Below are 202,939 nucleotides of genomic sequence, written 5' to 3' on the forward strand. Positions count from 1 at the left end.
GGTGAAGGGTGTTGTGCTCTTCAAGGAATTCAGAAAGCTGGGTATTGACTATTTTCTCCATTTTAGCTATGAAAGGCAAGTTAGAAATAGGGCGATAGTTAGCTGGGATACTGGGGTCAAGGTTAGGTTTTTTTAGGAAGGGTTTGACTACTGCATGTTTAAGGGGGTCGGGTACTTTGCCATGTGAGAGGGAGCAGTTTTTTATGTCAGCTAGTAGTTTTGATATGGTGGCGGGGATGCATTTCCTTTTGCATTCAAGTATGCATAGTGTATCAATATATATTTGTTTGTTTTAATTGGGCTTTCAACTGTGCTCTTCATTATATATATATAGTGAAATAATAGAGTATGGTGAATATAATACACATTTGACAGTGTGACAAGATTAAAAATAGTTTTGTAATATTTTTTTGCAATACATTTTTTTTGGGAGAAAGGTTTTTGTCTTAGTGATTCAAAATTACTTTACATAATATAAACAGTGCTTGTGTCCCACTCTTTTTAAAGTGTTTTGGTATAAACCAGTGTAATTTTCTATGATATTCTTAAAAATATTTGATACATTTTTGGACATTTGGACTTTGAGACAATTAGCTGTTTGTGATTATAGTTTAAGCCTTGTTCTTTGATTTTTTTTGAACATAGCAAAGGGAAGTCTTCTTTTATAAATCTATTGGACTTTTTTTTTCAAGGTATAAATGAACAAATAGATGAAGGCAAGCTGGTTGATATAAGATACTTAGATTTTCAGAAGGCATTTGACAAAAGTTATGAAACAGCAGCTGACAGGAAGAAACTTCAGAAGGCCCTTGCAAGAGTAGGACTCTGGGCATCTGAATGGCAGCTGAAATGTAATATGGAAAAATGCAAAGGAAGAGACAATAAAACAGAAAATATTTTGTGTCTGGAGCCTGAGTACTGGGTCCAATTCTGGTTGTACCATCTCTTTAAAAAAAAAAAAAAGATACCACAGAACTAGAAAAGAAAGAGGCAGAGGAGTGCTACAAAAATAAATGGGATTGAATGGCTTCCCACGTATTGTTTCCCAATCCTCTCCTGGAGGTACACCTAATCAGTTGGGTTTTCAAGATGTCCAAAATGAATATGCATTTGATAAATTTACATACACTGAAAACCGAACTGGATGGGTGTGCCTCCAGGAGAGGATTGAGAAACAATCAGGTGGTTACCTAGAGCACTAAGATTTTGGGCGGCAGCAAAATCCTGGCAGTGAGGTCCTGTACCAGAGCCAAATATTGCCAAAGAAGGGAGGGCAGGATAGCAGGCGCTGTTGGGCTGAAGCTGAAACCCAGGTAAGTTGGGGGAGGAGTGAATAACCAAATGGTTCACCAAGGGCACGAAGTAGGCTTGCACTGGGCCCTGGAAACACTGGGTTAGGGCTCTTCAGCATGGAAGACAGACAGTTGGGAGTGGAGATGATAGAAAGTGGGGTGTGGAAAGGGGAAATAAAAGATGTACCCTCTCAAATACTAAAACAAGTAACATTTAAAACAATGCAGAGGGAATATTTTTCTCTCAGCCCACAATCGAGCTATGGAAATCTGTTGCCAGATGATGTAGTCAAGGCAACTAACAGAGGAGTTGAAGAGAGATTTGCTAACTCTGGGAGCAACAATAAATAAATCTACTTTGGGATCTGCCAGGGACTTAGGACCTGAACTGGCCACTGTCAAGAGACAGGATGCTGGGCTCAATGGATCTTGGTCTGGCCCAGGTTGGCATTTATGTTGTTAATTAATAGTCCCCCTGTACGTACCCGGATCAGTCCAGACTCCTGGGTTTGGCCCCCCCTCTAGCAGATGGAGACAGAAGTTTAACAAACTCCGCCCTATCCGGGCTGGTGCCACCTACAGTCTTTCAGTATTCTTCTGTCTCCAGCAGGTGGAGGACGTGCCAAACCTACAGTCTGAGTTAGGGCCTAGCGGAGTTAGTCAGGGTTAGGCAAAAACTTTTAAACTTTAAAAAAAAAAAAAATCATTGAGTAGGCACAGAGACAGACGGCAGTGCGTGCCTGCAGGTTGAGGTCTCCTGCCTCCCAGGGGGTTGTGAGGTCCTGAGGGGACCATCCTCCCTGGTTTCAGAGGCGGTGGGTGTTGAGGGTTGAGGACCCATCATTCAACACAAGCGACTACTAGGGGTGACACCGGGGAGCCCAGCTCACTCCCCCCAGTAGGTTCAGGACCCAGAGGCGCCGGACAGGTACTTTTTTTTTTTTTTAAGTGACATTTTTTTGTTTGTGCGCTGTTAACTCCGGGAGCCTCTCCAATCGCGAGGGGGTGTTTTTTTAGTCCGTTTCGCCGCTTTTTCAGGGTGCGGAGGTTCTTTTTTGATCCTTGTCATGCCGCGGCTGGCCGCGTGTCGGGCCTGCGGCTCGGAGCATGCGTCGAGAGACGGCCTGTGCGCCGCCTGTATTCCCAGCGAAGGTGCCTCTGCAGCTCCAAAAAGAGTCATTATCTGGGTCCAGTCTGTGGTGGGTGCATTTGGGCAGCTGCTGGAGGTGATCCCTGCCCCATTCCTGGACAGCGTGGGAACGGGCGCCATTTTAGCTGCCTCAGGGTCGGCAACCACGGCTCCGGGTGCCATTTTGCCTCCCTTTCTGATGGCACCAGCATTGCAGAGAGAGAGAGGAGGGTTTTCCTCCCCACTTGTTCCCACAGCACGGAGTCCCTGAGGAGGACAGGACCACGGTTGGGGGCAAGTCCAATGCTGACTGCAATGTTGCAGGGACTGGAGATGAATTTTCCTCAGAATCTTCTCTCTCATCTGATTTCGTGCTCCTTATGCATACAGCCTTTAGGGCCCGCAAGGCAGCAAAAAAGAGACCTCCTTCAGTGGACTCCCAGCCCGGTCCTTCCAAGCGGGCTCGGACCCCGCAGGATGCAAATTCATTGCCGGCCCAGCGTCCGAAGCCCTTGAGAGCCCAGGTGGTTGACACCGATTCCTCCTCTTCAGTGTCAGAGGACCAAGAAGAACTGGAGTTGACTTCTCAGCCCCCAAGGGGGGTGAAGGGAGATGCAGGACGGCAGCAATCAGGTCTGAAGGGAGCCCATGGGATGGACAGGGATGATCCAAAAGGTGGTCCGTCTTTTTCGCAAGGATGAACTAGGGCCTCTTCTCCCGGCTATCCTGGGGGACCTAGGTATTCAGCTTCCGCAGGAGGAGTCTCGACTTGGTGCTACGGACGCTGTAGTGTTGGCGTTCCGGGGGCCTCCTACCTCCTTTCCTTTCCATTTCTCAGCCACGGACTTACTTTTTAAGGAGTAGGACACTCCGGATTTGGGACTCAAGGTGGCGAAAGCCATGGATAAGCTATATCCTTTACCTGAGGCGGCTTTGGAACTTTTGAAGGTTTCTAAGGTGGATTCAGCCGTGACGGCGGTCACTAAGACGACCACCATTCCTGTCACAGGGGGCACGGCCCTGAAGGATCGTAAGCTGGAAGCCCAGCTTAAGAGGATATTTGAAGTCTCCGCCCTAGGGATTAGGGCGGCGATGTGTAGTAATTTTTCCTTGCGAGCAGGTCTCCGTTGGGTGCAACAGCTCCTTGCCACGAGACCTTATCCCAGGAAGAAGTCTTACAGGTGGGTCGTCTAGAAGCAGTCATTGCCTACAGTGCGGATGCCTTTCATGACTTGCTTCGCACGTCGGCCAGAACCATGGTAGCCGTGGTATCTGCTCGGCATTTCTTATGGCTTCGGAACTGGGCTGCCGATGTCTCGTCAAAGGCCCAGCTAGGTTCCTTACCATTTAAAGGTAAGCTTCTTTTTGGAAAGGAGCTGGAGGACCTGGTCCAGTCCTTGGGCGAGAATAAAGGGCATCACCTACCGGAGGATAGGCCAAAGTCGAGAGGGTCTTTCCCCTCCAGGTCAACAGACTCGGACGACCAGAGGATCGGGTTCTTCCTTTCGTCACAATGCCAATAGACAGCAGTCCTACACTCCGTCCTTTCGAGGGTGGCGGTTCGGCAGACCCGGTTCCAGACCGGGGGCACTGAGCGGAAAGACCTCACAATGATGGGCAGCCGGCTCATTCCTCGGTCCCCATGGTGGGCGGCAATCTAACAAGGTTTTATGAGGAATGGGTCAAAATAACGACGGACCAGTAGGTCCTTGCTGTGATAAAACACAGTTACACGTTAGATTTTGCATGTATGCCCCATCAGCGGTTCATGGTCTCCCCCTGCGTACAAGCACCAAAGCGCAGGGTGGTTCAAGACTCTCTGCAGCAACTACTAGATCTCGGGGCCATCATTCCGGTACTGGAGGAGCTTCGAAGGGGCTGGTACTCCATTTATTTTGTGGTCCCCAAGAAAGAAGGAACTTTTCGGCCCATTCTGGATCTCAAGCGGGTCAACAAATGTCTGCGGATTCCTTGATTCCGGATGGAAACGCTGAGATCGGTCATTGCGTCGGTGCTACAAGGAGAATACCTGGCATCTCTGGATCTCACCAAAGCCTATCTCCATATCGGCATCCAGATGGACCATCAGCACTTCCTATGTTTCTCAATTCTGGGGCATCATTATCAGTTCCAGGCACTCCCGTTTGGTTTGGCCACGGCCCCCAGAACCTTCACCAAGATTATGGTAGTGGTGGCGGCACAGCTCCGCAAGGAAGGATTTCTGGTCCACCCGTACTTGGACGATTGGCTGATCCAAGCAAATTCGGAGGTGCGATGTCAGGAGGCGGTCTGTCTGGTTCTATAGTTGCTACGCAACCTCGGTTGGGTAGTCAACCTGTCCTAAAGTCGTCTGACTCCCACACAGTCTCTGGAGTTTTTGGGAGCTTTGTTAGACACCCGGCGGGGCATGGTTTCCCTCATGGCAGAGCAGGTGTTCAAACTTCAAGGTCAAGTTCGGACCCTGTTAGCCAAGTCTCCTCCCATAGTTTGGGATTATTTACAGATGCTAGGTTCCATGACGTCGACTCTGGAATTAGTTCCTTGGTCTTTCGCTCACATGAGGCCTTTGTAATCTGCGTTGCTCTCCCGCTGGAACCCAGTTTCAGAACAGTTTCGTCTTCAGTTTCCACTGACGGGATACGCTCGCTCCAGTCTGGCCTAGTGGCTCAACCAGGACAATTTAAGACGGGGTGTGCCTTTGGTAATTCCGGATTCGTCGTTGGTTACCACAGATGCCAGCCTTTATGTTTCGGGTGCGGTGTGTCAGCTGACCTCGGTGCAGGGCAGGTGGTCCTTGCAGGAGGCCCATTGGTCCATCAATCGTCTAGAGACCCGAACGGTGCGGTTGGCTCTGCAGGAGTTTCTTCCAATGCTACGAGGCAAGTCGGTATGCATCCTCTCCGACAATGCGACCACGGTGGCTTATATCAACCGGCAGGGAGGAACAAGGAGTCGACCAGTAGTGTTGGAAGCTCGGTTGTTGATCTCTTGGGCGGAACGGAACTTGTTCAGTATAGTGGCCTCCCACATCGCCAGGGTTGACAACGTTCGAGCGGACTTCCTCAGTCGACATTGCATAGATCCTGGGGAATGGGAACTCGCGGATGAAGCTTTCCATCGCATTTGTGCTCGCTGGGGACCGCCCTGTGTAGATCTGATGGCGACGTTCAGGAACGCCAAGATGCCCTGCTTCTTTGCCTGCCACAGGGAACCCTGTGTGGAGGGTGTGGACGCACTGGTTCTCTCCTGGCCGGGGGACGTCCTTCTGTATGTGTTTCCCCCTTGGCCACTCATCGGCCGCACTCTTCGCAGAATAGAAGTCCATCCGTCAGAGGTCATCTTGGTCGCTCCCGAGTGGCCGAGACGTCCGTGGTTCGCGGATCTGATCAATCTGGCCATCAACGGTCCCCTACATCAGGGTCCGGTTTATTTCGATCAGGTCGAATGCTTTTGCCTAGCGGCATGGCTTTTGAGAGGAAACGTCTGAAGTCCCAGGGGTAAAACTTAAACTTGAAACCGGAGTACCTCAGGGTTCAGCATTATCTGCCACCCTCTTTAACATATATATATGCTGCCCCTATGCCACCTGCTGGCAGGCCTAGGGATAATTCACTACATCTACGCAGACGACATCCAGTTAATTCTACCAATAGACGACACAATTGAAAAAACACTAGGATTAGCAAACATTTATTTATTTTATTTATTTATTTCACATTTTTCTATACCGAGCTTCATGGTTGAATACCATATCAGATCGGTTTACATCGAACCATATCAGATCGGTTTACATCGAACATGTACCTAGACATAATAAAACTACTTACCCAAATGGAACTGGTCATTAACATTGACAAAACTGAATTCCTACACCTTGAAAGAAAACATACTGAAATCACTAAAACCCCAATAGCTCTAAAAAACAACCAGAAAATAGAACTTGCCGAAAAAGTAAGAAATCTGGGGGTAATAATGGATTCAGAAATTAATCTAAAGCAACACATATCATTAAAAGTAAGGGAAGGATACGCAAAACATATGGTCCTAAAAAGATTGAAGCCATTACTCACACCTGCCCACTTCAGAACAGTTTTACAAACACTTGTTTTCTCCAGCACTGATTATTGTAATGCACTCTTACTAGGACTCCCCAGCACATCAATAAGACCACTCCAAATACTTCAAAATACTGCAGCCAGAATACTGACGGGAAAAAAAAGGAGGGACCATATAACTGAAACATTAGCAGACTTACACTGGTTGCCAATCGAATACAGGATAAAATACAAGGCTTTATGCACCATACACAAACTAATATATGATAAAGAAGCAGACTGGCTAAACACAGCCCTTCGAGTCCATGTCCCACAAAGAAACCTTCGCTCAGCTAATAAAGCACTACTAACTATCCCTTCAGTAAAATCAGCAAAACTAACCCAAGTAAGAGAAAGGGCCCTATCTCTGGCAGGGTCCATCCTATGGAACACAGTGCCCACCGAAATCAGATTGCAGAGTGATATCAAATTTTTTAAGAAAACCTTAAAGACATGGCTCTTCAAACAAGCCTTTCCTAAAGAAACGGGAGGTTAAGGAGGAAGAGGAGAGAAAAGACAGAGAAGTGCAATTGAAAATGAAGTTTTAACAGTCCTTAAAAATGCATATTAACATAAATATGAAGAGTATCTCAATAACACACCCAGAATTGACCATCACTATTCAAACATTGATTTTATTAATGAGTTTGTAACCGTATTTATTTGGCACCTGTTAGAATGTATAACATACATATACATACATTATTTGTGCCTGTTTGTAAACCGTTGCGATGGTACCTAACTTAGCGACGGTATAGAAAAGTTTTTAAATAAATAAATATTTGGATGCGGTGGTCTCTACAATGTTGCAGTCCCATAAGGTTTCCACTTCCTTGTCTTATGTAAGGGTCTGGAAGGTTTTTGATGCTTGGTGTCTCGCCAGAGGTGTTGTGTCTACCCGGGCAGGGGTCGCGGACTTCTTGAGTTTCCTCCAGGATGGTTTAGTGAAGGGCTTGTCCTGGAGTTCTTTGCGAGTACAGGTGGCCGCGATCGGTTCATTGCAGGGTAACATACATGGCCTAGGCCTAGCGGCACACCCGGATGTCTCCCGATTCTTACATGGAGTAAAGCATTTGAGACCTCCTGTCCGGGAACAGTGTCAGTCTTGGAACTTGAATTTGGTTCTTAAGACCTTGTGTTAGGCACCCTTCGAACTGTTACATACGGCTACTTTGAAAGATCTTACCTCGAAGGTAGCGTTTTTGGTGGCGATTGCCTCCGCTCGCAGACTGTCGGAGCTTCAAGCGTTGTGTAGGGAACCCTTTTTGCAGATTTCTGAATCGTGTGTTTCCTTACGTACGGTTCCATCCTCTCTTCCCAAAGTGGTTTCTTCCTTTCATTTGAATCAGTCGGTGGAGCTGCCAGCTTTCTCTGACCGGTCGGACCCCGATTATAAGGATTTAAGGAAGTTGGATGTTCGCAGAGTGTTGCTCCGCTACCTGGAAGTTACCAATGCGTTCAGGGTGTCAGATCATCTTTTTGTGCTCTGGAGTGGTCCTCATCGGGGTAATATGATTTCTAAGACCACGATAGCTCATTGGTTAAAAGAGGCCAATAAATTCTGCTTTTGTTAGGTGGGCGGCCTTTGCCGGTGGGCCTTTCGGGCTCAATCTACTCGATCGCAAGCCGCCTCCTGGGCGGAAAGTCATCAGGTCTCACCTGAGGAAATCTATAGAGCGGCTACGTGGAAGTCGCTTCACACCTTCGCTAGACATTACCGTTTGGATGTCCAGGCATCAGGGACAGGGTCCTTCGGAGCAGGGGTACTGCGTAGGTGTAGCTCTGGTACATCCCAGGAGTCTGGACTGATCCGGGTACGTACAGGGAAAGGAAAATTAGTATCCTTACCTGATAATTTTCGTTCCTGTAGTACCACGGATCAGCCCAGAGTCCCGCTGTATTTAGGAGTCTTATCTGATTAGAGAGTCCACACTGTTTTTCCTGTCTCGTTTTTCTTTGCAGACAGATTGCGTTATTCTGCAGCCCATGGGTGCTGACCCCGTCTGGGGGTTCCGTGAGCCAATTTTTTTCCGGTTGTTAGGTTACTGTATATAGTTAGTCGGGAGTTGTTTATAATCCATTCTGCTTTGATATTAAGTAATACTGCCAGACTGTAGGTGGCACCAGCCCGGATAGGGCGGAGTTTGTTGTTAAGCTTCTGTCCCCATCTGCTAGAAGGGGGGCCAAACCCAGGACTGATGCATGATACTACAGGAACAAAAATGATCAGGTAAGGATACTAATTTTTCTTTCATGATCACTGAGAAGCCGATCCAAGTGATCATCATTGAACAGCAGACGTCCACCAAAGTCAGAACATGTAGGCCCAGTATTGAGCCAGCCCTGAGGGAACCTTAAGAGGTCAGCTCACAGTTGTACTTAAAGACCCAAAGACAAAATCAGTGAATGTAAGACTAAGGGAATACCAGTGAATAGCTCTAGCAAACATCAGTGAGCAACCCACTGGCACAATGGGAGTTGTATTCTAATGGAATATCAGTGAGTAGCATTAGGAAGTTCACCTAAACATTTTTCACTACTCCAATGTACTCTGGTGTTCTGCCTAACTGAACAGAAGACATGCCATTTAGGCACACGATCGTGCTCCATTCTTTCCCTGCTTGTTTACATATGCTACTGCCATGGCATTGTCTAAGAACACACAAACTGCTGTCCACTTTATTAAAAGCAGAAAATGCAATAGATAGGTGGCTGTGATTGACCCCAGGAATTGGAGGTAGCTTTAACGCAGGGAGAACCTAGAGACTGAAATCCCTGCACTGGCACTAACTTGGCAATTCTTTCCCCCAGTCAAAAAGACTCTGCAACTTGCTCTCTTCTCATAACTGATTACTGAAACTAGGCCTTCTAGGACCTAAGCCACAGCTGCCTGACTCTCCTGAAATGTCTTGGCTCTTATACCAGCCAATCATCCAGGTAGAGATGAATCAAGATGCCTTCTCTCTGCATAAGGTGGCCACAACTTTAGTAAAAGCTCTTTGTGCCATAGCAAACCCAATAGTGAGGGCTCTGAACCAAAAATACTTCCTTAGAATGCAAACTCAAAGGAATGTCTGATGCTCCTTGATAGAGATGTGAAAGTAAGCACCTGAGAGGTTCAGGGAGGAGATAAATTCATCCCATTTAACTGCCACAATGAGAATTTCCATGCAGAAACAGGATATTCAGAGACATTTGATGACCCCTCTGAAATCAAAGATGGGTCAGAAGGATCCATCCTTCAGGATCAAGGAAATGGATTAGTGTCCTTACCCCTCTGCCATGAGCAACACTGGAAATAAAGCCCCCAGACACTGGACCCTCTAGAAAGTGGCCCCTATTGCTACCCTTTTGGAGTCACAAGACTTCAAAAGGGTAGCAAGGGTAGCAATAGGAGTAGCAAGAGGAACACAATAAAGGTACTGGACACACAGTGAAGTCTTGGGAACACCTATTCTGAAAACTCACTTACCTGACATGGAGGTCCACTCCCAGTAATACTGTAGGTGGCTCCCTAAGGCAACCACAAACTAACAACCGAAGATAACCCAGGCAGCCTATCCTCCAGAAGTTTTTGGGGCTTGAGTTTCCCCAGATCTTTAATCAATTTTTCTAGATCCTCTTCAAACAATGTCCCTCAAAGAAGCTTGCTCAGCCAAGCCTTAGAAGCCATACTTGTGGCCCAGTTACACAGCCATAGCAACCTTTGTACTGAAAGAACAGATACCACCCTGGAAGAGATCCTCACCAGGTCCATAATGCATTTTCTACAAAAGCAGCCCTAGATTCTAACCTGATAACTGCAGGGCTTTATGGAAATCTGTTGAAACAGCACACAAAGCCAGATATAATTCTCTAAAAATAGAGAACTAGACTCCTAAAATGCAGGAAGTAAAAGGCCCACTTGAGAAAGGATTCTGTGCATCTTTAAGGGCAATGTAACCTTCCACCAGAATAACAGTCTTGTGGGTCACAGCTGAAACAAATGCATCCAATCTGTAGATCCTGAATAACTCCTAAATATTGCCTGGGGATGTTTCCCTTTGTGTGGATTTTAGGATTTCAGGTTTACAATCACAGAACAATGTATCAAAGACAGTAGCAAATAAATCCCTTTGTACTGGCTCTGAATGTTGGAATTTCCAGTTCCTATAAAATTTTAGGAAAGAAAAATCTATTTTATCCCTCGAAGGTAGTTCCCGTAATACCACAGATCAGTCCAGACTCCTGGGTTTTGCCTCCCTGCCAGCAGATGGAGACAAAGAAAGTTTCACTGACACTGTACATAACCCAGTGTGCCACCTGCAGTCCCTCAGTATTGACTTGTACCCAAACCAAGATGCCAGCAGCAACCATGAATTTCTAAGCAAACTCGCTTCCCTCCAACAAGCCGGAAAAAAGTGAAGCTGCCCAAAAAGACAAAAGAAAACTCGTTTCCCAAATTTAACGTAAGTGATCAGCACTGAAAACCTCCAACAACTCCACACTATATACAAAGCAACAGTACGAGTGGCAAACTCTCCCCCACAGTAAATGGGTGGGTTTCTGGACTGATCTGTGATACTACAGGAATTAAAATTAGCAGGTAAGAACCTATTTTCCTTTCCCTGTATGTACCAAGATCAGTCCAGACTCCTGGGATGTACCTAAGCTTCCTTTAACTCAGGTGGGACATGGAGAGCTCCGCTCGTAGAACACTCTCTAAAGTACATGGAAGCTGGAGCCCCGACATCCAAATGATAATGCCTAGCAAAAGTGGGCAACGACTTCCCAGTAGCCACTCACCAAATTTCATGCAGAGACACTGGATGCCTCCTGAGAATATGTCAGTGCGCCCCTAAACCTCCCCCGGCAGTGGGCATCTTTTAGAATTGTAAGTTGACTTGACAGCTTCCTTCAGCCACTGCACAATTGTATTCTTAGATGACTTATTTCCCTTCTCTGGACCACTCCACAGTACAAAGAGGTGATAGATCTACAAAGAGGAGATGTGATCTATGGAAATCATAGGTCATCTTTAGATACCTCAATAATGCAATGCCTCCAATCTAAGAACCTAAGCTCCCCTGCATGAGGTGTAGAGGAATCCAAATCCATAAAATCTGGTAGCTCTACTGTCTATCCAAGATGAAACAGACTATCTCAGGCAGAAAAGAAGGCATCATGCATAAAGATACCTGTAGAAAGGCATCTCAACACTACAGTATCTGGAGCTCCGAAATTCTCCTGGCTGAACAAATAGCAACCAAGAAAACCACTTTAAGAGTCAAGTCTTTAACCATAGCTCTCTTTAGTGGTTCAAACAGCACCTCACACAATTCTCTAAGGACTAGATTCAGATTCCAAGATGGACAAATATTCTGCACGTGAGGACACAAGTTCATAGCTCCCTGAAGGAACCATAGAACATCTGGATATGTGGACAGACTATACCCTTGCACCTTAACCTGGAGACAGCCCAATGTCACTACATGGACACTCAGAGTTAAAAGCCAGTCCGAACCTCAGGGGCCCATCTATGGCCATGTTGATCATATCTGGGAAGCATGGTCGATGTGGCCACTTTGGAGCTACCAGATCATGTTGCCTGGATATTTATCCGCCATAATCCCTTGACCACGAGGCCATGTGAGGGAAGATAAAGAATCCCTTGAGTCCATGGCAGCACCAGAGCTCCGATTCCTTTGTACCGTGTTCTGATTAGTGGCTGTAAAACCGCGATGCCTTGGTGTTCTTTGGTCAGGATATCCCCATCTTCTTTGAATGGGGCACATCGATGCCTCTGACAGCACCCATTCCCTGGGGACTAACTTTCTCCAACTGATAAAATCCACCTGAACGTAGTTCATCCTGGCGATGTGAGACACTGCCAGCTGCTCCAAGTGCTGTTCTGCCCAGGGAATCAACTCCCGGGCCACTTGAGCCGCTGCCTGATTCTTCATTCCACCTTGACGGTTTATATGATCCACCATCTTCGTATTGTCCGATAGGATCCGCACTGGAATGCCACATAACCTTGGCAGACAGGCAAGTAATACAAAATGAACTCTAGTCTCTAACCAATTGTTAGGCCATGAGGCCTCCTGTTTCAACCACTGGCCCTGCGCAGACTGATCTCACCACACTGCCCTCCATCCAGAGGCTTGCATCAGTGGTGACTATCATCCAACTCAGAATCTCCAATTCCAGACTATGCACCACTAAAGACTGCACCTGGCTTCAACCTCTAACAGACAAGGAAGATGAAACTCTTCCAATAACAGATTCCAGTGGGAGAGAAGAGCCCCCTGCAGAGACCGCATATGCACAAAGTCCCAAAGCATTAATTCCAATGTTGATGCCACAGAACCCAGACCTATAAATAGTCCCAGACCCTGGGCACCAAAAGCTCTAGCAGAAGCCTAATCTGACTCCGGAATTTCCGCAATCTCTCTCCACTAGTGTGTTGAACTGAGCTCCCAGATACTCCAGAGTTTGTAAGAGGACTAAATGGCTCATTGCTAGGTTCACAACCCATCCTAGAGACTTCAAGTGCATCAGTACCTATTGTACTGATTGTCAACAGAGGTCATTTGAGTTTGCATGAATAAGTCAGTCATCCAGATGCGGATACACCAACACACCCTCCTATTGCAAAGCGACTGCCCCCACCATCATCACTTTGGTGAAGGTATGTGGAGTTGTCACCAGCCGAAGGGAAGGGCTCAAAACCAAAAATATTCCTTTAGGACCATGAACATCAGGAATCTCTGGTGCTCCAGCCAGATGGCTATGTGCAGATATGCCTCTATCAAGGCGAGAGATGCCAAGAACTCTCCCTTGTATACCGCTGCTATGACAGACCTCAGAGTTGGACCTCAGATTTTCCATGTAGAAATGGGGAACCTTGAGAACTGCATTTACTTTCTTTAAATCCAACCTCTTGAATTGGATACAGAGAGGAAAAGAAACAAGATGCTTGTCTTAAAATTGACCTCCGGCCACACTGTGTTCAGGGTCTGAGCCAACGAACTCAGCAAGACACCTCTGTGAAAAAAAGAAAAATCTGAGCAAAGTCCAAAGCGGCTCTCAATCATATGCAATTTCTCCCTCTTCTAGAAGTGAGAAAGCCAATTCCCCATTGGAATCCTCTGATGTCACAACCACACCCCCTTGAACATTGCCAGGGACAGCCTCCCTGAGGCATTTGCCTGCTATGACTGACAAATGGGAGGCCCAAGCACATGATCCCTACATAGAAGGCTGCTTTACCTTTGCTGGCCACCCCTGCAGAATGGTCTGCAGGCTCTGGAAACATTTCGCTCAGAAGGTGGATGATTCTATACCAGAATCCATAAGCCCAACCTTGTTCTCTCCAACCTCTTAGGGAAGCTTCTGCCCTCAGGAACAAGGAAGAACTGCCCATTGCCTTGCCGCCCACTCCCCTCCAGAGACACCATAGGCAGAGGGGATGTCCCAACATGAGCAAAAGCTGTAGTAGTCAAACTGTTTTGAGTACCTAAACTGCATTTACACAGAGACAGCGAGGACTGAATTGCTATCAGATGGCGAGCGTCACAGATAGCAAGGCGCTTGGACTTGTTTGTCCCTGGTACCTAGCTCTCCTGAACTACGGCTTCAGATGGCCTCCTGTCTACACACCAATGCCACCTGGGTGTACACGCACACCCCTCCAGGATGCATGCAAATACGCATTCAAGACTATATCCCGGTTGTACGCGCACACATACATGCACAAATATGCACTTGTATAGGCCATGGTTGTATGTGCCCAAGTCCCTGTGCAAATATGTGCTCAAATATAGGTCTCAGATAGACATGCTCAAATCTAGGCCATTGCCTTACACGCACAGGTCCCAGCACGTGCAACCGCTACCCGGTGAGAAAGCACGCACACGCCTATGCACAGGAGGAAAGAACCGTTGCAGTGGCCTAACACAAGGCTAAGTAAAGCCTGCCTGCACCTTCAGCGCATTTAGGCCCGGATTCGTTTAACATCTGGCACCAAAATTCAACGGCCTGAAGAGCTACTTAACAGCTCAGGCTCTTGATCGGCCGAGAATCCATGGAGACTGGGGCCCAAGAGCCAGCATCCCGCTAAACATGCTTTGCACATAAGCAAATTAAAACCGGGAGACCTCTACCAGAACCAGAGATGACGCCTCAGTGCAAGTGTCTCTCAGCAGGACAGGGAACTGCCTCTCCTGCCGACGCTGCTAGGGAATAAAAAATGGCCACCGTAACTGACGGGGAAAGCCTCAGTGCGAGACCCCGTCATCCGTGAGACTTGTTCCATCAGTGTGGTCATGCTTGATGCAGTCCTCTGAATGCTTTTGCTGCATGCACATGCTGTTCCTTCCCGCACCCGTGGCACCACCAGCACCTCAATAGCAAGCGGGGAACAGTCCCTCAGCACCACGGAGCCAACACCTGGTCTCCACCACAGGCAGAGAAGCTGGAAAACCCCATCGCTGAGCTAAGGTAGCTCCTCCCCTGGAACCTTGCTGCTGCACAGATTCCTCTATCTAGTTTTTTTGGGGTTTTTTTATTCTCTGAGAACAAATAAAGATACATAGAAATCAATACTGATGGTGGCGTGAGCGGCTGAGAGAGAGGACGCTCCGTTGAGTTGCTTTTTGCCTTTTGTATTATGCCTCCAAAAAGAAAAGGTAAGGTGAGGTGAGGGCTTACCCCCCGGAGTCCTCATTACCTGCGGGACAGCAACGGATAACCTCTTTCACCTTCGTTTCAGTGGAAACGGGAGGAACTATCCCTGCTTTAGCGTCTGGAGAGGGAGCTCTGACGCTATATGGGAAAATTACACTAAGTCTCCCAGACTTTCGACCTCCAGCATCAAGAGAGAGTCTACCGGAGCTGGCGCCTTCTGATGACATCACCCACTCGATGGGGGGGGGGGGGGGGGAACGCTAGAGGAACAGCGATACAGCTTCAACTCTCCTCCAGTGTGCTGGAAACAGCCTCGACAAGGACCGCAGGCGGAGAAGCGACATCTTTATCGCCGGTTGAATTCTTGGAGGAGGATTGCGGCGATGCAGGCGGTGGGGTCTCCAGAGCCACTAATGGCGCGTGAAGATAGCGAGTTGTTCCAACTACCCCCGAAGCTGGCTATCGTGACTTTGGATACGTTGTGGGATCTGGTCGCTAGCCTTGCTGGGCTAGTTAAGGACAGTGAGCATAAATATTCCAAGCTTGAATCGGAAGTGAACTCTATAAACCTTAATTTGGGCAGTCAGCTTAAAGATCTTAATACTAGAGTGGACTCTACAGAATTTACAAGTCCAGGCTGTGAATTTGAAGTTAATAAAATATTATGGAAGTCAATCTAAACAATTGGAAGCTTTGGAAAATTATGAAACACTAAGATTTTGTAATTTTCCTCAAATCCTTGGAGAGGATATATCTGTTACCCTGAAAAAATATTTTATGGAGAATCTAAAGTTTGAAAAAAAAAGTTACCTTTGGCTAACAAAGCTTATTTCCTATCCAAAGGTGGTAGGAATAATGGAGTCAACCAAATAAATGCTTTAGAAAACTTAACACAATTTCTTGAGAATTCAGATGTAGAGATATTGCATTATGGTGTATTGTTAGTGTCATTTGTATCTGAGAAAGACATTAATGACATTATGAGAAGGTATTTTCAGAATTTTCCTACTATGCTTTTCGGTCAAATAGTAAAAGTATTTCCTGATTTTGCAAGAACTACCCACTTAAGGAGAAAGGAGTTTTTGAATCTGAGAACACAAGTACTTAACCTAGGATATGTATTTATCTTGAAATATCCATGTAGATGTTTGGTGAGAGGGTAAGATGAGAGTTTCATATTTAATGCTCCAGAACAGCTAAAATCCTTTTTGAAGGCTAGGGGAGTAAATAATATCCCTAGAGTACAGACTCCATGACAGACATTAAAAGGTACACCGAATACTGTTAAGCCAGTTTGTCTTTAATAAATGTTTCTTAAATATCTCCCTTATATTTGGGCCCCTGTGTTACCTGCTCATTATACCTCACTGAAAAGGTTGTAGTTGAATGTTTTTTCCATTTATTTTATGTGAAGAAAATTGTTTCTTACTTTAAAGTAAGATGTATTGATTACTTTAATGAAAGCTTAAAGTGTGAATTAAGAAAAAACCAAAAAAACAATACTTTCCTTTGATGCGGTTTCAGGTTCCAGGAGCGCGGGCCGCATGGCAGATATGAACAAAAGCCAGACTTTTTGTTCTTCACAACTTAACCAAACTTACAATACAGACTCCTAGAATAGAACAGAGCTGCTAGGAGTAAAACATAAAATCAGGGACCAACTAAAAGAAAGCAGCACCCATAGCCTGTAGCAGCCTCTTGACGAGGACAGATCTGGACCACCAGATTTACACCCCATGGAAGAGGTATTCCTATAGCTATATCTGTATAGCTTTTATTTGTGTACATTCTATGTTTTGTTTTTCTTTTAACTTTTGCCTAACTCTATCCTAAAACTAGGCTAGGCCCTAACACAGACTGTAGGTTTTGCACCTCCTCCACCTGCTGGAGACAGAAGACTACTGCCAGACTGTAGGTAGCACCATCGTACATAAGGCAGAGTTTTGTTGGTAAACTTCTGTCTCCATCTGCTTTTGGGGGGGGGGGGGGGGGGGGAGGTGTTGCAAAAAACGCTGGAGTCTGGACTGATCCAGGTACGTACAGGGAAGAACAGTTCTTGCATAAGCCAATGGAGATGGGGTGGTAAGATGATGCCTCCTTTCTGATTGATGACATTAGACAGCACTTCCCTGAATGCCGCACATCGTCTTACAATGGGATTGTTGCCATGTCAAATGAAAATCATTACAGTCTTTCTAATACTGCAGTCAGGGCTGACTTCATGCCAGTACCACCCATGTGACTGCAGCAGCCCACATTCTGGAAAGTGTCCTGCCCTTTACAGCTAACAGGGCCCAAGACAGCAGAGGCTGAAGAACTGAAAATAGCAGCACTGGTAGGGCTCCTGTGCTCCTGCAGCCTAAGTTGGCTCAATAGCGCATGTAGCAGTCAAGGACAGGAATATGCACAGGCTGCAGACCATGGCAGCCTGCTAGTTTGGAGGTATATGAATGAGCATAAGGAAAGGAATGGGGGAATATGAGAGAGATGAAAAGGAGAAGGTGATCTAAGACATCTTTCTCTTCACTTTGGAGATATTTGACGAAACAAAAGAAAAAAAAAAAGAACTTTCTTGTGAATAGAAGACCCACATAACTACAAATCTAGTATGGCTTTTGAAAAATGCAAACTAATCCAGCAAGTTTAAATTGGTTTTCTTATATTAACTGTTTAAAATTTATTGTATGACTGAATTTGTGGCTTTAATTCAAAATCTATTAGAGAGGGAGGGAGGCATAGCTGGAACATAGGGTCATACAATGTTTAGACTTTTGGTTTGTAATACATTTGCAATAAACAGTGCATGAATTGTATTTTGCATTTGTTTATGAATTATGGGGCTGATGCAAAAAAGTTGCGCAGAAAGTGGGTGCTGTGTGTTCAGCACCCCCTTTCATGATGCACCCCCAGGCAGCTCTCCTGGGGGCATGATGCAATATTTAAATTAGGGCTTGCGCTGTCGAGGCGGCGCTAGGGGCTATAGGAAAATTAGTTCTTACCTGTTAATTTTCATTCCTGTAGTACCATGGATCAGTCCAGACCTTGGGTTGAGCCTCCTTTCCAGCAGGTGGAGACAGACTAAAACTGCAGAGGTGCCCTATATGAGGACAGAGCCCAGCCTGTAACCCTTCAATATAACTACTGTCAAAGCAGAAAAACAACAAACCCAGAATAGGATCAAGCAAGTAACCGAAAAGCTCAATTGAGCAACTGTAAAAAACAGAGTAAGAAAAACATCGTAGAACTATACGCTCTTGCATATACTTGGTACTTGAACAACCAAGGCTTCCGGTGTAATTGCTCAGGATTATAGTATAGAATTAGGCATTGAGATCTGTAAATCTGTAAAACAAGCTTCAAGAGGACAGGAAAAGAGAATGAAGACAGGGAAGGGCATCTGGGCTGATCCGTGGTACTACAGGAACGAAAATTAACAGGTAAGAACTAATTTCTTTCCCTGTACGTACCCGGATCAGTCCAGACTTTGGTACATCCCAAAGCTTCCCTATCCCGGGTGGGACCGAGATAGTCCCGCTCGAAGCACTTGCCATCCAGAGGAACCAAAAACCGGCACTTGCACATCCAGACAGTAGTGTTGAGCAAAAGTATGCAGGGACATCCAGGTGGCAGCCCTGCAAATCTCTTGCGGACAGATTGGCTCTCCGCCCAGGAAGTAGTCTGAGAACGTAGCGAATGAGCTTTTAAGCCCTCTGGGATTGCCTGACCGTGGCAGAGATAAGCTGAGGAAATGGCTTCCTTCAACCATCATGCAATAGTGGTCTTAGAAGCCGGCTTGCCCCGATTTTGTCCTCTGGAGTGGTCCCAAAGATGGTCCGAGACCCAGAAGTCATTGGTAACCTGAAGATACCCGAGTAGAACGCGTTTGACATCCAGTTTGCTAAGGTCGCCTCCAGCGGTACTCGCAATCACGTCCGGAGAAAACACAGGAAGCTCTACCGGTTGACATGGAAGGCGGACACCACTTTCGGAAGAAAAGAAGGCACTGTCTTGAGAGAGACACCGGAGTCGGAGATTCGCAAAAAGGTTCCCGACAGGACAACGCTTGAATCTCAGAGACCCGCCGAGAAGAGGGGATCTAAACAAGGAAAATAGTTTTGAGCGTAAAGTCCTTTACAGTAGCCCGACGGAGAGGTTCAAACAGAGCAGAACAGAGGGCCCTGAGGACCAGACTCACTCCACGGAGGACAAGTATTGTGAGCGGGCAGACGCAGGTGTTTGACTCCCCTCAAAAACTGAACCACATCCGGGTGAGCTGCTAAAGGGTGACCATCGACCCGTCCGAGAAGAGAGCCAAGGGTGGAAGCTTGCACGTGGAAAGAACTGAAGGAGAGGCCCTTGGAGAGACCCTCCTGCAGAAAAGAAAGAACTACTGAAACGGGGCGGAGCGAGCTGAGACACCCAAATTCTCACAGTCTCGAAGACCTTCCACACACGCACGTAAGCTAGAGAAGTCGACTGCTTCCGGGCTCTAAGCAAGGTGGAGATTACCTCTTCCTTGTAGCCCTTGTCTCAGACGCCGCCGTTCAAAAGCCAGGCCGCTAGACAGAAGCGATCGGCCTGGTTGAAATATACGGGTCCCTGCCACAGTAGACTAGGAAGATGGCCCAGCCAAAGAGGACCGTCTGTCACCAGTGTGACAAGATCTGCGAACCATGGTCTGTGAGGCCACTCGGGTGCTACCGGAACCACTGGTCCCCTGTGGAGTTCTATTCTCCTGAGAATCTTTCCCACTAGGGGCCATGGAGGAAACACGTACAGAAGGATGTCTGCAGGCCAGGGAAGAGCCAGAGCATCCACTCCCTCCGAGCCGTGGTCCCTCCAGGGGCTGAAGAACCGATCGGCCTTGGCATTGTGTATGGTCGCCATTAAGTCCAGGTGGGGCTGACCCCACCTTCTGATGATCAGATCCATGGCTGCTTCCGAGAGTTCCCACTCTCCCGGATCGAGCGATTGGCGACTGAGAAAATCCGCTTGAACATTTTCCTTGCCCGCAATGTAAGAGGCCGCCAGGCATTCCAGGTGTTGTTCTGCCCAGGCAAAGAGACTGCTGGCTTCCAGGTGACTGCCCCCTTGACGATTGATGTATGACACGGTGGTGGAGTTGTCGGACGGCACTCTTACCACTTTTCCGCGTATGAGGGGCAAGAACTCCTGCAGGGCCAGACTCACCGCCCTGGCCTCCAGCCGATTGCTGTGCCAGCGAGACTGAATGGGTGACCATATCCTCTGAGTGGACCGAGACAGAGATCGCACCCCAGCCCGAGAGACTGGCATCTGTGGTCACTATCGTCCACTGTGTAGACTGGAGAGGCATTCCCTGGAGAACATGGGGGAGCGAGAGCCACCACTGCAAGTCGGCGACTGTAGAGGCCGAAAGAGGGAGGACCATGTGATACTGTTCCGACACCGGCTGCCAACGTGATAGCAAAGCTTTCTATAACGGTCGCGTATGAGCAAAAGCCCAGGGGACTAGATCGATGGTGGAAGCCATGGACCCTAGAACCTGTAAGTAGTCCCAGGCCGTTGGAAGAGGCAGCGAGATCAGGTCCCGGATCTGGTCTATCAACTTAAGGGCTCACGCACGAGGCAAGAAGACTTTTCCGAGTCGGGTGTCGAAGCGGGCTCCCAGGAACTTCAATTCCTGGGAGGGCTGGAGGTTGCTTTTGGAATAATTCACTATCCACCCCAGAGACGCGAGGAGGGCCAATACCCGATCTACCGCCTGTTTGCAGAGGCCCTCCGACTTGGTCAGCACAAGCCAGTCGTCCAGATAGGGATGAACTAGAACGCCTTCCCGAAGGGCTGCCGCCACCACCACGACCTTGGTGAAGGTGCGAGGTGTGGTCGCGAGGCCGAATGGCAGGGCCTGAAACTGGAAGTCCCGATTGAGAATGTGGAAGCGAAGATACTTTTGATAATCGCGGTGGATCGGGATATGGAAGTATGACTCCATCAGATCGAGCGAGGCGAGGAACTCCCCGGGGCGAACCGCCGCGATGACAGTTCGCAGGGTTTCCATGCGAAAGCATGGGATCGAGGGCTTTGTTGACCCGTTTGAGGTCCAGGATCGGCCGAAAGGCCCCGGTCCTTCTTGGGAACAACAAAGTAAATGGAATACTGGCCTGCGCCAAGCTCCCTTTCTGGGACCGGGACAACTGCGCCCAGGTGCAGTAATCTGGTGATGGTTTGCTCCACTGCTTCTCGTTTAGAGGGCCCGCAAGGGGAGAATAGGAAGAGATCCGGTGGGTCACGGACAAGCTCGAAGGTGTACCCATCTCGTACAATGTCGAGGACCCACTGGTCCGACGTGATCTTGACCCATTCCTCAGAAAAAAGGGAGAGGCGACCGCCCAGAAACGGGATCGAGGAATGGGCTGGCTGACCTTCATTGTGCGGCAGGCTTGGGGGTGGAGCGCCTGGGCTGGCCCTGGTGAAAGGGCTGACATCCACGAAAGGGCTGCGACCAAGACTGGGAAAAATAACCCCTCGTGGCACCATCCCGTCCGCGTGGGGTATACACAGTCTCTGTCCCTGGAAATGGGGACGGGAGGGTGCGAAGGAGCGTGCTGGTCTCTGCCGATCCTCCAGTAGCTTATGGACCTTATTGTCCCCCAAGGAATCCATAAGCTTCTCCAGGTCCTCGCCAAACAGCAACTTACCTTTGAAGGGCAGCGAGCCCAACTGTGCCTTGGAGGACGAGTCAGCCGACCAAATGCGCAGCCACAGGAGTCACCTAGCTGTCACCGCCGAGGCCATCGCTTTTGCCTGGATACGGAGTAGGTCATAGAGCACATCACCCCCATAGGCGATGACGGCTTCCAAATGCTCGGCTTGCTCTGCCTCTGCCGAGGGAAGATCCTGGGCCCCGAGTAGCTGTTGGGTCCATCTAAGACCTGCCCGCAACAAGAGACTACTGCAGGCTGTCGCTCGGACCCCCAGAGCCAGGATCTCAAAAATCGTTTCATGTGCACTTCAAGCTTATGGTCCTACCCATCCTTCAGGGCTGTAGATCCCTCCACCGGGATGGTAGTGTGTTTGGTGACAGCAGAAACGTAGGAATCCACAGAGGAATTTCTCAAGATTTCCAAACCGTCCTCCGGGAGGGGGTATACCTTATCCATAGCGCGTTCCACCCGGAGTCCTGCTTCAGGAGCCTCCCACTCACGCAGGAGCAATAGCATGTGCATGGGATGAAAAGGGAAAGCGCTTGCCGGAGCCCTGAGTCCCGCAGGACCGGGTCCATATTTTTAGGCAAGGATTCCGTGAGGGCACCCACCGAGGGCCCCTCCAATCCCAATTCCTGGAGGACAAAGGGGATGAGGGGCTCCAACTCCTCCCTTTGGAACATACGTAGGGCCCTGGGGTCATCCCCTTCTAGGGGCGGGAGGATAGCCACGGATCAGAAAGTGGGTCGGGGTTCGGGAAGACCGGGGCCACCGGGGGGTGGCACACCTGGGACCACCTGCACCCGAAGGGACCCCTGGGGTTCCGCAGCCGGGTCACAAGTCAACGGTGCGGAGCGAGGAAGTTTTGCCGGGGAAGGGGGGGGCTTCCCCCTCCTCCTGCAGGCTAGCTAAGTAAGACTTGTGCATAATCAGCACAAGTTACAGAGAAAAACGGGTCCTGGAACTCGGGGGGGGGGGGGGGGGGGAGGGGGAGAGAGTGGCTCCAGAAAATTTGGCTCCCCAGCCCCAGGCAGCTCTGAACCCGGAGCTGCCGAAAAATCCAAGATGGCCGCCATTCCCGGGCTTTGCCGACCCGGGCCCGGCCATGCGTTGGGGATTGGATCCCCGGGCTAAATTTGCCTGCCCTGCCGAGGAGGGGCCTTCCCCACCCAGCAGACAGGCAGAGCAAAGTTCCTCCCGCGAAAATCGCGAGGAGGGCAGCCCACAAGAGAGGCAGGCTGCCAGCCGCGGCATTGCAGGAGTCGCTCTGAGGAGAAAAAATGTCTAAAAATAAAGATGATTGGCAGCCCACCGGCAGGAGTGAAGCAGGGGAGGAACCTGCCGACTCCTGCCTGTCTGGCTGCCGGTTCAAGCCCCCTAAACAGCAAAAAATAAAATTACAAAAAAATAATTTACAAGTGCTGTAAAAGTTGAGATTTAGAGTTTAAACACTCTTCACTTTTTTTTTTTTTACACTGAGCACAGCACTGGGCTCTGAGCCCCCTCGGCAGCCAGAGGAGTGGGGGACGAGAACTGGACCACCAGCCTCAGTCCCCATCCCATACTGGGAAGCACAGACAGACTCAGGCTATGCAGCGCACAAGGGGCAAAGCCCCCCTGAGTCCGGCAAGAGCTAGGAGACGGTACCGTCTCCTAAGAAAAGAATCCTAACAGATTAAAAATTATTATTTCCAGGAAAAGGAAAAAATAGCTAGGAATTAAGTACTTGCTTGATCCAAAGAAATAAGGATAGCCGGCTGAAGCCGAATCAGGAGACCGAAGGGTGAGCTGATCCACCTGCTGGGAGACAAATACTGAAGGGTTACAGGATAGGCTCTGTCCTCATATAGAATATGCTTTCAGTTTTGGTTTGTCTCCACCTGCTGGAAAGGAGGCTCAACCCAAGGTCTGGACTAATCCGGGTACGTACAGGGAATGCGCTCCCCTAGCGTTTCCTAAACAGCGCACATGCAGGTGTTAGGAAAATGGACGCTGATAAATTCAGCATCCATTCTAGAAACCTGACTATGGGCACCAGGAGTTAATAAAGCAATATTAAAGTGTCGGGCACTTAATATTAATTTATTCACTCCATCACTTATTGCCGATTGGTCCCTTTACTGTCACGTCAGTGAAAAGGATCAATGGGCAATAAATAAGTGAAGGAGTGAATAAATTAAGTGCCCGACACTTTAATATTGATTTATACACTCCTTCTGGTGCCGGTAGTCAGGTTTGGAGAATGGATGCTGAATTTATCTGCATCCATTTTCCTAATCCCTGCGAGTGCTTTTTTTTTAAACTTTTTTTATTGTTTAAAAAAACAAAAACAAAAAAAAACAGTTGTTCCTCCTACTTAATATCCCAATGATATTAAGTAGGAGGCAATACAGAAAAACAGTTTTTTTTCTGCTTTTCTGTACTAGTTTTAGTAGTGCTCCGGGCAGGCATTCATTTCTGATTGCTAAAATGTGCGTCCTAGACATATTTTTTTTGCATAGGGAGTGAATAGCTAATAGCCTCATTCACATGCATTTGCATGTGATGAGCGCTATTAGTTTCACTCCGTGTTGAATATGCGTTGTAGAGGCGCTAATCCCTTTATTGCATTAGTTAGCGCCTATATAACCCGCATCCAACTGCAGGTTATACAGTGCATCCGGCTGAACACACTGTATTGCATCGGTCCCTATATTTGTTAACTCTGCAATCCAGTTTGAGTAACCATTTGAGCTAAAAAGAAAGGGTATAAGTATAAAGATAAGAATGTATTCTGCGCTTAGCCCCAAGTAGCAAATGTGTTTAATAAGAACTTGTAAAAGTAACAAGCGACCAGTTAAACTGATAACAAATCAGCTGGAAGCAGACAAACAAACACTAGGGTGTGCACCAGGCCTACAAAACGCTAAGATTCCAGAGACTGATCATGATCAGTTTTGTTAGTACAATGACTTTTATTTACCAGCTGCAAGGTTTTGGTATCTTGCAGGGGGGGTGGGGGGTATTTTTGGACAGGTTTATACAATCTCAAATTTTCAATAGTGCAACCTGTGCAAGCAAGAAATGACAAACGTTGTCCTTTCCTTATAAACATCTACTATTATAGGCAAAACAAAACTTACCCATATTATAGATAAGTGACTATTCACATCTGTACATTACAATTTTCTTTAACAGCTCAAGAAACTCTACAATGTCTTACAACATATTAAACAGTATTCAAATTACCGAGTAACAAACAGCACATACAGCAGAAGCCTCGAGTGTTTCCCGTTGTCAAGTTTACAGCTCTAAAGGTGGTTTCATCTCAGCAGTGAGAATAATGTAAATTACATTACTGCAGTATAAAAAAAATATAGGATCATGTGTGAGATGGAAACAGTTTCCATATTCATCTCTGATTGAGAATTACAGTTTAAGAAAAAAGGCTTTAGCCATATTTGCAGCACACATTAGGAAATGCATTAATACATTAAAACGAAACTTATTAATTTAAGTTACTTGTAAATTCTGTAAGAGTATATTTGGTGTAGCCTCAAATATAGTACCTTACAGAGGGGAATCTGAAAAGCATATCCAATTAAATATCTGGCTAGAAACACTATAGAAAAAAAACTGCAATTGTTAATGTACAGCTACTATTTGATTTCTTCTGTTTTGACTGTTATTCTGTTCATGCATGCTTCAAAAAACATGCACTGCACCTAACCAAAAAGGGGGAAAATGTGGCAAGGGACCTGAATGCATGCTTTTAAAATGTACTGTTTAACAAGGCAAAAAGAAAACCCACTATATATCCTTTTTGTTATATAGATCCATACTCAAAATACATGCATTCTAGGATACTCCCCTTCCCCTCCCCCCCTCACAACCACAGCAATGATTTACTACGGAAAAACCCTGAGCACTGTTTGACCAGGAAAAGGAAGTTAAAAGCAGCTTCGAGGGCTTTTTCAAGCATTCTTTTTCCTGCTTTAAATTAAGTTGTGGTTTGTAGGCGAGGAGACCAAAAGAAAAGCAAACCAGGAAGCACTACAGAAAAAGCGCAGAAAGAGACAGATGCACAATAAGGATCGCTGGCCTTCAGGAATTCCACCTCCAAGTCTCTTCAATCCCAAAGCATGACTCGAGTGCACACTCAACTGAAAAAGTGTTTTAATTCTTTGGAATCTGTCCCTGATTTATATGCAAATGTTATATGCTTCTACGGCCTTTTCTGAAAACACCCAAGTCCTTAAGCATGTCACTGCTTAGGCACTGCTAAAGTTGCTGATGCTCTGTGGGTGAAGCTGCTGCCACATCTGCTGCTGCTGTACTGCTAGTTGCTGTGACTGGTCCGAGGTCGACAGGAGGTTTACAAGCGGCGACACACAAGTTGCAGGAATGATCAAACCTGCAATCAAACAGCACACAAGTGGATTTAGTTTGACTGTGTCCAAGCACCTGCAACCTTCAGCATGGAAGTGTATTCCATGTGAACATCTAGAAGAATGATTGCATTATAAACTGTACTTTCAACAGGACACACTAGAAGTGTGAGTGAGTTTCCATGACTCAGTTTCTGCTGATCTGCCATAGACATGGATCAACATGCAGCTCTGTCAGGCAATTTGTTCTGCATCAAACACAGGCAGGAGAATTTTCTTTGAAGGGGGAAACAAGGTAAGCAATGTTGCAATCTGTCATACTGGAAAAAAAAAAAAAAGTCTACCTTAAGAGCCTAATATTTGAAAGCAGTGGCTCCACTTTTTTCTGTAGGGCCTTATTTAATACAAAAGAACCCCAAAGTGCCCCAGACTTGAGTTATCACAGGAAGGGAAACAAAATGGAGAACTTATTTACCTGATAATTTTGTTTTCCTTAGTGTAGAGAGATGGACTCAGGACCAATTGGTTATGCTCCTCTGCCAGCAGATTGAGACGGAGTCAGATTTCAAGGTGGACATCACCCTACAGACACCCCTGTAGTGACCTCAGCCCTCCAGTATTCTCTTCAAAAGCCACTGTGGACATACTAGTGAAAAACGTGATTAAAAACGGATAACCATAACTATACTCAACCAAACACTGACCCCCAGTAAGAATACAGGAGCCCCGATCCAGAGAATGGGTGAAGGCTTACCCATAATCTCTTGGGTTCAATATCCACCTCACAGCTGAATCCTTAGCACAGTTCTTGGGCAGCCATGGGTGGGACGCTGAGTCCATCTATGGACACTAAGGAAAACAAAATTATCAGGTAAGTAATGTCTCCATTTCCAAGCGTGTAGCCAGATGGGACTCAGGACCAATGGAATGTACAAAAGCTACTCCTGATCGGAGCAGGAGGCTTGCTGCGGTCTGGTCAACACCGCCTGTGCAAAAGGCTGTGCCCTCTCGGGCCTGCACATCCAGGCGATAAAGCCTATAGAAAATATGCAAGGAGGACCACGTCGCCGCTTGGCAGATATCAACAGGAGGCCACAGTCTAATTTCCACCCATGAGACTGCCTGAGCAGTTCACCTTTATCCACATGTTTATTAACTCCTTCAAAAAAGTGAAGCAGATTTGTGAGGCAAGACTTGCCCTGGGTAAAGCCATGCTGACTTTGTTCCATTAAACCATGTCTTTCTATATGTTCTGTGATTTTGATGTTTAGAACACTTTCCACTATTTTTCCTGGCACTGAAGTCAGGCTAACCGGTCTGTAGTTTCCCGGATCGCCCCTGGAGCCCTTTTTAAATATTGAGGTTACATTAGCTATCCTCCAGTCTTCAGGTACAATGGATGATTTTAATGACAGGTTACACATTTTTACTAATAGGTCTGAAATTTCATTTTTTAGTTCCTTCAGAACTCTGGGGTGTATACCATCCGGTCCAGGTGATTTACTACTCTTCAGTTTGTCTACCACATCTTCTAGGTTCACCGTGATTTGATTCAGTCCATCTGAATCATTACCCATGAAAACCTTCTCCAGTACGGGTACCTCCCCAACATCCTCTTCAGTAAACACCGAAGAAAAGAAATCATTTAATCTTTCCGCGATGGCCTTATCTTCTCTAAGAAACATAGAAGTGACGGCAGAAGACCAAACGGCCCATCCAGTCTGCTCAGCAAGCTTTCACACCTATGTTTCCACCCCCACCATCGATGCAGACAGCAGTGCTGGAACTGCATCTAAGTGACATATCTAGCTAATTGGTTTGGGGTAGTAACCGCCGTAATAAGCAAGCTACCTCCCATGTTGGTTTACCCTGCCTGTGCAATTCAGTCCTTGTTGGTTGTCTGAATATAAATCCTCTTTACTTCATTCCCCCCTGTCGCTGAAGCAGTGAGCTGTTCTAGATATGTATTCCAAGTGAAGTATCAGGCTTAATTGATTTGGGGTAGTAACCCACCGTAACAAGCAAGCTGCACCCATGCTTATTTGTTTACCCAGACTATGTAATTCATTCCTTTTTGGTTGATGCTGTATATAAATCATCTTTTCTTCATTCTTCCTGCCGTTGAACCAGAGAGCTATGCTAGATGTGCACTGAAAGTAAAGTATCAAGCTTATTTGGTTTGGGGTAGTAACTGCTGTAACAAGCAAGCTACTCCCCCGCTCTTTTGTGGATGCAAATCCTTTTTTCCACATTTCCTCTTGCCGTTGAAGCATAGAACAACGTTGGAGTCGCATTAACCGTGTGTATGTTTATTGAATAAGGATATTAATCGCCAGGTAGTAGCCGTCATTCCTGCAAGCAAGCCACCCCCGTGCCTCTTCTCTTCATTCACATCCTCTAGACTTTATGGATCCACAGTGTTTATCCCACGCCCCTTTGAAATCCTTCACAGTTTTGGTCTTCACCACTTCCTCCGGAAGAGCGTTCCAGGCATCCACCACCCTCTCCGTGAAGAAATACTTCCTGACATTGGTTCTGAGTCTTCCTCCCTGGAGTTTTAAATCGTGACCCCTGGTTCTGCTGATTTTTTTTGCAACTGAAAAGGTTTGTCGTTATCTTTGGATCATTAAAACCTTTCAAGTATCTGAAAGTTTGAATCATATCACCCCTGCTCCTCCTTTCCTCCAGGGTGTACATATTTAGATTCTTGGGTGTACATATTTAGATTCTTCAATCTCTCCTCATAAGTCATTCGATGAAGACCCTCCACCTTTTTGGTTGCACTTCTCTGGACCGCCTCCATCCTGTCTCTGTCCCTTCGGAGATACGGTCTCCAGAACTGAACACAGTACTCCAGGTGAGGCCTCACCAAGGACCTGTATAAGGGGATCATCACTTCCCTTTTCTTACTTGATATTCCTCTCTCTATGCAGCCCAGCATTCTTCTGGCTTTAGCTATCGCCTTGTCACATTGTTTCGCTGACTTCAGATCATTAGAGACTATCATCCCAAGGTCTCTCTCCTGCTCCGTACATATCAGCCCTTCTCCTCCCATCGAATACAGTTCTTTTGGATTTCCACACCCCATATGCATGACTCTGCACTTCTTGGCATTGAATCTCAGCTGCCATACCTTCGACCACTCTTCCAGCTTCCTTAAATCCAGTCTCATTCTCTATACTCCTTCTGGCGTGTCCACTCTGTTGCAGATCTTAGTGTCATCCGCAAAAAGACAAACCTTACCTTCTATCCCGTCTGCAATGTCGCTCACAAAGATATTGAACAGGACCGGTCCCAACATCGATCCCTGCGGCACTCTGCTTAACACCGCTCTCTCTTCAGAGTAAGTTCCATTTACCATCACACATTGTTTTCTGTCCGTCAACCAGTTTGCAATCCAGGCCACCACCTCGGCACTCACTTCTAAGCTTCTCATTTTATTCACCAGTCTCCTGTGCAGGACTGTATCAAAAGCCTTGCTGAAATCCAAGTAGATGACATCGAACGCTCTTCCTTGATCCAATTCCTTGGTTACCCAGTCAAAAAAGTCAGACTTGTCTGACAGGATCTTCCCCTGGAGAATCCATGCTACCTCTGGTCCAGCAATTCTTGCGATTATAGATAGTTCACTATTCTTTCTTTCAACAGTGATTCAATTACTTTTCCCACCACAGAGGTGAGGCTGACCGGTCTGTAGTTACCAGCCTCTTCTCTGTTCCCACCCTTGTGAAGCGGGACCACCACCGCTCTTCTCCAATCACTCGGCACCACTCCCGTTTCTAAGGATCTATTGAACAGGTCACACAGCGGACCCGCCAGCACATCTCTGAGCTCCCTCAGTATCCTGGGATGAACCTCATCAGGCCACATGGCTTTGTCCACTTTCAGTTTCCCCAGCTCTTCCCATACATTTCTCTACTGTAAATGGAGTTACATCTACTCCATTCCCTTCCAGGTGCCCCTTTAACCCCTCGATCATCTAACGGTTCAACTGACTCCCTCACAGGCTTTCTGCTTCGGATATATTTAAAAAAGTTTTTATTGTGAGTTTTTGCCTCTACGGCCAACTTTTCAAATTCTCTCTTAGCCTTCTTATCAATGGCTTACATTTAACTTTTCAACGTTTATGCATTATCCTATTTTCTTCTGTTGGATATCCTTCTTCCAATTTTTGAATGAAGATCTTTTGGATAAAATAGCTTTTATCACCTCCCCTTTTAACCATGCCGGTAATCGTTTTGCCTTCTTTCCACCTTTCTTAATGTGTGGAATACATCTGGACTGTGCTTCTAGAATGGAATTTAACAATGACCACACCTCTTGCACACTTTTTACTTTTGTAGCTGCTCCTTTCAGTTTTTTTTCTAAATATTTTTCACATTTTATCAAAGGTTCCCTTTTGAAAGTTTAGCACGAGAGCCTTGGATTTGCATACTGTTCCTCTTCCAGTCATTAATTCAAATTTGATCATATTATGATCACTATTGCCAAGCGGCCCCACCACTGTTACCTCTCTCACCAAATCCTGTGCTCCACTGAGAATTAGATCTAAAATTACTCCCTCTCTCGTCGGTTCCTGAACCAATTGCCTCAAAGCTATCATTTATTCCATACAGGAACGTTATCTCTATAGCGTGTCCCGATGATACATTTATCCAGTCAATATTGGGGTAATTGAAGTCTAAATTGAAATACGTGGTGTTTAAGATTTTGAAAAAACTTCAACGCTGTGCATATCAATATTTACTTTTGAATTTAAGGACCATCATACCACCCCAGTGCTCACAAGTCAGACGTGCATTTCATGCACTTCATTAGGGTCACTTTTAATCAATTGGTCCATATAGCTCAGTTCAATTTTTATGGATTTTTTCGGTTATAAGTTTAAAAAGAAACAACTTCCCTTATTCATCCGTTGTCGGGGTCATTCATCCCGTAGCTGTCTGAGGTATTCGTCCGACGCGCGCGTTTCGCCACACTAGCTGCTTCAGAGACATGTATTCAGACTCTCCTGATCCAGCACTCCCCTTATTTTAGCGGGGATACAAACAGATCTTTAGGTAATCGTAAATTCTTACAAAGGAAAGAACTTCAATGGTGTTAGAGGTCCATCAAATTTTTCTAAAAATATATAAAAATTCTTTGATTAAATTCAGCAATATTACTTCTTTACAAACAATGTTTTAACGATGTACAATTGCAGAGGGAAGAAGAACAAGTAGTAAACTTACCGGACCCAACGCCATCTCCCCGCTTAAAGTTCTTAGCGGTAGAGCGGCTTGGGTCGGTCTGAATTTAAATGCAATTGCGTCTAGTATCCACCTGACAGTAAAGTGATTCCTGATTTTGGCGGGCAATCACCAGAAATGAAACCATTCATTCTGGTGATTGCCCGCCAAAATCAGGAATCACTTTACTGTCAGGTGGATACTAGACGCAATTGCATTTAAATTCAGACCGACCCAAGCCGCTCTACCGCTAAGAACTTTAAGCGGGGAGATGGCGTTGGGTCCGGTAAGTTTACTACTTGTTCTTCTTCCCTCTGCAATTGTACATCGTTAAAACATTGTTTGTAAAGAAGTAATATTGCTGAATTTAATCAAAGAATTTTTATATATTTTTAGAAAAATTTGATGGACCTCTAACACCATTGAAGTTCTTTCCTTTGTAAGAATTTACGATTACCTAAAGATCTGTTTGTATCCCCGCTAAAATAAGGGGAGTGCTGGATCAGGAGAGTCTGAATACATGTCTCTGAAGCAGCTAGTGTGGCGAAACGCGCGCGTCGGACGAATACCTCAGACAGCTACGGGATGAATGACCCCGACAACGGATGAATAAGGGAAGTTGTTTCTTTTTAAACTTATAACCGAAAAAATCCATAAAAATTGAACTGAGCTATATGGACCAATTGATTAAAAGTGACCCTAATGAAGTGCATGAAATGCACGTCTGACTTGTGAGCACTGGGGTGGTATGATGGTCCTTAAATTCAAAAGTAAATATTGATATGCACAGCGTTGAAGTTTTTTCAAAATCTTAAACACCACGTATTTCAATTTAGTTTTACTGTACTCGTGGGGTTACCCATTAAGAGATCTTTTGTATTTGGTAATTGAAGTCTCCCATTATTACCGCACTGCCAATTTGGTTAACTTCCCTAATTTCTCTTAGCATTTCAATGTCAGTCTCATCTTGACCAGGTGGACGGAAGTATACTCCTATCATTATAGTCTTCCCTGACACACAAGGGATTTCTACCCATAAAGATTCAATTTTGCATTTAGTCTCATGCAGGATGTTTATCCTGTTGGACTCTATGTCATCCCGGACATAAAGCGCCACACCGCCTCCCAGGTGCTCCTCTCTGTCATTGCGATATAATTTGTACCCCGGTATAGCACTGCCCATTGGTTGTCCTCCTTCCACCATGTCTCTGAGATGCCAATTAAGTCTATGTCATCATTCACTGTTATACATTCTAATTCTCCCATCTTACTTCTTAGACTTCTGGCATTAGCATACAAACATTTCAAAGTTTTTTTTGTTTGTATTTTCATTCTGCTTTTTAATTGATAGGGATAAGTTAGAATTTTTTAGCTCAGGTGAGTTTTTAGTTACAGGCACTTGGACTACTTTTCTTATTATTGGATCCTGACTGTCGGGATGCCCTAATTCTAATGTATCATTATTATCCTTTGAAGATACCTCACTCCGAACCATGCGCTGCTGAGCGACTGTCGGCTTTCCCCTTTGTTCTAGTTTAAAAGCTGTTCTATCACCTTTTTGAAGGTTAGCGCCAGCAGTCTGGTTCCACCCTGGTTAAGGTGAAGCCCATCCCTTTGGAAGAGACTCCCCTTCCCCAAAAGGTTCCCCAGTTCCTAACAAAACTGAATCCCTCTTCCTTGCACCATCGTCTCATCCATGCATTAAGACTCCGGAGCTCTGTCTGCCTCTGGTGACCTGCGCGTGGAACAGGGAGCATTTCAGAGAATGCTACCTTGGAGGTTCTGGATTTAAGCTTTCTACCTAAGAGCCTAAATTTGGCTTCCAGAACCTCCTTCCCACATTTTCCTATGTCGTTGGTGCCCACATGTACCACGACAGCCGGCTCCTCCCCAGCACTGTCTAAAAACCTATCTAGGTGATGCATGAGGGTTAGCCACCTTTGCACCAGGTAGGCATGTTACCAGGCGATCACGCCCACCAGCCACCCAGCTGTCTACATTCCTAAAAATTGAATCACCAACTATGACGGCCGACCTAACCCTTCCCTCTTGGGCAGCAGGCCTTGGGGAGATATCCTCGGTGCGAAAGGACAATGCATCACCTGGAGAGCAGGTCCTTGCTAAAGGATCCTTTCCTGCTGCACCCGGTTGATGCTCTCCAATCATGAGACCTTCTTCCTCCAAGGCAGCACTAGGGCTGCCAGTCTGAAGTTGGGATTTGGCTACTATGTCCCTGAAGGTCTCATCTATATACTTCTGTCTGCCTCAGCTCCTCCAGGTCTGCCACTCTAGCCTCCAGAAAACGGACTCGTACTTGGTCCCTTCAAGGAGTTAAGGGTCAAACCTTTATTCAAACCATCCTGCAAAAATTCCAGAATAAGTGGGACTTTGATCGCCTGAGGGTTGACACCGCGTACTTGCACCAGACCTCAAATTCCCTCCAGATCTGCACATACGCTAGGGACGTGAAAAACTTCAGAGCACGGAGTAAAGTGACAATTACCACCACCAAATATCCTCATTTCATCAGGCAAGCCCTCTCAAAGGCCAGACCATAAGACAGAATTGAGTCAGATCCTTGTGAAGGACTGGTCCCTGAGCAGTGGGAAGTGTAGGGGATTCCCCACTAGGAGTCTCTGCCTGTGCACATACCACGAATGCCTGGGCCAATCCAGAGCTTCCAAGTAGGTGTTCAATTCTGCGAATGACCCTGTCCAGCAGGGGCCATGGAGGGAAGGCATATAGCAACTTGTCTTCTGGCCAGATCTGGACGAGAGTGTCGATTCCCAGGGACCAGAAATCTCTTCTGCAACTGAAAAATTTGAGGAACCTTTGCATTGTGGGATGTGCCCAGCAGTTCAACTGATGGGAGGCCCCAAAGATCTATTATTTGAAACGCTTTGGCCAACAATCCCCACTCTCCTGGAACCAGACTCTCCCTGCTTAGAAAGTCTGCTCTGATGTTGTCTTTTCCTGTGATGTGGGAGGCTGAGATCATCTGTAGATAGACTTCCACCCACTCCATCAGGAGATCTCTCTCCTGAGATACTTGTTGGCTCTTGGTTCCTCCATGGTGGTTGATGTAAGTTACTGTCATCGCGCTGTCAGACATCATGTGGACTGCCTGGCTATGTAGTCTGTGGCTGAACTGTAAACACACCAATTTGACTGTCCAGGCCTCCAGGTGATTGATGTTCCAGAGGACCTCTTCTTCCGTCCACTTCCCTGGGCTGTCAGCTCCTGACAGAAAGCTCCCCAGCCCCGGAGACTTGCATCTGTTGTGAGAACCTGCCAGTCTGGGGATAGACAGGGACACACCCCTGTTCAGATGGGCTTCTATAACCACCACTGGAGGTGACAGCAGACTCCCATCGGTAGGTGGAGACAAACCGCATAGTCTTGGGACTGTGGATTCCAAAGTGATAGCAGACAGGGTTGAAAAAGATGCAGGTGTGCCCTCGTCCACAGCACTACTTCCAGGGTTGCCGCCATCAACTTGAGAACACGGAGATAGCTTCACACCGCTGGGCGTACCATGTTCACCAGGTGACGCACGTGGTACATCAACTTCTGTATCCGTGTTGATGGAAGAGATACTTTTCCCCACCTGGTGTCGAACTGGACTCCCAGATATTTCAAGGACTGGGAAGGCTTGAGGCTGCTCTTGGTGACGTTTACTACCCAGCCAAGCCCCTGTAACAGAGAGATTACCCTGTTAGTTACCGGGAGGCTCTCTTCTACTGACTTGGCCCGGACCAGCCAATTGCCGAAGTATGGGGGTACCAGGATCCCTTCTTTTCTTAATGCTGCTGCCACGGCCACCGTGATCTTGGAGAAGATTCTGGGGGCAGTGGCTAAGCCAAAGGGTAATGCCCAAAACCGATAATGACTAGAATACTCAGCACCGCAAAGCATAGGAAACTGTGTTCCTGCTGGTTGGGAATATTTACGTAGGCCTCAGATAGATCCAGGGAGGTTAGGAACCCTCCCAGTTATATGGCCATCATCACAGAGCGTAAGGTTTCCATGCAAAAATGAGTTTCTCGCAAGTGACTATTGATGCTCTTGATGTGGGAAATATGCGCTTGCCAGCAAGCCATTTCATCAGGGTTAAACACTAACTTCCCTTCTCCCTGACATTTGCCTGAATAAAAGCATCACTTGTGCTTAAGTCTCTGCCTGGGAAAGGATACCTGTTGGCCCTGAATTCCTGGGGGAGGGGCTGGGTTTTCCCTAGTCAGAGGCAGGACAAAGTCAGGAGGTATAGATTTCAGCAGCCAATGATATGATCCGTGCACACCCCCTGAGCCAAAGCCAATGGTGTAATGACTCTTCTGTTGCTATGGGAAAGTAGCCAATCATGTAATGACACATCTGCCTTTGTATGAATGTACAATAAAAGGAAGAGGCTCGGGAGGACAAACCCTCTTTGCCTCTTTGCCTTCTCTCTTCCTGCCTGCCATGAAAGCTGTCTGATGGGCCTCTTCATTACTGCAATATCTTGAGAGCCAGGATGGGGGCGAAAGGAACCTTCCTTCTTGGGTACTACAAAATAAATGGAATGATGCCCCGTATTTTTCTGAGGAGTCTTAGAAGTGTAATCTCCATTGCCTGCTTCTTGTGCTGGAGTGGCAAGGAGACATCATGAATATGTCCCGAGGTGTGCTGTGGAATTCCAGTGCATATCCTTCTTGAATGACTTCCAGTACCCATTTCTCCAGAGTAATCTTGACCCACCGTTGATAAGAGAGAGACAGGTGACTCCCCCATCTCCTCATCCCGAATGTGGTGGGTAAAAGTTTATTGTGGATTTCAGGATGAGATTGAACCCAAACCTGCCTCTCTTCCTGGGCCTGTCTGGTACAAAAGGACTGGAACCTTGCAAGGGGTCAAGACCTCTGAAATGTCAAATTTCTGTAGGGGTGAAAAATGCTGGGAACCCCTGGAATGACGCCTTCATAGGCGAGGGACGCTGTGGCTGCTTCCTCTTATCTTCTGGTAACCAGGGAACTGGAAAAATCACCCCATTTAATGGCCAGCTTTTCTAACTCACTCCCATATAGGGAATCTTTGTAAGATTAGCTTTGGAGGTTGTCAGCTGACCAGTTCCGCAGCCATAGCTGTCTGGCCGTCACCACTGAGGCCACTCCTTTGGCTGAAGTACGGACTAAATCAGAGTCTGCGCCTGTTAAAAAGGCAGCAGCGGGCTCCATAACTGCTCTGGAATTCACCCTGGAGTCAATCTCCTGAGAGAGAAGTAGATATGAATGAGCCACCAGAGTGCAACAAGAAGCGATTTGTAAGGTCATTGCTACAGCATCAAAGGCTTGTTTAAGGATAGACTCAGTCTATCATGCACATCTTTTAAGGCTGCTCCTCCTACTGGGATAGTTGTCCATCTGGTTACACTAAGGAAAACGAAATTATCAGGTAAGTAATTTCTCCATTTCCTAGAGTGCAGCCAGATGGACTCAGGACCAATGGGATGTACCAAAAGCTACTCCCAAATGGGGTAGGAGGCTGCCCATGGTCTGATTAGCACTGCCCTTGCAAAGGCTGAATCCTCTCGGGCCCAAACATCCAGGCGATAGAACCTGGAGGTGTGCAAGGAAGACCACGTCGCTGCTTGGCAGATGTTGACAGGAGACAGTAGATTAGCTTCCGCCCAGGATACTGCCTGGGCCCAAGTGGAATGAGCATTAACCTGAAGGAGTAAAGATTTCCCTGCCTCTACATAAGCTCCCGTGATCACTTCCTTAATCCAGCGAGCTATGGTAGCTCACGAAGCTGCTTTGCCTTGTTTCCTTCTACCGTGCAGAACAAAAGTGGTCTGTCTTGCGCACCCATTCTGTAAGTTCTAGACACCGTATTAACAGCCTACTGACGTTCAGGTGGCGGTAGTCTTCAGAGACCTTGCGTCTATCTAGGGATGGTAAGGAAATGGACTGGTTCAGGGGAAACTCCGAGACCACCTTTGACAAGAAGGAAGGGATGGTACGAAGCTGTAACATTCCTGGAGTCAACTGGAGGAATGGCTCCCAACAAGACAGCGTCTGTAGTTCAAAGATGCGACAAGCTGAGCATATCGCCACCAAGAATACAGTCTTCAGCGATAACACACGTAGAGACAGAGTGCACAGCGGCCAAAAGGAAGGCCCTGCTAAGAAGTTAAATACTAGATTGAGGTTCTATAGGGGGACCAGTCACTAAAGGGTGGTCGGAGGTGTTTAACTCCTTTTAGAAAATGGGCCAAGTCCAGATGTGTCAACAGGCGGGCTCCGTTCACCTCGCCTCTGAAACGGGAGAGCGCCACCACCTGGACCTTCAAGGAGTTGAGGGATAGTCCCTTTGTTCAGGCCGTCCTGTAAGAATTCCACAATCATGGGGATCTTGATCAACCTAGGAGAAAGCCCACATTCCTCTCACCAGGCCCCATATTCTCCAGATCAGCATGTACGCCAAGGATGTCGAGAACTTCCATGCGTGGAGCAAGGTGGCAATTACTGCCACTGAATATCCACACATCGTCAGGAGAGCCCTCTCAAGGGGCCAGACCATAAGACAAAACTGAGTTGGGTCCTTGTGAAGGATCAGACCTTGTTGGAGAAGGTCCCTGTGTGGAGAAAGGTATAGGGTTTCTCCACCAGAAGCCTCCGCATGTCTGTATACCACAGGCATCTGGGCCAATCCAGAGCCACCAAAAGGACTAATCCTCTGTGGTGCTCGATTTTGCGAATGATCTTGCCCAGCAGATGCCACGGAAGGAAGGTGTACAAAGTCCTTCTCTGGCCAGGTCTGCACCAGGGCATCAATCCCTTGGGAGCGCTGATCTCTTCTGCGACTGAAGAATCAGGGAACCTTCACGTTTTGGGATGTGGCCAATAGGTCAATGAATGGGCAGCCCCAGCGATCTACCAGGACCTGGAAGGTTCTGGTCGACAACGCCCATTCTCCTGGATCCAGACTCTCCCTGCTGAGAAAGTTTGTTCTGATGTCTTTTCCCACGATGTGGGAGAGATCCTTTGTAGATTTAACTCCGTCCATTCCATAAGGGAATGGGCAGACACTTGGTGGCTTTTGGCTCCTCCCTGGCGGTTGTTGTAGGCTACTGTTGCGTTGTCAGACATCACGCAGACTGCCTGGCCCTTGAGTCTGTGGCTGAATTATAGGCATGCTAATCTGACAGCTCGGGCTTCCAGGTGGTTTGTGTTCCAGTTCATCGCCCCTGGGTTGTCAATTCCTGACTGTGAGCTCCCCACCCTTGGAGGCGCTCTGACCTAGTGTGTACATCGGCCAGCAGGGTAGCCTCTGTGCTGGTGGCCAGAAGGCAACTATGGCTGCAAAATTGGTCAGTGGATGCGACCTCTAAGGCAATCCTCACAAAGATGCCCTTTAAGGGGGATCCCTCCTATCTGGAATCGAATTGGAAAAGTTGGCCAGTAAATGGCTGAATCTTCGATGCCACGGCTACTGGACGATAAGAGGTTGCAACGCCCCTCGCCTATGAGGAGTCTGATCAGGGGCTCCCAGCATTTCCAGCCCTACAGAAACTCACCATTTCAGATATCTCCACCTTCGAGGAAAGTCTCAGTCCTTTCGGAGCCGTCAACCAAAAAGAGGAACTGGTTCGGGCTTAAGTTCGACCCGAACTCCTCAATGAAGTTTGGCAGACCCATCCTCTGACTTGGAGGGGCCAGGCTTGGATAGGTTCTGAGAGACCAGCCCTGCCTGGGCCTCCTCACAGAGCTGACACAGGAAGGATTCAAGGTCAGACTGTGCAGCCCTAATATGGCAGGCAGCACAAAGTGGGTATGCGCGCGGTTATGTGCACAGGCGAGCTTGTACCTATAGGGCCTGTCCGCACCTGATGGTCTATGGGGGGAAAATGGCGCCACACAAACCCGTGGGCACAACATGGTGCCGCCGTGGCTGCCACATGGAGTACCTCACCAAACCTGAAGCAGGCCCTAGCCCATCAGAGGGCCGCTCAACCTGCTTGGAAACCCCCTTCCCTTGCCCCAATGGGATCGGAAACGTTGTCGGTACGGCGCGCCGAGCAAGAGACTGAAGGAAAGACTTACCGGAGCCCTTCCACGTCTCTGAATGAGAGGAGGAGTTCTTCCTTTAATTACCTGGGCTCAGTACTTACCAGCTGAGTACAGAGATGGTCACCGACTGTGGGGGAAGGGGGCATAGGCCATCACCGCAGTGTTCAGCTTCTGCACCCACTGCTTCAGCAAAGTCCACGCCGGGAACCAGCTACTGGACCAAGGCTCACTTCTGAGGGATCTCGGAAATTGCCTCAGAATTCTCAACGGGGGAAGGGACCTTTAGGTATCACCACAGGAGAGCGGGGCTCAATCTTTTCTCCAATTTAAAGGTAAAATTTCCTCTTCTAAAGAGTACTGTGTTCCTGATAGGAAAGGCACAATCCACATATGCTAGGAGATAGAGATACTGAATGGCTGAGGTCACTGCAGGGATATATCTAGGGTGACGACAGCTTTGAAACCTGACTCAGTCTCCAACTGCTAGGAGGGGAGCACATAACCCATTGGTCCTGAGTCCATCTGGCTATACACTAGGAAAACAAAATTTCCATCATTTTGCAAGAGATTCTCAATGGGCAACTAATTTTAGTCTCCAAATGTAATGTTAATTACTCCATTTCTTGTATATGCAGTTATATAGGAACCCAATGTGTTCTCTGGTTTTCCATATCCTAGGCTGGCAGCATTAAAATTATGAAGCGACTTACCTACAATCCTTTGTCCATCATCTGTCCGAAGGCGAACTATCTGCATTTTCACATTGGTCCCACTCACGGAAGCCAGGACCCCTTCTACTTTTGTCCAAACGCTAAGTACTGATCCACATAAAACATAGTATGTACGGCAGCGTAGCCCAATTTCACAAACCAGCCCTAAGCTGGCTTTTTTACAGTTCCCTCTCCTGGAAAGTTAAGATAGTGACAATTATAAGAAGAAACTTTTGAACTAGGTGCTAAAAGCGGTTACTTACACAACATATAAAAGTCAGTACCAATATGAAACCAAAACTATTAAAGATGAAATATTATAAAAGGTTTGATCAAAAGTACAGATAAGGCGTCATACAGTTGTGCAATTAAGACTAATCAACAATTCAGCACAAAAATGCTCTACCTGTAGTTATAATAATTTTTATTATAAAAAGAATGTTTAAATAAAAAATTAATAAACACGTGATTATAATGTAAAAAAATCTAATTAGTAACAAGTAAATTAAAACAAAATCAGCAATGTGTATTAATGCTCCTCTGCATGAAATCTTTGACATAATCATGCGTTTTTGGTCACTATATGAATCAGACCATTAAATTACTTGTAATACACATTTTTTATACCATTTGGTGTGTTTTGCATTTTCCCCACACCTTTTGTGGTGTAAATAAAAAATGAAACATCCAAACGATACTTCTTCCAACCATTCCAGATGATATTCCATTCAGGGTATATTATGCCCTGGAATATATCTTCATATCAAGGACTTTTTTGTTCCAGCCCTATGTGCTCATTTAAATATTTATTTTCCACTGGGCAACATCAAATTGTCCATATGATTTATTAAACTTCTGAGTTGAGTTGCAGGGCCCTTAGTGTGTAGCATTCCTGAAAACAGAAGTTTTTACAACTGTTCCAAGAATATCTGTTAATATTTTTTTTTATAATTAAAGTTTTTTTATTGCTCAATTTTGCAACATTACAAAGAAACAAAAGTTACATAAATGAAGTACCTGGTATGCATTACATACAACAGAAAGCTCCATTATTAATACTTGGAAAAAAATAAATAACAATAAAAGCATTGAAAGAGTAACTTCAACAGTCGTGTGTCTTTAGTATGTTGCAACGCCTGGTAACAATAGAAAACTCAATGTGCATATATAAACTCAACATTCCCCCCTCCCCCCCCCCCCCCCCCATCTCTCACAAGTAGTATGAAGGTGATATCAAACTTCTTCCTGCAATATCATTAAATACAAAGAGGTATAAAACAGACCAAAGAACTCAAACTCATGATCGTTGGAGATACTGTAAGTAAAGAGGGTGTGCCAAAGACCAACCCTTCAGACCATATAGCCACCACTTAATCATCGGAAGAACTACCCAAACCCTCTTTCCACATACAATACTTGCGCCAGGTATCCCGAAATCCTCCCAAAGTTTTCCGGACATGGGCCGTAATTTCTGCTAAACGATAGATTTGCTCCACTTTGCCTTGCACCACCGCTAAGGAGGGAATCTGAGGAGATTTCCATCTTCTCACAATTTCAATACTAGTGGCCGAAAAAATAAAATTAGCCAGTGCATTAGACTTATCCTTCCCCTGGGATAATGGAAAACCTAACAGTGCCTGCTGGGGGAGGATACGAATGTCTGTGCGATACATCTGAGTCAGCCACGCTTCCAACTCAGTCCACAGCGGCCATAGCACTGCACACTCCCACCACATATGGAAAAAACTAACAGTTGCATGGCATCCTCTCCAACAATGTTTGGAGATCAATGAGGACATGCGATTTAAGCGTTCTGGAGAGTAGTACCAGTGCTGCACCAATTTCCAGGAGTTTTCAATCATATGCGCTGCTAGCAATCCTCTACCAGTATTAAAAAAGATCTCCTCCCAAGTGCTTTGAGATAAAGAGATATTCAGATCCGCTTCCCAAGCTACTACATAATTGGGTTTCAAAAAGTTCTCTTTACCCAGGAATGCATAAACATTCGAAAGTAGTTTAGCTGTTTGGTGCGTATTTAAACATAAGAGCTCAAAATCAGACTTCCCCTGTGAGAAGTGCCCCTGAAGATGATTGGAATGTGCAAAGTGGCGGAGCTGTAGATACAAAAAAAGGTCAGAGCTCGCAAGATCATATTTCTGTTGGAGCTCAGGGAAACCTAACAAGCCATGTGATCCCCAGATCTGGCCCCAAAATTGGATCCCCTTCCTAGCCCATCCCTGGAATGCAGAGCTCTCAAACCCCGGAGTAAAGAAGGAGTTGGCATAGAGATATGGGCTGTATTGATATTCTTGGGATCCCACTAACGCAAATTTCTTTGATTACCAGAGCTGCAAGGATAATAGCATAGATGGTGGTAATACTGCTCGGGGCTGGATAATCAAAGTCTTTTTGGGCTGCCAAAGAAAGCTAGACAAGGGAACTGGATTCACAAGTTGTTGGCTAAACGGTACCCAGGGTTTCTGTAAATTACTCCTGTGCCATTCCATCAGAGTTTTAAATCTGGCCGCCAGAAAATATCGCTCTAAGTTGGGTACGCCCAGGCCCCCATGAGTTTTGGATTTATAAAGAATCTTGCGTGCTATTCTAGGCCAACCACCCCAAATATATAGTAAGAGTCGCCTCTGCCAGTTAATAATACTCTTCTGGGGGATAGCAATTGGAAGGGTTTGAAATAAGTAGAGGAGTTTGGGTAGTATTGTCATTTTCACTGCAGCTATCCTCCCAAACCATGATATCCAATAACGATTCCATTCCTCGAGATCCCTAGTAATATGAGCCCACAGCTTGTCATAACTGAGTTGGAATAAATACTGAGTGGCACTAATATAAACTCCTAAATATTTTATGTGATTATGGGCCCAAAGAAATTGGAATTGCTCCCGTAAAAACATCTCCGTAGTGGGAGAGATATTTATATTAAGAATCTCCGATTTCTCCCAATTAATGCGAAAACCTGATACCTTGTTAAAAGCGTCAAGGGCTTGGGATAATGGTGCAAGAGACTTCTCTGGATCAGTAACCATAAGCAAGATATCGTCTGCAAGGAGCGATAATTTTGTAGAGAAGGTTCCTACTTGAATACCATGGATCTCAGAGTTCCTCTGGATTTGGTTTGCAAATGGCTCAAGAAAAATGGCAAATAAAAGAGGTGACAGGACAGCCCTGCCTAATGCCCCTTTGTACATGAAAAGTGGGTGAATATCCCACATTAATCTTAATACAAGCCAAGGGGTTATTATAAAGCTGTTGGAGCCATTGAATGAAATTATCCCCAAATTTCAGCCGTTTTAGCAAGGCAAATAGGTAAGGCCAGTGAACCATAATCGAAGGCTTTCTCGGCGTCAACCGAGAGAGCCACCGTTGGTATCTGATGTTGTTTAACCCACCAAATCTTGTCCAGGATTTTATGTACATTATCACTGGCCTGGTGTCCCGGAATAAAGCCTGCCTGATCTGAGTGGATAATTTGAGCAAGAAACCCATTCAGACGGTTGGCTAAAATTTTGGCAAGGATCTTCAAATCAATATTAATGAGGGAAATCAGTTTATAAGAACGCACACTGTAGGATCCCTAACCAGTTTAGCCAATATTGAGATGTCTGCTGTGTTGGCTGATGGAGAAAGTGGCTGCTCCTCCTTTAATGACTTAAAAAATTTTACCAGTACTGGGGCGAGCAGGGAAACAAATTGTTTATAAAATCGCCCCGTGTAGCCATCTAAACCAGGCGATTTTCTGGGTTTCAGGTCTTTAATGGCCATTCGAATTTCAATTTCCGAAATATCCTTATTTAATATAAATTGCTACGAGGGCTCAAGAGCTGTCAAGTAGGAGTTCTCCAAATAGTCCTCTATGTCACTCCGGGTAATATGGCCATCAGCGGAGTATAACTCAGAGTAGAATTTTTGGAAGCGCTGTCTAATGGCTTTGTTATCGGATAACATGGTTCCCTCATGGCTTTTGATTTTAACAATAGTGGCCTGATCCTGTCTACGCTTTAGCACTTGAGCCAGGATTTTCCCAGCTTTGCCGCCTCCCTCAAAATATTTTTGTTGTGTCCGTTCAAGCTGATAGGCGATAGCGGCCGCACCCAGGGAAGCTATTCATGTGCGAACAGCCTCCTTGGAAACAAGGGAACCCCCTTGAGTCTGTGCCGTTTTATGGACTTTCTCTAAAGCTTTAAGTACCAAGTGGGCGCGTTCTTTCTCCCTTTGTCTTTTGAGAAATGAGGCACGCGCTATGAATTTACCCCTTAAAACCACTTTTAAGCATTCCCAGACAGTCACAGGATTAACCTCCCCATTATCATTGATGAGTAAATAATCCTGAATATCCTGCTCCAGTTGAGATACAAAGCCCGAGTCTGAGTAGGGATTCATTCAACTTCCAAAACTCATCCCCCTATCATAGTCCTGAAACTGTAAGGTAAACCATATGGGGGCATGATCGGACCATAAAATGGCTTCTATATCAACCTCCTTAACCCGAGGCAGCAAGCTTCTGCTACCCAGGAACATATCAATCCTGGAATAACTACCATGTGGGGAAAAATAGAAAGTGTAATTCCTGGATTTTGGGAAACGCGTTCGCCAGATATCTAAAATACCAGTATCAGACGTTTGAGTTCCTTTCTAGCTACCTTAGGGTCAGAGCTAGCTCCTGTGGAAGTATGCCTACGAGGGTCAAGTGTTAAATTAAAGTCACCACCAAATAGTAGACACCCTTCCACTCTAGAAGCCAAAGTTTGGTTCAAAGACCTAAAAAAAGTCTGCTTTATGTATATTAGGCCCATATAGAGATATCAGTGAAAAGATTCCTCCCCCCCCCCCCAAAGAGATTTTCAACAACATTCTACCCATAGGATCCGTATAAAGATCCTTAAACTCAAAGTGGAGATCTTTATGAATTAAGAACATAAGAAAATGCCATACTGGGTCAGACCAAGGGTCCATCAAGCCCAGCATCCTGTTTCCAACAGTGGCCAATCCAGGCCATAAGAACCTGGCAAGTACCCAAAAACTAAGTCTATTCCATGTAACCATTGCTAATGGCAGTGGCTATTCTCTAAGTGAACTTAATAGCAGGTAATGGACTTCTCCTCCAAGAACTTATCCAATCCTTTTTTTAAACACAGCTATACTAACTGCACGAACCACATTCTCTGGCAACAAATTCCAGAGTTTAATTGTGCGTTGAGTAAAAAAGAACTTTCTCCGATTAGTTTTAAATGTGCCCCATGCTAACTTCATGGAGTGCCCCCTAGTCTTTCTACTATCCGAAAGAGTAAATAACCGATTCACATCTACCCGTTCTAGACCTCTCATGATTTTAAACACCTCTATCATATCCCCCCTCAGTCGTCTCTTCTCCAAGCTGAAAAGTCCTAACCTCTTTAGTCTTTCCTCATAGGGGAGTTGTTCCATTCCCCTTATTTTGGTAGCCCTTCTCTGTACCTTCTCCATCGCAATTATATCTTTTTTGAGATGCGGTGACCAGAACTGTACACAGTATTCAAGGTGCGGTCTCACCATGGAGCGATACAGAGGCATTATGACATTTTCCATTTTATTCATCATTCCTTTTCTAATAATTCCCAACATTCTGTTTGCTTTTTTGACTGTCGCAGCACACTGCACCGACGATTTCAATGTGTTATCCACTATGACACCTAGATCTCTTTCTTGGGTTGTAGCACCTAATATGGAACCCAACATTGTGTAATTATAGCATGGGTTATTTTTCCCTATATGCATCACCTTGCACTTATCCACATTAAATTTCATCTGCCATTTGGATGCCCAATTTTCCAGTCTCACAAGGTCTTCCTGCAATTTATCACAATCTGCTTGTGATTTAACTACTCTGAACAATTTTGTGTCATCTGCAAATTTGATTATCTCACTCGTCGTATTTCTTTCCAGATCATTTATAAATATATTGAACAGTAAGGGTCCCAATACAGATCCCTGAGGCACTCCACTGTCCACTCCCTTCCACTGAGAAAATTGCCCATTTAATCCTACTCTCTGTTTCCTGTCTTTTAGCCAGTTTGCAATCTACGAAAGGACATCGCCACCTATCCCATGACTTTTTACTTTTCCTAGAAGCCTCTCGAGGAACTTTGTCAAACGCCTTCTGAAAATCCAAGTATACTATATCTACCGGTTCACCTTTATCCACATGTTTATTAACTCCTTCAAAAAAGTGAAGCAGATTTGTGAGGCAAGACTTGCCCTGGGTAAAGCCATGCTGACTTTGTTCCATTAAACCATGTCTTTCTATATGTTCTGTGATTTTGATGTTTAGAACACTTTCCACTATTTTTCCTGGCACTGAAGTCAGGCTAACCGGTCTGTAGTTTCCCGGATTGCCCCTGGAGCCCTTTTTAAATATAAGATACCCACTCCCGAATATTTTGAGGAGGGAGTGGCCGCAGCCCAGTATTGATAGGGAAATTTAGGATATTTCATAAGACCCAGGTAACGCTTCCTCAAATGGGTTTCTTGTAGAAAGACCACGTCAACCTGCATGCGGTCTAGCTCCTTAAAAAGTAAGCGACGCTTACCCGGGCTATTAAGCCCCTTAGTATTAAGAGAAAAAAATTTAAAAGTAGCCATTAGGGAAAAGCCACTCTCTCCCACGTCCGCTAAATAATGGGCAGCCTCCCAGGATCATACCTCTTCGGAAGACCGAAAAAAATCACCATCATAGTAGTAAACAAAGTTCCCTTCCCCCCTCCCAACCCATCCTTCAAAACCAGAAGCACAAACACTGTGCTCCAAATGAACATGGAGGAAGTCTCTCGTCTCTCCTCATGGCACCTGTATTGGGTGATAAAGTAAACTATAAGCAGCCGCCATTTTTTCTGCTCTGCAGTATTTTTAAACCAAGAAACGTGCTCTAGTCAAGTTCTCAGTCACTCCGGGGCCTCACTCTGGCAGCTGTCCTCTGGGTTCCTCTGAAGCCTTCTCCGACCCTTAGGGACCCGCTGCCAGCGGGGCTGATGAGTGATCGCGGTCGCAATGCGGGCAAGATTAGGGCATTCTCCCTTTGCAGTGAGAGGAACGTCAATGTTAATACCGGCCTCCTTTAGTATCTTGATGGCTTCCAGCACAGTCTTGGCTCTGTGTGTAACTCCCTGAATCATAAGGGATAGGCCCCCACGGAAAAAGTCACTGGTATCAGATATTAGCCTCTATGAGCTTGAGGGTAACACACCGAAATTCCTGGTGCCTTTTTAATGTAGTGGTGGAAAGGTAGGCAAAGATGGCAATATCATGGCCCTCCCAGAGCCAGGTACGCTGACGCCGTGATATATTGAAAATCTTTTCCTTGAGAGCACACCACGATATCTCTGGGTCTGTTGACAATCCTGGGTCTCAAGGTTCTATGTGCCCTCTTGATGAGGATGGTGGGCAAGACAGCCTCAGCAGAATTTTCCATGGATTCCAGGAGGAAAGATGAAATCTTTTCTACCACAGCGATACAGTCCCCAAAGTCCTCAGACTCAGGCACCCCCCGTATCCTGAGATTGCTTCTCCTGCTGCGGTTCTCTATATATCTTCTACTTTATCAGCCAGTACCTGGCAGGTATCTTGCAGAGTCTGATGATTTGTCTGCATCTGGACCCAGCCTTCTCCCTGGGTGTCCAGCCGAAGCTCTGCTTCATCTATTCGCCGGCCCAAGTCTGTCTCTTCTCTCATTTCAACAATAAGGCTGGTAATCTCAGCCTTATAAGTTTTAATGTCCTGCCTGAGTTCTGTAAACCAGCCTCTCAGTTCCGATCGAGAGGGAAATTCGCTGGTATGGACAGTCGAATCGGCCGCACCCTCGTTCTCCGATAGCGGGTCCTCCGGCGCCCAATTGGATTTTTCGGTATCGAGGTCGTCGCTGCTGCGATTATACGAAAACTTACGCAGATCATTCACTTTCCGCTTGGTGGTCATCTCCAAAGCTGCGGGGCTCGATTGATGTGCCGGAGCGTCGGGTAGAGGTGAAAACTGCGCGATTTGGCCCGCTAAAGCCTGAGGTGTGCGAGGAGCAGCGAATTCAAGCTGCTCTCATGAGGGGTGACGTCACTTCCTCTCTGAATATCTATTAATATTTGACATCTATTAATAGGACCATTCTAACCAGACCTAGCCATGCAAGAAGTATTAAGAAATTGAATGCATTCATAAATAGCTTTCCACTACATTCAGTTTTTGCAGATTATTACAATCACTTGTACCAATCACCAAATAAAAACGCAGGACAGTCAAACAAAATCTATGAACACTCCTCCATCCCATATCTTAAATGGCAAAGCTACAACATGGCCTGAAATACTATAACTGACCCAAATAAGCTACAACAGAACATACAGAAGAAATTTAAAAATAAAATCACTTCTACTATATATTTCTAGGGCACTTGAGTCACTCATTTTGTTAACTCAAAATGGACTAGATTGACGTGTTTCTTGTTGGCATATGAACTCCAGAATATGACACCAAAATCTCCTATCTCTCAGAAATTCTGCCTTGTTAAACTGTCTCTGCATAATAATCTTCAGTGCTGCTAACTATTCAAGCTAATGTAATGTATTAGGATTAGGGACAGTGGACTGGAAGACATCTAGATGTACGTGTAGAGGTAGAATAGCCCCCACCGAAAAGTAAAAGACTGAGCAGGCAAGATAATTTATAGCTTACTGCTAGAGAAAAATCTGAGCTGTGCATGTCTATACAGTATAAATCCTCATTTAGAGCCCCAATTACTTTGAAAGATGAAAGATTATTAAAAAGCAAGATCTGTTCTCCTGTGCAGTTTCATCCTCCCACCTCAGAGGAGAATTGCTTAAGCCTTGCAGGGACAACACTGGGGTTATACTAATCTTTTGGGGCGAGATAAGGGAAGTATTTAAATCAGCTTTAAAATGTGAATGGAGATCGCTATGAAGAAAAACAGTGAGCATGAGACCCGTCCCCTTGTGATGTCATCCAGCCCAGCGTCGAGCCAGGAACGGCGCCATGCGCCAAAGGGGCACTCCCCTTTGTGCACCCCTTCATGCAACCCTTGGTGCTACCTTTTTTCATTTTTTTCTTCTTAACTTCTATGTTTCTTCCACTTTTGTTTACCTCTCTTTTTTCATAGTTGTTATCCCTTGTTAACAATTTTCATTGTTATCAATGTTAAATGTATTTGACAAATGTAACTTTTTTTCCTGCATCTCCTGTTTTAATGTAAACCGGTATGATTTGTATATTATACAAGAATGTCGGTATATAAAAATAAAAAATAAATAAATAAGTAAATCTATGATTTGTGTTATTGTGCATCTGCCAAAATGGAAACTCTCCCTGAAAGCTGGTGCTTCAATAAATTGGTTAGTCTATAAGGGACCAGCTGACTCCTATCATTTTTTATTGTGTTATATTATCTTTTTGCTGTTCTGTACATAAGCGTGTCAGTAACAAGTTTTTTGCACTATTTTTTATATGCACATGTGCTATAGTCTGATGTACTGCCTGTGTCACATTTTTGCCAGCACATAATTTTGTATTACAATACATTTTTAATAAAATAACTTTTCCTTTGTCTGCATCTCCTTCCCCACGATTTATAATCATCCCAGGTCACTGCATGTGTAGGCAGTACAAAAACTTAAGGAGTTACTGCGAAAAAATCTGAAGCATTTCAAATGCCACAGAGAAAAATACTAATTATATATTACTTAGTACGAACCAGTATGCATGAGTGCAAATTTCAGCAGACGAATTGTACTGCTCCATCCAATGTGGCAAAGCATCTTCTGAAAGTACCTGCAAAAGAATACATAGTGAGTGAAGATTATAGCCAGTTCTTAGCTTACTGGAAAATATTTAATTGTATTAAGAAAGGTTCTAGAGATATAGGAAAATTGGTTCTTACTTGCTAATTTTCATACCTGGAATACCACAAATCAGCCAGACAAGTGGATTTTGCATCCTTACCAGCAGACAGACTAAAGAAAACTTTTCTTGCGCTGCTACATAACCAAGAGTGCCACCTGCAGTCCCTCAATATTAACCTACACCCAAGCTAACAAGAGGAAGAAAACTCCAACTCAAAAACTTTCCCTTCAAGGGAGAACTGAGAACCTCAGATTGGACTCCCCTGGAGCCTAAACCACCAACACAGTAACCAAAGCGCCGGTTAGCTCCATTGGTTCAACAGCAGCTACAATAGTCTTTCAAAACCAAGAGGATGGGCCTATTCCAGGAACTAAAATTAGCAGGTAAGAACCAACTTTCCTTTCCTGTTCATACCCCAGATCAGTCTAGAGACGTGGAGTGTACTGAAGCTCCCCTACACTGGGCGGGAAATCCAAAAGACCTGCTCACAATACACTCTCAAACATAGCGTCTTCCGGCTCCCGAATATTTACTCAGTAATGTCTAGTGAAAGTGAGACATGAAGGCCAAGTCGCACCTCTGCATCTCTCTTGAGGCAACACCAACTGACACTGCCCAGGAGGCTGCTTGCTCCCTAAAAGAATGTGCTCGTAACCCCTCTAGGGACATTCGATCTTTACAGAGATTGGTTAAAGGGAACTATTTTTTTTATCCTAAGAGAAAACATGGCTTTAGACGCCTTACATCCTTTTCTGTGCTCCACTGAGCAATACAAAGTTGATCTGCCTGATGAAAACTGTGTATGATCGTAAGATACCACAACAGAATCCAAAACATCCAAATGTAAAGTTCCCTTGTATGCGACGCACCCACTTACCAATTTAGGAACTCCGGAAGCTCCACCCACTGTTTAATATGAAAGGAGGAGACCACCTTCAGTAAAACCGAGAGAACCATATACAGTGTCATACCATTGTTCACAATCCACCAGAAACCTGAATCTCTGAAATCCGCCTGATCAAACAAATGGTCACCAGAAAAATTGCTTTTAAGGAGAGGTCCTGAGCTCAGACAAGAAGTAATAACACTAATCTAGGGATTGGAATAACACTCACCAGTAATCATTGTAACGCATAGGTACATAGGAGGATAATTATACAATCAATGTTTTTAATGATCCAGAGACGACAAACCTTTTCCGTCAGAAAATAAAATCAGCAGAACCAGGGGTCACGATTTGAAACTCCAGGGAGGAAGACTCAAAACCAATGTCAGGAAGTATTTCTTCACGGAGAGGGTGGTGGATGCCTGGAATGCCCTTCCGGAGGAAGTGGTGAAGACCAGAACTGTGAAGGACTTCAAAGGGGCGTGGGATAAACACTGTGGATCCATAAAGTCTAGAGGACGTGAATGAAGAGTGGGTGGCTCGCGGGAATGACGGCTACTGCCTGGAGATAATACCCTTATTCAATAAACATACACATGGTTAATGCGACTCCAACATTGCTCTAAGCTTCAACGGCAAGAGGATATGTGGAAAAAAGATTTTGCATTCACAAAAAAGCAGGGAGTAGCTTGCTTGTTACGGCGGTTACTACCCCAAACCAAATAAGCCTGATACTTCACTTTCAATACATATCCAGCATAGCTCTCTGCTTCAACGACAGGGGAAAAAGACTGATGACTGGATGGGCCATTTGGTCTTCTTCTGCCGTCATTTCTATGTTTCTATATTCAGCAGCCAAGGGAAAGAAGCTGGATTCATCTGACTGTCCTAAAGAAAAGGAAATTATCATCAGGTAAGTAGTAATTTCTCAGCATCCAGTCAAATGAATCCAGAACAAGTGGGATGTACTCAAGCTACTCCCGAAAAGGGCAGGAGGTTGCCCATAGTTCAGTCAAAACTGCACATGCAGAGGCTGCATCCTCCCAGGCTTGCACATTGACGATAATACTTGGAAAAGGTGTGTAAGGAGGATCACATCACAGCTTGGCAAATGTTGACGAGAGACAATCTAATTTCTTGCCCATAACACAGCCAGAGCCCTAGTGAAATGATTCCTAACCTGACTAGGTAACAGCTTCCCAGCATCCACTTATGCAGTCGTGACTACCTCTAATTCAGTGAGCTACTGTAGCTCACGAGGATGACTCTCCCTGTCTACTACCGCCGTGAAAGAAACAGGAGATCCAACTTCCGCAAAAGCTCAGTAACCTCCAGATACCTGACAATATGTCTCTTGACATCCAAGGGTCACAACAGACGATACTCCTACATCTCTCTCGCTTTGTCCAGAGACTGCAGAGAGATGGACTGATTCAAGTGAAACTCAGTGACCACCTTCCTTCTTTTTTGACTGAACAGTATATGCAACTGTACCATCCTGAGTCACCTGAAAAAATATCTCCTGGCAAGACAAGGCCTGCAGTTTGGAAACCCTACACTCAGAACAAATTGCTACAAAGTCTAAACGTAGGGCCTGCTAAAAACTCAAACCAAATTAAGACTCTATAGGGGCCAGACATGACTTTACCCACTAGATTTGTGTCTTGGAATGTCTGTGGGCTACATTCCCCCATTAAGCGCACTAAAATTTTGACGTGGCTCAAGCGGAAATCCACAGTTGTGGCCTTCCTGCAGGAGACGCATTTGACGTCCCAGGAACATAATAAACTGCGGAGGGAGTGGGTGGGTGCGGTGTACAGTGCCGAGGGCTCCACCAAATCTGCAGGGGTGGCAATTCTACTTCATAAAAGTCTCCCTATAAAAATTGTTAAGGACATTGTTGACCCCTTAGGCAGGTATATTATTCTGATTACTGAGCTTTATGGTAAATCTGTTGTGCTGTGCAATGTTTATGCCCCGAATGTTTATGATCATGCCTTTTATGCTGCTCTGTACGCCCATCTTCTTCCTTACCTGCATGCGACTCTGCTCTTGGGTGGGGACTTTAATACCATCCGGGATGCGGCGTTGGATGCCTCCACGTCCCGGCAACCGGAGCGTTTTATGGGGAAGGGCCCTCAATTTTTGGAACAATCCTTGCATGTCATGGACGCTTGGCGAGTGTTGCACCCCATGGAGAAGGATTTTACCCACATTTCTAGGGCGCATTCCTCTTTTGCGCGGTTGGATTATTTTTTGATAAGTGACCACGCTTTTTCAAATGTGCAGGCTGCGGGCATAGACAATATAGTTATCTCTGATCATGCTCCAGTTTGGATCGACTTGTGTCTGACCGGTGGGGGGCGGGGCAGTCAGGGCTGGCGTTACCCGTATTTTCTAGCTCATGATAAAAAATTCCATGAATGTTTACGCAGCAAATGGGCAGACTTTGTGGCCGATAATCACGCGCATGTTCAACAACCCTCCCTTTTTTGGTATACTGCTAAGGCGGTTCTCCGTGGGGAAATTATCTCCTATGTGGCCCATCATAGGCGGATGCGGGACAAGCAGATCCTGGCTCTCACTACCCAATTGCGGAAGGCTAGGCAGTCCCTGGCGCGACGGGATACTAAGACGACCCCTTTTGGCTTTCGAACGCTTCAGATGGCACTCAATTCCCTGATTCACCAGAGGGCGACTAAGAGCTATCTGTACTATCGCTTCCAATTATATCAATACAGTGACAAAGCTGGCAAATTGATGGCTAATTTGATCCGGTCGGCGCGGCTGAGTCGCTTTGTCCCGGCGTTGCGAATCTCCCCTACTGAGGTCGCTAGTGATACCAAATTAATTCTTCAAGGCTTTCGCACGTTTTACTCTACCTTGTACTCCACTGAGGATGGGGGGGGGGGCGGAGGGTGAGCGATTTTGCTCGGACCTACCACTGCCTCAGTTGACGGCGCTCCAGCGGGACGCCCTCAACCAGCCCATCAGTACCCGGGATGTTCTTCTGACTATCCAACAATTGCATGATTTTAAGTCACCAGGGCCAGACGGTTACACGGCGGAATTTTTCAAAGTTATGAAAGACCAAATAGCGGGCCCATTGGCTGCGGGGTACTCGGAGATGGTTTCCCGGGGCTCCTTTCCGGAAGGGGAGAATAAGGCGTTTATTACCCTCTTACCAAAGCCCGGGAAGGACCCTCTTCTACCGGGGTCTTACCGCCCCATTTCCCTTTTAAATTTAGATCATAAAATTTTGGCAAAAATCCTGGCTGATCGCCTGGCCGCGATCTTGCCCACCTTGATCGGCGATCACCAGGTGGGCTTTGTTCGCCAGCGGTATGCTTTGGTGAACATTAGGAGAGTGCTGACGGCGATGACTATATGTCGCTGGTTGGAGGAGCCTCACCTGGTCATCAGTTTTGATGCGGAAAAGGCATTCGACCGGGTGGAGTGGCGGTACCTGTTTCGCCTGTTGGAACAGATGGGATTCGGAGGTTTTTTCCTTCAAGCTGTACGCCTGTTGTACGCGGACCCCAGGGCAGTGAACCTGTTAAATGGCAGTCGATCTGACGAGTTCAAGGTGACGCGGGGGACGCGCCAGGGCTGCCCTCTGTCCCCGCTGTTATTTATTTTGCAATTGGAGCCCTTTTTGTTAGCGTTGCACCAGGAGCGGGGAATACGAGGAGTCCGCTTTGGCTCCAGGATTTTTAAAGGGGTGGCCTTTGCTGATGATTTGCTTGTCCTTGTCACGAAGCCTCATGATTCCGTCCCTCGCCTCCTTTCTTTGATTGAATTGTTTGGGGTCTTTTCGGGCTTACAGATGAATACCCATAAATCCTCGGTGCTGGCTTACCCGGCGTCGTTATCGACCACTTGGCCGGGGGACTTTCCGTTACACTGGGCTCAGGGTCCTCTTCGATACCTGGGGGTGTACATTCCTGTGGCCCCTGATCAGATTTACCAGGCTAACGTCCCGGGGCTTTTGAGGGACACAGCCGACAGTCTGCTCCGATGGAAAAACATACCTCTCTCCCTTAGTGGCCGGATTAATCTTTTTAAAATGTGTTTGCTCCCCAAGTGGCTTTACTTCCTCCAAAATGTCCCCATCCTTCTTAAACGGGCAGACTTGCGTTACCCGGATACTCTGCTGCGAAAATTTTTTTGGCGAGGGGGGAAGTCGCGTGTCCCATTGTCCTGGTTGCAGGCAAAATGGGGGCGGGGAGGTTTGGGGGTACCGGACCTGGGTCTGTATAATTTAGCTTGTAATTTGCGGGTCCTTCGCGACTGGTTGTTAGACTCGGGGACTTTTACCTCCATCGAATCTGAGAGGGCTTTACAGGCCCCTATTGCGCCTGCTTATGGGTTACAGGCACCTTCGGCTAAACTAACCTCGATCTTGGTGACCTCACCTTTGGTTCGACCCCTTCGCTTATCCTGGCGGCGGGTTGCCCGAAGGTTGAGTATCTCCCCTCACTGTGCTTACTTCCTCCCGGTCCGGGGTAACGCAGAGTTTACCCCGGGAATGCAATCTGTGGGGTTCCAGACATGGCAGGCACATGGGGTCACTCATTTGGGACATTTGTTTACCTCCGAGGGGCAGACCTTCACATTTCGGGAAGTTAAGGAAACATATGGGCTGGGGACAGTTCACACGTTCTCTTATTTGCAACTGTCGCACTACCTACGATCTCTTCCGGAGGCACATAAGGACCCGGCCACTTTCCAGTCCCTAAAACGGTTGTTTCAACTAGAGGGCCGCGCGGTACCTTCTTTGTCCCATTATTATTCCAAGTTGCGATTGGTAGGGGGGGGTGACATGTTTGTACTGTTGGCCACCCGCTGGACTAATGATGGTGATTTTGCCCTTACCCCGAATATTATTAAGGTGTGTTTTCGTCGTGCAGCCAAGATCTCGGTTAACCAATATTACAGGGACATGCAATATAAGTTTTTGTGTAGGGCGTACATTGCCCCTCAGATGGCTTATCACTTTAGGCTGGTCTCTGGGGCGGGGTGCCCTAGGTGTGGTCGGGCCTTGGGCACCTTGTCGCATGTTTTTTGGACTTGCCCCCCGATTAAACGGTTTTGGGGGCGTATTGCGGATTATCTGGCTGATTTCTTGAATGTAGTTATTCCTGTTACCCCCTTGTGGCTCTTATTTGGCTGTATATCGCCCATTCGCATCCGAGATCTTGGCTCACGCTTACTTGTGGCAAAGGCTTGTATTGTAGGTAAGAAAATCATCCTCTCCAACTGGCGGTCGACGGACGCTCCGTCTTATTGGGCGTGGAGGAACGGATTTCATTCGCTGATGACCATGGAGAATATGCTGGCTCGACACTCACCCAATGCTAGACGACGATTTCTTTCGGTGTGGCAGCTGTATATCCAGACCCTTCCGCATCGAACCCGCATCGAACCCGCATCGAACTCCTTAATGCTTGATGGCCCGGCTCGGACTTTCTTTGGTGCCTTGTGGGAACGGTGGACTGCATTGACCTGCTGCATCTTGGACTTCTTGAGGCTGATGTTCCGGAGATTTTGGGGGGTGGGGGGGAGGGGGGTATGTTGATGTTAGCTGCTGATTGTAACATATGCCGGGGGTGGGTGCAGAACCACCCCACCTCCGGCTAGTTGTTTGTTTTTTTTACTTGACTGAAAATAAAAACCGTTATACCTTAAGACTCTATAGGGGCAATGGAAACGGCAAAGGAGGCTGAAGATGTTTCGCTCCTTTCAGAAAACGGGGCACATCAGGATGAACTGACAAGGATCTACCAATTACCTGACCTCTGAAACAGGCAAGAGCTGCTACTTGTACCTTTAAGGAATTAATAAGCCAAGCCTTTATTCAAACCACCCTGCAAAACACCCAAAATGAGCAGAATCTTGACCAAGGAAGGAAGAGTACCTCGCTCCTCACATCAGGCCTCTCTCTCCAAACCCATACATAGGCCAAGGAAATGGAGAACTTTCTAGCTGTTAGCAAGATGGAAATCAAGAAATCACTGCCGCAGAGTATCCACGTTTCAACAAGCGAGACCTTTCAAGGGCCATACCATAAGACAAAATAGAGTCTGATCTTCGTGAAGAACAGGTCCCTGTGCACTAAAAGCTGAAGAGGAGAATCCACCAGGAGTCTCCGCAGATCTGCATACCACGGTGTCCCTGGCCAATCTGGAGCGACCAAGAGCACCATCCCTCTGTGGCATCCAATCCTTCGAATCAATCTGCCCAACATGCCAGGGAGGAAAGGCATACAGTAACTTGTCTTCTGGCCACTCCTGCACCAGGGCATCAATCCCCAATGACTTTGGATCTCTTCTGCGGCTGAAGAACCGCCGAACTTGCACACTGTGCAAAGTCACCAATAGGTCTAGGAACAGGAGATCCCAGCCTCGTCTGACAATGTCCATTCTCCTGAGTCCAGACTCTCCCTGCTGAGAAAGTCTGCTCTTACATTGTCTTTGCCTGAAATATGCAAGGCTGAGATTGTCTGGAGATGCACCTCTACCCATTCCATAAATTGATCAATTTCTTGTCACACCTGTTGGCTCTTGGTACTTCCCTGCCTTTTGATGTAGGCCACAGTCGTTGCATTGTCAGACATTATTCAGACTGACTGACCCAGCAGTCTTTCTCTGAACTGTAAACATGCCAACCTGGACTGTCCTGGCTTCCAGCAAACTGATGTTCAGGAGAGACTCTTCTGACTCCAGCACCCTTGCGCTCTCAGTTCCTAACAGTGAGCTCCCCAACCAGGAAGACTCACATCCATTGGCAGTACTAACCAGTCTGGTGGAGACAGGGAAACCATCTTCTGTAGATAATCCGCCTGCAGCCACTGCAGTTAGGAGGAGACCTCCATCGGCAGGTGGAGCAGATTCGAATAGCCCTGAGACTGCGGATTCCAACGAGACAGCAGGGAGTGCTGAAGAGGACGCATATGCGCCATTGCCCACGGTACCACTTCCAGGGTCGCCACTATTAAAGCTAAGGACCTGCAGGTAAGATCATATGGTCAAGCGCAGAGTATTCAACAATAGACAGAATTGAATTACAGCTTTCGCATTTTGCCCTGTTTCGTGTCAAACTGAATCCCCAGGTATTCCAGCGACTGAGAAGGCTGAAAGCTGCTCTTGGCTAGGTTCACTACCCAGTCGAGCTCCCCGCAACAGGGAAATCACCTTGCAAATCACCAGGCGAATCACTTCCAGCAACTTGGTACAAACCAGCCAGTCATCCAACTACGGGTGTACTAGAATTCCTTCCTATCACCATTACCTTGGAAAAGGTTGTGGGAGCGGTGGCAAGACCAAAGGGAAGAGCCCGAAAGTGAAAGTGGCATCCCAAAACTGCGAACCACAGAAAGCGATGATCTAGTCAGATGGGAATGTGAAGATAGGCCTCAGACAGATCCAGAGAGGTCAGAAATTCTGACTGTATGGCCATTATCACAGAGTGCAAAGTCTCCATGCGAAAATGCTTCACTCGCAAACTAGAGTTGACATCTTTGAGGTCTAGGATGGGATGAAAAGAGTCCTCCTTGTTTGGCACAATGAAATAAATGGAATATCATCCTGTATTTTCTTGAGACGTGGGAACTGGGACCACAGCCTTCGGAACCTTGCCATTGTACCCGCCCCACTGCCCACTTCTTCTGTGGGGAGTATCAGGGAGATTCCATGAACATGTCCCAAGAACACTGCGAAACCATCGCATATACTTCTCTTATACTTCTAGGACCTACAGATCCGATGTGATTTCGACCCACCTCCGATGAGAGAGGCGGCCCCCTATCCCCTGTTCTCCTGGGTGGGTTGTCAAAACTTCATTGAGAGGTTCAGGAGGTTCCACTAGCTGAGCCTGCACCTCTTCTGGATTGTCGGGGATGAAAGGACTGAGACCTACTGAAGGGTCCTCTGAAGGGCCACTCCTCTGTATGGTCGAAAACGCTTGGATCTTCTAGCACAACCTCATGTTAAGGAAGCGCTGCACCTGCTTATCTTCTGAGAAATGAGGTTTGACCCCCTTAGTGGCCAGTTTCTCCAACCCACTGCCAAACAAAAGCGAGTTGTGAAAGGGCAATGTGGTAAGATTAGCCTTGGATTTTGCATCGGCCGACCAATTTCTCAACCACAATCGATGCCTGGCTGCTACTATTAAAGCCATTCCTCTGGATGAAGTGCAGACCAAATCACGGCCCACATCTGCCAAGAAGGCAGAAGCTGGTTCCATAATTGCCCTGGAATTTACCCCAGAGTCATCGATCTCCTGGGAGAGAAGTAAACAAGAGCGAGTCACCAAGGAACAAGAAGCGATCTGCAAGGTCATTGCTACAGCTTTAAATGCTTGCTTAAGGATAGTCTCAATCTTTTTATCATGAGCAGCCTTCAAGGCCGTTCCTCCTTCCAAAGGAATAGTGGTCCGCTTGGAGTCTGCACACAAGTACATCTACCTTGGGAAAACATAAGTGTTCTCTCTTACCATTAGATCCAGTGCTTTAGTGGAGAAAACAGCTACAACACTGTCCATGCTCTTATAGAATGAGCTCCAATCTTTTTAGCAAGAGCCTATTCGCATCCTATAGGTCGCAGCTACTAACCCCTTAAAATACAACGAGCCACCATGGTACGAGAATCTGCTTCGTCCATCTTCACATCCCCATGAACTAAGATGATTTGTCTTCCAAAACCTCTCAAACTTAAGTCAATGCAAAAGATGTATCCTCACATCCAAAAGTACATAACTTTGTGAATTCCTGCACGTCCATACCTCTATCTAGAGACAGTAACAATATGGACTGATGCAAGAGAAAAAGCTCCAAAACAACCATTGGTCAAAAACAAGGAAGGCACAATTCTTATCTATACTCTATCCCACGTACGAGAAACTGTTTTCACTCCAAATTCTGCTGGCTTCATAGTCAAACGCAAGGAAAATTGCTTCAGGGGAGAAAGGTAGTTCCTGATAAAAATGCCAGCACCAAAATAAGAACCCAAAGAGGAATGGATAGCCTCAGAGGCTAACATGTTCGACTTCCTTCAAAACCTAGAAAAATCCAGGTGCAAGGACAGAATGCAACCCTGAACATGCCCCTTATAGTAGGTTAGGGCCATTTCCTGCACTTTCAGAGTAGTAAGTGCCAATCCCTTAACCAAACCTTCTTGTAACCACTCCAGAATAAGAGAAACACATGCCAGAATAGGATAACTCATCCGCTCTATATCCGGTATATAAAAGAATTAAATAAATAAAATAAATAAATCCCTTCAAGGGCCAAACTGCAATACAAAAGCAGACTGGAATTCTTGCCAAGGACTGGATCCTGACTCAGCAATACTTATGTACTGGCAACTGCTACTGCCTACCAACAGCCACTGAAAATCTGCGTACCCAGGCCACCAAGGCCAATCTAGAACCACCAAGCTCAAGGATCTCATCTGAGACTATACAAGCAATGGAGTTCTGTTTCCGCTGCTTGCCAGCAAGTTCAACACAGGCCACTCCATTAGGAGACAATGAATTGGCAAGACAGTGTTTGATAGTTCCCATTCCCTTAGATTATCACAGTCTCCATGTTCTGAATATGTCTTAACATTTTCAATGCCTATTATGGAAGAGCAAAAATGCTGGAAGATACTGTTCTGCCCAAACAGAAGCAGATCCATATCTATATCCTGCTAACTCCAGGTTCCTACCTAATGATTTATGCAAGCTACCGCCATAGTGTTTCAAGACAGCATTCTCACCGCTCTATTAACCCATCCACAAAGTTTGGAAATGCCATCACACGAGCCTCTAGTTGATAGATGAACCTACCCATTTCCTCAAGAGACCACTGATCAACGCCACCCGCTCCAAGGCAGCGAGCTCCCCATCCACGGAGACTCATATCCGTAGATCCTACTATCCAGTTGGGAAATTCCAATTCCATTCCTTGACCAGATGTTCCCTCTTCAATCACCAGAGGTGGGCCTGCTTTATCAACTCTGGCACAGCCACAGCTGAATCTTGTATTCGTGAGACAGAGGACTCCAAGACAATAGTGTCCGCTGTAACGAACACATGTGCACCCTGACCCACAAGACCACTCAAATGTTGCCGCCATTGGGGGGGGGGGGGGAGGTTTCCGAATCCAGCGTGGGCACTTGGAGAGACACCTTGCCCCAGAGGACCATAAAAGCAGGCGCTCTGCGGTGTGCTGCTGCCGGCGCGCCAAAGCCGTGCACCAAAGGGGCACATCCCTTCTAAAATGTTTCAACACTGCGAGAACAGATTATGGAAATAGCTGGGATTTCATTATCCCCAGAAACACGTTCTCCACCTCCCATGCCACAAGCAGCAACAGGTGCATCCATAATTGCTTTAAATATTTCTCAAAATGTCTCTCGTGATCAGGGAAATAATGATATGCTGGAACTTCAACAAAAGCCATTATATGAATCTACTAATGGTGATTTATTAGTTGGACAATGAAGGAACTCTGACAACTTGCTTTCATTAGAACCAGCTACTCATCTTATTCCAAAACCTGTGATATTTAACTCTGCAAAGGAAGAATTATTAGTTAATACACAAGAACCACCGGTGGAAATATAACAAGAACATTTGGAGAGTAATTACTAGAACTGATAGTGTTTTGATAAATTTTGTAAAACAGTTGTCTTTATATACAGAAAAAGCATCTCTTAAATTTTTAGATTTGGAGAATAGATGCTCAAAATTGGAAATTGAGGTTAAACTGCAGTCTGGGGTCATATCCTGTCTGCAGCAAACTTCTGTTTCCTCTATTAAAGAAATTAATTATTCACCAAAAATATGAAGCTCTGGAATATTGTTTACGGTCAAATAATTTACGTCTTTTGAATTTTCCAGTAACTCAAAGGAATTGAGTTATTTTAAAAATATGCAGTTGAGAATTTGCAATTTACGAATGAAAAAATGTTTCAGATTTCCAATTATTTACCTAGTAAGAAAAGGGTGGTAAATAGAGAGGAGGGGTCTTTTGATGTTTTGACACCTATTGATAGCCCAAATATTTCTTCTTTTTTGGAAGCTGAAGAAATACGAACTAAGGCCACTTTTGGGGTCACTTTCATATTAGACTCAGATAAAAACTTATTTTTCCGCCAATTTTTTTTTAATTTAAGGAGTTAAATTTTTGTGGTCAGAAGATCCAGATATTCCTGGGTGTTTTGAGGAAAACTCAATTGAGAAGAAAAAAAGTTCCTTTTACTGAAGTCTGGGGTATTGGATATAGGAGCAACTTTTTATTTGAAATTTCCTTGTAAATGTATTATTTCATTTCAGAGTAATAAGTTTATCTTTCTAGACCCTGCAGATCGAGAGGTTTCTTAATGACAAGAGGAACCCAGTTTGAAGAAGGTAATATGGGTGTCCTGGCATAGTAATTTTCTAATATTCTTAGATGTTTCCTTAGTATTTCCCCTGGATGTGGGCTAGTGTATGATTACTACAATTTTTTACTTTCCTTTGTTATTTGCTTGATGATACTTTACCTGTCATCATTGATATATGTAATGTGAAAAGTTTAATAAAATGTAAATTAAAAAAAAAAAAAGTTGCCGCCATGGAACCTAGGGTCTGCAGGCACACCTACACAAAGGGCAGCTTGTCAAACACAAGTCTTCAATGTGTCCCCACAGCTCTTGGATTTGCAGTACCAGAAGCAATAACTTGCCTCGAGCTGTGTCAAAACCGAACTCCCAATACTCTAAGTGGGTTCTAAACTGCTTTTGAACCTATGGACTACCCAGCCAAGCTTCTGCAGCAACTGCACCACTTTGACACCCCGTTCGACTCTCGGCCCTGGATTCGGCTCAGACCAGATACAGATGGGACTAAGATGACTGCTTTGCGAAGTGCTGCCACTATTACCAACATGACCTATGAAAAGGTTCTGGATGCCATAGTCAAACTGAACAGATCCACTTCAGATCCAAAATTAGATGAAAAGATTCTGGGGGGTTTTTTTGGAACTATAAAATAAAGCATCGGCCTGTTCCTTTCTGATCCGTTGATACTGGAACTATTGCTTTCAATGTGACAAGCTACTGCAACATGGCCAATACAGCAGCTTGTTTTTCGGCGGCGTGAATGGAGACACTATAAAAGCTTCAGAAAACTGGCTGCACCCAATCCAAGGTGCAACCGACCCTGACCATTTTTGTATCAATTAACTGGACTCAATTTGGGTCCACCTCTGATAGAACTAGACAAGACGACCAGCTAGCTAAATACTTGTAGGTAGACCCTCCAAAACTTCAGTGTGAAGAACGGTAAGCTCCCGACCGGCACTGCGTCATCTGGATTCTGAGGTTAAAATGACCGAGACCTAACAAAGAAACAAGACCTCCAAATTCCTGAACTTCTGCTCTCGCCAAGTCTTCTGGAGTCTCGAAAACAGCAACTTGAGAAAGCAGACCATAACAAAGATTTTCAATCCTCTGGTAAGCGAAAGATCTTAGAATCTCCCTACTTATTGCTGTTGCCACCAAGGCTACAGCCCTAGCCATGGTACGTGCCAAATCATAACCTTGATCTGCTAAAAGGTAACAACTGCTGTTTCATGCAAGATAGCCATGACTATTGTTAAGGATATTAACTGCTGCTCTGTGCAGGTGACCCCAATATCTTCCGAGAAGGGTAGTAACTGCTACCCCATGCAGAATACCCCCCATGCCTTCTGTTAAGGATATTTCTGCAACTCTGTGCAGGTTACCCACATGGCTTCTGTTAAGGATAGTAACTTCTGCTCTCTGTAGCATACCCCATGCCTTCTGTCAAGGGTGGTTACAGCCATTCCGAGTAGATTAACCTTTTGGTGCAACATGCCATTCTTCAGGCTGCTATAGCCACCGCTGAAGACCAGGTGGATATCTTGAAGGCCTCATAAATGGTGCATGGGAGGTGCCTCAACCCCCCCTCAAGGTCATAGAACTGCTGTGGTAGAGCGGGATCCAACAAAACACTCTTCGCCATGAAGGACTGAAAGTCCAAGCAATTATCATCTCTCAGCTATGGAAGTTCAGATCCCAGACACCAAAAGCATCAGAGTAAATACACCACCCAGCTCACTCTTTGTTCTTTCAGAACCTACACAGAGGACCCCGGGACAGGAGAGAATCCTCATGCAGTGACACATATCAATGCCACACCCTCCGTCAGCAACGGATGAGACACTGCTCCACTGATGCTGTAGATACTAAGGCCAAACTGCCTCTGAGGTAGAGCGCCAAGGCTGGCAAATCAAAATGGCCACCATTCCTGCCCACCTGAACTGTCCATCTTGGAGCTTGACTCACAACTAATCAAAGCACCCCAAGCAGAACAGAACAAAAAATTATTCTATCACAGCTGGCACTGTCAGAGGAAGATCCCAACCCTAAGCCAATTACCCACATAACTAACATGCCTGCTGTTCCTGCCATGATGTACCACTGCCCTTACGATTCAGACCAACTTGCAGACACAGCTCGCCCTTCCTTGGGGCTCCTCGGACTGATTATCCTGACAATCATATAAATGGTAACCTCATCCCACCTGTCATTTAGATATTATTGATCTATGTAACCGTAAATATTGGCACACTATGGATAACCTAGAAACCAAACCTATTCGTGCCTAAATGTAAACCGTTGTGATGGTACATTACTAAACGACGGTATAGAAAAGTTTTTAAATAAATAAATAAGACTGTAAGCTGCCCTTCTCGGACACAAAAAAAAAATAGCAATAGCGACGGCAGTCTCTCGGCCAGCTGTGAAATAAAGGAGGAAAAACGGTTGCTCTCACACAGCAACATGCCAAGAGAGGCCACACAGCAGAAATCATTCAAAACCCTCAGCCCAGTGCCACATTCTGCGTGCTGCTGCTGCCATATTTCTCCTGATCCAGGCTCTCCAAGACTGCTTGGTAAGGGATCAGTGACTCCCAACTGCTAAGCCACCAGCAGTATGGTCCTATAGGCCTGAGTTCTGTAAGTACTCAATGCCCTCGCCATGCCCCACATCTTCCGTTTGGGTCCATCTCCCAAATAGTCCTGAGGCAAGAGATAGTGTGCGGGATAGCAGTACAGAGAGAAGAGGGGTAAAATGTACAAGTCCCAACCCCAGCCAGAAAAAGCCCTGTATGCTGTCTCGATGCCATTCCATCTCAACTAAGGGAGGGAATTTAGCATTATTACCTCAGGAGTGACTCTCCAAACAAGTCATCAACCTCAGGAAACTCCTCAACTGGGGGAGGAAGGATTGGCCTTTCACCATAGGAGCTTCTCAGCTTCTAATGTTCATCCGGCCTATACAGGCCTCATTCCACAGTAAAGAATGCATGTGCACTATCTGCTGGAGACGAAGAATACTGGCAGGCTGATGTCAGTGCAATACTATGAGTGTGACATCAGCGAGTCAGTGATCTGTCTCCATCTGCTGGTTGGAGTACATAACCCAATTGTTGGACCGGCTTGCCTGGTTGAAGAGGAATGTCTTTTATCATTACTGTATACAACACCTGAATCTTACTAGTCCACCTTAGGAGAGCAGCCTTTGCATTTCAACAGATGCCAGAGAATGTCAGCATAAGTACCTTAACACATTCATTATGCAGATTCAGACCTCTCTCTTCTATGAAAGAGGGTAGACTATTTGTGAGGCACTGGATGTCACTTGCAGAAATGCAGCTATTAAAGGTCAGATCTGAAGGAGGGGCACTGCTCAGCAGAAGACAAGATAGTCTTGTTAAAGCTGCAATACTAGCTAGATTTTTGAACTATCACCTTTTTCATGAATCTAGTTTCCTCTTTTGGCCTTATTCTTAGGTCTCTGTTAGCATGTAATACTTAAAATAAAATGTGTAGATTTTATCATGCTCAGTGTCTAAGGTTCATGTTTTCATATATTAATGCGGTGATTGCATGGCATTTGGAAGAGGCGCAGCACACCAATGGTGGCAACTATGCAGGAAACCAGTTCATGAACATTTTAACACATGCATCTCTTTATAAATTAAAATTCAAAATAAGTCGGCATAGCAAGGCTCTGGAAGGAGCTGTGGTCTTTAGACCCCATAACCAAGGACTGCAATGACCGGACCACAGAAAGATGGGAGGGGACAGAAAAATCTCTGGCTAGTTATGAAGGTTCGTGGTACCAATCCTAGCCCTGAAAGTCCAAAATAAGCAGGATGAAAATGCCATGCCTAAAACAAATAGAATAAAAAATAAAATGCCTCTCAATGATTGTTTAACCTTTCACCTGAATGATCTAATGATTTCATTTTATTGTAGGGCAGCAGAGTTAATAGGAATAGGTAGGAGGCCCACAATGCTCTTGGCATTCTGATTAAACACTTACAGACACTCAGTTTTATGTTCAAAGGCAAACTAAAAAAGATCCATGTTACTACCAAATCTGATCACATGGTAAATACACGAGCAGGCTAAAATCCAAATGGATTCTCTATCTACACAAAACAGTCCACGGCAACTAATGCACAACTCATGCGTACCTTCTTGTATTTCTTTTTCAAGTCTGCTAATGTTTCTAATTTCAGTTGCTTCCCTGTGTTTGGTCGATGTACCAGGAAGAGCTTCTTTTTTGAATTTACTTCCTTCACCAGAATGGCAGTTTTCTTGTTATTTCTTATCTGAAAAAGTTTGTTACAAAAGAATAAAACTTGTGCACACATACAACTATGTTAAACATTAAATAACTGGACAATTAATGTATAATGGATAGATGTGTCAAGCGTGAAGGATTTAAAAAAAAAAAACAAAAAGAACACTTTGCTATCTAGGCCGAAGACTAGGCAGCGGTTCAAGGCTAGTCAGAACAGGAAATACTACAATCTGTCCCTGGAAGGAGGCTCTGAGATTTATTACCAAGGCAAAGGAACCATTACAATCAAATCAGGAAACTGAAAAGGGAAGGAAGGAGTAACAAAAGCTCATCATCTTGTCAAATGGTCCCTTCTCTTGCCTTGGAATTCCTACTCTATGATACGAGATGCTGACTGGGAATGGAAATTCAGGGGAGAAAGATCTTAGCCCCCTCCCCCCCACCCACATACTTATGGCTCTGTGGCAGCAAAAGGGGAGATCCACATTCAAGTTGGTCTAGAGAGGTAGATTCTTGGATATTCTGAAATCAGTATCTGGTTGTGACATTTTAGGAGTAGAGTTCACCATCCCTGGTCTAAAAACTCTGAATTAAAAAAATGAATCATATTACAAGGAAAATGTAAATAGGCCCCTTACTTGCAGTGATAAATAAAATCCATCATCTGGTCCCATCTGTTCGGCCCACATCTTAGTTGCATCCTCCCAAGACATTCCTCTTTCAACACTAATCTGAAAATGTACATATCAAGAGGAAAGAACAAACTTAAAAAGTACACAATATTCCAATTTCCATAAATATAAAAGTACAGTAAAATAGCAAAAATAATGCAGTTACAAATCCAGCATCTAACAAGATATTGAAAAAATTTAGACTGACTGAGGATGCCAGGCCACACTCTCCCCCAAATTCAGTAATATCTGGAACATGCTTGGAGCTCAGCTACCTCACCTTCAGGAAGAAAACTAAAGCAGAGCTTTTTAGCCAAGCATTTCCAACACAGACTGCCTGTCCAACAACCCAGATACAACCTAACCATGAATCTGTCTTTAAATATACAGATCCTCAACCCCTTGTCTGTTGATCTAATGTTATTGTAATCTTTTAGGATATTCATGGTAAAAAGTAGAATATCAAACTTCAAACAAACAAAATCTTCAGTAGGCTCCACTGGGTAATCAGAGAAGGGAGGGCTGTACCTTGCACCTGCCCTTCTGCGTTTCAGCCACAAAAGTTTTTAACTTTAGCCCCTGAACAAACATTTAAAGAAAGAAAGGAAGGTGATTAACGAGATCAACATATGAACGTGCACTTACTGTATATAATTCTACATGGCCTGAGGTAGAATACCCTGGGGTTAGGAACTTTTTAACATCTGCCTTCCTCACCTTCTCATCTCCAGAACCCAGATCTATAAAACGGATAAGAGACAGGTCAAACAGATCTTCTACCTAAAACCATGCAACAAGCCAGAAGAGACAGGAGCATGCCTACCTAGAATACCCATATCGTATCTCCCATTCTTTTTGGCATTCTGTACAACAGCAGTTAGCGTGTCTGAGAAATACTGGAACAAAGCATTTTGCTGATGTACTTCCATACCAAGGATCCGATTAAGAAACTTTCCAATGTTGTTATAATCTAAAAAAAACACACAAAAACAAAAACTGTGGATTAACCACTGCAGTACCTAATAGCAGAGCATTACCCTTCACATAAATTACAACATATTCCCAGTTGTAACGTAAACAGACTTGCCAAAATGTTTCACTGGACTCTTACTCAAGAATTCTGAACACAAAACCCACTGAACTTGATTGTAATACAGACATTTAAAAAAAGTGTTCTTAGGCAAAAAGTGAAACATTGGAAATCTCTTAAGAATTATTCTTCATTGCAAGGCAGTTAATAATCATCCAGGTATCTCAGCTGATGACTGAAAGCTTCTGTCTGGATACATCACTTGTCCCAGGTTCTCTGCTTTCTTGAGTGGTCAGTGTGGGTGAAAGGTTACTGGGCAGTTTACCTGTATAGCTATACACAAAAATGGAGACCTGGGGTCTTTAAGTTTTTCCATTATTGCTGGAAGAAACCAAGTTTTACCACCATCAGTTCTCTACACAGATGCAAAAAAAGAAAAAGGAGAGTAATTTAAGCAAGTTTGCTTACTGTGAATGATGTTTTCCATAGGTAGGATGAATTAGCCATGCTGTCTGGGACATCCTTCTGGGGCGGCCGAGGCAGAGCTTCCCAAAGATCATGAAGCTTTGCCTCTGTGTGGCTGCATGTCCTTTCCCACGCGGTGCCATGTTTTCTAGAGGCTATCCAGGGAGGTGGGTGGCTCAGCATGGGTAATTCATCCTGCTAAAGAAAATACCATTCACAGTAAGCACTTGCTTTTTCCCCCCCCACAGAAAAACAGGCTGAATTAGCAATGCATTCTGGGAGTCCCCAACTGAGGGTTGTGAGCGCAGTCTGAAGATTCATGGACGGGATGTAGCATAGTCCTGCTGCCCTGGATTGTCACTGTGCGCTCAACCTGTTGTGGACAGTCTTGCTATCTTATCACTGATTGCAGAACTGCTAAGCCCAGCGCTGCATCCAAAGAGGCTTAAGAACATAAGAACCTGCCATACTTGGTCAGACCAAGGGTCCATCAAGCCCAGCATCCTGTTTCCAACAGTGGCCAAGCCAGGCCTTAAGAACCTGGCAAGTGCCCAAAAACTAAGTCTATTCCATGTTACCTTTTAATAGCAGTGGCTATTTTCTAAGTCAACTTTATTAATAGCAGGTAATGGACTTCTCCTCCAAGAACTTATCCAATCCTTTTTTAAACACAGCTACACTAACTGCATTTAACCACATCCTCTGGCAACAAATTCCAGAGTTTAATTGTGCTGATCAAGACAATGAGAAATGAAAGTACACAGCGATGACCATGTGGCGGGGCTTTACAAAATGTTAAGTTGTGGAACCTTGTGGAGATGAGTCACTGAAGCTGCTACTGCGCTTACTTGGTGCAAGGGTTGCTGATCGAGTGGGTGTAGCAGAAGTGAATATATTGCAAAATCCAATTGGACAGTGTCTGTTTGGTCACCGGGAGGCCCGATGCATGCAGATTAAAGGAAATAAACAGCTTATTATAAACGTAGAACGCGTTCCAAGAAAAGGACTTCACAGCTAAGGCTCTCTTGCAGCCCAGTGTGTGGCGTAGCCGCTCTCTCTCATTGTTGTGCGGTTTTGGGAAGAACATTGGCAATGTAATGGTCTGATTAAAGTGGAAAGCAGACACCACCTTGCGTAAAAATAAGAGATGGGTTTACAAGGTGAACTTGTTATGGTGAAACTGCAGATATGGGGAGTAGTGAACCAGTGTCTGTAATTCACTGACTTCTCCTTGAGGTTACTGCAACCAGGAAGAGTACCTTCCATGGGAGATACTTCATGTGATTGCTATGCAGTGGTTCAAAGGAAGGAAGCATAAGCTGTTCCAGACTAGGATGAGGGCCCTCAGAACAGGCAGTTTAGTCACAGAAGGCCTTAATCTCTATATCCCCTTCATGAATTGGGAGACCAGAGGGTGGTTGGACACCAGGCGGCCATTGCACAGGTGATGCTAGGCAGTGATGGCACTCACATGGACCTGCATAGATGCCGTCGCCAGACCCAGTTGATACAGAGAATGGAGATACCACACAGGAAAGATCTAGGTGTCATAGTGGATAATACTTTGAAATCATTGGCCCAGTGTGCTGTGGCAGTCAAAAAAGCAAATAGAATGTTAGGAATTATTAGGAAGGGAATGAAAAATAAAACTGAGGATGTCATAATGCTTCATAACGCTCCATGGTGGGACCACGCCTTGGTTGCTGTGTGCAGTTCTGGTTGCTGCACCTCAGAAAGGATGTGGTTGCACTGGAGGTGGTGCAGAGGGGCAGCCAGGATGATATGGGGCATGGAACGGCTGCCCTATGAGGAGAGGCTAGGGAGATTGGGGCTGTTAGGTTTGGAGAAGAGACGACTGAGGTGGGATGTGATGGAAGTCTACAAAATCATGAAAAGCTTGAACAAGTTAATGTAAATCTGTTTGGTCTCTCGGGGGGAGGGGGCGGCACTCCATGAAGTTTGCAAGTAGTTCATTTAGAGCAAATCGAAAAAATGTTTTCACTCAGTGCATAGTTAAACTCTGGAATTCGTTGCCGGAAGATGTAGTTTCAGCAGTTAGTGTTACTGGGTTTAAAAAAGGTTTGGATAAGTTCCTAGGTTAAATCCATAAATTGCTATTACAGTAATTATTAAGCATTAGTAGCTTGTGATCTATCTAATGTTTGGGTACTTGCCGGGTGCTTTTGACTTGGCTTGGCCACTGTTGGAGACAGATGCTGGGCTCGATGGACCCTTGGTCTGACCCAGTATGGCATTTTCTTGTGCTCTTTACAGCTCTGGGGAGCAAGAGAAGGGATCTATGTCTCTACCCCCACACCAGGCCCAGTACCAGTACCAATTGCCTTGATAATTTCTCCTGGTAAAAGTCTTCCTGGATCTCTGTCGGCAAGTGCAAGAGGCTCAATATACTCCTTTTAACCGCCAAGCAGTGAGATTAGAGAGGCGTGCAAGGGATGAAGTAGGGTGCCATGCTCCCGAGATCCACGCTGTTGCCCAGGGGAATGGGTGGGGTGTTGGAGACGAACTAGATAAGCGAACCATAGATGTCTGGGCCAAGCTGGAGCAATTAGAATGAGGTCTGAGACATCCGCAATACACTTCAGTTCCATCCTGGAGATTAGCGAGATTGGAGGGTAAGCATAAAGGCCCTCCGTCCAAAGTATGAGGAAAGCATCCTGTGTGAATCGCTTCCTGTTGCGTACTGAAGCAAAGAGGTCCATGCACAGAAGACCTCACATCACAAAGAGCTGGTTCGCCATGTCTTGGTGAAGAGCTCATTTGTGCAGATGAAATACTCTGCTAAACTGTCTGCTGTGGTGTTTGCTACACCCAGCAGATACGTCACCTGGAGAGCAATGGCGTGTTCCTCCGCTCACGTCAGAATCTGGACAGCTTCCCTACACAAGATCCAGGAACTGGACCCTCTGAACATGGCTACAGATTGTCCGTGTGGATCATGACATTTTTCCCCTGTCAGAAGTTCCCAATAGTTTTATTTGCTGCTGTCGTTCCCATGTGGACCAGAGACCTTGCGTTTGCACATGCTCCAAGTGGGCTCCCCACCCCCTGGTTGAGGCATCCATGATAATAACTATTTGATGGGCCGGGGGGGCGGAATGGTGCTCCAATGGTAAGAACTGTAGGGCGCAACCACCACATCAGATCCAGTTGCATAGCTGGGGTCAGACTTACACTTTTGGAGAGTGGTTGGGAGAACTGAGTCCACTGCGCTTTCAGCCCCCACTGCAGGCATCGCATGTGCAAACGAGTTTGCAGCACTACATATATCACAGTCACCATATGGCCCAGTAGTCAGGATCTGGTAGGCAGAGGTGCAAGCACAATTTTTCAGCAGGAAGGCCAGGATGCGAAGTGTGTGGGCCCTGTCTGCCAGCAAGAAAGCCTCTCTCATCACAGTATTCATCCAGGCTCCAATGAACTATAGAGTTTGCATAGGTGGAGGCTAGATTTTTTGTAGTTGATGTCGAAGCCTAGCCCTTCCAGACAACTTATTGTTCCAGGCCGCTCTGTAGAGTGGAGGGTTTCAGTGCAACTATTATCCAATTGTCTAAGTACGAGAAAAGCTGAATTCCCTTCTTTCTGAGATGGGCCACAGCTACCGCTAAACATTTCATGAAGACCTTCGGGGTGAAAGATAGTCCAAAGGGAAGGACTTTATACTGGTAGTGGCGCATACTAACTTGAAAATATAGGTAGCGCCAGGAGGAGTGGTGCACTGGGATGTGGGAGTATGCATCCTTGAGATCCAGCGAGCATATCCAATCGTTGGGTTGTAGGAAGGGTAAAATCTTAAGACGTCATCTTGAATTTTTCCTTCTGAAGGAATTTGAGAACCCACAGGTCCAGGATTGGGCAAAGCCCCCCAAGAATTCTTGGGTATGAGGAAGTATTGGGAGTAGAATCCCCTGTGTTTCTGGTGCCGCGGTACCTGCCGAATCGCTTGATGGGAGTAGGTCAACTTCCTCCTACAGCAAGTGCCCGTTTATGCGGAACTGAGGGGGGTGCACCAGGCACAGGACGACAGGGCTGTTTTTGAAGTTCAATGGGTTACCTTCCCTGACGATGATCAATACCCAACGATTCGAGGTAATCTCTGTCCAAGAATCGTAGAAAGACAATATTCGACTCCCAAACCCTGTTGGGGTTTTGAGTTGTTGCTCTGTGGTGGACATTGCTGATGCTGGCTCTGTGGTCTGTACAAGTGGTTGCTGTTGCTGCATCCTGCTTTACTGGAAGGTCAACGGGCAATAGGGCGGGTACAGCCTGAAAGGGCGCTGCTGATAATAGCTCCTTCTGAAGTTTGGACAGTATTTTCTGCTCGAGGACCTCCACATTCTGCTCCTTCAATTGGAAGACCGCTTCCCGCAGCTTGTCCCCAACAAAATCATCCTCCTTACATGGGATGTCTGCTAGTTTTTCATGCACGTCCTCCCGAATAGCACTGTAGTGCAACCATGCTATTCTTCAGGCCACTATGGCCACCACTGAAGTCCAGGCGGACGTCTCCAAAGCCTCAAACGGTGCGTAGGAAGTGCCTCGACCCCTCCTCCAGGTCACAGAACTGTGGCAGAGCGGTATCTGACAAGGACGATGCAAGATGAGGCTTTAGAGACTGCAAGCCTCATACAGGTACTGTGTGATGTAAAAATGTTGCTGTTGGATTTTTGAGTTTAGCATACCTGCTTGTAAGAATCTCTTTCCAAAGTCGTCCAAATTCTTGTAATCCCGGCCTGGAGGGGTATTCAAATAAAGGCGGGTCTTTTTTGCTCGTTTCATAGCAGATTTGACCTCCACCAAGGCATGTGGAAGTTGGGCTATGCTATAGTATGACAACTCTTGTTCTAAGTTTTAGGTCAGTTTTCCTTGAGGTTGCCTGACCGGAGAAGGAGACTCCCAGGTCCTTGCCATTATTGAATCCAAAACTGCATGGGATGGCAAGGCAGTAGGTTCAGCCAGGACTTCGAAAATTTTCAGACTGCCCAACACCTCCGCCCATGGATATGGAACTTTCTTGGTCTTGATGTCAAGACTAGTTCCCACCTTTTCTACGAACTTGGAATAGGAAAGGTCTTCTGGCGGTGAGGACGGCTCTCATTGCTCCTCCGGCAGGTCAGATGGAATTCTCACCCAGGTTGCTGGTGAGCCATCTGGACCAGTGGCTGGCTGTGGGGAAAACTGAGGGCATGGGCTTCTAGGCTCTGATGCTGGGCTGCTCTCTCGGAGATGGAGACCTTCACGGAGGCGAGGTGTCTAGCGGGGGAGGGCTAAATGGACTGCCCCTCTGCTCCTCAAAGGAGGTGAAGAAATGTGACAGAATTTGAGAAATCTGTGACACTGTCTGCGACGCAAGATCTCCTCAGCCAGGGGTAGAATTCCTTCCTCTCCGACCATGGTCCACTGAAGGCAGTGCAGCTAGCAAGATGTCAGAGTCAGGACCTATTGGGCGGTGTTCCAACTGCTCTGTTCTACGATATTTCCTGTGTCTTTTTTTGGAGGAGTTCCTGTAGTTAAAGGGGGAACATCTCTTCCTTCCGGATGACAAATCTGAGTAAACTCTCCCAGAGGATTCAGAGCAACCCATGGAAAGCTGTTCAGAGAGGCTCCACATCTGAAAAGCCAAACTTAGCCATTTCCTCTGGGGAGAAGAATACCTGAGGGTCCACTGCTGGTTGATGCTTTAAGGCATCTTGGCAGAAGATTTGCCCAGCACTTTCTGCATCGTGTGTTCCAACGACGCTGGCACCTGCGCTGGTGTTTTCAAGTGAGGACCATGATGCATAGAGTCTGACGATGCGCGTCGTTTTGCTTCGATGCATCAGGTAGTGATGCATCCTTGCGTGTATGCTTTGTCTTCAACGCATGCGTTGCTCAGTGATCGGCAATGCCTCTTGAGTGTGGTGCTTCTGCCTCGCGTCGGCAGGCAGCGGCACCTCTTGGGTGAAGTGCTGCGACGCTAACCGCCATGGACTTGTGCATGGACTTTGGCAGCGCATCTCCCAACACTTTTTGCTTCAGCGAGGAGTGGCACTTTGTGGGGCTGATCCACCTGGCCCAGTCTTTTCTCTGGTGGTCAGAGGGAGGAGGCCCTCTTGGGTTTGGTCCAGGCAATCCAAACATGGCCCTGGTGACGAGTGGGCCGACATCTGTTCCAACGAAGGGACATAGGACCCCGAACTTTCTTCCTTCAAGCGGGCAATTTCTAAAGCATGCTGGCGCTGGGCCCGGGTGACATCTGACCACAGTCCCTGCAGGAGGACTGGTCATGCTCTGGGCCCAGGAAAAGGTAACAATAGTTTCAGAGCCATCCTGGAGCACTGAAAAGTGCTTTTTTGTAAGTCAAAAAAAAGTAGAGAACGAAGAGTAAGGAGCTCTGCATGCAGCTTGGAAAACAGACTGAAGAGTTTATTTATTTAAACATTTTTGTATACCGTGAATTGGTCAGAATTCTGACCGTCTAGACGGTTCATAATTAACATACATAATTAAAATACAAATAAAAACATAACATATACTATGTTTCCACCATTGACTAATGAGGGACTGTTGAGGGAGCAGTAGTGTTACTTTAAAATTCAACTGATTTTGTAAGCCAGGGTAAAGAGATAAGTTTTAGGGATTTTTTAACTCTTTCTTATTGGCTGTCAACCGAAGTTCTTCAGGAATAGAGTTCCAGAGGATGGGTCCCGCAACAGAGAATGCTCGTTTGCATGTTAACGCTAAACTTGCTGTTTTTATGAATGGTACTTCCAGGATACATTTGTCCATTGATCGAAGTTGTCTTATTGGCTTATATATTTGTAATAATGAACAGAGACAAACAGAATCAGTATAATATAGGAGATTGTGGATTATGATTAGTATCTTATATGAAATATGGTAGGATATGTGTAACCAGTGGAGATGATGTAATACTGGTGTAATATGGTTTCTTCGCGTTAAATTAAATAATATCCGGGCTGTGGCGTTTTGTATAAGTTGAAGAGGATGAAAGGATGATATGGGTAGGCCTAAATATAAGGAATTACAATAGTCTAAATATCAATGCTTGAGTAACTGAGCGAAAATCAGATGGGAATAGCAGAGGTTGTAATTTTTTTTTATTTTTTTTTTTAACATTTGCAATTTAAAAAAGGACTTTTTAACTATGGCTGAGATGTTATTGGCCTTGGATAGTTTTGAGTCAATAAGCATACCTAGATTTTTAGCATATGGTTTTATAGGAATGACCTGTCCTAACATGAAAGTATTGGGAGGCTGATGACATGAATCTGGTACTGTGGAAAGAAAAATCAGTTCTGTTTTCGAAGCATTCAGTTTCAATCTATTGTGAGATAGCCATGTTTTTACTGTAGATAGGTAAAGTTGAAGGAGAGAAAGTTTTTTTTCCAAGTATCTGAAAAAGGAATGATAAATTGGATGTCATCCGCATAAGTTTTAAAGCATAAATCTAGCCCTGATAGAAGATAACAGAGGTAATAAGTATATATTGAAGAGCAGTGCAAAGAGTGAAGAACCTTGTGGGACTCCAGACTTTGTTGTATACCATTCAGATCTAGAATTTCCAATGTTAATGCACTGTGGTCATTCTGTTATAAATGATGTGAACCATTGTAAAACTGTTCCATTAATACCAATTTGTTTAAGATCGAGAAGTAGAATGTCATGGTTTAAAGTGTCAAAAGCCGCTGAAATGTCAAGTAAAACCATCATATAATCAGTGTTTGAATCGAAGCCTCTAATTATTGTGTTGAAAATTGAAAGAAGTAGTGACTCAGTACTATGACCTTTTCTGAAACCATGCTGAGTTGAGTTCTACAAAGAGAAAGCCATGGAAATAACAGACACCAAACCCCCATGTGTAGCAGGGGCGCTTAAGGCAGAGGAGTGATGTGAATGCCATCAAGAAACATACTCCGCATCACGTAAAACATTACAAGAAGGGTTTCAGATCAGGAAACCTGAAAGACTGTCTAGAACCTCCTGGATATAGGAAAAAGTCTAGAGATGTAAAAAGAAAAAGACTCTTGGACAAAGACTGCATCATTTCCTTCATTGTTATAAGACAACCGAAAAATCAACTGGGGCCTGAGAGCTCCCCAAAAAGAAGTTGCGATCCCAATGACATCCAAAGGACAATGTCTCTGCAGAAGTGTGCCCATGTTTGGCTGATAGACACAATGGGCAGAAAAACCCAAGCATTGCTTGGAAGAATTAGCAACAGCAGCAGGGTCTGTGACAGACCTTACGAGCCAAAGCACCAGTCATAGCTGACCATGCAGGACAGCACCAAGAGTTTCAGGGGATGAAAGGCAATCCCTGAATGAGATCGCTAGCTCAAACCCCCGGAACAAGGAGGTAAGTTAGGCCTGAAGTTCACCCACACTGCCCCCTTTCAAGGGCAGGGCTAGCCATCCTGTCTACAGGATAGTTCAGGTGAGCAGGAAGGCAATTTGGACAACCTAGTGAGTTGAGAAAAGCTAAAGGCAGTACTGGCCAGGACTTGGCAAAAATATAGGGAAAAGTGGTTTATTTTTCCCTGCAGGTAGACACTAAGATATACCACAAATGCCCTAGCTTTTCCTCCCCTCCCCTCAACATTACAACTGGAAGTCGGAAGGAGCAAAGAACACAAGGAGGCAGACCACTGGATTATCTCTCAACCCCAAGCAAATAATTCACCACCAATTCCAACAGGGAGTTACTCACCAAGATAGAGCCCTCAGCCTTTTTGGAACAGATGAAACGAAACAAATCCCCCGGGGCAAAAAAGAGAAACACTCCACCAAGAGACAGGCCGAACAGACTGCCACCAGGAAGGCTGTCTTCAAATGTTAATAGTCGGAGAGACAGGCCATGAAGAGCTCTGAAGGAGGCTCCTGCTAAGAAATCTAGGACCAGGTTGCGGTTCCAAAGAGGCACCGGCCACTTTGGGAGTGGTCGGATCTGCTTGACTCCTTTCAGAAAGAAGGAGACATCTGGGTGATAGGCTAGGCTGCCGCTCTCACTCTTGGTTCCATAGCGCGACAATGCAGCCACCTGTACACCTTGGAGTTGAGAGACCATCCCTTCTGTAGTCCGTTCTGCAGGAATTCCAAAATCGCAGGAATTTTGACTGAGCGTGGAATGATGTCGCGGTCTTCACACCAGGCTTCAAATACTCTCCAAATCCTTATGTATGTTAGGGATGTGGAGAACTTGCGTGCTCGTAGCAGGGTGTCAATTACTGGCCCCGACTATCCGCTCTTCCTCAGGCGAGTCCTCTCAATGGCCAGGCCGTAAGAGAGAATAGAGTTGGATCCTTGTGGAGGATCGGCCCTTGTTGGAGCAGGTCCCTGTGTGGTGGTAGCAGGATGGGGCTCCCTGTTAGCAGCCTTCCCATGTCTGCATACCATGGTCTTCTTGGCCAGTCCGGGGCCACTAGAAGTACTTGTCCCTTGTGGTGTTCTATCTTGTGGATGATTGCGCCCAATAGGGGCCACAGTGGGAAGGCGTATAATGGGGTTTCCTGTGGCCAGGTCTGTACCAGGGCATCGATTCCCTGGGACTGAGGTTCCTGCCTGCGGCTGAAGAAGCTGGGCACTTGGGCGTTGGACCGGTTTGCGAGGAGGTCCATGGCTGGTGTTCCCCAATGGTTTACTATCAATTGGAATGCTGTGGTCAACAGCCTCCATTCTCCTGGGTCTAGACTTCCTCTGCTGAGGTAATCCGCTCATGGCATCCTCTGCTGAGGTAATCCGCTCATGGTATCCTCACTACTTCCAGTGTGGATGCCATGAGTGACGTTGTCTTTCCCTGCGATGTGGACGGCCGAGATCTCCTGAAGGTTCGCTTCCGCCCATAACGACATTAGGGGGTCTATTTCCAGAGACACCTGTTGGCTTCTGGTTCCTCCCCAACGGTTGATGTAGGCCACTGTTGTGGCGTTGTCCGACATTACTCTGACTGCTTTGTCTCGGAGTCTGTGACAGAACTGTAGGCAGGCTAGTCTGACTGCCCGGGCTTCTAGGCGATTGATGTTCCATCCCGACTCTTCTTTGTTTCATTGCCCCTGGGCGGTTAGCTCCTGGCAGTGTGCTCCCCATCCTCGTAGGCTGGCGTCTGTGGTGAGCAGGAACAGGTTGGCGACGATAGTCTCACTCCCTGGTTCAGATGGCCTTCTTGTAGCCACCATCGTGGTTGGGTCCGAACTCTGTCCGGGAGAGGAAGATGTATGGTGTAGTTCTGGGACAGCGGATTCCATCGTGACAGTAGTGAGCGTTGTAGGGGTCTCATGTGGGCTCTTACCCATGGCACTACTTCCAGTGTGGATGCCATGAGGCAGAGAACTTAGAGGTAGTCCCATGCTGTGGGATGAAGCTCGCTCAACAGGATCATCAGTTTTGATCTCCTTGTCTGTGTCAGGATGACCTTGTCTTGTTTGGTGTTGAACCGGACTCCCAAGTATTCTAGAGATTGGGAGGGCTGCAGACAGCTCTGGTTTGTGTTGACCACCCACCCGAGGCTCTCCAGTAGAGTTTTGACTCTGGTCGCCTGGTGACTTTCCTCTGGGGATTTCGCCCTGATCAGCCAATCGTCTAGATAAGGGTGTACGAGAATTCCTTCCTTCCTCAGTGTTGCTGCCATTACCATCATGATTTTGGTGAACGTCCGGGGTGCTATGGCTAACCCGAATGTTAGTGCCCGGAACTGGTAGTGAAGGTCCAGGATCATGAGGCGTAGAAAACGCTGATGCTCTTGATGGATCGGAATGTGTAGGTAGGCTTCCGACAGATCCAGGTATGTAAGGAACTCTCCCGGTTGTACCGCCCTTATTACCGAGCGTAGGGTTTCCATGTAGAAGTGAGGAATCTTCAGGTGGCGGTTGACCCAATTGAGATCCAGGATGGGCTGGAATGTTCCTTCTTTCTTGGGAATGATAAAATAGATGGAATAATGTCCAGTATTTATTTGTTGTGCGGGCACTGGTGTTATAGCCTCTAAGGCTAGCAATCTGGTCAGTGTAGCTTCCACTGCCATCCTCTTGGAAGGGTCGTGGCAGGGGGATTCCACAAACTTGTCCGGAGGGAGGTGGTGGAAATCCAGGTAATATCCCTCTCGAATGATGGCTAGGACCCACTTGTCCAAAGTTCTCGACCCATCTTTGGTAGAATAGGGCAAGTCTGCCCCCTATGGCTTCTTCCTTTGGACGAGTCAGCTGATTTTCATTGTGGGGTGCGGCTGGGGCCTGGGCCCGAGCCAGCTCCCCTTTTGTTGTGCTTGTTCCAAAAGGACTGGCTCTTGTCTGCGGGGCGAGCCGCTTGTTATGTGCTTCTGTATGGGTTGAAGCGCTGTGATCCTCTGCCCCTGGAAGTTCGGGGGGGGGGGGGGGGGGGCGGGGAAGACTCGCTGGTTTATCTTATTCCTGTCCTCCGGTAGCCGTAGCAGTGGGGATTTGCCCCATTTGTTGGCTAGTTTCTCTAGTTCGCTTCCGAACAGGAGGGGTCCCTTGAAGGGCATCCTTGTGAGCCTCGTTTTGGAAGATGTGTCGGCTGACCAGTTTCAGAGCCAGAATTGTCTTCTGGCTACCATGGCTGATGATACTCTTCTAGCTGCGGTGCACACCAGATCAGAAGCGGCATCCGTGAGGAATGATACTGCTGGTTCCAGGGCTTCCCCAGGAGTGTTGTTCCTGATCTGTGATAAGCAGGCGCGTGTCACCATGGCACAGCAGGCCGCGATCTGTAGACATAGCAGAGATGTCAAAAGACTGTTTGAGGATGGATTCCAGATGTCTGTCTTGAGCATCCTTGAGTGCTGCTCCTCCCTCAACTGGGATAGTAGTGTGCTTCGAGACTGCACAGACCATGGCATCCACTTTCAGACATGCTAGATCTTTGGCAGATGGGTCCAGAGGGTACATGGCTGCCAGGGCACGCCCTCCCCTTTGCATGTAGACTCCGGGACATCCCATTCCAGGTCAATTAGCTGCTGGATGGCTTGTAATAGTAGGAAATGTCGGGAGGTCTGACTGAGTCCCTCTAGTAGGGGATTCGTCTTAGGTTCCCCCAAGGCACTTGTGCTCGGGATAGCGAGCTCTTTCAAGCTGTGTGTGACCAGGTCTGGAAGCTCGTCCTTTGTGAAGAAGCGTCTCATGGTTCGGTGGGGCTCTGTCCCTGGAGGGAGTTCCCCTTTCTCCAGGGGTTCTGATTCCTCATCTGGGTTGTCCGTGTCCCCAAAGGTGGAGCTTCTGGGCGGTGGAATCACTTCCCTGGGCATAGGGGGTCCCGGGATGTTGAGGTCCTCTGGCGGAGGTTGTGGCCTTATTATCGGAGGCCCCGGTTGCATGTGGACGAAGGTATGCAAGCCTTTGAATAATTCCACCCAGGAGATAAAATGCTGGGTCTAAATTAAGAGGCGCTGTGTCCCTGGGGATCCCCATTTGAAGAAGGGTCCTGCTGGGAGACACTAGGTCCGGCGTACTGTTCGATAAGCTAGAACCCGGTACTGGTTGGGGAGGGCCATGGGCTGGATCCCCCAGGGTCTCCTCGCACTGTATACACAGGGCCGTGGCCTCCTCATGCTGTGCAGCTCTAATGTGGCATGCTGGGCAAAGGCCCTGAGCCTTGAGCTTCTTTTCCAGTGGTGCCATGGCTTGTGCGCATAAAATACAGGGCCCGGGTGGCTTAGTTATGCACTCCGGTGCGAAGTTGTGTGCATAGGATTGGTACGCACTCAGGGAGATGTGCGCGCTGTTGTGCCCACAGATCGAAGTTATGCACCCGGCACAGTAAGCGCGTCGCTTGTGCGCACAAGTTATGTGTGTGCACGGCTCGCCTCTGTGCGCACGGATCGGGGCGGCGACTAGATCAAAATGGTGACGTGACCAGGCAGACAATATGGCGACCACCTCAGAGGGTCTCCACATTGGAGGACCCTCGGATCTGACCGGGGTCTGCCCTGCTAGGGCGGATCAACCCGGTGGCACTGGTCCCGGCTGGCGACCTGTGCGACTCCTCGAGCTTCGGAGACCAGAAACTTTTAAATAGATTTCTACCTTACCTTGTCTCGGCGCTTCCCGGTCTCGTTCCGGGCGGTCTCCGGCTGCGGGGGGAGAGGGAAAATACCTTCACCGCCGCCTCTCAGCCTCACCAGATGTCGGGGGCTAGGTCCCTGCCGAGGGTTGGCCGCCGGACCGAGGCTTACCTCAGAGGGATCGCGGAAATCGCCTCGGGAATTCTCAACTGGGGGAGGGACCCAAGGGGTGTCACCGCAGGAGAGTGGGGCTCGTCTGTAGAGGTAAGATTTCTTCTTGTTTTGGTTTTCTTTGCTTGTAATGACCACAATTTTTTTTTGGGAATATATGCAGGAGCTGTTCCACTAAATAATTTTGGAAACAATTCATAATGCTTTAAAAACCAAAATAAGAATGAAAAAAAAATTAAGAGTAAAAGACAGGCAGCCAAGATAAAGACATCAATATGCAGGAAATATCCCTATGCTTCAAACCTGGAGAATCTGTGCAGTTGTATTTTGAATTAGTTTTAACCAATACCCTTGTGCTTTTTTCATAGCATATAGGGCATTAAAGTAATCCAACTAGCTAGTAATTTATTTAGATTTTTATATTCCATTTTTCACACTTTTTTGGAACTTCAAAGTGGATTACATTCAGGTACTGTAGGTATTCCCTAACCCTAGAGGGCTTACAATCTAAGTTTGTACCTGAAGCAATGGAGGGTAAAGTGACTCACCCAAGGTCACAAGGAGTAACAGTGGGACTTGAACCCTGGTCTCCCAGGTCATAGCCTGCTGCTCCAACTACTAGGCTACTCCTATGACAGATATGGCTACAAATGACATGAGGCATTAAAAAAAAAAAAAAAAAAAAGTAGGATTGTCCCACTTTTGAAATCAGTATGGAATTCTAATCCAGAATCCAATATAACACTCAGACCATGCCCTTCCTATTATATGTCAGAGTTGGGGTTTTATCCCTAAAACCTCCATTTTAAGGGGAAAGCTTACTGTCAACCTTTAGCCACAATGAAATTTCCCTCAGGCCCCAATTCAAACTCTGAATTTGATCAAGGTGTAAGAAGTCCAATTCACAGTATAACTGCAGGTCATCTGCGCACATACAGAACAAGCCTAGTTTCCTAGTCGGTTTCACTGGCAGCTCATGGCGAGTTACATTCAGGTTTAGTAGATTATATAGTGGTTGAGCATAAATATTAAGAATATATTCCCCCTCCCCAACAATTTCCATGTATCATAAAATAACCCCAGTTTTGCCAAGTATTCATTTCTCCAGGGAGAATTTGAGAAAAATGAGAACATTACTATCAAAATACCACTGCTCTCAGGTGATTCAACAATTATGATTGTCTAAAAGGCAGCTAACACCTCAATCAAATTCATTCCTTTATCTAGTCCTTAGACCATCCATTAGAGCTAGCAAACTAAAACTTACCTTTGTCAAGTGTCAGAATTCCTGATCTGTCTTCCACATTTATTAGGCCAACTCCTATTAATCCTTGCCGAACATCTGGGAGGAGAGGAGAAAAACATAGAAATGTTTACAAGTCTTTTATGCAAGTCAAAAGCCAAAAAAAACATGGGGGTAATTTTCAAAAGGATTTACATGCATAAAACTGGGTTTTACATATGTAAACACACTTTACCCATATAAGTGGTCTTTTGAAAATTGCTGCAATATATGCCAGAGTTCTCCATAGGATTTACCCCCTAAAGTGCACGTTACATGTATACATGGCTTTTGAAAATTGTTATAGTAGTATGTTTCATTTACATGTGTAACTCCTTTTAAAATTACCTCCATAAATGGCTGAGTAGGAAAATTAGAAACACATACTAACTGAAAAGTACCTTTAAAGAAGTCTCCAGGATAGTCAGCGGAAGGAGACACCAAGGGAGCATCTAGATTCACAATTGATTTCATAACAATTTCCAACGCATTTCTTCCATACTGCATAAAGGTGGAAAAAGGTTTTAAAATGAGATTTGTAGGTTGCAAGAGATTAAGTAAAAAAACAGCCAGGACACTAGGTTATTGTGAGCACGGACAAGTTCACAGATCTGCAGCAATAGGTTCTCCCAGATATACAGAGAAAGGTTCAATTAGATTTATATCTACTAATTATCTTTCCTCGTGTCCTGACAGACCAGTCCCTAGAAGGGATATTAGGTCAGATCAGCTTGCTCTCTGCCTCCAGGCATTTAGGGGAACAGAGACCTATGAAGTATCTATTTTCATATCCTGAACAAAAGTCTTGACAGAGTATAGCCATAGTGAACCATTTGTCAGGCCAATTCTGTATGTCCTTGTTTTCGTTTCTTTTAAATGTTTTTATGATTTATGTATGTAGCTTTTTGTAAACTGCCATATGCGTAGGAAAGAGTGGTAAATAAAGGATTTAGATAAATATGCTGGTAGGGGGGACAAATCCCACATGACTGGACTGGTCGGGCAGGACGATGAGGAAGTACTAAACATATTAAACGCATCATGGCACTAACTTACATTACCTAAAATGTTTCCAACAAATACAGAACAGTGCAAAAAGTGTCCATATTCTAAAAATCAGATCAAATCTCTTATTACCTTGTTGTCAAAATTGAACCTGCTTAAGTCCCTGGATTCTGTTGCTCTCCTGTCTCCATGAGTAAGAGCCCCCTATAAAGACAATTTCAGATTCCATATCACAAAGCACCATGGGACATGCCCATCATAATAAAAGCACTCAAGAGCTCCTGAACAACAATCACACCTTCATTGCAACATTGTCTGGATAGGCTAGATTGAACACATCCTTAAACTTTCCAAAAAAAAAAAAAAAAAGTTTGATAACACTTGCTGCTCAACTTCTCATAATTTAAAAATATCTATAAAATCTGATATCTACCACTCTGAGGGACCAAAGCAAAACATCTTTATTCTGTAGAAACTAATTCGCTGAGCCACTTAAAAGGGGCATGCAAAAATAAAGAACTTACTTACCTGATAATTTCATTTTCCTAGCGTGTAGTTAGATGGACCCAGGACTAATGGGTTGTGCTCCCCTGCCAGCAGATGGAGACAGTCAGGTTTCAAAGCTGAATTCACCCTAGATCAACCCTGCAGTGACCTCAGTCCTTCAGTATTCTCCTTGATTAAAACAGGGTAACTGTAACTAAACCAAATACTGAATCCCAGCAAGATTATATTTTTATTTAGGGTTTTTTTTTTATTTTTATAGATGCCCTGATCTGGGGATTGGGCGACAGCTTACTCGTATCCTCTTGGAAGTGATATTCACCTCATGGGCGATTCCTTGGCACCATTCTTGGGTAGCCATGGATGGGATGCCGAGACCATCTGTCTACACTAAGGAAAACAAAATTATCAGGTTAAGTAGTTTCTCCATGTCCTAGCATGTAGCCAGATGGACTCAGGACCATTGGGATGTACAAAAGCTATTCCTGATCAGGGAAGAGGCTGCTAGCGGTCTGGTTAGCACCAACCTTGCAAAGGCTGAGTCCTCTCGGGCCCGAACATGCAGGCGATAGAACCTGGAGAAGGTGTGCAAGGAAGACCACGTCGCCGCTCAGCAGATGTCGATGGGAGACAGTAGCTTAGCTTCCGCCCCGGATACTGCCTGAGTCCTAGTGGAATGAGCTTTAACCTGAAAGGGTAATGGCTTTCCTGCCTCTACATAAGCCACTGTGACCTCCTCCTTGATCCAGCAAGCTATGGTAGCTCACGAAGCTGGTTCGCCTTGCCTCCTTTCAAAGATCAAACAAGCAGTCCCCATCTTGAGCACCGGTTCCGAAAGTTCCAGATACTGCACCAAAAGCCTACTGACATTTAAATGGCGAAGGAGGCGGTAGTCTTCCGTGCCCTTGTGCCTATCTAGGGAAGAGACTACCTTGGGCAAGAAAAATGGAACAGTGTTAAGTTGTAATGCTCCTGAGTCATCCGGAGGAAAGATTCCAGACACGACAATACCTCTAAATTCAGAGACGTGATGAGCCAAGCATATTACCACCAGGAACAGAGTTTCCAGCATTAACAGGCGCAAGGATAGACTGCGCAGCAGTCGAAAGGAAGGCCTTGCTAAAAAGTCCAATACTAGATTAAGATTCCCCAAGGAAACCGGCCACCATAGGGGTGACCAGGGGTCTTTTACCCCTTTTAGAAAACTGGCCATGTCCGGATGTACCAACAGGCGGGTTTCCGTTCACCTCGCCTCTGAAACAGGAGATAACTCCTTGAAGGTCCAGGTAATGGCTAAGGGACAACCTTTTATTCAGGCCATCCTATAAAAATTCCAGAACCAGAGGGATTTTGGCCATCCGAGGGGGCAACCCCTCATTCCTCGCACCAGGCCTCAAATATTCTCCAGATCTGCACATAAGCTAAGGATGTCAAGAATTTCTGCGCGCGAAGCAAGGGGGTAATTACTGCTGCCAAATATCCAAGCTTCATCAGGCGAGCCCTTTCAAGGGCCAGATCATAAGACAAAACAGCGTCAGATCCTTGTGAAGGACCGGACCTTGTTGGAGCAGATCCCTGTTTGGTGGAAGGCACAGGGGCGTCTCCAGAAGCCTCCTCGTCTGCATACCACGGGCATCTGGGCCAATTCGAAGCCACTAGAAAAACTAATCCACTGTGGCGCTCACCCTTGTGAATGACCTTGTTCAGCAGGGGCCACAGAGGGAAGACGTACAGCAAGTCCTCCTCTGGTCAGGTCTGAACAAGGGCATTGATCCCCAGGAATCGCTGTTCTCTTCTGCGACTGAAGAATCAGGAGACCTTCACATTGTGAGATGTGGCCAGCAGGTTGATGAACAGGAGGCCCCAATGATCTACCAGCAACTAAAGGCTCTGGCCGACAATGCCCATTCTCCTGGATCCAGACTCTCCCTGCTTAAAAAGTCTGTTCTGACATTTCTTTTCCTGTGATGTGGGAAGCAGAGATCTGTAGGTTCAACTCTGCCCATTCCATAAGGAGATCTAACTCCAGAGACACTTGCTGGCTCTTGGCTCCTCTATGGCAGTTAATGTAGGCTACTGTTGACATCAAGCAGACTGTCTGATCCTGGATCATGTGGCTGAACTGCAGGCACACTAATCTGTCTAGGCTTCCAGGCGGTTTATGTTCCAGTGCGCCTCTTCCTTGGTCCAATGCCCCTGGGTTGTCAGTTCCTGACAGTAAGCTCCCCCCATTCCAGGAGGCTCGCTTCTGTCGTGAGAACTAGCCAGTTCGGTGGGGACAGGCTTACACCCTTGCTTAGGTGAGCTTCCTGTAGCCACAACTGGAGCCAAGAACATACTTCCATCGGTAAGTGGAGGCAAATCGAATAGTCTTGGGACAATGGGTTCCAACGTAACAGCAGGGAGTGTTGGAGTGGCCGCATATGCGCCCTTACCCACTGTACTATCTCCAGGGTTGATGCCATCAGACTGAGGACCTGAAGATAGCTCCACACCCTGGGGCACATTGTGTTTGTCAGACGCACTTGGCACATCAGCTTCCTTATCCTTGAGGATGGGAGGAAGACCTTCTCCTGCTTGGTGTCAAACCAGACTTCCAGATACTCTAGGGACTGGGAAGGCTTGAGACTGCTTTTCTTCATGTTCACAACCCAATAAAGCTCCTGAAGCAGACACGTTACCCTGCAGGTCACCTGGAGACTAACGACTTCGCCTGGATCAATCAGTCGTCCAAGGATGGGTGCACCAGGATCCCTTCTTTCCTCAGGGCTGCCGCCACAACTACCATAATTTTGGAAAATGTTCTGGGGGTGGTGACCAGACTGAAGGTCAGTGCCTGAAACTGATAATGCAGCCCAGCATCGCAAAGCGTAGGAAAAGCTGGTAGTCTTGTCAGATTGGAATATGAAGTCAGGCTTCCAAGAGTCCAGGGAGGTTAAGAACTCTCCCGGTTGTTTGGTCATTATGATGGAGCTCAGAGTTTCCATGCAGAAATGAATTACTTGAAGATGACAGTTGAGGTCCAGGATGGGTGAAAGGAACCCTCCTTCTTGGGTTTGATGAAATAGATGGAATAATGCCCCGTATTTTCTTAGGGCGTGGGTACTGGAATTATAGCCTTCAAATTGAGGAGCCTTATCAAGGTAGATTCCACTACAAAAGAACATGCCATACTGGGTCAGACCAAGGGTCCATCAAGCCCAGCATCCTGTCTCCAACAGTGGCCAATCCAGGCCATAAGAACCTGGCAAGTACCCAAAAACTAAGACTATGTTACTGATGCTAGTAATAGCAGTGGCTATTTTCTAAGTCAACTTAATTAATAGCAGGTAATGGACTTCTCCTCCAAGAACATATCCAATCCTTTTTTAAACACAGCTATACTAACTGCACTAACCACATCCTCTAGCAACAAATTCCAGAGTTTAATTGTGCGTTGAGTGAAAACTTTCTCCGATTAGTTTTAAATGTGCCACATGCTAACTTCATGGAGTGCCCCACTAGTCTATTATCCGAAAGAGTAAATAACCAATTCACATTTACCCATTCTAGACCTCTCATGATTTTAAACACCTCTATCATATCCCCCCTCAGCTGTCTCTTCTCCAAACTGAAAAGTCCTAACCTCTAGTCTTTCCTCATAGGGGAGCTTCTTGTGTTGGGAATGGTACAGAGACATCATGAATATGTCCAGAGGACTGCTGTGAAACTCCAGCGCATATCCTTCTCATATGATATCCAGTACCCATTCGTCAGACGTGATCTTGAACCACCGCTGGTAGAAGAGGGATAGTCGACCCTTTATCTCCTCGTCCCATGGATGGGTCGGCAAAACTTCATTGGGAAGTTTGGGCGGAACCTGAACCAGCCCCTCTCTTTGGTTGTTGACTCCAAAAGGACTGAGACCTTCCCGAGGACCGAGATGTCTGAAATGTCAAGTTCCCGCAGGGCCGAAAGTGCTAGGAGCCCCTGGCCCTCATAGGAGAGGGGTGCTGCAACCTCTCTCTCATATCTTCTGGTAGCCGAGGCACTGGAGATTCACCCCACTTACTGGCCAGTTTTTAAAATTAGTTTCTGAATAGGAGGGCTCTCTTAAAGGACATCCGAGGTTTGCCTTAGAGATTGCATCTGACCAATTTAGCATCCATAGCTGTCTTCTGGCCGCCACCACTGAGGCCACTGCACCAGCCAATGTATGGACTAGGTCAGAGCCCGTGTCCGCTAAAAAGGCAGTGGGCTCCATAGCCTCTCTGGAATGCGCCCCCGAGTTATTTGCCTCTCTAGAGAGAAGCAGGCATGAGTGAGCCACAAGGGCATAAAAGGAAGCAATCTGAAGTGTCACTGCTGTCGTGTCAAAGGCTTGTTTAAGGATGGACTTCAACTGCCTATCATGTGTATCCTTTAAGGCTATTCCTCCCTCCACTGGGATAGTTTGCTTCGAAACGGCGCAGACTAGGGCATCCACTTTGGGGAAAACAAAAGTATTCTCTGGCTGCCAGATCCAGTGGGTACAGAGCTTCCAATGCTCGATCACCTTTAAAACTGGCTTCCGGGGTGTCCCATTCCAGGTCACTCAACTCCTGGATGGCTTCTACCATCAGAAACTAGCAAGAGGCTTTCCATAGAGACACTGGGATGGGATTCTTTGGTTCTGTCATAGGGTCCATGCCAGGAACTCTTCAGGGTCTGGGAAAAGAGGGCCGGCAATTCATCTCTATGGAAAAATCGTAACATGGTCCGTCATGGCTCCAAGCCCGAAGGAATTTCCCCATCCTCCAATGAATCTGCATCCCCTTCATCATCCGTTGTGACTGGGTCCCTATCAGGGATACCCTTGGTGAGACGAGGTATGTCTCGAGGCCTGATAGGGCTGGGAGAGTAAGGCCTTCCCCGGCTGGGGTTCGGTCCAGACAGGGGCAGGAGAGAGACTGTGCCTGTATGAAGGCTTTGAAAAAATTCCACCCAAGAAAAGGCTGCTGGTTCCATGCCTAGCCCAGGAGGAACTGGGGTAGGTGCAGCTGAATTTCCCTCTCCCGTGGTAGACCCAGCCCTAGGATTACTCAGATCCAGGGTGCTACCAGTTAAGATTGTGGCTGATTCATCCTCTGAATGAGAGGAGCCGGGCTTAGAAATGTTCTGGGAATCCATCCCTCCCTAGGCCTCCTCACAGTGCTGACACAGGTAAGAATCAAGGTCAGACTGTGTAGCCCTAATATGGCAGGCAGCACAAAGAGTGTCACTTAGGCTTCTTTGCTGCCGCAGCCATTCTGAACATCTCAGCCGGCTAGCGCTTGAAATAAAGTGCGCACAGATCCTGTACAGTTGCGCATAAGCTGAAGCGTGCGTATGCGTGATGTTATGTGAACAGCGTGTGCACGGAGCCGGCACGCACTGCACATAGACACGCTCTATGGAGGGCGATGAAGACGCACAAAACGGAACACAAGATGGTGCCACTGTGGCCTACAACTCTGTGTGCCCACCGAGCCTGAAGCAGGGCCTAGCTCATCGGGGGACCGCTCAACCCACTCGAAAGCCCCTTCCCTTACCCCAACAGGATCGGGATCATCATCAGTATGGCGCACTGAGCAAGGAGACCAGAGGAAAGACTTACCAAAGCCCTTCCACGTCTCTGCATCGAAGTTCTTCTCTACTTACCTCGGCTCGGCACTTACTGACTGAGTACAGAGACCGTCTCCGGCCGCAGGAAAAGAGGACTTTGGCCGTCACTGCCACACTCAGCTTTCTGCACCCATTGCCTTCCAGCTGCTTCAGCAACAAAGTCCATGCCAGGAACCAGCTACCGGACCAAGGCACACCTTTGAGGGAACTCAGAAATCACCTCAGGAATTTGACTGGAGGAAGGACCTTTAGGTATCACCACAGGACAGCAGGGCTCAATCTTTCTCCAATTTAAAAGTAAAATTTCCTCTTCTAAAGAGAACTGCAATCCCGATAGGGAAAGCACACCCACAACTGCTAGGAGACAGAGCTACTGAAGGGCTGAGATCACTGCAGGGGTATATCTAAGGTGACGTCAGCTTTGAAACCTGACTCAAGTCTCCAGCTGCTGGCAGGGGAGCATATAACCCATTGGTCCTGAGTCCATCTGGCTACACGCTAGGGAAAAAAAAAAAAATCTCATGTATAAAGATGCTGCACCAATAATTAATACTTGGCTCTGGTCTACTGCCATCATACCAACACTGAGCTTTTTAAGGCTTTACAAACCACTTACCAAACTCTCCAGTCTTTTTGCAACTATAGAGGCAAATCTTTGTTCACCGGCTAATTCAGAAATTAGGAAGACATACTCAGGAGCAGTAACTTGATTTGATCTGTGCGTTCTTCCTGCATATCAAAAGAAAATGCATGTCTTAATATTTTCTATATGCACATCATACTTGCTTTGAAACAAATCAATAGTACTGAACTATAAATGACTGGCTAAGTATGAGGCAAATTTAAGCATCAAACCTGCTTTGAGGCTTGAACTGGTTATGTCTGTATACATGTGGCAAACTCACCAAACTGCTGGATTGCTCTATCAGCACTCCAGGGTAATTCTAAAGTCATGTGCACTCTCCGTCTCTGGTTCTTAGCTCTGCGGTCAGCTTGTAAAGAGATACCCGAGCTGGCAGCTTCTGAGATGATGGCAATATTCTTTTAAAAACAAAGGAAATGCAAAAAAAAAAAAAAAAAGCTATTTTAGTACAGAGCTCTATACAGTGTAAGAACAAGCTTTCTGAGGTGGTTAAAAAAAACCAAAAGGTAGAAGAGGGGGTTCAGCACAATGACATTTTCATAAACAGAAGCAGTTCAGGTGAAATTAGCTTTTAACTGAGAATACAGTGCAAAGACATCCTTCATTTACAGAAAATATACTGTTGCACAAAGAAAACCAACTCCAAGCAAATAATCTTCCCTCCTTGCTCCCCACACACATGCACAGAGCCAGCAAAGGCATGCAAGCATTTCTCTAAGGATATTTAAAGGGTAACTGTGTATAAAGGATAGTCACAGAACCAAACATTTGGCTATATGCACGAAAACCAAATTGAAAGGTAAACACAAGAACTGTGAAGCTGGCAGCTATGTCAGTGTGTTGATTATAAAAGCTCCACTACACATATGAAATTGACAGTCACTGAGGTGGTATGCAAATTCAAAATGGATCCTTTAGAAATCTGACAGACAAATGGAAAATAACCAAGCTCAGTTGCCTAAATTACTGAGCATTCACTTGAATGTACTGGTCTAATTTTGAAGAGCAAACTGAACAGATAAGACAGATAAATACATAGAAATAAAAAAATGCAATGGCAAATTAGGATAAAGGAAAATTGGTTCTTACCTGCTAATTTTCGTTTCTGTAATACCACAAATCAGTCCAGACAAGTCGGTTTGTGCATCCCTACCAGAAGATGGAGGCAGAGAACGAAACTCTGCGGCACTGCTACATATCTGACAGTGCTACCTGCAGTCTTTCAGTATTGACCTGCACCCAAGCCAAAGAATAGACTCCATCCCCTTTCCAGGACGAACAGGTAACTCAGGGTTGGCACCCCCTGAATTGAAACCTACCATACTTCCAGAAAAAGACATTGATAACCACTTAACTCAAAACTCATCAACTTATTCAGTTTGTAAATTTACTACAATTAGTACCAGGATATTCAATCTTTCGGCAGCAAAAAGGGATGGATCTCTGGACTGATCTGTGGTATTACAGGAACAAAAATTAGCAGGTAACCCATTTTCTTTTCCTGTTCATACCCAGATCAGTCCAGACAAGTGGGATGTACCCAAGCACCCTTAAACTAGGCAGGAACCCGAAATACCTGCACGCAGAACACTCAAATGTTGCATCTTTCTGCGCCCAAACATCCAATCGGTAACACTTGATGAAAGTATGAAGGGTTGACCATGCTGCTGCCCTACGTATTTCCTGAGGAGACACCAACTGACAACTCAGCCCAGAAGGCTGCCTGTGCCCTTGCAGAATGCGCTCGTATGCCTACCGAAACTTCACGATCTTTACAAATATAAGCAGAGCAAATGGACTCCTTCAGCTAAAGAGATTGTGGCTTTAAAGGCTTTTATCTCCTTTCTTCGCACCCCTGACCACAAAGGTGATCCAACCACCGGAAACTGTTAGTGACCTTAAGGTAACGCAATACAGTCTGATGCATATCCAAAAGATGATGCTCCCTCTCCTGCAAGGAGTCCCTAGACCACTCCGGAAAGGCCGGAACTTCTGTCTGATTCAGATGAAAGAAGGAAATCACTTTCGGTAAAAAGGAGGGATACTGTTCACATCACCCTATCATTAGAAATATGCAAAAAAGGGTCCCTGCAAGATAGCATCTGAATCTCCAAACTCCGTGTGGCTAGCAGAAAAAGTGCCTTCAATGATGCTCCCCTTAAGGACTCAAAAGAAGCTCCATAAAGCACTTTCAGCACCAAGTTGATGTTCCAATCTGGACATACCTTTGTTATCGGAGGCCACAAATGCTCGACTCCCTTCAGAAATTGTATGACATCCGGATGAGAGACCAAAGACCTCCCTCGCCACTTGCCCCTAAGGCAACCCAAGGCTGAAACCTGAACATGGAGAAAGCTATAAGCTAGCCCCTTAGATAACCCCTGCTGTAAGAAGGCCAAAATGTGAGTAAAGTCCAGTTAGGGGATCCAGCCACTGTTATAGACACTAAGACTAACACCTTCCAGACCTTGACATACCTCAGAGATAGAGGGCCGCCTAGCCTGGAACAACGTGGAAATGACTGGTTCCAAATATCCTCACAGGCGCAATTGTTGCCTCTCAAAACCCAAGCCATGAGACAAAAGCGATCCTCCCGATTCAAAAATATGGGTCCTTATAGAAGAAACCTTGGCAGGTGAGCCAACCTGAGGGGTCCATCTAACACAAGATACACCAGATCCATGAACCACGGCTGACACGGTCATTCAAGTGCCACCAGAACCACTGCAAGAATTGACTGACGAGTGGCCAAGAAGGCAACATACAGAAAATCTCCTGTCTGTCACGGGCACACTAGAGCATCCAACACCTCCATCCTGGCTTCTCTTCTGCGAGTGAAAAATATTGCCACCTTTGCGTTGGCTCTTGTTGCCATGTAATCCAACTGGGGAATGCCCCACCTGGCGCACACACAATCTCAGGCCTCAGGGGATAACTCCCATTCCCCCGGATCTAGCTGCTGCCTGCTGAGGAAGTCCACTTAAACATTGTCTACTTCTGCGATGAGACACTGCTACTCCCTTGAGGTGATATTCTGCCCAAACTACTGAGCCTCCAGAGCCATCCTGTGAGTGTCCCCCCCTTGACGATTAATTTATGCCACAATCATTGCATTGCCCGAGAAAACTCTCACCATCTGGCCCCTGACCCAAGGTAGAAATGCCTCCAGGGCCTTTGTGAACTGCCCTAGTCTCCAGGACATTGATAGATCAGGCTGCCTCTGCTGTTGACTAAAGACCTTGTGCAGACTGCCCCTGAAACAGTACCCCCCCCCCCCAACCTTTGAGGCTGGCATCTGTGGCCACTACCACTCAATACGGGGCCTCCAGATACACTCCCTTCTCCAAGTTGTGGCAGGAGAGCCACCAAGAGAGACTGGACCTGGATTCTCCTAGAAGAGGTAAAGGTAGGTGATACTTCTCAGACAGACTCCATCTGGACAACAGCATCTTCTGCAAATGTCGCATGTGAGCAAAGACCCATAAATCAAATCCTATGTGAAAGCCATGGATCCCAGACCTTTGGCACTAGTAGACTAAGTGCGCCACTTTCGCCTACAACTTTGACACACTGATCAGGAACACCCTGCTTTCTAGGTATCAAATCATGCTCCCAGATACTCCAATGATTGGTTCAGCATGAGATGACTCTCTTCTGCATTTATCACCCAACCCAGTGAACTCAAATCTGTTCATCACTTGCTGGTTGGATTGACCATACTCCTCAGACTTTGCCCGAATGAGTCAATCATCCAGACATAGATGGACCAAAATTCCATCTAGTTCAAGGCTGCCACCATTGCCACCACCACTTTGTTGAAGGTACTGTAGCCAAGTCGAAGGAGAGAGCCCAGAAGTGAAAATGCTGACCCAGCACCATGAACTGTGAAACTTTCAATGGTCCCTTCAAATGGAAATAGGCATCCATCAGGTCTAATGACGCCAGGAATTCTACTCTGCAGACTGCTACTATAAAACAGTGCTCAAAGTCTCCATAGGAAAACACGGAACCCATAAGGCCAAGTTCAGCTTTTGCAAATCCAGAATGAGCCGGAAGGTGCCCTTTTTGGGGACCAAAAAATAAATGGAGTACCTCCCCTGTCCCTACTTGGACAGCGGGACTGGAACTATTGTGTTTAACTTTTGTAATCTCTGAGAGCCCCCTTTACTACTTTTGAAACCTTTAGGAGATCCAGGGTCTCTCTTATCAATGGGTACAACTTTGCCATTGCCCTACTGACTTTCAAGCTCACCTCAGGGAAGTCATTCTCAGATTACCAGTTTTTGAATTTTCTTAGGCAGCGGGAAGGCACTAGGGGGACCACCCAGGACCGGATTCACCCCTTCATTATCAGACTCCTTCAGATTAACCTTAACCCCTAGTTCCTTCAAAACTTGGGGAATGAGGGGACAACAACTCCTTCTTAAACAGGCAGATCACCCTAGGGTCATTCCCTTCTGTCACCAGTATCTTATCCGGATCAGGATCACCCTTATTCATATTGGCATTCAGGTCACATCTGCGTCCACATCTGGGTCCGCTCCATGATGATCTGCAGGAACATCCTACAGGTCAGTCATCCAAATCCCTGGGATGGCTCTCGAATCCTGTGCGACTGAGACCCAGATGTCTTAAAAGATCCCAGAGCCTCCTGAAGACACCATATTTGGTCTCTTAGCAGAGTGACATGGGTGCCTCTCTCTGGGACGCCCCCGCTCCCTTTCATGCTAGAAATCCTTATACAGGAGCAGGACAAACTCTGGAGAAAACTCCTCCGAATCCTCGGCACCCTGACCATGTAGACTTTCCTCAGACTCCCCCCTCCCTTATCCTGATCTGCAGTAACCTGATCCACAGGCAAAAAAGGATGAGGAGAATCCCTGGCCTCCCTGGAAGACGTGAGCCTCTGACTGCGATCCGCCACCAGCCCAGCTGCCGAATTCGATCCCCCCGGGTCTGCAGCTGTGGCTCCTGATGACCTGGGGGCCCTTTTTCTCACTAGCTGTGCCCGTGGAGGTTCCCTCCTCCCCCGATGTGCAGCCAGTAAACATGCGCTGAGCCTCTCAGACCAGAGGCCGCACGCTCTAGACGCCGCCATGAGAGTTTCGGCGCCATTCCCCAAGCAGCACAAGCAGCAGTGCTAAGGGGAAAAATTCAGCTTACGTGTGCCAACCAAAAGGAACAGGCTGCATACCGAGCCACGCGGATGTGTTGAACCGAACGTCATGTGGAAAACCTCCTTCAAATCCCAAGATCCCCTGGCAGTAGGAAAAAGGGCGTTGCCCTAACTCCCTCCCTCCTGCCGGCACCAACAGCTCCTGCCACCGAAAGCACCCCGCTGCCAAGACAAGCTCCTTGCTTCAAACTTTTTTTTTTCTTTAAAGCTTAATATAAACCAAAAATAAACAAAACAGGATTACTTCCCTGTCCAGGGACGACAGATTGAGGGCGGAGACCTCGGAGACAACAAAGGAGCCAGTCCCCTGGATATAAGGGCCTCCGGAAGAAACAGGCTACAGTCCGACAGGGGTTTCCAACCCCTGGTCACCCAGCTCCACCTGAGGGATGGTCCACAAGTACCTAACACCTCAGGGAACCTCAGCCCAATCTCTGACCTTCAGCTAACTCCAAATTTTCTTTTTGATCAGACCACAGGTTTGAACCTCTACCATCTGCTGGAAATAGAGAAAAATACCAAGGGACTGCAAATGGGAACACTCAGATATGTAGCAGTACCTCAAAGTTTTTGTTCTCTGCCTTCATCTGCTGGTAGGGATGCAAAACTCACTTGTCTGGACTGATCTAGGTATGAACAGGAAAGTTCACCTTACCTGTCCCTTTTGCTCTGTTTAAATACCACAGACCCTACTTGATCTTTTGCTTTCTCCTCACCTCCCTGCAACTAAGGATCTTCTGTACTTGTCTCAATCCTTCTTGACAGTTCCCAAAAGTGTGTTTAAGTACACGTAATAACCTACAGTGACAATATATGGTTTCTGGACAGTTTACAGTCTAACATTTTCTAGTCTCATCAACAGCAACAGTTTTTCTGGCCTGCTGGGCTTCCAGCTCAATGAGAACAGGACTCCACTGGACTAAGGCACCATGAGTCTTCATATGCGACTATCTGGGGTTCCCATATCTCCTTTGTGTTTTCACCCTTTAATCCAGCTGCAGCAGTGACAATCCTTGGCTAGGGGCCCACAGACTGCAGTACATGCACACCCTGAATCCAAGACTCCCTCCACCTCCAACCCAGTATAAGTTTTGTGAATGCTGATGTTACAGGTGGCCCAAAGGGCAGAAATGGTTTTATTCATGTTATGTATCTGAAAGTGTGGAGGTGTTTTGTTTTTTTAAACCACACAATTTCTGACAGCAAAACCAAAGGTGAAGCACTTGGAATTGTTTATGGCCAGCTCTGTGGCAGCACCATGCATTAAAATACAGAAAGATTAAATTCTCATCTCTGCTTCTGTACTCTTTCATTTCTAATGCTGACACATCACAAATGTATCGAACTGTAAATACTAACCCAAAACGTTAAATTCATCTTCATGCTAAAGACTTACAAAAATGGCAGAGAATTCTTAAATCACAGTCACCTTTTCTCCATCCATGAATCTCTGCTTTTCAGTAATATTCAGAATTTCTACTGGTACATCAAGTTCCGACCTCGATTCATAAGATATGCTTCCATCATCATTGCTTACAACCCTTCCTTTACGACCAGTCATCTTTAAACAGAGAAAAAGCTCAGCTGAATTGCATTAAAAGCTAGAGCCAATGGAAATCAGATTGTGAAATCAAGCTATGTTCAAATGTAAAAACACAGACTTTTGTCCTCTAGTCTGCATCTATCATGCAGTGGAGACAAGAAAATGAAAACTAGAATAGCAACATCTTCCTTTGATTAGTGGCTCAAAGTCATGTATACTCTTTAGGTTTCAGATTCTCCTGCTGTCCTGTTTGCTTTCTGTCAGCAGCCATATTTACCTCCGCCACATTCTCTGGCCCACCAAGTTCATCTATAAGTTCATCCAGTGTATTAGGTGGAAGATCTTCAGCTAATTTTTCCAACTTATCCAATACCTCTTTCTTCATCTGCTGAGCTCTTTCTACTGCATCTTGACTCGTGACACAGCTACTGCTGCTACTGTTCATGGTAACTGCAAGTCCAAAATACAAAATCCCTCAGTGACACTGTGCATCTTTACCAGGAAGGCAGTTCATATTCTTCCAACATACCTGTAGGGACAGTCAGGGTACTGACGGCAGAGGTGCTAACAGTGGAAGAAAAACTAGGACGCTTTGATCCAAGGCCAGATGCTAATAAGGCACTGTGAATAGAATCAGGATCGACACTTTTCTTTTTCTTATTCTTGCTTTTCTTATGCTCTTTCCGAATTAACCAAGGGTCTGCAGTGCAAAAAACATTTCACAGTTTTACAATGTTTATAAAAATGCTTTGAGAAAACATTTTAATTGGATCAAGTTTAAAAAAAAAAAAAATCTATTTTAGGCAGTCTCACTGTCCATGCAGGTTACAAGAGAAAAAGAAAAAACAGCCCTACTCATAAGACAACACAGATTTACAGGCCCTTACCCCTTATTCAGTAAGGGGCGGAAAACGTGCGTCCAACCCGTGGCACCTAATAGCGCCCTCAACATGCAAATGCATGTTGATGGCCCTATTAGGTATGCCCGCACAATACAGAAAGTAAAATGTGCAGCCAAGCCGCACATTTTACTTTAAGAAATTAGCGCCTACCCAAAGGTAAGTGCTAGTTTCTGCTGGCACTGGGAACGTGCACAGAAAAGCAGTAAAAATTGCTTTTCTGTGCACCCTCCAACTTAATATCATGGCGATATTAAGTCAGAGGTCCCGAAGGGTAAAAAAAGTTATAAAAAAAGAAAAAAAAATTTAAAATGGGCCGGCGGCTGTCAGGCCGAAAACCGGACGCTCAATTTTGTCGGCGTCCAGTTTCCGAGCCCGTGGCTGTCAGCAGGTTCGAGAACAGATGCCAGCAAATTGAGTGTCGGCTGTCAAACCCGCTGACAGCCGGCGCTCCGGGTCAAAAGGAGGCGCTAGGGACGCTAGCGCGTCCCTAGCGCCTCCTTTTGCCCGTTTCTACCGCACCACCTAATTTAAATACAGAATCGCGCACACAGGCGAGTGGCCTGTGCGCGCACCGGGAGAGCGGGCGTTCGTCCGCTCTCCCTCGGACTTTACTGAATTGGTCCGTTAGTTAGCATACAAACATCTTGAACTGCTCAGATACTTTTCTCCAGCAGCTTTTTGACAACCTCAACATCTGTTTTGCTCTCTTCTATATAGAGCTAGCTAGATGTCTATTTGGATTTTCAGAAGGCGTTTGACAAAGTCCCTCAAGAGAGGCTTCTAAGAAAACTAAAAAATCATGGGATAGGAGGCGATGTCCTTTCATGGATTACAAACTGGTTAAAAGACAGGAAACAGGTCAATTTTCTCAGTGGAAAAGGGTAAACAGTGGAGTGCCTCATGGATCTGTACTTGGACTAGTGCTTTTCAATATATTTATAAATGATTTGGAAAGGAATATGACGAGAGAGGTTATCAGAATTGCGGATGATACAAAATTATTCAGAGTAGTTAAATCACAAGTGGATTGTGATACATTACTGGAGGACCTGGCAAGACTGGATGACTGGGCATCCAAATGGCAGATGAAATTTAATGTGGACAAGTGCAAGGTGTTGCATATAGGGAAAAATAACCCTTGCTGTAGTTACACAATGTTAGGTTCCATATTAGGAGCTACCACCCAGGAAAAAGATCTAGGCATCATAGTGGATGTCAGCTCACTGTGCAGCGGCAGTCAAAAAAGCAAACAATGTTAGGAATTATTAGGAAGGGATTGGTTAATAAAATGGAAAATGTCATAATGCCTCTGTATCGCTCCATGGTGAAACCGCACCTTTATACTGTGTACAATTCTGGTTGCTGCATCTCAAAAAAGATATAGTTGCGATAAAGAAGGTACAGAGAAGAGCAACCAAAATGATAAAGGGGATAGAACAGCTCCCCTATGAGGAAAGGCTGAAGAGTTTAGGGATGATGGGGGATATGATAAAGGTCTTTAAGATCATAAGAGGTCTTGAATAACTAGATGTGAACCAGGTATTTACACTTTCGGATAATAGAAGGACTAGGGGGCATTCCATGAAGTTAGCAAGTAACACATTTAAGACTAATTGGAGAACATTCTTTTTCACTCAACGCACAATTAAGCTCTGGAATTTGTTGACAGAGGATGTGGTTAGTGCAGCTGGGTTCAAAAAAGGTTTGGATAAGTTCTTGGAGGAGAAGTCCATTAACTGCTATTAATCAAGTTTACTTAGGGAATAGCCACTGCTATTAATTGCTTCAGTAGCATGGGATCTTCTTGGTGTTTGGGTACTTGCCAGGTTCTTGTGGCCTGGTTTGGTTTCTGTTGGAAACAGGATGCTGGGCTTGTTGGACCCTTGGTCTGACCCAGCATGGCAATTTCTTATGTTCCTGGAGTAAACCGGAGGAATGGCTCTGTAGCTCGAGAAGCGATGAGCTGAGCATATCGCCACCAATAATACACTCTTCAGCGTTAACAGGCGCAGAGACAGTCTGAGCAACGGCCGAAAGGTAGGCCCTGCTAAAAAGTCCAACACTAGACTGAGGTTCTATAGGGGGACCAGTCACTTTAAGGGTGGTCAGAGGTGTTTTTAACCCTTTTTAGGAAACTGGGCAAGTTGGGATGTGTCGACAGGCAGACTCCGTTCACCTCACCTCTGAAACAGGAGAGAGCTACCAGATGGACTTTCAAGGAGTTGAGGGACAACCCTTTATTCAGGCCGTCCTGTAAAAATTCCAGAATCATAGTGAACTTGGTCGTCTGAGGCGGCACCCCACACTCCTCGCACCAGGCCTCAAATATTCTCCAGATCCGCACTTATGCCAAGGACGTAGAGAACATCCACGCTTGGAGTAAGGTGGCAATGAACTGCCGCCAAATATCCACGCTTCGTCAGGCAAGCCCTCAAGGGCCAGACTGTAAGACAAAACGAGTTGGGCCCTCATGAAGGATCAGACCTTGTTAGAGAAGGTCCATAGGGGGGCTCTCCACCAGAAGTCTCCGCATGTCTGCACACCAGACGTCTAGGCCAATCCGGGGCCACTAGAAGGACTAAGCCTCTATGGCATTCGATCTTGCAAATGCCCAGCAATGACCAACGATGGAAGGCGTATAGTATGTCCTCCTCTGGCCAGGTCATCAATCCCTTGGGATCACTGATCTCTTCTGTGACTGAAGAATCGGGGGACATTCACATTGAGAGATATGGCCAGTAGGTCAATGGACGGGAGGCCCCAGTCATCTACCAGGAGATGGAAGGCTCTGGTCAACACGTCCATTCCCATGGATCCAGGCTCTCCCTGCTGAGGAAGTCTGCTCTGATGTTGTCTTTTCTCACGATGTGGGAGGCTGAAATCCCTTGTAGATTTAGCTCCGCCCATTCCATAAGGGGGTCTATTTTCCAGAGACACTTGGTGGCTTTTGGTTCCTCCCTGCAGTTGATTTAGGCTACTGTTGTGGCATTGTCAGACATCACGCAGACTGCCTGTCCCTAGAGCCTGTGGCTAAATTGCAGACATGCTAATCTGACAGCTCAGGCTTCCAAGCAGTTTATGTTTTGGCATGCCTCTTGAAGGTAGGCCTCCGAGAGGTCCAGGGAGGTTAAGAACTCTCCTGGTTGTACAGCCATTATGAAGGAGCAAAGACTTTCCATGCGGATGTGAACTATGCGCAGATGGCAATGGACGCTCTTGAGGTCCAGGATGGGGCGAAAAGAACCCTCCTTCTTGGGTACGATGAAATAGCTAGAACATTCATTTTCCTGGGGTATAGGTATCGGGGTTATAGTCCTCAAACTGAGGAGCCTTAACGTGGATTCCACAACCAGTTTCTTGTGCTGGAAGTGGCAAGGTAACATCATGAACATGTCCCGAGGGATGCTGCAAAATTCCAGAGCATATCCTTCCGGTATGATGTCCAGTACCCATTTGTCTGACGTGATCTCAATCCACCGCTAATAGGGGGCCAACTATCCCTCTTCTATCTCCTTGTCCCATGGATGGGTCGGCCAAACTTCATTGGGAAGTTCGGGTCAAACCTTATCCCAAACCAGTTACTCTTTTTTGGTTGTCTGCTCCGAAAGGACTGAGGGCCAAGACACCTCAAATGATGAGTTTCTGTAGGGCCGGAAGCGCTGTGATCCCCTAGCCCGACCTCTCATGGGCATCTTTGTGAGGTTTGCCTTAGAGGTCGCATCTGCTGACCATTATTGCAGCCACAGTTGTCTTCTGGCCACCACCACTGAGGCCACTCCTCTGCTCGAGGTACAAACTAGATCAGAGCTTGCATCCGCTAGGAAGGCCGCGGCAGCTCTCAGAGAGAGAGCGAGAGCGAGAGCAAAGCAGACACGAGCGAGCCACCAGGGCACAAGAGGAAACTACCTGCAGTGTCATTGCTGTCGCGTCAAAGGCTTGTTTAAGGATGACTCCAACCGCCTATTGTGCGCATCCTTCAAGGCCGCTCCTCCATCTAAAAGAAAATTACTTCATACCTGCTAATTTTCGTTCCTGTAGTACCATGGATCAGTCTAGACGGTGGGTTATGTCCTCCGTCCAGCAGATAGAGTCAGACAAGGCTTCGGAGGGTGCTATCATATAAACCAGTGCACGCTCTGCAAAAGCTCAGTATAGAGAATATCAAAGCCAAAATAAACAATTACTAAAGATGGATCAAGTATCTGAAACATAACAGATCGTAAACTAAGGCAAATGGTGCCAGAACTGTAACTTGCAGAAAGAACCGTGAAACAGTCTCATAACTGAGATTAACAAACAGGTACCAGAAAAGAGAAGAGAAAATAGAGTACAGAAAGAATCCCCTAACCCCAGTAATCAATGAGGCAGGCGTCTGGACTGATCCATGGTACTACAGGAACGAAAATTAGCAGGTAAGAAGTAATTTTCTTTTCCCTGTAAGTACCAGGATCAGTCCAGATGGTGGGATGTACCAAAGCTTCCCTAAACCGGGTGGGCCCTTGCAAGCCCTGCTCAAATGACCTGGTCGCCAAAGTGTCCGGAGGTTGACTACGGCAGGTGCGGTCGGTAATGATGCGCAAAGGTGTGAAGGGACTTCCAAGTCGCTGCCTGGCAAATCTCTTGTGAGGAGATGGACTGTACTTCGGCCCAGGATGCAGCCTGCGAGCGGAGAGAATGGGTTTTGACGCCCAGCGGAGGAGTCCGCCCCGCACCAATGTACGCTGTTACTATGGCTTCCTTGAGCCAACTTGCAATCGTCGTCTTTGAGACCTGGGAACCCTTCCTCGGCCCTGACCACAGGACGAACAGGTGGTCAGAAACTCTGATGTCGTAAGTGACCTCCAGGTAGTGAATTAGAGTGCGTCTAACATCAAGAAAGCGAAGAGGACCTGGTTTCTCCGCTGAGAAAGACTAGAGCTCAACAGTCTAGTTCAGGTGAAAGGACGAAACGACCTTTGGTAGAAAGGAGGGCACTGTGCGTAAGGACACCCCGGTGTCCATGAAACGTAGGTAGGGTTCCCGGCAGGAGAGCGCTTGAAGTTCCGAGATGTGGCGTGCAGAACAGATGGCCATCAGGAAGACGGTCTTGAGTGTGATATCTTTGATGGTGGCCTTGCGCTGGGGTTCAAAGGGAGACCCGGCCAGGGTCTTAAGGACCAAATTGAGGCTCCAAGAAGGGCCGGGTCCCTGACCGGGGGCCATAGATGCTTCGCCCCCTTGAGAAAACGGGCGATGTCCGGCTGCACCAGGAGCGAAGGATGATCCGCGTACTGAATGAGCGAGCCCAGAGCGGCAACCTGAACTCGTAAGGAGTTGTAGGCAAGACCTTTATCCAATCCGTCTTGAAGGAACGCAAGGATCCGAGGAACCGTGGCTCTCGAGATATGCGTATTGTGCGCTGTGCACCAAGCCTCAAAGACCTTCCAGACCCTCACGTAGGTGGCCGAAGTCAAAGTCTTCCGGGTCTTGAGGAGAGTCGAGACTACCGCGTCAGGGTACCCTTTGCGCCGGAGGCGGTGCTGTTCAAAAGCCAGGCCGCAAAACAGAAGCATTCTGCCTGCTCGAAAAATACTGGTCCCTGATGGAGCAATCGAGGAAGATGGCCCAAGCGAAGTGTGCCGTCCACTACCAGATGGAGCAGATCTGCGAACCAAAGGCGGCGTTGCCCATTCGGGAGCTACCAGAATGACGGGACCCAGATGGCGCTCTATTCTCCGAATGACCTTGCCCACTAGGGGCCATGGTGGAAAAATGTAGAGTAGAAGGTGGTCCGGCCAAGGGAGCACTAGGGCATCTACTCCTTCTGCACCTCGCTCCCGCCTGCGACTGAAGAACCGAGGTGCCTTGGTGTTGAGAGACGTTGCCATTAGGTCTAGGCGAGGAGGTCCCCAGCGATTTATTTATTTATTTTTAATTTTTATATACAGAGGTTCTTATAGAGACTACAAATCACTCCGGTTTACATATAACGATAAACTGCCCAACAGAGATAAGGGGCTTTACATAGAACAGTGGCACATATGGAACAATATAACTGAATGAATGAGATGAATGAATATAACTGAATATAACTGATATATAAATATAAATATAAATGAATATAACTGAATGAATGAATGAATGAGAAGTTGCATTGCTTCGGAGAGAGACTACTCTCCGGAATCCAGTTGCTGACGACTCAGGTAGTCCGCCTGAATGTTGTCTACGCCCGCAATGTGCGAGGCGGCCAGGTGCGCTACGTGCTTCTCCGCCCACAACATCAGACGGACCGTCTCGAGTGACACGTGCCAGCTCTTTGTGCCTCCCTGGCGGTTGATATATGCTACTGTGGTCGCGTTGTCTGATAAGATCCTCACCGCTCGATTCTGCACCAGGGGTAGAAAGTGAATGAGGGCCAGGCGCACTGCTCGTTTCCAGCCGGTTGATCGGCCAAGTTGCTTGTGCCTTCGTCCACTGTCCCTGCGCTGAGCTCCGGTCGTATATTGCCCCCCAGCCGGAGAGGCTAACGTCTGTGGTGACTACCACCCAATCCGGTATCTCAAGAGAAGTGCCTTGGGCCAAATGCCGCGGATCCAGCCACCAACCCAAGCTGTCTTTGGCAGGCTGGGGGAGAGGGAGTACTAACTGGTAGTGTTGCGAGACCGGTTTCCAGCGGGAGAGTAGAGCCGCTTGCAAGGGACGGAAGTGCGCAAAAGCCCATGGAACGAGATCTATCGTGGAGGCCATGGATCCCAAGAGCTGTAGATAGTCCCAGGATATGGGCGCTGGCAACACAGTAAAGCGCTGTTTCTGTTCTCGGAGGGATTGGGCTTTGTCCGGTTGTAGGAAAACCTTGCCCTGAAGAGTGTCGAAGCGTGCTCCCAAGAACTCCCAAGAAGTCCAAGTACTGCAAAGGAGTGAGGGAGCTCTTGGCGAAGTTCACCACTCAGCCGAGGGACTGAAGGAGGCTGACAACCCTGGAGACCGCCGCCTGTCCCTTGGAAAAAGACCGCTCAAATGAGCCAGTCGTCCAGGTAGGGGTGAATTAAGATCCCCTCCCATCATAGGGCAGCTGCCACCACCACCACCATGATCTTCGTGAACGTCCATGGGGCGGTCACCAGCCCGAAGGGGAGTGCCTGGAACTGGAAGTGCTGATTTAGGATCTTGAAGCGAAGGAACCTCCGATGGGCCTTGAGAATGGGAATGTGGAGATAGGCCTCTGTCAGATCGAGAGAGGCCAGGAATTCTCCCCAATGCACTGCCGCAATCACAGAACACAGAGTCTCCATGCGGAAGTGGGTGGGGGGGGGGGGGGGGTTTGTTGACCTCCTTGAGATCCAGGATTGGGCGAAAGGACCCGTCCTTCTTGGGTACGACGAAATAAATTGAATAGTGACCCGAGCCCACCTCTCCGAAGGGGACGTGGGCGATGGCTCTGAGACTCAGGAGTCTGTCCAGGGTCTGTTGTACCACCAGTCTCTTGGGGCTTGAGCCGCATGGTGAGAAGAGAAACCTGTCCCTTGGGAGGCGGGCAAACTCCAATGCGTAGCCGTTCCTTAAGATGTCTAGGACCCACTGGTCCGAGGTGACGTGGACCCACTCCTCGTGAAAGAGAGATTCGTCCTCCGATCCGTGGGGCGGAGGAGTGGAGAGGCGCGGCATCATTGGGTGGGCTTGGACGAGGCCCCCTGACTCTCCCCCTCCCGAGTGGACCTGCGACCACGAAAGGAACGAGGCCAGGACTGGGATCTAGAAGACTGTGTCCGGGGACCTGACTGTTTGTAACTGCGGTAGCGACGCTGCGTCCGGGATCGGGAGGGCGTAAATGACCTGAGGTTCTGCTGTCTGTCCTCTGGCACCCGGTGGACCGAATTCTCACCCAGAGACTTGATGATCTGGTTGAGATCCTCCCCAAATAGGAACTTGCCCTTAAAAGGGAGCGAGCCCAGGCTGGACTTGGAAGAAGTATCCGCCGACCAGTTACGAAACTGGTCTTCGGCTGTAAAATAAGGGGGGGGGGGCGACTTAGGCAGTCACTGCCGCACTCTGCTTCCTGGACCCACTGCCTTTCAGCTGCTTCAGCAGCAAAGTCCATTCTGGGAACCGGCTACCAGACCAAGGCACACCTTTGAGGGATCTCGGAAATCGCCTCAGGAATTCTCAACTGGGGAAGGGACCATTAGATATCACCACAGGAGAGCAGGGCTCAATCTTTCTCCAATTTAAAGGTAAATTTTCTTCAAACTAGTACTGCAATCCCGCTAATACCAATGCTGGTGTGGGTATAGCATGTCCACATCTGCTAGGAGACGGAGAGATACTGAATGGCTAAGGTCACTGCAGGGGTATATCTAAGGTGACGTCAGCTTTAAAATCTGACTCAGTCTCCATCTGTTAGCAGAGGAACACAGAACCCACTGGTCCTGAGTCCATCTGGCTACATGCTAGGAAAATTATAGATCAACATGTACACTGACTTGATGTAATCATAACACAAAGATTTTAAAGATCAACATACATTGACTCAAGTAATCGGGGCGATAAAGATCTACAGGGATGTTCTAGTACTTTTTAACTCAGAGGTAACGGGATATAAGGTTGGTGGTTTGTAAAACATGTTAGTTTTATTTGGAAGTTGTTGGGATGTAATGGAGTATTTTGATCATTGCTAGGTTATTAATGAGTTAGTCCTTGTAGGTGCTTGATCTGTGTTCAGTTAAGTTAGATTGTAGGCATTTTTAAATATCCATTTTATTTATTTATTTATTTTTTAGATTACATGTGTACCCGTGACTCGGATTGATCACTGTTGGAAACAGGATGCTTGGCTTGACGGACCCTTGGTCTTACCCAGTATGGCATCTCTTATATTCTAACATTGTAATGCTAAAATAAATGTAAGCAATCTAATCTCATTGTTCATTAATTGGTCAACAATTAGTCTCCATAAGCAACACTGACCCCTTTCAGTGCTTGCTTTAAAAGAAGCTTGCAACTGCTACATTAACCACATGTGATTTTTACAAATATCACCACACATTCTAATTGCCATTGAAATTCTTTTGTCGGATAACAGAACCTTGAAACCCATGACTGACCACATGATACAGAAGAGTGGACGCTAGGACCCGCTGACAGGGCCAAGGCATGAGGCTGAGACGATGTCAGGCAGGCAAGGCCATTCAGAAGGAGGAGATGAAGAATAATTTTATATCCTTAAACCTCCCCTCCCACTGGATTCACTGTTTGCTTAATAAAAATCTTTAATTATAAAAAAAAAAAAAAAAAGGAAGGAGGAGGAGATGAACAAAGATTGGGGCAGACAAAAAGCAAGGTTAGGAACCAGGCTGGGTATGAACTGGTAGTCAGAAACAGGAACAGCTAAATGCAGGGGAGCAAAGAGTCAGGACCTTTTGCTCAGGCCCCCTGCCCAGAGGAGTGAGCTTCCTTTTACGTTTAGAGCAGTGTTGATGTCATTAGCCCACACCACAGGATGTCTTGAGCACTGGCCCTATAAAGCTGACGAGTTGCTACACAGAACACAGCAATGGGCCTAGGACCGCGAGGTACAGGCTGCCAATTGCATTGCAGCACCCTGTGGTTGGCAGCATGGTACTAATCAGATACTCAATAAACCACCCTCTAAAGATGTTTGGCCCTGCCAACAAAAAATGAGGTATGCAATATTATGAGCTGCAGTGCCTCCCACACACTGAAAAAAAAAAAGTTGAATTCCCAATAAGTTGATTTTACCAAAATGTAGTTGATACATTTATAAAAAATAAAGTGCTCCACGTGATCTCACCATCTTCATCATCCTCACTGGACTCGTCCCGGAATGGGTTAAAATCATCCTCATCATCCCCAGAACTAACAGATTTAAAGCTCTCCTCGTCACTTTCCTCTTCATTGTCTGAGGCATCAGATGCACTTTCCATTTCATCTGAACTGCTGCCAGCAAGGCCACCAACTTTACGAGCTTTCTTGGCTTCTCTTGTTATTTCTTCACCTAAGAAAAATAAAAAAGCTAAACTGAAGGCCAGTTGTCACACATACACACACTACAATGGGATTTCAGTGAGCTTAAAAACAGAAAACTAAAGAAAGGAAAATTGGTTCTTACCTGCTAATTTTTTGTTCCTGGTAGTACCACAGATCAGTCCAGACTCCTGGGTTTGCCTCCCCGCCAGCAGATGGAGACAGAGAAAGTTTCATCAACACTATATATAAAACCCAGTGTGCCACCCGCAGTCCCTCAGTATTGACTTGTCCCCAAGCCAAGATGACAGCAACCACCATAAACTTCTAAGCAAACTCCCTCCCTTTGAACGAGCCGGAGGAAGGTGAAATTACCCAGGCGCAACGAAAAACTTGTTTCCCAAATTTTACATAAGCAATCAGCATTGAAAACCACCAACCCTGCACCATATACAAAGCAATAGAAGAGCAGCGGACTCTTACGAAAATATCAGGTAAGAATCAAAATTTTCCTTTCCCTGTACGTACCCAGAACAGTCCTTAATTCGGGTGTGATCTGGAGAGTTCCACTCGTAGAACACTCACCAAATCACATGGAAGCTGGAGCCCTACATCCAAGCAATAATGCCTAGCAAAAGTGTACGACTTCCCAGTAGCCACCCAGCAAATTTCATGCAGAGACATCTGTTGTGACTCAACCCAGGAGATCACCTGAGAACATGTCAAGTGCGCCACTAAACCTTCCCCTTCCCCCCCCCGGCACCCTTTAAAAATGTATGTCAACTTGATCACTTTCTTCAGCTCCTGCGCAATTGTAGCCTTAAGTCGCCTTACCTCCCCCCTTCTTTGGACCACTCAATAGTACAAAAACGTGATCCAATCCATGGGAATCATTAGTGACCTTTAATACCTCAATAATGCACTCTTAAGAACCTAAGCTCCTCTGCGTGAGGTGAAGAGGAACCCAAATCTGGAAAAGCTGGAAATTCCACTGTCTAAGACGGAACGCAGACACTACCTTAGGCAGAAGAGGCAGCAGCATGCTTAAACATGCCCCCAAATCTGACATCCGTAGGAAGGGATCGTGACAACAGCACCTGGAGCTCTGAAATTCTCCTGGCTGAACAAAGTCAAGAAAGCCACTTTCAGAGTCAAGATCTTAACCATAGCCCTCTTTAGTGCTTCAAACAATCTAAGGACTAGATTCAGATTCCAAGATGGACAAATGTTCCACACCAGAGGATGCAAGTTCTTAGCTCCCCGAAGGAACCATATAACATCCAGATGTACGGACAAAGGATACCCTTGCACCTTATCCTGTAGACAAACCAATGTCACTACCTGGACTCTCAGAGTTAAAGGCCAGTCCCTCGACCACAAACTTCCTGTAGAAAAGCCAAAATATGCGACACAGTTAGCCTGAACAGGTTGAGGCTGCACTCTGTCAGGAGTAGATGAGAACTTGAAGACCTTCCAATTTCGCATATATGTCAAGGATGTAGGGGGTCACCTAGTCTGCAAGAAGGTAAACATAACTGCTTCGGATAATCCCCTCCATCTCAGCTGTTTCCTCTCAGAAGTAAAGCCGTGAGATAGAAGTGAGCCACCTGACCCAAAAATATTGGGCCCTGGTGGAGAACAGTCAGCCAATGTCCAAACCTCAGCAGCCCATCTATGGCCATATTGATTAGATCTGGAAACCATGGCAGACGTGGCCCCTCTGGAGCTACCAGGATTACTTTGCCCAGATGTTTCTCTATCCGCCATAATCCCTTGTCCACCAGAGGCCACAGAGGGAAGAGAAAGAAAAATCCCTTGTGTTTATGGCGGCACCGGAGCATCGAATCCTTCCATACAGTGTTCTCTTTGGGAGCTGTAACACTGCGATGCCTTATTCTCTTTGGTCATCATTAAGTCTATATAGGGATACCCCCATCTTCCGTGAATAAGACATCGTTGCCTCCAACAGCTCCATTCCCCAGGGTCTAACTCTCTGTGACTGAGAAAATCTGCTTGAACGTTGTCCACTCTAGTGATTCGAGATGCTGCCAGCCACCCCAAGTGCTGCTCTGCCCAGAAAATCAACTCCCAGGCCTCTCGAGCCACTGTCTGATTCTTGGTTCTGCCTTGACGGTTGATATAGGCCACCATCACCACAGTGTCCAATAGAATCCATACTGGATGGCCGCATAACTTTGACAGACAGGCAAGCAATGCAAAATGCACCGCTCTCATCTCTGATAGACCATGAGGCCTCCTGTTTCAACCACTGGCCCTGCACTGACTGATCTTGATACACCACCCTCCATCCAGAGAGGCTTGCATTGATCGTGACACACTTTTCGGAACCTCCAATTCCCCACCATGCTCAAGATTGGAGCGAGTAAGCCACCATGAAAGATTGTCCCTGGCTTCCTCCCTCTAACAGAAGATGAAACTTCCAATAACAGATGCCAGCAGGAGAGAAATGCCCCTTGCAGAGGTTGCATATGCTCAAATGCCACAAACATTAATTCCAGTGTCGATGCTATAGAACCCAGGACCTGAAAATAGTCCCCGACTGAGCAACGAAAGCTCTAGCAGATGCCGACTGACTTGTAATTTCAGCACTCTCTCTCCGTAAGAAACACTCCCTCTGCTAGCATGTGGAACCGAGCTCCCAGATATGCCAGAGTTTGAGAGAGGACTAAATGGCTTGATGCTAGGTTCACCACCCATCCTAGAGACTTCAAGAGCTTCAGTATCTTTTGTACTGATTGTTGACAAAGATCCTCTGATTTCGCACGAATAAGCCAGTCATCGCTCACCAAACCAACACCACCATCCAATCCAGACCAACTAGCGCTCAAGTAAGGCCAACGAACTAGCCACCTACTTCAAAACAAAAATCTCAAACCTCACCCTCTCCCTTACAACCCACCAAACTCTTCCAACACCTCATAGCACATACCAACTCACTCTGAATTCTAGACTAGAGTCATTCGAGCCCACATCAGCCATGGAGATTGAAAATTTACTTAAAAAAATTAAACCATCTGCACATCCCTCGGACCCACTCCCTACTAATTTGCTCACTGCCATCTCTAGCACCGTCGCAAAACCTATTGCAGAAAATCATCAATACCTCTTTAGCCATGGGCACAGTTCCTAATCAGCTTAAACTTGCAATCCTCAAACCCCTACTGAAAAAAACCAACTGCATCACCCATGGACCCAGCCAACTACAGACCCATTGCAAACCTGCCCCTGATCTCTAAACTGATGGAAAAAGCGGTAAATAAACAACTTTCCGAATACCTCGAGGAGCACAACATTCTTTCCCCGGCACAATATGGTTTTCGCAAATCTCGAAGCACAGAGTCCCTTCTGCTTTCTCTCACTGATAATTTACTTTTGAACCTGGAGAAAAAACAGTCATTCTTACTGGTCCTACTAGACCTATCTTCAGCGTTCGACACGGTAAATCACTCACAACTCCTAGAACAACTATCAAACATAGGAATCAAAGGCACAGCTCTCTGTTGGTTCAAATCGTTCCTATCCAACAGGTTTTACAAGGTCAGAATTAACAACAAGGAATCTGACCCCATCCTATCAGACCAAGGCGTACCACAAGGTTCATCCCTCTCCCCTACCCTGTTCAACATTTACCTCCTCCCCCTCTGCCATCTGCTATCTCAACTCAAGCTTACTCATTACCTCTATGCAGACGACATCCAGATCCTAATCCCCATCACAGAATCAATTCAAAAAACCTTTGTCTACTGGGAGAATTGTCTTCAACCAATTAAACAACTACTCTCCAGCCTAAACCTGATTCTAAACTCCAGCAAAACAGAGCTGCTACTAATCTCACACAACCCGAACAACCACCCACCTAGTCCGGCACAAACCACATCTTTAAATATGGAGCTCTCTGCAGACGTCAGGAATTTAGGAACTTGGCTTGACAATCAACTTAACCTTAAAAAATTCATAAACACAACCACCAGGGATTGCTTCTTTAAACTACAGGTCCTAAAGAAACTAAAGCCACTCCTTCACTTCAATGACTTTCGCCTCGTTCTTCAATCCATTATTTTTTCGAAACTTGATTACTGCAACTCAATCTTACTGGGCCTCCCCTCCAACAGCATCAAACCCCTACAGATGGTACAAAACGCCGCAGCCAGAATCCTAACTAACACTAATAGAAGAGACCATATTACCCCCATCTTGAGCAACCTCCACTGGCTACCCATCAAACAGAGAATCATATATAAAACCTTAACCATTATCCATAAAGCAATTCATAACGTCGCACCTATCTCTCTACAAACTCAACTTCGCCTACACTCATCGGCCAGACCCATCAGAAGCGCCTACAAAGGCACATTAGTCGCAGCTCCCGCCAAATCAACGCTAAGAAAAAGAGCACTATCCACTGCGGGACCACATCAATGGAATGCGCTCCCACCAGACATAAGACTCGAACCCAATCTACCAGAGTTCAAAAAAAGGTTAAAAACCTGGCTCTTCAGGCAAGCGTTCCAATTCCCAGAGTGTAACTAGGCACCTCCTCCTGTCTTTCAGACCCAACCATTGCAAGGTGTCACTAACACATTGACACTTAATTTCATACACGGACTTGGTTATTCGCAATAGCTATTTAACAGTCATCCTTTTCATATTATATTATTTAACCGATTACTTGCAGACTATATACGCTACTAAAGTTCCTTGTAAAATGTGAACACACACACTCAGCTCAAAACACGAATAATGTTATAATAATAATATTTGTTTGTTAAATACTATTGTTACTTTCACTGTTCCTTGTAATAATGTTCAATGGTTGATTGTTATTGTTCAATGTTCTATGTAAAAAACCCCAGTCTAACCTCCCAGACCAGGGCAACCTTTTCGTTACTTGTAAACCGGATTGATTTGTATTGCATACAGGAATTCTGGTATATAAAAATTAAAAATAAATAAATAAATAAATATGGATGCACCAACACATCCTCCTTTTGCAATGCAGCTGCCGCAGCCACCACCACCACTATCATCCTGGTGAAGGTATACAGAGCTATCGCCAGCCAAAGGGAAGGGTTCGAAACAGAAAAGGGTCCCTTAAAACCGTGAACCCCAGGAGTCTCTGGTGCTCTAGCCTAATGGCTATATGCAGATACACCTCTGTCAAGTCGAGAGATGCCAAGAACTCTCTTTTGTGAACCACCACTATGATGGACCTCAGAGTCTCAATGCAGAAATGGGGGAACCTTGAGAGCCGTGTTTGCCTTCTTTAAATCCAATATTGGTCGAAATGTTTTTTCCTCGGAACCACAAAATAGATGGAATATAGGAGAACCCCCCACTTTTTAAAAACTTGCCTCCGGGGCATTCCTCCCCACCCCTATATATCAGAATCTCCCCTCCCCACCCCCCCGTTTAGATAACCTCTTTCATGTATCACACTTTTATAATTTTACTTATATAATCTAATCTGTTATTTGTATGCTCTGAATGTTCCTTATTTAATTATCTAATTACGCAAAAATTGTAAAGCCTGTTGCTCAGTTCTGTTATACGTAAACCGACGAGATGTTCCCAACGTTCGTCGGTATATAAAAGTCACTAAATAAAATAAATAAATAAATTCCACTGAAGGCCAAATAAATCCTGAATTGGATACGGGAGAAAAGAAACTGGATGCTTAACTTAAATTGACCTTCAGCCACACTGAGCATGTTCAGGGTCTGAGCCAACAAATTCAGCAGGACATCTCTGTAAAAAAATAAATAAATAAAAATAAACTAAGCAGAGTCTGATATGGCACTCAATCAGATGTAAATTTCTCCCTCATATAGAGGTAAGAAAGCCAAATCCCCATCAGAATCCTCTGATGTATCGTGATCCATATCACCTTGAACATTACCAGGGCAGCCTCCCTGCAATGTTTGCCCACGATACCCACATAGGTTGCATCGCCTTCACTGGGCACCCTGCAGAAAATGTTTGCAGACCATAGAAACATTCCACCCAAGAGAATGAATCTATACTGGAGCCCAACTTTGCTCTCTGCAACCTCTCTCCCCCCCACTCGGGGAAGCTTCTGAAATCTGGAATAAGGGAGGAGAATTGATCATTGCCTTGCCTCCCACTCCACTCCAGAGACACCATAAGCCGAGGGGGATGTCCCAACATAGGCAAAAAGCTGAGGTAGTCAAATTGCTTTGAGCATCTAAACAGCCCTGACACAAAAACGGAGAGAGTGTGAGGACTGAATTGCTCTCAGACTGCAAGGCGCTTAAAACCTGTCATCCTCAGCACTTAGCTCTCCTGAACTTCAGCTCTAGGCATCCTCCTGCACACACATCAATGCCACCCAGGAATATGCATGCATCCCTCCGGATGCACACAAATACGCACTCAAGGTTAGGTCGTGGTCTTATGTGCACAAGTACCCACGCAAATGTGTGCTCCAGTCTAGGTTGCAGACGTACACGCTGAAATCTAGGCCGCGACTTTACACGCACAGATTCCTGTGCATGCAACTGCCATGCACCAAGAATCCGCACACAAGCTTAAACAAAGCCTGCATGCACCTTCAGCATGTTTAGGCCTTGATCCATTCGACACTGAAAATCAAAGGACTGAACAGTTTCTCTAAAGCTCAGGGCCTCAACAGACCGAGAATCCCTGGAGACTGGGGCAGAAAGCCAGCATCCCCCCCCACTGCCTGTTGTGCTAAAACAGTCTTTGTGCACAAGCAAATTGATTCTGGTAGAGCTCTTCTGCAGTTTTTAGAGACTCCTCTGTGCAAGTGCCTGTCTAAACTGTCGACGATAGTTGAGAGGGGACTCCCCCTACATCTCCCGCTGACAATTCTAGGGAATAAAAAACAGTTGCCGTTCCCATGCTGAGAAAAGATTCAGCACTAGACCCATGAGGTTTGTTTAGCTGTCGGTCTAGCGCTGGGCTCCCCCAAAGTGCCTTCCCTACCAGGGATGCACACAGAATACAAGCAGTCTGAATTTAGGTACGACCGCGAGTCTGCATGCAAATGGCACCGTCTGTCTCATGCCATTGCAACGAGGCCCGAGCAGCATGCCACTATCTCTACCCAGTTTACCTGAACCTCAAGAACCCCCCCCCCCACCCCGGGTTATCAAGGTCCCTGAGTAACCAGCATGATTCCACTGCCTCCAGTTCACTCTTGCTTTTTTTTTTTTTTTTTTAAACAAGCTTTAAAACTGCATCCACCTGTGCAACTAGCCCCAGAACGGAGAGGAACAGAAATTCAATACTTCCCCTGCTTCGACGGGACCCGAAATGCAGAGCTGCCAGCAGAACAAATACTGCTTCATGGGGGATGAGGGATCTGGAGCACAAAATATACATCCCCCACGGAATCTTGAAGCGATCTGCCATCAAGGGTCACAAACCCCCTGCTTGTCCACCTCAAACCAGGGAGGGGGATGGCCCCCACCAGGACCTGGGAGGAACTGGAGATCTAACTTTTTTTCTATTTTTTTTTTTTTAATATATATTCCATACTGCAAGTTTTAACACCATCTACCTTCTGCTGGAGACAAATACTGAGGGACTGCAGGTGACACACTGGATTATGTACAGTGTCGGTGAAATGTTCTGTCTCTATCTACTGGCAGGGAGGCAAAACACAGGAGTCTGGACTAATCTGGGTACGTACAGGGAATCTATTATACAACTCACAGGACATTTTCTACAGTTTGTCCCCTTCACTCTTTTACATTATCTTTTACTTTAATAAACCCAACAAAACTCTGCATTAGCAAATTTAACAGATGCTTTAACTGGTTTAAATTTGACAACCCTTATAAATGATCCTACCCATAGACTAGGAAACACCTTGAACAAAATCTACTTTAACAGATCGTCTTTTGATTTTAAAACAGATATTACCCCCATGCCATGGTCAGACCATTACCTAATAAAAGCCATAGGAAAAAATAAAATATCAAGTAACAATAATGTGATCAATACCCATTACGACACTACAATACTATGCCGCAAGAAGATCAATATTGAAACTTTCACTGACGCCTTAATACCGATAATTAACCAGAACCCATACTCTGACGTCACCGAAATGCTATCATTCTGGAATAAGAATATAACAGAAAAGTTAGATATTATAGCACCTCTAAAACCTCAAACATTCTCCGCAAAAAAAAAAAAACCACCCAACTATATGGTATACCGATTCACTAAACATTCAAACGCAAACTACACAACTTAGAGCGAAGATGGAGAAAAAAATCCCCTTTCAGAACGTAAACAAGAATATTACATCTACTTACAAAATTATAAGAAAGAAGAAATAAAAACTAAAAAAGCCTTCTACACAACAAAAATGAGAGCGAACGGTAACCCCAGAATTCTATTCTCAATCATGAAGACTTAACGACTATACAAATGCATCATCTTCTACTGCTTCTAATGACCTTTGCAATAAAATTGCCAAATACTTTAGAAAGAAAACAGAAGATATTTCAGCCGAATTTGACTCATTACCTGTTTCGAAAACAACTTTACCTCAACTGGCATGTTCTCTCTCTGAATTCTCCACAATCAATGATAACACCATTATCAATATATTGTCAAAATCAAAACCTTCAAATAGCCCTTTCAACTCTTGCTCTGGTTTCTTACTTGCCCCATCCATTTCAAGGCATTTTCCCAGACTCTCAAAAAAAATCAGTCCTACCCATTCCCAAGTAGAAAAACCACAACTCCTCAGATCTAGCCGATTACCAGCCAATTGCCACATTACCTTCTATAGCTAAAATCATAGAATCAGTCGTACTGCATCAAGTCTCTGAATACATAGAAGACAATATTCTACATAATAATCAGCATGGTTTTGGAAAAGGACATAGTACAGAATCCCTGCTCATCTCATTTGACACTATCAGAGGTTTTTACTCCAATACAAACTATATATTAGTATTAATCAATATATCTTACACACAGTTTATTGTATTAAAATGTTACCGTACTATGATGGCACATGATTAAATTGTAATCTATACCATTCCTTTTATTATCGTGCCTTACTGTAAACCGTTGTGATGGTTATCTAACTTGACGGTATAGAAGAATTTTTAAATAAAATAAATATCTGCAGCGTTTGATACACTAAATCATGATATCTTAATCTCCAACTTATGCCTGATTGGCATCAGTGGATCAGTTCTACAATGGTTCTCCTCTTTCATTGCAAACCGACCACAAAGAATCACAATGGGCACATTTAAATCTGACTGGTACACTACTAAAACAGGTGTACCACAAGGCTCGGCACTTTCTGCCCTGCTATTCAACTATACCTTCTAGCTGGTCTAAGTTTAAACTTTAAAATATATGCAGACAATATACAGTTTACAGTTGCTTTCACCGAATCCTGGTCTAAAACCTTTTCTCTATTACAACTCTACCTAACAATAAAAATATGGTTCTCACAACAGGTTAAAATTAAACACAAAACAAAACAGTTAATTTATCTTTCACAGTACCAGACTCAAACCATCAGCTGCCTCAAACCTTCACACTTGAGAATCAACATTCCTATAAAATCTCATGCAAAGAATTTAGGAGTGACCATCGACTCCAGACTATCAATGACAGATAATATATCAGAGATAGTAAAAAAAATCTTTTTCAAAATACATATGCTGAAAAAACTCAAGCCGTTATTACCAAGCAATTTTCGTTTAGTTACTCAAGCTTTGATTCTCACCACCCTAGATTACTGTAATACACTGTATCTTGGTCTACTCCAATCGACAATACAACCACTACAACTTGTGCAAAATGTGACAGCTCGAATGTTATGTAATGTATCACGCAGAGACCATATAACACCTACATTACAACAATTACACTGGCTCCCGATATTGTATCGCATGACATAAAATTGTGTCCATTATTCACAATTTATTAATTATATAACTCCAACTCCATCTGGCTATATTCATTACTGAGAATATACAAGCCTACCAGACAGCTCCGCTCCTTAGATAAATGTATCCTGGAAATTCCTTCTATAAAACCTGTCAGCTTAGCACTAACCCGAAAACGAGCTTTTTCAGTTGCAGGTCCGACGTTATGGAACTCACTCCAAGATTATATTAGACTAACAGCAAATCGTAGAGAATTTAAGAAAATGTTAAAAACTCACCTTTTCACACATGCATACAATTTATAATAACAAACTAATTACTCTGAACTCAAACTACTAGCATGACTCAGCTTCTTAATGTAAATGTGATGTACTTTAAATGATGTAAGCTATAATATTGTGTACGTTTTTTCTATCCTAGACAGATAGACTCCTACCCCCCAGTGTGGTATATAAAAACTTTTAAATAAATAAAAACACACTGCAGGGACACCTACTTATCAAAATTACACTTCTTTATGAGCAGGAAAGCCACACTTGTAGAAAAGCAGACCCACACTTTCCTGGTCAAGAAAAAATTATGGGGGCAGGGACAAAGAGGAGGAAAACGGCCACCCTGGACATTGTCTCCTCCTGTGAATTTAGCATTAACTTTGCTGTTTTATTTTGCTTTGGAGGAAACAGCTCCAACCGTGACTGCCTTACTGTAGTAAAGTTTCTCTTACCTAGGTCATTTTAAGAGATTCCCCTTGTTCTTTATTTCCATTTACTGGGGGATTTTTGCCTCTCATGACAGTCCTCTATGGTCAAGGATCTTTATAACATGATACATGTGTAGTTAGGTGCTGTGCAATGATAGGTACTCCCCTCCATCAAGGTTAGTTTATTGCTGCCCAGAACCTGCAATTCTGAGGATGAGTCAGGATTGTACTTTTTTCTAGCTTAAAAAAGCTGGGATCCTGGCACCATGAGCCTTCATAACTATGGAAATTTTCCTCTATTTTACATTCAACCCCTCCCCCCCACCCCCCAACCTAATCTTATTGCAGTGGCAGTCTAGGATCATGCACCAGGGTTCCCTTCAAGGACCGTATACCACAGACCTGGAATCCAGCCACTAGGCGTCAGCCTTGAATGATGACCATGCCCATCTACAGCACCCCCCAGATTTGCTCTCCCTTCTAAGGTGGGTGAGGGAGGAGGCATAGTGAACTGCACCTCTGCAGCATCTATAGCTGACCTGAGGAATGGAACACCGGATTCAAGGAATCACACTTGGTACCATCCGCACATCAGTGCACAGCACAGCCCAGAACTGTACTTTTCATCTTTTTAAACGTAATACTTAAAAACCAGAGTTCCAGCTTACCCTTCCGTTTCTTTACTTTATTCTCTTTACGAGGGCTGTCTCTAGGAGAAGTATTGTTACTTTGCGCTGTCAAATCGATTCCCAACAAGCTGAAAAGTTTCTTCCGGTCCGGTGCTGGGAAATGTTTCTCGATGAGAGACTGTAGAACACCTCTGTAGGTGCAGAAGCAGAGGAAAAATACCAACACATGTTAAGTACACCAGTTCTCAGAAAATGCTCCAAGATGCACATGCAGGACCCTATATGTAGGATGAGCTAGAGATTCGCAATGTGTGCTTAAGACAATGGCGCAGGAAGGAAAAGTAAAAAGTCATGGGATAGGTGGCGATGTCCTTTCGTGGATTGCAAACTGGCTAAAAGACAGGAAACAGAGAGTAGGATTAAATGGGCAATTTTCTCAGTGGAAGGGAGTGGACAGTGGAGTGCCTCAGGGATCTGTATTGGGACTCTTACTGTTCAATATATTTATAAATGATCTGGAAAGAAATACGACGAGTGAGATAATCAAATTAAAGCCAAACCTTTTACTAAACCCTCCTGCAGGAAGGTCAAAATACACGACACTGTAGCTTGCAATGCCTGCGTATCTCGAACCATACACCAGACCCTCCATAAGATAGAGACCTTCCAGACCCACACAAGAAACGTGGAAGACCGCCTAGCCTACAAGCAAGGTAGTAACAACCACTTCGAGATAACCCCACCATCTCAGTCGCCTCCTCTCAAAAGCCAGACCGTGAGACAGAAGTGAGCCACCTGTTCTAAAGATATGGAGCCCCGATGGAGAAGATTCTCTAGATCGCTGAACCTCAGGGGCCCGTCTATGGCCATGTTGACAAGATCTGCGAACCAAGGATGGCACGGCCACTCCAGAGCCACTAGAATCACATCTCCCAGATGCTTCCCTATCAGTCGTATCATCTTGCCCACTAGAGGCCACGGAAGGAAGACATACAACCACATGTTGAGATGCCACAACAGGACCAGAACATTGGTGCCCCTCTGCACTGCATTCTTTTAGTTGCCATCGAGTCCATACGAAGTGGTCCCCATCTCTCGCAAATTAGACATTGCTTCCTCAGACAACTGCAACTCGCTTGGATTCAATGCCGTACGATTCATTGCACATTGTCCACCCTGACAATGTGCAATGCCGCTATCTTCTCCAAATGCTATTCTGCCCAAAAGACCAATTCTTGCGCCTCTTGAGCCACTGACAGACTCTTGGCTCCACTCTGGAGGTTGATATAAGCCACCATCATCGCAATGTCCATCAGAACTCTCACTGAACGACCTCAATCTTGGCAGAAAGGCATGCAACGTGAATCGTACCGCTCTCGTCTCTAACCAATTGATAGACCAAGCCGCCTCTGACCACAGACCCTGCTCCACCTGATCCTGGCACACAGCTCCCCAGCCAGAGAGACTAGCATCAGCAGTGACCACCACCCAATCCAGAACTTCCAGCTGCACTCCCTGCTCCTGATTAGTCCAAAGTAGCCACCAGGAGAAACTGCTCCTGCCTTCCCTCTCTAGTGGGAAACGGAATATGAAATTCCCCTCACAATAGGACTCCATTGGGAGAGAAGAGCCCTCTGGAAAAGTTGCATATGTGCAAGTGTCCAAAGAACCAAACTCCAGTGTTGAAGCCATGGAACCCAGGACCTTAAAACAGTCCCAAACCCTGGGCGTCAAAAGCCACAGCAGGTGACGAATCTGTGTCTGAAGCTTCTGCATCCTGTTCTCTGTGAAGAATACTCTTCCCTTCCTTAAGGGAAACCACACTCCCTAAATACTCCAAGAACTGAGAGAGAACATTCACTACCCAGCCTAGCGAGTGTAATCGGTCCAGCACCTTCTGTACAGACCGCAGAGATCCTCTGACTTTGCCCTAAAGAGCCAATCATCCAGATATGGATGCACTAGCACTCCTTCCCTTAACGCCAATACCACCATCACCTTGGTGAACGTACACTGTGCCATTGTTAGCCCAAAGGGAAGGGCTCGAAACTGAAGATGTTCCCCAAGAATCACGAACCACAGAAACCTTTGATTGTCCTGCCTGATGGCTAGGTACAGATAGGTCTCTGTCAGTTCTAGAGACACCAAGTACTCTCCGCTGCACACTACTGCGGATGAGTGACCATGCAAAACCACGGAACTCAGAACCGAATTTACTTTTGTTAAACCCAGAATGAGACTGAGGAACTCTTCCTTTTTTGGTACCATGAAATAGATGGAGTACCTCCCCGTTCTTTGCACCCCTACGGGAACTTGCACTACGGCCCACAGAAGCTTCAAGCGAGCCACAGTTTCTCAGACCACCAACTGCTTTGCAAGCAGACCACAAGGGAAACAACAAAGGCATTCCTGATGGGATGAACAAAATCTTAAGCGTAGCAGTCTTTTACCATGTCAAGGACCCAAGGGTCTGTGGTAATCTTGACCCACTCCACAGGGGGAAAAAAAAAAAAAAAAAAGCAATAAACTCCCACCGACAGCTGGAACCAAAGAGTTGGCCAGCCTCACATCATTGTGAAGGCTTTGCACTTCCTGAACCAGTACCAGAATTGTCTCGGATGGACCTTCAGTCCCATCAAAAGGCAGGACCCCAGGACAAAGCCCTGGCAGAAAACTGCCGCTGCGGACCCCCAGAACTTTTGGACTGACGAAACTTTTTGTCTCAAAACCTAGCCCATGCCAGCACCATCTTTCTACCCTTAGGCTTGTCATCTGGCAACTTGTGCATCTTGGATTCACCCAGATGCTGTATCTTCTTCTCCAAGTCTTCTCCAAGCAACAACAACTTTCCTTTAAAAGGAAGTGACCCGAGCTGAGATTTGGAGCAATCAGCAGCTGACCAATTCAGCAACCATAGATACCTAGTGGACACCTCTGACATAATAGGTGAAGAGGTCCTAATTAGATTATTTAAAAAAAACAAAAAAAAAAAAAAAAAAAACATCAGCTCTATACGCCATTGCTGCTTCCAGACAATCCGCGTGCTGTGCTTTCGGCTGCTGATGCAGGATGTGACTCCTGCAACTGCTGGACCCACCGGAGACACGCTCTCTGCACCAGACTGCAGCACACCGCAGCCCTGATAGCCAGATCGGAAACTTCAAAAATCCTCTTGAGATGGAATTCCAACTTTTGATCCTATACATTCCTCGATGTGGTGAAGCCTGCTACCAGAATAGTAGTTCACGGTGACTGCCGACACAGAGGTGTCCACTTTGGGCCGAGACAACAAATCCAAGGTGTCCTCCAGTAGAGGATAGAGCTTTGCCATAGCTCTCCCGACTCACAGACTGGACTCAGGAGTATCTCACTCCCTGACCACCAGCTTCTTTACAGATTTGTGAAAGCCATCTCAGGCCATCCAAAACCAATCTGCGCCCTTCAAGTCTGACTCCTGCAGTATCTTGATTCCAAGCTCATGGAGAAACCTGTGGAATCAGCGGCCAGAGCTCCTCCCTGCAAAAAAGGAAAACCACCTTGGGATCATCACCTTCCGCCACAGGCACCTCCTGCAGATTATGGATCAAGTCTGGCACCTCCTGCAGTAGATTCTCTCCAGGGACCACACTAGGGGCCTCCTGCAGATCCTCCAAAATCACCAGAACCCAAAGCCAGGCACAAGATACACTGAACTCCCTCAGCATGCTCTCTTAGGAGGATTAGACTTTATTCATGCTTTGGACCCCCTCCCTCGGGGGGGGGGGGGGGTGTCGAGGCCTTGAGGCACCATACCCACCCCGCTTTTCCTTGTACATCAGAATAAATTCAGAAGAAAAACCCAAGTCATCAGATTCCTGATCCTGAGAGGATCCAGCATCCGTGGGTCCTGTGTCCAGACGTGTTCAATCCCCTCAATTATCCTGATCCATCCCAGGACCCGTAAGCAGCTGGGGACAGCCACGGTGGAGAAGTCTTGGGCTCCCCTGAAACTGCATGGCTGCATCCAAAATGGTTGCCTTCTGACAACCCCACCCCCTTCGCATTGGAGAAAGAGGCCCTGGAAGCAGCTCTGGAACAGTGTGCTAAAGATGCAGCGCAAGCACGAGGGGAGAGCCCTGCTGACTTACCCTCCCCAACGCATAGACTGAGCCACAAACATGACCCCCCGTAGGCCTGACTTAGAGAAGCCTGTGGCATGGATTAGAATGCGCGCTTAGGGCCTGAACCTGTTCTCTAGTCTCAGTACCACCAAGCTACTGCTGCCAGGAGACCTGCCCGTTGCACCACAACCCTTTGGTCAACTGTGTCCTTGATCTAATTAGTGAACCACGGCAGAGGAAAAAAAAAAAAAAAAAAGAGGCCTTTTCTTTTAAATTTTACCAGCAAACAAAGGAAGAGAAAAATATAATATTTCCCTGCATCCTTAGTGGAATGGACAGGATGGTCAGTGGGTCAGAAGTGCTGCTTCATGTGAGCTGAGGGATCTGGACCACTAAATGTCAAACACAAGGTAACTGGAGCAAGTTAAAGAAGGGTCACCAACCCCCTGCTCGTCCACCTCTACCAGAGAGGATAGCCCCATCAGGACCTTACAACTCCTGAGGATCCCTTTGAGATCTTCTAAATCTTCTGCTTAGTTTTTTGGTTTTTTTTAAACTCAATTGGTTCTTTCCTGCTAATTTTTGTTCCTGTAGTACCAAGGATCAGTCCAGCCCGCTGAGTTATGCCTCCCTTCCAGCAGATGGAGTCAGAGAAAAGCTGAAAGCACCTGCAGATAACCCAGTGTGCCTCCTGCGATCCTTCAGTATAATCAATATCAAAGCAGAATGAAGTAAATTTAAACAACCAATGACTACATCAAGAGAATTTAGCTCAACAATAACCTGCGAAAACTATGTACAGGACAAGAGTATGGATTGAAATGCTTCCATGGATAAGCTTGCTTAAAAATCTTCAGGTTAGTCTAAAAACTGCAGAGAGGAAAAAAAACCCAAAACCAACCGAGCAGACTCTCCTGAACACTATACCCCTGGGTGGAATGAAAGTCAGCAGGTAAGAACCAATTTTCCTTTCCCTGTATGTACCAGGATCAGTCCAGACCGCTGGGATGTACCCAAGCTGCCCTAAATGGGGTGGGACCCAGAGAGTCCCGTTCGAAGCACACTGCTGCCATAAGAATCAATATTCAGAGCCCGGACGTCCAAACGGTAATGCTTAGCAAACGTGGGCAAACATTTCCAAGTAGCTGCCCTGCAAATCTCTTGTGGCAAAACACATTGGCTCTCTGCCCAAGATGCCGCTTGAGATCTGATCGAATGAGTCTTAAGACCATCTGGCACTTGCTGCCCGTGACATATGCATGCTGAAGCAATAGCGTCCTTCAACCATCGGGCAATAGTAGTCTTTGAAGCCTTACACCCTTTCTTAGGACCGCTCCATAAGACAAAATGATGATCTGACAATCGAAAAGCATTAGTCATTTCCAAGTACCGCAGAAGTATCCTGTGGACGTCCAGTCTCCTCAAATCCTGAGCCTGAGGAGAATTCCTATCCAAATCTGGAAAAGCTGGTAACAACTGACTGATTTACGTGAAACGCAGATACAACCTTCAGAGAAAAAGGCAGCACCGTCTGAAGCGAAACCCCAGAGTCCGAGATTTGCAAGAATGGTTCTCTGCAAGACAATGCTTGAATCTCCGATATTTGTCTGGCCGAACAGATAGCCATGAGGAACACCACCTTGACTGTTAAATCTTTCAATGTAGCCCACTTCATAGGCTCAAAGGGAGGACCGCAGAGCCCACAGAGAACCAAATTTAAACTCCACGAAGGACACACTGCATGCACAGACGGGTGTAAATGTTTGGCTCCTTTCAGAAAACGCGCCACATCCGGATGTCTGCAATGGATGTACCATCAACCTTACCTCTTAGCCCAACGCCGCTACCTGAACCCGGAGCAAGCTATATGCCAGTCCTTTCTTTAAGCCTTGCTGCAAGAACGCGAGAATGTGCACAATAGTGGCCTGGCACAGGGACACCTTCAACCCACTGCACCAGGAATCGAAAACCTTCCACACCCAAATGTAAGTGAGAGAAGTAGCGGTCTTTCGTACACGTAGTAGAGTGGTAATCACCATATCTGGATAGCCCTTCTTTCTCAACTGTCTCCTCTCATAAGCCAAGTCGCTAGACAAAAGCGAGCCGCCTGATCGAAAAATACTGGACCCTGTCGAAGTAAATTCGGTAGGTGACAAACGCAAGGGACCATAAACCACCAAGTTGATCAGGTGTGCGAACCACTCTGCGGCCACTCCAGAGCTACGAGAATAACCGATCCCTGGTGGGACTCTATTCACTTAAGACATTCTCCACCAACAGCCAAGGAGGAAACACAGAGGAGCGCGTCATGAGGCCACGGAAGGACCAGGGCATTCATCCCTTCCGACCCGTGCTCCCTTCTGCGACTGAAGAAACGAGCCGCTTTCGTGTTCAGCCGAGTCGCCGTCAAATCCAGCCGGGGGGCTCCTGGATGCGGCGAGTCAAGAGCTGCATCGCCTCCTCTGACAGCTCCCATTCGCTGGTATCTAGCCTTTGTCGACTGAGAAAAATCAGCCGGGACGTTGTCCACTCCAGCTATGTGTGATGCCACCAACCGGAGCAGATTGCATTCTGCCCAGACCATCAACTTGTCTGCCTCTGCGGCCACCGGCTAACTGTATGTTCCCCCTTGACGATTTATGTAAGCCACGGTTGTCGCATTGTTGGATAGGATCATTACCGAACGATGCTGGATTACCGGTGGAAACAGCGCAATATGCTAGACGAACCGCCCTTGTCTCCAACCGATTTATGGACCACTAGGACTCCTGCGCTTTCCATGGACTTTGTGCTGATTGTGACTGACAGACTGCCCCCAACCGGAAAGGCTGGCATCTGTTGTCACGATCCATTCCCTGCTGTAAGTGATCGGGGATCAACCACCATTCTAGACTGGCCCTGGCTGGATCCAGAAGGGGCAAGGGCAAGTGGAACTCCTTGGACTTGGGGTCCCAACGGGAAAACAATGCCCTCTGCAAAGGCCTCATATGAGCAAACGCCCAGGGAACCAACTCCAGAGTAGACGCCATAGAACCAAGAACTTGCAAATAGTCCCATACCTTGGGCAATGGAAAGGCCAAAAGACGTCGAACCTGAGACATTATTTTGCCCATCCTCTCCCAAGGCAGGAAAACCTTGCCCACAGATGTATCGAACCGTGCTCCCAGAAATTCCGACACCTGGGACGGTACCAATTGGCTCTTGGAGAAATTGACAACCCATCCAAGCGAATGGAGGAGATGCAAAACAGATTGCACCTCCACCTTGCAAAGCTCTTCCGATTTCGCCCGAGTGAGCCAGTCATCCAGATAGGGATGAACTAAGATCCCCCTCCCACCCTAGACATGCTGCCACTACCACCATCACCTTGGTGAAGACGTGGGGAGCCATTGCTAAACCGAACGGCAGCGCACAAAGCTGGTAATGCTCGCCCAAGACCATGAACCGCAGAAACCTTCGATGATGCTCTCGGATTCCTATGTGAAGGTAAGCCTCCGTCAGATCCAAATAAGCCAAAAATTCGCCTTTGTGGACAGCCGCAATGATGGACCTCAACGTCTCCATTCAAAAACGAGGGACCCATAGTGCTCTGTTGACCTTTTTTAAGTCCAATATTGGCCAGAAGGAGCCCTCCTTCTTGGGGGACTACGAAATAAATGAGTACCTGCCGGTCTGACATTCGTTCTGTGGCACCAGGACAACCGCTCCCAGAGCCTTGAGCCGAGACAGGGTTTGGCATATGACCTGTTGCTTTGCCTGAGACCCGCAAGGAGACACCAGGAACAGATCCCGAAGTGGGCGAGCAAAATTCAAAGCGTAACAGTGTTCTGTATCATCTAGAACCCACTCGCGAAACAGGGAGAGATGACCCTTGATCTCGGGAACGGAGGAATGGACCAGCACACCTTCACTGGGAAGCCTTGTTGGAGGAAAATCCTTGGGAGGATCTGTTGTGCTGAGGCAGTCTACCACGAAAGGAATGAGCCCAAGCCCAAGCCATGCCGACTGCAGAGGGGCAAAAGACGAGCCCCTACCCGTACGAAAACGGTGCTGACCCCGAAAACAACCCTGTGTCGCACCAAAAGTGCGAGACAGCCTGGGCTTGTCCTCCGGGAGCCTGTAAACCTTACTGTCCCCTAAGGACTTAACCATTTGTTCCAGATCATCTCCAAACAGCTTTTCTCTAAATGGAAAGGCACCCAGCTGAGACTTAGAAGAGACAACAGCTGATCAATTGCGGAGCCAAAGAAGCCTCCTTGCCGAAACTGCTGAGGACATCGTGCGCGCAGAAGTACGAAGAAGAAGATCGTACAAAGCGTCCACTATATAAGCAACCACCACTTCCATGTGGTCGGCCTGTTCTGCCTCCACCGGAGGGAGCTCTTGAGTTGTAATTGCTGAACCCATCTAAGGGTAGCTCTCTGCATGAGACTACTACAGATGGCCGCCCTAACTCCAAGGGCAGATACTATCCTGGAGGTCCTCGAGAGCTGCTCCTCCCATTACCGGAACCGTGGTGTGCTTGGCGATGGCAGACATGGCCGCATCCACCTTAGGGATCTTGAGAAGATCCAAGAACTAGTCCAGCAGTGGGCAAAGTTTTTCCATGGCCCTATGAACCCTTAGGGTGGCTTCAGGCGCATCCCATTCCCAGGTCATAAGCTGTAAAAGCTTCGGGTGGAAAGGAAAAGTTCTAAGAGGGGCCTGCAGGCCTGACAAAACAAGATCCCCTGAAGAAGGATCCGTCACCAGCTGCGGAGCCTGAATATCTAGTTCCTGTAGCACATGAGGAATCAAAGGGTCTAGCTCCTCCTTACGAAATAACCAGCGCACCCGCGGATCATCCTCCTCCACCGGAGCGGCATTGTCAACATCACTCGTATCCACCGGGGAGGGGTCCGGAAGCATGGACCCCGGAGTGGAAGGCGCTGGTAGCTCAGCATCAGGAGCGGGACGGGAAGGCCGGGTCCTATGAGCCCCTTGATCCTCCGCAGGTCTGGGGATCTGCGCCCATTGTATCCCCCCCGGGGATACAATGGGCGCAGAGGCTCTTCACACACTGCACATCACGATCCTCCCAGCATGGCAATCTAAGCCGTAAGTAGAAAATCAGCTGAGTGAAGCAATTCACCCATTCCGGAGCCCCAGGAGATTTCAGCAGGCTCGCTCTGTTTAAAAGGCTTATCCTTTGTCTCTTATTTATGTATTTACTTTTTCTTTTTCAGAGCTACTCAACCAGGGGAATGTACGTCCCTGGGTTTAATATACAATTTGTAGCTCTCAGAGGAATTAAGACGTCTCTGGCACTGTATGGGGGGGGGGAGGGGGAACTGGCCCACTGGTAAACCCCCTCAACTCACCGGGCTGTGTCAATATTCTCCAGGTATTAAGGCCAAGGGCAGGAGCCCGGCCTTGCCTGCTATTACAAAGTGATCTGAGTCTTCCATTTTTTTTTTTTTTTTTACTACTTACTACAAGTTGATCTAGTCAAAAGGTACTAAGGTTAGGATACCCCCTTCACTTATTAATCAAATAAAGAATTTTGCAAATGATCAGGATTGCAGGTATTGCCATCCTTCATCTGCTGGAGTCAGAAATACTGAAGGACTGCAGGTGGCACACCGGGTTATCTGGGGATGCTTTTCAGCTTTTCTCCGACTCCATCTGCTGGAAGGGAGGCATAACCCAGTGGTCTGGGCTGATCCTGGTACGTACAGGGAACTGTAGGTTTTGCACTATCTGCCATCTTCTGGAGACTGAAAAATGCTGAGGGACTACAGATGGCACACTACATTATATAGCAGTTTCTATAAAACTGTCTCCATCTGCTGGCAGAAGTAAAAAACCCAGGAATCTGGATTGATCTGGGTACATACAGGGAACTAGAAGGAGAAAAAAATAAAAGCTAAAGGAAAATTAGTTTCTTACCTGATAATTTTCGTTCCTGTAGTACCAAGGATCAGTCCAGGACACCTGGGTTGTGACTCCGCACCAGTAGATGGAGACAGACTAAAGCTTGTGGGCGGAGCCATATATGCCCCTGTGCCAGTCACAGCCCCTCAGTCTTACGGAATGTCAAAGTAGAACACAACCAGAGAAGTAAACAAAACTAGATACCGCTAACTAACGGGGAAAGAAACACCCCTTCTGAAAACGGACTCTCCAACCGAGAGAGCGAACAAGCGGAACAGAGCAAATCAAAACACAGAGCGGACTCTCCATTACTTCAGCGCAGCACTGCGGGCGGGATCCTGGACTGATCCTTGGTACTACAGGAACGAAAATTATCAGGTAAGAAACTAATTTTCCTTTCCCTGTACGTACCAGGATCAGTCCAGGACACCTGGGATGTACCAGAGCAACCTACTGAGGGTGGGAAGCAGAGAGTCCCGCTCGGAGTACCCTCTCTCCAAAACCCCCAGAATCGGTAGCCCGGACATCCAGCCGGTAATGCCGGACAAAAGTATGCAACGACTTCCAGGTGGCCGCCCTGCAAATCTCTTGAGGCGACACCTGAGAAGCTTCCGCCCAAGACGCTGCTTGAGAGCGAGTCGAGTGAGCTCGCAGCCCCACGGGAAGAGGTTTTCCCCGCACCAAGTATGCCGAACCAATGGCCTCCTTGAGCCAACGAGCGATAGTTGTTCGGGACGCTGCAGCTCCTTTCTTTGGTCCAGAGAACAGGACAAACAGATGATCCGTGACCCGAAACGGATTAGTGACCTCCAGATATCGGAGAAGGGATCTCCGCACGTCAAGCTTCCGTAACTCCCTCTCTTCGGTAGCAGAGGAGTCTCCGCACGTAAAAGCGGGCAACTCCACCGATTGATTCACGTGGAACGACGAGACCACTTTCGGAAGAAAGGAAGGAACCGTCCGTAAGGAAACCCCCGAATCGGAGATACGCAAGAAAGTTTCCCTACAGGACAGGGCCTGTAACTCGGAAACACGCCGTGCCGAGGCAATTGCCACCAAGAAAGCCGTTTTTAAAGTGAGATCCTTAAGAGTTGCGCGTTTCAAGGGCTCAAACGGCGCCGTGCATAGAGCGGAGAGAACCCAATTGAGGTTCCAAGCCGGATAAGGAAGACGTAACGGGGGGCGAAGGTGCTTAGCCCCCCGAAGGAAACGAGCAATATCCGGGTGAAGCGCCAGAGACTTACCTCGCAAACACCCAAGCGCCGCCACTTGGACCCGTAGGGAACTGCACGCCAGACCTTTGGCCAGACCCGCCTGGAGGAACGCTAGAACATCAGAGATGGAAGCCGAAGTGGGGTCCACCCCTCGCTGCACGCACCAGTCCTCAAAGACTACCCAGACACGGACGTAAGCCAAAGACGTTGATTGCTTCCTGGAACGCAGTAGCGTGGCCACCACCGCATCTGAATAACCTTTTCTCTTCAGTCGATTCCTCTCAAAAGCCATGCCGCGAGACAGAAGTGATCCGCCTCCTCCAAACAGACGGGGCCCTGATGGAGTAGGGCCACCATTCCCTGGAACCGAAGGGGGGCCGCTACTGCCAGTTGTACGAGGTCTGCGAACCACGGCCGGCGAGGCCACTCCGGTGCCACCAAGATCACGTTGGCCGGATGCAACTCTATGCGCCGTAGAATCTTGCCGATCATCGGCCACGGGGGAAACACGTAGAGCAGCACATCCGTCGGCCAGGGAAGCACCAACGCATCGACGCCTTCTGCCCCCCGCTCTCGACGTCGACTGTAAAATCGCGGGGCCTTCGCGTTGTGCCACGTGGCCATCAGATCCATGTGGGGCACCCCCCACGTTTCGCAAATGAGAAGAAACGCTTCGTCCCCCAGCTCCCACTCTCCGGGATCCAGACGATGACGGCTGAGATAGTCCGCCTGCACGTTGTCGACTCCCGCAATGTGAGACGCTGCGAGGTTGCTGAGATGTAGCTCCGACCAGGCCATCAAGCGCTGAGCTTCTTCTGCCACCTGGGGGCTCCGGGTCCCCCCTGCCGGTTGATGTATGCCACGGTGGTCGCATTGTCCGACAACACTCGGACTGCCTTTCCCCGCAGCAATGGTAGAAAAGCCTGCAGGGCCAGACGGACCGCTCTGGTCTCTAGGCGATTGATAGACCACTGGGCTTGCGACACTGACCATAGGCCTTGAACTGAGCTCCCTAGGCAGACCGCTCCCCAACCGGAGAGGCTGGCATCCGTGGTCACCACTGTCCAACTGGGCACCAGGAGAGAGACTCCGGCGGAAAGATGACTGGGGTCTAGCCACCAACGCAGGCTGGACCTCGCGTGTCCCGCTAGAGGAAGCGGTAAGTGGAAATCCTCCGAGACCGGCTTCCAGCGGGAAAGCAAGGATGACTGTAAGGGTCGCAGATGAGCGAACGCCCATGGCACCAGCGCCAGCGTGGACGCCATAGACCCTAGGACCGTAAGGTAGTCGCAGACCCGCGGCTGGCGGAGAGACAACAAGCGTTGTACCTGAGTTTGCAATTTGCCCCTCCGTTCGAGCGACAGAAACACCTTGCCCTGCTTCGTGTCGAAAAGAGCTCCCAGATATTCCAAGGTCTGCGTGGGTGTAAGGTGACTCTTGCTGAAGTTGACCACCCATCCCAGGGACTGCAACAGATGGAGGACCCTGGCCACCGCCATCCGACACTGATCCTCGGACTTCGCCCGAATCAACCAATCGTCCAGATACGGATGGACCTGGAGACCTTCTCGGCGCAATTGCGCCGCCACCACGACCATCACCTTCGTGAAAGTACGAGGGGCCGTTGCGAGCCCAAACGGGAGCGCCCGAAACTGGTAATGCCGACCCAGAATGCAGAATCTGAGGAAGCGTTGGAACGACGGCTGGATGCCTATGTGAAGATACGCCTCCGTGAGGTCCAGGGAGGCCAGGAACTCGCCTGGCCGGACCGCGGCGATGACTGACCGGATCGTCTCCATTTTGAAGTGAGGAACGCGAAGGCATCGGTTCACCCCTTTGAGATCCAGGATTGGCCGGGACGTGCCGTCCTCCTTTGGTACGATGAAGTAAATGGAGTAACGGCCTTCGCCTTGTTGGCTGACCGGGACGGGGGAGATAGCTCCCAAGTCCTCTAAGCGGCGGATGGTGTCTAGCACCGCCGCCTTCTTCTCGGGAGCCTTGCAGGGTGACACAAGGAACTTGTCCACTGGAATGCGAGCAAAATCTAACGCGTAGCCGTGTCTTATCACGGTGAGGACCCACTGGTCCGACGTTATTCCGGCCCATCTCTCGTAAAACGACAGCAACCGCGCCCCGACGTTGGGAACGGCGTGCTGAGGCTGCGGCGGGAGAAGGGCCGACCCCCTTTCATTGAGAAGATTTGGGCGCCGTGATGGCCAGGGCACCCCCTGGTCTGCCAAAGTGCCTCCCACGAAAGGACTGCTGCTGCTGCCACTGTGGAGTACGGGATGAGGAAGATCTGAACGAGTGCCCCGACGACCTTTGAGGTCGCGCCTTCCTGGGCCCACGAAAGCGGGACCTGGCTGAAAAAGAAGGCCGCGACCTGGATCTATCTTCGGGTAACCTGAAAGCCCTATTTTCCCCCAGGGAAGCCATCAAGTCATCTAATTCCTTGCCAAACAGCAATTTACCCTTGAATGGCAGCGCCCCGAGGTGAGCCTTAGAAGAGCCATCCGCCGCCCAGTTGCGTAGCCACAGGAGGCGGCGCGCCGAGACAGACGCCACCATGGATCTAGACGAAGTGCGCAGCAGATCGTGGAGTGCATCTGCGCCATATGCTATTACCGCTTCCAACTTATCCGCTTGCGCTGCCTCGTCTGCCGAAAGATCCGCATTGGCTTGAAGGACCTGAGCCCAGCGTAAGCCAGCTCTCAAAGCGAAATTCGTACACATGGCGGCCCGAATTCCTAGCGCTGAAACCTCAAAAATCTTCTTGAGCTGTACTTCCAGCTTCCTGTCCTGAAGGTCCCGAAGGGCTGTCGCACCCGTAACCGGGATAGTAGATCTCTTCGTTACCGCCGAAACCGCCGAATCCACCTTGGGAAACTTGAGAAGGTCCAGCGCATCCTCCGGGAGCGGGTAAAGCTTGTCCATGGCCTTGCTGACCTTCAGCCCTAACTCCGGAGTGTCCCATTCACGGAACATGATGTCCGTTGAAGAAAAATGGAACGGAAAAGCAACTGCCGGACCCGTGAGGCCTAACAGGACCGGATCCATGTTCGCTTCCTGACGAACCACCGCCGGAGGGGGGTTTATTCCCAGTTCCTGGATAATGGCTGGAATTAGAGGTGGCAATTCATCCCTACGGAAGAGCCTGACCACTTTGGGATCGTCTCCTTCCACTGCCTGTGAGCCTTTCGCGACGCCGGACGTAGCGGAGCCGTCCGCTCCCACATCGTCGGGTCCCTTCTGGGACTCCTCAGGGGAATCAGCGTCGTCCTCGGGGGAGGAATCGGTGTCCGCCTCCTGTGGGACGCCACGTGGAGACCGCTTCCCCCGCAAGGCGCCCTGGGGCCCCTCCGCGACCCCGGAAGGCTTCCTGGACCTCTTCTGCGGTGGAGCTCTGCGAGCCTCCCTCCGGCCGCGCTTGCTTTTTTTGTATTTCAGGACCTTGCGCAACAAAAGCGCAAGGTCCTCCGACAGCGAGCTAGAATCTGAGGAAAAATCAGCAGGACTCCCCGGGGACCCTGTGTCCCCCGAGGGACCCCCTCCGACCGCGACCCGCTGCGGGGAAAGCGCGGGAGGCAAGGCCGAAGGCCCTGCCGTTTCCCGCGCCATTTCGCGGCCCGTGGCCAAAATGGCCGCCACTCCCGCGCTAAGCGGGAAAAGCTCTTGGGGCTTTTCTACGGCGCCCCCCCCCCCCCCCGCGCGGAGGCGATCGCGCGGGCCGCGAACGAGCCCCCCGAGGCGCCCCAGACGACCCCTCTCCGCCCGGGATGCAGGCCACGCACAGACTCGCGCGCGCGCCGAGCCACAGGCCCGGCAGACCGAGCCGCGAGGCATGCCGGCGAAGAGGCGCGAAAACGGGGCAGCAGGAGCGACGAAATTAAACAAAAAAATTCGAACGGCCTCCCCCCGTCGGCGGCGCCCCCCCCCACGAGCGGCGACGCGAAGCAAGAGAGAGCCGGCACAGAAATAAAAACAAACCTTTTTTTTTTTTTTTTTTTTTTTTTTTTTTTTAAACAAAAACGCCTGTCGCTGTCCACGGTCCTGGAGCCCTAATCCAGCAGGGGTGAGTGAACCGGGCTCCCCGGTGTCACCCCTGACGCTGCTACTAGGCCAGCTGGGTCCTCGACCCTAGCAGCGGCCTCAACCAGGGGGGGGTGGTCCCCTCAGAACCTCACAACCCCCCTGGGAGGCAGGGCGAAAGGGACCTAAGGGACAATTTAGAAAATTACCCAAACAGAAAAACACCGTAGCCTAAACTGGCCTAAAGAATAAAAAAGAACCGACCCTGACGGAGTACCAGAACCAGGGCAGGCAGGGCTGTGACCGGACCTGCACCATCTACTGGAGACAGAGTAAGACTGAGGGGCTGTGACTGGCACAGGGGCATATATGGCTCCGCCCACAAGTTTTAGTCTGTCTCCATCTACTGGTGCGGAGTCACAACCCAGGTGTCCTGGACTGATCCTGGTACGTACAGGGAACAGGAAAAAAAGACAACTGCCAACAGCAGGGAGTCAGGACTGGAAAAAGAGCAGTGTCAGACTGGCCATCTAAGTATGTAGCTGCTGTCATAAGAACCCAGATACCTCTGTATGTCAACGTGCAGCACAGTAATGTGTTATGGATTTGTAGTAATGGGTACTGTGATTTGTGTGAAACCAAGTAAAATACTAAACTTCACCAAAAGCGTTTCTGAAACTGTTTGAGATGCTCATTTTCATTGGGTTTATCTTATTTACATATAAGCAACACCTGAAAACTTACTTTGCTGTAGAGACAAAGTCATTCAGTTCTCCGCCACCTTCCTCCAGAGCCTCTAACGTTCTTGCTTCTCCAGTGGACTGCAATCCAATGACCACACACTGGAAGTAATGCCAACAAGAGAGAACGTTATGCCCTCAGCGATCAAACAAATCTTAAAGTACTGGTGCCTGAGTACAGTAACTTCAACAAGTATGTGAATCCATTCTCAGTAAAATGATCATGTGGCTTGTGCCATTCTCAAAAGTTTTTATAACTGTTGTGATTGCTCTGTAATTGATTATGACAACACTAATCAATCACATTTAATGCTACTAAAACCCATTTACCCAGGAAAGCTGTACTGTGGACAGGGTAAATTAGTTTCCAATTCCACATATTCACAACTAAAGCTAATCTGATAGATGTGAAAGAGCTTCTCCAGAAACTTGCATAAGCAAGTTTCTGGAGGAAAAATAAATAAAGCCAGGGGTGCCAACTCCAATTCTCAAGTGCCATAAAAAAGCCTGTTTTTTAGGTTACCCATAATGAATATGCATGAGAGATTTGCATGCCCCATCTTTATGGTATGTAAATTGTTGCACACATTCATTGTAGACATCCTGAAAATCTTGAGGGCCTGTGTTGACCACACCTTCCATAAACGATTAGCAGCCAGGTACACTTGGGAAAGCCAACGCTTCTTCCTGGGAGGGGCAGCAAGGAATGGATCTACTCTATACTTCCTGGTGGCATAGGTAGGCTATTGTCAGATACAGCATGCTGGATTTGATGTACTTTGGTCAGACCCAGCATAGACCACCTTATGTTCTTAACTGCATGAATTAAGATAAACAATTGAGCACAATTTGACATGTAAATATTTCACAATCTTTTCCAGAGTGATCTAATGTCAATGACCTATCCAGTATGCTACAAAGAATTTAATGAATTCTTACTTTTCCATTCTTTATTTCTTCTCGTGCTAACTGGACCACCCTTTTAACTTTGGAGGCTATGCAGAGGTATTTGAAGAACCTTTGATGAGCAGACCAAAACTGACCCCACATGGACTTTTTCATTCGCTGCTCAGCATCAATTAAATCAGCTGCTTGTTGAAATCTCTCTCTGGCCAACACCCACTTAAGAAAAGAAATAATCACACTTTAAGAGTCTGTGCATTTCTATAGAAGCAGTAAAAAAGAACTGGAACAATTTCCACAAAGTCCAAAAATGTATCAACAAAAGGAAAAAAAAATTCATTTCTATAGAAGACCATGACTTCCAATGGAGAACAGACAAAAATCCATCACTGTTTAGGGATAATCCCAAGACATGCTATACACTTATCTGAAAGAAAAAGAGGCCTATTAAACTCAGACAGGTAGGAAAAATTATTCCTTTCACAAAAAAACTTTGCACAATCCACCAACCCGAAAATCTAAGAAAAAAAAATCAGCCAACAGCAAAATTTCCCAAACAAAAAAAAGTTTAAGAGAAATAAATCCCAACATTTTACACTGGAAAAGTATAATAACCCCCATCATTTAACAATGATACCAGCCTTTGGGCTGTTTTTTTGGGGGGTTTTTTAGTTTTAATAGTAAAGCTACTTTGACAGAGCACTACAAGTGAACCATTGTAGACTTATGCATGTCAACAAGGTATTTAAAATCAACAGTATTGTAAGATGTGTCGATATGCGAATGTCAAACTTATTTACATTCAATTCCTTGAAATCAAATTTCAAGGGTGTTTACAGCATCACATGCATCCCTTATGAATTAAACTGGTCAGGACAGAAAAAAATGGGAAGAGGCTGTTAACACAGAAAAGGACTATGCAAGATATGCATATACTAAGAAAACAGAAGAGACTGCAAACTGATGAACATCAAAAGCAAAAGTGCACTGTCTCACCAGTTTGACAGATTTATTGTACATCTTGATGTAAATATCCGAGAGATGGACTTCTTCAATTTTGAAGGTCACACCTGTAAAGCTCAACTGTCTTGCTATGTACATTCCTCGCAGTTTCATATCCATAGCAACTATTTCCATGGCACCAACACCTCTGAACAATAAGAGATGCAGAAACATTTACCAATTAATATTTGTGCATAATCAGAGAAGATCATTTAGTTGTCAAAAAAAAAAAAAAAAAAAAAAAAAAAAACTTAGCACCTTCGTTCCACAGCCTGAATGAAGTCATTAAATTCTCTGAATGGGGTGCCTTGACCCCATATTCCTAGGCGGTTCATGTAAGCCATGTTCCTTGGTTCCGAAGCACCTGAAAACAAAAAAAAAACAAAGACAGATCACTATACCATGGCTGGAAAAATGAAAGCTGTTTTCTATGGATATGGATGCTGGTATGCATACCAGTGGCACTGGCATATACAACTCTGGCTTTTGGCAGTTTATTTTGAAGTTCTAATACAGCTAAACCTGTTTTTGTTGGCTTGGAAGAACCAACAGGACACAGGTTCTTGGCTTTGTGACACTCATCAAAAACTATCTGTAAGGTTTTTAATTAAGGAACATAAGATTAAGTGATACAACAAATGTTTTTACATGTGCATAGTTTGAAGTTCTTAAAAAAACAAAACAAAAAACCACAGTCTGAATTACACATATCCAAGGTCATATTCCACCAATTCCAAAAGATGAGTATAAAATTATATCCTAAATTTTCAGAACAATGCAATAAAGTGCATGTAAAAAACTGGGCACCCATTCACCTCTCTATGGGCTCGATGCAATAGGCAAATGAGCCGCTGTGCTAAAAAATGTATCCCTAGCGCATCCATGACTGTACACGGGTTAGGAAAATGGACGCTGAAATTCAGCACCTGTTTCCTAACCTGACCACCAAGAATTTTTTTTTTTCTTTTCATGTTGCTTTGTGGTTCCTCCTACTTAAACGCAATGATATCAAGTCTGAGGAACCACAGAAAAGCAGTATTTTCTGCTTTTCTGTTCAGGTTTTGGGGTGCCTCAAAAATCAACACCAGCTCCAGGGTTAGGATTCATTTTTGAGAGTTAAAAATGTGTACCTTATGCGCACTTTTTTTTTTTTTTTACATAAATACACACACACACACACACACACAACAGGGGTACTAGCCAAGAGCCTCATCAACATGACATTTACATGTGATGAGTGTTATTAGCTACACGTTGGTTTGGACGTGCTGCTTGCTTTATTGCATCAGGGGTTATGGACGCACATCCAAAACACGTGCCCAACTGCAGGTCAACTTGTGCACTAACCTGAGCGCACAATATTGTAGTGGCCTGATTGTTCATACAATCTTAGCATGGGTTTTGCATTGTATCTATTACAGAAATTAACATTCAAAAGTCTACCTGGAAGAGCTACACTGATAATTAGCACGTCATATGGCTTCTGCTGCAACTGTGGCTTTCATTTTATATTAACTCAGGGTAATAACCAAAAAGGTTAGAAAGCTGAAAAAGGATACTGCTCCATCAAAGTCATCGCCACACCAGTGCAAAAGCTGCTTTAGCCTAGTTTTGTATTTACCACCACTCTGACTTTCACCAATCAGAGAAGAATAGGTAGCAAATATCACACCTTTCTTCACACTTCCATTATGTTTGGAAGAAATTTTTCCATATTTAAACTGCAAAGGAAAAAAAAAATCTTGTTACTTTGCAAGCATGACTGCAGACACCAAGACCAGCATTTTCAAAGAAAGTCACATTTAGAAGAGCTGTGAGGTTTAGATTTTACTTCTGTATCTGGCAATATTGGTCAGAAAACTTTACAAGCATACAAGACAGAAAAAGGAGGCATTCTTTCAAAGCCAAAAAAATGTTAAACAGTGAAAAAAAGCTTACTGCTAGTTTAACAATAACAAAATATATATGCAAACCTTGTTTAGGGAATGGACCTGAATATTTTTGGCGCCAATGTCTCTCAAATCCCTTTCAGCATCATACTTCAAATCGTTTGACACACTAAACCTGCCAAAAAAATTCAAATTAGAGACTTTAAAATCTTGCATAAGTTGCAAACAGTTCCGACTTTCGAGAGAAACAGTTAATGAATATTAATGATAAAATGCTACATCAACTCTGAAGTGCCAAAGCAGAATATTAATCAGAAAAACAAATCTAGATAATTTAATCTTAATTATTCTGAAGAACAAACATATGTGGCTTTAAGACCTCACATGGCCATCTCTGCCACAAATAAACCAAATAACTAAAGCAAAAACAATAAATAAATTTTCAGCCAAGTGTTATAGTAAGCATTTAATGTATTAGGCTTTGCTTAAGAGTCATACATTTAAGGCAGTACACCACAATGAAACAAGAAATATTTTGGGTGCTTTGCCGAATCGCTTACCATACTGATCTTTTTCTACCTAGCAGGTAGTTTTCAAAGATAATTCCAGCTATGGTCCTCCCTTTGCCCACACCTGCACCATCACCTATTAAGAAGCCAGCTCTGTCTCCATTAGGAAGGAACGTTTCATGTTGCTTTAAAAAAAAATGTAAATTACCAAGAGTCAATATCAAAAACATAAGCTACAAATGTCTTTTACTCATCTAAAAAATGAAAAGATGTAAAAAAATAATAAGATAGAAACCATGCAATCAGAAGAATTAGGTTACAATATCAATACACGGAGTTCTATGCTGTGTAATAGGCAAGAATTCCAAAATGTTCAGACTTTTTAAAAAGGCCTTGCAAACAAATTGGCCCAGCTAAAATGCACCCTCCCTAAACTAGTACTGCAATCCCATTCAACACCAATGCTTGTACGGGGACAGCGCCCACATCTGCTAGGAGCAGAGAGATACCGAATGACTGAGGTCACTTCAGGTGCATATCTAAGGTGGTGACAGCTTTGAAATATACCTATCTGCTAGCTGGGGAGCATATAACCCATTGGTCCTGAGCCTATCTGGCTACACACTAGGAAAAAATCAATTTCTCTTGAAACTAAGAGTTAATTAGAACTGGAAATAGGGCTAGCTTGGTGACGCGTGCTGTGCACTGCTTTGCAGCAAGTCTCCAGTTTAAAAACCGGAGTTAGGACTTCTCATCCCCAGGCTGACTGAGCATCCTATGATAGCAACATTCATCTAAGTTACCATGCAATGACACCTAGTAGCCAAATTTTGGGTTCATGACTAGAGGGAGCACACTAGTGCAAGGCTCTTGGCCAAAGGGCTGTCACTGCAATGATCAGACTGGGTATGTTAAACAAGTGTGTGTTTGTGTGTGGAGGGGCAGGGGCACACAGCAAAATTATATCGTCTCTGGGAAATTAGGAATGAAGGTTCATGGTCAGCTCTGCTTACAATTAACCTAAAGCTCAAAACATTGAGGAAAATGCTGGGTAAAACAACCACAACTCGCATCCAACCCTAAATGAACTAGGTTATACATGTCATAATTTAAAAGTCAATTTTGTAAAACTTTAACAAAAATACAGCTTGGCTACACTGTTTATATTAGGAAGCTAAAACCTGTTGTACCTGTTAAAAATTAAACTGAAGTACAACTGACAAAAATGCAAGCAAACACAAAAACTCTTCCCCTAGGAGCATTTGAGACTACTCCAGTGCCAGGTACCTGAGCTGCATATGTAACGGCTTCCAACTGTAGTGCCGAGAGCCAACCATTGTCGATTGTTTCTTCGGGTATAGTAGCCTGGAACCAAACGTCGGCAGGTGTTACACTGGACAACGAGCTCGTTTCTACCACAGGATCAGGATGGCGCAAACCTACTTTTACTAATTAAAGCAAAAATAAAATTTGCATACACACATCAACTAGGCCATCTTGCTTTAATATTAATCATAATAAAGCTTGAAAATCCACAGAAATATTCTAACGTCAAGGTTAAATCTTATAAAACATTAAAATAAAAGGTCCTGAAAGCACAACTTTAAAGACAAAGAAAATCCTGAGCTGGCCTTTCATTCACCACAATATACTGTACAGAATGACAATTCCCAATCCAGGTTCTCAAACCAAATGCAGATTTTTCTGTTTACAAAATCTGCCCCCAAAAACCCAGGCTGGTTTGCAGTCTGACTATAAAATTTGGGAAACAAAAACCCAAACCTGAAATTCAGAGGGTCTGGCAACATACATCCCACAAACTCAGCTTGTCTGTCCAATTTAAACATACATTTTGATCTCCAACATAGCAAAACCTACTATAAGCAAAAAGTAACAATTTCTGAACTATATAACCTCTTTTTCCTTATTCTTGTACTCTAAAAACTTCAGACACCATGAATAGATGTGGTTTGGTGAAAACATAACCTGCTTTTTAGGAGGAAGTCATTCTTACACTTTATTGGCATATATTCGGCATAAGTCTCCGCATGGCCCATTTCTTCATCCTCCTCCTCTTCTGGTTCATCCTCCTCTTTGAGTACGGAGGTTTTCTACAACACAAAACATGCTCCATTTAGGAGAATAGGAAATGACTGCACAGTCCTCCAAAATTAGTGGCATCTCATTCCCTTCAACTGCTCAGTCACCAACTAAGTGAAGACAAATAGGAAGAGGAAGCAAGAAATGCCACTATGGAGCTCCATTTCTAACCTTCCGGCCTGCTTTTAAACAAATGGACCAGAATGAAACAAATCTCCCAATCCATCCTTATGCCTCCTTCACAGCAAAACACTTAATATTAAAAGTGCAAACAAGAGAGCTAGTCCCATGGCTGTATCATGCACTGCCATATGGGAGATCGAAGTTTTATATCACATATCTGCCATACCCACTGGCCTGCTAGTCAGATCATCATTCGTAGAGTTTTTACCCAAAGCATCTGAATTACCAAGGGGAAACTGAACAGGGATACATGAACCCTGGAGGTCTCTAATCCATGTTATGACCTTGCTTAATCTCTGAGGCACTAGAAGCTAATCTGAGTTTATAGCTCCCAGTGAAATGCTCCAAGTTCACCCTAAAAATAGCCACTGCTATTACCAGCATCATAGAATGGGATAGACAGTTTTTGGGTACTTGCCAGGGGTTCTTATGGCCTGGATTGGACACTGTTGGAAACAGGATGCTGGGCTTGATGGAACCTTGGTCTGACAGCAAAATTGCTTACCTTGTAATAGGTGTTATCCCAGGATAGCAGATGTAGTCCTCACATATGGGTGATTAGCAAGCTACAGGCTGAGTCATATTTGTAATGGACCAACAGCATACAATTTGTGCAACTGGTGTACTGGTGTACTGTTGGAAAAAATGAGGCAGCCTGAATCACAGCAGGTTGGATGTAGAAGGAGTTGGGATTATGTTGGAAACAAGTTCTTCAAGACAGATTGTCCGAAGGTCAAATCTTGTCCAAACAGTAATGGGCTGCGAAGGTGTGAAGAGAACTCCATGTTGCAGCTTTACATATGTCAGCTATTGGCACTGAACGATAGGTGTGCTACTGAAGTTGACATTGCTCGTACTGAATGTGCCTTTACTCGCCCTTGGAGAGGGAGGCCTGCTTTTTCATAGCAGAACTCTATATAATGTGAAAGCCAAAATTGGAGAGTGTTTGTTTGCCCACTGGCTTACCCGGTTTGTTTATATCATAAGAAACAAAAGAGTTGAGAGGATTTTCTGTGGACTACAGTGCGATCCAGGTAGTAAGCAAGTGTGAGGTTTTGGGAAGAATGTGGGCAAGACTATGGATTGATTAAGTGGAATTCCTTAACTATCTTGGGAAGGAATTTTGGATGTGTACGGAGTACCACTCGATCATGTAAGAATTTTGTATAGGGTGAGTATGTGACAAGTGCTTGTAACTCACTAACCCGTCTAGCAGATGTAATAGCTATTAGGAATATAGATTTCCATGTAAGAAATTTATCATCACAGGATGCCATGGGTTCAAAAGGAGAATGCATGAACCTTGTCAAAACCACAATTAGGTCCCATTCTGTGACTGGTGGTTGTATAGGGGCTTTAAGGTGAATTAAACCTCTCATAAACCTACTAACAAGAGGTTGCACCGATACTGGTGAATCCCCTATTGTATGATGGTAAGCTGAGACTGCACTTAAATGCACTCGTACTGACGAGGTCTGGAGACCAGAGTCTGAAAGGTGACATAGATAGTCTAGAAAAGAGGATGTGGGGCAGGAAAAAAAGGGTCAATACTTTTTTGTGTACACCACATGGTGAATCTTTACCACTTAGAATGATAGTTCTTCCGAGTCGAGGGTCTACGTGAAGCTACGAGCACTTGAGAAACCTTGGTTGAAAGATTGAATGATTGCATGATCAAGCTTTCAACATCCAGGCTGTCAGCAATAGGGATTGAAGGTTGGGATGGCGCAACTGGCCCTGATCCTGAGTTATGAGAGTGGGTGCTGTGCCCAGGCGAATGGGTTCCCTGATCGAGAGATCATGGGCAACCATACCTGTCGAGGCCAATATGGGGCTATGAGTATCATGGACCCCTTGTCCTGTTGTAGCTTTACTAGAGTCTTGGTTATTAGCGGTATCGGGGGATATTCGTATAGAAGGCCTGAATTCCAGTGGCAAGCAAAGATGTCCTTAGCTAACTGGTTTCTCTGCTTGTGCAGGGAGCAAATGTTGACCACTGTGATTCAGTTCTGATGCAAAGAGGTCCACTGTTGGTTGAGCCCAACATTGAAATATCCTTGTCGCTACTAAAGGATCCAGGGACCACTCGTGAGGTTGCAATTGACGACCGAGATGGTCTGCTATTACATTGTGAATGCCCGCCAGAAAAGTGGCCCGGAGAAACATGGAATGTGTCAGGGCCCAGCCCCAAATTTGTGTGGCTTCTTGACAAAGGAGATACGAGCCCATACCTCCCTGTTTGTTCAGGTAGCACATGGCAACTGTGTTGTCGGTTTGTATTAGAACAGTCTTGTGTGAAAGTCAGTCCTTGAACGCATAAAGTATAGCTCGAAGCTCCAGGAAATTGATTTGGAATGTTGCTTCAAGTTTTGTCCAAGTACCTTGAGTCTGGAGATTGCATATATGAGCTCCCCAACCTAAGGTGGATGCATCTGTAGTTAAAGTCACTTGTAGAACTGGTTGCTGGAAAGAATTTCCTGCTAGCAAGTTTTCCTCGTTTGTCCACCAGAGAAGGGATAGACGTAACTGGTGGGTTATCTGGATTTGATGTGACAGTGGTTGAGTGGCTTGGAGGCATTGTGTTCTCAATGTCCATTGAGTTACTCTCATGGCTAATCTGGCCATGGGAGTTACATGTACCATGGAGGCCATGTGACAGTAGCGTGAGGAACTGATGGGCTGACGCTCTGTTCTGTGCATGCAGAGTTTTTGCTAAAGTCAATAGAATGTGTGCGTGGTCTTTTGGAAGGAAGGCCTTGGACACGGTGGTGGTCAAGTCTGCGCCGATGAATTGAAGAATGCGAGATGGTAGAAGATGTGATTTTTTGTAATTTAGGAGAAATCCCAATGAGTGAAGTAGTGTGATTGTGCATGTCAGCAAGTTGAGTGTTCCGTCTCTTGATCGACTTTTGATGAGCCAGTCGTCGAGATAGGGAAATACATGGATGGTTTGTTTGCGCAAGTGAGCCGCTACCATAGCTAGACATTTTGTGAATACCCGTGGTGCTGAGGCAAGGCCGAATGGTAGAACTCGATACTTAAAATGTTGATGTCCCACCAAAAAGCATAGGTACTTGCGATGAGGAGGAAATATTGGAATGTGAGCATATGCGTCTTGAAGATCCAGAGAACAGAGCAAATCTCCTGTTTGAAGAAGAGGAAGAATTGTATCCAAGGAAACCATCCTGAACTTTTCTTTCCGTAGAAACTTGTTGAGTTTTTGAAGGTCTAGGATGGGACGAAGGTCTCCGGTTTTCTTTGGAATGAGGAAATAACAGGAATAGAATCCTCTGCCCTGCTGAGGTCAGGGTAAAGGTTCTATAGCCCTGGCTCTCAGGAGGGTGGACAATTCTGTGTGTAGAAATGTGGAGTAATGATGTATCCAATGTAATCCTGGTGGAATGTCGTTTGGAATTTCGAGAAAATCGAGATGGTAACCATGAGATACAATTGAGAGTACCCACTGGTCTGTGGTGATGCTCAACCATTGGGAATGAAAATGTGAAATCCTGCCTCCTACAGGAAGGTTTGGAAATGAATTTGAGGAGTGACTGCTGTTCTCTGGCAATATCTCAAAATCCTGATGCAGGCCCTGTCTGAGGAGGAGGTTGAGATCTAGGAGCTCTAGGTTGCCTAGTCTGGCTCCTCTGAGGTGGTCTTGATTACCTGCTACGAGTTGCTGGAGGATAGTATTGTCTTGGACGATAATATGGCCATCTGGTATCTTTTCTAACAGTTCGTCTGGTAGAAGGTTGTGTTTCTGATGGAGCAAAGGATAGCCGTTTCAAAGTTTCAGAATGCTCCTTTAACTGCAGTACAGCATCCTGCACATTTTCTCCAAAAAGATTCTCCCTTACAAGGAAGGTCAGCCAGCTTTTCTTGTACCTCTGCCCTAAGGTCTGAAGCCTTGAGCCAGGCCCATCTGTGAGCACTAATGCCCGTTGCAGCCATTCTAGATGAGGTTTCAAAAGCATTGTAGGCCGCACGGACTTCGTGCTTTCCTGCTTCTAAATCCTTTGTACATGATGCTTTGTAAGGATTCTTGATATTGTTGAGGAAGTGAAGTTGAAAATTCTTGGACCTGTTTCCATAGATTACGCTGATATTGCGTCATATATAACTGGTATGATGCAATTCTGGAAACTAACATAGATCCTTGAAACATTTTACATCCAATCGTGTCCAAGAATCTCTGATCCTTCCCTGGAGGAGTAGATGAGTGTGGCCTGATCCTTTTGGGTTTTTTCTGAGCGGATTCGACCACTACAGATTGGTGCAGCAGTTGAGGTTTTTGGAAACCTGGAATTTGCTACACAAGGTAAGTAGCATCAGTACGTTTGTTGACTGGTGAAATTGTGCAAGGATGTTTCCACAATCTGTGTTGCAATTCCACGAGCACTTCATAAACTGGTATTGCAATAATGTCCTTAGGAGGATCCACAAATTGAAGAACCTCTAAGGTTTTTTGCCTGGTGTCTGTTTCTGTTACCAGTGGAAATGGAATGGTATCTGCCATTTCCTTGATGAAATTTGAGAAGGAAAGGTCCTCCGGTGGCGATTTCCTTGTCTCCTGTGGAGGGGATGTATTAGACAATATGTCCTCTGAGGAGGTGTCAGTGTCTCCATCATCCCAGACATCTGGAGAAGAATGTCGTGGAGGAGTCATGCGAGGGTGGAATGGCAGCACCAAAGGTATCGATGGATTGAATGGTGGCATCGATGAAAGGAGAGATGAAAAAGATGGTCTCTGCTGCGAAATCCCCAATGGCCCCGGGAGTGGATCGGGCATCAGAGGTGGAGGTTCTGCACCCGATGGTGGCGGGCACACCGGCAAGGCATCGATAAGGACATCAAGCTTAGCTAGCATCGGTGCTAATAAAGAAAGATCCGGCATCGACGGCGGTGTTATCTGTGTCGATGCAGGAATCGGCATCGGAGTCTGTAAAACCAATGGTGCCAGTGGTGGAATCGGCATCGGTGCCTGTATTGGCATTGACTTCGGCATCGATGGCATCTCCCGTAAAGCTTCCAGGACTGCCTGGCGGATGAAACCGTCCAGTTCCGCCCTAATAGCTGGTACGGTCAGAGCAGCTATAGGGGGTGGCAGTGAAAGCCCAACCATCGGTTCCACAGAGCCCTGTGGACTCGTGGTACCCAGCACCGATACCGGTGGGGATGGCCTGGGAGTGCTGGGCTTCGAAAGCCCCAAGGAGTCCTCCATCCAAGGTTTCTTTGACACCGGCTCGATGGAAAGCGGTTGTGTATCGAGCACCGGAGTCGGATCGGGAATCGAAGGACGACAATGTCGATGCCTCTCACAGTGTTCAACTACCTTTGAGAGTATCGAGGTGGATTTGACCGACAACCGAGAAGAAGTCGATGATATTCGATCACATTTTCCATCTGGTCGGCATTTGTTTTTATTACTAACTTTTTTGCCGCTCCAGCCGGAGATGACTGCGTGGACGAAGTTGATGGTAGCAATTGGAGATGAAAAGGATGCTCCATCTTTTCCAGCACACTGAGGACATGTTAAGACGTCGTGTTTTTCGCCTAAACAAAGTACACACTCAAGAGTGTGGGTCCGTAATGGACATAGTGCGATTACATTTAGGGCACTTCTTAAAACCGGTGGCCATTGTAAAGGCCGGACAGCTGTCGACGGCCTTCTGACTAAACTTTTAGTCAAAAACGGTCCCATCGAAAAATTCTTTTACCGATAAAATAAGAAAGGGAGATCCTTGTCAAGGGATAACTTTTAATAGTTTTTCCGCTAAGGAAAATAAATTGTGGTAATTACCATAGAGGGCTCTCTGACCACGAGGCTAAAAGCAGTGCAGAAAAAAGAAGACTGAAGGGAGACCCCTGTGGCTCGAAGAATTATGGCATGCTGGGCATGCTCAGTAGGCTCACAGCCAGTCAAAAGTTTCTAGAAACTTTGACAAAGTTTTCCGCTATAGGGCTCCGGTGACGTCACCCATATGTGAGGACTAGCATTCTGCTTGTCCTGGGATAACTAGTATGGCATGTTCTTAAAAGGGAGGAACCTCAAGACCTGAAATTCATTCTAAATCTCAACTAGATCGAGGGCACAAGGGAAGCATAAGAAGATCCAAAATGTGCCTTATGTTGTCTTGATTTTATACCCTAACCATCTTCTCATACCTTTGTAGCACTAGAGAAAAACAAAACATATAGGATCCTGGAATTATTTGCTCGAGCTGCATCACCATGTGTTCTAATGCTTACCATAGTGGGTGAAAAACTTCTCATTTTAACGTCATCATTGATCCATATTCTTGTTACATCTTTGCTGGACAAGTCTTTTTTAGCACCATTACTTAAATCAGCTACAAGAGAAAATACTCATATCATTAATCTTTTCTTATACAACACAACAGGCTACAATTTTTCAATGTATCAAACCATGAAACCTCTAAAGTAACTACCTACCTTCACACTCTACTGTGCATCATATCAGTGGTGTCAAACTCACTGGAATGTTGGGCCAGACTGGAAAATTTTTTTTTTACTTGAAGTGGGTTGATGTGGGGATAGAGTGAGAGTTCCCCCACTCCGATCTTGTGTTTGGCCAAACTCCTGCTCTTCCCTCTCAAACTTGGTCCTTGGTCTTACCCTCCCCCAAGGTTCCACTCAACCCGTGAGGTCTCTGATCTCCCCTGCCTCACCCCCTCCCCGTTTGACCCATCCAATCCCCACGTTCCCGTTTCACCACTCAGACCTTGAATGCTTACTCTTTGCTGCTTCATACTTAAGAGAGTCTGATAAGCCCCTCCCCCAGAAAATTTGTAGCCACCAAGCAACATCAAAGGAGTGCACCATGATGCTGCTGCAGGCAACACTAGCATGGGGAAGCGAGGTGTGGACCAAATGAAAGCTTCCTGGCCCATGGCACCTGTGTTTGACACCTCTGATCAACATCTTTAGTAGGGTACCAGTGACAGGGATTAAAAAGCCATCACCCCAGTGAACTACGTATACAAAGAGTGCTAAAAGCAAACAAGTTTCAGCTGCCATGGTTCCTTTGCATGAGCAGAAAACCTATACTATCAAAATAGTGGCAGAACTGGGGTTATTAAAATGAATAGGACCTCATGCTGCTGGTAAGCAGTAAGTTACCCAGGTCTGCATCCACCCAGTTTCACTGAAGTACCATTAATTGCATTATATTTTCCAGTTCCTTATTTTAGCCAACTGTAGAAATATCAAATACTTCTCAATCTGTAGGGTACAAAACTGATATTCTGAGGAGTGATGCGATCTCTCAACTTCTCAGAGAACTGGAAAAGCAGTTTAAAATTAAAAAAAAAACAACAGTACGCGTCATACAGGATAGTCAGCAACTCCACACCTTTTGCATTAAAAACGTGAGCACAAACCCAGTTTCCCCAGTGAAAGTTAACTGCTTATTAACAACTTTCTTACCTGGTGTGGTGGCATTTACCACTTTAGAAGACAATATAATAATTTCTGTAAGAAAATCAATCATAACTCATCCACCAAGATCTTTAGTTGAACTGCTAAACAAAATATGCACAAATAAATCACTTTATCTTATCTGAAGCAATTATAAGAAATCTAGAAGGAAAAAAAAAAACTACATTTACTACAAGCAGGGTGGCTCAAAACTGATGAAGCCTGAAGGAATTTTTAAAAAATTGAAATAGAGAACCTGGCCATGGTGAGACTGCATCTTGAATACTGCAATTCTGATCACCGCAACTCAAAAAAAAGATAGTTGCACTCTGAGAAAGTGCAGAGAAGGGTGACCAAAATAAAGAACATAGAACGGCTGCCCTATAAGGTAAGGCTAAGGAAGTTAAGGCTGTTCAGTTTCCAGAAGAGATGACAGGGGGGGGGGGGGGGGGATAGGATAGAGATCTATAAAACCATGAGAGGATTTGAAAAAAGTTAATGTAAATTGGTTATTTACTCTTAGATAATAGGAGGACAAGGGGGCACTCCATGGAGTTAGCAAGTAGCTTATTTAAAAATTGAGGTAAATTTTTTCATTCAGCGCATAGTGGAATTCATTGCTAGAGGATGCGGTTACAGCAGTTAATGTAGCTGGATTTAAAAAAGGTTTAGATATGCTCCTAGAGAAAATCCATAAATGGAGAAATGATTTACCTGATAATTTCATTTTCCTTAATGTAGACAGATTGGCTCAGGACAAATGGGTTTATGCTCCCCTGCCAGCAGATGCAGACTGAGTCAGGTTTCAAAGCCGACGTCACCCTAGATACATCACCCTAATACTTGAGGGCTGCAGTGACCTCAGCCCTCAAGAATTTTCTTCAAAAGCCACTGTGGACATACTATCGAAAAAAAACTTGATTAAAAAAATGTAAAAACGGATAACTGTAATGGTACACCACCAAACACTGAATCCCAGTAAGACTGGATGTTCTTCTCTAGGGACTGGGCGACGGCTTACCCGTAATCTCTTGGAATCTATATCCACTCCAAGGGTGAATCCCTGCCACCGTTCTTGGGCAGCCGGGGGCAGTATGCCGAGTCCATCTGTCTACACTAAGGAAAACGAAATTATCAGGTAAGTAATTTCTCCATTTCCTAGCGTATAGCCAGAGACTCAGGACCAATGGGAAGTACAAAAGCTACTTCCGATCAAGGGCGGGAGGCTGCCTGTATGTCCAGGTGTTAGAACCTGGAGAAGGTGTGCAAGGAGGACCTCGTCACCGCTCGGCAGATATAGACAGGGGAACAGCAGTCGCCCAAGAAACTGCCCGAGTCCTGGTGGAATGAGCTTTAACCTGAGAACGTAATGGCTTTCCTGCCTCCAGATAGGCTCCCATGACCATCTCAATCCAGTGAGCTATGGTAGCCCGCAACGCTGGTACGCCCTGCTTCCTTCTACCATGAAGGAAAAATGGACGGTCCATCTTTTGGACCAGTTCTGAAGCTTCCAGATACTGCACCAGAAGTCTAAGACATTCAAATGACAGAGGCGGTATTCCTCTACGTCCCTGTGCTTATCTAGGGAAGGCAGCAAAAATGGACTAATTCGAATGAAATGCCGAGACTACCATGGACAAGAAGGATGAAATGATATGAAACTAACGCTCCTGGAGTCATCCAGAGGAACAGTTCCAGACAAGACAATGCGCCGAGCATACAGCCACCAGGAAACCCATTTTCAAGGTTAATAAGCGCAATGAAAGACCGCACAGCAGCCGAAAGGAGAGCCCCACCAAAATTTCCAACAGGCAACCATAGGGGTTCACCCCTTTCAGAAAATGGGCCACGTCCAGATAAGCCGACAGGGAGATTCAGTTCTCACCTCTGAAACAGGAGAGCCCCGCTACCTGACCTTCAAAGAGTTAAAGGCCAAACCTTTATTCAAGCCGTCCTATAAATATTCCAGAGCAAATGGGATTTTGACTGCCCGAGGTGGGACACCACGTTCCTCACACCAGGCCTCACATTCTCCCCAGACCTGCATATACGCTAGGGATGTAGAAAACTTCTGAGCATGGAGTAAGGTTTCAATTACAGCTGCAGAATAACCTCGCTTCAACAGGAGAGTCCTCTCAAGTGCCAGACCATAAGACAGAATAGAGTCGGATCCTCGTGAAGGACCAGTCTCTGCTGTAGCAGTATCTGTGCAGGGGGGGGCCTCCAACAGGAGTCTCTGAATGTACGCACACCGCAGATGCCTGCCTGTCTGGAGCAACTAAGTAGGACTAATCCCTTGCAGTGCTCGATTTGGTGAATGATTCTGCCCAGCAGGGGCCACAGAGGTAAGGCATATAAGCAACTTCTTCCGGCCGGTCTGAACGAGAGCATTAATCCCCAGGGACCACGGATCTCTGAGACTGAAGAAAATCGGGGAACTTTCGCATTGCGAGATATGGCCAGCAGGTTGATGGATGAGAGGCCCCAGTGATCTATCATCAGTTGAAAGGTTTTGGCCGACAACATCCACTCGCCTGGAACCAGACTCTCCCTACTTATAAAGTCTGCTTTAATGTTGTCTTTTACTGCGATGCGTGAGGCTGAGCTCATCTGTAGATTTATTTCTGCCCATTCCATAAGGAGTTCCATCTCCTGAGACACCTGCTGGCTATAGATTCCTCCCATGGCAGTCGATGTAGGCTAACATTGTTGCGTTGTCCGACACTACATGGACTGCTCGACTCTGGAGTCTGTGGCTGAATTGCAAGTACGCCAGCCTCACTGCCCGGGCTTCCAGGCGATTGATGTTCCAGAGGGCCTCTTCCTCCATCCAATGTCCCTGGGCCGCGAGTTCCTAACAGTGAGTTCCCCATCCCCAGCGACTTGTGTCCCTTGTAATAACTATCCAGTTCAGGGAGGACAGGGACACCCTACTGCTCAGATAAGCCTCCTGCAACCACCACTTGAAGTGAGAGCAGACTTCCATCAGTAAGTGGAGCCGAATTGAATAGTCTTGAGGCTGTGGGTTCAAACGTGACAGCAGCGAGCATTGAAGTGGGTACATGTGTGCTCTCACCCACGGCACTCCTTCCAAGGTTGCTGCCATCAAACCAAGAACTTGAAGATAGCTCCATACTATCAGACGTAGTGTGTTCATCAACTGACATCTGGGACATCAATTTCCATATCTGTGTGGTCGGGAGGAAGACCTTGCCCTGCCTGGTGTCAAACCAGACTCCCAGATACTCCAACAACTGGAAAGGCTTGAGACTGCTCTTGTCCTTGTTTACTACTCTGAGGTCCTGAAGCAAGGAGTTCACCCTGTTGGTCATCCAGAGACTTTATTCCACAGACTTGGCCAGATCAACCAGTCGTCCAATTTACAGGTATACCAGGTTTCCTTCTACTCTCAATATTGCCGCCACAACCACCATAATCTTGGAAAAATGTTCTTGTGGCGGTGGCAAAGGCCAAAGGACCCAGTACAGCAAAGCTTAGGACATGTTTGTGTTCTTCACAGATCGGAATATGTAGGTAGACCTCAGATAGGTCCAGGGAGGTTAGGAACTCTCCTGGTTGTACAGCCATTATCATGGAGTGTAAGGTTTCCATGCGAACATGACTCACATGTAGGTGACTCTTGACATTCATTCTAGGTCCAGGATGGGGCAAAAGGAATCTTTCTTCTTGAGTATGATGAAATAGATGGAAAACAGTAATCTCCACTGCCTGCTTTTTGTGCTGGGAGTGACAAGGAGACATGAATACATCCTGAGGACTGCTGTGAAATTCCAGCGCATATCCTTCTCATATAACTTCCAAGTACCCATTTGTCTGACATGATCTCAACCCACCTTTGGTAAAAGGTTCTGAACATTGGTGGGTAAAGTTTCGTTGGGAGGTTCGGGATGATCCTGAACCCGAACCTGCCCCTCTCTTGGGCTGGAGACTATGAAAGGACTGAATTCTTCCAGAGGGCCGAGACCTCTGAAACGTCGAGTTTCTGTAAGAGCATAAACATTGAGAGCCCCTGGCTCCTCATAGGTGAGGGGCATTACAACTGCTTCCTCTTATTTTCTGGTAGCTGGAAGACTGGAGATTCGCCCCATTTACTGGCCAGTTTTTCCAATTCATTTCCAAATAGAAGTGATCCTTTACAGAGCATCTTTGTAAGGATCTTCTTGGAGGTTGCATCAGCTGGCCAATTCCACAGCCATAGCTGTTTTCTGGCCGCTACCTCTGAAGCCACTTCTCTGGTTGAAGTACAGATTAAATCCAAGCCCGTGTTTGCTAAAAAGGCAGTGGCAGGTTCCATAGCTGCTCTGTGCTTCACCCCCGAGTCATCCACCTCCTGAGAGAAGTAGGTACGAACGCGCTACCAGGGCACAACAAGAAGCAATCTGTAAGGTCAATGCTACTGCATCAAAAGTCTGTTTAAGGATAGACTCCATCTGTCTATTGTGCACTTCAAGGCCACTCCTCCCTCCACCGGGATAGTTCGCTTAGAGACAGCACAGACCAGTGCATCCACTTTAGGGAAGTACAAACATTCTCTCACTGCTAGAAACAGTAGGTACAGAGCTTGTAACGCCTGGCCCACTTTATAATTTGCTACTGGGGCATTCCATTCCAGGTCAATCAACTCCTGGATTGCTTCCAGTACTGGGAAGTATCAAAAGGATATGCGCAAGGAAACCAATAGTATTCTTCTTTGGTTCCGTCAGATTCCGCTCCATAAACTCCCAGTGTTTCAGGGACTGGGAAACCAAGGCCAGCAATTCATCTCTATGAAAGAACCGTAACATAGTTCGATATGGTTCTAATCCTGAGGTAATTTTCCCTTCTCCAAGGAATCTTGCTCTTAAGTCTGTGCCATCAGGGTCCCACTAGGGATACCCTTGGTCAGGCAGGGCATGCCTAGACGTCTGCCAAAAGGACTAGGAGAAGGGGCCAAGCTGGGGTTCTGTCAGACAGGGGCGAGGAAGTAGACTGCACCTGTACAAAGGCCTGTAGTCCGAGGAAAATTTCCACCGAAGAAAAAGCCACTGGGTTCATGCCTAGCCCAGGGGGAACTAGGGTGGGCCCAGCCGAGTTTCCCTCTCCCATGGAAGACCCAGCCAAGGGGTTACTCAGATCCGGAGTACTTCCAGTTAACGTTCCAATCCATCATTTGAATGGAAGGAGCCAGGCTCAGCAAAATCCGGGGAGGCAAAATACCCTTGGGCTTCCTCACAGTGCTGACAAGTTGGAATCCAGATTCAGCTGAGAAGCAGCGCAGAAAGCAAGGCGCTTATGTTTCTTGGCTGCCGGCGCCATTGGTGGCGATAACTGTGTGTTCTATCAGCTCGTGCTTAAAAACTTTACAGTCACTAATTTTGAGCACCTGGACGGGGTGTAGCGAGGCGCATTCACAGCCTGTGCACCCGGCTTTTCCTGTATTCTGTGCTTACTTTATTGTGCGAGTAAGTACACACACGATGTTGTGTGTGCAGTAAGTGCACAGAGCCGACACTGCGCGTACTGACGTCTTATGTTGGGCAATAAGACACACAGAAGTACACAAGGTGGCACTGCCACAGCCTACCATGCGGTGGGCTGACCAAGCTTAAAGTGGGGCCTAGCCCACTAGGAGGCCTCTCAACCCAATGCCCCAACAGGATCGGGACAGATGTCTGTACGGTGCACTGAGCAAGGAGATGCAAAGATGTCTTACCGAAACCCCTCTTCTCTTTAGGTATATCTTCCTTCCTCCCCCCCCCCCCCAAAAAAAACTTACCTGCACTCAGCACTTACCGGCTGAGTACAAAGAATGTCTCCGGCTGCGGAGGAGAGGGCTCTGACTGTCACTGCCGCGCTCGGCTTCCTGCACCTGCTGTCTTTCAGCTGCTTGAGCAGGAAAGTCCATGCCGGGAACCAGCTACCAGACCAAGGAACACCTGAGAGATCTTGGAAATCGCCTCAGGAATTCTCAACTGGGGGAGAGACCTTTAGGTATCAGCGCAGGAGAGTGGGACTCAATTTTTTCTCCAATTGAAAAGTAGAATTTCTTCTTTCCAAAAGGTACAGCGATCCCCATAGGGAAAGCATTTCTACATTTGCTGAAGATTGAGAAAATCTGAAGGACTGAGGTCACTGCAGGGGTGTACATAGGGTGACGTCTGCTTTGAAACCTGACTCCATCTCCATCTGCTGGCAAGGGAGCACAACCAGTTGGTCCTGAGTCCATCTGGCTACACACTAGGAAACTATTAAATTAATAAGCAATAGTAGCTTGCGAATTATTTAATGTTTGGGGGTACTTGCCAGGTACTTGTGACTTGGATTGGCCACTGTTGGAAACAGGAGACTGAGCTTGATGGACCCTTAGTCTGACCCAATATGGCAATTCTCGTGTTATTAGCTGAGAAGATATATAAAATTCTTTGTACGGCAAACAGTTCAAATAATGCCAAAACAAAGGTTCTAGATTAAACATTACTTTTGTAGACATTTTCAATTGTATTCTTTAAAGAATTTCCTGATCATTTGGTTTATTTTTTAGATGGGCATCATGGTTTTGCTGGCAACAGAAAAGACAGGTTCAAGCAAGGTGTCTTGTACTTCCGAGGCAAAGGCGACCTGAAGACAGAAAGGAGCCCTATGGAATTTATTTTTTTATTTTATTTTTTTAAAGATTTTCTTTCCAGCCCACTACCAGCACAGATCCTCGGTTTAGCCAGCCTGATGAGAGAAGGGGGCATAGAAAAATGTCTTCTGTTTCGCCCAATGCCAATAAGACATCTCTAGCTCTTCTCACTACATTCATTTTCATCTCTCATATCAATTTCACAACAAATGCTCCCTATTTACTTTTCTGGCAGAGGTAGATGAGAGGCCATACTTACTGGCTGCTGTGGCGACTGGCTGGGCAATGTTGGGGGGAGGTTTAAGCTTCATTAGTTCATTAAGACTACTGCTTTTGAGCAAGTCCTTCAGCTGGACCTGGTCCTTTGCAGGGGCAGTTGTCAAAGCACTGCGAACTACTGTCCCTGTAGCAGGTCTTGCAGTTGTGCTGGTCTGAATGACTTTTGCTACAGTGATAGTCTGTCTGGTGGTTGCAGCAGGTGTTGATTTTGTCATCACTAACGTGTTTCCCAAAGCTGGAAGCTGGTTTATTTGATTCAGTACAAACGTTGTTGTTGACGGTGGCTGGAAACACAAGACACACATACATCTCTTAGGAATATGAAATATGGCAATCACATTCAATTTAAAAAAAAAAAAAAAAAAAAAGACAGATGGCGCCAAACCAAGTACCTTTCAAAATATAGCATCTATCCAGTTAGTAACCATGTACTCACACACTAACCAAGAGGAAAGACAGTATTTCCTGCAACTAGAATACAATAGCTCCAAGCAAAGGTAAGAACAGGGGACTATGAACAATGCATTATGGTTTGGTCCAATGAATAAGTCAGCACCCTTAACTAAACCATTATCTGCTCAGAAAGCCACACACCCAGTTAAACCTGAGCATTTAAAAATCCTGTCAGACTTCACAATCCTTGTCTTCCTTTTTTATGCTCTACTTTGTCTTGCTAAAGGCAGGATCCTACTATTAGTGGATACTTCCGACATATGACTGAGAACACACCATAATAAAGTGGATACGAGCCTGTTGTGAATCTCAAGGCCTTAGGTGCAGCACACTTAACAGATGTATCCATCATGATAAACACAGATCTGGTGTATTTTTTTAAAAAGGTCCTTAAAAAAGGTACACTAATACTCAAAAATCTTTTTCCAAAAACAGACAACTATGTAAGGATAATTCTACTGTGTGGAAATAAAATAAGTCTGCTTACCTTAAACTGTGTTTTCCATAGATAGAATGATTTAGCCATGCTATCTTAGATGATGTCATCCAGTGTCATGGGACGGAGTTATGTCTAAGCTCACAGGAGGTTTTCGCCTGTGCGGTTCCTCTTGCGTCTCTCGTGTGAGCCTCCTCAGTTCTTGATAAAACTGATTATAATGTAAACGTAGTAATGGCTGTCCAGGGAGGTGGGAAGGTTCACGTGGCTAAATCATCCTAACCACAGAAAATATTTTTTATGGTAAGCAAACTTGCTTTTTTCTGTTGATAAGCAGGCTTATTTAGTTAGCCATGCTGTCCTGGGAGTCCCAAGCTGAAGGTTGCTTGAGCTAACTTCTATGAGTAGTCTATAGTAGCAACCTAAGTGTATTGTGGATAGCCATCAAGTTCTTTGGATATGATGTAACACTACTGATCAAGCACTGTCTGCCACAGACTGCTGATCGAGACAGTAATAAGATGTGAAAGTATGAATGGATGGCTAGGTTGCTGCTTTACAGATATCCTGGATTGGAACATTATACAGATGTGCTAATAAGATTGCAGTTGCTCTAACCTGGTGTGCCTTGACTGCAACAGTTAGCATCGCAGCATGTGTGTTGTAACAGAATTGAATACAATGGATTATCCAGTTGTATAGCGTCCTTTTTGCTACTGCTTTCCCAGAATTATTTGAATTGAAAGATGAAGAGCTGAAAAGTTTATCTGATTCCTTTAGTCCTTGTTATGTAATAAGCCAGGGCCCTTTTGCAGGCTAACATTTGAATAACCTTTACCCTCCTAGTTATATGTGGTTTAGGAAAGAAGGTGGGTAATGAATTTGGTTCAAGTGGATCGCTGACACCACTTTTGGTAAGGAAGTCAGATGAGTATGCAGTAAGCCTTTGTCCTGGTGAGATTTTAAGCATGGGGCATAATTCACGAGGGCTTGAAGCTAAAGTGACTGCAACTAGGAAAAGTACCTTCCAGAGTTTCAAAGGAGGCTTCCATTAGCTGGCTGTACCAATTAGAATATATCTTTTCCATTTGAAAGCATGGTTCTTCCTGGTGGAAGGCTTTCTAGCTTCTATCAAAATGTCAGTGATATGAGAAGGAAGATGTCCTAGAACTTCCTGTTCAGTTTCCATGCTGTTAGCTGCAGGGACAAATACATCGGGTGAATGAGGGTCCCACTCTTGTTTTAACAAGAGAGAAATGTCCCAGACAAATATTGAGTGCTGACTGGATAGTTATACCACAGTTGTCTTGGTCACGCTGGAACAATAAGAATATTTGCTTTGTCTGAAATGCACTTTTATATTGTCTGAGCTATTGATGGAATTGGCGGATTTGCATATGAGTCCCCTTGCCAAAGAGATTAAAAATGTGTCTTGGGATATTCTTCGTTTGCTGGGGAGAACTGAGCAAAAATTGACCAGTTTCGCCTCATGTTTCGATGCAAATAGTTCTATGCATGAAAACCCCCATTGGTTGACACAATCTTCCACTATCGCCTGGTCTAGGGACCACTCGTGCATGTGGAAGATCCAGCTGAGTGTCTGTTTCCGTGTTTGCCAGCCCCGGAAGATAGGATGCCGGTAGGAATGTGTCGTTTTCTCTTCCCATTCTCAGATCTATACTGCTTCTTCAACAATGTCCTGGAACCAGACCCTCCTTTATGTAAAACACGGCTACTTTGTTGTCCATGTGGATCATTACACACTTCCCTTGGAGGGTTGAGGCAAAGGCGATGACAGTTTATAGCTCTTAATTCCAAAAACTTTATTTGAAATTGACTTTCCTTCATATCCCAAACTCCTTGTGTTTTGAGATGGAGAAGATGAGCTCCTCAACCTTCCTCTAAGGAATCAGTTGTGAGAATTAACTGGTTATTGGGGTATCTGAAAGGTGCTCCCATTGTGAGTACTGAGGGAGTTAGCCACCAAAATATGTGATCCGAATCCTCTTCGATATGGGGTGTCTGTGCTGATTCCACTGCGTCTTCAATCCCCACTGTATGTCTCATGTGAAGACCTGTGCGAGGGACTACATGAATTGCTGTTGCCATGTGCCCCAACACCACCAGAATACAGCACACCTCCGTAAAGGTTTGTTGGAGAAAGCACATAGCATTTGTGCCCTTTCTTCGGGAAGGAACACCCTGCACAAAGCATGTGAATTCTTGCTCCTATAAATGATGAAAGACCTTGACAAGCGTCAAGGTGGGATTTTTCGTAATTTATGATGAACCCCCAGCCCTTCCAGGCTTTGAATTGTCTGGAACAAGTGGTGACAGACGGCTGATCTGGAGACACTATAAGCCAATTGTCGCGATACGGGAAACTTCTGATTCCCCGTTTCCTTAAATAGGTGACAACTACCACTAGACATATCATGAAGACCCTCGGGGCAGAAGAGAGTCCACACGGGAGCACTTTGTATTGGTAATGCTGGTTCCTTACTTGGAAGCAGAGGTAACACCAATACAAACTATAAATGGGAATGCGAGTAAACGCATCTTTCAGGTCCAAAGAACGCATCCAAATCGTTGGGTTGGAGAAAAGGTAGGATTGACTCGGAGAAGTCATTTTACATTTCTATTTCTTGATAAATTTGTTGAGAGGATGAAGGTTCAAAATTGGTCAAAGACCTCCAGACTTTTTGGGGATGAGGATGTATTGGGAATGGTATTCCTTGTTGATGTAAGGAAGCAGGAGAGAACAGCTTGCCCGTTGACAAAGCAGAGCCTGCACTTCCTTATGCAGTAGGGGAATTTGAGAAACATCTCTCGTTGACACCACTAAGTGAGGTGTCTATGGGAACTGACAAAAGTTCAGATGGTACCCCTGGGAAACTATGCTGAGAACCCACTGATCAGTTTTGTTCTTGGACCAGGCGTGGAAAAGGAAAAAATAAACAAACTTATCCTGCCCCCAACATGCGATGGGTATTGAGAGTCAAAAACTTGGTTGTTTTTGAGATTGCTTCTTCTGCTGAATTTGGGTCTTTTGGCCTCTTTGTCGGCCCCTCCTTGAGGCTGTTTGAGGTCCTGCCTGTTGGTAAGGCAGCTGTCTATATGGCTGGAATCTATATTGTTTGTTGGTAGTACGACCACTTGTACTGGGGATAGTATTTTTTGGCTGTATACTGAGTATCCGTGTGTGAAGTTAGCAATTGTACTGCCACGTTCTGCTTTTTTATTTGAGAGACTGTCTCTCAGCTTTTCACCAAAAAGGTTGTCCCCTTTACAAAGGTAAGTTGGCCAACTTATCGTGCACATCCTCCTTGATTGCGCTGGAGTGCAGCCAAGCCATTCTTCTGGCTGCGATGAAAGACGCTGAGATCAGAGATTTGTCGAAAGCCTCAATCCACAAGAGGTGTTGGAAGCCTGCTTGCAGGTCCAAAAGAGATGATTGCAGTTGCTCTCCATGTTCTATTGAGATGAAAGGTTTAAGTTTTGGACATATTCATACAGATACTGTGTAATGTAGGCACCTTGGAATATTATGCACCCAAACTCGTCCAACAAACTGTTGTCTCTGCCGGAGGGGGGGGGGGGGGGGGAATTTGGAGTGCAATCTCGTTTTCTTTGCTCCCTTCATAGCTGATTTGACAACTATGGAGGCATGTGAAATTTGTACCATGTTATAGTGGGGGGGGAGGGGGGGGCACGCTCTCATCCTAAACATCAGGTCTAATTTCCTGGATGTGGCGATTATGGTGTTTGGGGGCCTTCCATGCCTTACCCATTAGAGTCAAGAAGTGTATACGAAAAGAGCTGTTGGCTCAGAAGGAACCTCCAACATTTTTAAAATGCCCATCATCTCCGCTCTTGGATCAGGTATTTTACGTTCTCGACTTTTAGGAGTGTACTCACCATCTCTAAAAATTTAGAGTAGGTAAAATCCTCAAGGTGAAGGTGGTTCACGAGGTTCAATGGGGCGGGGGCATCTGAGGGGATACCTGTAGAACTCCCCTGCGATGTTAGACGTAATGCTAAAGGTTAATTGTCATGCTTGGGGGAAAAAAAGATTAAGTGGTTGTGGGCTGGCCCTCTTGTGTGAAGGAGATCGCCACTGATGGTAGTGAATCAACTTCTTCCAATGTTATTGGAGAATGAGGGATTGGATAAGGTTGATGCGAAAAAAGGTTTGTGAAAAAATTCTTCAGGATAGAAGCGATCTGAGACATGGTCTCAATTGTCAAGGTAGTGGGGCAGGTGCCTGTACATCTCGTGAGGCTGCGCCCTCAATAGTGAACCCTGTGGTGAGTTGATCTTCAACCTCTACCTCCCAATGGAGATACTGCTGCCAAGAGAATGCTAGCATCTGTCTGAGAGCTGGCAGCTCCTTCAGTGGAAGTTTTGGCCTACTGTGTACGGGTTCCTGCAAGGAAGGGGGAACGTCTATGTTTGAGGTCCTACAAAGAGGTCTGAACTAGAAGAAGGAGATGAGATATGGATTGGAGATCCCTCTTCTCTTTTGAGATCCAAAAGATCAAGAAGAGACACAGGTGGTCTATCTTGCACCAGTTTGGGAGGGTGACTACCTTTTCCACTTATACTATATTTCAACAAAGCTTCCAGATTTGTTGGAGGGTCATGGCATGACAACTTTTTAACCATTTCCTGTGGTGAAGTTTCTACTGAATGAAGTGACTTGGCAGGCTTCCCAGTCTGCATCGAATATTTTATGCTCTGTCCTGCCGTCAGAAAATGTGCGAAGTTGATTCTTCCTTTTGCGCCAACTGGTGCAATTTGTCGAACTGTGACCTTTCCAACGCTATCAAGTGCATCAATCCCAACGGTGCATCTTGCTTCATCGAAGACAACACCTTCACTTGCGTCAGCTTGACAGATGCTTTTTTTTTTTTCTGTAGACTCAGACATTCATTTGCTATTGTCGACGCCTCCATGTGTGTTGCGTGATCTGATGCTTTTTCCCCTGTGTAAATGCTTCCCACACAGTGTTTTGCATCAATTGGTCTGATGGCTTCAAGTGTGCCAACCACTTTGGCATCCTATCATGTGATACATGGGGGAGGGTTTTCCCTCGGCTTTTTAAGGCAGCTTTGCCTTTTTTTATATAACATAGCTCTTTGGAATCTTTGCCCTTTTGGCTACTTCTAGCATCACCTTATCCCACCGATTAGGAATGTTTTATTTTTTATTTATTTTATTTAACACTTTTCTATACCGACCTTCATGGTAGGGACCATATCAGGTCGGTTTACATCAAAAAGGGGGAACTGTAACGAAACCGTAGGTAACAGGAAGAGCAAAGTTACATTCAACAAAGGAGGTAAAACTTGGAAGCAAAGACTGCTGGAAAGAAAAGACTAAGGAACGAAGTGCTTAGGATAATAATAACAGCTGATTTAAGAGTCAGGGTAGGCTCTTAGATCGAGCTTGGGGATAGTAAGGGGATCCATTGTTCATGATGGCTTTTTGTCGTCTAATGAGTGTTTTACTGGGTCCAGGCTGTGGAACTTAGGCCCCGGTGATGACAGAGTGGATCTGCCTTTGTGTGGAGATGGTGCATAGGGTCCGGATGCCTCCCGAAGACACAGGATTTTGGCAGCCCTCTGCCATTGAGCTCTAGGGGGACATACTTCCACAGTCCCAGCAGGCCATCTGATCATTGAGGGACCAAGGCACAAATAATTGTGCCCAGTCACTTACATTTTCCCCTACTGGCAGTGTGCTTGAATCCAGGTGTGTCTGGCATCGTACAAAAGTGCTGTTTTATGAACAAAATTTCTCTCTCACTCCTCTGAGAGATTCACTGAGACTTATTCGTGTTCAGCGCAGAAGAAAAAGAACTGAGGAGGTTCACACGAGATGCACAGGAAGAGCCGTGCAGCAGAAAGCTTCTGCGAGCTTAGAGAGACAGCTACATCCCGTGATGCTGAATGATATTACACAGGACAGCATAGCAAAACACAGAGACCCTGAAGTCTGTGTCAAGTAAATTTGGCTGTTCTACACAAGGAAATATTGTTCTTTTAATGAAAGTGAGATACTGACAGTTTCATACTTGTCTAACAAATCACTGCAGCTTCAGTCTCTAGGCCTTGCTCTAATGCACCATGTAACAGACTAAAATGAAACCCCTAAAACACACCTAGATAAATGATCTTTTTAATGAATGGGAGATAAGACTTCATATGTAGGCATTTTTTAAATTTTAATATCAATCTTAAAAATGTTTAGGGCAAAAGGGAGGGAATATTTATTTTGTTATAAGGGATCACATCTAGTTGAAAGTTCAAAAGCTGGTAACTGTCTGAATAGCTATGAATGGAGAAATTACTCACCTGATAATTTTGTTTTCCTTACCTTAGACAAGTGGATTCAGGACCAATGGGTTATGATCCCTTGCCAACAGATGGAGACAAGTCAGATTTCAAAGCTGACATCACCCTAGATATACCCCTGCAATGAACTCAGCCCTTCAGTCTTTTTTTCAAAAGCCACTGTGGACATATTGAAAAAAAAACAACACACCTTGATTTAAAATATGATCAAAAACGGATAACCATAACTGTACCCCAGCTGCCATCCGATCTAGGGATCGGATGGCAGCTTACCCAAAATCCCTTGGAATCGATATCCACTTCACGGGACAATCCTTTGCACTGTTCTCAGGCAGCCCTGGGTGGGATGCTGAGTCCATCTGTCTACATTAAGGAAAACAAAATTATCAGGTAAGTAATTTCTCCATTTCCTAGCATGTAGCCAGATGGACTCAAGACCAATGGGATGTACACAAGCTACTCCCGATTGGGGTGGGAGGCTGCCCGTGTTCTGCTTAACACCACCCTTCCAAAGGCTGAATCCTCTCTGGCCTGTATGTCCAGGCGATAGAACCTGGAGAAGGTGTGCAAGGAGGACCATGACACCACTTCTGCCCATGAGCCCTAGTAGAATGAACTTTAACCTGAGAAGGTAGTGGCTTTCCTGCCTCCACACAGGCTCCCGTGACCACCTACTTAATCCAGCAAGCTATGGTAACCCACGAAGCTGGTTTGCCCTGCTTCTTTCCATCGTGAAGGACAAACAGGTAGTCCATCTTTCAGATGAGCCAACAGGCGGATTCGTTCACCTCGGCCATGAAACAAGAGTGTGCCGCTACTTGGACCTTCAAGGAATTAAGGGTCAAACCTTTATTCAAACAGTCCTGCAAAAATTCGTTAGTGGGATTTCGAGCGCCCAAGGGGGACACCGAATTCCTCGCACCACGCCTCAAATAGTCTCCAGACCCACACATACGCTCGGGGGCCAGATGTAAGCCAAAATCAAGATGGATCCTCGCGAAGGACTAGTCCCCGATGTAGCAGGTCCCTGTGCGGAGGGAGGACCAGGGGGAGTCTCCACCAGGAGTCGAATGTCCACATACCACAGACACCTGGGCCAAACTGGAGCTACTAGTAGGACTAATCTCCTATTGTCTTAAATTCTGCAAATAACCCTGCCAAGCATGGGCCACGGAGGGAAGTCGTATAGCAACTCTTCTTCCGGCCAGGTCTGAAGAAGAGCGTCGACCAAGGACCACTGATCTCTTCTGTGACTGAAGAATCGGGGAACCTTCACATTGAGAGACGTAGCCAGCAGGTTGATGGACGGGAGAGCCCAGCGATCTACTATCAGCTGAAAGGTTTTAGCCAACGCCCACTCTCCTGGATCCAGATTCTCCCTGCTTAGAAAGTCTGCTCGGACGTTGAATTTTTCTGTGATGTGGGAGGCTGACATATATAGGCTTATTTCTTCCCAATCCGTAATGAGATCTATCTCCTGTGACACTTGCTGGCTCTTGCTTCCACCCTAGCAGTTGTTGTAGGCTACAGTCGTTGTGTTGTCTGACATTACATTGACCACTTGAACCTAGAAGACAGGGGTAACACCCCTGCTCAATTGAGCTTCATGTAGCCACCACTGGAGCAGAGAGCACACGCCCCTTGGTAAGTGGAGGCAAATCAAATAGTCGAGACTGCGGGTTCCAACGTGACAATAATGAGTGTTGAAGTGGTCGCACGTGTACCCTCGCCCATGGCACTACCCCCTGGGTTGCTGCCATCAAACTGAGAACTTGGAGAAAGCTCCCAACCATCGGGCGTATCATGCTCATCAACTGACACACTTGGGACATGTTTTAAATTGTTTGCTCGACCTTTGGTTATTTACAAGAACTACTCAGAAACTAATTTACTCTACTACTCTTTATTGGTTATCATTCATAGTATTATTTTATATTATTCTATTATATCATTCACAGCATACACAACATATGAACAAAAAATGAAACTGGATATATAGTTAAGTGGCAAAGAGTAATATATATACTTACATAATGGTTATAGCTAGCAAAGTTCTCGCGCAGGAACAAAAAATGTCTCTAACTAACTCACTTCATTTCTGTTCTGCCTTATATAGGTTAAAAGGCAAATTCAGCATACCAGCTGGTTTCTGCTTGCATGTTTTCATACCATAAATCTCCTTTGCGATCTTCGTTCTTCCTGTTGTATGTGGTTGGCCTCTCTGACTTCTGGGGGACACCCAGCTCATGGTATTTCAGCATCCGTATATTCATCAACGGTAGACAAACCGGGAATTGAACCCGGGGCATAATCATCAAATCCTCCCTTGTGAGCCAGAAAGGCTGCTGGCTCACACTAGCATTCATTTCTTCACACAGGGGATTTAGCAAAGAGGTGGGGGCCGTTCTTCACAATCCGAGGAGAAACTTTCCCTGACACCTCCCTTTTAACTATTCTCACTGTTCCCCAGCCCTGCTATCTCTTACATGATTTGTGGTATGCACTATGCGAACAGAATCCAGGTCAATGTTGCTATAGGCTATCATATTGTTCTTGTTAAATCTAGGTCGAAACCATCTCTGTACAGAAAAAAATCAAACTAGGTATACATTGTACAAAACAGCCTACACTAACCAAAATGATCGGAATAGTTATAATATATTGACAAGTTGTTCTAATCCACCCAATTGGGAATATGGACCATATATTGTCCCACATATTGGACCAAGAATGAATTTTAATATCCTGTGCATACTTATGTAATTGGACAATTTGATTTTCAATGGCCCATGAGTTATCAGTAATATTAAAACACCACATGTCAGGCATAATCTCACAACCAAATCGATGCTGCAATAATAAAAAATCAATAGCACCACGATTGCTAATGATTGCATTGCGGAGGACAGCTTGTTCTTGGTTCAATAATGCTAAAGCCTTAGAAGTAGTATTAATAGATTTTGCCAAAGCACAAGCAAGTTTTGTGACCTCTATATCAGCATGCATAGCCAAAGCAGGGACACTAATCAAAGTTAATGCTAATGCTAGTGATTCTTGCTTACTAAATAATGAAACATTTCCAACACATGTGGGTTCCAAGACAGTGTGTGGGTTCCAAGACAGTTGTGTATGCTGTGAATGATATAATAGAATAATATAAAATAATACTGTGAATGATAACCAATAAAGAGTAGTAGAGTAAATTAGTTTCTGAGTAGTTCTTGTAAATAACCAAAGGTCGAGCAAACAATTTAAAACAGACATCAACTTCCTTATCCGCACGGTCGGAAGTAAGATCTTGCCTTGCTTGGTGTCAAACCAGGCTACTAGATAGTCCAAGGACTGGGAGGGCTTAAAACTGCTTTTGTCCCGGTTTACGACCCAACCGAGTTCCTGAAGCAAGGAGGTCTCTCTGTTGGTCACCCGAAGACTCTCTTCCACATACTTGGCCCAGATCAACTAGTCGTCCAAGTACAAGTGCACCAAGATTCCCTTTTTTCTCAATGCTGCAGCTGTGACCACCATAATCTTGGAAAATGTTCTGGGGGCGGTGGCTAGGCCAAAGGGCAGTACCCGGGATTAATAATGGCGACCCAGTACTGCAAAGTGTAGTAAGCATTGATGTTCTTGACAGATTGGAATACATAGGTAGGCCTTTGATAGATCCAGGGAAGTTAAGAACTCTCCCAATTGTACGGCCATTATCACAGAGCTTAGGGTTTCCATGCAGAAATGATTCACTCAGATGTCTGTCGACACTCTAGGTCCAGGCTGGGGCAAAAGGAACCTTCCTTCTCGGGTACAATGAAATAGATGGAATAATGCCCCATGTTTTCCTGGGGCACAGGTACTGGGATTATAGCCCTCATCCTGAGGAGCCTTAAGAGAGTAGTCTCCACTGCCTGCTTCTTGTGTTGGGAGTGGTAAGGAGACTTCATGAATACGTCCCGATGAGTGCTCCTTCTCATATGACCTCCGGTACCCATTTGTCCGAAGTGATCTCAATCTACCTCTGGTAGAAGAGGGACAGTCAACCCCCCTATCTCCTCGTTCTGAGGGTGGGTCGGCAAAATTTTATTTGCGGGATTCGGGATGAACCTGAACCCAAGCCTGCCCCTCTCTCTCTTTGGCTGTCAGCTAAGAAAGGACTGAGACCTCCCAAATGTCAAGTTTCTGTAGGGGCGAAAGCTTTGGGAGCCCCTGGATCGACACCTCAGACGAGAAGTGCTGTAACTGCTTTCTCTTATCTTCTGGTAGCCATGGAACTGGAGACTTGCCCCATTTACTGGCCAGATTTTCCAATTCGCTTCCAGAAAGGAGTGGTCCTTTAAAAGGGCATCTTTGTAAAAACTGCCTTGGATGTTGCATCAGCTGACCAATTCCGCAGCTATAACTGTCTTCTGGCCGCCACCACCAAGGCCACTCCTCTGGCCGAAGTACGGACTAGATCCGAGCCTGCGTCAGCTAAAAAGATGGTGGCAGGTCCCATAACCACTCTGGAATTCACCCCCGAGTCATCCACCTCCTGAGAGAGGAATAGGCACGAAGGTGCTACCAGGGCACAACAAGAAACAATCTGTAAGGTCAATGCTACTGCGTCAAAGGGCTGTTTAAGTATGGACTCCATCCATCTATCTTACTCATCCTTTACGGCCACTCCTCCCTCTACTGGGATAGTTGTTTGCTTAGAGATGGGACAGACCAGCGCATCTACTTTAGGGAAACGCAAATACTCTCTCACTGCCAGATCCAGTGGGTAGAGAGGTTCTAATGCTTGTCCCCCCTTTAAAACTTGCTTCTGGGGCATCCCATTCCAGGTCAATCAACTTCTGGATGGCTTTCAGAACTGGAAAGTAGCAAGAGGTTTTCCACAGGGAAGTTAGAATAGGGTTCTTCGTTGGTTCCTTCAAAGTCCTCCCCAGGAACTCCTAGCATCTTCAGGGTCTGGGAAACCAGGGCCGGCAATTGGTCTCTATGGAAAAACCATAACAGTCCAATACGGTTATAAACCAGGGGGATTTTCCCCCTCTTCCAGAGAATCTGTATCCTCTTCATCCGTGCCATCTGGGTCCCTGCCAGGGATACCCTTGGTGAGGCGAGGCATGCCTTGAGGTCTGCCGATAGGACTGGGAGAGAAAAAGCTTACCAGCTGAGGTTCCGTCCGGAGAGGGGCAAGTAAGGTAGCAAATTGTGCCTGTATGAAGACCTGAAGGCCCTAGAAAAATCAGAACCAAGAGAAGGCTTCCAGGTCCATGCCCAGCCCAGGAGCTACTGGGGTAGATACTGTTGAATTTCCCTCTCCCATGGATGACCCAAATCCCAGGGGTACTTCCATTTAAGGCTGTGGCCAACCAACCCTCTGAATGGGAGGAGCCAGGCTTAGCAAAGTCCAGGGAGGCCAACTCTCACTGGGCTTCCTCACAGTGCTGACATAAGCTGGAATCCAGGTCAGACCGTGAAGGCCTAATATGACAAGCAGCGCAGAGAGAAAGGTGCTTATGTTTCTTGGTTGCCGGAGTCATTGGCGGCAGTAACTGTTCTGTTGGCTCACGCTTAAAATTATATGCACAGATTTCAGGCGCCTAGGCGGGACGCAGCAAGGTGCACACACAGGCCATGCACCCAGCTTTACCTCTACTCTGCGCTTAGTAGGTTGTACACATATGTACACGCACGACGTACCAACATTCTATGGAGGGCAATTCGGAACGCACAAAGACGCGCACAAGATGGTGCTGCCGCAACCTACCATGCAGTGTGCCAACCAAGCCTAAAGCAGGGCCTAGCCCAGCGGGGGGGGGCCACTCAACCCGCTCGTAAGACACTTCCCTTCCCCATGGGATCAGGAATGTCGTCGGTACTGCGTGCCGAGCAAGGAGACCAGTTGGAAGTCTTACTGAAACCCCTCCAAATGTCTCTGAATCTGGAAATTAAAAAAAAAAAAAAAAAACCCACACACTTACCTGGGCTCAGCACTTACTAGTTGAGTACAGAGATGGCCTCCAGCTGCGAGAGGAGATTACTTTGGCCTTCGCTACCATGCTCTGCTTCCTGCACTCACTGCCTTTCAGCTGCTTAGGCAGCAAAGTCCACGCTGGGAACCAGCTACCAGACCAAGGCACACCTCTGAGGGATCTTGGAAATCACCTCAGGAATTTTCAACTGGGGGAGGGACCTTTAGGTATCACCACAGGAGAGCAGGGTTGAATTTTTTCTCCAATTTAAATGTAGAATTTCTCCTTCCAAAAAGTACAGCAATCCCCATAGGGAGAGGTATGTCCACCATCTGCTAGAGGTGGAGAAATTCTGAAGGGCTGAGGTCAATGCAAGGGTGTATGTAGGGCGAGGTCAGCTTTGAAATCTGACTCCATCTCCATCTGCTGGCAGGGTAGTATAACCCATTGATCCTGAGTACATCTAGATACAGGCTAGGAAAAAGGCAATTTACTACCCTCTTTCCACACACACACACTGGAGGTGGAGCCAGCAAGTGTTAGATGCAGATCCTCCAGTTTCCTGTGGCAGATTTTTCTAAATTCTGCAGGAATTATATGGCAAATTTGCATAAAGTTTCACATCTTTCATTCTGAGAAAGTTATTCTATTAAAAGCCTTTAACTTTGTTTTTAAACATTTAAACTGTTTATCATGTACATAAATCAACTTTTTATCAAGACAGACAAGTTTAGTTTAACTGTGAAATGTCACATTTGGTTTGACTGAAATGCAGAGCAACCATCTTTTTATATTTTCAATGGGAAAGTCCTTGTCACTTCGAGTACACAAGTAAATCATTGCTCAGCAGAATTTGTCATGCTAACTGAAATCAATGCCCTCTCTGCCAGCTGTAAGACTTCCAAAATCCATGCAGTCTTTGTCAACAGGTGTATTCACTGGCAACATATGCAGATGCAAGAAACTTTGTATAAAGATGAAAATGTTCTAAAAGGGACATCATTCCTTCCAAGAATTATAATCGAGAGAAAGAGAACACTGAGCAAATCTATTTTAAAATCTTTGAGGGATCACTTCTTACCATTTCTATAATGCTACACGACATACACAGAACTGTACAAACATTGACTATTGCTCAGTCCACTTTCTCCCTCATTCCCATCAGGACAGGAGGGAGTTGACAAGGCAACAGATGTTTGATCCCTCAGTGGTCAAAGGAGGATGCAAAGTGGCTTGGCTCTTGTCTGCTCCAGCTTCATCCTCACAGCCCCCTCCTCCTGTTCCCTGCAAGCTGCCTAGCATGTGAAGGGATAGAGCAGGAAGAGGAGAGATTAGTTCCAGGGGCCAAGAAAGGTGGCTGAATCAGTCCTGCAAGCACTGTAACTTCCTTTATAAGACAAAGCATGAAGGAGTTTTAGGCTTGCTGACTGTACAAAAGGTTGTAAAATGTGTTTTTGCCTACCAGTTCTGAGCCAATTAACAGGCCGATACAGTAAAGTGTGCTCCGGTGGAGCGCACTGTTAGCCCATGTTTGGATGCGCTATTTTGACGCGCTATTTTTACCCCTTATACAGTAAGGGGTAATAGCGCGTCAGAAACGTGCTGCCAAACCCCCCCCCCTGAAATTTATAGCACCCGCAACATGCAAATGCATGTTGATGGCCCTATTAGTTATTCCCGCGCGATTCAGAAAGTAAAATGTGCAGCCAAGCCGCACATTTATTCTCAGAAATTAACTCCTGCCAAAGGCAGGCATTAATTTCGGCCAGCACCAGGGAAGTGTACAGAAAAGCAGAAAAAACTGCTTTTCTGTACACCCTCCGACTTAATATCATAGTGATATTAAGTCATAGGCCCCAAAAATTAAAAAAAAAAATTGTAAATCTGCCTGCAGTCCGCAGGTTGGAAGATGGATGCTCAATTTAGCTGGCATCCGTTGTCTGAACCCATAGCTGTCAGCGGGTTCGAGAACCGACGCTGGTAAAATTGAGCGTCGGCTGTCAAACCCGCTGACAGACGCCGCTCCTGTCAAAAAGGAGGCGCTAGGGACGCGCTAGTGTCCCTAGAGCCTCCTTTTACCGCGGGCCCTCATTTACATACCCAGCCTTCCTGAATCGTGCGCCAGGAGAACAGGCGCTCGCCAGCTCTCCCGTGCATTTTTCTGTATCGGCCTATAAGAAAAAAAGAAAAATGAGCCTTCTGCCCAAGTTACTCAAAGATTCCACTTCACTGCCAACAAAGCTGGGCCAATTCACAACTATCACCTTTATCAGTACACAAAAAAAAAGACTGATAAACCATTGACCAACGGAGTGATTTTTATTTAGATACAATTGAAAGAACATTTAAAGTTACAATATCTACAGTTAAGACTACACATGAACCACACAGTGATACCAAGCCACATGGTGTTCCTGGTCAAGTGTTATATTCTAAAAATGTTTATGCCATAAACAGCATGCCTACCTCAACTTCCTTCCAAATATTTATTACCATGCATCACAAATCAATAGGATTTAAAACAATCTCATTCTCTTCTGCAACAAAAATGTGCTTATTTTTATATACGTATCTAGATATATGCAAATACAACCAACTCAAAATACTTGCCTGCTGAATAGCTGGAGTTGGTGAAGGCGTTACCAGACCGATGTCCACAGAGTCACTGTCAAAGAGGTCATTTGGACTGATGCCACTCTCGCTCAAAGCAGCGAGCAACAAGTCTTGTCCTGGTTCCATCATCTTAAAGCAATAAAATGGATTACTTTTTTCCCTTTTCTTAAAATTATTCCCAGTCACCTCCTGACTCACTTTCCTCAGGCTGCCCAGCTTTCTATTATATTCCTCTAGCCACTGTGGAATAACTTCAGTAGTAGGAGAATGTGCGTGTGAATCCCTTGCTGGATCTGTACCATATTCATATTTTCCCCCATTGCATGCATCTTTCAAACCTTCATGAATAGTTTTGCACACTGGAGGATGTTGACCTCATTCAGAAGTTTATAAAAAAAACAAATGCACCTGATACAGCAGTAGAGACATTTTGGACACACACATATATATTTATTTATATATATACCTCTTCACTACTTCAACATCTGCTGGAAGCTCTCTTCTGTCTACTGATTTGCCTTTAACTCTCTGCCTAAGCTAGTTTGAAAACATTCTGCAACAGGGTTTAAATTGTGCACTCATACAACTTGAAAAGCAAGTCTTCTTGATTTCAGTGATTGTACTACAGGATCCAGTCCTCAACTCAATAACTGCAACTACTATTGTTAATCATTTATGTAGCACTACAAGACAAACAAACAGTGCTCTACATACATATACAAGACTAAGCGCCATAAACCAGGGACTACCTTGAAAAGACAGAGGGGCTATAGGAGCTTTACTTAGAAAACAGTAAAAAAAAACCCCAAGAACGAAGCCTGGCACCTGAGGCTATGATAAGTTTTAAAAAGAACCCCAAAGAGGGGAGTTATATGGCAAAAAGAGCATGATACACCCACTCACAAAATCTTAATCTAGGCAAGAAGCTGTGATTTGGCAATGGGATGAGAGGCAATAGATAGATATTATAAAGTATCTGAATGAGCTACCTGAAGGAGACAGAATCAAGTGTGGGCTAAAGATTACATGCCTAAAATCATATGGATCCGACATGGAGAATGAATTGTATGTATATTCAAAATACACACGTTTTATACCCTGTACAGGGCCTTACGTAATAAACATTTCTCCTACTGATGCAAAATGAGAAAATCTTTAGTGCAGAGGCCCCATAGTTTGAAATGTTCATAGAATTAGTGCACAAAAAAAAAAAAAAAAAAAAGAGACTCATACAGCAAGCTCAGTCTGCAAACGGTGTGTTATATGTGCATTACTAACGGCCCCTCTTTTTTTTTTTTTTTAAATACACACAGGTAAAGCACCTTACAGAATAATCATTCAGTATCATTAGGGACCTTCATTTTCAATTTTATTTTCCCTGGGAATTTATCAGTGTTTAACAAAAATGGAAGAAAATAGTGGAAAAAATTACTTTGTCCCCCGATGATTTCCTCCCATTTCTGGTCATTATAATAAACAAATTCCCAGGGAAAATAGTAACAATAATAAATGGGAGAAAGACCCAAGTGGCCCATCCAGTCGCCCCAGCAAAGATTTTCCTCCTCTTTTAGAGAACTGCCGCTTGTTTATCTTGTTTTTCTGTGATTTTATCTAGTTTTATAGTTATTTATTGTGTATGGAATGTTATACACCTTGCTATAGGTTTTGTTTATAGATCACCTAGGGCTCTGTGCATTTATTTATTTATTTAAAAACTTTTATATACCGGTATTAGTATGCATACATCATACCGGTTTACAATGTAACTTTAAAGGTAGAAATTACAATGAACAGGGAGGGCGAACAAGGAGGAGTATACAAAGAGCAGGAGGTGGAGGAATTAAAGCAATAAATAAAAACTGCAACTGACTATTTACAGGAATATACAAGGCGTAGGCAAGATACTTGCAGAAGTCGGTGTACTTAATCAGGGTAGGCTTGTCGGAAGAGCCATGTTTTAAGTTTTTTTCTGAACTTGGCGTAACATGGCTCTAGCCTGAGTGTGGTAGGGAGGGCGTTCCATTGTTTAGGGCCTGCAATGGATAGTGCACGGTCCCTAGTAGAGGAGAGGTGGGCTTTTTTCAAAGGGGGAATGGAGAGGGTGCCTTTGTTGACAGTGCGAGTGGGTCGTTCAGTGCGTATAGGACGAAAGGGTTCATCCAACCAATTGGAATTGTGCGAGTGGATGGACTTGTGCACTATGGTTAGAATTTTGAAAAGAATTCGGGATGCGATGGGGAGCCAGTGGAGTTCTTTGAGTATTGGGGTAATGTGATCAGCTTTCCTTGAGTTGGTGATGACCCTGGCGATGGCATTCTGGAGCATTTGTAAGGGCTTGGTGGTGGAGGAGGGTAGGCCAAGGAAGAGGGCATTACAGTAGTCCAGCTTTGAGGAAAGGGTGGCTTGGACGACGGTGCGGAAGTCATGATAGTGGAGGAGGGGTCTGAGTTTCTTCAGGATGTGAAGCTTGAAGAAACCTTCTTTGAGGATGGAGTTGATCTGTTTTTTGAGATTGAGTTGTTGATCTATGATAACCCCAAGGTCTCTTACTGTGGGTTGGGGTGTTATGACGTTGAAAGCTGGATCGTTGGAGATCGGTGGTTTGGGAGGGAGGTGAGGAGAGATAAGGAGCAGCTCTGTTTTGGAGGAGTTTAGAGCGAGGTGGATGTTGGTGAGGAAGTCATTGATGTTGGCAAGACATGTGTTCCAGAAGGCAAGGGCATCTGAGAGAGAGTTGTGAATGGGAATGATGATTTGAACGTCATCTGCATAGAGGTAGAATTTGAGGCCGAGGTCTGTGAGGAGCTGACATAGAGGTGTGAGATAAATGTTGAAAAGGGTGGAGGAGAGGGAGGAGCCTTGTGGGACACCTTGAGACAAGGGATAGAGTGTGGAGTTGGCGTTTCCTATCTTGACGGAGAACTTTCTGTTAGATAAGTAGGATTTAAACCATAGTAGGGCTAGGCCTGAGATGCCTATTTCGGATAGCCGGTTGATGAGGAGGTTATGGTTGATGGTATCAAAGGCAGCTGAGATGTCGAGTAGGGCGAGGAGGTAACAGTTGCCTCGGTCCATGCCTATGAGTAAGTGGTCCGTGAGGGAGAGCAGGAGGGTTTCTGTATTGAGGTATTTACGGAAGCCGTATTGGGCTGGATGCAGAATGTTGTTGCTTTCTAGATATTCTGTAAGTTGGATGTTTACAATCTTTTCCATAATTTTGGATAGGAAGGGCAGGTTAGAGATAGGGCGGAAGTTAGCGGGGTCTTTAGGGTCTAGTGTTGGTTTTTTTAGGAGGGGCTTGACAATAGCTTGTTTAAGAGCATCTGGGACAGAGCCTGAAGAGAGGGAGGAGTTTATGATGTCTGCGATGGGTTTGGATATAGTGTTCGGGATGGAGAGGAGGGATTTTGTGGGAATGGTGTCTGAAGGGTGGGAAGCTGGTTTGAGTTTTCTGAGAATAGATTCCACTTCTTTAGCGGAAGTCAGGTCAAGGGTTTGGAGGGTGGGTGAAGTGGGGGAAGGTTGGAGGGAGGGGGAAGGGGAGGTGGATGGAGAAGGGTGTTGAAATCTGCGGAGGATGTTGGTGATTTTTGTGAGGAAATACTGGGCGATTTAAGCAACAAATTCTTAAAAAATTGTATGCAGGTTATTCCAGTTAAACACAGGTTACCTCTTTTCTTCATTTCCATCCTTTAGCTACTAGGGATCCCCTGTCTTTATCCCCCACTTTTGAATTCCTTGACCATTCTTGTCTTCACTACCTCTTCCGGGAGGGCATTCCACGAAGAAATATCTCCTGTTATTCCTGAGTCTATCCCTTAGAGTTTCATATTATGACCTTTACATCAGAAAAGGTTTGATTTTTATGCATCGTTACCACCTGTCAGGAATTTAAAGGTCTGTATCATAACTATTGTCTCTCCTCTCCTCCACATATTCAGATCCTTCAGTCTCTTCTCACATGGCTTTAGATGAAGACCCTTCACCATTTTGGTTGCCTCCCTGGACTGCTTCCGCACATTGTCTATCTTTTTTTGAGATACTGAAAACAAAAGGTCCCTAAAAGTATATATTTTTTTAAATACATGAGAATTCATTCATTTCCACTAATATCCAGCAGGTTCATCACAGCTCAAAAGATATAAAAAATGATTTAAAAGGCTCAGCTGTTTTACATATGATGAAAACAGTTTACAGTGAAAATGGAACACTACAAACAAGTAAAAATCCTCAGTGAGGAAAAATGTCAGAGTGATGAAACCTTGAAAATATGTCAACGTTTATGGCTGACAGTAATCATCTGTTCACTAAATACCTACTGCCCCAAACGTTTGCATTATAATCAGTGTTTCTGCTTGGGGTTAAATCTGGTATAACATGGACATTTATGGTAGCTTCTCTTACTGAAACAGCTTTACCTGCTGTAATAATGAATATGATGCATAACTGGCACCTCCAAATTCAAGTCATAATTTCAGCAAACAGCTTTGTAATGCGCAAGCTAATGTTTTTTTTTTAAGTTCTGATGCAGAAAGCTAATGGGTATATCAATTAATCAGAAGTTAAGAGGCATAAATCAAAAAATGTGCACAACGAAAAAGCTTAGTGCACAGCAAAACATGATGTGAGTGCATAAGTCATTTTATGCTCAGAAATGTACATGTAAGTTCTCTTGCATGGAAATTCCATGCTAATGATGGCATCAGCTATTACCTCCCAATGCAGAGAGGTGTGCTGGCTTACCTGGTCATCTTCTTAGCACTGGAAACAGTGCTAAGAAGAGGTAAAGTTTGCGGGACTAATGTTAGTCTACTGGCGGAAGCTAGAGTTCCAATGCCATGATGTGTTTATATTTTATACCCACAAAACAATGCTTTTTCCCCTCACAAACTAAATTTTACTACTATTTTGTTGAAAAAAAAATTAAATTTGATGCTAGTGAAAGATACTGGATGGACAGCACTAGAAACCAAAAGCATTAATTTATATACAGAACAAGTAAAGCATGGGTAGCAACAGTGAAAGCTTCTCCATATTGCCCTGTCAGTGTTCATTAACCATGTCTAGGGAGAGGTGAAAGGGTAATTCAGCCTTCTATGCAAGCATGCTAGATTTATATTCCGCTTATCAAAGTGGATTACATTCAGGTACTATTAGGTATTTCCCTATCCCAGAGATCTTATAATCTGTTTGAACCTGAGGCAATGAAGGGTAACGTGGCTTGCTCAAGAGCACAAAGAGTGGCAGTGGAATTTGAACCCTGGCTTTCCTGGTTCATACCTCTCTGCTCTAACCAATTCTCCAAATTGCAATGTGAATTCTTTTTTTTAAGTGATGTAGTCATGTCTGAATTGGGAACCACCAGCTCATTTCATATAAGCCACCAGCTTTCAGTTGATAACTTTCACTATTAATCTGATGCAGTTATAAACTGGTGATTCAGTGTGAGCCTCTGTAAATAAGAACCTAAGATATGCCATACTGAGTCAGCCCAAGGGCCCATCAAGCCCCTTATCCTGTCTCCAACAGTGGCCCATCCAAGTCAAATACCTAGCAAGTACCCAAACATTAAATAGACCCCATGCTATTAATGCCAGCAACAAGCAGTGGCTTATTCCCTATTAATAATCTATGGACTTCTCCTCCAGGAACTTATCTAAACTTTTTAAAAACAAAGCTACACTAGCTGCCTTAACCATATCCAGAATTAAATTGTGCACTGAGGGGAAAATAATTTTCTCCAATTTATTTTATGCTATGTGCTAACTTCATAGAAGTGCCCCCTAGTCCTTTTATTATTTACCCATTCAAGTCCTTTCATGAATCTGTAGACTATCATTTCCCCCTCAGCCATCTCTTCTCCAAGCTGAACAGTCCTAATCTCTATAGCCTGTCCATGCCCTTTATCATGTTGGTCGCTCTTCTTTGTATTGCAACTATATCTTTGAGATGCGGTGGCCAGAATTCTACATAGTATTCAAGGTGTGGTCTCACCTTGGAGCGATACAGAGGCATTATGGCATACTTAGTTTTATTTATCATTCCCTTCCTAATAATTCCTAACATTGGAACCCAACATTGTGTAGCTACAGCATGGGTTATTTTTCCCTATATGCATCACTTGCACACATATTTCATCTGCCATAAGAATTCCCAATCTTCCAGTCTTGCTAAGTCCTCCTGCAATTTATCACAATGCGCTTATGATTTAACTCTGAATAATTGTCATCTGCAAATCTGAACACCTCACTTGTCCTACCCCTTTCCAGATCATTTATAAATATATTAAAAAGCATGGGTCCAAGTACAGATCCCTAAGGGATTTAGTTTTCTTTTCTACTGTAAAAACACACCATTTAATCCTACTCTGTTTCTTGTTTTAGGATGTCTCCTCCTATCCTATGGACTTTTTAGTTTTCTTAGAAGCCTCTCATGAGGGATTTTGTCAAACACCTTCTGAAAATCATAGTACACCACATCTACAGGTTCACCCTTTATCCACATGCTTATTCACCCCTTCAAAAAAAAAAAAAAAAAAAAGGTAGTAGATTTGTGAGGTTAGATGTTCCCTGGGTATCTATGTGTTCTGTGATTTTATTCTTTATAATACTTTCCATGATTTTTCCTGACACTCAAGTCAGGTTCACCGGGTCTGTGTCAGTCCAGTGTAGCCTCCAGTCATCTGCTTGTTTTCTAATAGGATATATGGTTGATTCTGTTTTGTATATTTACATTTGTATATGTGAAGTATGCCTTCTAGGAGACCTGATGCAATAAGGTGTGCTGAGTACAGTTTAATTTTCTATTGTGTGCAATCTTTATTGCTGATGCAGCAAGGAGTTTTGCGCATGAATTATTTTCCCCACATATAAAGTATGATTTATGCACACACAAGATATTCTCAGCATGGAAAGCTTTTTGTGCCTATATTTTATGCATGGAAAATATACTTTTTGTGTAGAACATTTTATTAAACCCATATTTTTCCCCCCAAAAAAAAACATTTAGGGTTGATAGACACCTGAATCCTATAGAATAGTTTTGCACAACTTCTATATTCTTAATAATGAGAAGAAGCATTTAGTATAATACTAACATGAGTATTGGAAACTACCGGAACAATGAGTTTAAGTGTAATACTTGACAAAAGAACTGAGAACTTATTCATGACTGCTCCCAATAGAGCAAATTTTCAAAAAAATATATCCATTTAAATTTATTAAAAACCACTCTCAAACAGGCAGCTTCGGATTGATTAGTCTACCAAACTTTGCTTGTTCCAAGTTGCTAAGCAACAGCAATACATCACTAAGTGAAAACAAATGACATCTGAACTTCACAGAATACTATAGCAGAGTTTTTGGATCAAACAATGAAAATTATATATTCTTCAGTAATTTAGAGTTCTAAAGTAAAGGCTTTAAAAATACATTTATAGTTTTTTTTTAATTCTTAGTGTTTAACTCTAGATGTCTTCAAATACTTTTTACTGGTAATGTAATCAGATGTTTTCAAGTGTGACATTTTCTGGTGCAATAGCTTCAAAACATGAAATGCGTTTTAATACCTTTACTGTAAAATCCATATGGCAGTTTGGGGGCATTTAGTTTTGCCACTTCACCGATCACAAAGTTGTACTAAAAGGGATTGCATTCAGATTAAATTGTTACCTTAATTTTTTCTACATGTAAACTGCTAATATAAAGAGTGCAATTTCATAATAAACACAACCTAAAATCAAATATTAAATTGGACAGCTTCTAAAGACATGTGCTCTTGCATACTTCATGAAAGTGGCCGCAGTAGCAAATCTAAACAGTTCCCAATTAGAAAAGTAAAAATATTTACTCAAAGAAAAAAAACAATTACCGAAATGCTATAATCAAAACTTCAAAGAGGTCAACAGCAGTCCCTTCTTAACCTTCTACAGAACACGTGCTCAGGACATAAACTTCCGGGTTGAATCACAATTAGCTGCGTAATTCAAGGTACAGATCTAGTACAACAAATTATTTTCATGTAAAAAATTAGAAGTAAAATAAATCTAGTATTCTTGAGAAGTAAAGTGGATTCAAAATTTTGAACCACGAGTCAAATTAGAGACATATTTCTACATAATGTCACAAGGACTTACCATTATTCTTTGGAACAATTCTTACTTAAGAATAAATCTGCACACTAAAGACAAAGAGGACCACGTTACCAGCCACGAGGGGCCAGCCAGCTCTCGGCAGAATGTGGCTAGCAGGAGCCCAACCCCAGCAGCCGTTACGAACAATGGAGGAGCAAAGCTAATTTAGAAGCGATCGGACAACATTGCGTCCTCCCTCCCCACAACAGCACCTGTCCCGCCACCAGCTTCCCTCCTCAACGGGCACCACTAAGAACCAGGCCCAGCGCCAGAAAGCTAACTCCCCAAGCTCCCCAGCCCGTGACGAAGCCGTTCCCCCGCACGCCTCTGATCGCTCGGGCCCCAGAGAAAGACAGCGAGGAGGGGGGAGGATAAAAAATATCACCGCCGGCGGCGTTTCCCCTCCGCAGGGCGCTCCCGCTCGAGCCTCCCGACCGAGCGCAGCCTTTCCGACGCCGTTTGGTACCGGCCTCAGCCCCGGGAAGGACTTACTTTGCCCGCTATCCGGCCGCGACGCTCCTCGGTCAGAATCGAACCGCAGCAGCCCTGGCTCCGACGCTTTCTACCTGACTGGCGCCATCTTTACCGGGGAAACACCAGCGCGCCACACCACGTGACCCCCTGCACAGCCCAGGAAGATTCTGGAAATAGCAGAGCCTGGCGGGCGGCTCCGGCCGATTTTCGAACGCAGACCGAAACCCCGTCAGACGCGGAACCGTAAACCCTGAGCGAGAAGCCCCCAGGAGCATCTTCGTAGGGTCGTTTTGGGGTTTTTTGGGTCCTTGGAAGCAGACGGCGGCTCGGAATCACGTGACCGATTATGGGCTCGGAGGCGGGAAGTGACGTTTCGAGGCGCCAGCAGGATGATGGGAAGAACGGCGCGCCGCCGACTCCATCTTGGGTAGGTCACTGAGGCGCGCGCGTCGAGCGGGAGAATCGAGTTCGTTCTTGTTTCTGGGACTTTGTTGCTGGTTTAAGATTAGCCGCATCAGCGCGCATGTGCAGTAGGTGGAGGGATGCACTGGTGCGAGCAGGTTTTACTGCATTTCATATAAATATGTTTAAAATGACTACAAGTGTAACTAGTTCATGCAAAGGATTTAGAATAAAAAATGCTCTAATGATGACAGGCAACACATTGCATATCTGAAAAATAATGTCTGAAATTGGGCCATGTTCCATGTAGGAAAACCATATTTAATGTGGTTTGTGCCCATTTAGAGCAAAAATTGTTAGCTGTAACATACTAAATACTTGCTTTTAAGACGGTGCTGGAAATTGTTAACAATTTAATCTATTTTGCTAAACACGCAGATAAACTTGCATTCTCAATTAAGTAAACCAAAGACTTAGAAAACATGCTTTTAGACTGAGAGCTTTCTGCGTGAAAGTTACAACCACCCTCATACCAGCCAATCAATTCATTAACTAGTCCTGGGGGAATTCTGCGCTACTGTGGAGGGCAGAATTTGCGCAGAATTCTCCCCCTGCGCAGAATTGCCAGAAAATAGCAAAGGAGACCCCGGCATGCCGCAAATGGAGCGCATCTCGTTTGTGCCATGGGATGCACTCCGTTCGCAGGTGAAGATGAAGGCCCCGGCGCGCCATTCACGGCGAAGATGGAAGGCCCCCGTGTGCCGTGAACGGAGTGTGCTCTGCTCGCAGCAAAGAGGAAGGCCCCCATGTGCCGCGAATGGAGTGTGTTCCACTCGCAGCGAAGAAGAAAGGCCCCAGTGAGAGAGTGTGTGTGTGTGTGTGAGAGAGAGAGAGAGAGGGAGGGGGAGAGAGCAGGAGGGTGTGAGAGCATGGGAGGTAAGAGAGTGGGGGCGGGGGGGGAATACTTGAGTTTGGGTTTCAGAGAAAGGGAGCCTATATGAGGGGAGGGGGTATGGGGGGGGGAGGGTGAGAGAGCAGGAGGGTGTGAGAGAGAGCATGGGAGGTAAAAGAGTGGGGGGGATGCTTGAGTGTGGGTTTCAGAGAGAGGGAGCCTATATGAGGAGATTGTGAAGGAGTATGAACGTGTGTGAGAGATTGGGAGCTCATGTGTATGAAAAAGGGATCTTGTGGGTGCTAGCTTGTGTGAAGGGATTGTGTATGTGTGAGACAGAGCCTGTGTGAAAAGGTGTGTGAGAGAGAGAGAGGTAGCCTGTGTGAGAGAGAAAGGGAACTTGTGTGGATGTATATGCAAGAAAAAGGGCCCTGTATGGGGAGATGTGTGTGTGTGTGCGAGAGAGTGAGGGAGCCTGTATGAGGGTGTGTGTATGTGTATTAGAGAGAGGGAGCATGGGTGTGAGAGAGGGCAGTACTGAGAACGGGGTCAAACCCTGGGACTGGCAATAAGTGGAAGGGGTTGAGCCTAGAGGTGGAGGGGAGAGATACTGGCAGGTGGAGGAGTTGGGACCTGAGAGGGAAAAGTTGCCAGGGAAGTAGGGAAAGCGAGTGGAAGGGACACTCTTAGAGTGAATTTCTAGGGAAATTCTGCTCAAAATATTTACAATTTTGCATCTTTAAGCAATAACTTTTTTCTGTATTAATTTAAAATGTAATTTCTTAAAGACTATCATGTAAATTGTGTTATTTTGACCAATATAAAGTTTGCAGAATTTTAAGTTATTGTGCACAGAATTTTAAGTTTTTGTGCGCAGAATTTTAAATTTTTTTGTGCAGAATTCCCCTGGGAGTAATTAACATGATTCCTTTTTATTCCTAAAATCATTCAAAAATGTCCTGCCTTCTTAAGAAAGTCTAAGAAAAGAACACAGAATGTGTCATGCTGGCAATTGTATGGAAGAGTCAGTACACTTCAACCCACAACTGTCCTGACTCATGCTGACATCCTAAAAACTGAACTAAATATTAGTATAGGATGTTGCCACCTTGTGGCTGATTGTTATATTTCACTATTTCCGACTGCTTTTTCTGCTGTTTCTTTAACCTTGCACTTGCTTGGTAATACAATACAACATGGCACCCGCTCACCAGCAACTTTCTGTTGTCTTCATTTCCTGTTGTATAGAGGCCTTGAAAGGCCTTGCATACTGTTACGCTCGGGTGTTTTTAGTGTGCCCTTGGGCCTCAGCCCGACCCCAGACGAGTCCAGGACCGAACCGAGGGTTGACGGCGTGTTCCACCATGGCTGACAGTCTTACCCTCTGCCAGGCCGGCAAGCTCCCATGGCCAACAACAGATGATGTTGGAATGTGAATGGTCCTCCTGAGGTTGAGGGCAGACGGGCCTTGACACGAAGACATGACAGCAGGATCGATGCAACGGCATCGTGGATGAAGACATGACAGCAGGATCGATGCAACGGCATCGCAGACGAAGACTTGACACCAAAGCTGATGTGAAGACATCACGGACCAGTGGTCGATGCGACGGCATCCCGGACCAGGGTCGATGCGACGACATCAGGAACAAGACATGATACCAAGAGTGATGCAACGGCATCCAGGACGAGACGAAGAACTGACGAAGTCCAAACGGGACGAGAAGCTGGGCGGAAGGACATTGGCACTGTCTCTCAGGGCGCCCTACTCAGCCCACCCGCGGGACTGAGTCGCGGACCACCCTGTCCCACTGCATGCCCTACACAGCCTGAGGAGGCTGGTAACAGACCATGCTGGGAGCGGGACAAGCGCAGGAAACCATCCAGTCGAAGCAGAACTCCAACATCGGAGCTGATGTCGTCCGAAGCTCCACCAACTGCTGGAAGGACATGACGGCTCAGGAGCACAGGACACCAGTCCACCTGTAGGCTAGTCCTTGCTTGGGCACACATCATCCGAGGGACCCCCAGCCTAACAGGTACCAGAAGGCTCAAGAGCACTGAAGACGAAGACACAGGAGCAGGACATCAAGGAACCTGGAACATCAGGAAACGGAGGATCAAAGCGAGACATCAGGACACCTGGACAAGGACCTCAGGCAATGAAGATGTAACTTGACATGGCATGATGCAACAACAAGAACTCCATGGAGAAGACGTAGAAGACCTGACGGAGCTCTGGTAGGCAGGAGCCTCCAGAGTGAAGCAACTCCGATGCAAGGCCAAGACTGACTGACGGAGCAGCCCTTTTATAGGGCTGAGCAGGAAGTCCACTCCGTAGGTGGGGCCAGCACACTTCCTGTGCCTAGCCCTTTAAATCTAGCAGAGAGGCACGCACCGGCGCCTAAGGAGCAGGAAGCAGGGCTGTGCAGGACCGTGGACAGCGGCCTGCACAGCGTCTGTGCGTAGAGACGCAGGGCTGGGCCTGAGGAGCAGGCCCGATGACTGCAGTGGCTCTGGCCACTATAGGAGGCCCCGGGGGCGGCTCCAGCCGCTACTCGAACCCAGGGCTTGCGGCCTCCGTGCCGCGAAGATCAGCTGACGTCGGCCGCGAAGAGAGGCAGAATGTCCGCGGCTCTGGCCGCGGTGAAGAGGACGATCCGGGGCGGCCTCCGGCTCGCGTGGTGAAACAAGTCCGCGGCTCCGGCTGCGTGGGAGGCCCGACATCGGCATCCTACCGCGTCGGGTGAAGAAAAGCAGCATGGTGAGTAAACCCGCTCGCAGGAGGACCCGCGGGCAGCAGGATTCATAACATTTCCACATCTGAAACATACTGTCAGAAGTATCTAATCCTGCATTGTTTCCCCGACATCTGAAGTAGAGAATTTCCAGAATGCAGTGGACTTAGGAATTGCAAGCAGAAGGCTTGCAGTAATATTGGTTATTTTAGGATTGCATGCTGAAGCACCAGAGTGTTTCTGCATCATGGCAGCTGCTAACAGCATTCCACACTCTTCCCCCCCCCCCATCCCCAGGCATGAAGCTTAGTGGCAACTTAAGTAGCAACTTGGAAAATTTCAGGGACAAAATGTAAACCTCTCCCCTGTTGTGGGAGGGGCCACAAAAATAATTCCACCTCTCAGCTGGAGAGGAGAGGCTGGAGCAGAGAATAGAACAATAAGTGATAACATAAAACCCACCTTATGTAGCTACAGCAGGTATTGCATATAAAATCAGAGCATGACACATTACACAGCACATTAGGATTCTTATATTCTATAGCAAACACAGACAAATGGCATTATAGTTAAAAAAAAAAAAAAGAAGATTTTATTAATATGGAAAAGTGAGGAAAATCAGGCTGCAAGCTATACGGTAAAAGAAAAATCACTCACCCTACTCTGTATCTCAGTTCAGTTCACTTGCAAAAATCTTCAAACCCCCACCTAAATTCTGGACAGAATAATAACATAAGTTCTAAGTTAAGTCTCAAGTAAGTTCTGTTTTCGTTTTCTTTAGACAAACTGCTCCACTGCATGCTTGGTGAAGCCGATGCAGATGCTTGAGATCCTGTGGCTGCAGGGCCCACTTGCTTCAGGAGATTGGAAGTCCCGGTTCTCACAAAAAAATATTAATTCACTCTCTATATAGAAATGTGACAAATCTTCTGAATTTCCCTGCAACTAGTCAGCCTGATACTGAATGTATGCAGATACTATTCTAAATACTGTTCTTCCAGCTATAGATGAAACAAAAAGTCAGGACATACTTGAAACTCACACTCTTTTCCCGCACTACAAAATAACAAACCACTGCTTTCTCGGCTGCTGGGTTTGTGGCATAGTGGACTCAGTAGCTGTGGAGATGACTCCTCCCATGGGGAGGGGCCCCGTGGGGAACCACAGCGATAGGCTAGACTTAGAGAGCAGACACTGGAGATGAAAAGCTTTATTGTACTGCTATAGATAGATGGTAGAAATGCAGAAAGGTATGGCACTGAAGTCCAGCAAGGTGCCAATAATTTCAGACAGCCTCAGATGAAGAAGTCTCACCCAGATGTACAAGGTTGGCAGTGTTCCACACAGTGGGATAAGCCTAACCTGGTGGGTGGTATGGAGAGCTGGATCATAAAGGTACTCATTGAAGTGCTGGAATCCTCCTGGTTGATGGTGAAGGCGAACCCGAGGTCCATGATGCAGGATATACTGAGCTGGATAGGCCCTCAAGGAGCGAGTACCTGGGAGCGCAGAATCCTGAAAAAGAAGAAAGACCCTCGAGGAGCGGTTGTCTAGTTAGTAGAGAACCCCGAAGGGTAGTTGGAAGTGAGAGGCCCCCCGAGGAGCGGGTGCCCAGAGCTTCTTCAACAGCGAGGTACCCCGGAGGGTAGCGAGGAGTCTAAGTGTACAGCTTAGAAGCGGTCAGAGTAGCTAAACCGAAGTCCTTACTAACTCATTCGTTATGAGCAGAGCGGAGGCTTAAATACCTGGAGATATTGACGTCATGTGGTGGGGACGCCCCTGAGGTTCCCGCCATGATGTGTAGATAAGCGTAGGCAGCGTGCACGCACGCCCTGGGAGGCCACGGGAAGGAGCATGGCGGACGGGGACGCCCATGCTGAGTTGGAGATGCCAAGGGTTTCGGCACCGGAGGCAGCCATCTTACCCATGGAGGAGGAGAAAGGCAAAAAAGAGGTGAGGCAGAGCAGTCGCAGCCGTCTGCGACCGATGGACGCAACATCAGCACTGATATATAATTGCTACTGTATAGACTATGGCTATGATGAACGCGCCCATCTTTCTGCAACTGCTCTTTTCCTCTGTGGTAGCAGCCATGTGACAGGGGTAGAAACCTCACCGCATTGCTATGTCCTTTCTTTTCCTCACTCTGCCTGTCTGACTGTACACAAAAGGCAACCTTTCTTTTATACCTAATTTAGAAAGTTAATTAGCAATTGATCCCCTGCTCCTCTTTGGCTCTGGTCCAGGATTACACCCCAAGTTCTGATTCCAAGAACTGCTAAAGGGCCATTCAACTCAAAATTTCTTTCTGCAGAAATATCCATTTAATCTTAGCAATTGTAGCCAGGTCCACTTGGTGTCACTGCAGTTCAGGGGATAATACCACTGGCTTCCAGCCATGCCCGCCCCCCCTGGAGCCAGAGGGTAATATTTGCATAAGTGAGGACTTCTGTAGGCTTCAAAGGAAAGCATTTGCTTTGACCCCTCTCTGTCTCAAACGACGGTACTGCCAAGTACTTCACAACACCATTTGCCTTTACTACAAACAGAAAGTAAACAGGGGTTCTCCCCTTTGCAATTTATTTTGCCTTTGCTAATCAGAACAAGAACAATATCTTAAGCTTCTGGCTTACAAAAATGTTAAGACTATTCTCTAGCACAGAGCTTTCCAAAGTGTGTGTCGCGACACTTTGGTGTGTCGCCTGAGGTGTGCCGGTGTGTCGCGCAAGCCCGGTGCACGTGACACACCGGCAAGTGGGAGCCAATGCAGCCGCCGGTGGAGCTCATCCCACTGGCGGCTGAGCAGTAAAGAATCGCTGTGCTGTCTGCTGTGTGCCGCGGACACACAGCAGGAAGATCGGCAAGGCCGTGGTGAGTTCACGTCACCACGGCCCGAAGAAAAAGGGCACGTCTAAACGTGCAGGTGCTCCGCCTCCTTCCTGCCCATGCGGCCCCGGAAGAAAAATGTTGCCAGAGCCACACGGGCAGAAAGGGGGAGGAGCGTCAGCCGCGTGCAGAAGAGGAGCAGCAGCGTTGTTGCAGCAGGAAAGAAGAGGAGGAGGCCGGATGCAGGGTCCCCACCGCGGATCGGCCCGAGAAGATCAGGGCCGCTGCAGAGCCCATCCTGCAGCGACCCGTGAAGAGGAGGCCCAGAGGTAAGAGAGAGGCTGAGGGCCCGTAGAGTGCGTGTGTGAGGTGAGTTGAGAGATTGTGTGCGTCTGTGAGGTGAGTTGAGAGATTGTGTGCGTGAATGAGGTGAGTTGAGCGATTGTGTGTGTGTATGAGGTGAGTTGAGAGATTGTGTGTGGGAGTGAGGACCTGAATGTTTGCAGAGACAGCATGTGAGAGAGACAGCATGTGACAGTGAGAGCCTGTGTGTATGAATGATTGTATGAGAGAGAGCATGTGACAGTGAGAGTCTGTGCTTGAGCAAGACAGCATGTGGGAGTGAGAGAGAGCCTGGGTGTGTGAGAGTCAGACGCATGTGCAAGAGAGAGACTGTGTATGAATGATTGTATGAGAGAGAGCATGTGACAGTGAGAGCCTGTGCTTGAGCAAGACAACATGTGGGTGTGAGAGAGAGCCTGGGTGTGTGAGAGTCAGACAGCATGTGCAAGAGAGAGACTGTATGAATGATTGTATGAGAGAGAGCCTGTGAGTGTGTGAGAGAGAGAAAGCATGTGAGAATGAGAACCTGACTGAATGTTTGAGGGAAGAAGATAGATGGAGAGAAAAGAAATAGAAAAAAAGACAATATGAAAGGAATTGGCAAAAAAATAAGAAAGGGGAGGTGCAACAAAAAAGCCTGTGACCAACCGATTAGAAAACTAAGATCAGACAGCAAAGGTAAAAAAAAAGAAATAAATTACTTTTTACTGATTGGCACATGTAATCTTTGATAATGTGCAAGAGTAGCACTTTCTCTATGCTGATTTCACAATGTACAAGATCAACATGGAGGAAGTGGAAACCCACGGGGCCTGCACAGAGGAGGCAGCAGAATGGGCTTCAGTGCCAATAGCAGCAATCAGCGCCTCCCCAATAGCCATGCGGCAGCAGTGACAGTGGCAGCAAAGGAATGAGAGAGGCTCCGAGGTTGCTGGCAAAAGAAAGAGAGGGGGTTTGCCTTTAGTGTGTGCCTGCCTCAGGGTGTGTCTGTGTATGAGAATGTATGGGTGTCTTCCTGGGGTTTGTATGTGTGAGAATAGGTGCCGGCCTGTGTGTGGTGTATGTGTGTGTGTGAGAATGAATGTGTGCATGCCTGAGGGAGTGGTGTGAAATTGAATGGAAGCCTGCCTGGGGGTCAGTTTCAGTGTGTGAGAATGACTGGGAGCTTGCCTGGGTGTGTGTGTTTGTGTGTATGTGAGGGAGCCAGACAGAGTATGTATGAGAAAATCCAGGGGAGTAAGAGTTTGTGTGGGGGTGTGTGTGTGGAGGGAGAGAGAGTGTCTTAGAGCTTGAGAGTGTGTCAGTGTCTGTGAGAGCGAGAGGTTATGGTGGGTAGAAGAGCATGAATGTGTATGTATGTGACAGTATATGTGTGAGAGAGAATGGAAATGTGAGTATGTGTGAGAGAGAGAGGATAACCTCCTAATCCTTGACAATATCAGGGTGACTGGAAATCAAGAGCTCCCACGTATGGACAGCAGGGGCTTTTTAAAATCCTTATTAGTTTTAATTATTAATTATTGGGTGTTATTTGATATATGTGCTGTTTTGAAATATTTTATTGGTGTTTAGGAAATTATAAAAAATGTATATGATTTTAATGAATAGAAATTCTATTTATCAGTAGTTTTAAAATATTATTATTATTAGTATGGTTTACTATTATAACTGAAGGCAAAACGATTACCGTCATGGTTAAAAGGTGAGGTGAAAGAGGCTATTTTAGCCAAAAAATCATCCTTCAAAAATTGGAAGAAAGATCCATCTGAAGAAAATAGGATAAAACATAAGCATTGTCAAGTTAAGTGTAAAACATTGATAAAACAAGCGAAGAGAGAATTTGAAATGAAGTTGGCCATAGAGGCAAAAACTCATAATAAAAACTTTTTTAAATATATCCAAAGCAAGAAACCTGTGAGGGAGTCGGTTGGACCATTAGATGACCAAGGGGTTAAAGGGGCTCTTAGGGAAGATAAGGCCATTGAAGAAAGACTAAATGAATTCTTTGCTTCCGTGTTTACTAGTGAGGATGTTGGGGAGATACCAGTTCCGGAGTTGGTTTTCAGGGGTGATGAGTCAGACGAACTGAACGAAATCACTGTCAACCTGGAAGATGTAGTAGGCCAGATTGACAAACTAAAGAGTAGCAAGTCACCTGGACCGGATGGTATGCATCCCAGGGTACTAAAGGAACTCAAAAATGAAATTTCTGACCTATTAGTTAAAATTTGTAACCTATCATTAAAATCATCCATTGTACCTGAAGACTGGAGGGTGGCCAATGTAACCCCAATATTTAAAAAAGGCTCCAGGGGTGATCCGGGTAACTATAGACCAGTGAGCCTAACTTCAGTGCCGGGAAAAATAGTGGAAACTATCCTCAAGATCAAAATTGTAGAGCATATAGAAAGACATGATTTAATGGGACACAGTCAACATGGATTTACCCAAGGGAAGTCTTGCCTAACAAACCTGCTTCATTTTTTTGAAGGGGTTAATAAACATGTGGATAAAGGTGAACCGGTAGATGTAGTGTATTTGGATTTTCAGAAGGCGTTTGACAAAGTCCCTCATGAGAGGCTTCTACGAAAACTAAAAAGTCATGGGATAGGAGGCGATGTCCTTTCGTGGATTACAAACTGGTTAAAAGACAGGAAACAGAGAGTAGGACTAAATGGTCAATTTTCTCAGTGGAAAAGGGTAAACAGTGGAGTGCCTCAGGGATCTGTACTTGGACCGGTGCTTTTCAATATATATATCAATGATCTGGAAAGGAATACGATGAGTGACGTTATCAAATTTGCAGATGATACAAAATTATTCAGAGTAGTTAAATCACAAGCAGACTGTGATACATTACAGGAGGACCTTGCAAGACTGGAAGATTGGGCATCCAAATGGCAGATGAAATTTAATGTGGACAAGTGCAAGGTGTTGCATATAGGGAAAAATAACCCTAGCTGTAGTTACACGATGTTAGGTTCCATATTAGGAGCTACCACCCAAGAAAGAGATCTAGGCGTCATAGTAGATAATACATTGAAATCGTCAGCTCAGTGTGCTGCAGCAGTCAAAAAAGCAAATAAAATGTTAGGAATTATTAGGAAGGGAATGGTTAATAAAACGGAAAATGTCATAATGCCTCTATATCTCTCCATGGTGAGACCACACCTTGAATACTGTGTACAATTCTGGTCGCCGTATCTCAAAAAAGATATAGTTGCAATGGAGAAGGTACAGAGAAGGGCAACCAAAATGATAAAGGGGATGGAACAGCTCCCCTATGAGGAAAGGCTGAAGAGGTTAGGGCTGTTCAGCTTGGAGAAGAGACGGCTGAGGGGGGATATCATAGAGGTCTTTAAGATCATGAGAGGTCTTGAACGAGTAGATGTGACTCGGTTATTTACACTTTCGAATAATAGAAGGACTAGGGGGCATTCCATGAAGTTAGCAAGTAGCACATTTAAGACTAATCGGAGAAAATTCTTTTTCACTCAACGCACAATAAATCTCTGGAATTTGTTGCCAGAGGATGTGGTTAGTGCAGTTAGTGTAGCTGGGTTCAAAAAAGGTTTGGATAAGTTCTTGGAAGAGAAGTCCATTAACTGCTATTAATCAAGTTTACTTAGGGAATAGTCACTGCTATTAATTGCATCAGTAGCATGGGATCTTCTAGGTGTTTGGGTAATTGCCAGGTTCTTGTGGCCTGGTTTGGCCTCTGTTGGAAACAGGATGCTGGGCTTGATGGACCGTTGGTCTGACCCAGCATGGCAATTTCTTATGTTCTTATGTTCTTATGTTTTATGAGGAATGGTGAAACATATATAGAAACATAGAAATGACGGCAGAAGAAGACCAAACGGCCCATCCAGTCTGCCCAGCAAGCTTCACATTTTTTTCTCATACTTATCTGTTTCTCTTAGCTCTTTGGTTCTATTTCTCTTCCACCCCCACCATGAATGTAGAGAGCAGTGATGGAGCTGCAACCAAGTGAAATATCAAGCTTGATTAGTTAGGGGTAGTAGGGGTAGTAACCGCCGCAATAAGCAAGCTACACCCATGTTTGTTTTACCCAGACTGTGTTATTCAGCCCTTATTGGTTGTTTTTCTTCTCCCCTGCCGTTGAAGCAGGGAGCTATGCTGGATATGCGTGTAGTATCAGTTTTTCTTCTCCCCTGCCGTTGAAGCAGAGAGCTATGCTGGATATGCGTGAAGTATCAGTTTTTCTTCTCCCCTGCGGTTGAAGCAGGATATGTATTGAAAGTGAAGTATCAGGCTTATTTGGTTTGGGGTAGTAACCGCCGTAACAAGCCAGCTACTCCCCGCTTTGTGAGTGCGAATCCTTTTTTCTTCTCCCCTGCCGTTGAAGCAGAGAGCTATGCTGGATATGCGTGAAGTATCAGTTTTTCTTCTCCCCTGCCGTTGAAGCAGAGAGCTATGCTGGATATGCGTGAAGTATCAGTTTTTCTTCTCCCCTGCCGTTGAAGCAGAGAGCTATGCGTGAAGTATCAGTTTTTCTTCTCCCCTACCGTTGAAGCAGAGAGCTATGCTGGATATGCATTGAAAGTGAAGTATCAGGCTTATTTGGTTTGGGGTAGTAACCACCGTAACAAGCCAGCTACTCCCCACTTTGTGAGTGCGAATCCTTTTTTCCACATTTCCTCTTGCTGTTGTAGCTTAGAGTGATGTTGGAGTCACAGTAACCATGTGTATGTTTATTGAATAAGGGTATTATCTCCAGGCAGTAGCCGTCATTCTGGCGAGCCACCCACTCTTTATTGACGGCCTCTTGATTTTATGGATCCACAGTGTTTATCCCACGCCCCTTTGAAGTCCTTCACAGTTCTGGTCTTCACCACTTCCTTCGGAAGGGCATTCCAGGCATCCACCACCCTCTCCGTGAAGAAATACTTCCTGACATTGGTTCTGAATCTTCCTCCCTGGAGCTTCAAATCGTGACCCCTGGTTCTGCTGATTTTTTTCCTATGGAAAAGGTTTGTCGTTGTCATTGGATCATTAAAACCTTTCAAGTATCTGAAAGTCTGTATCATATCACCTCTGCTCCTCCTTTCCTCCAGGGTGTACATATTTAGATTCTTCAATCTCTCCTCATAAGTCATTTGATGAAGACCTTCCACCTTTTTGGTCACCCTTCTCTGGACCGCCTCCATCTTGTCTCTGTCTCTTCGGAGATACGGTCTCCAGAACTGAACACAATACTCCAGGTGAGGTCTCACCAAGGACCTGTACAAGGGGATAATCACTTCCCTTTTCTTACTCGATATTCCTCTCTCTATGCAGCCCAGCATTCTTCTGGCTTTAGCTATCGCCTTGTCACATTGTTTCGCCGACTTCAGATCATTAGACACCATCACCCCAAGGTCTCTCTCCTGCTCCGTGCACATCAGCCTTTCTCCCCCCATCGAATACAGTTCATTCGGATTTCCACTCCCCATATGCATGACTTTGCACTTCTTGGCATTGAATGTCAGCTGCCATGTCTTCGACCACTCTTCCATCTTCCTTAAATCCCGTCTCATTCTCTCCACTCCTTCCGGCGTGTCCACTCTGTTGCAGATCTTAGTGTCATCCGCAAAAAGACATACCTTACCTTCTATCCCTTCCGCAATGTCGCTCACAAAGATATTGAAAAGGACCGGTCCCAACACCGATCCCTGCGGTACACCGCTTAAAACTGCTCTCTCTTCAGAGAGAGTTCCATTTACCATCACACATTGTCTTCTGTCCGTCAACCAGTTTGCAATCCAGGCCACCACCTCGGCACTCACTCCTAAGCTTCTCATTTTATTCACCAGTCTCCTGTGCGGGACAGTGTCAAAAGCTTTGCTGAAATCCAAGTAGATGACATCGAGTGCTCTTCCTCGATCCAATTCCTTGGTTACCCAGTCAAAAAGTCAATCAGATTTGTCTGACAGGATCTTCCAATGGTGAATCCATGCTGCCTCTGGTCCAGCAATTCTCCCGACTGTAGATAGTTCACTATTCTCTCTTTCAACAGTGACTCCATTACTTTTCCCACCACTGAAGTGAGGCTAACCGGTCTGTAGTTACCAGCCTCTTCTCTGTTCCCACTCTTGTGAAGCGGGACCACCACCGCTCTCCTCCAATCATTCGGCACCACTCCCGTTTCTAGGGATCTATTGAATAGGTCACACAGCGGACCTGCCAGCACATCTCTGAGCTCCCTCAGTATTCTGGGATGAACTTCATCAGGCCCCATGGCTTTGTCCACTTTCAGTTTCACCAGCTCTTCCCATACATTTTCTACTGTAAATGGAGTTACATCTACTCCATTCCCCTCCAGTTTCTTGTTAACTAGTGTCGGTCCTTCTCCAGGGTCCTCTTTAGTGAACACAGAACTGAAGTATTCATTTAATATTTCTGCCATTTCTTCGTCTCTCTCCACGCATTGATCCTTTCCACCTTTCAATTTCACTATACCATTTTGAACTTTTCTCTTTTCACTGATATATCTGAAAAATGTTTTGTTACCACTCTTTACCTCTTTGGCAATCCTCTCTTCCGCTTGACTTTTTGCCATCTTGATTAATTTCTTCGTCTCCCTCAGTTCTACCAGATATTCTTCTTTGTGTTCCTCCTTTTGGGATCTTTTATATTTCTTGAATGCTGTTCTTTTAGCCTTTATTTTGTCAGCCACCTCCTTTGAGAACCAGATAGGTTTCATTTTTCTTTTGCTTTTCTTTACTTTTCTAACATATAGATTAGTTGCCTTGGTGATTGCTCCTTTTAGATTGGTCCACTGTTGATCCACATCTCTCTCGTTTTCCCAGCCTTTTAGTTCTTCCTCTAGGTACTTCCCCATTTCATCAAAGTCTGTGTTTTTGAACATCAAAACTTGGGTTTTTGTGCTTCTTTTCCGTGTCCTTTTTGTGATATTAAACCATACCGTTTGATGATCACTGGTGCTGAGGTGGGCACCCACCTGGACGTCTGAGACATTATCTCCATTAGTGAGCACTAAGTCGAGTATAGCTCCTTCTCTCGTGGGTTCCATTACCATTTGTTTGAATAAAGCTACTTGCAGGGCATCTACTATTTCTCTACTATTTTTAGATTCTGCAGATGGGATTCTCCAGTCTACATCTGGCATATTAAAGTCTCCAACGATCACCACTTCTCCTTTCTTTGCTATCCTGTGGATGTCTTCAATTAGATCTCTGTCCAGCTCTTCCTTTTGGTTTGGAGGCCTGTAAACCACTCCAATAAAAATGGATGCCCCATCTTTTTTTAAGTCTGCCCATAGTGCTTCTTTGCCCCATCTTCCTTGCAGCTCAGATGCTTGGATATTGTTTCTGACAAATAGAGCCACTCCTCCCCCTTTCCTATCCTCTCTGTCCTTCCTTAACAAGTTATAGCCTGGTATTGCCGTATCCCAGTCATGATATTCCGTAAACCTTGTTTCCGTGACAGCAACAATGTCCAAGTCCGCCTCCACCATTAGGGCTTGCAGCTCTGGGATTTTATTACCCAAACTACGAGCATTTGTGCTCATAGCTTTCCAGCTTTCTTTGCTCAGGTTACTGCTGTTCCTGGACTCCTTTTGTGACCTATTTAGTTGAGGTTTGTTATCCACTTTTCTCTTTGCATTTGTGCAAGGGAAGATATTAATGCCTCTGATGACAGAATCATCCATCACTGTGAGCTTTTTCCTTTGGTTTCTGATTTGGAATTTCTGTATGCATTGGGTTTTTTCTCTCTTTTCCGATAACATTTCAATCTTTTTCTCAAGGACTTCTTCAGAATTTAATACAGAGAAGGCATTTTGTACTTGTTGCACTTGATACAGTGTGTGTCTACGGAACACAGGTCTTATTCTACCAGAACCCACTGAAATACTTTTAAAGTTCCTTAATGGCCTGTGTGAGTGGTGGGATAGAGTTGTGGGTTGCACAGCTTTCAATAATGGGTGTCTGTGGGTTACAGGTCTTATCCTACCTGAGCCCACGGTAAATCTCTTTTTTCTTGAGTTTTGGTTATTCAGTGGTAAGTGGAAATTATTTCCTGAATAATGTACCGTGGCTGAGACTCTCTTTATTGAAGCTAATTCAGCTTTAAAGTCATCCAGCTCCTTTTCCAAGGTAGAGAGTTTTGAACAAAAGGGGCAAGCCTTAAGTTTCCATATGATTACCCTCAATATAAAGGCTCCACAGCAGTTGCATTGAATAGTACTCATTTAGGTAAGTTATTTGATTGGTGCATTATTTGATTGGTTATTTGATTGGTGGTTCTGTTTTTCCATTATTAATACACAGAGTCTGGCTTCTTGGGGTTTCCATTTCAGGTTTTGTCTAATTTGTGCTCCTTTATTTTGTATTCTGTATTTGGTGAGGGTCTGTCTCTGCTCTGTGTGTGTGACCATGATGAGAAATTCACTAGCATAGGGATCTATAGCAATCGGGTTTGTTTTGTTTCCTCAGTAGGTGGTGTATTGGTATTCTAGGACCCAGTATAATATTTACCCTTGCTTTTTCACAGGTAGGGTTATTGTTGTTTGAGTCCTTGGTGTTATTACTTTATGTTATGATGGGATTGCAGTATAGATTTTGAGTGTCTTTTTTTTTTTTTTTGCGAGGTTTTATTTTCGTTCACAATGTGCCTGGCAGTGGAAGGTGTTTGTGCTGCTGTTACTGTGAGGTGACACCAGAATTTGAAAACATCTTTAGTATGATGAGCTGTAAGGGAAACATTCAAGCTCCATTGTTTGGGGGAATTTCAGTGGATGCACAGAGTTACAGAACTGGAGGTGCAGGATTTATATTGACATTCTGTCCCTTCCTATAAATTCCAGTCTTCATTCTTATAGCCATATAGAATTAGTTGAATGAGGCTATCAAATAATTTTATAGTGTGAAACTGGCCAGCTTTTTAAAATTACGCAGAAGACCCTTTGGACTTTCTTATTAACACCAAATATTCAAAAGCTGTGCTCATCCCATCAAGCTCATATATCTCATTAAAGAGGTAAATTGAATAACACAATAACTTTGTTTTATTATTGTTACTCATAAATTATAACAATAACATTAATCTTGGAATATTATATATTTTTAATATAAATGAAAGATTTTCACAAGATAGGTTGTGTCGTGAAACATTTTATTATGTATATATTTAAGGAAACATACATAAATTGTCGAAATACATTTTGTTCGTTTAACCTTTAACCTCTGGTTTGCTAGTAGACTGAATTACTGTGTCCCGAAATTATGTTTGTCTAAAAAGTGTGTCACCAACATGAAAAGTTTGGAAAGCTCTGCTCTAGCAGCTAGCCATGGGCTTAAATGAGAAGTCAGCCATAATGCGGGCAGCTACATTGGAGGGTGATGGGTATAGAATGCTGCAATGTTTATAAGAATAATTTGAGTCTTACAGAGAAAGGATAAAGAAGGCATTTTAATACATTGGATGCTTATTTCAGGGCTGCAAAAAAAAAATGTAAAATATGAAAGATACATATTTGATTGTGGTAAACAAGTGGTGGGTGAATCCAGTGACACATTATTACATGTTTGAGAGAGAAAGTAGAAACAATCCAATGGATTGCAAACTCTGAGGCAGCATGGTTTTACCAGAGATAAATCTCCAGACAAATCTGATCAATTTCTTTGATTAGGTGACCAGATAGTTCGATCAAGGGAGAGCACTGGATGTAGTGCACTTGGATTAAATTGTGTGCCCTTGGTATGGATCCTAGAGTGACTGACTGGCTGACTGGAAGGCGACAAAGTGGTAAATGGAGTTTTCTCTGAGGAGAGAGGTGTTACTAGTGGTGTGCTTCAGGGATCGGTCTGTGGACTGGTTCTTTTCAACATTTTTCTGAGCAGCATAACGGAAGAGTTATTGGGAAAGGTTTGTTTTTTTACCAATGATTCCAAAAGCTATAAGAGGGTGAACAGCCAGGAGGGATCTAATGAAGCTTGAGGAATGTTCTAAGGTCTGGCAGCTAAAATGTAATGCTAAAAAATGCAGAGTAATGCGTTTAGGTGTTGTGGGAACTCTTGAGGTGGTCCCATTTCTAGGATTTCGTGTGGCCTTTGGCCACGACGCAACCGCAGAAGAGCTCCGGGAAGTGCTGAGGCAGGCGAGGAGTGTCCAAGCACAGGCTGAAGATGCAGGACCCTGGCCTCTGCCGAATCTGATCGCATCAAAAAGACCCAGCAACGCAATGTTGGTCTCTGGGGTAGCCCTCCGGCCACTCGATAACCCTTTCGGATCTGCCGTACGGAACAGCAAATGCGACAGGACGGACAGAGGCTGAAGGGCAAAGAATCAAACAAAGGCGAAGACTCAGGATACATGAGGGCTTCACATGAAGAGTCAAATACTTGAAGGTGAGACGAAGACTTGAAGGGTTGAGACAAGACTCAGGATAGTTGAAGAATTGACACAAAGACTTAGGTTGATTGAAGAATTGAGACGGACTCAGGTTGATTGAAGAGAAGGACTCCGACAGAGTCACAAAAATGATTGAAGGACTCTGAATAGGTACTGACACATCACACGCCCTACTCAGCCAATCAGGGCTGGTTGTGGACTACGCCAGTAAGCGCACCCTACACCACCAGTCAGGGCTGGTCGCAGACCACATTAGTGGTTCCCTGCTCAGGTTGATTGAAGAATCAAAACAAAGACTCTGGCAAGGCCTGCACCGAGGCATGCCTTGCACAGCCAGTCAAGGCAAGGCACGGACCACGCCAACGGAACAGGTTTTAGGTAGAGTTCATTTGTATGGATGGAAGCAGGCGCAAGAGATTCCAAAGATCCAGACAGGATGCAGGGTTTGGAGAAGGATTCCAGGATCCAGGGACTCGGAGAACCTCACTTGGCACAGGAGCTCGAGTGGACTCGGAGTATGGCACCTGAGGCTAAAAGCTCGGTGACGGGGCTCGGAGCAAAGAACATTAAAAGCCGGGATCTTCTGGAGGCTTATGCTGCCATAGCGGAGGACATATGGATAACGAAGATCAGGATGTGAGGATATCCGGAGAAGAGGACATCAGGAGATGAAAGGAAGAACCAAAGGACATCAGAAGTCCAGGAGATCTGAAGAATGAAACATCAGCAGATCTAAGGAGAAGGACAATGGAAACATCTGGACGACTGGAACTGACGAGGTGAAGACGCAGGGTCAGACAAGAGACCACGATGAAGACGAAGACATGGAATTCTAACATGGAACAGAGTGCCAAAGAGAAGCTGGATGCAGAGAAGTCCAAAGGAGGACTGGCTCCTTGCAAAGGCAACGAAGCAATGAAGACGGGACCTTTTTATACTGCTGAAGAGCGACTCCCACGAAGATATCACAGGAGCACCACTCCCTTGCTGGCCCTTTAAATATGAAGAGGAGGCGTGGCCTCGCGCCTAAGGAGAGGTGGGCAAGACCGTGGAGAGCGGCATCCCTGCCACTGAAGATGGAGCAGGAGCAGGACTAGGCCTTGAAGCAGGCCCGATGTTGGAAGCGGCTTCCTGCCACAGAAGAAGAGACTGGAGGTGGCCTCCGGCCACAGGAAACACCAGAGATGAAGGCCCCTCCCACGTAGGGGACAAGATAGCATTGGCGGTCTCCAGACCGCATGGGAGTGCTGTCGGCGGCCCCCTGGCCACGAGGGCAGCACCTTGGGCGGCTCCCTGCTGCCAGGTAGTGCTGGAAGGTCGGCGGTCTCCAGACCACTTGGGGAGCGTCGGCGGCACCCTGCCGTGGTGCAGCTGCGAGAAGGTCGGCGGCTTCCAAGCCGTGTAAGGAAAGTGTCGGCGGCCTCTGAGCCACGGAGCAGCATCCAGGCGGCTCATGCCGCATGAAGGAGCGCAATGATGGCCTCCGGGCCACAGGAGAAAGCAGAAAAAGGGAGGTAAGAGGCTGCCAAGGGCAGAATCGCAACATTAGGATACACAAAAACCCAAGGGAAAGGTACCGTATTGGAGGTGAAATTCTTCTAAGCACAAAGGAAGAGTGAGATCTGGGGTTATTGTATCTGATGATATTAAGGTGACCAAACAGGTGGATAAAGCGACAGTAAAAGACAGAAAGATGCTTGCCTGCATAGGGAGAGGAATGATCAGCAGAAAAAGGGAGGTGATATGGCCCCTGTATAAGTCCATGATGAGACCTCACTGGAAAACTTTGTACAATTCTGGAGACCGCACCTTCAAAAGGATAGAAACAAGATGGAGTTGGTCCAGAGAGCGGCTACTAAAATGGTCAGTGGTCTTCGGTCTAAAGCATATGGAGATAGACTTAAAGATCTAAACATGTATACCTTAGAGGAAAGGCAAAAAAGGGGAGATATGATAGAGACATTCAGATATCTCAAAAGTTTCCATGCAGAGGAGGTGAGCCTTTTTCAATGGAAAGAAGGCTCTAGAACAAGGGGTAGACTCAGGAGTAATCTTAGGAAATATTTCTTTACACAGAGGGTGGTGGCTACATGGAACAGCCTCCCAGTGGAGGTGGTGGAGACAAAAACAGTATCTGAAATCAAGAAAGCATGGGATAAATACAGGGGGATCTCTAAGGAAGTGATGTTAAATTAATTGGACAGATGGGTAGACTGGATGGGCCATATGGTCTTTTTCTGCCGTGATGGCTCTATGTTTCTATGGCATAGATTAATTATTCTGCTATAAATATAGCAGAATGATTAGCTGCAGTGAAAAAAGAGGCGGGAGAATGAAAGTGTGCAGTCAGCCACATTGCGGCAGTGTGGTTTTGCCCACTACAGGTGCAACTGCACCACGCACTATCACCCCCATAACGCCATGGCAAAAGGTGGTGCTCTTTCCCGCAGCGGTGCTGCCACCTCATTAGCCTTAATCCTGTCCAAACTCCTCACTAACTCCACCCCTTCCCCTAATTTAAATTTTACTGCCGCGATGCGCCCATTATCGCATTCTTTAGGGCATTTTAAAGAATGACCCTGCAAGTGAGTATGGTCCATTGAAAGATGAACTGATTCAGGATAAACCAGTCCTTGGCATAGCCAATGAGTGCACACATCGCTATCTTCTGAGAAGAACAAGACTTAAATTTGAATACAAATTACTGATTTGAAATGGGAACTATGCAACAGGACTGCAGGCTGACAGCACTAATGCAACCAATAAACATCAGCATAGAACAGATAGCTACTGCAATAAGTGACAGCAAGAAAACACACTTGCTATCAAATCTGCTGCATGTAGGTATTGCCACAATGTATTTATTTTATTTATTTATTTATAACTTTTCTATACCGAAGTTCAAATAACAGAGTTAATTATCACTCCGGTTTACATTGCAACCATAAAAACAGTGACAAAGTTGTCTTACATAGAACAGGGGGAGAGAAAAACTTGGATACAGCTTAAGCATGGGGAGTAACGTGTCAAAACTGGTAAGAACTGATAAGAGTTGGCTTTTTGGGGTAACAAGGTATTCCGAGGGAAGGGGGTTGGAAGGTGGGGGGGGGGGGGGGAGGGTAGCGGAGGGTTACTTATGTACATAAGTAATGTACTTATGTACATTTCTCTTGCTTATGTACATAAGCAAGAGAAAGAGCAATGTCCAGCATCTATCCATATAGTAACATGGACAAATGCAAGGTGAGGCATATAGGGAAAATAATCCATTCGTAGTTACATGATGTTGGTTCCATATTAGAAGTTACCACACAGGAAAAGGATCTGGACATCATAGTTGATATTACATTGAAATTGTCAGCTCAATATGCTGTGGTGGTCAAAAAAGCAAAAATAATTTTAGGAATTATTAGGAAGGGAATGACATAAAATGGAGGATGTCATAATGCCTCATATCGCTCCATGGTGAAACCACATCTTGAATACTGTGTGCAATTTTGGTCATTGCATCTCAAAAACGATATAGTTGGACTGGAAAAATTCAGAGAAGGGTGACCAAAATGATAAAGGGCATGGAATGGCTTCCTTATGAAGAAAGGCTAAAGAGGTTAGGGCTATTGAGCTCAGAGAAGAGAGGACTGAGTAGAGATATGATAGAGGTCTACACAATCATGAAAGGACTTGAACTGGTAAATGTGAATTGGTTATTTATTCTTTCCGATAATACAAGGACTAGTTGCACTCTATGAAGTTAGCAAGTAGCAGATTTAAAACAAATTGGAGAAGATTCTTTTTCACTCTTCGCATAATTAAGCTCTGGAATTCATTGACAGAGAATGTGGTTAACGTAGTTGGTTTGAATAAATTCCTGGAGAAGTCCATAAATTGTTATTAATCAATAAGGAATAGCCACTGTTTGTTGCCGGCATTAGTAGCATGGGATCTATTTAATGTTCGGGTATTTGCCCGGTACTTGTGACTTGGAAGGAAGGAGCAACTTAATAAAAATAAACCAAAAAAAAAAACACAACACAAAAGCTTCAATAAATTCCATCTTATAATGGGCTGAGCCTTTGTTGCTCCTCCTCAAATTCTACTGGTTGTGAACATTCTGAT

General features: G+C 45.9%; 1 protein-coding gene across 2 annotated transcripts; it reads right to left on the reverse strand.

Moving 5' to 3' along the window:
• Nucleotides 1-24,792: 24,792 nt before the first annotated feature.
• On the reverse strand, nucleotides 24,793-181,615 carry SBNO1 (strawberry notch homolog 1). 2 transcript variants are annotated; one of them, XM_029619764.1, is made up of 32 exons: nucleotides 181,265-181,615; nucleotides 172,639-172,770; nucleotides 156,810-157,113; nucleotides 149,935-149,979; nucleotides 148,738-148,838; nucleotides 142,220-142,316; nucleotides 141,493-141,653; nucleotides 140,257-140,390; nucleotides 139,781-139,871; nucleotides 139,367-139,528; nucleotides 138,264-138,399; nucleotides 138,066-138,171; nucleotides 137,802-137,955; nucleotides 136,842-137,024; nucleotides 135,907-136,004; nucleotides 119,946-120,097; nucleotides 108,479-108,682; nucleotides 98,319-98,489; nucleotides 98,067-98,239; nucleotides 97,676-97,807; nucleotides 91,333-91,468; nucleotides 91,044-91,156; nucleotides 84,434-84,505; nucleotides 83,698-83,797; nucleotides 83,282-83,356; nucleotides 68,140-68,286; nucleotides 67,962-68,056; nucleotides 67,284-67,376; nucleotides 66,536-66,673; nucleotides 49,967-50,043; nucleotides 40,222-40,415; nucleotides 24,793-26,261 (listed from the first exon to the last, which is right to left on the reverse strand). In XM_029619764.1, exons 2-32 carry the CDS (start codon nucleotides 172,768-172,770, stop codon nucleotides 26,119-26,121), a joined length of 4,119 nt encoding a protein of 1,372 aa, XP_029475624.1. In that variant the 5' UTR covers nucleotides 181,265-181,615; the 3' UTR covers nucleotides 24,793-26,118. The 2 variants fall into 2 exon arrangements, with proteins under 2 accessions (XP_029475624.1, XP_029475625.1); XM_029619765.1 differs by lacking the exon at nucleotides 149,935-149,979.
• Nucleotides 181,616-202,939: the final 21,324 nt, after the last annotated feature.

The sequence above is a fragment of the Rhinatrema bivittatum genome, chromosome 11, assembly GCF_901001135.1.
Source record: "Rhinatrema bivittatum chromosome 11, aRhiBiv1.1, whole genome shotgun sequence".
Classification (NCBI taxonomy): Eukaryota; Metazoa; Chordata; class Amphibia; order Gymnophiona; family Rhinatrematidae; genus Rhinatrema; species Rhinatrema bivittatum.

What these genes read in the sequence shown, in the direction of transcription:
- SBNO1 (XM_029619764.1), bottom strand. Translation starts at nt 172,770, where the DNA reads ATGATGGAACCAGGACAAGACTTGTTGCTCGCTGCTTTGAGCGAGAGT. An exon ending in CCGTTACATATGCAGCTCAG is followed by an intron (nt 140,391 to 141,492) that starts GTACCTGGCACT and finishes TTTTTTTTAAAG; the next exon opens with CAACATGAAACGTTCCTTCC. An exon ending in TAAAGTAAAGAAACGGAAGG is followed by an intron (nt 108,683 to 119,945) that starts GTAAGCTGGAAC and finishes TATTTTTCTTAG; the next exon opens with GTGAAGAAATAACAAGAGAA.